The sequence below is a fragment of the Hypomesus transpacificus genome, chromosome 1 (assembly GCF_021917145.1).
Source record: "Hypomesus transpacificus isolate Combined female chromosome 1, fHypTra1, whole genome shotgun sequence".
Classification (NCBI taxonomy): Eukaryota; Metazoa; Chordata; class Actinopteri; order Osmeriformes; family Osmeridae; genus Hypomesus; species Hypomesus transpacificus.
The window spans coordinates 7,585,925-7,848,519 of NC_061060.1; the positions used below are offsets into that span (position 1 = coordinate 7,585,925).

Consider the following 262,595-nt stretch of genomic DNA (forward strand, 5'->3'; position numbering starts at 1 on the left):
CGGGCCTCGCTTCCTCTCGCTCTCTGCGCAGTTCAAATCTCAGAGAGGGAAAAGAGACGGACCGTTCTTCATTGTGCGGTGAGTGTTCACAGACATAGACCGATTCCTCCACGTCTTGGCGTGTATTCAGAACTGCTCGGCGTGATCCCGCATTCACCGAAGCGTTGACCAAGAGATTGCGTGTGACAATTATGGTAAGTTTTGATCTTTGTAGTTTTCACTTAGCACAGTCTACTAATGATACTGATGCTGCAGCTAGTTGACGTTGGCTAGTCAGAACAGAAGCTAGAATGCAAGGCATGCATTTACTTTGAAGAAAACTAGTTATATTAAAGGCAACTTATTTTTTCCATACTTGTTTGGGAAATTTCCAATGCATTTACTTCTACATTGATGCATAAGTAGCGAGCCAAATTTAGCAAACAATAACACTGAAAACTTTGCTTGGCTTGCTTCCGGCAGCTAGACTGTTTTATAGCCAGGTATCCGCGTCGCGTTACAGAATAGTAGTCGACGAATGTTTTCATGGCATTGTTGCCATCTCTTGTTTGTGCTGTGGATGGGGGAACTGCACGTTCGCATGTGTGTGTGGTGTGTGTGTGTGTGTGTGTGTGTGTGTGTGTGTGTGTGTGTGCATGTATGCGTCTCAATAGCCTGCTGGGCTCCATGTTCCCCATGCCCCGCATGCTGTTTGCCATGTCCTGAGTGTGTGCGTGTGTGTCAGTCAGCATAGTATATCAGCCCACCAGGGGGTTTTCACCTCATCCATCTCCTCTGTCAGCCACAGTGCCCGGGCCTTAACTAAATCCCACTATGGAGCACAGAGTTCTGTTTAGCCTGCAGTAATTGTTTGGGTTGGGGCTCGCTCTCTCTGACGGGTCTCCTTTAATGCCCAGGACTTTGGGAACAAAGAGGTGTGTGTATGTGAGAGTGAAGTGTTAGTGTGAAGTGTTATAGTGTGTATGTGAGAGTGTTATAGTGTGTATGTGGGTGGAGGGGGAGGTGGCACCCTTGCAGTCTCTCACACTGCCAGGCTGTCGTCGTGGAGACCAGAGGCCACAGGTGACCTCTGAACTATAGAACTATGGTGTATTGTAGGACATCCACTCAGGGGATGTTGGTCAGTGTGCACGTGTGTGTGTATGTGTGTGTGTGTGTGTTTGTGAAGGACCTGCTCAGGTTTGACAGGGGCTCTTCACGCACTGGGTGTGGAATGCTTAGCACAAAGAGTGTCAACATACGAGCTGGAGTTAAGAAAGGGCTCAGTGATGGATATTACACACACGCAACGCAACACTGAGTCAGAGCGATGGGTGGAGGAGCCATGTCAAGGAGTCGGCTAATACGCTAAGTGCTGTCTCCTCATCGGTAAAGAATGCATCTCCAGGATTGTTCTGGAGGTGCTATGCCCCTTCCCTCCCTGTCTCTAAAGACAGACTCAGGGAGTTTCAGAGAGGAGTGGATAGAGGGGAAGAAACACCACTCACTCGAAACACTTCTCCCCTTCAGCGGTCCCTTCATCAAAGCCTAAAAGGTGTTGGATTCAAAACAGGAAAGTTCCGGAGAAAAGCTTCCTGCTGTTTGATGTCTTCATTCAGCTGTTAGAGACCCTTAGGGGGCTGACACTCTTCACTGGGAAAGAGGTGTGTGTGTATGTGTATGTGTGGCTGTCTGTGTGTGCGTGCGTGGGTGTGTGTGTGTGTGGCTGTCTGTGTGTGCGTGGGTGGGTGTGTGTGTGTGCGTGGGTGTGTGTATGTATGGGTGTCTGTGTATGTGTGGCTGTCTGTGTGTGCGTGCGTGGGTGTGTGTGTGTGTGGCTGTCTGTGTGTGCGTAGGTGTGTGTGTGTGCGTGTGTGTGTTTGTTCCTATACACTGACAGCTGATGAAACAGTGATTTCGCTGAGCCAGGCTGCTGACCGTCCTCTCAGCCCAGCATAGCTAAGCAGCACTAAAAGTTAAAGAGCTCTTAGTAAGGAATCCAAAATGGACACAAAATCATTGACTTGCAACTGACAGAAGTCTGTTTTTCATGTGTCTCTGTGTGTGTGTGTGTGTGTGTGTGTGAGAGAGAGAGAGAGAGGTCCAGGGGGACTCACTTTGTTTCCCCCTCAAGACAGCCAGCTAATCGACAGTGCTAATCACCTGCCTGATCTCCGCTCTACAGTATCTCTCCCTCCCAACACTCTCTCTCTCTCTCTCTCTCTCTCCCACACACTCTCTCTCTCTCTCTCTCTCCCTCTTTCCTCTGCAACCTACCTTAGACTAGGTGGAGGAGAAAGTCCTGTGCTCTTTGACGGATTACAGAGCTTTCACCCCCCCCCCCCCCCCCCTTCCTCTCTGGTCATCCAGATCCTCTCCGAGGAGCATCTGTGGCTGAGCTTGTGATTAAAGCCTAGTGCTGTTAACACAATCCCAGGAGATGTGTGTGGTGTGGTGGCTCCCAGGCTGGGGGGTGAAGAGGCTTCTGGTGAGACCAGGAGGCTGAAGCACACAGCCAGCCCAGCTCATCCATAGAACCATCTAGACCTGACCATGCTGCATGTAGTACATTCACACAGGACATGCTGGTTTAACAGGGGGGCATTACATCTTACAACGTGAAGACTGTGGTCTAATACAAGGGGGAGGGGGAGACATGGTGACAGCTCCCTATCTGCTTGCTACACTGTTGCTATACTCTGCTGAAGTACCTTGGCAAGCAGACTAGCAGTGGGATTGACAGTGTTTGATATGGAACACACCCCAGGTTAATGATTGTTGTGCAGCTCGGCTGCAGGTGTTTAGAAACCTCAACCGGCTCCATCACAGTTCACAGTCTCTTTCATCGCCTTGCATCCAGTGCGATGTTTTCTCCTGCTGTTTGCCTCGCTACAAGGAAATAAAGACACCACAGCCCATGAAGAATCAACAAAGAAACTAACACAAGATTTTTATTCAGTTAAATACAAGATAAAAGAGAAAACCGCAATTGACGTCTTTCTTTTTCCAAGTAAGTCATCGGGAGATACCATCTAGTTTCTTTCCTCCATCTCATATCTCCTCTTCATCCTTCAGACTGCAGGACAAAGGCCCAGGATGGCGGGCACCCCTGACCTTCAGAGGGGAAAGGTCACAGGGGGCGGGGGCCGGGGACAAGCCCCATACTGGGCCTTTGTCCTGAAATGTCACCATCACAGTGTTGGGATGGAAATAGCGTGTCACTGTAGACTGCTAGTCTATGGAGGTGCCGTCCCAGGCTTCGCTGGCTTTGTTGTTAAGCAGCTGTTGACGTGTGCTCTGTGTCGGCCCCCGCCGGCAGAAAACAGTTCATCCATGTATGTTTCTGGTAAGAGTTTAGAGATAGGACTTATTAGCATCACCTTATCACATTGTTATTGATCCTGATTGGAGTGATCTTCCCTTGAAAAGGCTCGCACACCCACACAGATATCTGGAATGTGTGTGTGTGTGTGTGTACGTGTGTGAGATAAGATTCACCCCATACTGTAACGTTGCAGATCTCCATTAGATCACAGCAGCCATAAAACAGGCTATTGTTGTTCCTTTATTTAGCTCTGCTCTCAGGCTAAGTGGCGGCCGGCCAAGCTTCCAAAACACTTTTCAACAGGATCCAGGATTGTTGTGCTCTCCTGGCCTTGTGCATAATACCTGGAGCTGGTGCAGAGGTAGCACGCAGGAGAAGGCCCTGACCTGCTAACAGTGAGCGAGCAGAGAACCAATCACAGCAACAATCTCCTTGTTAAAGGCAGAGTCCTGTTTTAGATCTGAATACAGTAACATGAGCTCCAGTCAGGGCGGTAAGGCAGCATATTTACCCACTCTTTCCCAACCAGCCACCAGGGCAGAGATTGATTGAAATGCTTGTTTACATTCTTGAGGGCAACTTGAAGACCTGCTGTAATATGAGATCTGGTGTCAGTGTGCTGGGTCGCTCAGGTTGCTCCACCCAGCGAAACTTGGCCTGGAGTTGGTTTTGTGATGTTCTTGTCTGGTCTGAGGGGCTTAGCTGAAGGAAATTAGTCTAAGGCACGGTCTCTCTTGCCGGTGACACAGGTAACTGGAAACAGGCCTTGACATGCTGTCTGACTGTCTCTGTCTCTCTCTCTGTCTCTCTCTGTCTCTGTCTCTCTACCCTATTGCCTCACCTCATACCTTTCTGTTCCTCCAGTCAGTGGATGGAATAGATTTCTATCTCGGTGTGCACCGAGGCATTTCAGGAGGGGCGACCTCCTCCCATCCCGCCTCCCTCCTCCTTCAGTCCCTCAGCCTGGCACCGGGCTCCCCCAGATCACATGGGAAGAGAGGAGGAGGAAAGGAGGATTGAAGGAGTCACATTCACTCTCTCCTTGGCTGGGAGGAGAGAACAATGGTCTCTTCTTCCTCTTCCTCAGAAGGCAGAGTCTCTCCGGCCAGACTTGTGATATCTGATCCACAGCAGAACCAGTCCATCCTGCTACCCACTCCATACTCACACCATTGTCCAGACGGTACACTCACAGTGTCACACACACGCATGCACACACACATCTTTCAGTTCCATCACTTTCTCACCCTCCTTATCTGGGCCGTCTCTGTTCGTCTCTCTGACTCCGTCTCTTTTGCTTCTCTCTCTCTCTCTCTCTCTCTCACTCTCTCTCTCTCTCCATCTCTCTCTCTCTCTCTCTCTCTCTCACACACACACACTCTCCCCCCCACAGCTTTTCCTGTCTTATTCTCCGTCTGTCTGCCTCCTAACCCAGGTCTGATCCTCAGGTATTGTGTGATTATCCCAGAACAAACAGGACGTATCAGCCTGTTGATATATGTGGGTGAGACCAGGCCTTATATGAATGGCTCAGATCTGGAGGGGATCGTCGGGACGGCTCGGTCACATCCTGGTTCATTGTCTTGGAACCGGGCGAACGAGTCGGACCATACCGGCCCCTCAGGACCGTCTGTGTGTGTGCGGATAAACAAGCAACAAGATGGAGGAGATATGAGGAGGGAGGGAAAAGAGAGGAGGAGGAGGGTGACAGGTAAGATGGACCAGCAAGTCACCGAGTTAGGCAGAGCCTGGCTCCTCCCACTTTGGCTAGAGCAGCCCAGCGAACCAGGAAGTCAGGTCAGGGATGGATGCTGGATAGAGAAAGAGAGAGAGGCAGAAAAACGAGAGAGAGAGGTCGAGATTGAAAGAGAAGGAGAGCGAGGGAGCGTTTACCAGGAGAACTGATGAATAGAGAGAGGCGGTGTATTGTGGTGAGTGATTGTGTGAATTAGGAATAGGAACCATTAGTAATAGTGTAAATCGAAAAAGGAGCGATAATCAAGACACTTATGATGTTGATTTATTTTTCAATGGTAGCAGTTTAATGTAGCTTTGAAGGATGAACTATGCTCCTGATGCAACTCATTAAAAGTAGGGTTTCTTTTGTCTTCCTATAGCTTGGTCTGGCTGTATGTAGGCTAATATGTGCAATGCACAGAGTAGAGCTGATCCACTCCATCTCAGAGCTCTGGCTGAGACATCTATCCTCCAGACATAGCCTACTTGTTGGTTAGTATTTGCCCTATTTAATAGACTGTAAAGCATTACATTAAAAAAACATGGTTGTGATTTACTTGTAGTCTGACTCTAATACTGGGGCAGTTTGGGGGGATGGGGACCTCAATGACTAGCTAGGGAATCTCATTTGCAATTTAAATGAATGCACTCAACTTTCAGCGTAATCTTTTATCCCGAGCTGATGACGTCACCGGGAGGAAGTTGTCTGTGAATTTACCCTCACAATATTCCCCTGATTCAGCGAGAGATACCAGGGAAATGTCACGCTCGTGACTTTCTGTTGCCGTCGTGCCCATAGGCCTCCACAGCGGACGGGACAGTATCGGACGGCCTGCTGTCATCCCACTCTTGTTTACAGCTGTTCCCATGGTTACGGGACACATTTGTGGACACCCACATTCAAAAAGAGTTTCTGTTTATGCCAAAAATAGACGAGGAACTGCTGAGTCACAAACAATGTGGAGAGGTGTGGTCAGCACCGATGAGGGATTAGCATTTTCAGTAGCATCCTGCTCTCTTCAGTCTGCCTCGCGGTGACAGGGTGGACTGGGCTTGCTTGTGCTCTTAGATCAGGACGTCTGCGTGTGCGTGTGTGTTGGAAGGTGGGATCCTCTCCCAATCCCGCTCTATCGCTGTAATCCCAGAACGCTGACTCCTGCCTGAACCTCTCCCGCAAACAATGGAGCTAGTCTGCCACAGAGCAGCTCTGTTCCTGCCCCGCAGCGTCTCTGTGATGAAGGTAATGAGCAGGTTCACTCCCTCCTGTCCTTCACCAGCTGGCCTGGCCTGGGCCCAGCGCTGACCCTGCAGTCTGGCTCCTGCCCGTGTTGGGGGTATTAGCAGTCATTACGGCTGGGATTCGACCCATCCCAGTCCTGTTCCCACGGGAGCCCAGGACGCCTGTCTGTTATTAAGACTGTCATCGCAGACCGTAATGGCCCTGCTTTTGTTTCGACAGTCTGATTGTTCTCTTCATAGGGAACCTTCTGGGCCTCTGCTGTGTGCAGGGGAGAAGCTCTCGCAGGAGTCCACGTAGGTTAGGCTCATGGTCAGCGTCTCAGCTAGCTCTGACTTCCTGGCTGCCTTGACGGCAGGCCTAAAGGGGAAATGTAGGGATTCAGGAGAAGGTGGAGCCACGCCTGGAAACCTTCCAGACATCTCAGACCTCCATGTAAGGGTCTGGAGAGCCGTCTGCTCCAGGGGCCCCCTCCTACCCGACGGAGCAACGGCCCTCCGACACATCTCAAAAGGGCGCGTTAATAATTACCCAGGAAGCAATGTAAGGAATGTGACTTTTGTTCCCTCCCTTCGATGTTCTGTTCCCGTCGGTGCCGAGCTGTGCTGGTGGACCCGGTTCAAGGTGAACCAAGAGCAAACAGACGGGAGCTGGAGGCAGGATTAGATCGCTGGTATGTGGCTGTGTTTGCACTCCCACAGGCCCCTGCCAAAGTATGCCATGACCATGTTTAGGTGCTGGGTCTTTATCAGGGAACTTATCGGTCTAATATTCGTCCAGTGATAGAGATGTGATATGAAACTCTGTAAACATTCTCTCCATTTAGTTTGAAGCTGCATATTTCCGTGCTCCCCTGTGTGTGTGTGCGTGTGCGTGTGTGTGCCCCTATGCGTGTGTGTGTGTTAGTGATTGATAAACATATGAGACACTTGTTAAAACAACACCAGCTCCGCAGGGCCAACCAGGGACCCTTATGGCATTACCTAATCAGAGCTAAATACACACAGGGGAATTTCACACTACACCAGCGTCCTCGCACACGTTAACACGTCCATTCACTGTCACTCTGTGGCAGTCAAATAAAACAGATAGCACAGTAATCCCAGACAAAGAGACAAAGAGGACGCCTGGCCCAGCGCTTCAGCACCAGTATCTACCCGCGTGTCCCTGCTGTAACCTTACCTTACTGCCCTGCGTGTGACCTGACCACCACGGAATGTTGCTCCAGGGCCAGTAGGCTATTCTCATCATCACCACACCACCCTGCTGTTCTGCCTCACTAAAATAGCCTCGTACTACCCTGCCACACGGCTGACCGATGCTAATCAATAGGTAATTCCTCTATGATGGTGTGTTCATTCACCCCATGTCAACCCTGGTTAGCCCAGTGGAGACTGGGGACAGGGAGAGAGAGGAAACAGGCCTGCAGGCCTGGACACCAGTCTGGTATGGTGGAGGGCAGGCCTGGACACCAGTCAGGTATGGTGGAGGGCAGGCCTGGACACCAGTCAGGTATGGTGGAGGGCAGGCCTGGACACCAGTCAGGTAAGGTGGAGGGCAGGCCTGGACACAGGTCAGGTAAGCTGGAGGGCAGGCCTGGACACCAGTCAGGTATGGTGGAGGGCAGGCCTGGACACCAGTCTGGTATGGTGGAGGGCAGGCCTGGACACCAGTCAGGTATGGTGGAGGGCAGGCCTGGACACAGGTCAGGTATGGTGGAGGGCAGGCCTGGACACAGGTCAGGTATGGTGGAGGGCAGGCCTGGACACAGGTCAGGTAAGGTGGAGGGCAGGCCTGGACACCAGTCAGGTATGGTGGAGGGCAGGCCTGGACACAGGTCAGGTATGGTGGAGGGCAGGCCTGGACACAGGTCAGGTAAGCTGGAGGGCAGGCCTGGACACCAGTCAGGTAAGGTGGAGGGCAGGCCTGGACACAGGTCAGGTATGGTGGAGGGCAGGCCTGGACACAGGTCAGGTAAGGTGGAGGGCAGGCCTGGACACCAGTCAGGTATGGTGGAGGGCAGGCCTGGACACAGGTCAGGTAAGGTGGAGGGCAGGCCTGGACACAGGTCAGGTATGGTGGAGGGCAGGCCTGGACACAGGTCAGGTAAGCTGGAGGGCAGGCCTGGACACACTACTGCTGCTGCTGGCAGCATCCCTTGCCATTGGAGCAAAAGAGACGGTTTTATTGTGTGTGTGTGTGTGTGTGTGTGTGTGTATTGTCTAAAATGTTGAGTCAGTTATTTAAGTTAATAAGTCAGATAATAGAATTCTCTTTAGAACATGGGCAATTGGCTTTGCTGTACTGCCTGTGTAATGCCTTGTTTGGTGGTGGTTTTAAGTGTGTACTGTAGAACGAGTGAGCTTGTGGATGAATCCTGTTCCAGCTGTGTGTTTGCCCCAGTTTTGCAGTGGCAGCTGGGATGAGGAGTTTCCCTCCGGTCATGCTGAGTCAGGCCTCTGGAGGCCCACAACTATGTTTCCCATGGTGCTCCTGCTCTGTTCATCTCAGATGAAAAATAATTGCGTAATTTATAAATTATATATTACACTTATCCTGTATAGATACATCATGCGTCTGTATGGATTTCGGTGCAAGCCAGTAATTATCTGCACAACAATGTAAACAGACTTTTATTAAGTGAAAGAGGAAGGGAGGAGGAAGGGAGTCTCCAAAAGCAGGTGTTCACTCGTTATTCGGTACGGTTGATTGCGCTTGTGTCCCTGTGTTTGTCTGTGTTCGTGTGACAGTGTGCATGCCTTACTTGCTGTCACCCTTAATATTGTGTTCGAAGAGGGATGAGTCTGAGCTTGTGTTTTTCCCAGAATGTCTGGAATGTGTCTCCACTGTGTCAGTCCTCCCATGTCTCTGGCTCCTGTTAGCAATCTGAAGTCTCCAGAGAGATTCACAAGAACCCGCTTCAGGGAAGGCCTTGTCTCCACAACTGAAGACCTGATTTAAATATCTGAATAAGAAAGGGCAAAAACAAAGCGCTCTACTCTTTCAGAGTACACTCAACTGTTTCATACAACGCTGGTGTGGTAGAAAGATGGGGTTTTCCCAGACACATGGGAGAACTTCCTGTTGACTTTGATGTCCCACATTTTCAGGGGGCCTCCTTGGAGAAATCAAACGTCCAAGTTTTACCACACGCATAAACTGGAGCGCAGTGTTCAATTAAGTTCTCTTAGACTGGTAGAAGGGAACTGCTTTGACCTCTGTGTGTGGGGGTGTGCGTTTGTTTGTATGTATGTGTGTGGTGTGTGTGTGTCTGAGTGTGTGTGTGATTTAGGAGGCTGTGCAGTGTGTCAGGGCCCCTGTGTAGAGGCCCTGGCTGGGTTGTAAATCTCTTTGTGGCTCCTGGCGTGCCTGGACCCATAAACTAGAAGGCAATTATGGAAAACAACTGGACGCAAGATTGTTTCAGTCCTGCAAGATTTGTGACTGCAGTCTAAAAGGATCTTTACTCCCTCCCCCTACTCTCTCTCCATCCTCACCCTCTCCTTGAAGGTTGCCTATTGCATCCGTGAAACACGTACACACCCACAATGAGCAAGCCAGGGGCATCAAGGCTTCTGTTGGTATTGATATTGTAAGGTTGGGGTCTGATCCAGTAGTCATTCTTGCTGCTAGCTCCATTGATCTGTACCCACCCTGAGGACAGAGTTGGAGCAGCCCAGGGCTGGGGGTGAGCGGCTGTGTGGGGGGCTAGCTCCTCTCATGAATATAACCATGAGCAGCCTTGTGTGCAGTGATCTGGGCCTGGCTGGAAGCCCTGACTGGAGGAGGCTACAGTTCTAGTTAGCTCGACAGGACCTTTCTCCATCCTCTCTCTCTCCATCCTCTCTCTCTCTCTCTCTCTCTCCATCCTCTCTCTCCATCCTATCTCTCTCCATCCTCTCTCTCTCCATCCTCTCTCTCTCTCCATCCTCTCTCTCCATCCTCTCTCTCTCCATCCTCTCTCACTCCATCCTATCTCTCCGTCCTCTCCACTCTTCCTCTTTATCCGTCCTCTCCACTCTCTCTTTTTCTCCTGTTCCTCTCTCTCTCTTCATCCTCTCCTCTCTGTTTGCATAATTGCTCTACCCGTCCAGGCCAGCAGTGCAGATCACTTGATAAACTGTTGGAATGCTGGAGGAGCTGTCGGAGGGGGTCATGCAGCCCCACACACACACACAGACACACACACACCAACACTACCCAGACTACAAGCCCCCCCTCCCTAACCTTGTGCCCCCACACCCACTGACAAGCCCCCCTCCATCTCAGCTAGCTAGGAGGGAGAGAGAGAGGGGTCGGCATGCTCTGTTTGCCTCTATTTTAAGCCTGAGATAATGACCAGGCCTGGATTAGTAATTCATCTGAAATACTGCCTCTGTCCCTGCTACTGTACACAAAGTGTGTGCGTGCGTGTGTGTGTGTGCGCGTGTGCTCTGGTCTATACAGGGAGGTCTGCCAGTGATTCAGAGTGGAGGGCGTCAGGGCACCCATCGTTTATTTCATAAAGGAAAGCAGTGTTTTACACTTCACCACCGCAAAGGTCAAGTGTAAACAGGATTCATGCGTGTTTGTTTAAAAGGATTCTGTTGATGGGTTTGGGTTTCTGTCTGTTAGCTGGACTCACTTGATTTGTGGTGTTCGGAGTAAGTCGTGTTGTTTTTGTAGGTCACCGCATAATGTGTGCGTGTGTGTGTGCTCTGGAACAGAGGGGTCAAGTGGGTGAAATCAATAGAGATCTTTAACAAGGTCGTCTAAAAGGAAGAGGGGGTGGGGGAGAAGAGAGGGGGATTGGAGAGAGGATAGCATAGCAACGGTTTGCTTTGTCTTTCGTAGTCTATACAAAGACAGTTGGTCGGAGAGCTCATGTAGGCTCAGAAAGAAACACGGGTGAACAAGCTCTCTGTAAATGGGACTGTACTTTTTATCACATCAAATTAGGAGTCTCCTGTTTGTACATCAGAGGCTTTAGACGAGCCCCTGTGAACAGCCCGACCATACATCAGTTTGCCAGTGGATCCGTGTGCATGCAGGTTGGTGTATGAGGTGAGGCCACACACAGCAGCGTCAGGCCCAGTCAGCTCCATGCATTGGGGAGTCGGAGCCCACGTTAGCCTCCCTCTGGAGCCCCAGTGACTGTCAGACCCGCGTGTCGGTGGCCTCTGGAGAGCGCGTCGTCAGAGCGCTCCCTGCCTCCAGGGCTCATCCAGGGTAGGAGCCTGGATGGGATCCCAGTTATGTAAGGGACTTCGGCTGGCTGCATAGGCTGCTGATAGCCTGTCCCGGCTAAACCCAACACTCTCTCTCTCTCTCTCTCTCTCCGCTAAGCTCGTTTGTAGCGTGTTTTCCATGCCTGAGAGATGGAAGACATTAGGTTCATGGGTAATGAGGGTATTACAGCAGGGAACATGCGTTGTTTGGGATTTTGAACGCCCGCCGAGGCCCCAGCTGCTTTGTGTGGTAGTGAGTGAACACGGTTACTGGAGTGTTACGGTTGACCTGCACCTTCACCCTACCCTCTGTCCCAACTGCCACCTTTATAGAGTAGGAAACCAAGCCCTCTCTCCCTGGGCGAGTCCCATCCGCTGTGAACACAGCCCGAGCTCCCTGGGCGAGTCCCATCCGCTGTGAACACAGCCCGAGCTCCCTGTGGCTGTCCTGCTGTGCTCTGCATGAGAGCTCTGACACGATGAGCGAGTGTGTTTTCTGCTCAGTGGTGTGTCTGTGTGTGTTTCCAGTTTCACAGCACTGGGCTGTGTGTGTGTGTGTTCACAGTGCTGGGCTCTGTGTGTGTGTGTGTGTGTGCGTGCGTGTTCACAGCGCTGGGCTCTGTGTGTGTGTGTGTGTGTGTGTGTGTGTGTGTGTGTGTGTGCGTGTTCACAGCGCTGGGCTCTGTGTGTGTGTGTGTGTGTGTGTGCGTGTTCACAGCGCTGGGCTGTGAGACAGCTGTCTGCACCACAGCTGATGACAGGGCAGCACATGTCCGCTCACGCTCACCGGATCAGGAGAGAGAGGAGGAGGGGGAGGCCTGCCTGGAACGCAGAAAAACAAGCAAGGCAAAGGAGAGGTTTAACAGCCTCTGGAAGAGATAAAGGACACTTGTGGGTCCTGGTCTATGTACTGTTATCATGCTAAGAGATGCGGTGGTGTGTTTGTGTGTCTAGTTTAAGTGACGTTTCCTGTGGAAGAGGAGATGTTTATTTGACTGTGGCCGACTGGCGAGGAGATAGTCAAATCAACAGCTTGATTGCGAGCACTGACGTTTATTGACTAAGTGATAAGAAAAGGTAATGTTGGCAGTTGAATCAGGATCTTTTCGAGGGTTCATTCGGTGTCACCCAGTTTGACAGGCTTCAGACTGGACCACTCTCTGTACTACTGTACTACTCTTTGAAGTCGCTTTGGATCAAAGTGTCTGCTAAATGAATACATGTGAATGTACTCCTCAGTCTCTCACACCTCCACTTTGTTTCCTGTTCTTCCTCTCCCAGAGTTTCTCAGGGCATCACCCTGCGCTGTAACTAATGGCAACCTCGGTCCAGACCCTTCCTCTGTCCCGCAATCCTAGCAAGAGCTTCCACGACCCCTTCCCAAACCCGCCTATCTCCTCCCGGTGCAGCATGGGAAGTGTAGGCAGCCTGGTGGAGCGGCCGGACGGCCCGCCGGCCAGAGCGGGCAGCAGGGCGGTGCCCCAGGTGGGGCCCAGGCAGGCCAACGGGCTCCTGAAGAAGGGCTTCACCCAGAGAGAGCTGCTCAACTACCTCAACATCACCAGGTGACTTCTGATTGGGCCTCGCCCTCTGGTGATTGGCTGGCTACAGAGTTCTACTCTGTCCTGGCTCTGGTGATTGACTGATTACAGTCATCTCCATTTCTTATCAAATGGGACAGATATAGCATCATTCAGTTCTAAAGTTCAAAACATACTTTGTAGTTGATCTCAAAACTTCCTTTGTACGCATAGCAACAGATAGAACTGGGCAAACAGGTCTTGACTGTTTCTGGAACATTCTCTTGAATAATCTTGAACCAGTTCACTGCAGTGTCATTATTGCTGTTACCAGGAAGGATCCCAAAGCGGGGTCCGGCGGGGCCTGTAGGAAGGACATCCTGTCGGTCATGTCGTCCGTGGCGAGAGAGCGAGGCCCCGAGGAGGGCAACATCTACACCCAGGTGTACCGCAAGGACAGCCCAGAGCTGGAGCTGGGGGGGAACTCCCTGCCCAGGGGGGGCAAGTACGAGAAGGTGAGGACAGAACCGTTAAGAATTTAACCAACCGAAAACAAAGGATCTGGGATTTCATGCGGGTGGATTGGTAAAGTCCTTCGCTTTGGACCGAGCTTGGGATGCAAAGGGACTTTCTCCTTCGAATAATGACATCGTAAGTGTCAGACTGTGCCTGGCCAGTTGCTCTAAGACAGGCGGCCATGAGGGATGTTGTTGTGTCCACCGCAGCGCCAGTTGGGTGTTCTCCCAGTAGTGTTCAGGAGCAGGCCAGGGACGAGGCATAGCCCAGGACCTTCTCTTAAAAGCGTCTGTATTAAATAGGGGTCTTTTAGCGAGGGGGGAGGGGTGGTAACATGCGACATATCAATGCGATGGCGATGCCTCCACAGTCTGTCGCTCAGGCGTAAAGCTCCATCTCCCTTCGCTCTCTCCAGATTGCATAGATCGAGTAACGGCCTCCGTGGCGTGGGGTGAATTTATAGCCGTCATCAAATCTCGCCCCGTCTCGCCCCGAATGTATCAGGCCCACGAACACAGAGAGGGGAAGAGGAGGAACCCGTATTGATTAAAGCGAATGAATCTGACCAACGCTGATTTATGTAGCTTGGCCTGGATGGTGTTAGCAATGAGTCAGATGTGGTTCTCTTCATCTCTGCCACCCACTGTCTTTACCTCACTTCCCTGTTCTCTCTCCCTCTCTTAACATCTCCTTCTCTGTAACCAACCAGCTCCTTTTTTTCCCTCCTGCTCTTGTCTTTTACCCCTTTCCCCTCTCTCTCTCTCTCTCTCTCTCTCTCTCTCTCTCTCTCTCTCTCTCTCTCTCTCTCTCTCTCTCTCTCTCTCTCTCTCTCTCTCTCTCTGTCCACCTCCATACATATTCCACATCAAGTCAAATACTGACCCATGTGTGTCTGTGTCCCGCCCCGACCCCCCGCCCCCCCCAAGCCTCGCCTGCGGCCGTCCGCGTTCCAGCCCGTCACCCCCAAGAACTTCAGCTCCATGCAGAACCTGTACCCGTCCTCGCACGCGGACGAGCCCGACCTCGGCCTGTCCAACGGCCTCCACCGGGCCTACGGCCACGCCCCCGGGGCCGCGTCCACCTCCTCCTCCTCCTCCCCCTCCCGCCACGGAGGAGCCGCCTCCGCTGGACACAAGGTGTCCTCACGCATGCCTGCCTACTCAGACACCTCTGTCTTGTCCTAACGTGTACCTGGCTGTATAGCTCCTTAAACAGCACTCTTGAGTAGGATATATATATATATGCGAGGATGGAATGAACTAGGATTCACGCGTGACCATGATTAGGAGATGATGACGGAGAGTTTGTGAGTGGTAAAGTGGCTGATTGATGAATGATTGTGATGGGGGTGGTGGTGGTTGTGTCCAGGTGCTGGCGTCGGTGCGTGGACTGAGTCAGGAGGATGAGAACCTGTCGGACTCGGGTCACAACTCCATCAACAGCCTCCCGCCTTACCGGCCCCCCTACCGGCCCCCCTACCGCCCCCACCTGTCCCACATCAGGTGAGGCACTTCAACCCAATGATCGCCGTGTTTTGGGGGTATGTGATTTCAATTCAACTGGATTCACACTGGATCACTTGGAGTGTCCACTCCACCCGTGGGGTGTTTTCCGCTGAATGATATGGATGACAGGATTGATTATGTCGGTGGTTGTTGACATTGACTGCTGGTGATACTGAATGTTGTTGTTATTGATCTGTTGGACTTTTGTGGTGTTGATCGTCCCCCTCAGCGCCTCCATGGGCCACATCAACACCATCGGCTCGCTGGACCGCGGCTCGCTGGGGTCCAAGGCGGCGGGGGGGGCAGCGGGCGCGGGGGAGACGGCCATGTCGTGTCGCAGCATGGCCACGCTCAGCCGCCTGGCGCCGTACGGGGGGGAGGCCCCGCCCCCTTACGAGATGACGCTCTCGCAGTCGGTGGAGGAGGTGGTGAGGGATGGAGGGGTGAAGGGACGAATGGAGGGATGGATATAAGGGTGGATGGGTATATGGATGGGGGAGTGGCTGTGAGGATGGATGTAAGGATAGATGGATGGAGAAATGGACATCAGGATGGAAGGCGATTGAGAAACCCAGTGTGCCACCTCAGTCTGAGCCCCTGGTTGGTCGATGACGTTGTGGTGTGTCCCCAGGTGCGTGACCTGGAGGAGCGTCTGGTGGAGAAGGAGCATGAGCTGAAGCAGGTGAGGAGGAACCTGGACGAGAGCGAGGGTGCCATAGCACAGGTCAGACACTATCTCTCTCTCTCCCTGTCTCTCTCTCTCTTTCTCCCTCTCTCTCCCTCTCTCTCTCTCACTCTCTGGTATTCCTCTCTCTTTTTTGGAGGGCCACTCAGACAGTGCTCCTGTCTGAGTGGCCCTCCGTCCCCCCGTCCTTCTTAAAGGTGTTTGAGGGGAAACAGCGTCTGTGGGAGAAGGAGGTGGAGGAGCTGCAGCTGCTGTATGCCGCCAAGCTGCGCCAGGTTACCCAGCATGCCCAGCGGTCGCAGCGCAGCCTGCAGCTGCAGCTGTACAAGGCCCAGCAGGAGAAGAGCCGGCTGCTGGAGGAGCTGGAGGGCCTTTGCAGAGAGAGCAGCCGCGAGGGGGCCCCCGCCAGGGGCCAGGGGACCAGCCCTACCCTGGAGGAGACCCAGTGGGAGGTGAGGGCAGGAGGAGGAGGGGGCACTGGGAGAGACTGGTGCAGGAGGGAGACTGGGAGAGGAGGAGTGGGGTGAGAGACATGAGGGAGAGGGTGGTCTGGTCAAGGGGGAAGGAGAAGACTGGGAGAAGTGCGTTGGTGCTAGAGGTTGGGGGGAGGGTTGAGGGAGGGATAAAGGGAGGCTGTGTGGGAAAATGCCGAGGGGAGGACATGAAAACGCTATGCTCGGCACGTTAACAGAGGGTTGTGTGTCTCGCGGCTCTAAACTTTAATTATAACTTTCAAACCTTTTCTTCTCTCTTCCTTCTCTTTGTACCTCCTCTTTCTTCTTCCACCCCCCCACATCCCCCATCTCTCCCCCCTTCCTTCCCTCTCTGTGTCTCCCTCCCCCGTCCCCCAGGTGTGTCAGAAGTCGGGGGAGATCTCTCTCCTGAAGCAGCAGGTGAGGGACTCCCAGGCGGAGGTCGCCGCCAAGCTGAGCGAGATCTTCCTGCTGAAGACGCAGCTGCGAGAGACGCGCGGCGAGCTGCAGCCGGCCCTGCAGGGGGCGGCACGCGGGGGGGGAGGGGAGGGCTCCGCGGGCGGCGCCACAGGTAGCTGTCTCACCCCGTCTTCTGTTCTTACCTTGCCCCGCTCCGCTACCTAGGAGCAGTGCACTTTCCTTGTCTCTATTGTGCTGAACTCTACTGAAATCTCCTTGACCTGATTTGAGTGCATTCTACTTCTTTCTACTGGACTCTCACCTACTCTATTGCTCTCCACCTCCGTCTTTCCTTGACTCTGACCTGCCGGTCTCTCCTCCCCGTGTGTGTGTGTGTGTGTGTGTGTCCAGTGGGAGGGCCTGCAGGGGGCTCCACCGAGGAGCGGCTGCGTGCCGAGCTCCTGCTGGAGCGGCGTCAGAGCGAGGCCCAGGCCACGGCCTTCGAGGAGGAGAGGAGGACCTGGCAGGAGGAGAAGGAGAAGGTGATCCGCTACCAGAGGGAGCTGCAGGCCAGCTACCTGGAGATGCACCAGCGCCACCAGGCCCTGGAGGCCCAGACACTGGGACTGAGGCCCGGGAGGGGGGGGGAGGGAGGGGCAGCGGGGGAGAGGAGAGGGACCCTGGAGAGAGAGCTGCAGGAGGTGAGGGCTGGGAGGGAGAGGGAGGGGGGGGGAGGAGGAGGAGGGGAGAGAGAGGGAGGAGAGAGGAGAGGGACGCTAGAGAGGGAACTGCAGGAGGTGAGGGCTGGGAGGGAGTGGGAGGGGGGAGAGAGGAATGGGACTTTGGAGAGAAAAATGCAGGAGCCCAGAGCACCCAGACGAGGAAGAGGAGGAGGACGAGAGGAAGAGGATAAACCTCCCAATGGCCTGCCGTGGATAGAAAGGATTGAGTCCTCTGAGATCTGACCATTGGATCGATTCCAAGCGACCAACTCATCCTTCACCCTGTCTACTTAACCTGAAAGGATAGCAAGGCCCCGTTCCAATCCAGACATGTGCTCCCTCACCCCCCATGCCCTTGTGAATAGACAGCATAGTGCACCACCTATTATTCACTGTACGTGCTCCCAGCCAGACACGGACCAGCCAACTCTTAAATATTTGTATGATAAGAAATGTAACAAACATTTGATAATTATGATGTTATTCTATGTGTGTACAGAATATAACCAACATGTTGGAAGTACCACACTGTAAATACTGTTATGAAGCCTGTTCTGTTGGACTGTGTTCTAGAAGGATCTGACGGAATGGGATTGAGTCGTGTCATGTGGTGTCATCCTGCCTCAGAGCTGTGTTTCTGCTCCAGAGAGAGCTGGCTGTCTCCGAGCGGAGATCACAGCTGATTCTTGGATTATAGTCCTGCTCAGAGCCTGTTACTTATGGATAGCAAACTGTAATACCAGCAGGATAATTTTTGGACTAATCTTATTCCAGTCATTGAAGTTATTTTATGCTTCCAGTATGCCCTTTGTCGTTGTGCTAGGTAAACTCTCTTCATCTGAAAGAGATGACCTGTTACAGACCCATGCTGACTGCTATAGCACAAAGCTGTATTGTTGAATTGAACAGTTGTATTGAAATTGCCTTTCAATTTACTGTAAGATTATCCCAAAGTAGTTAAATACTGAACATATTATACAGATCCAGTATCACGTCTGTGTTTTTTTGTCTCCCAGTTACTGCATGATGTACATGAGAACTTAAGCTATCCAAAACTCACCTGACAGATCTGTCCTTATTTTAGCTTTCACCTGTGATTTTGTAAATTGTGATGCGAATGTTCTAAGAAAACAGGGTTCTCCTTCTGTCTATGACTGGTCATGCTTGGGAACTCAAATACTATACTGTGACGTTGTCAAACTACTGAGATGTACAGTATGTGTGTATATTATAATGTGGTCCTGAATTTCTACAGTAAACATTTATGTGTGAAAAACATTTTGGTCTGAATTGATTCATGAACATTACAAGCCATCAAAGGAATGCACTCTTCTAGTTCCAATATTTAGTGTTTGCAGTGGCAAAGCAATTGACCTTCCTTTTTAAAGGGAACAGTTAATGATTAATCACTTAGTTATTGCGTGAACTACAAGGAAGTATGTCCAGAATGTTTTTCCATAGTCCAGTCTGTATTTTGGGGGAAAGTGCTGTGGACTTTTGTAGAAGTGTCCCTTTGTCATCTTAGTGTCCCAGTGTCCCCCTTAGTCATTTAGCCTGGTTGAAGGCCTAGGCCCCTGGTCTATCCCTGCTTGTGACAAACAGTGGCCCTCGCATGGCTCCTCCCTCAGCTCGGACGCAAGGGGGCAAAGGTCAACGCAAGGTCGAGACATAGCAGGCTCTGTTTGTCCAGGAAGCATGCTTGTTACCACAGAAACGGTCCGGGGTAAGATCTAGAAGGGAGTGTCGGGGTGTTTCAGTTCAGCGCAGGACAAACCCTTTGGGACTTAACAACGGAAGTGGAGCTTGTGATTGCGTGTGCACGCGTCTCTTTGTGTGTGCCTGCGCATACTGTTGCAGGTTGTTTAGCTACTGATTTGAATATTTTCCAGTCCTGATGTCGACTTCAGAGGGTACACCAGGAGGCAGGCTGAGCAGCAGCACTGACTCACTAGGCTCCCTCTGTCATATTACATAAACCAGAGCTTAATATAACTCCACTGCTCTCATAGGTGAGGAGACGAGGGCGAGGGTTCTACTGGTGTGGGATGGTGATGGTACAAGATTTCTACTTACTGTTATGCCGTAGGAGGGCAAAGCTGTTTTTGAAATCAGTCTCATGCTTCTCAAGTGTTGCACCATAGCGTTTGTTTATAGAATTGTTGTATGATATGATGTGTTCCTGATAAGTGTTGAGAACCAAAAAGCTCAGTGTGGTATGATTGTATGGGGGTAGCCCCATCTGGTGGTCATGCAAGGAATAACTACTATGTGAACAATGGGTGAATGACAGGTGAGCAATGTGAAATGTGTTGACAAACGTGTTCATTCTAAAGAAACTTCCTTTCATTGGTCCTTTTTACAGAGGTTCTTTAACTTGCCTCACAAATCAAATACAAACCATGAGTATAAAGTTTTATTTTATTTCGATGATGCAAGTATTTGAAACATGTCCAGGGTTAGATATTTACAATAAAACTTGCAAAACAAAAAAACAAAAGCTGGAAATTAAACCTCCAAGATCTCCTACCACAAGAAAAAATTACCAGGAGCTGGAAAGGCCATACAAATCAAATGTCATCTTCCAATCTTTTGAGTAAGCAATCCAGGAATCAACCAAACCCATGAATGAAATGTAAACCCAAACTTGATTTATGTGAACTGACACAAACATTTAAAAAGTAAATGTCCGCTAGTGAATGTTGAGAGACCAGAGTGATATCATGGTTGCTAGGCTGGTGCTGAGCTCGCTCAACAACAAAGCCTCACAGACGTGAGGTGACATAACTATTTCATGGCTAGGACCACAACAACGAGATATCAGGAACTATACATCTAGGTTTGGTACAGCCAGCGGAACAGTCATATAAGGCTCGCGTTAGCTTTAGAGCGCCAGCGGAACAGTCACTTTGGGCTAGCGTTAGCTTTGGAGCTCGCTATTTTTCGCTCTTGCAGTCGGCCAAATCAGCGCAGGGAACCAGGAGATAAAGAGCTCATGGGTTGAGGACACCCTACCCAACACCCAACTCAGTCCTCAGACAACTTCACAGCCATGTCGTATCGGTGCTGCGTTTGACAATAGGTATGGTTTTACTATCTTACATGAGTGATGGAAAATTGAAACAATGCACATTTCACAGTAGTATATTTTTCCTTTTTTGTTATACTTTTTTTAAATACATACATAGAACAAGAAACATGGCTTCCATAATGAGGGTCTTCGTGGAGCACGATCAGTCTTTTCACCCTTGACCTCAAAATAAACGGAGAATTCGCCTAGCACACAAACTGATGAATTTCACCCACAGGGACGTTCAATCAGTCAAGGCCTTTATTACATCTGAGGGACGCATCACATGTCCCAACCAAGTCTTTCATTCACAATAGACTGCTACTACGATTAACCTCCACCAGCACATAAGCCATCAATACAATTTATATGTGAATATACTTTCTCAAAAAGGTCTCTCTGAACTGTCTCTGTATAATAGAAGTTTAAATACTATCCTGAAACAAGCTGCTATTAAACCCAGTCACCCATACATAATCGTTCAGCCCATTCTCTGTCCAAAAACCTACCAATGGGGGAGGAGAGGAAAGAAACTAGCAGTCATCCATAACTCAATAAAACTAATGAAAATGGTAAAGCAGTACATGTCTTGGAGGGCGGGGGGCGGTAAGCAGTTTGCAGGCAGTCGCAAAAATGAGTGTCAATGAGGGATGCTTTTTCGGAGTCGTGTTCCTTGTGGCGGTCTTTGATACGGACTGACCCCCTTGTCTCTGTGCTGCCCAGACTGGGATCATCCACACAGGTCTCTACACAGAAGGGGCGGCTGATGGCTTCCAGGGGCGTCTAGGGACGACTGGCAGGGAGCCGGGGGGGTACGGACGAAGGGAGGGGCACGGGGAGGAGGTTCAGCCATTCTCTGGAGCGCGGTAAGGGAAACGGTATCAAAAGAAGATCTGCTTGGCATCTGATGGGTTCTGTTCCATGGGGCAATAGGGGCATTTGAGCCTGGAGAGAGACAAGAGGAAGAGGTTCAAATGTGCTTATCGTAGCTCTATCAATTACGCATGAACCATTTCTCATCCAGCACTGGGGAATGTCCAACCACAGACGCCCAGCATGACCTTCATTCAAAGAGCTGTTCCACAACTTACTTTCCGGAGTTGGTGAGTTTGTTGAGGGCGTCTCTGGAGATGACATGCCCACAGATGAGCTTCATAGGCGGGTTGCTCTCGGAGGTCTGCTGCCGGAGGATGGGGCAGGCGAACACAGAGTGGTACCAGCACTTCTTCCCCAGGTCGATCTCGATCTAGACAAACACCCCCCACACACACAGCGAGCATGAGTAGCTAGCAGAACCCTGACCAGCAGCCAGCGAGAGAAAGGGATGGCAGTAGGAGCACAAGTACGAGAGAAAGACTCACCAGTAGAGGAAAGGGGGCACACAGAGAGAGAGAGAACACAGGAATGGGGGAAAGCAGAAAAGGAAAAAGAGAATTGGGGGGGAGGGGGGCTTACAGGCAGCTCATCCTTGTGTGTCCAGACTCCACTGCACTGCCTCTGCTCTATGACCTGCTTGATGTTCATCAGCACAGGCAGCGCCATGCAGCCCGACGCAAAGCTGGGGAGGAACACAGGCTGGGATTACATCGTCCACAAACATCACCTACAGTACGGTGTCAATCTAGCTTCACACTGAAGGGGGAATCCACACAGTGTAGGTGTGTTTTCGTGTGTGTGTGTTTGTGAGACTCAGCTTACACTGAGGTGTGATTTTCAGTGTGTGTGTGTGTGTGTGTGTGTGACTAACCTGACACTGAGGGGGGACTCTACAGAGAGGCCCAACAGAGCGCAGGCGTCCCTGGTGAAGATGTTGCAGATCTCGGCCCACTGGTTGGTCTCCAGCAGCGTGCGGTAGGGGGAGTTCTCTATGCCGTGACGCAGGTAAACCAGGCTGCCCATCAGGATCTGGATGTCTGGGGGCATCACACACACAGTAATGTAGAGGAGACTAAGAAGGGGAACTATTCCTTTGGTTCAAGTTATATCATTAAAGCAAATGGGAAACTTCTCTTCAGCACCAGGTCTAGGGTGAGTCCCCCTGTGCTTGTGTCCACATTGTACCCCACATTGACTTACAACGCTACCCCCGCTAACCCTAACTCTGGCTGCCTGGCGCCGCTCTACCTCTCTGGTGCTGCGAGGCGAAGGGCTGGAAGTGGCGGGCGTACTGCAGGGCCTCCAGCTGGTTGCCGATGCCCCCGTTGAGCAGGCTGATGAAGTAGAGGCGGTGCAGCTTGAACTCCAGGGTGCTGTTCAGGTCGAGCAGACGCTGCCTGTTCGTCACCGCCCACCTGGCAAGACACACACAGACACACACAACACACACACACACACAAGACAAAAGAGGGAAAGAAAGAAAGTGAAGGCGAGACGGCGAGAAAGGTCAAGTGCAAGAGAGCGTATTAGGAAGACGGAAAGAAAGATGGAGAGAGAGAGAGATGAGGGCTACTCCACATACTCCAGTGCTGGCCGGAGGTCCTGCATCCTCAGTCCCTCCAGGATGCGGTTGAGCTCCAGAAAGGGCTGCTTCATGCTCATGTCTATGACCACGCCAGACTCCTGCAGGGCGCAACAACAACAAAACACACAGCGCCGCCACAGGCTGCTTCAACACACTTGGCAGCAGCGACTCCCCCCCCCCCCCCCCTGTTTCGCATCGCTAATGTGAGACGTGCCGTGGGACGGGAGGTGTCGTCTGTGGTGTGGGATGTTTACCTGGCAGAGGTCCTCTGCCACGCTGAGCATGCCTTGTCTGTAGAGGTGCTCTACGATGGTCTCGCTCAGGTACTTCTGTCTCTCTGACGAGTCCCACACCGTCTCCGCCACCACGGCACTCACCTCCGCGTCGAAATTCTACAAACGGGCACAACGGTGATTCATCTGTCTGGACTGGACATTCTAGACGTGTTGGTGACGGGCCGTGGGCACTGTGTGTGCGTGTGTGTGTGTGTGTGTTAGACGCTTACCCTGTCTATGGCTTTGCCCACTTTAGACACGCTGCCATGGATGTCCTTGTGTCGTGAGGCCAGCATCTGTACAGTTTCTTTAATGTTCTTACAACACTGAGCCATGGTTTGAGACAGGACTGAAAAATCTGTATCTTGTACTCCTGTAGGAGAAACAGGCAGGTTACATGCCAAAATGGGTATGGTTATATAAAGCTGATGAATCATGCCATTGCGTCAACACTTTTGAAACAGCACTGGTTACACAACCAGAGCCAAGTAATATTACAGTTCTAATGAGGTTTAGGCTGTTTTTACTAGTTGTTGTTTTTACAGGCTATTTTTACTTGTGCACCTACTAGGTGGAGCAGAATTCTAGAGCTCCTGCTTATTGTATACAGTCAATTCATGGAATGTGGGGCAAAACTACAGACAAACACACGCTGCTTGAATGTACACAAGCAATGGATTCCTCCGTAGATGTGTGTGTGTGTGTGCTTTACCGAACGTGACCAGCTGTCCCCGTAGCTCGCAGACAGTGCGCAGGAGCTCGTCCAGCCTCTCCTCAGACTGGTGACCATACATGACAAAGCGATGGAGCACCTTCTCCAGCTCCCGCTCCACACACGCACACTGCTCCATAGCTACCGCGAGACTGGCACTCTCATACACAGAAACCGCCGCCTATGGCAGAGCAACAGCAGAGGGACAGAGAGACTTAGAGAAAGGACACACTGAACAGTGAACATATTCTAGTGATTTGTGGAGATTCTTCATGACATGACTGGTTGATTTGGGATATTTGATTGCTTTAAATGAAATGTAATGTACAACTGATAAACAAAGTAGCTAAGCTCCAATTACACTTGAGTGACACTGACCGTGAGAGCATTTGGCATTGCCCCATTTGTATTAACACGACATGAGTAAGGGATAAACTATTAAGCTATGACAACGGCGATATTGAATAGAAGGGTTGATGTTCAAAGAGCCTAGTTAGCTTGCAGGCTATGATTTAAATGTAAGTTGACAATGTGGGTTGGTTAGCTGGCTGGTATAAAGTTGATCAACAAGTGGAAACCAACTTTTAACTGTGTTACTTTGTAGCTAACAAAGATGTCGATAACGTTAGTGCTAGCAAGCTAATCACACATAGCTTTAACTAGCTAACACTACATACATGACACGTAGTATGTGATAGCTACGCCGTTCAATGTAAAATAAATAACGATCCTTTAAAAATATCAATATACACAAAGGTAGTTAGTAAACCGAAATTTAAAAAATAATACATTAAGCGGGTACCAGAAAATCGTCACAAGTTAGTGATACCCAGCTGGGGCCTTCTCTATCATACCGAGCTAGATAGTAAGCTACTGTAGCGGTCAATATGGCTAGCTAGCTACAACGATATCTTATTAGCATAATTTTAACACTAGGTAGATCAATATAACAGTTGAATTACATCAAGACAAACTCACTTGTAGACTGTTCGCGTCTGACATAATGATATGGCTACAACAGCTTGCCCGATCTGCACACCTACAGCTGCCAAGCCTAGCGTAAAGCTAACGTTACGTTACAGTACTGTCAGTAGGGGCTAAACGCGTCAAAAGAAAACAACCCAGCAGTGCAAGCTAGTACCTTCCCAGCTTGTACTGTACTAGCTTGCTGAGCTAGCTACATATATATATAAACCATATGAATTAGGACAAGCAAAAGCTGGCTGAAATAATATATCTGGTATATAGGTAGCGAAGGTTAAACGTTGACTTGTCACAAGTGCAATTCAATTCCTCTGCCTCAAAACAAGTTGTCGCATAACGTAAACAAACACTAGCTACGCTAGCTACTAAGGATGGCTAATAAAACAAGCTAACGTTAGCCTGCGAGGGATAGCTAATAATCATGTCCGACCTAGCAACAAATTTAATTAACCACAATATTACATTGCAGGAATGGAAGCAAAAACATTCAAATGCATAATGTAAATTTAAAAAAATGTTGTGAAATGCATGAACGTAATATATCAAATGTTAATTATTAGACAAAACATCAAAATAAACACTGGCTTGCCTGTCGTGACACCGATTCTCCACCAGTGGCCCTCACGATATGCGCTTCCTGTCTCAAGATCTCGAGTCTCACATTTTTCACAGTAAAAGTTTTCACCCTAATGAAAAAACTTTGCAATAATTACTCATTCAAAAGAATTGTCAGTGTTAATTATTTTGTTTCAAATGCTGCTGGGAGAAGTGAACGGCAGGTGGCGCTGCATGTGTCTGAATTCCAGGATGGCTGGAGTAAGTGACATTAACAGCACCAGGCGTCAATTTAGACAAGGGGATTCCCAAATGTAACATTAGCTCTTTCATGTTGGAAGGTGAACAATAAGTGAGACTAAATATCTGAGAAAACATACTAGAATGAACGCAACGCAGGCTTTTATGCATATTCTTTGTAAGAATGCACTGTCTTTCTTCGATAAGATAAAATGAGATACAGAGAGACTTGTTTCAGATTTCTGTGAAGATAATCAATTCATAAAAATATTATTTAACTGTTCAATTGTTCAATTCAATTGTTGTTAGGCCACAGATTCACACTGACATCCTATAAAGGACAAGTTAATAAACTAGGGCAGTTCAAAAAAGACAGAAACGAAATGTGATCTTGCATGTTTATTTTCCCATTTGTCATAAATATGGCTAGCTCCTAAATAAGCTGTCCTATCATAAGACCGGACTGGACTTCACTTGAGGATCTCGTCCCAAAGATAGGACCACTGCACATAAACAAGTCCCAGTGAATTAACAACAGGAAATAACATTCAATTATCTAGGTTACACTGGTCTCTGAACAACAAAGTCAATATGACACTTTAATGACAACACAACAAGCAAAACAAAAGCTGAAAGGGCTATTTTCATCTGTGATTCATCAGTGATCCCAGGGCGTCCTGATCAGCACAGGAACAAACTGGTGCCCAGCCTAGTGGATCTGCATGGCTGGCTGGTGCAGTGGGAGTATTGTATTGCTGACTGAGCAGGTGTTTCTAGTGTCACAGACGAGGGGGCTACAGTGAGTGTAATCCAGTGATGTGATCTGGACATAACAGCCCCATAGCTGAGGCTCCTGTCATTCTTTTCCGATTCTTTCTGATCTAGCCCTCTCCATGGAGGTTGGCATGTATGGAGGCAGTACCGACTACATCAAGGCTGAGGAGCCAGACCCAGGTGTGGAGCCAGACCCAGGTGTGGAGCCAGACCCAGGTGTGGAGCCAGGCCCAGGTGTGGAGCCAGACCCAGGTGTGGAGCCAGACCCAGGTGTGGAGCCAGGCCCAGGTGAGGAGCTAGACCCAGGTGAGGAGCCAGGCCCAGGTGTGGAGCCAGACCCAGGTGAGGAGCCAGGCCCAGGTGAGGAGCTAGACCCAGGTGAGGAGCCAGGCCCAGGTGAGGAACTAGACCCAGGTGAGGAGCCAGGCCCAGGTGTAGAATGACATCTACCCTGGTTCTATACAGGTCTGTAGCTCCCGTGGTGGTTGAGACCAAAAGAATGGTGCTTATGGATCTGTGTTTAGAGGTGACCTTGTGCCCTGGTACATGTATGTGGGTTCCTCCACAGACATAACTCCCACTCCCATAACACACCCTCAGTCACTTCCGTATCTAACTGTCAATGGGACCTGTGCTCAAGGAGTTTCCATCCCCCTGGATCAGCTGGTGACTGTAAATAAGTGGTAATCTCCTGCTTAATTAGGTTGGGGACATCAGGTTCATTTCAACACCGTCTGTCCATGCCAGGACTGGTTTTTGCTCTCACCAGCACAGTCACCAGTTGTTGGAGCTGCAATGCACACCGGGCAGGTTGAAATCCAGTCACCCACAAGCCAAGTCACAAAAGTGACATCACTCATAGAATAATCATAAACCATTGGACAAGTCCAGTCACATGACCATTTTTAGGATAACACAATATACTGTATCCATTCCAAAAGGTAACATCTAAGTTTTACATACACATACAGTCACTTTTATTCAAGTGACTGTAAAAGGTAAGCACTGTGCCACATTGCAGGATTGAACTTTTAGTGGGATGCAAACGTCTGATGTGGTGTAAGGAACAATACAGGAATAATGCCTTATCACAGTGAACTCACCCTATTTAAGCAGCAACCAGCGGCATTAGCACTCTGAAGTGTTATCAAGTGATCTTACTGTAGCTCCCACTGGAGGCCTGCATGTGTTCAAGGGACCTGCATGTGACTTGTGGCATTTGGGTGGTCTACAACTTATAACTTCTAGACCTGAGATCCCCTATCCTGACATTCAGGCTCCACCATCCCCCATCATTTGCTCTCCCTCTTTTCTCTCTCTCTCTCTCTCTCTCTCTCTCTCTCTCTCTCTCTCTCTCTCTCTCTCTCTCTCTCTCTCTCTCTCTCTCTCTCTCTCTCACACACACACACACACACACCCACATACAGTGTGTGAATCTGTGTTTCCCGTGTCTCTCCTCATACTCTGGTGGCCGGTTTAGGCAGCTAAATCAAGCGACCCCCCTGATAGTGTGGCTCTATATATAGGGGGGCCCTGTGACTGAGCTGGCCTGGAGTGTCAGATTCCAGAGGCATGCATCCATCCTGGCTGGATCAGCACCTGCTGCTAACTATAACCCCCACCCCAGCATAGCTCACACCCGGGAGACGCTGCCAACACTAACCTCAGACTGGAGAGAAAAAAAACAGCATAACCAGGTCTGGCTTCAGAAGCCCGGGAGGGGCTGAAAAAGAGAAAGAGAGAGAGAGGAAGGGAGAGGGAGAGAAGGAGAGGGAGAAAGACAGGGAGGGAGAGAGAGAGAGAGAGAGAGAGAGAGAGAGAGAGAGAGAGAGAGAGAGAGAGAGAGAGAGAGAGAGAAGGAGAGTGAGTGGGAGAGAGAGAAAGAGAGAGACAGATAGAGACAGAGTGCTTTTCTCCTTGGCTCTTACTATCAATGTCTCTTTTTATAATGTGGTGTCAATGAGCCTTTCAAGTTGTCTGGGGCAGGGTTGCAGTGGCTGAGCAGAGTCTTCCTGTCCTGTGGTGCCCAGTGAGTCGGAGCAGGCTACAGCATGTCCAGCTCCAGCCAGGCTGGACTGTGTCAGGGACCTGTGAAGCAGTGGACTGGATGAGGGACAGTTATTTCTACATAGAACTCAATCCTCGGGGAGAGTCCCATCTTCAGCCAAAGGTACAGTAGACATCCTTCTAGCTATTAGGATCTCTCCCTCACCAGGGAGCATGCTCCACCCAGCAAGGCAGCATGGTGTGTGGTACAGAATGACAGTTTGAAACGAATACTGTATGGCAGATTTAAAGAGGCCAGGCTTCAACTGACCAAATGTCTGCACTGATGAGGATGTGCATCGAACTAAATGACTTTGAATGCGTCATGTTTGTAATATTACGCCGACTGCGTACTCGGTGTGTGACTAACTAGATGACAGAAGCACTTTGGAACAGATGGTTTATTCATTTGTATTCATTTGAAATGATGCACATCCTGCATATGTCTAAAATACAGTATGAAGTAAGCATGTCTGTCTCAGCCACAGACATGGCACCAGGCTCTTATTAGACTGTCAAGTATTCGTTGGGGCACTGTGATGAAAGGACTTGATACTTGAGGAAGTGAACGACGAGTTCAAATGCATAAGAGACTGTGTATGCGAAACAACCTTTTATCATTTCAGTTACACACGAGACACAATGACACACAAGACCCCGAGAACACAAACTCGACATTGCTATGAAACAGTGTATTCTACAAGTAGCCACGTGAGAACACAAGCCAGGTGACCGTGTGTTCCTCTCGGTGCAGGTAGAGAGCACAGCCCCGGGCCCCAGGAGACGAGGCAGACGAGGGACCGGCAGCTAGGACTCTCTGGAGCTCCGTGCCCAGCGATGGACAGCTGGACCCTCCAGGGGGACAGCTACTCCTTCCTGCGCAGCGCGCCGCTCACCTTCTCCCTGCGCCACCGCGACGGGACGCCCAACCACGTTGAGATCTTCGACATCACCAACATCCCCAGCCACCGCAGCGCCATCTCCGAGACCACCTGCCTCTGCGACATCTTCAGCGACGACTGCGAGACCGCCTCGCTCTCCAGCAGCCCCGCCTCGGGATCCGTCGCCCCTCCTCCCCAGCGGGAGGCAACCAGGAGACCCCTCCCGTCCCCGGTGGACGAGGCCAACGACTCGTCGGGGTCCTACCACACGGCGTCGAGCTCGGAGCAGCTTAGCGACGTGGAAGTCTCCGAGGGTTCCTTCGAGAAGCCTGGCTCCCCGGCCTCTCTCGAGAAACCTGAAAACAGGCAGTTAGAACCTTCTGGAGTCTCAGCTACAAGCCCGTCAGGCCAGCTGTGTTTAGAGGCTCCATTGCAGATTCAGGACTGCAGACAAACTCCAGAGCCAAAAAGCGTTCACCTACTAGCACCGGGACTGAGGACGGGTGATAGGGAGGTCGAGAGGTGTACCAGTGTAGATAGGACCCCCTCCCCACGGTACACGACCTCCAGCACCCCTACGTCTGACGGGAGAGGATCAGCCTGCTCTGGAGGGTCATCCTCAGCCAGCTCCAGAGGTCCCGTCTCGTCCCCTCTTCCACGAGACAGTCGCCTGTCGCCCAGACCCAGGAGCCTCACCCCCAGAGACGGGGGCAGTGACCCCAGCCCCTCCCCTCGCCCGTCCGGGTTGACTCCCTCTCCCGAGCCTCTCTCGTACCGGAGGAACCCATCCCCTTTGTCCTCGCCAGGAGTCGAAGCCTCCTCACCTCAGCCGACATCTACGTCCTCCTCGTCTGAGCCCTGGGTTCCATCCACGTCTGCTGACATCACGCCCACTCCCTCCCCGGTGTTCAGCTGCACAGACATCCCCTCTCCGTCCAGAGAAACGTCGGTGTCGCCGCAGTTGAGGGGCGGAGCCCACTCACCTGACGCCCAGGCCAGCTCCTCCCCCTTCCCCGAGCGGAGAGGGAGGGTCTCCCTCCCTGACCTCTTCAGCAGAGGCTCCACCCCCGACATAGAGGACTCCGCCTCCACACCCGAGCTCATCCCTCATATATCACCCTCCATCACCCCAACGCCTGGCAACGCGGACTCAAGACTGTCCAGCTGTCCTGGGAGCCCCATCTCCACGCCAGGGCCGGGGTACACCCCTCCCCCATCAGTCACCTCTCCAGCCACCACACCTGACCTGGGAGGACAACCGTGTGTGTACAGAGGAACAGGCTCCTCCCCTGACCTGCTCCCCACACCCTCCCCCTCAGAAGCCTGGGGAAGGACGCCCTCACCGGAAGTCAGGTGTGACAGCTCCACGTGCCCTGAAATCCCGTGTGCCTCTTCACCAGAAATAACATACACTAGAGCCCTCTCGCCTGGACCCAGGTACAACAGCTCTCCTGTAGAGTCCAGAAACACAGCGCCCTCACCTGAGATCAGGGTCACGGCATCTTCCCCCGAGGTCAGGAGAAGAGACCCCTCCCCTGGAGTTCCTGGGAATCCTTTATTCAACTCTCTACAACCCCATCTTCACTCCTCCTCCCCCAACCCACGTAGCTTGGCTTCCTCTCCTCAGATTACAGGCTTCTCCTACTCTATCCTCCCACCTGAGCCCCAGGACACGCCTTCACTGGAGCGCAACGCCCTCACTGCCTCACCTGAGCCCAGGGGGACACATCTGTCTGCTGGGGGAGCAGGACCACACCTGTCCCCTGGCTCTCGGAGCACCACACCTCCCATTGTGAGCAGACGTCTTTCAGCTGCCTCTATAGGCACAGCCCCATCACCTGACCCACGGGGCTCCCCCCAGACCACAGGAGTCCTCTGCAGTGTCCTGACGCCCCAGGGAAGAGAAACAGAAACGTCATCTGGACACAGGTACACAACCCCCTCCCCCGAAACAAGATATCCAACTCCTGGCTCAGAGCCAACACCTGAAACAAGATATCAAACTATTGTACCTGAGCCAACACCTGAAACAAGAAACCAAATATCTGAGCCGGCATATCCCTCCCCCTCATCTGGAGTGAGATACCAAACTCCCTCACCGCAGCCCCGAGATAAAGAATCCTCGCCTAAAGTGAATTCCCCTCAACCCAGGGACGAATCCCCCTGCTTTCCAATTCAGTCAACAAAGGTTTCTTTCTCATCTGAGGTGTCAGAAACACAGTACAGGGTCTGCTCAGAGGCAGAGATCCCTGAAGTGTCCTCACCTGAGCCTGACACGACGGCCGTTTCCCCTGCTGTACCGAGTCACATCCACACACCTGAACTTAGAGCCTCGCCTTTGGCAATCGTGACAAGGGCTACAGGACGGTCCCCAGAGCATAGCAACTTCCAAGAATTACCACCTAAGGGAATTCAACATCCATCCAACCACATGGAAGCATGTCCCTTGGACGAAGACAAGGAGCTCAGTCTTCCGTCGGTACAGAGGACTCAGGGCCAGTCGTCTTGGTCTCCTGATGTCCAGAAGCCTTTAGCCATCCTCAGACATCCAAGCCCCACCCTCTCCCCTGGTCTCAAGGGCACGCCAACCTCCCCGGCCCCCAGGCCGGAGGACCTAAAGTCCCCACACTCCTCCATCTCCCCGCCCCTTGACCCTCACAACCAGCACTCCCCCCAATTTATCCCTCCAGCTCGACAGACACCCCCCAAACCCAGGGCTGACTTCAGAGAGAGACCCAGCGTCATGGCTCAAAACAGGAACAGAAGGAGGACCCCCTCTCCTCCTCTTACCAGGTTCACCCCAGTGCACATCATCCCTCCTGACAAGCCCCAAAGACAGTGGCAGAACAGGGGCCACAGCCCCCCTCGGCCCCAGGTCACCCAGTCACCTCCACGGGGTCACAAGAAGCCTGCCTTGAAACCTGTCACATCCAGGGGGAGCCCAAACGTTTCCCCCGGTGACCGAAGCGGCAGCCACAGCCAGCTTCACTGGGACAAACTGGAGAGGGAGAGCGAGCGGGTGAGAATGAGGGAGGGGGATAACCAGAGAGAGAGGGTGAGGCAGGAGGAGAGACAGAGGGAGGAGCAGGCTCCGGGAAAGGGGGAGGGGAGGCCAGGGGAGGCCAGTTACAGAGGGGAACAGGTTGAGCTGTCATTCAGTGCCAGGAATAGAAAAGGGCCTGCGAGCCACAGTGCAACTCCCACAAGCAGACCGACTCGTCAGGGAATGCCAGCAGCGCGCTGCCATACAGAGAGCCTCCTCGCCAGCAGACAGCAACAACGCAGTCTACTCAGAGCCCACAGTTCCCAGGCAAACACCAGGGGAGGCGGGCCCACCAGGAGATTCCAGCCCGCAGTGCCCCAGAAAGGGAGCTCGGCTCCCGGCCGCGCCATCGCCGAAGGCCACTGCCCCGGCTCCAACCCCAGCATGGGCAGTGAGCTGGATGAGGCTGACAATGAGGTGAAGTGGTTCACGGATGTGGCCTTCCGCAGCTTGTCCAGTCCCGAGGGGGACTATCTGGACATGTACAACTCCAGCCACCGCTCGTCTACCAACGTCTCCCAGCCCTCCACCCAGGACAGCCCGGCCGCGGCGAACGCTGCCGGGCTGGCGTACGCGGACCTCAGGGGATCTGCTCCACGGCTGGAGAACGAAGACTTCCCAAGCCAGCCGCCCCATCTGTTCCACTACCCCGACGGTCTGGACCCAGCCAAGCACTACGAGATGGGCAGCTTCGAGTGTGTGGACGTGGCCGTGGAGAGGGAAGAGGTGAGGAGGGGACGGAGGGGAGTGCCCAAGAGACAGATTCAGCTGAAGAGGAGGGACACGGAGGAGAGGAAGCAGGGGGAGGGCAGTGAGAGCGACAGTCCGGGGGTCCCGGGGATGATGGGCAGTCCCACTCTCCAGAGACGCTCCAAGGAGACGCTGGTGAGACAGCACAGCACCCCCGCAGCCCTGGAGGACTCCTATCACCCTGAGCCCAGCCCAGAGCCTGCCGACAGGAGAGTCAGGAAGTCTAAACTTCAGAAGTCTGTGTCTCTGGATGAGACCTGCACCAAAACCAAGATGGCCACCTGCCTAATCAAAAGTGTGCTGTCTAAAAAGATGCAGAGTGTTGGTAAACAAAGCAACCAACAAGAGGGAGAAGACTCCTGCCCACCTGAGGACAAGACTCTGCCCTTCGAGAGTGTGGTGTCACCAGTTGAAGAGTCCTCTAAACCCAAGGCGCATCACTTCAGTTCCAGTTTTCAGTCAGAGCACAGCCTTTCTCCTGAAGACATGTCTGTCAACAGAGGAGCAAGTCCAAAGAGTGACACCAGTCAACAGAAAGGCTTTGGAGTGAAGCCCAGTGTTAGAATAAGCCCCCATATTCCTACTGTCAGCCACTCCACCATTAGGCCGTCATCCAATGAGGGGGCTGATTCTCAGAACAGGAAACCGAACCCTGAAAGTTCAAAGATTAGATCAGAGCCGCTGGTACCGTTAAATGAAAACAGCCCCACCAGAGACAAACACTACCCCAGGACGGGAGACAGACAAACGGGCGATGAAAATAAAATAGAGGAGAAAGAAGGCGATGACTCAGCAGAGAATGTCGCTGCCGGGAACACCGGAGCCGGCGGCACGCAGGAGGGAATGACAAACAGAGAGAAGGAGTCCCGGAGCATTGACTCAGGGAGCTACACACCACCCAGCATGAAGAGCACCTACATGTCCAGGACACCAGAGATCACCCTGAAGCCCAGGTCTTCCACAGAGAAGAAGAAATCCTCCATAAACGTTTCCCTCATGCCGGATCTCGACGCCAAACCTGACCCCCGCCGCGAGTCGCCCTCCCCTAGCAACCCGGGAAAGACAGAGTCTGAGGAGGCGAGGTTGGGGGCGAGGGACGAGGAGAAGGCGGAGGATGCGGAGGCGAACGGGGACGGGAGAGCCAGGGCTCCCATGCACAGAGTGAGAGACGTAAGGAGGATGGTGAAGAACACATACAACCTGTCGTTCAAGCCCACCAGTGCCACGCTGCCCACGCATGAGAGGGAGGTGACGAGGGGGGAGAGGAGGGAGGAGGAGAGGAGGGAGGAGAGGAGGGAGGAGGAGAGGAGGGAGGAGAGGAGGGAGAAGGAGAGGAGGGAGGAGGAGAGGAGGGAAGTGGAGAGAGGGGAGAAGAGGAGGGAGGAGGAGAGAGGGGAGAAGACAGAGCCGAGGAGAGGGGAGAGGCACGAGGACACGAGAGAGGAGGCGAGGGTGGAGCGAAAGCTCCAGCCCGTCACGCCGACCCCCCAGAGAAGGGCCAAGCCCCTGCCTCGCCCTCAGCTCATGCAGATAGAATGCAAGGCAGTCAGCTGGCGAGAGAACAAGGACACGACGACCTCTGGCAAGTCAGCTGCAGGAGGTAAACTCCCGGACGAAGCGTCGTCCTCTCCCCCTCAGCTGTCCCTCCCGAGACCTAAAGAGCCAGGGAATTCCCCTGACGTCACACCTCGGAGTTACACAACGGAGGACGTCGCAGGGACAGAGTCCTGCCAGACCGCTGCCCCTGTAGACTCCGTAGGCACAGAGACAACAACATGCAGTGCCTCAGACGAGAGGCGGGAGGTGATGAGAAGAGATTCCAAACCGCCCATGCTGGGAAGCATCCCCAGAGCCCCCAGCAAGGACAGAGAGGTGTCTTCTGCCACCATGGTGCTACACGACGGAACCAGCAAAGTCAAACCACCCCAGGCCCAAAGCCCAGGCTCGACCACGTCCCAGCCCCCAGCCTTGACCCCAACCCAGGCTGCAGTCTCCACCCCAACCCTACCCACCTCACCCTCTCCGGGTCCCATCTCCAACCCTGCTCCCGGCAGCAGCAGTAGCCACTCGGTCTCGATGCTAGTGAGGGAGAAGGGCTACCAGGCGGACATTGGCGCTGTGGTCAGTGAGGGGCCGACTGAGGCTGGAGGAGGAGTCAGGGGAGGGGTCCCTCGGAAGCACGTCAACCGCCTGGAGATCCCCCTCCAAACCTCTGGCCCCGCGGACAGACCTGCGGGGCCGTCTCACGGCCAGAGAGAGAGAACCCTGTCCTCCTCCTCCTCCTCTGTGAGCGCCCCAGCCTCTTCCTCTCTGCCCGGCCTGAGGTCCGGCCCCACAGCGCCCCCCACAGACAAGGAGGAGAGGTTCGGCGGCAAGGCTACAGGGAGGGACACACCGCAAGGCACGCCACCTCCTCCGCAGCGAAACACGCAGCAGCAAACACCCTCCCCGCTCAAGCAGACGGAGGTGGAGGCAGTGAAGAAACAAGGGCCCCCTGTCTCTCCAAAGTCCCCGGCCACACGGCGGTTCAGACCGCAGGCCATCGAGGTCAGGTCGATGTCAAAAGACACGCACAAGCAGGAGACGGTTGTCAACACGTCGCCAAGCAACAGACCTCAAGCCATCGAAGTCAGGTCCATAGCCAACAACTCGCAGAAACCAACGGTGCCGCCAAAGCCAAGCTACAGGTTCAAACCAGCTGACGGGCGCTCCTTGTCCAATGAGAGCCAGATGACCTCAGAGTGGATCATGGCCCAGCAGAAAGAGGAAGAGCGGACGGTGATCGACAGCACACAGACACAGGCCGCTACCCCGCCCTCCCCCCACAGACACCCCTCCAATGACAATGCGCCAGCCAACTACACCAGGAAGTTAGCTGTCTCGGCTGTCTCCAGCTACAAACCACCACAGAGTAAAACATCAACAACCATGTCTAGTTTCTCCAACAGAGCAGCGTCGGCCGAAACGGAGGTGTCCACTGATGCTGCCAGGCAGCCAGGGACGTCAACTCAAACCTCAGGCATTGCACAAAGACCGCCAACCCTCAACCCCGTCCCGGCTCAACCCCCTTCTGATCCCCAACCCCCTGCCTCATCCCTGGCCAGCCAGCCCAGCCAACCAGCTGTTGTGGATCTGAGAAGCCACCCGCAGTATCCCAAAACCACATACCCCAGGGAACAAGCCGTGCCAGGGACCTTCCACAACACGAAACAAGCTGCCATGGTCTCCACCTCCCAGGCCCCTGGGTACTCACACCAGCCTTTACACCGCTCTCTGTCCAACGAGCGCTCCTACAGGACCGATGACCTCTGCTTCTACGCCTCCGACGACCCCCCCAGCTACGACGAGAGAGAGAGCTTCAGCCCCCTGCTCCTGCCAGACCTGACCTCCAGGAAGCTGAGCCGCTACCACCCCAGCTCCCGGCCCCCTCCCTGCTCCTGCACCTCCGGATGCCCCTCCCACCCGGGCCTCACCCCCCCTCACCACCACCACAGCCCCCACAGCCTCACCCCTCCAGCCCCCTCCCACTCTCCAGGCCAGAGCCTGACTTACCCCATGGCCCAGCCCCCTCTTCGCCACCTCCCCCACCAGCAGTGCCGACCCGAACCCCAGGCTCTGAGCTACCAGCCCAGCTCGCCCAAATCTACCCACGCCCCGGCCATGTACCAGCCCATCCACCAACCCCCTGGCCCCGCCTGCCCGCCCCACCCCTCCATGCTGCATCCCTGCCCAGGCGACCGCCCCCTCCAGCCCCCCCAGCACATGGATCCGAGACGCCCGCCTGTCCATCGTTCACCCCAGCAGCAGCAGGGGGGAGGCGGGGGGTCTTACAGCGACCACAGCCACTCCCCCAACCTACCCCCTATGGATGCCGGCCCCCAGTACTTGTGTGGCCCCCAGAGCCTGGGGCCCTCGTATGGCTCTGAGTACGGGGGGGACGGCTCCAGCTTGTACCCAGACAGTGGCGGGGGTCTGGGCTACGGTCAGACCCCTCGCAGGGTGCTCATGGATCCAGAGACGGGCAAGTACTTCTACATCGAAGTACCGGTGCAGCCCCTGAGGAAGATGCTGTTTGACCCAGAGACCGGTCAGTACGTAGAAGTCCTCATCCCCCAGCAGGCTATGTCCCATTCTAGCATCTATCCCCCCTCTGCAGCCCCCTACTCCTCCCTGCACAACCCCAACATGTATGCCCCTGCCCCCCAGTACCTGCCCTATGCAGTGCCCCCTCCTCCACCTCACCCCCAGGCTCAGCCCCAGCCACCCCGGCACCCAGAGGCCCCGGCCCCAGGGACGATGCACCACAATGGGGCAGGGGTGGCCTATGGGAGCCCCTCCGGCCAGGGATCCAAGCCTGAGGCTCAGAGCCACCCGTTGCTGGAGCAGAGCTATCTGGAGAGTATGTACTACGTCCCCACAGGGATGACCGCCAGCCCCAACCCCACACCACCAGACTGCTACCACAAACACCCCTCTAGTCTGCCCAACACGGGTGGGAAGAGGTCCTGAAATAGAAGACGCTAGTCTTCATGGAGCCTGTTTGGTTTCCAAATACATTAACAGTGTACGCGGGGGCTGTCTAATGTTAGCTTGGGGTGTTGTTTGCTTGTTCCCATGGCAACCAGGGTGAATGAATCTGTGCTCTTTCCCGTTGCTTATCATGGGACGGTTTGTTAGAAGATCAGTTCAAGTTTTTATTTGAAGGTCTGTTCATGTGATCTGAATGAGATATTCTGCGGAAAATTCTGTTTCAAAACACAACAAAAAGGCACCCCTTTCTACCTTCTGTTTTGTCTTTATGCAGAATGCATGAAGATGGACAATGAAGTAAGCATAAACAGAGTAAGCATGTTATATTCTTACTGGTAGCGGATTTAGATTTGAACTCACATCACTTCAATGACTTGTACTTAAACAACTCATACTTGAAAATCAGTCTTGGAAGAACATAAATGTATTTCTTTCTCTCTCTTTATCTCTAATATTTATTGTGGAATGAGTGAGTTTCTGGACCTTATGAGTGTTACACATATACCAATAAAATGACACAAATTGAATGTTAACCATTGTGAAATGTAATTCTCTTTATTGACTTTAATTCTTGCTTTCAAAGGCAAACACGTCCACTGAAGCATTCACAGATTAATAATGAGAGAGAGGCACACAGGACAGAGATTGTGAGCTGCATGTTTAGCTCTCTACTGTGCAAACATGTTCCATAAAACCCATCACAGACCTTCTCTTCTGGCCACAGTCAGACCTCAACTGAACCCATGTGGCCTGAGAGCGCCCCCTGGTGTCAGAGAGGAAATGTGGCTGAGACAGAACCACGACTGTACATGACATCATGTTTTTGAGCAGGCATTTCATACTCCCCAGAGAATGTTGCATCATTGAAACATTCCATTCTCTTCATTCTCGCTAAACCACATAAACTCCCTCCTTACATGGACTAATTCCAAATATGAAACACGAAAACATGTGATCATCATAAGAGCTTTGGACGATGTCTTAAGGACAAAATAATGATTTTTCTCTCAAGCTGTGCTTTCCTATCTACCCTTTTTCTAGGGTACCTCAGCTAAAACAGGCCAGGCTTCAGGCCTGTTGTATCCACCATAGAGTTGGTATCCACTCTTCTGAGTTCTGAGGTAGCTGGTCAAGTTGTACACAAACCTGCCACATGATGGCGATTTACCTTTACAGAGGAGCTTCGAACTCCAGTTATAGAAAACTCTGAATGTGTCAGCCCTTCGTGACAAGACTGGCTTCCACTCCAAGGCAGAAACCACATTAGTAAGTGGAAGCAAACGGCTAAGTGAGCCTGATGTGTGGATGTTACTGGGTTAGGGTTGGGCAGGACTTCAGAGCTGTTTTCTTCTTTCAAGTGTCTTTGTTGTGGATGCAGTAAACGAATGATGTCAGATCAGAAGTTGTGCTTGTATGTGTGTGTGGGTGTGTGTGTGCATGTGTATTACTGTATCTATGTGTGAGTGTGTGTGTGTGTGTGAGAGAGACAGAGAGAGAGAGAGAGAGAGAGAGAGAGAGAGAGAGAGAGAGAGAGAGAGAGAAAGAGAGAGAGAGAGAGTGTGTGTGTGTGTGTATGACTGTCTCTATGTATGAGTGTGTGTGTTTGTGTGTGTGTGTGTGTGTGTGTGTGTGTGTGTGAGAGAGAGAGAGAGAGAGAGAGAGAGAGAGAGAGAGAGAGAGAGAGAGAGAGAGAGAGAGAGAGAGAGAGAGAGAGAGAGAGAGAGAGTCTGTCGGTCTGTGTGTTTGAGTCTCTGTATGTTTGTTTGTGATTGTGTGTGTGTGTGTGTGTTTGTGTGTATGCCCACCTGGGAGATAAATGCAGATGGTGACATGATCACACCCCAAGAACACCACGCTAGGTGTGGTATCGGTGCTGGGACCATCTGGATGAACACTCTACGTGTGTCAGCAGAACAGCTGGTTGGAAGGAGATGATTTCACAGTTGTTTCCTGAGCCCAGCTGGACGTGTCTTGTACAAGTTGCTGGCGGGGGAGGAGAGGAGAGCAAGCTTCTTGTCGTCTGGGTGAGACACTGAGGGTGTCAGAAGGGAGGAGGGATGGGGTCACATCCTTAGGTTACAGAGCATGTGGCTTCAGCTGATGATGATCATTGTAAGACACAACTACAAATAAACAAAAACCTTTCTTTCTCTTTCTCTCTCTGTCTCTCTCTCTCTTTCTCTCTCTCTCCCCTTCTCTCTCTCTCTCTCTCTCTCTCTCTCTCTCCCTCTTGAATTCACACACACATACTCGCAAAAAGACACACCTAACAAATACAAACACTCAGCAACATAAGCTGCTTGACACACCTAGTATACACAGACACATGAACAGACAGACCACACACACACTCACTCATACAGACACACACACACTCACAAAGTATTTACCATCCCAGGCATTGCTCAACGTTGGCCCAGACGAGGCTTCAGTCAGTCAGCCAACAAGGGCGAGACATCCTGGATGGACCACCCAAACCAGTGGTTTAGTCTGACCCAAACTTCCAACACATCAGCCTGGCTGAGACATCCAGGCTTTTGATGGTGACAGATCATTCATGAAGCCAAATCATTTTTAGGCACCAGACGTTTTCAGATGTAGATAAGCAGTTATTCGCTATCGATACGTTTGTGATTGTGTCCCACGTTTGTGAAGCATGTTTGCATTTAGTTATGCCAGTTGGAGAACTTCATGTCACTGACACACAGTCATACAGACACAGATGAACACACGTACAAACATGTACACACACACACACGTGGACACACACACACATACACACTCACACCCCTGTGGAACCAGCCACACCCTGGGGTGAGTGGGCTTGACTTCCTCAGTGTGTTGTGGACCCTCGGCGAGGGAGACAGCGCAGTGGAAAAGCCCACCCCAATGTCTCCCAGATAGCAGCGTAAGCGAGGGAGAGTGGGCCCACGCTCTCTGTGGAGGTGGGAGGAGGGTGCAACCTGCGGATAAGAGGATGCGTTTCAGCGGATGATAAGGTCTGTTTTGAGTTGGCGTGTACGGTGCCTTGTTATGTTTTCCAGGGTTCTCTCCTGTGATGTAGGAGTTTGGGCAGACTATCATGGGTGTTCTAAGGACACGAGCTGCACCACCCATCCATGACGATGAGGAACCCAAATCTAAGACAAATAGAGAAGATTAGCGGGGTGTTATGTGTGTGTTTGTTCCCCTGTCTCAAACTGTGTGTGTGTCTCTGCGTGGGTTTCTGAGACTGTTCATGTGTATGTCCTGGGACCGGTATGTGTGTGTGTCTGTCACTGTGTGTGTGTGTGTGTCTCTGTGTGCGTGTCTGGGTGCCTTTCTGTGATTGTGTGTGTGTTCAACTGTGTGTATACTACTGTGTGTGTCTGTGTGTGATTGTGTATGTGGGACTGTATGTGTGTGTGTGTGACTGGGTGTGTGTGTGACTGAGTGCGTGTGTTGTATCTGATTCAGTGGCAGGAAGCAGCAGTGTAAGGTGAGTCTAGTCCGTGCTAGACAGTAATAGTGAGTGTTCCAGTTAAGTGTTTAGGAACCATCTGTAAATTGCTGTAATAGTACTCTTTGTAACATGAAATCTATGACACTAACTCAGCGACTATTTTCTGAGAACAGGCCACAACTGGATTCAGCTGCCTCTGCACAGGATTCCTATCGGATTTCTAGCTAAGGTGTTACCATATAAGGCTTGTTTCCTGCGGGAAGTGGGCGGGGTGGACAGGTGTGCTGGGGCCTGGCGGGGCTTTGGAAGTGAGTGTACCTGGGAGTGACGGAGGAAGACCAAGCCTTCTGGTCATCATCACCTAGCAACGCTAGGCAGGACAACAAACCGCAACCGTGGTCACACTTTTCAAGTCCTCCACAACAGCAATTAAGTATGCTGGCGAGTGTGAGGGGATGTTTGTGTGTGTCTGTGAGTGTGCGTGACTGTGGTCAAGCTCTCACCGTGTGCCACCAGGGGGTGCAACACACACCTGTTTGCCTCGATGCTGCGCTATCTCTTACCTGGATTTATTTCAAATCATCTCTAATTCTTGCCTCACTCCATCCCTCCATCCCTCCATCTTTCCTCTCCTCCCATGAGCATGCTTGCCCGTGGCTATCCCGAAACACATGACTCACCTGGTGTAAGACCGTCTGATTTCAATCAAATGATTGTTTTTGTTCCTTTGGACTTAGTCATACAGAATAAATGAGCTGTACAGTATATTTGGTCACCGATACCCTTTTTTACACCATCCTGGTGGCTAAGCAGGAAAACCCTGAAAAAGTGAAGGGTCACTTACGAGATTTAAAGCATCGGTCTAGACTAGTCTGGTCTTTCAGTTCCCCATAGACTAAGACTGCAGACTGAAGTCAGAGGGGGGAAATAGTGACATACACACAGACATACAGCATATACTTGGGGGTGATGTAGCAAAAGGGTGATGTCATTGTCTGATCACTTTACCCGTTCTCCTGGTCTCTAAGTCTCTCGTTCATCACAAAACAGAGAGAGAGAGAGAGAGAGAGAGAGAGAGAAAGAGAGAGAGAGAGAGAGAGAGAGAGAGAGGGGGGAAGCAGATAGAGAGGGAAAAAGAGTGAAGGAGAGATAGAGAGAGGGGGAAAGAGAAAGAGAGGTAGAAGTCGAAAGAGAGAGCAAAAACAAGATAAAGAGAGTTGAAGGTGCAATTCAAAGTAGTTTTGATCATAAACAGAGCCTCATAGCTGGTGACATGTTCTCGTGTCTCAGTGATTCCACACATTGCCAAGCAACGGTAACCCTTTCCCTTCTGAAAACCACAGGCGAAAAGGTGTACCATTTCTTCATGAATAATTTAAGTGAGTGTCCTCACTTCAGCACTTGGTTCTGAAATGAAGCTGTGCAACTGTAGGCTGGGGAATCCCCCTCTACAGTTGCAATTTGGTCCGGTCCACTGGTCAGGTTGCTTAGCCTGCGGTATGTACGGGTCACTGGATTCTTCCTGCGTGAGGTACAAGCATGAGTCATGAGAGGAAGGCCCCGTGCACAGATCTTAGACAACCAGATTATTAACAATAACACTAGATCTGCCAGACAGCAGATATCATGAACATGACAGACTGTAAACAACTACAGACATCTAGACCAATTGTCCAGATATGATCTGAATGCAGTGCAAATGTTTTTTGTACTAGCTGCCTTAGACGCAACCTCATCCTGGCCCCCCTCCACTATCCCCCCCCCCCCCCCCTGCTCCCCTCTCTCCATGTGTCACGCGGAAACTCCTGTTTCCATCACCTAGCGGAGGGTGTGGAATGTAGAGCCTCCCCTGTACAATGTGAGGAACTCTGAGAAGGACTGGAGATCCGATGTCTTCACAACTGGCATTCAGAGTGCGGAACCCCCACCTCAGACAGAGTGCGGAACCCCACCTCAGACAGAGTGTGGAACCCCACCTCAGACAGAGTGTGGAACCCCCACCTCAGACAGAGTGTGGAACCCCCACCTCAGACAGAGTGCGGAACCCCACCTCAGACAGAGTGTGGAACCCCACCTCAGACAGAGTGTGGAACCCCCACCTCAGACAGAGTGCGGAACCCCACCTCAGACAGAGTGTGGAACCCCACCTCAGACAGAGTGTGGAACCCCCACCTCAGACAGAGTGTGGAACCCCCACCTCAGACAGCACTGGGGGATGTGAGTAAACCTCAACATCACAACTAGAAGAAGAAGGAGAACCTCTACCATCCACTGTGGCTTCATTAATTGTCTAGTTTTGGTTTCCCAACCATTAAAACAACTTATTTTCTGTGCCTGTACTGCACACAGATGACCTCTGTGGGCCCCCAAGGGCAAGAACTGTAAACAGGGCATCGGGTTACTTAGATAGGATGACAAGGGAATCCAAATCATGAGGGAACTGTGCTGTGCTATCAGGTCCTGTAAAAACTGTACACAGCGATGAGGTTCATGTGTTTTCCCCGACACGTCCCAGGTTGTGAGGCCTGTCGGCCTGTGTTGTTCTGGTCGTTGAGGAGAGATAACAGCAACAGAGTGTCATTTTCCACGGCCGGCTCCCCTCCCTCTGATGTGGTATGCTGCCTCCGGCCATGGATGGGGCCCAGCGTGGCCTTTATTGTTCATAGAGTGGGATGAAATTGTCCATAATTGCTGCTCTGAGATGAGATTTGAACAGTTTACTCCTCATGGTTGGGGTTGAACTCGGGCTGCTGAGCTGACCCCAGGTCTGTCCTTAGAAGCTGCTTGTGCACTGCTGTTTTTTTCCAACGAGGAAGCGTGAAGAAAGAGGGATGATGACAGAGTTAAGATGCATCTGTCATCCCCTCTCTTCCCACCCTCAGTTCTGAATATGGAGCCAGACAGTGTTTTAGTGACGAACAAGCCCCAACAGATTGATGGAAACCCTGCAACAAATGCGTTCAACCTTTCAAAACCGTTCTCCTGTAGATGCTCCCAAAAACATTATTCAGGTTGCTGTGAGTCCAAACTTTTTATGATGTGATGCGCCCTGTTTGCTCAGCAACGCCACCAGTCAGGTATGAAGACAGCCAGCAGTGATGAGTGAGGAGGAACATTCTGGAAAAGGTCACCCGCGTCTCCCACGTGTGTCAGCACAGGTGAGACAGTACCCTGGCACCCCCTCTGTCTGCCGACGGGAAGAGACAGCGACAGGGGAAAACCAGGGGGGTGGAGGACAGGCTGGAGGGTGGCGGCGGGCCCAGAAGGACCTCTATTGTTGTGGAGAGAATGGAACCTCTCACACAGCCAGATTCCATCCTCCTAACGCCACCATGGCAACCGTGGGATAGCAGGTCCCGATAAGCTTGGTCCCAAACCACTGTGAAAGAGTCTGTTGTGAAGCTCTGACACATCAAGACGTTTGAAGACATCAGCATCTATCAATGACCCATTCACAGGCAGGTTTCAGACGCAAGCAGGCTGTGGCAGGTTTCAACCCACATCTGATAAGGTCTTCCTGTTGACCTTCCTGCTGTGGGACTGCTGTGGTTGCATGGACGAAGTGTGGTTGCATTGTTGTCGTCAGCAACAGCTGGCTTTGACAGTAAAAGGTATAACTGTTTTCTTCCTGTCTCCTTACGACACCAACCTGTATTGCAACCCCACCAGGGTGAGTGTCATGTCCAGGCAATTTGCATAACTTCCTGTGGTGATTGCTGGAACACATCCCTTACCACACCATCCCCACCCATTCTTGGGCTTCAACGGAAATCATGTTCTGGGGAGGAAACCATGGCAATGACTCGTCACCACAGTTGCCACCACAAGAGATTCAGAAGCCAACCGACGCACTTCAATGCCCAAAAAGATCCCCCAGAGAATGTTTTCCTTAGACTCTTTAACAGTGACCTCAAATGGTTTTCGGACGTATTTTTCTGTCCGAATTCAAGGAAGGTTTCTCCAAACAACAGTTGAGAGTTGAATCTGGAAGTATTTATTTTGGAGGTATATTTAGCGCATGACCGCTAGCCTGGGCCATGCCAGCCATGCTAACTAGCCGGGGCAGGTCTATATATATAGAGGGATGGGCATCCATCATCGCAGCACTGGAGCTAATGCTGGGGCTGGGGCTGGGGCTGGGTCAATGGCTGGGGTAGAGGCTGGAGCTGGGACTGGGGCAGAGGCTGGGTCAGAAGCTGGGTCAGAGGTTGGGGCAGAGGCTGAAGCTGGGGCTTGGACTGGGACTGTGGGAGATGCTTTGGCAGGGGCGGAGGCTGGGCCTTGGGCAGTGATGCGGCAGAAACTGGGGCAGAGGCTGGGGCAGAGGCTGGGGCAGGAGACGAGGAAGGGAAAGTGTGGCCCATCAGTCAACAGGGTCTTATCCCAGAGCTGGCCTATTTCAAACAGGTCCCCGCCTCAGCAGGCAGTCTGGGGAGAGGTCCTATACATCACACCCCTGCAGTGGAGCACACTGATTTGGTGACAGTAGAATCCTGCATCCAGACTTGTACTGCACCAGTGTGAAGCAGGTGTGAAAGCTGTCTGAGTGTGTCTGCATGCATATGAGCATGCCTGTGTCTATGTTGCATGTTGAGCATGCACCATTGAGTGTGCTAAGTAGCTGTGAGTGTGTGTGTGTGTGTGTGTCTGTGTGTGTGTGTGTGTACACCACCAGGAGTGGGAGTTGTAACAAAAGAAAGGGTCGAAAGGAAGGAAGTTCATGGTGACACCACACAGCCCCTGTCTTGCCGCCAAAACCTCTGCCCCACTCTGCCCCAGTTCTGCACTCACCCCCGCCCCTGCCGCCCTCTGCCCCTCCCTACCCCCCCGCCACCTCTGCCCCCAACGCCCTCGCTGGCACACCACACTGGGGTGACATCACCCAGACTCACTGACAGACAGACACCCCAGACTGAACAACACATTCTCTTATAGATAGACAGACAGACACCAGCCAATAACACATTCTGTGCCAGACAGCCATGCAGACATGCAGACAGGCAGACATGCAGACAGGCAGACATGCAGACAGGCAGACAGACAGACAGGCAGACATGCAGACAGGCAGGCAGGCAGGCAGGCAGCCAGGCAGATCACACTGAACATACATGCATGTGTGCAGGCCTGCAGGAGTGAGCCTTGCAGAGGTTGAAACAGCAGTTCAGCAGTGTGTGCGTGTATGTGTGTGTGAGACCATGCGTGTGACTGTGTGTGTGTCACCCTGTGCACCAGGAGAAGTGCACATTGGAGAATGAGCCCTCCATTTAGGGACATTTGTCTGTGAGCTAAGAAGCCCTGAAACCAAAGAAGCCTCTCAAATCCCCCCAACCCCCCCCCCCCCCCCCCTCTGAAGTATTAATAACACACACGCAAACACACGCACACACACACATAACTGTCCCAATGATAAACAATGACTGGGGTCTGGGTGGTTTGACAGGTGCTGAAAAGAGATGTCATCACCTCTCGTACTCTTGACATATACACACACACTCTTACACACACACACACTCACACACACGGACCCTGCTCTGCCTTTCCCCAATATCCTTTCTGCGAAGACCCTGCGTTAGGGTGCTTCACAGTGAGTTTGGTTCCGGGTCAGGACCCTATGGATGAAAAGGTGTGTGGGGGGGGTGTAAATGCAGGCCTTTGCATGTGTGTGTGTGTGTGTGTGCATGTATGTGTGTGTGTACATTTGTAGGTGTCCAAGCATAGACATATGTATGTATGTGTACGAGCCTACTGTCATGTGTGTGTGTGTGTGTGTGTGTGTGTGTGTAAACAGGTATGTGTGAAATGAAATGACATCATGTTACCTCGTAAATGAACACCCCCTACAGCCACTCTCCCCCAAACCATGTGAGAGCACGAGCCCCCTGAATGATGAGGTCATGATGAGCTGTAGATCCTCACCACAGGGGGGTGGGGGTCACGATGGCTGGGTTTGGGCCAGGGGGGGTCTGCTATATACAGAGCAGGGGGGAATGCTGGCTATGTACCCTGACTGTACAGGGTGTGGTGTGGTGAGGGGGTGGGGGGGTGGGGGGGTGGGGGGGAGGGCCCCTGGGTACAGCCCAGGTCGTGGGGGGGGGGGGGGGGGGGGGTACAGCCCAGGTCATGAAGCGTACAGCTGCATCCACATACAGATTCCCTGTAAGAGCAGCACTGCTGGAAATCAGCTCAGCTTGAGAATCCATTGCCTTATCAGGTGGCGACACTGTGGGTAAAAGGTAATGTTGGTTTAATCAAAACCAAACAGGAGCCACTAAACCTGACTCACAGCCAGTCAATGAGTGTGTGATAGGTGTGTGTGTGTGTGTGTATGCCCCTTATGCCCCTTAAAAGGGGCACTGTGTCAGCCACATGGTTACCAAAGGGAGTGTCTATTGACTGGATAAACATCATTATGGCCAAGGAATAAATTAAAGTGGCAATAAAAGAAACACACCAGCACTTTAACAGGGAAGGAGTAAGAAGCAGGTTGGGTCTTGACTCCCTGTACTGCATTCCTCAGCTCTGACAGGCGACATCACTCCCTGGTGGGTTCAAAGGCTCTTCCGACACACACACACACACACACACACACACACACACACACACATGCATGCACACAAAGGCAGGCCCACACAGGCGCACGCACACACGCACACACACTCACACACACACACACACACACCCCACACACATGCATGCACACAAAGGCAGGCCCACACAGGCGCACGCACACACGCACACACACTCACACACACACACACACACCCACACACATGCATGCACACAAAGGCAGGCCCACACAGGCGCACGCACACACGCACACACACTCACACACACACACACACACACCCACACACATGCATGCACACAAAGGCAGGCCCACACAGGCGCACGCACACACACTCACACATTCAAACACACACACATAGACAAGTCCAGGCAAACCACCTGGATGTCAACATTTCCTGTGTTACCACCAACCAGAACAGAACGCTGTGTACCGATGTCTCTACGACAGGGGAATCGTTAGTCACCTGCGCCCAGGTGAGGTCATCTCCATCTCCTCCTCAGCTTCAATTGAACCTCTTCTTCTTCTGCACAAAACCACAACCGCTACTACAACACCATTTGTTTCCTGTAGCTTAGAAGAGGAGAAGGGTTGTGGGAGTGATCTATGGGATTGCTCAAGGTATGTGCACAGCCGGTGTGTGTTATAGGGGTGTGTTAGCGTCTGTTAGGGAAGTGTGTGAGTGTCAGTTGTAGGTGTGTGAAAGCAGGGCTGTCTCATTGGACTGGAGGATTGATCTGAGGTTGATCTGAGACAGACAGTCAACAAGTTACATTAGTCATGACTCTCACTGGGGCAGACACAGCATCCATCTTTTGATTGACACAGTGTCATAAAGACATAAAGGAGAACGTGCCGGAAACAGCCACCTAAACACTACAGCACAGCACAGCACCCACACGGTTGAGTCACTCGAAGCAGACTAAAACTTCCGAGAGGTGACCGGAGTCACAGCAGACAGACGGTCAGTCTGTTTATTATCGAGGGGAAGTTTCCCTCACGTCAAACACGACAGGTCTGTCTAAGCCACATCCTCTGTTGATCTGCTTTCAGCCCACAGAGCAGAACTCTCCCTGTCTGTGGGCTGTGGGAGTGGGCCGCGACGGCAACAGGAACCCACTCTTCACCATGGGAGGCCAGGCTCCCGCTGTCCTCCGCCTCGACGTCCCGCCGGCACGTGACTCGCGGGACGAGCGATGAAGTTCTCTCCTCTCGCCATCTTGTCACACTTCCACTTGCTTCACCCATTTTTGAAGGCCAAGGTTCCTGCAGCGGGGGAGAGACGCGGCCCTGTGTGTTTACGTTGGCACTCCAAGCGGCGTTGGAGCGCCGGGCTTGAGAAAACGCACCATTTGTCTCAGGGATTCCCCTGCTGCCGAAGAGGGATGCACACACCCGACCACACACAACCACACACACACACACACACACACTGAAGCCTGGCTGGAGGGAGACATTTGGAGTTTGAAAGGCAGCATTGTGTGAAGGTCAGGAGAGTGTGCGGAGAGCAGATATACGTCTCTGACATTCCACAGGCTGGGAGAAGCAGCCTAGACACCGACTCTTGTTACAGGGGGAGAGACTTAACCCAGGGGGGGCAGACTGAGATGCAGGATCCAGAGAATGGACCAAATCCCGGGGCAGTGAGCTGCAGATTAGGGGCCTAGAGACTGGGTAAATAGCTACTGCTGGGTGTGCGTGCGAACATAGGGTAGTTACTGTACATCTGTCCAAGATACATGGATTATTGAGATAATGCTCTTGTGTGCTTTTGAGATAACAACTATACAGTGCAGACAGACCCATGTTTGTGTGTGTGTGTGTCAGAAAGAAGAAGAAAGAGATAGAGTGAGATCTTTGTGAGTGAGAGTATGAGCTAATCCCAGAGATATCCTCAGAGCTGTTCGTTCTGTGTGATCTGGAGGTAAGGTCTCAAGTCCAGCCGGCTCCACGTGACGTTTAACACCTGGTCTCAGCTCAGTTTTGTGTTCGTGTTCTTTCAAATCTTTTGGCTAGACCAGTGAATCGTCCTGGACTCATGTTAGTGTGAACTACCCAGTGAAGTTGATCAATGGGAAGGTGCGGCGATAAGTGTTCAGTATTTCTGGTTCACGCCTGGATTCTTGGAATTGTCACACACTGTAGAATGCGGAAGCAACCTTTGAGACAGAAAGGTGAATGCAAGGTTCATGGTCATAGCTCAAAACACACAGACACACACACATTGTAATGCACACACACTCTCAGGGACACGTTCAAATACACACACATGCACACACACATTCTAAAATGTAGAGCTAGATTTAGAGCCATTAACTTTCTATATCCAGGTAGTCCACATGTGTTTCAGTGGAATGCCCTGCCATTCTAGGGGGGACACTTCTCAGGAATGTAAAGGATGTGTTCCAGGTTCCTCCCCCATGACTTCCTGTTGCTGCTCTGACAGGATGTCATCCTCACCTGTGTCTGAGGGGTCCTGCTGTGTGGGTGGGAAGGAAGCATTCAGTCCACTTGAGTCACTCAACCCAACCCTACACTGTCTTAAGCTCTCTCTCTCTCTCACTCTCTCTCTCTCTCTCTCTCTCTCTCTCTCTCTCTCTCACTCTCTCTCTCTCTCTCTCTCTCTCTCTCTCTCTCTCTCTCTCTCTCTCTCTCTCTTTCTCTCTCTCTCTCCCTCTCCCTCTCTCTCTCTCTCTCTCTCTCTCTCTGTCTCTCTGTCTCTCTCTGTCTCTCTCTCTCTCTCTCTCTCTCTGTCTTTCTTTCAGGTGAAGAATCCCAGCACGTCATACAGGTAGCATGGTGGCTATGCAGTCTGTAGATACTCAACTGTATTTGTAGGGCCTGAGTCAAACAGCCGAAACAACGTAAAGCATCTCTGGAATCAGTCTGTGGGATATGTGTGTGTGTATGTGTGTGTATGTGGGTGTGTGTGTATGTGTGTGTGTGTGTGTGTGTGAGTGTGTGTGTGTGAGTGCACCACATCATGAAAACTTTCCCTCCTCGGGCAAAGACCCAGTTTCATCTATTCCTTCAGTCTCTGTCTTTCTGTTTCATTTCCTGTTTAACTTTCCTCATCTCTCTTTCCCCACCGTTTTCCACCTCTCTCCTCTCTGTATCTTTCGCTATCTCACCGATAAGTTTGGGTAAGGAAACTTGACATTGATGATCCCTCTCGACCTATCGTAAAGACACGCACGTGTGCACACACACGCATGCAAAATACACACACATATCAGTCAGTCAGAGTTCAAAGCCCTGACAAGTAAAACAGATTAGGTGAGACTAATCCCCAGGAAAAGGATCAGAATATTGTGTGGTGAACATTCCCGGGAAAAAACTTGACATGTTCCTCAGACTTGTCTTAACACAACCACCTCTCTGAGTAACCCCCACTGTGCACCGTGTGCCAGTGTGTCTGTCAGCGTATCTGTGTGTGCACGTGTGTCCGTTTCTGTGAGGGATTGTGTGTGTGTGTGCAAGGATGTGTGTGTCAGAGTGTGTGTGTGTGTGTATAATGAAGAAGTGTTGCCCTTGTCAGGACCAGCTATAAATCATATCTCCTTGGCTGATTGCTTCACCTGTACAGGTCTGAGCGATAACAAGGTCGCCCCGGGCTACAGATCTCTTCATCCCTCCTGCCAGGTAATCCTTCCTTTCTTTCTCTCCCTCTGGACTTTCATGACATTCCTCTCTCTTTCCGTCACAGAGTTGAAACAACGTGTCAGAGTGGAAGTGTGTATGCGTGTGTCTTTGTGTGTGTGTACCAAGACTATCATTGAGAATGTTGTAACTTTCCCCAGCAGGCACCAAGAACTCACACACCAATCCTTATCACAACCCCTAGAACTTCTAAAAACTTCAACTGTCTGACCAGTGCCAGGAATAACACTGGAAGTATATCCATCTTGTGCACAGACTATCAACTGAAAACCTACCCTAACCCCAACCAGTAACACCCTCCTGACCTTTAAAAAGTCATTTGGACGTTTGTAAACTTGAACCAAAACCAAACCCTAAATCCATGACAATGTCATTCTCTAGTCTTGGTGCTTTAGTGTTCTGACATCACTCCTGCTATATTTTATACAGGGCAGGGGCTTGGCAAGGGTTGACAATGGTCTGTGGTGCCGTTAGAGTCCTGTCAGAGTACACTGAAACAAAGCTTCAAGCCATAAAGCTGGGTGTTCTACAGGCCCGTGCACAGTGCTGAAAACCACAGCTTTGTTAAAACAAGAATCTGTCAACAGAAGCATCACATACAGGAAGTGTGTTTCTGACTGCTCTGTGTTCGTGTGTGTAAAAATACTCAAAACATAAAATTGGAAACATTTGCAGTGCCAGACCCAAGAGGATCATGGGAAACATTTAAGGCAAGCTGATGCCGTGCCATATTTGTGTGTGTTTAGATGTGTGTGTGTGTGTGTGTGTGTGGGTGTGTGTGTGTGTGTGTGCCAGTCTGTGCTGCAGGGGCCCAATGATTTTCACTTCTTCATTTGAAGGTCAAGACTCAGACAGTAAAAACACACAAAACACAATAGAGAACCCCTGCCCCCCCTCCACAACCTGCCCCCCCCCCCCCACACACACACTTCCAACCTCAGAACAATCACCAAGCCCACATTTCCTCAGTCCAAAGACTGCTGTGTTGTTTCAGCTTCTCTATGTTTACCACAGGAGATGCATCTGGCCTCACCAAGCCCTTTCTACTGGACATCCTTGCCAGCTCTCCAACACATTACAAAGTCTACATCCGCCAGGGTCAATTCACCAACCTCAAAACGCTCCTCAATTATCCTCAATGACGTCCTTCCGTCACGCCACATGGTCTGTGACATCACGTGAGGACCCTCTTTCACTGTTCAGTTGCTTTTCCCCCTGCTAGCTTCCCCCCCTCCTCTCTCTCTCTCTCTCTCTTTCTCCTCTCCCTCTTTCCCTCAGTCCCTCTCTCCCCTCCCTCTCTCCTCATCCTCGGTGGTGTTCTGAGACAGTACAGGAAATGGGCAGAAGGGATGTGGCGGGAGACACAGACAGGGAGAGGGAGAGACACTCGTGTCTACTGGCACCACTGTGACAGACAGGGAGAGGGAGAGACACTCGTGTCTACTGGCACCACTGTGACAGACAGGCGGAGAAAAGGAGAGAAAGTGAGTGAGTAACAGAGGGAGAGGGAACTTGGGGGAACATCTGGTAGTACAACTGGATTCCCAGTGGAATGTGTTTCATGACGGCAAAACCACCACCAAAGAATCTTGGCGTCTCTATCAGACTCTGGTGAGGGCAGTGCTGCATGGACCACAGCACAGACGGCCATTTGGAAATACCAGTGATGATGAAACAGGCTTTTTGCTCATGCCTTTTTTCAGTTTTCTCTGATGTTTCTGATGAATTTGTTCAGTTCTTACTAAATGATTCTTAATAGGAAGTAGAGTTGAGTGACGTGCAGTGACCGTGTCATCCGTGTTTTGGTTGTGAATGAATAAGTGCACTTCTGTGTGTGTGTATGTGTGTGTGTGTGTGTGTGTCTATTCATCCTCCCACCCTTTCTTTTCTCTTCCTCCTCAGTGTATTTATACATCATGTTCAGCATCACTAACACAACAAAGAAAACATCTTAAAATAGTGATAGACACAGAAGTAAAACAAGCCTGGAGTTTTCAGTACTAGAGTCGTCAGTATGTGTCATCAGTCAGTGCATACGTGTGAGTGTGTGTGTGTATGTGTGTTTCTGTGTGTATATGTAAGTGTGTATGTGTTTGTGGGGTGGGTGTATGTGTGTGTATACAAAACTGAGCGGATGCCTAGGCCAGGGGAGATTCGCTGTCTGCACTCAAACAGGCTCTTCCTCCTGGCTAATTACTCCATGAACCCACCATGGGCGGAGATACACACACACACACACACACACACACAGGGAGGAGAAACGGCATTGTGAGGTCACAGAATACCCAACGCATCCAAAGTGACTAAATCTGTAGTAGCGATGACTTTACAAACTTCTTACCTGATGGAACCTTCTACAAGTTTGTCACAAGTCTAAGGCAGAAACAGACAATGGTCTCGACAGATGGGCTGTATTTATAGCTCCTCAGCCAAACATAATAGCTCTACTGATAAGAGAGTGGAAAACTGTTATAACGGAACAAGCACAGAAATGGGCTGGGTGACTGTTAGGGAGGGGCCCTGTGCTAAACAACACAGGAGGACAGTATCCTCAGGTCTCCCCTGACAGAGAAAAGGAGGACAGAGAGAGAGAACTATAAAGAGTTTTGCAACTCAGTAGGGACTACCTCTTGTTACATTCTCACGATACCTGACCATCCCTGATCAGGAATGATCTGTACACTGTCCCATAGACTCCTACTGTGACCTCTCTCTCGCTGTGTGTGTGTGTGTGTGTGTGTGTGTGTGCGTGCGTGTGTGTGTACAGTATGTGTGTGTGTCCAACCTGCAGAACACCTCTCACATCTGCCTACCATTAAACCCACCCGCCCCAACACTCTAAACCACCATTCCAGAGCTATAGACCTCAGTAATGACTGAGAGTCTCATAAACTCTCTTTATGAGTTTGGTTTCTGTCCAGGGTACAGCTTGCAGTTTCAATAGGCATTCCTGGGGGCCTCGGCTCTGTCTCTGTCTAATCTACTATCAGCTCTGCTGTCAAGTAAACTATCAGCTCTACTGTCTAGTCTACTATCAGCTCTGCTGTCAAGTAAACTATCAGCTCTACTGTCTAGTCTACTATCAGCTCTGCTGTCAAGTAAACTATCAGCTCTACTGTCTAATCTACTATCAGCTCTACTGTCAAATAAACTATCAGCTCTACTGTCAAGTAAACTATTAGCTCTACTGTCTAATCTACTATCAGCTCTGCTGTCAAGTAAACTATCAGCTCTACTGTCTAGTCTACTATCAGCTCTGCTGTCAAGTAAACTATCAGCTCTACTGTCTAATTTACTATCAGCTCTACTGTCAAATAAACTATCAGCTCTACTGTCTAATCTACTATCAGCTCTGCTGTCAAGTAAACTATCAGCTCTACTGTCTAGTCTACTATCAGCTCTACTGTCAAATAAACTATCAGCTCTACTGTCAAGTAAACTATTAGCTCTACTGTCAAATAAACTATCAGCTCTACTGTCTAGTCTACTGTCAGCTCTACTGTCAAGTATACTATCAGCTCTACTGTACAGCTTCATGTCCACGCCTGCATGTTCTTAGATGTAAAAACGAGTTCTGCTGTCCACCCTGTCTTCTCCTATCTCCATATATGGATTTTTAATGAAGCCCTCCACACGGTTTGAGTTTCTAACACACACACTCACACACACACACACACACACACACTCATGCAGACTGCATGAATAATATACATGCTGGACAATGGCCAGTGGCATTGGTAGCACTGAGCAGAGACCAGGAGCTCAGCAGTGTCCATCAGATGTAAACAAAGCTTCTCCCTTCCCAGACAATGAGTAGCGATGTGGTGATGTCATCTCCTGCCTGGCAGGCCTCTCTGTTTGATGTGAGGGGCTTTTAGAAGGGGAAGTTACCACCGGAATGAAGAGAGGTTAGACTAGAGAGAGAAGGGAACTAGGGGGGAGGGTAAAAAGGAGAGGAGAAGTCAGGTGAGGAGAAGAGGAGAGAAGAAGAGGAGAGTTTAGGAGAAGAGGGGAGGAGAGGTGAGATGCCAGTAGTGTGTTTGACAACACCAGGAGAGCAGAGTTTAGTGGCTCCTCGGTTTCTCCTTGACCTCTGCACGACAGAGATAAAGATGGGAGAGGGTTGGATGGGAGGAGAGGGGGAGTGGAGAGATGAAGGGAGGGATGGAATTCCAAGACAATAAAAATTCTCTGGTGCGCCTGTAATTATACTGTGACACACACACCTGCAGCTCTAGAAACACACGCACACACACACCTGCAGCTATAGAAACCCACACACACACACACCTGCAGAGCCAACAATCACTTCTCTGTTTCCACAAAGAGCAATGCACTCTCAAATAGGGGGGTTGGGGATTGAGATGGGAGTGTGCAGTATGTAGTATACGCTTGTGCGAGTCTGTGCATGTGTTTCCAGATGGAGGCAACACAAATAGTAAATTGAGGTGTGGAATGTTTGAGGGGTCAGAAGCCACATGACACTTCAAACACACACACAAATGTACACACCCACAAAACGACACACAAACACCAGTATCTGGTTTCAAAGGTGACCTGGGAATCCCTGACTTTCCCCCAGGTCTATTTTGAAAACCAAGATGTTTTACCTGAGGGGAGAGGGCCTTAAAGGAGACTGAGATTGTCCCTGGAACTCCTGGATGCTCAGTGACTTGGTAGACAGATATCTCTTTGTCCTCTGAAAGGAATGGAAACCTGGCTGATCTAACAAATGTATCTCTGGAACTGAAATTGCTGACTCCATTCCAAACTGCTGTCCATCTGTCTGCCTGTCTGTCTGCCAGTCCATCTGTCTGTCTGTCTGTCTCTCTGCCAGTCCATCTGTCTGTCTGTCTGTCTGTCTGTCTCTCTGCCAGTCCATCTGTCTGTCTGTCTGTCTGTTTCTCTGCCTGTCTGATGGCAGGTAGGTGACTGGCTGATGAGGACTCTGGGTAATCCACCCCACTGGCATTCAACAACAGCAGCTGTGGTTCCAGGAGCGTGCGTCACACTCCCAGCGGCCCCTCATTGTCTCCCACCCCGTCTGCCGCTCACTGCTGAGTCGAGTTCCCGACAGCTAACGTTGGGGAAAGGGGCTTGGGGGGGAGACTTTCACACTCAAGCACAAAAAGCCGGCCTCTCTGACTCACCATGAGAAAGCAACAAGGCTGACGAATCACTATTCTAACCGCTTTTGCCGCCGTTTTCACATGTATTTACTACTGACTGGGAGTTCTCAGCCAAGCTGGGACAGTAATACAATATCAGATCACTTTTCAGGCAGTGAGTCTGTTGAGTCAGTCGTGTGTGTGTGTTTATGCTGAGGCGGCTGAATAGAGTGTGTTAGTAATGACTTCCATCTCTCAGCCAGCTTCGAGACAGGGCTTACCACATGGATGAGGGTCCAAGGCCAAAAATGGGCCCAGAGGGGCCTAACTTGCCTCGTGCATTACTAGCTGCCAGCGTAGACATAATGCAGAATATGATACTGCATGTGTGTGTAAGTGTGTGGGTGATTGTGGGTGTGTGTATGTGTGTGTGTGTGTGTGTATGTGTGTGTGTGTGTGTGTGTGTGTGTGTGTGTGCACACGGGTGTGTTTTGGCAGGGAGAGGTCAGGGGTGCGTCTGCCACGAGACGTGTTTGGCTCTCTCGGAGAAAAGCCATCATCCATGACCTCATCCCCAGGAAAAATCCCCCTATTCTCCTTTCCTCGCCGCTCCTCTTCTCTCCTCGTCTCTCCTCTCTCCTCGTCACCTCTCCTTTCCACTGCACTCTACTTTGCCCTCTTCTCATCTTCTGTCCTCTCCTTTCCACTCAGTCTCTCTCTTCTCCTCCCTCTCTCCTCAACCAGCATTCCTGTTCTCTGAACAGAGCTCCCACACTGTCTGCTGCGTCGGGAGAGAATGACGGAGGGAGGCAGACAGAGAATAGAGCGGAGGGGAAAGTCTTGCAGAGGTCACAGACCTAACTCACAGCCTGTGGGTTGTGGTGGAGGCCTCCTAAAGAGAGAGAGGAAAAGAGAGAAAGAGAGTGAGGGCCGGGGAGAGGGAAGCAGCGGGAGAGCAAAGAAGGAGAGAGACGGAGAGAGAGGGTAAGGGGAGGGAGAGAGATGCAAGATGGAAGGAAATAAGCTCACACAAAGGGGGGAGGGGGGAATTATTGAGAAAAAGAAATGCCTCTGTCCGGCGCTGTGGGGGTGCGGTCAAGAACACACAAGTCAACTGTCAGCTTATCCTGAGGGAGGGAGGGTGGTAGGGGGAAGGAAAAGAGTGAGGGGGGGGGAGATAATGAGTTGTGGCAGTAGCAGTGGAATGTGGGAAAACCTGATAAATGTTTCAAAGTTTTTGATAAACAACATTGTTGACTGTTCACTGGAATTCTCTCAGCTTTGAGTGCAGCCACAGGCAAGCGTTGGTAAGAAGTACCCCAAGAGGCCAGCATGCTTCATCCTCTGACCACAGGCCTCAAGACTTCAACCTCCAGCTTCTTTGTTAGCTTGTGTAGTCACTCTGCACAGCCAGCACGTGTTGGGGTTGATCCCCTCCAACCACACACACACACACAAACATACACTGGGCGGATATGGAAGAGCAGTAGGAGTCAATGCTGAAAAAAGCATGAGAAAACAAATGAGTCAGCCCAACAGTATAGTCATCCTGTCTACTTACAGTATATGTGTGTGTGTGTGAGTGTGTGTGTGTGTGTGTGTGTGTAGGTGTGTGGGTGTGTGTGTGGGGGGTGGGGGTGTTTGGCACTCATGTATGTATGCACATGTGTTCGTTCACACCTATATACCAGAGGGAAATCTGAGACAATGAGATTTAAAAAGTCCCTATCTCCTGTCCTTCTGTCTTCTCTTCTTCTATCACTTCCACTTCCTGCCTCCTGCCTCCTGCCTCCTGCCTCCTGCCTCCTGCCTCCTGCCTCCTGCCTCCTGCCTCCTGCCTCCTGCCTCCTGCCTCCTGCCTCCTGCCTCCTGCCTCCTGCCTCCTGCCTCCTGCCTCCTGCCCTCTCATCCTCTCCTTCTGCCAGGCTGTAATGTGATGCTGCCTCCATCCAGTGCAGCATCTAAATAGATCCCAGTGAGAATTTAATAGTGTGATCATGATACATAACAAGTGTCTGTCCCAGCAGCAGGATGAGGTCAGCGCAGGGGAATCTGCTGGCATTCCCCCCCAGCTCCTGCTCTCTGAGGCGGGGGAGCAGAGCTCCGAGGAGTGGGTCCTGGCAGGGGGTCTGTGCTGGGCTGGACTCAGTTCTCTCCTACTGCTATTTATGCCTTGAGGCATTTAGACTACTGTACATCCACTGAGAACATCCACAGCCTTTAGAGCTGGGTCCAGGCCAGGAGAAAAGGATGAGGGAAGGAAAGGAGGAGGGGAAATAGGGATAAGAGAGTGGGAGATAGGAGAGGGAGAGAGGGAAAAGGGAGAATGCAGGTAGTCCGTTCCTCTAACTGTTTAATCTTTCTTATCCACTGGCAGCTGCAAAGGCATGTCAGCACCTCGGTCGCCAACCCCATCCCTCTCTCTTTCCCTCTCTCCCTCTGACCTTTTGTCTATCAGCACTCACTCTTCCATTTGACTCGGTGTCGCTCACCTTGGCACACTCCTGCTCCTCTTTTATCTTGCCCTCCCTAGTTCCCTCTCTCCCTCTCTCCCTCTCTCCCTCTCTCCCTCACTCCCTCTCTCCCTCTCTCCCTCTCTCCCTCTCTCCCTCTCTCCCTCTCTCCCTCCCCCGGCCCTGTCTGTGTAAACACTTATGGTGGTTGTGTACAGCACAGTGACCCTCACAGCTCCCCGCTGTCCTGCCACAACTGCCATGTCAGCAGCCCATCCATCAGGGCTGACTGGCACTTGGAGACTGGCAGGTCACTCAGGGCTGAGGCAACTGGGGCTGGGAAAAGATGGACTCAAACACACACACATATAAAACACACTCACACACACTAATTCCAGGTAGGTGTCTGTACCTTCCCATTAATCGTGTCCAGTAAGGGGATGATTAGATTTCCAACTGAATGAGTGCGCACTTCCATATTGCCGTGGAAACTACCCATTGTTGCTGTTAGCTGAGGCAGGAAACACCTTTCCCAACAAACTCACACCAAACAGTCCTTCACACAAAACTCCTTCGCTATAGCACCGGGTCACTCACAGTCTTGGACAGAAAACAAAGAGTTTGGGCTCACCCGATCCACAAGCTCATATTTTCCCTTATCAATCGACCTAAATCTGCAAACTGTGTATAGCTCACCTAGAGCAAATGGATAACTTTTGGTACTGGGCAGGTAATACAGACAAAGCCCAGCGCTCTGACAACTTCTGAGAAAATTCTAAAAATAACTCAACTGTGATGCAGTCTGTTGATGCCAAGTTAGCCTTACACAAAATTTTCAAGACCCTATAAAGAAGGTTATGGAAGCGTCCTCTAGCTTGGATGTGGGTCAGTCACAAGGTGTTACCTCCAGACTTGTACCACCAGAACTAGAAGTGCTCCCTTCTCTGTCTCTGTCCTCTGGATGTCTGTCAGACCCTGGAATAGCAGCTATGTGACCATGACTACACAGCACTATTTCGGTGTGCTCTACTACTTGACATTGAGAGGCCAAGCTTATGTGGCTTCACTACTGTAAATGACAAGCTCATGACACACACAGACACGGAGACAAAACAGTGTTTATGCTACTGTATCTGACAGGTCCGGACAAACAATGTCATAACCATTTGTAATTTCAGACCTGTCGATCTGCAGGTCCACATTTACATCCAGAACTGTGGAATAAAGGATAAAGTCATTGCGAGAAATTCTTCTTAGACATGAAGGCAGTGGAGCAGCTAAAGCCATAAAACAAGCAATGGTGGTCGTTTAGACTCGGACCGCAAATGGGTACACCGGGGAGAGAGGAGCACCACATCATGTGCCACACCCTAATGTTTCAGCGGCACATCTGTCTTCAGTTACCGCATGTTGCCCTGGGTTTGAGCTGTGTGTTGTGTATCCAGGATGTGCAGCCATTGTGGTTATCACAGCCACAGCTTGGGTGTAGTAACAAGCTGAAACAAGCAGACCTCCAGGTAAACATCTTCAACCTGTCCTCCCCAGCATGTATTTACTGTGATGGGCTGGTTAGATAGTTTAGACACACACAGACACACACACACACACAAAAGCACAGCAGGCACTCGCACGTGCACACATGCACCATGCATACAAACACACATATCCGGGCAGGACGTGACTTCATTAGGTGAGTAACAGAGGTTTGGTGGAGTCTCAGCCAGCCTTTGAATCCAGCTGGATGTCTTTGACTTGCTTTAGACCTAGTAAAGCTGACAGTGTGACCATCTGTAACCAATCATTGTATTGTTTCTTTTGGATGTGTAAGACTTGGCGGAGGGGGAAAGTTGGGATGCTACAGTAGCACTCTTTGAACATACCATCTGTGTAGTGATAGTGTATGGTATGATGGCATGATGTGTTGTGGTTGCAGATCAGGTGTCTCTTCAACATCTGTTTCCCTGAGGCGCTCTAATGTAGGCAGGCAAGCAGGCAAGCGGGCAAGCAGGCAAGCAGGCAGGCAAGCAGGCAAGCGGGCAAGCAGGCAGGCAAGCAGGCAAGCAGGCAGGCAGACAGGCAGGCAGGCAGGCAGGCAGGCAGGCAGGCAGGCAGGCAGGCAGGCAGGCAGGCAGGCAGGCAAGCAGGCAGGCAGGCAAGCAGGCAGGCAGGCAGGCAGGCAGGCAAGCAGGCAGGCAGGCAAGCAGGCAGACAGGCAGGCAAGCAGGCAGACAGACAGACAGACAGACAGACAGACAGACAGACAGACAGACAGGCAGGCAGGCAGGCAGGCAGGCAGGCAGGCAGGCAGGCCCAGTAGCCAGTTACGTAGCACCATCTGATTGATCTGTCAGTAAGACTGATGATGTGGTCATGTCATCATTGCTAGCCTATTCCAGGATTGCATTAGATCTACTGTGGGACAGCTGTGAATACGCTAGCCTGCTAGCATAGTTAGTGTCTTAGCCATCACCACAGTGGTTTTGGTAAGCTATGAAAGCAGAATCTGTACAACTTTTGTGTCTTTGGTTTCACGACACAGGTGTTTTGTCTGAGGAGCTAAACTGTCTGGCAGGAGGAAACACTAGTATTGTTTTCTATAATTATTAATAAATATCCCTTGTGTGTGTCCAGACCAGGGAAGTGGATCAGATGGCTGAAGTAAGCATGACCTTTCTTATCATAGCTTGAAGCTTAGGCTATTAGAATGAAAAAATTATAACAACACAGAACCAAATAGGAGCCACTGTGATATAACTACTTGGTCCAAGTAAAATGCCAAAGGCTCTTTTTTATTCCGAACCTTAAAAGAGCCATGTAATAGTCTGGATATGAGTATGGGTACAGCTACTGGTTGCACTATCAGCACTATTGTACTTCACTTGTATCAGGTTAACATAGGTTTATAAGGTTAGTATAGGTTATTATGTGTATTATGTGTATTTAGAGGTTTACTATACTGTATTGAATATTGTATATTATTGTATATTAGGAGGTTTACTCTATTTTTGCTTATCATAGATGTAATCTATGTTCTGTGTATTTATATGTTATGTTATGCCAGGATGCTTTGCGTTGTCTTGACCTAAGAATTTCTGTGCCCAGTCTGACCCTGTGTTGTTCTGTGCTTCTGACAATAAAACACTTGATCTTGAACTAGGTGACGACAAAACAGTGACACCATGAATTCAGATTTTTTTTTTTAATCATTTCTTACTGAGAACAAAATACAAATTTTGACTCTAAATCACTTCAAACTGGCAAATTCCAGGACGTTTTGAAAAGGCTGGACACTTGAATTCACATTTCATTAACAGCTTAACATGGACCTCAGTATGTCTACACAGTATCATACTGAGTGGGGAACTACCTTTTCTGTTCTATAACCATTGTAAGACAAGACAACACTTTTACAGTTACATACCCAACATTTGACAGGGTTTGTAATATGTATAGGATTCACCAGGTTTATACTTTAATGTCATGAGAGCAATAAGAATGCATGCCGACTTCAAATATCCACACGTGTAGGTTTAGTTACAGTTGGGCAAAAAGTTAACAGTTTTCAACATAAGTCCAATGCAACAACATCATAATGGTTTACATTGACCTGTCAGTGTTACATTGGAATAGTGAACATTGGTGGTGTTAAAAACAGTCATCAACAGATAATTCAATCAGTCACAGTGGTATAGAAACCTACTATAAGGGTTGCCAGAATCAGTAATCAAATCAACCTACGTGACCAGGACTCGCATTTAGAATTTATTTTTCAGTTCTCCATAAGCATACTGATATGCTGCAGATATATCTACATCTCATCAATAAATATTATGATCTAACATTAAATATAAAAAATACGACATTTTTTTTATCGGACAGTGCATTTGTGTGGACGAAGCAGTTGAACATAAATACAGCAAAATATTAAATAAATAAATTAAAAGATAAAGGGTATAAATAGAAGGTTTTACAGTACTATAAAATGACAAACAAGTGCAGAAAAATATAAAATGCTGACTGATACAAATACTACAGGTTGCCCTCTCTAGTTGGTGGGGGAGAATGGAAGCCGTATCCGTTGAGTCTGGATCTCCTATAGTTCAAACACAGCCAAAAAGCACCACTGACTTCAGCCATGTTTCTCTCCATCTCCTTGTCCATATCCTCATCATGTATCCAGTACTTTTTCTGCACCAAGCAGTGTTCCAGTTTTGCAGGCTCCTTCCTAGCAGGTTACAAATCCTCTGTGGGAATCTTGACCCCACCCATGTTTTATCTGATGGGGCCGTCACTTGTGGGAAAGGTGGCTCATGTGCTAGGCCTGTGGTTCCCTTCTGGCCAAACAGTCACTGTTCTTCTGGGTTTTTCTAGGCATCTCCCTTCTCTTTTCTTTTCTATTTTGAGGTAGAATTTCTGGATCCCCGCCTAGAATGAAGAGATAGGGACAGTGAGCAAACCACCTGTCATCCACTTTAGAGAATTGGTACTTCAGCACCAGCCTCTGAACTGCGACTTCTCTTATGGACAGGACTCCAGACGTTTGCCATGTTGTTTGTGTTTCTGTAGATGTGTGTGCATTGTGCAAGTGTGTTCAGCATGTGGAACTCAACCTTCTTTCCTGGCATTCAGTGGTTGGGAGCCGATCCCAGTTTGACCTTCTCCTCATTCTCGACGTCGTACCCCCCTCGCTTGTGAAACCTATCCGAAACAAAACAACAAAACTCAAACTAACTGTTTCAGGTGAAGAGATAAACCTGAACATCATGAATGTTTACGATACCCTTCATGAGGAGGACATATTCAAGCTTACTACAAAAACAAAGACATTGCTCGTGTTCACGTGCCACATTCCATCCTAGAATCTGTGTGGCCCTCTATAATATTTCTGGTATGCCTTTCATTTCCTTTCCTCCTTTCAGACATGAGAGTAAGTGGGAGTGTGAAGGCCCTCAGGCCATAGGTGTGTGTCGTGTGGAGGGCCCCTGTGCTCACCTTAGTGCCAACAGCAGGCCTATGATGGTGAGACAGAGTGAAGACAGCACCACTGCCACCACCGCCAGAGCTGTGGTCCTGTTGTAGCCCCCCTCCGCCTTCCCCACCGACAGAGCAACTAACTCACACCGTTGCCCAAAATAACTCTGATGACATCTGCAGAGAGAGAGAGAGACAGAGACAAAGTTGTTAAGTGCCTGATAGATTAATGTCAAACTAAATTGATAAACTTTCAGACTGACCTTAATCAATCAGCAATAGATTGATGGACAGACACACAAGTTGTTGTTGTTTTTTACTCACATGCAAGATGGTACACCACGAATATGCTTCAGGTACTGGCAGGTGCCATGGATACAGTAATCCTTATACTTCTTCAGGCAGGGATTCCTCTTCTTTCCCTTGCCTTTCCCCCTCTTCAGTCCCTTTCCTCTACTTATCTTCCCCTCAGGGCTCTCTGCATTCAGAATGGTGGATGGGTTTTGGGGTTTGCTTGACAATGCAACTAAAATGGAAAGAGAGATATGGATTAATTACATTTTTCCACACAACATGACAATGTGCCACTACAAGTACTATAACTCTTTCATAACATGCAATAATATATTAGTACTGATGGCTTGGTTTTGTAAGTCACTTGCATTTTAATGATCTAAATGTTCCGTGTTTGCCTACCTCGGGGTAATCCGTTTTCATAGTCCCCAGACATATAATCTTCCTCCTCATCTTCATAGTATTCCTCATCTTCTTCTTCATCATACTCCAGGGTCACTGATGGCCTGTTTACAACAGCGTTGTCCTCTTCTATCCGGTTGTCGTTACTCACATCCAACAGGTTTATTACAGACGTATGTTGTTGAGGCCTTGTGCTCTCGTCATACCGGTCAACCGCAGCGCCGCTCACCAATCTCGACAGCACTAAAAAGTTGAAAGAAATTGGTTATAACACAACTTTTAATAAACAACAGAGTTTGTTTATTAACGACGTAAATACATGATCATCCATAAGAACTGAAACCCATATTCGAAATTGCAACGGAGAAAAACAAAATCCCACGTTCTAGAAAACCAAGTAGAGCTGGGCAAGTTGAAACATGTTGCGTAAGGGGCAGCAACCGGCGTGCAGCTAGCCACAGGTAGCTGGCCTCAGCCTCATACAAATACGGTTCTTGATTGAAAAGTGTTCTTTAGATCAATCTATTCCTGCAACGGTGGGCAACAACTCTGGCTGTGCATAGACAGACAGTTAGCTAATGGGACCAATGCAAGAATATGAGTTAAAAATACAACGTAGGATATATCCAGTTACATAAAGCATGTTTTTAAATAGAATGATGACCCCGTTCGTTTTTGAATACCCAACACCTTAAGAGAAAGGTTGCCTTTCATGAATTTCACAAGACGTTCAAAAGGTCATGAATGCCATGAGAAGTTCAATAAATAGTTTACGTTCTCCTTTACCCCCATGTCCTCTCTACTGAATGAAAACTCGGTAAAATGAATACAAGTAGATATAATTACAAAACACTTACCGAAGGCATGAACGAGCAGAAACGGCACTCTTAAAATCCTCATGGTTTCAAACTTCAATAAAAAAGATTTGTATTTAAAGTATTAAAATGAAAGCGTTGTAGTTCCTTTTCTCTTTTAACCATACAGTTCCTTCTCTACGTCGATATAAAGTACAGTCTTCCACCTCAATCGGCTTTTGTCAAGATGCCTGACTCTTGAATGGCACTGCCTTTATCGAGTGGGGGAGAGTCGAAGAACGCCAGTAAACAGAGCCCAGCATTTATATAGACAGCCTGCCACGCCTACAAAAGCTGAAGCTTATATCTTGCAACATGTTTATAGACATAGACATTCAAATACATCGATATAACTGCATACTATACACAATTAACAAAACTTAATAAATAAATAATAAATAAATAAAACTTCAGAATACAACCAAATTTGAGATATTTAATGATATATATTGAATCAATGTAGGCCTACATTGATTGTTTTGATTTCTCAAAAAAATAAAAAACATTATTGGCTTCTATTTTAATGTTACAGTGACTGAAATAATATAGTTCTATTTTATCATTTCAAAATAATGAATGGGTTATGACAAATTACAGAGCAACTCACCTGAAAATTAAGGCACGCACAGCCTTGGGACTATCATGCGAGCGCCATCAAGTGGTAAATATGGGTATGTTCAGAGCCATTGAAAAAGACAGTTGGATGTTACAGATCTTCGCAAAACAACGTGATATGAACACGCACCATTAAAAAATATTGAAATAAATCTAGATTTAAATGCATCGGTTAACATTTCGTGTCATTAGCACGATTGATTTGATTATTTTACGTGACTATATCACGAAAAGCTGTGATACTGGGTTGGGGGACACGCCCGTGGTGTAGTAGAGGAGGACAGCCAACGGGCAGGAGGGGACAGGTCCTCCCAGCTCTGGACGCTGCGCCCACGCTCCAAACTGGCCCAGCTGGCCCTGCAAGACAAGCCTGGTTCGCCGAAAGGTGAACCAGACAACACACTGATGACACACACACTTACAACACGCACACACCTATAACATACACACACACACACACACACACATACACACACACACACACACACACACCTATAACATACACACACACACACCTATAACATACACACACACACACACATACACACACACACACACACTAATAACACACGCACACACAGTTATAACACACACGTAGAACACACACACGCACGCTTAGAACTAGGGTGACCAGACGTCCGGATTTCGGCCGGACAGTCCGGTTTTCCAGCCTTTTGTCCGTGTCGCATTGACATTGACGTGAGTAGTAGGGGGAAAGGGACACTTTCCCTTCCCCCACCCCCCCCACCCCCGACTGATAGGTACACGCAGAGCCATAGAAAAAGAGAGTTGCGACACGCTTTGATCTCGCCGACACGTGATCACGTGGTTCATGTAGCTCGCTGTAGTTCCAAAAAGCCCCACTGCTGTCAACTTTTTTGAATGGTTTTCAATGGAGCTGGCCAACAATCAGGCAAATTACGAATGAAACAGGCTCAGTTGAAGAAATCCGATAGTCTGGCTATCTTCAGCTGACTCGTATCTACATAATGCAGTCCTCGCTGATGTTTTTGGTGAAAAATGGAGTGAACTACAACATTGTCAACACTCACTGCCAGTGAAACGCAGGAAAAAATCTAGAGCTTTTTTGTCACGCTGTTCAAAGAAAACCCACTGCTGTCAACCTGTTTGAATGGTTTTCGGCGGGACCGACAGCAGCACCATCTCGATTCACGGATATTTTCGTAACACAATATCAATTGGTTACTGGTGTGTTGTATCATGTATGTATGCTACTTTATTAACATGTATGTATAACATTAACTTATAATGCATAACGCAATATTGTGAAGCAGAGCTGGAAATGGCTATGCTAGCCTATATTGTTCCACTTAACGTTTAACCTTCGACTGTTGAAGTAAGTGGGATTTGTTCAACTTTTTTTTCTTCATCAGCCCACTTACAATTTACCACATTAACAACACGTTTGTAGTACTTCATGCAAGTTGAATCTAACCATGATCACCGGCAACTGTTCAATAGAAAAAAAATGAACAGAATATACAAGGCAACCAACTGCAATTCAATAAAACATTTTATTGTACAATATGTCCAGTGTTCTTCCACTCCTTTTGTTTGTAGTGAGCAGGTGATCTTAATGTCTGCTTTTCACAAAACGTAGACCGCAGTAGTAGATGCATCTAGTTGAGCTAACTAACTAGCTAGCTATTGAGTGGACCTGAAATTCCTGCCGAGCGTTGCTGGACGATAGGGGACCCAAGGCTTTAATCTGCAATTCATTGTTGCTAGCTCTAATCAGATGTACTATAGGCTAATAAGAGCAGATTCTGTAAACTGTGTATGCCAAAGAACACCAATAACTAGAACTAATTTGACAGACTATAAACCAACGGACTTCTGGTTGATACACATGCTCTTTAGCTAGCTACAGTAAAAGTGCTGCATAGCTCTACTATAGTCTAGCGCAAACTGCATTTAGAATCTAAGCTATAATCTAACAAGCTATAATCTTACAATACATTTTCTCTACAGCTGGCTATATGAAATACTACTAATAACAATTGATATGTGGTGGTTGAAATATGAAAAAATGCTGGATTTTCATCAATTTACCAGCTCACTTGCTTGGGACCCCATATATGGCTCTAACAGCTCTAACTGCATTTAGAATCTAACAAGCTATAATCTTACGAAAATTTTTATCTTAAGTTGGCCATATGAAATACTACTCATAACAATTGATATGTGGTGGTTGAAATATGAAAAAATGCATAATTTTCATCAATTTACCAGCTAACTTACTTCGGAGACACTGAAAATGAATGGGGTTCAACGGTGGAAAATACAATGTTTGGAACTATTATGTTGCATGAGACACGCTTTACTTCCGCATTCCTCGATAACAATGGGAGTCTATGGAAGTGTCGCAACTCTCTTTTTCTATGGCTCTGGGTACACGCACCGCTGGGAACCCAGTTAGCTCTGAAATCAGTAGGGACGTAACAACCCCCCCCCCCCACCCAACAACTTTTTAGGGTTGTCCTCCTTTTTGACCCTTTGTCCTCCTTTTTGGACCCAAGTGTCCACCTTTTCAGGGTTATGCTTTTGGTCACCCTACTAAAGAACAAACACACTTAAAACACACACACTAATAACACACACACAGTTATAACACACACAGTTTTGGATACACTTGAGTTACAATAATAGAATAATAGACAATAGTAACAGAATAAAATCACCGCAAAAAAGCGGGTGCCAAAACGGAAATACAATACAACCAACATCCATCAGGAATTTGCTTCAAGCCGAGGAGCATGGTGGGGGCTTGGGACCTTGCGGTAACACAACATAGGACGGTAGATGTTGTAAACTGTTAAAGACACAAAATAATATAATACAAATGTACAAAACCAGATATGATTTATAATGACCATCTTACAGCAATCCATCGGAACTTCCAAACATCCATGTATTGTGTTCGGCAATTCGTCCTGCTCAGTCCGAGCTCACAGTTACGGTGAGCGATTGATGTGGTCTGAACGTCATGTGCACTATCGTCACTAGAAAGAAATGGCTGACGAGGTAGAAGAAACAAACACAGCTGTCGAGGAGAGCGACTCTACACACCCTGAAGCCGACGTTTTAGAAGTTCCTGCAGACAATGGAGTTAACAGCGATGCAGAGGACCAGAAAGCCAAGCCTGTGGCAGAGAGCAATTGGTCTGCACCCATCCTGTCGCTGGCACGAAAGGCATCGGAGACGATTAGCAGTGGGGTCAACTACGGTGCAGCTTTGAGAAATGTCACAGCGGGACCCAGCTCTCCTGTCAAGGAAAACTCTGAAAACGAGACGAGTATTAACCCAAAGTTTCCAGGTAAGTGAAAGTTGCTACTATACTGACATTTTTCAGTTCACTATGCGACTAACTTAGTGTTGCCAGCTAACGTTTTAAGAATAATTTCTCAGGTCAACTTCCCCATAGCTTGCTATCGTTATCTTGGTTGTCAACACATGATTTATGGGGATAATTGGGTGTAACATGTTATTGGAAGCATACAATAACCTCCGTTGATGGTTCGTAATGCCATATTATAACTGGGGTTTATTTTCGTGTTCAGGCTTCCACTTTCTGTTACACTTTTAGGCAAGTGAAAGATACGAATATCCAGTTCTGCATGGTTACATGGATGTCAAACTGTCCCCGTCATGAGTTATGTGTTAGTTCTACTTAATGTGTGGCAGACTGTGACAACACATTTCCTTGGAAAAGGGCAATAAAGAATGTATTTATGTTTATCCTCTCTATTTCTTTTAACTTCTTTAAACTTCTCTCACCAACCCCCAGATGTACCAGCAATGAAGGATCCTATGGCTATTGAGAGATCCAACCTTCTTAGTATGATGAAGTTAAGCATCAAGGTGTTGATTCAGTCTTCTCTAAGTTTGGGGAGAACTCTAGACTCTGACTACCCTCCGCTTCAGCAGTTCTTCGTGGTTCTAGAACACTGTCTCAAGCATGGACTGAAAGGTGAGGTTGTTTAACTACTGTTGTGTAATTGGCCGGTATGAAGACTATGACACGCTGTGTTAAAGAGATTGAGTAAAGGAAACTGTTCAACCAGATGCCGTTTTCCCCCCTACATACTGTAAGTCCTCTGTGTCTCCCTCTGCAGCTAAGAAGTCCTTTATCAGTCAGAACAAGTCTATCTGGGGTCCTCTGGAGCTGGTTGAGAAGCTGTGTCCTGAGTCAGCAGATATTGCCACCAGCGCCAGAGACCTGCCAGGTTTAAAGTGAGCATCCACACTGTCAGATCTACACTGGCTGAGGAGTGTTACAGTCACAGGCTGTCTCACGCTTCTTGCATTAATGTGTCTACATGTGTTTGTGTTCCCTCTCTCCCTCTCCCCCTCTCAGGACAGGATTGGGCCGTGCTAGGGCTTGGCTTCACCTGGCTCTCATGCAGAAGAAGGTAGCTGACTACATAAAAGCCTTGCTGGACCGCAAGGACCTGCTAAGGTCGGTACAGACCAAGTTCAACTGTAATTCTGAAACATTTGAGTCCCTCAAAGGTAGCAATAAAGTTAGTCTCTCTCTCTCTCTCTCTCTCTCTCTCTCTCTCTCTCTCTCTCTCTCTCTCTCTCTCTCTCTCTCTCTCTCTCTCAGCTTCCCTCAGTAACTTTTATCCTTCTCTGTCATCAACCACCATCCCTTCTATCTTTATTCTTTTTACACCCCCCCCTCTCTCCCTCTATTCCCCTCTTCCCTACCCTCCACTCTCCTTGTCTCCCTTCAGTGAGTTCTATGAGCCTGGGGCGTTAATGATGGAGGAGGAAGGGATTGTGATTGGGGGCATGTTGGTCGGACTGAACGTCATCGACGCCAACCTCTGCATCAAAGGGGAAGATCTGGACTCTCAGGTGGGCTCAGATGCATCGCTGACTGCACGCTTCCTAAGTGGCAGGCAGAGACTCATTTGATGAAGTGTTGGTCTGTGCTAATGCTCCTCTGTCTTGTTAAGGTGGGGGTCATCGACTTCTCCTTGTACCTGAAAGATACTTCAAGCACTGAGACCTCTAAGGAGTAAGTATCTCTGTGACTCTGTTATCTCTGTCCTCTAACCACTCATTCTCTTATCTTTACTGTTGGCTCGTTTGTTCGTATCTCTCTCTCTGTCAAGCCTAGATAGTCTCCACATTGTCATAAAACACTGCACTGTCCTCACTGTCGCCACTGTCGCTTCCACCCCTTCACTACCTCTCCCCCAGTGACACCAAAATGACGGCCATTTTGGATCAGAAGCACTACATTGAGGAGCTGAACCGCAACCTCAGCGGCACAGTCACCGACCTGCAGGCCAAGATGGACTCCCTGGAGAAGACCAACAGCAAGCTCATTGAGGAGGTCAGTCTCTGCTTCTGTGTGTATTGGCTAACAGGGTTGCCAACTGTCTATGACCACCAGCCTTTGAGGTCTAACTGCATTGTGTGTGTATGTGTTTGTTTGTTCTTCAGCTCACGGCAGCGACAGACAGGATTAACTCTCTACGCGAAGAACAGGAGACGTTGAGGAAGGAGAACGAGTCGATCCTCCAGAGCAGCCTGAAGAAGGAAGAGGTGAGGACGTCACACATACACACACTGACACACTCTCACACACACAGGCTCTTGCTCTATAACCCTGTGTGTGTGTGTGTAGGCGACCCTGCAGGACAGTCAGGTGGAGTTGGAGACGTACAGACAGACTCGCCAAGGTCTGGATGAGATGTACAACGTGGTGTGGACACAGTACCACGAGGAGAAACGCATCCGGCAGGTCCGAACAACCGACCGCTAACCCCCGCCCCCCCCCCCCCCACCACCGACCCCCACTTCTCCTTCACACACCCCCAGCCTTCCAGAGCAGCCAAACAAACAGAGCCGCGTTTGACCTCGCGCGTGTCTTTTTCCCCGCAGGAGTTGGAGCGGGAGTTGGAGCTGCAGGTGGGTCTGAAGCAGGAGATGGAGGTGGCCATGGGGCTGCTGGAGAAGGACACGCACGACAAGCAGGACGCCCTGGCAGCCCTCCGCATCCAGCTGGACCAGGTGAAAACCCTCAACCTGCAGATGTTCCACAAAGCACAGGTACGCACGCTGCCAACGCGCACGCCAACGCGCATGCGCACGCACACGCCCCGGTTCAGGCTGTTAAGAATGTGTTCATTCGCAGGACGCGGAGAGAGACACCGAGAGCAAGCAGGAGGCCGCGGCTCAGCTGGAGGACAAGATGAAGCACATGGAGACCGCCATGCAGGAGATGGAGCAGAGGTGGGGTTTTTTTACATCTTGTCTTCTTACATTCTAAATGTCTTCTTAAAAGGCGTGCGTGTGCTTGTGCGTACATGGGCCGGATAACGATATTTCTCTCAACGGGAATTCCTCACTCCAATTCACGGCGCTGTGTTTCAAGGCTGCAGAACTCGGAGCGCGAGAGGAGGCAGAGCGACCAAACGGACAGAGACATGAGGTCGGAGCTGGAGGGCAAGGTGCATGCGCTGCAGAAACAGCTGGGTGACCTGGACACGCTAAGGTACGGACACACACACACACGCACGCACACGCTCATCCACGTGCCCATATTGACGCCCGTCCCCTGACCAGGCTGGGTTTGGAGAGTGACCTGCGCAGCGAGAAGGAGGAGAGGCAGAGCCTGCAGAGAGCTCTCCAGAGGGAGCAGGACAACAGCACAGAGCTGCGCACGCAGCTGCAACAGCTGCAGGGGCTGCACACGGTCTGGAGCGGCACACACACACACACACACACACAGAGAGCTTAAACAACAAACATGCTCAAATTCCCCATCTTAATGTGTGTGTGTGTGTGTAGGAGCTCCAGGACCTGAAGGAGGAGAAGAAACAGCTCCAGCAGATCTGTGAGGAGCAGGAGCAGGCTCTCCAGGAGATGGGCCAGCACCTGAGTCAGTGAGTACTGTTCCTCTCCTCCTCCCTCCACTCCTCACGCTCATCACGTGGTTCTCCGAGCCGCTCTCTCCATCATCGCCCTCTCTCTCTCTCTCTCTCTCTCTCTCTCTCTCTCTCTCTCTCGGCAGGTCTAAGCTCAAAATGGAGGACTTCAAGGAGGTCAACAAGGCCTTGAAGGTAAGATTATCCAGAGGACAGAAACCTCGTAGAACAACATCTAATCGGATAACCCGACAGCTTGGGAGGTTTCAGCCTGATGTTGTTGTTCCCCGTCAGGGCCATGCCTGGTTGAAGGACGACGAGGCTACCCAGTGTAAGCATTGCCAGAAGGAGTTCTCCATCGCTCGCAGGAAGGTGAGAGGCAGAGCGGCCCGGGCCCCACGGCCCAAACATCCTCCCTTCCACTCTGTTGCCGTGACGACCTAAAGTGCATCTTCAGTACAGACGTCTGCTTCGACTTTGAAAAGTCGCAACTGACCTCTCCCTCTCTCTTGTCTGTCTCTCTCTCTCCCTCTCATGTCTGTCTCTCCCTCTCGTGTCTGTCTCTCTTTCGTTTTCTCTCCAACGTTGTGCCCATGTGCAGCACCATTGTAGGAACTGTGGGGATATCTACTGCAACAGCTGCTCTGCCAACGAGCTGGCCCTTCCTTCCTACCCTCGGCCCGTCCGGGTGTGTGATATCTGCCACTCACTGCTGCTGCAGAGAGGCTCCGCCTCCTGACACAACTACGCACACACTGTCTCACACACACACACTTTTAACTCTAGCTTTCGTGTTGACTAACGTTCCAGTTGTTACTGAAGACATCTAGACAAACAGTTTCCAAAAAAAAATATTTTTTAATATAAAATCCTTAGCATTAAAAATGAACAGGAAACATCGTTTGATGTGTTTCCAAGATCGGTTTCTACGTCTGCCTGAAATTCAGGAACTTAAGACTGTCTATGGAATGGTATGAAAGGTCCTTCTGCATGACTGGGTTTGAGTGTGAACCATCAAACTACATTAAACTAACAGAAATATTTTGTTCTGGAGGGACAGGGAATTTATAATCAAGTAACCAGATCAATGATTTTCCCACTAGTTTCTATTGTGTTTTAACAAATGTAACTTTGTTACAAAAAATCATGATAACTTTTCATTTACATAAGTATTCCAGTACGGTTTAAAGACTTTTGTAGAGAAAGGAGGTGCAAGATGTAATGTTCCCTTTTTTAATTTGGTTTGGCATACAAGTACATGTAGATCCGAATGGTAAATGACTACAGAATGTTAACACAAATCAACATTTAAGATGTCTATTTTAGAATGTGTATATATAACTTCGACCCAGTGCTACGCAATTTTCTTAAGTAATTTGGGCATGTTTCGACCAACATGTTTTCTATCTAGATATTTGATAAAGAGTACTGAATTTAACAACAAAAATGTTTTTACTTCGTTTGACTGTAGTCTGCACACCACAAACATAAGCCACCAAGTTGATCATTGAGACATCTTTACTCACTCTGTGCACATTGAATACAAAGAAAGAAACTGTAGAAATGTTCACAAACTCAGACCCCACCTCTCCCCCGGGTATAAATCAGCAAGCTTAACCCCCCTCTCAACACGCAAACACTAAAACTAAACCTTTAACCATGCAGTTTTAACTATGTCGAATGTCACATTCACATATTTCATACATCAAAAAAGCATTTCAGTTTATGCAAAATTAATGTAAGGACAAACATCTAGATATATACAGAATGTGGGTCTGAAGTGAAAGAGATTCAACACAAGGGAAGCTACACAAAAATGATAAGACATCTCTTCAGTATGGAGCAACCCAGAAAGGGCACACTGTCTGATCATGGAAATACATGTGGGTATTTCACCCAACTAACATAGCGGTGTATGTCTATACGCTCAAATGCAAGGATGGTAAGAAAAAAGTGACCAACCTTCATCCTAAATCTTATGTAATAAAATTGTGAAAAATACATCCCTTACCCTTAATTTTTCAAAATGGCTCAAACCCCCAACTTTTCAGAAGTCTAGGCAAGAACAACATTTCCAAACTGCCAGTTTTAAAACAGAACTACATCCCCCATCCAGTCCCCACGCTGCTCAGGCCGTTCATGGAACTCCGACTCCCTCCTCCGCCGCCGCCATAGTAACTGCTGCTCATTCCGTCCTGCTTACCTAACAGGAGAGAGAGACGAAACACACTATAGGACCGCAGAGTTTGCCAGGGGGTTACACGCAAAAAACAATCCCTGTCACAATCCCTCTGACATTTTCAGGAGATTGATCAAGTGTGAGAAATCGATGAATCCAGACCAGCTAAACGGTTCCAACATCACCAGTCTAGTGTGTGTGACGGAGCTGATACTCACTATAATCACTGTAGCCTCCCATACTGCCCTGGCTGCTGTAGCCCCCCGAGTATCCTGCTCCCAGCTGACCATTGCCGTACGACGACTGGTTACCTGAGGGGGGGAGAGAGAGAGAGAGACCAGTCTCACAAAACAACATCCACAGCCATCAGCACTTGGGTAGAACGATTGGGGAACTGGTTTTGATTTCAAATGTTGCACGTTTAAGTTTACCTTGCTGAGGAGAAACCATGCTGTCTGCAGCTGACTCACCCATGCCACCCATCATCGGACTGCCATAGGCATCATTACTGCCCCCTGCTGTGGAGTTGAGGAACAGCTCCACGTAGCGGTGCTCTGAAGGCCACACAGACAAACAAAGAGGGTTAACACCTGCCACGAGGAAGCCCCTCACCTCACACTAACAGGGCTATTTAGAACTGGGATGCAAGGGAACTTAAAGAGAGGTCAAGTGTAAATATTCTAGAAATATTCAGAATTGGAATTAACTGGGAAATATATCGAATCGGGAAATGTTGATTGAAATTCTTTTCAATACAAGGTTTTAAGAGAAGCCAGCCAGATGACTCACGCATGTTGGCCTTGTCCTTGGACATGCCAGCCACGGCGTCCTCGTGTGTAGCGAACTCGACATCTGCCTCGCCGGTCACCCTGCCGTCCGGCCCGATCTCAATGTGAACCCTCACTGGGTTCAGGGGGGAAAAGAACTGCAGAAAACACAGACACCCACAGATAAACAAAGAGCAAGAGAGATTAAATGTACTGACCAACGGGGAAAAAACTGACGATCAGGCCATTATACACATACTACAAAACACACACACACACAGCACACACAGTTGGATGCACATTGTTGAGGCCTTCACTGATCCAGATCTTTACACCAGAGGAGATGATGGAGGGTAAGAGAGAGAAAGACATCAGTCCAGTATCTGTTGACTCACATTGTAGATGTCCGTCTCTGTGGCCCTGTAAGGGAGGCCCCGCATGTGAACACAGTGGCCCGTTGTACTCTGGAAGGAGGAGCCGCCGTCACCATAGCGACCATCCGATCCACCTGCACACAGTTCAGGGTATTCTCAACAACGGCAAACTCGTGAATACAATTTAAAAGATGTGTGTGGAGCATACAAGGCCTTGAGACAGATAACAAGGCATCATAACCACTGCTTCTCCTCAAAGCCACATGAGGACAACATCTCCCCCCTCCCCCCCCAGAACCCCCACCTACCTCCATAGCCGCCACGCCGCATCCTGTCAAAGGACCCCCCCCGGCCCATCCCGTTGTAGCCTCCACGGCTCCCCGAGGGCCGGTCGTAGGGCCCCGGGCGCTGCATCCCCATGGGCTTCCTCTGGGGCTCGTAGTTGGTCCGCACCTCCGCGGGGCTGCTCTTGAAGATCTCGACGTACCTGGGAGCATACAGACGTCTCTGTGAGGACCAGGCAGGACAAAGAGCCAGAGCAGCATGGACTGAATGTAAATTTGCTCTTTATAGATATAATGATGGAAATGGGCCTATTTGATGTGCTGTCATTAATGTGGCCCATATGGACCACTATTATGGTGTAATCTGGACCGAAAAACGCTGACGCTTCACTGAATGGGTAAGAGAACACAGTGTCGTGCCAAGTGGAGAAAAGGAACCTGGCATATTCCTAAGGTCTTGAATGATACAGCAGACACTTTTCTTATGGTTACCTCAGGATGACCTACAGGGACTGTAGCATGATGTCAGTGGGCTGTGAATAGCACAATGTGTCCTTGTCATGACATACAGTGTTGTGATGCGAGAGGGCCAGTGAGGGCTCCTGAACCAGTCCCTGGCGGGGAACCCACTCGTAGCATTACCTGGAACAGTGGGATCCAGCTCCTCATGCTCAGGTGCCCTTGTTCATTGGTTTCCAACCTGGTACAACCTTGCCAGTTTGTCAACCTGTACTTAGTGCTGAGGGACCCTTGCATGTCATTGTGAAGCTGCTGCACTCTCAACCAAACATGATGAAAAAAACCAAGAACCAATTTGGTGCCCTCAGCACTAATCTTCCCATGGAATGCCGTGAGAGAATGTAGGTATATTGTTCCAATTCAGCGCTGCATTGACGCTCTGGCATTTTCTATAGCGGTCCGTTTTATAGTATGTGTTGTATTAAGCATCATCAGTGTTGAGTGCAAGTTGTGTGTGTGAGTGTGTGTTCTTGGTTGGATGTAGTAGGTATACACCATAAGAAAAGCAACTTTTCCAACCAACCAACCATCCCCACCTGTGCCCTATTCTTTCCTTGTGTTTCTTTAGAGCCTTTTCAGCTATATCCTGTGAAGCAAACTGCACGAAGGCCTCCCCCGTACTCCTCCCCTGGATGTCCACCGGCAATGTTATCCCATTTGGCACGATTTCCAACCCTTCAACCCAAGGACAGATAACCCCAGCGGGGGACACATTAAATCACATGCCCAATCACAGAGAGATCACTTTCGCTAAAAAGCTGTTTTCTGACAGATAAAAAAGAAGAGAGAGTGAGCTCATGAACAAATAGAAGCTATGCATTATCACATGCTAGTTGAGTGCATCATTGAGTGAACTTGCATGGGGGGGGGGGGGGGGGGAGGAGGATGGAGGAATAGAAAGAATATGTGGAGAGAAGGAGACATCTTATCTGGCCAGGAGAAGAGATTTTTCTAAATGGGACTTGTTGCCTTGATCACCAACCATTCTACATTGGCCCCAAGAAGTAACATGTTTGCCTTCTGGGTGGGCTGAGATTTCATTAAGCAATGTGAAGAGGTTCCAGGTAAATAACTGCTCTATTAACATGAGAATGATGGAAACCATTGTAGATCTATTGCTGTTCTTTACTAGTAACATTATTTTAATTGTCTGGGTGGGGCCAGAGGGGTGATGGGGAACTTGAACAATGATGGAGATGAAATCCAGGAGTCAAGAGGTTCAGTAACATGTCTGACCAAAAATATCTTCGAAGGGCTACTACTTGGTGCATTTGCCTCTAATATTTTAACTGGCTTCTTCTCCCTGTGTCCTTTCCTCCATGGTCACTGTAAATTCATGAATCAGCGGTTTGAATAGCCTACATGTTGTGTCATTTTCAATAGCCACAGTGCTTTAAAGGGAAGATAAGAGTGGCTGCATCCACTGCCATCTACCATCAGAGGCCATGACGGGGAGGAGACAGATTAGCCACGAGCACTTTGCCACTACTCCAGTACCAGGATACAGGACACTCTGGTGGACCAGTGAGAGCTGCCTACTCGTACCTGAGAAGAACTGGACTATCTCCTCCTTGCTGCAGCCAAAGGGAAGTCCTCTAAGACGAACCAGCCCATCCCCAGCAGTCTCTGGGCAATTTGGACCGGTGTGCTTCATTACCCAGTCCATCTCGACACTGTTTGACTTGAAAACTTCAAGATCGGACAAACATAAGACAATCTCAGTCACTATTAGGCCTACTTGGTACAATACTGGAGCATAAGAAGAATGTAGCCATTCGGTAATAGACAGTGAGTTTTACACACACCTTCAACATATCTGTGTCCCAAGGTTTCTCTGTCCTTCTTCACAGCAATCTTCAAATCCTCCTCTGAGTCCATTTCCACAAAGGCCTCTCCGCTGGGGCGTCCCTCACGTGTGTAGGTGAAATTAATGCTTGTGCCATTGTTCGCAATTTTGCAATCTGTTTTAACAAATATTCAGCATTACATTTACATTTAGTCATTTATTTAGCAGACGCTCATTTCCAGAGCATTAATAGAATATGGGGGTACAGCTGTGTTCATTTACTACGTTGCATTCGCTTACCTGAGAAAAACCTCTGTACCTCATCCACAGAGCAGGACCAAGGCAGACCTCTGATACGCACCACAAATCCTTCGTCAGCCATGGTGTGTAATCTACACAAGGGGCAAAACATTATATTTTACATTAACGCACCCAAAGAAAACTACCCACAACAGCACGAGCTAAACTAACATATAATATAAGCCAAAATAAGCGAACACCAATATACGCATTTGTGCAGATTACACATTTATTTTTAGCTAGCATGCTAACGTTGCCATCAAATCGTAATGCTAGAAAGCTAAGCTAGTTAGCTCTAGCTAACTAGTTAGCTAGTGTTTGATTGTTCTCGACAATGGCAGACCACGAGACTAGTAGTTGGGTTCATATATATACTAGTACTGTAGAAAATGCTTCAGTTCCCCGCCGGTTTGTACCAATTAACATAAAACTAAATAACTAGCAATAAAATGACCAGCCTAGATATCATTATATAGATTTCCGGGATCCTTCCATACGGATCTTTTCTACACAATTACAAATCGCTTGCAACTTACCTATTAAGTAGCCTAACGTTATTAGACCGGACGGGTATATATTTTACTTGAATCGCCGGATTGTTTGCTTTAATGAATCGCTTGCCTTCAAAATACCCTGCCTTACAACCTAGCTATCTATTATGCTTCGAATCGACAGCTTCTTGACTAACTAAAGATAGTGATACCACTGCCAGCTCGCTATAGCTTAACCTAGCCTAGCGCTCTCGAACTGGCCACCTCGAGTGAATGTTACGTCCACGCCCTAAATATATGACGTTACGTTGAAGATGGACAAACATTTTTATTTAATCACATCTACACCATAGCGTATACAGCGATCTGCTAGCTAATACTCTACTAATTTATCCAGTAATGTAATGTACACATGAATTATATTTAAATGTCTTTCGAAGAGTGAACGCTGATAATATGTAGGCAATTGTTTCTTCTTCTCTACATCATGTCTGATCCAAAAAAAATGTATTTGGACATTATATGTCATTGCTTTATATGCAATGCATGCTTTTAACTTTAAGGAGCTTGGTTACACTCTTAGGGCTCACTGCTTATCCCTAGACTAATGATTACTATAATTAAATGTAATGAATTACAATTTTAATGTGTCCAGCATGGGGTAGTTAGAGAAATTAGAACAACAAAATGACAACAACAAGAACAAAAAACATATCGCAGCATTTACCTAACAGAAAAGTTCATCAGAACTGTCAATAGGTCCCTATTAGGTAAATAGACAACCAAATGCAATAGAGAACCGAGCAACTAGACAATGTTGTGTGACAACATCAGAGGATATCTTATTTCAAGTCTTACTCAAACTCAGCATTATTGGAGCTGCAGGCAGCAAGCCCAAGGATCTCTTGGCCTTATGAAGCCCACCATTTCAGAAAACTCACATAGATGTTCTTAGTGACCAGGGTACTTTAAGATGGCATTGGCCTTTACTATCCTAATAATATTTGTATATGTATTACAGTGGTAGATTCCAACACTGTTCAAGGAAATGAAAACATGATGACATGTATTATCATGAATGTGATGAACATCAATGGAGAAATGAGACAGCCATATGCCAGTCTGTATATATTGTTGGTAAACATTTATTTGTAGGCCTGTACGTTTTGTTGTCTATACATTATAATTTGTTTTGTGAGTCCATCACAATGCAAATTGTTATTAGTATACACATACTTAAGTTAAACTACTATTTCAAATATTTCTGATTTCACAGTTTGTCAACTAGGATTGCCCGCCACTCTCTCAGCATCATCATTAATTCACTTCAAATACAGTTGCCTATGTATCAGTTTAGCTAGTTGGCCTACCATGGCTTGACGTTCGTTCTGAGAGCCTCGTGATATCGGTAAACCTAACATGACGTCGCAGTCCTTCCTTTGACTAGCATCCACAGAGACCAATTGTTACTTGAAATTCTGAATGAACAGCCAATAGAAATGTGAGGATTTTCTTTAGAGGCGGAGTTTCTGACAAGCAGTGCGTAGTGAGTTAGGTTGTTAGAAAGTTAATGGCTGGGGGAAAGAGATCCTCATCAACCCTCGCTTCGGGAGTGTTTCATGATTCCCTGAAGTAAAAACACGCCAAATTTTCAAAAGAAAGAATCCGGACGGAACATTAGGTCAACCATAAGCTCACTAATATACGTATTGTCAAGATAAGTATGCAGGATGCAGTAGCCGGGACGGCAATGCTGACGGACGGCTTCGAGGACGAGATTGACTCGGTGACTCCTCGCTCCCCAGTGGTAGGGATGGGGGTAGGAGCAACACCAGGAGTCGGACTTGGGGGCATAGGGATTGGTGTGGGTGGAAAGAAAGTACGCTTGTTCGGTGAGCCCGGTGGGCCTCCTACAGAAAGACTGGACTTCAAACTAGCGGCAGCAGCAGTCCTATCCTCGGGTCCAGGATCTGGCAGCGACGAAGACGAGGTCTCAGAGGTAGCTAAGCTAAGCAAGCTAACCAGAGCTGGCCAACATTCCTCTCCCTGCTTAGCTAGCCTAGCTAGCTAACTAGCGGGCTAGTTGTTGGCAGCCACCCCCTCCTAAGCTGACGAAATTACGTAAAAACAACCACTAATGTTTTTGAGAAATGCCTCTTGCAACTTCAGTTTCTTACGGATGGTCAGTCAAGTGCCACATTTCGCAAGACACGGACACATTTGTACGATAACCCGAAAATATGTTTTATTTATGCGGCGTAGGCTGCGACCACGGCCTAGTTCGGGTGGACAGCTTTGGTATCGTCAGTGCTAGCAGTGTTGCGAGACCGCAGACAGCACGCATTCACAACTTTGCAGCCCATGTTGACTTGCTACATCGAAAGGAATATTCCCACTGCGCGAACATGCACTGACTGGCAAGTTTGCCATGTCGGCTAGCTGTCTTTTCTACCTGCCACTCAATCCTAATGGTGCAATTACGTCACCTTTCACAATTATGTAATTTTTTTTTGACTGTCCTTCAACTTATAGATATCATTGTGTTGTAACAAATCAGTTGACCATTTGCAACTTTGAACGGGTTTAAACGAGATTTTTAACCTCACAAGGCATAGCTAAATGGCAACATGTCAACTTGTCCTGCGTTGTCACAAGTGATAGCGTTTTCCAGATCAGAAGTGGCCAACTTTCAATGTGTTGGCACAACGTGCAGGTCTTAGGGTGGCATCCATAAGCAAAGTTGCTCATAGAGCGCAGACATAAACCGTGGATCAAAATTCTTCTGTCTGTATTGATGACATGACATCCCATGTTGTACTTGACCCAATGTGGTTATCCCAGTCTTAATTGCCAGTAATCTTTAAGGATGTTTTATGTAGGCATTCTTGCACCTAAGAGACAGCTTTCATATGTCCATGACACTGGGGGAGCATTGTATGTCTTATTCCTTACTCTTCTATCTCTGGTTATGTTAACTCACCGCTTTCTCACTGTAGTTATTGTCATTTGAATGTTTGTTAGGCACCATGTAATCTAAACTTTAATGTTTTAAAATTACATGTACATTCCTATTGGTCCAGATAGAGTGTCCGCAGGATGGAGGAAAAAAAATACAAAAACCACTGCATTTACTGAAGTTTTTTCAAGTCATAAGGCAGTCATACCTGCCTTGTGTACATGGTAAGGTGCACTTGCTGAAGCAAGTCCCTTATCTAAGATTGATGGATGCCGATTGGCACTTGTCCGGCTACCTGTTGAGCTAGCTGTGTTTTTAGATGCTCTTTTAAGGACTGTCGTTATTGAATACTGTGTCTGTGAAGCCTTGTTTTGCACAAGCACTGTAGCATCACATTTTTACATGTAGAACAATGAGATTACATGTAGAACGATGAGATTACTATAGATTTGTGTTGTTGCAGTTTGAAGTTTGTCATTTTTGCAGAAGTGCAGTATCGTAGGTATTCTATTTGTTGGAAAAGGATTGATGGAAATTAGATTGAAGTTGATTGCATTTGTATGACTTCATTTTCATGTTTTTTTGGATGACTGAATGGGGCTCCAAGATGTGTTTAAAAGGGAGGGCTTGTTGTGGGAGATTAGCCCATTGGAGAGCTCACTGCTCTGGGCAGTAGCTAAAATCTGAGCTCCAGGATTAAGCAGATGCCTTTCGAGGCCTTTCCAGCTCTGTGGATGCACCGTGTCTGGGAACTGTAGTTCATTAATTGGGAGGGCTAATGTCCATTGTTTGTAAAAGGCTTCTCAGAACTACATTCCCCATGGGTCACTGTGCTCTGCATTCCAACCATATAGCAACATTCCTCCACATTGCCGAGTGCTGACTCCCTGTAGCATTGGCTCACTGGTCCCCGTCCTACCACAGGCCCATGGCTGAGAGCAGACAAATCACTTGATTTGACAGTAATGTTGGGTAACAGTTATTTGACGAGTTTTACATTTTGTAATTATTTAACAGATTTTTATTACAATCTATTTATATAGTTTTGGCCATTACTGGTTTGTTTTATAGTCAACTAACCTTTAATCAAAATGTTTTTGTTTTATTAAGTCGGCCATGATATAGCCCATGTACCAGATATATGCTGTGCAGTTGTATTGAATCGGGACAAGACGCCACTGTTTGGCCTTGACCTTGTGCTGGTTGCTGGTCTCCAGCACAGAGCTGCACGAGGGGGCCTCCCATCATGTATGCTGTGAATGTGCCGCAAGCTGTTTTCCTGTGTGTCAAAGGGTTAGAGGTGGGTCAACAGACACAGGGGCCAATACCTTAGTCCCTCAATGTGCTCCAGAGTGCTATACCCCCCGCAATCACCTGTCTGTTGGGGGATTGATGGACAGGACTGTTCAGAAATACTGTTCAGTAACTTCTCACTTCTTGGTTACAGTCCAAAGTTCCCTGGCTCTACTCCCGTTCACATATACAGTGCCCTCCAAAAGTATTGGAACAGTGAGGCGAATTCCTTTATTTTTGCTGTAGACTGAAAACATTTGGGCTTGACATCAAATAATGAACGTGAGACCAGAGATCAACGTTTCAGCTTTTATTTCCAGGTATTTACATCAGGATCTGATGCACAACTAAGAAAATATCACATTTTGTTTGAATCCACCCATTTGTCATGTGAGCAAAAGTATTGGAACAGATATACTTAAAACATATTTAAGTGAATAAGACTTAATATTTAGTTGCAAATCCTTTGCTTTCAATAACTGCAGCAAGTCTGTGACCCATTGACGTCACCAAACTTTTGCATTCTTCCTTTTTGATGCTTTCCCAGGCTTTCACTGCAGCCTCTTTCAGTTGTTGTTTGTTTTGTGGGGTTCCTCCCTTCAGTCTCCTCTTAAGCAGGTAAAATGCATGCTCTATAGGGTTTAAGTCTGGAGATTGACTTGGCCAGTCTAATACCTTCCATTTCTTGCCCCTGATAAACTCCTTTGTTGTTTTGGCAGTGTGTTTTGGGTCGTTATCTTGCTGCATGATGAAGGCTCTGCCAATCAGTTTGGTTGCATCTTTCCTTAAATTGGCAGACAAAATGTTTCTGTAGACTTCCGAGTTCATTTTGCTGCTGCCATCATGTGTTACATCCTCAATGAAGATTAATGAGCCCGTCCCAGAAGAAGCCATGCAAGCCCAAGCCATGACATTACCTCTACCGTGTTTCACAGATGAGCTTGTGTGTTTGGGATCATGAGCAGTTCCTTTCTTTCTCCAAACTTTAGCCTTTCCATCACTTTGGTAAAAGTTAATCTTTGTCTCATCAGTCCATAAAACTTTGTCCCAGAATTTTTGAGGTTCATCTCTGTACTTTTTGGCAAATTCCAGCCTGGCCTTCCTATTCTTCTTGCTAATGAGTGGTTTGCATCTTCTGGTGTAGCCCTTGTACTTTTGTTCATGAAGTCTTCTGCGAACAGTAGATAGTGATACCTTCACTCCTGCCATCTGGAGGTTGTTGCTGATCTCACTAACAGTTGTTTTAGGGTCTTTCTTTACAGCTCTCACAATGTTTCTGTCATCAACTGCTGATGTTTTCCTTGGTCTACCTGTTCGACGTCTGTTACTTAGTACACCAGTAGTTTTCTTCTTCTTCAGGACATTCCAAATGGTTGTACTGGCTATGGCCAATGTTTCTGCAATGGCTCTGATTGATTTTCCATCTTCTCTAAGACTCACAATTGCTTGTTTTTCACCCAAAGACAGCGCTCCGGTTTTCATGTTGTTTTCACCTCTGAATACAGTCTGCATAGACAAAACCTATCTTACCCAATCTGAACCTGAGTGTAGACATTCAGTGGTATTTATTGATTGAATAATGTATGTAATAGGACACACCTGGGCAACAAAACACACCTGTCAGTCATATGTTCCAATACTTTTGCTCACGTGACAAATGGGTGGGTTCGAACAAAAAGGTGATATTTTCTAATTTGTGCATCAGATCCTGATGTAAATACCTGGAAATAAAAGCTGAAACGTTGATCTCTGGTTTCACATTCATCGTTTGATGTCAAGCCCAAATGTTTTCAGTCTACAGCAAAAATAAAGGAATTGGCCTCACTGTTCCAATACTTTTGGAGGGCACTGTATGTTTTGAATGTGTTTATGCTTTTCTTTTGAAATGGCTTTGAATCGTGTTTCTGCAATAGATGGTTATCTATTGCAGTGGCCAGGGTATTAAACTTCACTATGTTGTCCTGGGGCTCTGACTTTCTGGGTCTTTGTGGTGCATTCTGGGGATTGGTCTTTTGTAGATGCACAGACCCCCTAGAGTGTCTCACTGTGCTGAGACTGTCACCAAACAACGGTTTCAGACTGGAAAAACCAGTCTGCAATGTTCCCCTCCCCACAGGCACTGGGAGGGCTGGATTTCTAATGGGATGATATGCTGTAGATCTGTGTCTGCATCAGGCCTTCACGCGTGAGCCTTCTCCAAAGACCGATCTTCTGGTTGGGGTTAGGCTCTAGATCATGATCAGGTCGACACCTATATGAGTAGATATAGTGTATATTTCACTTCTGTAAGATGACACTCCACAGCCAGATCATTTGGTTTCCTCGTTATGATATCGTTCAACTAGCCAGCTCGTTGGAATTGGACTCGTTTTTTCCAGCCAGGTTCCTCATAAGTCTGCTTCTCCAGTTACCTGTGTCTCCCTTGTTACTTGAAACATTGTTCTGAGTAAACTAATGGAGTTTGAGAATTGCATACACTTGGGCTTTCCTACATGGTTCGAAGCCTCAGTGGACTCTGACCTGACGCATGTGTTAGTGTGCGTGCGCTTGTGTATGCGAGTTGACATGTGGAAAAACCAATCTGTATGGTGAACTCCCTAATAACAGGGTGTTGTCTGTCTTGCCCTCGTATTCCCACCGCTGACCTCTCCACACACTTCCTTATCACACACACATCAGGAACATGGCCATCTTGGAAATATTTGAATACACTAACATGTTCTCTATTTCACCTGGCCTTCCACCCTGTCAGCCTGCGGTCCTACTTGTAAATCCACATGTTTGTCTTCAGTAACATGTTTATGAACTTGGTTAATTCTGTTTTTGTCCTTTTCTTCCTCCCTTCCTTCCTTCCTTCCATACAACCTCCTTTCTTATACTCCCAACTGCTCCCCTGTTCGTCACCCTTCTCTCTCCCTCCTCTCCTCTCCCCCTCTCAGGTGGAGTCGTTTATACTGGACCAGGAGGACCTGGACAACCCCATCATGAAGACGGCGTCGGAGCTGCTGCTGTCCAGTGCTACAGACGGGGTGGACCTCCGGACCGTTGACCCGGAGACACAGGCCCGTCTGGAGGCTCTGCTGGAGGCTGCAGGTAGGAGCCCCGACCTCAACCCCCACGACCTGACCTGACCCAGACCTGCACCCCAGCCCTGCACCCCAGCCCTGCACCCCAGACCTACACCCCAGACCTGCACCCCAGCTTCGCTACACCCTGGCCCGGCTTTCACTCTCTAGAAACCCAACCACCTTTCCCTTTTTTGGAGTGGCAATTACAGCATGTTCTGCTTGACAGCTGCTCTTTAAGGACAGGCTGAAGGGATGCTGTGTCTTAGGGATTTGATCTGAATGGGCCAGTTGTTTTGAGCTAGATCTGCATCCTGAAGAGTCCTCACCATAACAGACCCCTCCCGCTGTGTCTCTGGGCCAGATTCGCACCCCTTCCCGCTCGCACGTTCCCCACCTGCACGCCTGGGTTGGCGTGCAGGTGGTGCGCTGTTGAAATGTGTGGTTTTCCGCATAACAGATCAGCTGTTTCCTCTACCGAGGATACCTTCGTTTGCCTCCCGGCCTGCCTCTGAAAGCCCAAAACAGAGTGGGGATATTGGTTGTCCCTGTATCCATCCGCCGGTGTGCGTGTGAGAGATGAGACCTAGAAATCCAGTTAGGCAGGGTCTCAGCCCGAGGGCGTCCCTGGATGAAGGACAGGGGAAGTGTGCAGATTAATCCAGCAGGCAGGCCTGTGCGTCCTGACCTGCTCTGGGTTTATGAACATGACCGGGCAGATTAACGCCCCGCTCCGCGCCTGCCCCCTCCATCCGCCACACGGAATAGGAGGTGCTCGAAGTTCCCCACCTAAGCCCCAATCCCGAACGTGCCGCCACCTCCTCTCTAGTCTGGGGGGGGGGGGGGGGGGGGGGGGGGGGGGGAGGAGGGTGTTGGAATGCGGTGCTTTAATAGGGACCACCATGTGTGTGTACAGAGTCAGGTGTTTGATACTAGAGACGTGGCTGTTGTGTGTTTTGGAAGTTAGCTAAGTTAGAGAGGGAGGCAGGTGGGTCATTGTTTGTGCCGCAAGCACAGTGTGTTGTGTTTTGCAGTCAGGCCTGACTGTTTGTGGTGAGCCAATTGACAGTGGCAGCTGCTTTAGGGTATCCACGTCTCCACAGTGGGCCTGTATCTGCCTTACAGATATTCAAATCAGGTCCAACCTCCACACCCGTCAGTCTTGAGTCAGGGTGACCCAGTGCATATGAATCCCTCTGGACCCAGACCAACTGAACATAGCTGGCTTCAAAGAGAGCACAGTAGTCTGGTCATCACCTGTTTCTTGACATGTGTGTCAGGCGGTTGTGTGTGTGTGTGTGTGTGTGTGTGGGTGTTGTCCCTCTGATTTCCTCTCTCTGAGATAACCACTCTGCAATAATGATCGACCTCCTGGCCCTCTGCGTCCTGAGGGAGCGTTGCGACAGCGCTCTGACAGCCGGGCTAAGTTTAGAGCGTCTCCCAGGCCTGCTGCGGAGAGCACGGGGGCCGGGCGGGCCCAGCGGAGCCCTTCTGTGTTCTGACGGAGCACGGGGGGCCCAGAGACCACTGGACTGGGAGGGAAAGTGGGCTGTTTGGACTGTCACCGTTCCTCCCTCTTCTGCACCCCCATCCCTTATCACTGTTTCCGTACACACACACACACTCACTCTCGTTTTGCTTGAGCGCTCTCCCCTGGCTGGGAAACCGTCCTTGCCCTGGTCTTGTGAAAGAGGCCTTTCAATGTAGGTCAGCAGAACAAGCTGTCTGTTTTTACACCCCCCCCCCCCCCCCCCCCCCCCCCCCCCCCCCCCCCCCCCCCCCTCCTTCCTGCTTGTTCTTCCCTCTCACTGAGTCTCTCTTCTCCCTTGTGCTGTCACATACACACGTGTGCACACACACGTGTACACACACACACACACACGCTCATTATCTCGTACAGCCTTCTTCTTGCTTGTCTCCCATCTGTGTGTGTCCCTCCCTGTGTGTCTCAGAGTTCATCTCTCATGAACCCTGTGTTTCCCTGCTCACTGACCAAGACCAGACACCACCAGCCAGACTGACTGCTGTGAAGTGGGCAAAATGTCAACTTACTATATTTACATGAACAGGAAAAGCAAACAACGCTTGGTTTGGACTTTATTAACCACCTGTGTGTGTGTGTATTTTGTATGTGTGTGTGTTGGCTTGTGGGTACCACTACTAACCATGGTTTGGATTGGCTCTGCCTGGCTTGGTGTGCACCCCCCCCCCCCCCCCCCCCCCCCCCCTCCCCTTCCACGGTTGCTTGCAGGCATCGGTAAACTGTCCACTGCCGATGGTAAAGCGTTTGCAGATCCGGAGGTTCTGCGGAGGCTGACGTCGTCGGTGAGCTGCGCCCTGGACGAGGCGGCGGCCGCGCTCACCCGCATGAGGGCAGAGAACACCCTCAACGCAGGCCAGGCCGACAAGTATGTATCTCCCCCAGCACACCTGCACCTCCTGCCCCCCCAGCCTGCCTCTGCTGTTGGAGGGCTGTCTGTTAGAAGCAGCCAACCAGCACACATGGGACCTGGTCTAAAGGCCACATCATCAGCCTTCATGTGGAACGGACTGGACATGTCATGGAGGGCTTCTGGTGTGGTTCCAGAGGCAATTTCGTAGAGTCAATATCAATCTATCAATTATTCAATCGGACAGTCTGTTTTCCCAGCATTTAAGGCATCGATCAGTAAGTCAGTCAGTCCAGCAATTTACTCTGCTATCAATAAATACTAGGGATGAGGATTTTTAATTTGTATCGATATCGACACCATTTTCGAGACTGCTTACTCCCCTGGGGTGAGCTCGAGCTAACCACCATCTAAATGAATGAAATGGATGCAAATAGAACAAGAGGAACGTGTTGCTCTCAGGAGGAGGCTGGATTAAGGAGCACCTATTGGCACAATGGATCCTGACTGGCTAAATCTACAATTGTCCACTACAGATGAACAATCCACGACCTGGATGAGCAACTAGTATAAATGACTGTGATTGGTTGGTTCACAATAAGTGAACCAACCATCATTGTTCAAGACGTTATGAAAAGTTTAACACGTTTCAACAAGGCACCTGATCTAGCTAAATGACCAGCTAACCAAACCCAAGGATTAGGGGCATATGTGAGTGAAATAGTTGCACTGTAGAGCCCTGGCTCTTATTATTGAGGCGTATTATTGTCAACGATGGATACTTGCTATGAAGTTGGGCTGCGCTGACTGTTCACCGTGCGTACCTGGGGTGGAAGAGGAGGGTTGTCCTGCAACGGCAGCTGGAGTTGGCACCGTTGCTTCTCGAAGACAGTCGAATGTACTGCATTTTAAGTACTGCATTTTACCTTTAGCTGATGCACAACGTTGAGGTGCTTATTCATTGCAGTAGTGTTCCCCCCCTTACAAGAAATGATCTTCGAACATATATTACACGTCGCTTCATCCTTATCTTTGGCTTTATTAAAATGTAGCCAAGCCTTTGACCACTTAGTACGTTCAGCCATCGTAGCTAGCAACAACATGAGAAATGGAGCGAAGTAGGGCATGAGCCAATTCAGTTCTTCTTCTTTTAGCTTAAAGGCGTTTAGCAGGCCATTCAATTGAATTCAGTCATTTTATTAGACAATTCATGTATGTTTGTGCACCAGTGATTTGATTTAAATGACCTGACTTATCTCTCGAGACATAAGTTACTTTATATTACCTAGTCTCGATAGCGGTGTCGATAAGCTCGGACTTAATTGTTCTTTGGGTTTTGAGAAATTTGGAACAGGGTCTTTACAGAACCGGGTATCGATCCCCATCTCTAATAAATCCATTTGAGTGCTTCTGTCCAGCTGTGTATTTTACTCAGTGACAGTGAGTGTTAAATAAGTCTGTTTCAGTACAGTAGTATACATATATAAATGTGTGTGTGATTTCCTGTCACAGTGGCAATAATTGTAGCAGTCTGGTTATTTTCAGCCGTAGTCTAGCGGAGGCGTGTTCGGACGGAGACGTGAACGCCGTCAGGAAGCTGCTGGACGAGGGCCGGAGCGTCAACGAGCACACGGAGGAGGGCGAGAGCCTGCTGTGCCTGGCCTGCTCCGCCGGCTACTACGAACTCGCACAGGTGTGTGGGAGATCAAGGCCTCATCTGAGGTCATAACCGCACCTTTCCCTGTGTTGGTGTGTGTGTGTACTGAGCCCCCGCCCCTCCTCTCCTCCTCCCCCCAGGTGCTGCTGGCCATGCACGCCAACGTGGAGGACCGGGGCATCAAGGGTGACATCACGCCCCTGATGGCGGCGGCCAGTGGAGGCTACGTAGACATCGTCAAGCTGCTGCTGGTGCACGGAGCCGACGTCAACGCCCAGTCCTCCACGGGTAACACACACACACACACACACACTGTCAGACCGACATGGGACACACCCCGTACCATGTGGCCCTTCCATGGCTAACCCTAACCCCTCCTGGCCCCGGGCAGGAAACACAGCTCTGACGTACGCGTGCGCGGGGGGCTTCGTGGACGTGGTGAAGGTGCTCCTCAAGGAGGGCGCCAACATCGAGGACCACAACGAGAACGGCCACACCCCCCTGATGGAGGCGGCCAGCGCGGGCCACGTGGAGGTGGCCCGGGTCCTGCTGGAGTACGGCGCCGGCATCAATACGCACTCCAACGAGTTCAAGGAGAGCGCCCTCACGCTGGCCTGCTACAAAGGTAACGCCTCCCTCCCCTCTCTGCCCCCCCAGGTCCTCGTGCCGGTGGCGTTCAGAGCCTCTTCCTCTCCCACCCAGCTCCTCTAACCCAGCCGTCCCTCCCTCCCTCCTCCACCCCCTCCAGGTCACCTGGACATGGTGCGGTTCCTGCTGGAGGCCGGGGCCGACCAGGAGCACAAGACAGACGAGATGCACACGGCACTGATGGAGGCCTGCATGGTGAGCATCTGACCCAACACATCCCCCCCCCCCCCCCCCCCCTCACCTCCTCCTCTCCTGCTCCCCATCTCCACCCTCCTTCCCTCCCTCCCTGCCGTCTGTCACGTTAACCCAAGAGCTTTTCCTTAACCCCGCCTCCTCCTCCTCCTCTGCCTGTTGGGCCGTGCCTCGTTTTCACTCCTCAGCCATAACGCTCTGGAGTTCCCCCCTGACCTTGTAGGACGGGTCAGAGGTCATAAGTCCAAGGGTCAGCCCCCCCCCCCCCCTCACTCAGGTGCTTATCTCCCCCCCGTGTGTCTCTCTCTCCTCTGTCCCAGGACGGGCACGTGGAGGTGGCGCGGCTGCTCCTGGACAGCGGGGCGCAGGTCAACATGCCGGCCGACTCCTTCGAGTCGCCGCTGACCCTGGCAGCGTGCGGGGGACACGTGGAGCTGGCCGCACTGCTCATAGAGAGGGGAGCCAACCTGGAGGAGGTGAGCACACACACACACACACACTGAACCCCCTGCAGTAAATCCGAGAGGCAGATGAGGGACCCTAGAGAGTGTAACACGGTGCTGCCTGTTGGCTGTGTGTGTGTCCAGGTGAACGACGAAGGCTACACGCCCCTCATGGAGGCGGCCAGGGAGGGCCACGAGGAGATGGTGGCCCTGCTGCTGGCTCAGGGTAAGTTGCCCTCCACCCCCCCCACAGCTGACATAACTGCACAGGACACCCAATATGGCAGCCAGGCCTCCCATGTGAAGGACCAGAGTGTGGGTGTGTCTGTAACCCCCCCCCCCCCCCCCCCTCTCCCCCCCCCCTCCCTCCAGGAGCGAACATCAACGCCCAGACGGAGGAGACGCAGGAGACGGCTCTGACGCTGGCCTGCTGCGGGGGCTTCTTGGAGGTGGCCGACTTCCTGATCAAGGCGGGGGCCGACATCGAGCTGGGCTGCTCCACGCCACTGATGGAGGCGGCCCAGGAGGGCCACCTGGAGCTGGTCAAGTACCTACTGGCTGCAGGTGAGGGGAGAGGAGGGGGGAGAGGAGGGGGGAGAGGGAGGGACGGGGGGAGAGGAGGGGGGAGAGGGAGAGGAGGGGGGAGAGGGAGGGACGGGGGGAGAGGAGGAGGAGGGGGGAGGGGAGAGAGGGAGGGAGGACAGAGGAGAGAGGGAGCGAGGAGGGAGGGAAAGGAGAAAGAGAGGAGGGGAGCTGGAGGGAGAAGGAGTCCAGTCCTCATCTTCTGGGTTCTACCTCTTTCTCTGATCTCTAGGGGCGAATGTCCACGCTACCACGGCAACGGGAGACACAGCGCTGACCTACGCCTGTGAGAATGGACACACAGACGTGGCTGATGTGCTGCTGCAGGCCGGCGCCAACCTGGTACGCACACACCACCCACTGTGCCTCCTGCTTCATGTCTGGAAACCTTCCACCATGCATTAGAATATGCTGCGTATCTCTTACCGTGCATTCTCCATGCCCCCCCCCCCCCCCCAGGAGCATGAGTCTGAGGGGGGGAGGACCCCCCTGATGAAGGCAGCCAGAGCAGGACACCTGTGTACCGTGCAGTTCCTCATCAGCAAGGGTGAGTCCTGCCTCTGATTCCCTCACCCTCACACCAGGGGTTGGAGACGGGCCACGCTCACTAAGTGTGACGGCAACAGGACATGACCCCTCATCTCTCTCTCCCTCTCTCTCTGTCTCTCTGCAGGTGCCAATGTGAATCGGGCCACGGCAAACAACGACCACACGGTGGTGTCCCTGGCCTGTGCTGGGGGACACCTGGCTGTGGTGGAGCTGTTGCTGGCCCACGGGGCCGACCCCACGCACCGACTGAAGGTCAGACACACACACACACACACACTCGTACTCAAGGTCAAACACAAGCTCACAGACACATGCTCGCACACACTCAAGGTCAAACAAATGCTTGCACACGCACACACACACACACACACACACACACACACACACACACACACACACACACACACACACTAACTCACACATTCACACACATAGTCAAAAGAGACGTGAGTCAATGTGACAGCAGGTTGTCCCCCTCCTCCTAACTCTCCAGTCTTGTGTGTGTGTGTGTGTTCCTCCAGGACGGCTCCACCATGTTGATCGAAGCAGCCAAGGGGGGCCACACCAACGTGGTGTCCTACCTGCTAGACTACCCCAACAACATCCTGTCAGTCCCCGCCCCCGACCTGGCACAGCTCACCCCCCCCTCGCAAGACGCCTCTCAGGTGAGCCCCCCCACCCCCTCTCTCTCCAACACACCCCCCAGAGATGCCCCAGTTAGGTGTACCTCCAGATATAGATGTTTTCAGGTGGTACTGACACCCCCCACCCCCCCTCTACAGGTTCCACGTGTCCCATTCCAGGCCCTGGCCATGGTGGTGCCCCCCCAGGAGCCCGACAGAGCCCCCTCCAACATCGCCACGCCCCCACCCGTCTCCAGCAAAGGTGAGACCCCGTCTTCCTCCAGTCTCTCTCAGCACACTACATCCAGTTACCCTCCAAACTGCCTTCATGCCGAGGCAGTGACCTCACCTCACCTCCTCCACAGGCGTACAGACACGCACGCTCACGCGATGCCGTTCCCTCCCTCCTTGTCGTCCGCTCACGTCTCTCCGTCTCCCGTTCTCCCGCAGCCGCGTCCAAGCAGAGGCAGGCCGCCCTCCAGCCCGGGGCCTCCAACGGGGCCCCGCGCGGCCCCGAGACGGAGCCCCTGCCCCCCTTCCACCTGTGCCAGCCCCTGGAGTGCATCGTGGAGGAGACGGAGGGCAAGCTGAACGAGCTGGGCCAGAGGATCAGCGCCATCGAGAAGGCCCAGCTGCAGTCCCTGGAGCTGATCCAGGGGGAGCCGCTCACCAAAGACAAGATCGAGGAGCTGAAGAAGAGCAGGGAGGAACAGGTGAATAACCCCCCCCTCCCAGCCCCCCCGCTGCCCTGTAATTGCCTTGTCATGTCTCGCGTTCAGAGACGGCACGGGTGATTTAGCGCAGCGTCATGCAGGATTGTCATTTTTGCCAAGCGAGAACTTGAAGGTTTTTTGTTGTTGTTGTTGCTGTTGCACGGGACAAAAACGATGCCCTGCTTTGCAGTTGAGCCTGCGTCTACGTGTGGCCCCTCAGGTGCAGAAGAAGAAGAAGATCCTCAAGGAGCTGCAGAAGGTGGAGCGCCAGCTGCAGCTCAAGACCCAGCAGCAGTTCACCAAAGAGTACCTGGAGGCCAAGGGGCTGAAGGAGGAGCAGGAGGCGGGCCAGAGCCAGGGCCCGGGGCCCGGCCCCGGGGGGGAGGCCCCGCCCAGCGCCACCACCTCCACGCCCGGGGCCCTCACCGCCTGCTCCGGGGACCCCGCCCTCGCCCAGGCCGGCTCCGACACGGACGAGGAGGGGCTCCGAGAGGGGGAGCAGGAGGAGGAGCAGCCCGGAGAGGAGGAGGAGGACGACGAGGACGAGGAGGTGAGGCATAACCACTCTGTAACCCCAACGCTCCTGTTACCTGCCTCCAATGAGCACGCTCTCTCGGGGAATAGCCCTTGATCCAGATTCCTAATGGGCTCATTGTCACGGCAGGACGACGACGAGGAGGAGGACGAGGACGAGGAGGACGGCTCGGACGCGGAGGGCGGAGAGGTGGAGGAGGCCTACCCCAAGCTGCCCCAGGTGGACACCATCCTGTACAGAGACGGCCAGCCGCCCCACCTCCCTCCCTCGCCCCAGGCCCAGCCCCCGCCTCCGCCCCTCCAGGCCCCCTTCGTGCCCATCCAGCCCCTGGGCGACTACAGCCCCGCCGACTACCCCGGCGGGACCCCCCCGGAGCTGCAGCGGGTGCTGCTGGGGCAGCAGCAGGCCCTGGGGGCGGGGATGCTGGGCCAGCAGGCCCCAGACGGACTCATGGTGGCCACGCCCGCTCAGACGCTCACAGACACGCTGGATGACATCATGGCAGGTGTGTTGGGAGTCCGGGGGGGGGGGGGGGGGGGGGGGGGGGGGGGGGGAGTAGGCGTTCCCATTTCTACACGGCTGGGGGTAGTTGTTCAGGATAATGACTGATTCTTCTCCCCTCTCTCTGCACCTCTCCTCCCTCCCTCTGTTCTGTGTTCCAGCTGTGAGTAGCAGGGTGCCCATGCTAAGCACTACGACCTCGCCCACGCCCCTATCCCAACCCCCTTCTCAGACCCCCTCCAACATGGCCTCGCCCCCCTCCGTTCTGCCCCTCTACCCCTCCGTGGACATTGACGCACACGTAAGCGCTTCTCTCTCTCACACACACACACACTTGTACCAGTAAGTGCCGGTCCTGGTGGAGCAGGTACTCAGTGTGTGTGTGTGTGTGTGTGTGTGTGTGTGTGTGTGTGCGCGCAGACGGAGAGTAACCACGACACGGCGCTAACGCTGGCGTGTGCTGGAGGACACGAGGAGCTGGTGTCGGTCCTCATCGCACGAGGGGCCAACATCGAGCACCGCGATAAGAAGGGTAGGAGACACACACACATCTCGGATTGCTTTCTGATCAATACAGGCAAAAGGTTTGTCAGCAGTAGGATGTCCGGTCTGGTTCTCCAGTCTGACCTCCCTCCCGTCTCCCTGCTCTCCCCAGGTTTCACCCCTCTCATCCTGGCTGCCACCGCTGGCCACGTGGGAGTGGTGGAGGTCCTCCTGGACAAAGGGGGCGACATCGAGGCCCAGTCAGAGAGAACCAAAGACACGCCCCTCTCCCTGGCCTGCTCTGGGGGACGCCAGGAGGTACCTGCCCCCTTCTGATCTGCTGACCACTGTTCTTTCCAGAATGTTCCATCCTCTCCCATGAATAACATGATATCGTCTATCATCGTTCTAATGATTAAATTATATTTTTATAAACAAACAAAAATAATTATGGGGAATAGAGGAATGAAATGTCCCTGCCCTGCCCAGAGCCAGTAGAAATGTTCTGGATTTAACAGAGTGCCTCCTATTGGTCAGGTGGTGGAGCTGCTGCTACTGCGGGGAGCCAATAAGGAGCACCGTAACGTGTCCGACTACACGCCCCTCAGCCTGGCCGCCTCCGGGGGCTACGTCAACATCATCAAGATCCTCCTCAACGCTGGCGCCGAGATCAACTCCAGGTGAGGGGGCGGAGCTTCCTGCTCCTGTGTCTGTTTGGACCCTGCATGTCTCCTTCCTGTCCTCTGCAGACTCCCAAGGTCTAGATCTGTTTGAACGTCATCTTAATCGCAAAAGGGATGACAAACCACTTCTTGATCTCTCCTCTCCCCCTGTCGTCCAGGACGGGCAGTAAGCTGGGCATCTCCCCCCTCATGCTGGCAGCCATGAACGGCCACGTCCCCGCCGTCAAGCTGCTGCTGGACATGGGCTCCGACATCAACGCCCAGATCGAGACCAACCGCAACACGGCGCTCACCCTGGCCTGCTTCCAGGGCCGCGCCGAGGTGGTCAGCCTGCTGCTCGACCGCAAGGCCAACGTGGAGCACAGGGCCAAGGTGAGAGACCGCGACCACACCACCACCGATCGGGGTCAGCCGACAGTCAACACTCAGATGTAGAAGTTATGCTTATTGAGTCACTTATAACAATGCTAAGATGCCTGGTAGCTTTACACTACGCTGTCTACATATGGTAACCTCTCTCTCCGTCTCTCTCCCTCTCTCTCTGTCTCTTTCCCTCTCTCTCTGTCTCTGTCTCTCTCTCTGTCTCTCTCCCTCTCTCTCTGTCTCTGTCTCTGTCTCTCTCTGTCTCTGTCTCTCTCTCTCTCCCTCTCTCCCTCTCTCTCTGTCTCTGTCTCTGTCTCTCTCTCTGTCTCTCTCCCCCCCCAGACCGGTCTGACCCCCCTGATGGAGGCAGCGTCGGGGGGCTATGCCGAGGTGGGCAGGGTGCTGCTGGATAAGGGCGCGGACGTCAACGCCCCTCCGGTCCCCTCGTCCAGAGACACGGCTCTCACCATCGCTGCCGACAAGGGCCACTACAAGTTCTGTGAGCTCCTCATCAACAGGTGTGTCCCGAGCCTCCCCTCTCCTGCTCCTTGCTGCTCCAGCCTCTCTCCCAGCATCCTGGCTCTGTGGGTACTGTGTGCTCTGCTGGTCCTCACCCTCACCTCCCTCTCTCTCTCTCCCTCCGTCGCTCCAGGGGCGCTCACATCGACGTGCGCAACAAGAAAGGGAACACGCCCCTCTGGCTGGCGGCCAACGGCGGCCATTTTGACGTGGTGCAGCTGCTGGTGCACGCCAGCGCCGACGTGGACGCGGCAGACAACCGCAAGATCACCCCGCTCATGGCCGCCTTCCGCAAGGTACACACACACACACACTCACACACACACCAAACAATGTCACAGCTGCCTTTCACAAGGAAGTGAGAGGAGATGTAGACAGTATTCTATTATCCCGTGCCCTCCTCCTGTAGCCTCTGGTGAAGTGCTGCTGAGTGCTGACCGTGCGTGTTTGCGTGTTCCCAGGGTCATGTGAAGGTGGTACAGTACCTGGTGAAGGAGGTCAACCAGTTCCCCTCTGACATCGAGTGCATGAGATACATCGCCACCATCGCGGACAAGGTAAGAAACCCTCTTGTTAACCCTCCTCTCCCAGCCGGGACACCACATCACCCACATCAGGGCTCCACACTCACTGGTTGCCTTGGTTGCACTGGTGTGCCGAACTTTTGACAATTTAGCTGCACCCGCATACAATTTAGCTGCACCCGCATACAATTTAGCTGCACCCGCATACAATTTAGCTGCACCCGCATACAATTTAGGTGCACCAACTGTTTCCTTGCGTCGCCACAATTTCAAGTTCACCTTTTTGAACTTGAGTGTGAGTTCCGTCAAAGGAGTACAAATGCTCAGTTCGTGGAGAGGCAGCGGATGCGAGAAGGTTAGGTGCACCGGTGCGACCTAGGAATTTGTTTTGTTGCACTCGTACAAATGTTGGTGGCAGTCTAGAGCCCTGCACATGCCACTTCTGGGTTCCTACCTGGGTCTGGGGCTCTGGGTGGGGAGAGGGGGGGCTCTGGGTGGGGAGAGGGGGCACTCCTTAACTCCGGCCTTGTCTGTCTGTCTCGTCCCAGGAGCTGCTGAAGAAGTGCCACCAGTGCATGGAGACCATCGTCAAGGCTAAGGACCAGCAGGCAGCAGAGGCCAACAAGAATGCCAGCATCCTGCTGAAGGAGCTGGACCTGGAGAAGGTGCCCTCACTCTCCAGTGCACCGCTCGACACCTTCTCACACTACCAGTATAGGATGGGCCACTGTCCTATGGAACACAAGAGAGGGGTGGAGTTCAACTGTCATTTATGTGACGGACAGGTTCTTAGTCTGTGTGTGTGTGCCTCTCCAGTCCAGAGAGGAGAGCAAGAAGCAGGCCCTGGCCGCCAAGAGGGAGAAGCGCAAGGAGAAACGCAAGAAGAAGAAGGAGGAGCAGAAGAGGAAGCAGGAGGAGGAGGAGGAGGAGAAGACCAAGGAGGAGTTCTGCGACATGCAGGAGGAGAAGGAGGACTCCGCTGAAGGTAGAGGGACGCAGCCGGCTCTTCGAAACGGGCCTTTTTCTAGACGAGCTCTAAAGATCTAGAACTACAAGTCTAGATGGTTTTGCCGTAACCTTATTTTAGCTGTAGTTCACGTACTGATTGTGTTTTTGTGCCCCCCCCCCAACAGAAGAAGAGGTTCCTATCGACCCCCCCAGCGCCACCACCACCACCACCATCGGCATCTCCGCTACCTCCGCCACCTTCACCTGCACCTTCGGGAAGAAGCGCGCCGGCGTGGCCACCACCCCCAGCACCAACCGCAAGAGCAAGAAGAACAAGACCAAGGACTCGCCCGACGACACCATCATCCTGCAGGACTCGCAGGTACGCACGGGCCCACCACTCCCACACTACCAGCTCACTGCGGCCTCCTTTTGTCCTGGTCGCTTCTGTACTGGGTAACCTGAGCTTGGATGGTTGGAACAGACCTGGAACCACAGTGCACTCTCTGTAAAGGATCCTGGCTGAAATAGATGCGATTTAGTAGCTGAGGTATTGCCATGGTGGCCCGGATGAGCAGCTGTCCCCCCCCCCCCCCCTCTCTCTCTCTCTCTCTCTCCACCAGGTGGCGCTAGCGCAGCACAAGGCTGACAAAAACAAGATCCAGGGCGAGCCCCGGGGCGGAGGCGGGGGCCTGGCGGGGGGCAACAGTGACTCGGACCCCCTGGACAGCACCGACTGTGCCAGCGAGGGCAGCAGCAGCGGGGGCAAGAGCCAGGAGCTCAACTACCTGCCCGACCTGCCCTCCTGCGCCTCCTCCTACTCCTCCTCCTCATCCTCCTCCTCCTCCTCGGCTCCCCCCCTGGGGGCGCACCCCTCCCACGCCCTCCTGCCCGGCCCGGAGAAGAGACACTGCCCTCAGCTGCACAGCAGCGACAGCAAGCTGGACAACAAGGTCACGGTGTCCATCTCCAAACCATCGCACAAGTGAGTCAACCTGTCTGCCAGTCGCACGCGCATCCGATTGAACTGAAGATTCTTCCGTCCCCGTTTAATCATCTTTTCAACCCTTAATCTTTTCTCCTCCCCCCCCCCCTCCTTCCCCAGGGTTCCTGACATGAGTGAGCTGGTCCCCAGCTCCCTGCCCTCCCCCTTCAAGACCATGTCCCTGCCCATCTCCTCCCCCAACAGCAAGCTGAGCCTCACCTCCCCCAAGAGAGGGCAGAAGAGAGAGGAGGGCTGGAAGGAGGTGGTCCGGAGGTGGGTGTCCACACCGACCAGAGGAACCGTGCACACACACACGTGAAATCATGCACACATTACATTTAAATTAAAATCGTCTCTTCACAAACCAAACGCCTCCTCCACGGTGTGACTGGAGCCTCTGACCAGGCTAACAGCCCTGCTGTGTCCGTCAGGTCTAAGAAGCTGTCTGTCCCGGCCTCCGTGGTGTCTCGCATCATGGGCCGCGGCGGCTGCAACATCACGGCCATCCAGGACGTGACGGGAGCCCACATCGACGTGGACAAGCAGAAGGACAAGAACGGAGAGAGGATGATCACCATCAGGTAGGAGGGACAGACCCCCTGGTGGACATCCACGGGTACCACACCCCAGACGGCTGGATGTTGGGTCCTGATTCCCTGTGTTTGTTTCCAGAGGTGGCACCGAGTCCACAAGGCACGCCGTGCAGCTCATCAACGCCCTGATCCAGGACCCGGCCAAGGAGCTGGAGGACCTGATCCCCAGGAACCACATCCGCGCCCCGGGCTCCAAGGCCAGCTCGGCCCCCTTCGCCAGCGCCGGCGGGGCCTCCAGCGGCTCCTCCGCCGGGGCCAAGGCCTTCAGCTCCCTGGTCACGTCCTCAGGAGTCTCCTTCCAGTCCTCCTCCTCCTCCCAGGTGGGGGGCAAGGTGGGGAAGGGGCTGTCGTCCGGGGTGAGGCAGCCCTTCCCGGTGTCTCTGCCCCTGGCCTACGCCCATCCCCAGCTGGCTCTCCTGGCCGCCCAGACCATGCACCAGATCAGACACCCGCGCCTGCCCATGGCCCAGTTCGGGGGGACGTTCTCCCCCGCCGCCAGCACCTGGGGCCCCTTCCCCGTGCGGCCGGTGAGCCCCGGAAGTGCCAACAGCTCCCCGAAACACAACGGAGGAGGAGCCTCGGGCCGGTCCGGCGCCGCGCCCCACAGCGAGCACAGCAGCGCCGTCAGCTCGGCGGCGGCGGCGTCCATCTCCAGCCCCTCTGGAGCAGCCCCGGCTGCAGCCTCTCCTCACACCCCTAACCCGCCCGCGCCCTCCAACCCGCAGCCCAGCGCCCCCACGCCCTCCTGCGTCAGGAAACAGCTGTTCACCTCCGACCCCAAACCCTCCGGGCTCAACTCGTTGTCCATGGCGACCACAGCTGCGGTGAGCAGCAGCAGTAACGCAGTGCGAGGCACGGGGTCTCCCGCCCACCATCACACGGGCATGACGGCGACCTCCGGCTCCGGCTCCACCCAGGCCTGCGCCCCGCCGCCCCTCCTCCAGCCCCTCAAGGTGGAGCCCAGCGCCTCGGCCCCCCCAGGCAAGGAGAAGCCCCCTGGGGCTCTGGAGAGCCAGACCTCCTCTTCCAGCGAGAGCCACAGCTCGGCAGGCTTTGCCACGCCAGCCATGGCCTTGCCCCCCAAGCCTGAGCCCCGGCAGCAGTTACCCCCCCCCTCCCCCTCCCTCCTCGGCCGCCGCCACCATCACCTCCTCCTCCTCTACAGAAGCCCCCCCGCCCCTGCTCGCCGCCCAGCCCAGCTCCCACCTCCCCCCTGGGCCAGCCCCCTCACACAGCTCCATGCACCCCAACAACACGGTGCCCCACTTCTCAGCCCCCGCCCCCCGCGTCTCTCACCGGATGCAGCCGTCGGGACCCTACTACCCCCTGTCAGAGCAGCAGCAGCAGCAGGTGTTTGTGCCCCTCAGCGCCCAGCAGGAGCCCCCCAAGCAGACCCAGAGCCAGGCTCAGGTGTCCCACCTACCCCAGCAACCCAGCCTGCCTCCCCAGGCCCCCCCGCACCAGGTGCCCTCCAGCCTGGGCATGATGAACGGATCCCAGATGCAGCACGTCCACGGGGGAGGCAAGACCCAGCAGATGCCCCCCAACTTCGGCCCCGCGGCGCTCTTCAACCATTTCAGCAGCATGTTCGACAACAACAACCAGGTGAGTGTCTGTTCACCTCCCCGACGAGAACCAGCCGTCGCTACCCGCCGCCCTGGCCTCTGACCACAACCTCTGTGTGAATGCCCCCTCTACCAGGGAAACAACCAGGTGTGGGGCGCATGCCACCTGCCCACCCGCTCCCCCCCTGAGCAGCCTTACTCGGCCCCCCCGCCCTACATGAGCATGGGCCAGATGGAGGGCCTGATGCCTCCAGACAGCTCCAAGGCTCCAGGCTACCGCTCCACCTCCCAGAGGATGGTCAACAACCCCATAGGTAAGACACCTGCTGGGGGAGAGACGGGTGGAACTGGCATACCCAAAGAAAAGATTTCCTTTTGTGGTTCGAAGGTCAGCCAATTTGATTGACTTCATTGAATTAAACAAGGTTCCCTACACGCACACACAATCTTTTTTGAAGGAAAGTGGGTCCTGGTTTATGTACTATATTGACATGTATTCCTTTCGAAGTGGCGTATAGTGAGTGCTTGTGTATGTACCCTGCAGTAACAGTGCGTGTGGCCCTCTCTCTAGCCCTCACCAGCTATGCCACCAGTATCTCCGGCAGCCCAGTCTACCTCCACGGACCTGCCGCCGTGGGCACGCCCTCCTTCAGCAGACAGCACTTCTCCCCTCACCCCTGGAGCGCCGCGTCTTCCGGTACACACACACACACACACCTATACTGACACACAAACAAACACACACGCCCCGAACTAATGAACTATCTCCTCGTACGTTCCGTACCAAATGTTCCCTGGTTCCTCCCTCCCAGGTGAGTCTCCGGTGGCCCCTCCCTCCACGGTGTCGTCCTCGTCCCTGTCCTCCTCGTCTGGGCCCCCTCCTCAGCAGCCCAAGCCTGGCAACGCCAGCCAGCAGGACCGCAAGGTGCCCCCCCCCATCGGCACGGAGCGCCTGGCCCGGATCAGGCAGACGGGCTCTGTCAACCCCCCCCTCCTCACCACCAGCTACACGGCACCCGTGGGACAGGGGGGCATCTGGTCCTTCGGTGTGGGCAGCGCCTCTGGTGAGTCAGAGAGAGAGACGGGACAGTAGGATGGCATGGGAAAGACCGAGAGGGCCTCTGGTTGTGCAATTCTATTAGCACAGACAGACACCGAGCTGTGAGCATGAAGGAAGCAGAGCGTGGCTTAACCCTGCCTCCTGTGTTTGCTGTGACAGAGGCCATGTCCGGCTGGTCCCAGCCGCTGATGAGCAGTCACATGATGCACCCGCAGCTGCAGGCGGAGCAGACGGCCTTCTCCCAGCACCAGCCCATGGAGCAGGACGACACGGGCATCTCCAACCCCGCCAACAGCTACCACCAACCCCAGCACATGCCCAACAGCTACATGGACTTCCCCAAGGTAGCCGCAAATACACTCAGGCACGCGTGAATGGAGACGTGTAATGCGTAGAACAGCAGCTAATCATCCCTGTGTGTGTGCGTATCTAGGGTATGCCCATGTCTATGTATGGAGGAACCATGCTGCCCCCCCACCCTCCCATGGCCGAGGGGCCGGGGGCCGCCATGTACAACGGCCTGCACGCCCCAGACCCCGCCTGGAGCCCCATCATCAAGGTGGTCCCTAACAACACAGACAGCTCAGACCCACAGCAGGTAGGCCCTCCCCAAGCAACGCACTCTAGACCATCCAAATAACCCTAAAGGGATATGTCCCATAATCTGACGTTGTTTAAAAAAGTATTTGAAGTTGTTGTCTTCTTCCTCTGTCTCCTGGGTACTCTGCAGGTGTGGCCTGGTACCTGGGCCCCTCACGTGCACCTGAACCACGTCAACTAGAAGGCGTCGACAGCAATCAAACGCACACCGCACGACCCACGGCGCTGACACGGAATTCCGATGAAGGAAAACAAAACGAGACGAAAAAAATAATAATGAAAATTGCAACATGTTAACCTAGTAGAGAACCAGAGAGTGCAGAGCTGAGGTTGAAGAATTGGAGGGAATATGACATCCTGATACCATTCTTTGATGTGCCTATATCAAACAAGAAATTCTCAATTTGGCGAGGGCTGTTATCAATGTCCCAATGTCTGCGAACAAAGTGGGATTCCCTGTTCAACAGGATCCATTCTCTGTGTAGTTTAGCGATTTTGACTTAAACCCACATACACCGTTCTGAGGCTGCAGGAAGCTTACGGGCCGTAGCTATTTAAACTCAGCCAAGAACTACATGATGATGATTACCTAAAGAGAAAGAAATCAGAACCTTTTTAGAGTGGTAAATACATGTATAATTGTTTACATACTAAAAAGGGTTAAAATGAGAGTAAATTTCATGTCGTATAGTGGCTCTACTTTATGTAGCCTGTATTAATGTGAAATATTTACCTAATATTCAATAAAAAGATTGAAAAGTTGTCTTTGAGATTGAATTTGGGTTGGGACTGTGTGTGCTAATTTTATAAAGACCTATTCTGAGAAATACAAGTATCTCAAAGGCAATAATCAACACACTTAACATTTGAAAGTGTGTTAAATTGGTGACGTTTTGGAAGCTAGGGCTCTACCCAACCCGATCTCTGTATGTAAAGAAAACTAGGCGTTCCGAACCAGGTTTCACCGAGTGAACAATCGCGCATTTCCCTACATAGATTCCAACCGGAAATATGTCACAGCAGACAGGAAGTATTGTTCTTCATGTTGGTCGCATAACTGTCAACTGGAGTGGATACAGACCACTCGACCTTGTTCAGGATATAGTTTTCTTAGATTTTCTTTCTTTAGCCACTCGAATGATTAGTTAGTGACGAAAGAAATTTCTCCGCATCCTATTAAGAACTCCACCCTCGCAAAATTCATAAGGCGAGCCCCGGCTTCAAAAACGAGTTGACTTGTACACAGTAAGCATACCTTGCTACTGTTATTACAAGCAGACATGGCTGCTGCTCCTACAGCGGTACCAAAACTGGTACCAGAATCTAGTCCCCCAATTGCCTTTGACTTTTCTCAGCCTCCAGTCATCGAAGGTTTTACACCTTTGTCGCGACCTAAAGACGAAACGTTCAAAGAGAAGTTTATCAGAAAAACTAAGGATAACCCCTTCGTTCCTATAGGTGAGTTGCATAAGTTGTCTCTGATGACAGTTACACAAGTGAAGACAGTCATGGCACATCAGAGCAAACCGACCGGCCATGCCCATCTTTTATCTTAGAATAACTGGGGGGCTGGAGATTTAAAGTTTGACTAGACTAGAACATTATGTACTAGTTGAGTTGCATGCCAGTTCATGGAGGAATGTAGTAGGGTAGGTAAGTAGTGATTGGTCAATGCCTCTGCTACTGCACTGAACCGTATGTTCATGAATGGTTGTACAGTCATTTGTCATATATTCTACATGCAAATATTCTCTAGTTGCAGTGTTGTATTATAAAAAAAATAAAATGGAGGTTGTGTTTTGTCTGCTGGTTTTTGTTAACTGTCCTTGATCCTCTGAAAGGCAAATGTTTGCCATTCAACCATGTTCAATGGCAGGAGGGCCATTCTGTTCTCGGAAACTGAAGCTTCAGGATGGCCCTCGCGCCCAAGCGATATACTCACTACTCAATGACATAGCTGACTGACACTATCTTATTTGACTATTTTCTCAGGTTGTTTGGGAACTGCAGGAGCTCTAATGTATGGCCTGAGAGCCTTCAAACAAGGCAAGACACGCCAGTCCCAAATGCTGATGAGGGGCCGTATCTTTGCACAAGGCTTCACCGTGGTCGCCATCATATTTGGTGTCTTCACAACAGCTCTGAAACCCAAACCGTGAGGATGAAGAACATGCCTAATAATGTCCAGCTTGCATCAGCTCTGTAAAATGTTGAGCCAACTTTTTGGAAGGCACTATGGTGGACACAATGTGTTGTTTCAAATACTAAATAGCCTAGATCTTTAAAAGGCCCCTCTGGACTCCCTAAAACTGCTTTGGCTTGGACCAATAAAATGAGACATTTCCATGTGTCAAGCAAGCAATGCCCAGGCTTGAGTTCAGATGTACTTACAATGTGTGGTGCGTTAATTATATATATATATATATTTCCTAGAGGTTACATTTATCCATCTCTGGCCTTTCCCTACCTCTTACTGGATGATACAGAGGCCCATTCCCTGAATGAACACTGAAACCACCATTGTGCACCATGTGCTTTCTTTCCCAGACTATCCACTCTACATCATTGTCTTATTAACTCAATGGAATGTATTATTTGACACATTTTCAAAGGGAGATCCCTTTCATAAAATGTTGGAAGAAATTGAGTGTGAGTGCCAAGGACATGTTTCTTTGCATGATAGATAACAAAACAACCAGTGCCACCTTGGTCCATGATTGTTTTTTAATTATTAATAGACAGTTATACAGTTCCTATGTAACATTCTCCAATTTAATGAGGATTTATTATGTCCCAATAGGCAACATGTGAACAAACCTGCATCTGAACCCCCATACAACCATTGTATGTTAATGATGTTGGCTATTTTTCACAAATTGGTGTTGTCAAATATGGCTACGTAATGACTTCCAACAATGGCACTTAACACCTGATGGTGAGGGCCAGTTCTTCTGAAATGAAACCTAAGACACTTTTTCTTACAGAGAAGTTAAGTTTGGAAAGAAAGTAATTGACATTGCCAAAATCATTAAGTAACAGTAGTTGTAATATGCCAAAGGCCACAACCTGATAGCATTAAAAAGGACAGATTTTAAGCTACCTTTAAATAATTAAGAAACTTCATACAACAGCCGAGTTGACCATAATATCTGTGAACTTAAACTTTAAACAGGCATAGGTGGTTACAATCTATTCCTAGGTAGTGCTGGACTGTACATGTTGAGACAAACCACAAAAGTTCAGTTTAAGTGTGGTTAGTGCCTTTCGTTCATGTTAAAACAAATTTCAAATGCATCACATCAAAATCATTTGCAAAGGCATGCAGTGTGTTGACCTAATGACCTCGCAGTTCAAGAGGGAGTACGAAAGTTCAACTATTAAGAATATTTACCTCAGTAATGGAGTGGTTACATTGAGCCTAAAACAAAGAGCAGTCCTTCATCTTTAAGAGGTCATATTTTATGAGCAAATAAAGTAACCATCAGTTACTTTGTAAGGAAAAATGGGGAAGGCCAAATATTCTTCAAAGGTTTGAAACAAACAGAATAAGTACAGGTTCTAAAATAAAAAGGTCTTACAAAGTGGGCCTTAAGTATGCTAACTGTACTGAAAAACAAGAGAAAAAGAAGGCGTTTTAAACAGTAATATAAACAATATACTGGGCCTTAACGTACCAGAGGAGTCTGTTTTAGAGAAATAAGAACTGAACGCATTCGAGACACGTCCTTGGCCTGCTTGTTGGTTTTGGGGTTGAAGTCGCACAGACGGGCCACTCTCTCCCACTCCGTCCCTGGACTGTCTCCATCCGTCTCAGCCAAGAAGGCCTCTTCAGATGCCCTGGGGGAACATGGATGATGAGACACACACACACACACATTAGAAGGTGTTCATATGCCATGGCTTTTCAAATGGTGAGTTTTTATAGAGTCAACACTGACTTCAACCACTATTTTGGTCACTAAGTATTCTGAGTTCATGCATTCCTGAATTGCTATACGACCAGTGAGCTCTGCATTCTATTCACAAGTCGTATCAGTATGAATGTTATGAAATACAAACCATTTTTCCATGTGGTAGCACAGGCTAGCTACCTACACGCACATTGAACAGCTGGAGCATGCGCACTCTGGTACAGGGAACTAGCGGTTTACTCACACCATACATACAACACACAAAAGAACATAAGTTCTAAAACCTACACCAAGCCTATCACATCAGAGTTGGGCTGCTTGTAGAAAGCCTTGTCAGCGATCCTAGTATGCAGGCAAATAGGCCAAGAGAGCAGGAAGGAGGAGACAGAAGAAGACAGTGTCAGTGTCACACAAGCAAAGAGAAGTTAAAAGTCAATAGGACGAGAGGACGCCATAAGCCTGTGAGAGGTGACGGTTTAGTGAGATGAAGGAGATGGGAGTTGGAAGCCTATGAAATTAACCTTTAGCCTAACAAAACCTACAGGGGAAACTGCTAGGAAAATACTGAGTTCCATAAACTGGTTTTATTTAACAATAAACAAAGTTGGATTTGATATGCTTAATAGCTGCCCAACAGATGGATTGTAGCCTATCAAGAGTTCTAGGACAGAGTATCATTAGTTGTGTAGCAGTCCTGTTCTGGTTCTCATGTGTGGGCCAGGTTGGCCTGGAAACAGGGCTAATCTCTCATCCAGGTAATCTCAGGGTTTAAGCAGAAAATAAAGAACATTTGCATAACTGATACCGTGTCAAATTTGGACAGAGTCTGTTGAGAAGCATGAAAGAAGGTTAACGTTAGGCCAGCAAAGAAAGAGGGAAACATTTAATAATAAGAGGAGATAGAAGAATGACAGAAAGTTGTTTAACTATAATAACAAGGGTCTAATGTTGTTGAGATTCAACTTAATCACAGTACTAATTGCAAAGAAACACTGAACTCTAACAACGCATTATTCTTTAAGTTTTTTTATGATCATCCTGAATAATTAGCTTTGTCCATCTGTTACACAATTTAGGCCAAACCAACATTTAGGCCCTAGAGGCATAAAGGTCAGCTGTCAATGCTCAAAGTTTACATTCAGTTAATTAAGTGAGTGGAATAATTTCCACTACCAGTTTGAACACCGGATATTTGTTGAAACGCAACGTTTCTGCAGCCTTTAAAACCATCAATGCTACATCCTGTTTACTGTTTTTGTTCACTCCTAGATAGCATTACAGACCTGTTGTTGGCCTTGTTCTTCTCCATCTGCTCGTTCTGGTGCACATGCCAGTCCTCCAGCTCCTTCTTGGCCTTCTCTTTCCACTCAGCCTCGGCAGCCTTGGATGCAGAGTCTGACAAAGCACCATCAACAGTTTTAAGGGAGCCATTCTTTTACAGTTATTCCTGTGTACATACATTACATTGTATACAAAGAGGTAGCCTGGAAGATAAGAGGCACGACAGCAGTCAGCAGGCGTGGTTAGAGTGTAAACTCTGGGAGCTAAAAGTAGGAGAGTCATTCAGTCCTCATACTGTCGCTGACTTCCACCAAGCCACCGCCCCACTGAGACATAGAGGAGTGGTGAGTTTGCTCACCTAGCTCCTCCAGGCGAGTCTTTTGCTCCTCCCTCCATTTTCTCAAGCTTTCCGGCTCCTGCCTCAGCTGGTCCACCTGGGCGATGGCTGCATAGCTGTCAGGAGAACCATTGGATTCCTTAGGAGAATAGGGATTAATAAAGTTAGCCTAATGATCATTTTACAATAAAAAATGTTTGTTTCCAATGTTAAGGAGCATTTACGGTACTTAAGTACAGTACAAGTTCTAGGTTGTTTTGTGTGCAGACTTAACATTAAGTTTATAATTTGAGGTCAGTCAAATAGTTTATAGAGGAAACTAGATTAATTGCTGGCCACTGTTAGGATACAACTGAAATAACGTAATTATGCCTAGCAGTATTTAGTCAATTTATCAACCAACCATTGAAGCAGCAATAGAATAGGCATGAGATTAATCACTGGAATATATTACCGGAAACATGTCCCCGTTGACTGTGGCAGGTTCGTCTCCAAAACCGTCTAGCAGAAACAAAAACAAAACAACTCAACAGTTTTTCACTTTTGTTGACAGGATTTTATATATCCAAATCTTGTCTTAATACGGAACTTGTAAATTACAGATATGTAGCAAGGTAACTACCTCTACACAAGTGGCGACACAAATGCTGAAACACCTATTAGGCCACAGTTTCTTGTAGTGTTTGCGTGACCTGTCAAATATCTAGCAGTCTCTACAGTGTGGACACTGTGTAGGTGGCTACAATGCCTAGCAGTTGTTTTGGTCTCTGTCACAGATGAGTACTATGTACCGACATAGTTTATTGCTAACTAGCTAGATACCTGGAAGAATTTCAAGCCAGGGTGTGGTGACCACTGCGCCAGCTAGGCAGTAAGCTCTAGTTAGTCTAGCCATGACACCTGTCAGTTAGCCAAATGCAAGCTTGCTAGGTTTCAATAAGGTAACTTATTTTAACAACTTTAGTCAGCTAACGACGTAGGCCAGCTAGCTTGTTCAGATGGTTGGCCACTGCCGTCACAAGCGAAACTAGCTGGAGTAAGTAACCAGCTACACTTAGACAAGTATTTCAACCTTAAATCAGCTGTCCAGCTACCAAATTCAGTTAGCTACCAAGCTAGCTAGCTAGGAAGCTAGTACAATCAAATACTAGTCTAATAAACAAACAATGACGATCTTATTACAGACTCACCATATTCTACAGTTGTAGGCTGTGCCAGGTCTTGGGGGGGCTGCTCGGTGTCTTCGAGAACTCCGAATCCTTCGTCGTCATTTTCAATCACCGCAATTTCGCTTTCTTGTTGGGCCAAAAAGGCTGCGGCTGGATCCTCTTCCACAGGGTGCACACCATTGTCAGCCATCTTTTACAAGTATCCGGCGTAGTAGACCTAGCTAGCTCTAGCTGCTGTGCGATGTTTAGCTAAATTAGCTTGCAGCAGGCTAGCACAGTTCAGTTCAGTTGAATACACTGGTCTATCCTTAGCAAGAAAACACACAAGATCAATGTAACTCCGTTCGGCGAGAGTCAAGAAGATCAATGTAGTTAGCTGAATTACTTTAGCTAATAACTCAACTAACTGTTGTAGCAATGTTGCTAGCTAACAATAGGCAGCTGTACATGGCAGAAGGAACTGATTCATGATTTGATTCTCTTACCAACTTGCTTCATGGAACCAGGGTACCATTGCCAACTTTGTTAGAGCATGTCACCATCTAGTGGTCAAACGGAAAATGACGTTCTGCGACCACAGCTGTCCTCAGCGACTACATTTAAGTCTGACCAATTATATCAAATAATAGCTATCATACAATTAGGTACGGTAGTGTCAAAAACATCTGCAAATTAGACTTTTCACCTTTCCAAAAATTTGATCTACACAGAGCTTTTAAGCTCAAATAAGCGCTTACAATGTTTACTGATATTATATCAAAAGAGGCTGACAGATTTCATTGATCTATGCATGAAAGTCCTATAATGTACATTTCCGACACTACTGTAGAGTTCAAAACATTTAGGACCTGCTTTGTCCGTTCCAAATCATTCTTGCACCGTTGAATTATTTACTAAACGGATCCAGGACCAGTGGGAAAGTTTTCCTTATCCCAAGCATAGCACCCATGTGACGTGCTGACGTTACAGTAGAGTCCTACTAAAGAGCAATACAGGGAATGAATACTGCTGCTCACGAAGGGATCCACTAGCGGCTCTGACGTCTAAGTCGAGGAAGTCCGAAGTTTCAGCTGATTTACTTGTTGATTTACTTTATTTCATTTTAAGGCATACGTAGACTTACTAGCGATGTCTGGCGAACAGAAGGAGGGACAAGAGGTAATTGTTTTTACGAATACACTCTAAAACTGCTTTAACTGCACTATTTCTATTTACAAAAAACATGAAACTTGATGTTGCCAAGTCCCTTAAACTTGCTTGAAGGCCTTTAGACCAAGCAATAATCACTCGTATGATACGGGCGTAGACTAACAATGGGGCTTGTCTACTCTCTCTTCGTTTTGAATAGACAAACGCATATTTGGTTGTTTTTGAACCGGCAACGGAGCGGATGAATTGAGATCGCAAGGAGAGTCCGATTGCTGTGGCCCGGCTTCTCTAGTTGACTGTGCAAGGGATGATCTCACAAACAACTGGATGTTCTTGAACTCTTGTAGTCATTTAAGTTAAAGCCCCCAACGAAGTTTTTAAGGTCACTGTCATTAAGGTTTACTGGGAAACATTTTAAACCTATTTGGTTTTTGTAATCGTAAGAGTTATTCATAATTTATTTACATATGCTATAGCTTACTTTAGCCTGTCGTCATTACCCACATATGTGTGTATACTTGAAAGCTGTATTTACATGTGCAGGACTAGAAATTAAGCGATAATTGCATGCACGTGTAGCTGGTTTGCCGTTTGTTTAGTCGGATTCCTCCAACCTTCATTTCCATACTTGTTAATGTGGCAAGTCATGTCAATTCATACGTAAGTTTGAAAATCAAACGGAGAACATTTTTCTGATACGAAATAGATCTTGGGAATGGGTGAGTTCCTCGGATGGTAATGAGGGGTCTCTGTGTTAGATTTGAGCTTTTAACTTGGCTCCTCTATCCTACTTAACAGGGATGCTAAAAAGAGTACAGAGTAGCCTATTATGTCCCAGTCTTGTTTGTTCAAATTCCCTCCAAACCTATACTCCTGTCTCTTTAAGAGGTTTGTCGGTATATCCTAATTGCCGCTTTGGTTCGTTTGTACTGTGTGAAAACCTACTTCATCAGGGTCTCCAGGAGGTATGTTTGATTTCAAGGTTTCACTTAAACACTCTTGGCCCTCTGCTTCTCAGTGATTCCTATCTTATTCTAAATACTTTTTTATTTTACGTGCATAGCCAATGCCAGGATATATGGGTATGTTCCCTTTTCCTCCCCCCTCCTCTCTGTGACTCATGTGGGTGTAGGGCTGAAATAGTTTGGTGTAGTTTTACATTCCTTATATAGCCTCTGAGGAGTGTGGAGAGGCTAGTGCTTGCCTGTGTCACAAGTAGGGGGGGGGTAGGGTTTGCCAACAGAGAGGGAGACAGCCTGCCTTAGCTCACCAGCTCTCCTCCAGCTTTCCCTAGGCTAGGGTTACCAGATAGCCCCTACGGACAAGGTAGGTTTGCATGGTAGAGTCGCAGGTATCTGAATGTCACGAAGAGGATTGGAGAGTGTGGGGGGGGGGGGGGGGGGGGTGGACACTAAGGAGGCACTGCACTGATGGGTCAGTGGCACAGGCTAAGGTCTCAAGTTGTCCTTGGTTCTTAAAATGACTTTTTTTTTTTTTCGTGCTGCTCGAAAGCCAACAGAATGAGTTGGTGCAGAGAATGGCATTATTTATGCAGCATTTCTCTTTTTATGTGTTCGGTTGGAAAGCTGTTTAGTTTGCTCTTGATAGTAGCTGCCCACCTTGTAGCACACATGGACTCGTATGACTAGCTTTTGGGTTGACAGTAGGTCTGGTTTGGAGATATGCAGAGACCAGTTTTTTTTTTTTTTAATGCATGTGCAGGGCTTCACTTCAGCCATTTCACATTCTGGTCCTAGATTCATGTCGGGGTATGGTGTATACTGTTCCTTAGATCTCCAGAGGTCAAACATTCTTTCTGTCTGCCCATGAGTATCTTTAGATGTACTGTGAATTTGAGCCTTGTATTGAGGTGGTGGTGTTCTGCTGCAGGGAGACAGGCTCCTGCAGGTCCCTTCTGACTAGGAAAGGCTCCTGATTAGGGATAGACCTTTAGTGGTTAACTATGTGGCATGCTTAAGTTTTCACATTTTAGTGGGTGCTTTTGCATTTTAGGGTGCTGTGCGGCACATAATGTGTATTGTGCTCATAATGTATGTTGCTTGTTTATGTGCCTTTTTTGTATTATGTAATATTTTTGAATGCAAAATGCTTCTTATTCACTCTGTGGTTCACACAATACTAGCAGAGGCATTGTTAAGACATTGTGGATGTCAAGGAACTGGGATGTTTATTCTTGGGTTTACAGCAACACAGCACCCTGAACCACAGATAACAGCCAATGTTTTCCAAGAGTCTTGAAGGTTTCTTTTTGTTTGCAACAACGTCATATCCAGGCAATTGCTATCAACCCAACCCATTCACATATCCTTGTCTGTGTGTGTCTCCTTCGCAGGCCATGAATGTATACAGTATAACCCTGAGCGGCCCCGCGCCCTGGGGCTTCAGACTGCAGGGAGGAAAGGACTTCAGCATGCCCCTCACCGTCTCCAGGGTAAGAGGGCCCCGGGTCACTGGGAGAGTGTGTGTGTGTGTGTGTGGGGGGGGGGACTGTGGGTGTGTGTCTGTCTACACTTGTCTCCAACTGTAGTCCAGCCTGGTCACCCCAGGCTGACCTCCTCCTGTTGTTGAGAGCGTCACCCTCTCCGTGCATGTTGGAGAGTGAACAGATCTGACAGGGAGGCTAGGAGGGGGGCTGGAATGTGCAAAATTGTAATCGAACCCGTGTTTCTCAAACTTGGGCTTTTTCGCTCGGCGTTCTCGCATTCCTCTGAGGTGTGTCAATGCAGCTTTGAGGTCTGCTATCACGCAGTGGCCTGGCTGCCTGGCTCCCTCACTCCTCACAAGGACATCCTCAGGGTGTTTAGCCTTCGGCTGGAACACCGTCTTCTCTCTTGGGTCACAGCTACATGGATTCTCTCCAATATTCCATAAACGACTCGATCGAAGGGGCCTAATTGCCGGTTTCCAACCCTTATATGTGCAGTATTGCTTACAAGCACACGCACGCTGACGTACTTGCACGCACTCACACCCATTCATCCATCCTGTTGCTGCCAAAGATCGGCCAGACCTGCCATGCTATTAAACAGTCATTTTACAGCCTAAAGCCGACACAGTTGCATGAGGTCGGCTAACATTCCGTCCTGACCTTAGTCGTGCTGTGGGCAACATGCAGCTCCTCCTCATGACCCGTCATCAGTGTCTGTCGGAGGGTTCCACACACACTCTGCCTGCTGGGATCAAGGTCCCGCTGCATGTTGACTTGCTGAGGAACTGTGTGTGTTGTGTGTGTGTGTGTGTGTGTTGCAGGCAGCAGGTACAGAAGCCTGTCAGAGCATGTTCTCAGTCAAACTGAGTTTCCTTTGGCATGACAAGACAAAGATTTCGTTTTGCTCTCCTCAAACAAGACCTAACGGATTCCGAAACTTTGTCTGAGGAATGAGAAACAAAACGGTGATGGAGGGAGAGATGTTTGGTGTAAACCAGGTTAGAACAAGGCAGTCATGCAGGTAAGACTGTATTGCTACCAGAGCTGTTGCTTTAGTAGATAGTGGGTTCATATCTGTGTTAACATGACCTGAATCCTGTGTTGAAACTTCTTGAGCAATAATCTGCCAGTCCAGGTTACCAGTTCCCCAACAATCCACCTTCATATGTTTTCTAGTCTTGGCCTTTCCTTCCTGGCATTGAGTCTGACTCATGTCTTCCTATAACACCTCCCAGACAGCACACTCAGTAGGATCATGTTATGCTTCTAACTTACTAATAGGCAGCTTAGCAGAGTCAGTTTGTCCCCCCCAAAAACAATGATGTCATGACCTGTCAGCCTGGTGGGGGTGTTGACATAATCACTCAGGATGAACTATAGGTTCACTGTGTCTCTGTCTGTTTTGTCATAAATGACCAGGTCGTGAATCACAGGGAGACATGGGAAGGTTTACACCCCCTGAGTGGCTTGTTTCCATGCCGATGTGCACTATACAAGACGGCTCGCCTCCCTCCTCGGGCCCTTGCTGGGGCTCGCGGGGGGGTTGTGGGTGGTCTGTCGGTCCTGAGCCCCTCCAGACAGCGACTCAGCGTTGAGAGTATGTAAAGGGGGTTGACGGCACAATAAAGAGCATGTTTGGCTGACAGGCCTAAAGCCTGCGAGGTGGTGGAGATGGGACATAGATAAGACATCAGAACGCTGACGTCCCCCCCCCCCCCCCCCCCCCCCCCCCCACGCTGCTTCAGGAGGGAAGCCAATGCTGTCTGGACGCACGTTTTGAGATTTCATTTTTACAGGGAGGTTTATGAGTGTCAGGTTCGTTTTGGGAGTTTGGTCACGTCGTAGTTATTTTAGTGGTAATTAATAACTTGGTACATGGTCATTTATCCTGGAGATGTTGTAAACCAGGATTTAGTTCATCTGCTATTGATTTGAGTGTGTGTGTGTGATAGGATGCAGGCTTAGGAATGCTCTGCTTCCTTCCTCTCTCCCTGCTCCATGTTCTCGGCATTCTTCAGATAGTTCTCACATCCATCCCGGCCCAGGCAACACACGGCCTCTTTGTCTCCCTCCTCTGTGACCAGCCTGTCCTCACCTCCTGTGAGGCTCCGCTCCTGTCTCAAAGGAATACTTTTCCAGTGAAATCATTGGGAAGTGGAACCGTCTTGAGACTCCCCCCCCGGCCCCACCCCATCCCTGCCATCAGAAAAGCCTCAATCAGCACTAAATATCCTGGTCTTGGGAACCCATAAAAGTTAGAGTTGCTCAGCTTTGAGCCCCTAAAAAGCCCATCTGGTTTCCACAGCCAGACTTGGAGTGAAATGTCTGCGTGATGAGGAAGTTACAGATGTCACACGAGCAGGCGATGGCTGGCTAATGGGGAGGGAGTGTCGGATGCACAGCTGGACCTATCGCGTTTCGACTTCCTGTTCCAGGTCTGACGTTCCCCCGGGGGCGTGTCTGAGCTCGACCGCCTGCCGATCACTCAGCTGTGATCCGAGACGCGCACACGCAAACTCTGTGTCGCCAGGCAGGGGCTGTATCAATAATGCAGGTCCAACGGATCCATCACCGCAGGATGAAAGTGTAGCACGCCTGGGTAAACCTCTTGTGATGTGATGGATTCCAGCGCCGTTTTGTCCTCAGTCGGTGTTGGCTAGAAAAGTCCTTCCTGCTGGAGCGAGCGCTCCACCCCCTACCCCTCCACCCACCGACCTCCCCCCACCCCCCACAGGGTTATTTGTGGCCTAGCATCAGCTATGTTGAAGGGTGACGCAAGAGCGACCATGTGTGTCCGGGCCCTGAAATGGCAGTGGAAAGAGTAAAAGTGAAAGGTGTCAGGGAGCTCGGGTACAGGGCCTGTCCCTGGGGAAGCCTCCTGCTCAGGGGGCCTGGAGCCTACTGGAGTCCACAGAACCTCATCTGATGAGGACAGGACTTCCAGCTCTATGTACTGCTCCGTGGAAAGGCCCGAGCAACAATGTGTCATGTTTTAATGTTTATTTTCGTAACCCTTATTTCAACATCCTGTGTTTCGGAGGATAGTCATTGCATAGGATTGCGTAGTGCCTTTTTGTTCATTTTTTTTTAAAGAAACGTGTGTGCTGATGTGGAATGACACGCTGCACTGTAATTATTATAACTGAATAATAATTATTAGGACTGAAAGGCTTCCATGGCATGTCGTCAGGGGTAGTGTGCCATGTTCCATCTTTCTGCCTGCTGGGTGTAGGGCACACAGGCAAGGCTCAGTCCTGGCTGGAAGGTGCTGTGTACTGGGGCATGTTTTCCACTGTCCTTCTCAGTATTGACAAACTTCATGAGGGGTGTCCTGTTTCTGCCCCCCCCCCCCCCCCCTCTTTACCCTGCCACCCAAAGGCCTGAGCACAGCAACTCCACTGCCGCCTTCTCAAGTGAGGGAGCAGCTGTGCTCTGAACCTGAGCCAGGAACACAGGTGTCTGTGTCCATCAGGGCTGCAACACACACACACACACACACACAGGAGCTCTAACTCATTTATTCTTGTTAAGTCTAACTGTTGCTCCTTTTTTACAGGTCACTTTGCCTTTGTGTTTTGCCCTCCTCTGCTCTTAGCATGATTGATTTCCAGGGGGTTCTGTGTGTGTGTGTGGGTTAGTCTTGCAAGTGTCTCTCTCGTGTGATGTTGAAGATGCCCCCTGCGGAGCGCCCCTCCTTCCCCTCCTCCCCTGTCACAGCGCCCACCTCGGCCTCTTCTCAGAACGCATGTTGTTGTTCTTTTCAAGGAACATTCACGGCCAGACCTTTTGAAAAGCTCTTAACAGCACCATTTAATTCAAGCAGCATAGTTTCTTTTTCTCCTTCTTCTCAAGTTGCCAGTTGGTTCTGACTTGCGATTCAAACTGATGTTAGAACTTGAATGTACCATAGTGAACCTATTATTTTCAGCTTAACTTTTGACGTGTTCTCCACATATTGTCATAATTGAGTGTTGTTGGATAACAAGGCCCCCATTGTAGCTCCGCCGTAGTGTTCTGTTTGATAGCTCAGTTTTCACTGAACATTACCTTGCAGGTCACGTGAGAGTGTGTGTGTGTAGTCTGCCAAATCAAAGGGGATGAATCTGATAGCTTAGCTAAACATGGCAGAAACCCATTGATTCAGCCTGGGATGCACTGAGGCCAGTGATGAGGCAGCGCCTCTGGGGAGGGAAGTTTCAGGGGAGGGGGCTGGGGGAGGGGGGCTGGGGGGAGGGGGGCTGGGGGGCTTGCTATGTCCAGCGATTCTGGCGTGCATTCACTTATCTGATGTTGAACACTTTGTACTCCAGTTATCTGAGACTTTGACACAAGTCTTGAGTTTCGTTAAGCCTTAGGGACAAGCTGACTAAGCCCTTACTAAACGTGTTTTGGCATCTTCTCTGTGTGTATGTCACCGCTGTTTTGAAGGACGCAGCAACCAAGTCAGTGAAGGGGCCGTCCTTCGTGTGAGCTTGTCAGGTAGTGGTGTCTGCAGCCGTTCCGCCCAGACGTTAAGATCATATCTGTCATCTACACAAGCTAGGCATCCAAATGACATCATTCATGTGTCAGTCAAACGGGCTAATGACTTACCTGTCTGGCTAGGAAGAGGGAGGCGCTGTAGACAGCTTGTGAAGACTGCTGAAATGAGGAACATCTGGTCACCTGGTTTCTCTGTGTCTCTCTCCCTCCCTCTCTCTCTGGTGTGAGTGAACTTCAAAGCTCTAGTCCACATCTGAAGTGAATCTTAACGGATGATGTCATGGGCAGATAATGACTAATTCCTGGTCTTCGTTGTGGTTGGAGAATTGGCAACGTCATGTCAGGAGACACTCTCTAGACTGGAGTGTTTTTCACAAGGCCCCTTCAAAATGGAGCACATTTCAGGCCTCGCCCCATTTTAACCCAGTCTTCATGTGATTGCTAATTATGTAAATGATCAAACTGTTGGCCTTTTACCTCACATTGTTTAGATTTTTTTTGAGAACCATTGAATCACTGAAATTGCTGGCACACACTATCCAAAACAACCATGACTTTGTTTGAGTAGACTTTGCCAGCCTAGCTGTGAAAATACTGCATTGGGTCAACTAGTTAGTGATAAGTGCACCAAAAGATAAGGCTAATCTTTGTTGACTTAAAAGTGCAAACAAATCAATTCAGCGTTCCTTCTCTTTCTCACTCGATTCATTTCTCTCATGAATTGGTCTCCATTTGTATCCATTTTGTATACTGACTATGGACTATGAGGAGCACAATGGTTTTCAGTCACTTACTGTCTCTCAATGGGACCATATGTAAATATGCACGACTGCTATTTGGGGATTTTATGTTCTTTCCATATAATCCCAGCAAGTATTCAGACTCACGATCCATGAACATATCAGGGGATTATTATATTTCCTATGTGTTTATGCAGCTGCACCGTGGGGTGACGAGCTGAAACGGAGGACGTCAGTTTGATTTCATGGGCAGTTACGAATGCTCGTATTTTTCAAGTGTGCGTTGCTAATGTTAAGTGGCTACGTTTTAATGCATGTTTGTAAGGCAGGTCTGTAGAAACGCTGTGTGCATCATCGGGCCTCGTCTCCCTGTATGTGTAGGTACATTGTTGAATGTCCGTGTGCAGTGCTATCCCCCGTCTCACCCCTCTCTCCTCCCTCTCTCTCTCTCTCTCTCCAGCTGACCCCAGGGGGCAAGGCCGCCCAGGCCGGGGTTGGGGTGGGAGACTGGGTGGTGTCCATCGGCGCGACCAACGCAGAGGACATGACCCACGTGGAGGCACAGAACCAGATCAGAGCAGCAACAGACTCGCTCACCCTCACCCTCAGCAAGTAAGTGTCCAGGGTCTGCACCCTATCACACTCGCAACACATAACCTGTTTAAAACACTGAACATGTTTTAGGAGAGAACTGGGGGGGGGTCAAGCTGTGGCTTGAAATTTACATCACATGTCATTTACACATTTTTACTGTTTTAAATGAAGCTCAGCAGATGTTATTTTGCTATTCTAAACTAGGTCAGCTAACATTACCCAGTTTACATACCTGGCTTGCCCCTTCCCTCCCTCCATCCCTCATGTTGATGAGGTGTCTCATGATCTGGAGGGTAGGCCAAGGTGTGGTCTCAGCAGCTCTGTTACAGCAAACACACTACATCAGCAGTGAGCCAGGCTGGCTCAGGTGAGGCATGTGAGGCAGGCTCAGGTGAGGCTGGCGAGGCAGGTTCAGGTGAGGCTGGTGAGACAGGCTCAGGTGAGGCTGGTGAGGCAGGTTCAGGTGAGGCTGGTGAGGCAGGCTCAGGTGAGGCTGGTGAGGCTGGTGAGGCAGGCTCTGGTGAGGCAGGCTCAGGTGAGGCAGGCTCTGATGAGGCTGGTGAGGCAGGCTCTGGTGAGGCTGGTGAGGCAGGCTCTGGTGAGGCAGGCTCTGGTGAGGCTGGTGAGGCAGGCTCTGGTGAGGCAGGCTCTGGTGAGGCTGGTGAGGCAGGCTCTGGTGAGGCAGGCTCTGGTGAGGCAGGCTCTGGTGAGGCAGGCTCAGACGAGGCTGGTGGGGCAGGCTCTGGTGAGGCAGGCTCAGGCGAGGCTGGTGGGGCAGGCTCTGGTGAGGCAGGCTCAGGCGAGGCTGGCTCAGGTGAGGCTGGTTAAGGAAGACTCATGTCCAGCTGGTGTAGGACCAGACAGATCGGCTTACTCCTTTCCCTGTCATTAATCGTTTCAACTGTGGCTTCTGTAACAATGGTGACGGAATACTGTCTGCCCAGTTATAATGTGTAGAACGCTAGTTTGTAGACAGGAGTCTTGCTATGGAAGAGCTGACTTAAAGTAGAAGATCGAGGAGGGGAAAGCAAGTTTTTTCTGTCTCCGTTTCCCTCCATCTCTACCCTGCCTCGCTTTCTCCTCCACACAAACACAATCGATGTCTTTGTCTAGAGGGGAGATGCTGTGGGAGTAGCTGCTTATGAAACTGGCAGCCCCACAGAGAGAGCAGGCGCTGGACCAGCCTAACACATTACGCCTGACTCAAACAAGCCGGCTTGCTGACTTGGCGGTTTTTCTGTCCACAGAAAGAGGTCACTTGATGATGGCCTGGACTAACCAAATAAGGAGTGTAGGGAGAGCACCACCCCAGACCAGGGATGAGCGATGGATGGGAGGGAGGAAGGAACCAGAGACTGGGTGGGTTAGGGTTGGAGTCCTAGATGAGTCATGTGGGGAGCCATGTTCTGGTCTCCTCAGGAAGATGGATGGCTGGTTGGTTCATTAAAGTCTGAGAGTCCAAGATGTGTTTGTGGAGTTCTCTCCTTCCCTCCAGAGCTGTTGTGGAAGGACCTGTCTGTCTGTTCGTGGCCAGACACCAGACAGTGTGGTTGATGACATCACTGGGCGGACGTGGGCCCAAGTGGGCTTGGAGTAGACAGTGAATTCAGGGTGACAGGGTTCAGTCCAGACAAGCAAATGGTCTTTAATTTGGCTGGAGCCACCCACTGTGTTAGCGAGCAGACTGACCTATTTCTAGCCTTTTACACAACCATTTAAGGAATGTTGGCTACAAAGGGATGTGCCTGGCAGAACATTGCATTCTGGGGCTAGTAGTGCATGTTCAAACCAGCAAGTCATGAACGCAGGCTGGGTTGCGTGCGTGTTTCCGTAGCCTATCAAACGGCCTTGGTGTCCTGATTTCCTGTGTGTTGGTTTATCAGGTGATCCTGCAGGACTGGTTTCCCTAGCAACACCAAACACGTGGTGTTGCATGTAATAAAGGCTTAGACTGTATGTGCCTTAGACTGTATGTGCCTATGTTAATCAACGGCTCGTGAGTGCATACACTCCATATGGTGTGTGTGTGTGTGTGAGAGATACTGTACATCTTTGTGTCAGCGTGTTTACTTAACACCAGACGTACTTCTCTCTCCCATTGAGCTCCTCTCCCATCTTTCTGTTCCTTCTGGTGAAGAGCTAATGTCAACAGCGCATTCCTCCTCCTCTCCCCATGGCTGGCTCAACCTTCTTTCCTCATCGCCTCTCTTTCTCCATGCCAGAGCATGTCTCAGTGGCTGACAAAGCTTCTGTCGAGTTGTGTTTTCCTTAAACACTTGGCGCAGGCATTAGCATTAGCACAGCTATTGTGATTTTGGTTTCCTAGGGGCTCGGCTGAAGTGGACAGTTTCGTTTTGCAACCAGAGGACAGCTTTGTGGTTTTGATTTATGGTGTGTTGTTTGGTATCCAGCCTAGTTTCATTCAAGTCATATGATAGATGGTATCCTTTCTATTCTTTGGGGTTGGGTTTTATCCGTGCTCCTTTTTCGAGGAAGTGTAGAAACCAAAAGAAGGGGGGGGGGGGGAGAGAGAGAGAGGGGTAGAGAGATGAGGGGGACGATCTCCACTTCTGAAATCCAGCCTTGAGGATCTGTTTACACACAATGCCCATCGGTGGCCCGTCACCAGTGACCTAGTTGGAGGATGTGGGCTGGACCTGGTGATTATGAGCCGAGGACAGCCTTGAGAAGAATGTTCTGGAATCAAGCCATCCTTGTGAGATCTCTGGAGCATAGTTTGATAGCAAAGTGTGGATTGGCCAGAATAATTGACTCTTGAAATGTGGGAAGAAATGATCACATAGAGGGGGTGTATCAAATTTCAGCTCAGGTCAAACTCAGACCATCCTGCCAGCTAATTAATTCCTAAGGGCATTTACTCAGCCTCTTCCTTCTCCTGTTCCTCCCAACTCTTTCAGCTCTGGTGGTTTTGCCAAAAGAAATATTATACCTGCTCTAACGTTCACTTTCTTAACTACATAGGGTGTAGCCCATGTCCACAGGGACGAGGGTCTTTCCTGTTGAAAAGTCTCCTAACTTTATACTGAGACACGAGTACTGTTGAGGCTCACTGTCTGTTAAACCAGCTTAACCTGTCATCTGCTTCTCAGCTCCCTCACACACACCACCATATCAGTTCCCTCCCTCCCCTCACTTCGCCTCCCTCTCTCCCTCCCTCTCTCCCTCCCTATCTGATAGCGCCCTGTAGTACTTTGTCATCCTGTAGAGCATGCAGGCCTATCAGCTGCCGTGCAGCAGATAAGAAGAGTGGGTATTAGCTAACTCTGCTGTGTCGCAGGAAGGCAGCCATTATCCATTGTCACATCCTCTCTGTTTACCGTTAGCTGTAATAGATGGTGTGAACAGAGGCCTGGCTCATCCAGGATTAACCCCCTGGCTTTCTGTGGGTCTCTAAGGACAGGGAGAGGGAGGGATGTGTGGAGGTCTCTGACTCCAGGAGAGCTGGGATGCTGTGCATGACCTGTGTGTATAACCTGAAGTGTGTTCAGGCCAGTGTAGATCCACTGCTCTGTTCTAGAAGAGGACATCTCAAAATGTGTAATTAAATCCAAAGATCTAACAAGTATTGTCTTTCTGTGGTTTACCATGAGTGAGGGGTTTGTGTTTGGTTGGTGGAGTGTGTTTTGGGAAATGGTAGAGCAAGATTGATTACAATGATTTGGTTTGTGTAATAAAGCACACAGTACAAAACCAAGTTGTAATTGAAAACAAGCCGAGTGGTAGACATGATGTGAGCAAAATTAAATTGAGATGAAAACTACATTTTCCTTCCCTTGCTGTGTTGTCCCCAAAAGCCAACATTTAATCTCAGAAACAGATTGCTGCTCCAGTCTGTTATTCAACAAGGAAGAGCTGTTTTATGAGGAAGAAAGAACACGACTCTCCATTTTTATTAATGTGTTTTTACGAAGTTATAGCTTTGATATAACCTTTTCTGAGTAATGGTCCTTTTCTAACTCTTCCTGTTTGCTGTGTCTTATCCAGAGCTTTCCATGCGGGGGGAGACCAGAAGGTAAGACCGTGTTCGGTTGATTAACACCTCGGGGCCACACTGATGCTTAAGTAATGCAACCCAACACATCGTCTTGTTTCGCGAGTCCACAACTGAATTCCTCCATCTCCTGGCCTGTGCACACTCCAGTACAGAGAGTGTTTAGCTGTCCCTAGGGGGCCCAGACTGCGTTGTGCTGATGGATGGAGCAATCTAAGCCCTCGCTTGATGTTGCGCTTCTCCCACTGGTCTCCTCCATGAATGTTATCCGCCAGTTAAAGACATTCTGATTCAATCACGCCCGGCGCTCTCTGGGGCCCCGTAGCACACATCACGGAAGCATCAGTCCGTCGCCCCGCTATTGGTTTGTTTGTTGAGTGAAACGATAATGGGAATGTGTTGCCTGCGAGTCCCAACGGAGAATAATGTCTTGCACAATCCCAGGTTCCGGAGTATATTAAGGGCAGAGTTCCAAGTGTGTAGGCATAACATAATTCTTACAGACTCTAATGTAGTAATTAACTCATTAATATGACCTATATGCATTGATTTGTAATTTGTCTGCGCTGGGAATATTGAATTGTTCCCTGTGGTAGTCCATGGTAAGAGATCAGCCGTGTAGTACACAGACTGTCAGCATGGTCTCTCTCACACAATGAGAACTCCCAACTGAAGGAAAGGGACGTTCACAGGTTGACACCACCAGCGGTAGCCGATGTGCCATTGGATTGCTCTTGGCTGACATCCAAGATACATGAGTCAGACTCTTGGGTGTGTTCATGCTCTTTGCCTGACTACAACCCTGCCTGCTCACACAGGAGGAGTCATCTGGCCTTGACGAGACCAGGGCTCGCAACACTAACCATGAGTGTTCACCACAAACAATAACTTCTTCAACCTATGGGATTGTGCAAGTGCGGATAGAATGCAGATATTTTTTTCTTTTTTCTTTTGCAGTGTGTGTGATGTTTGTCTAATAGCATGTTGATTTGCGGTGGTTCTCTCTCTCTCTCTCTCTCTCTCTCTCTCACTGTGCCTCCTCAGCAGGACTGTTCCCCTGCCTCTGTGCAGCCTAAGTACTCCTTTGCCCCCAGCACGGCCATTAACAAGATGGCACGGCCGTTTACACCAGCCGGGGGCAGTGCCAACTCAGGTCCTGTCATTAAACCGGTGGCGTACGCCCCTAAGATTAACACACCACGGTCACTGGCCCCCAGCAGCATGCAACATCCACACAACGGGTAGGTGAAGGCACCCATAAACACACAAATGTTATCAGACAACACGAGGGGACTTGTGTTGAAGTTCACTTGAAATCCAAATGACTCGTTTAGTATCGGTAGGTTGAGGTTCACACTTTCAGTTTCCGAATGTTCAATTCTCGAGTTTTCTGTCACATACTCGTATGTACTGACTAGAAATGGATGCTTGTGAAGAGTTCTGGGAGTTGACGTTTTGGATATATGATTCTGCTTATAGACTCTGTATACGGAATGAAATCATTGACGAGATTACAGAAGGGTAGTTGTCCAAAGCGTGCTAGTGACCAAATGCTTGAAAGAAATGAGAACCCCCCCCCTGCAAGGTGTCTTATGTCTGTTAACTTTGAAAGGTTGAAAGATTCCTTTTTCAAACTGCAGTTGACTCGTCAGAAGGGAGGTTGGTTTTAAAGGCTGCTTGTTTTTCTGCTGCCGTTCCCGTTTCACAGACATACGCTGTACTCTCATGCAGTGAGACCTAACCCCCCCCCCCCCCACACACACACACATACACACACTCTAAAACAAACAAGCACACCCAACAAACAAGCACACCCACCCAAACGCTAACCCAACAAGTATACAAGTATTAGTTCAATGTGTCTGGTGGTCTGGAAGGAGGAGGGTGGGGGACTCTGGTCTTGTGGAGCTGCCATTGGGGGAGGTGGTGTAAGTCTGACTTATGGCATGGTGGTGATGTCGTCTGTTGCTGTATTTAGCCGTGCTCAGGACCCTTTCCATAAAATCTGCTGAGGTCTCAAAGTGTTTTTACTGCGTGGGTGCAGGATTACCCTACTGCCTCACTCAGAGAGGCCACACATGGACCTGCACCACCAGCCGCCCTGTTCGTCTCCATTCTCACTCGGTCTGGTGGCCATTTTGTACATGAAACGTGTCCTAGGTACTAGGGGTGGGAATATTTTGGTACCTCACGATTCAAATCGATTCCTGGGGTCACGATTCGACTAAATCTTTTTTTGTTGTTGTGAATTTATGTGAATTGCTAGAAGACTGAACCGAGATTCATATGTGAATTGATGTTTCCCCCACCCCTACTAAGTAGTGTGAGACCTTAAGGAGCCCAGCTTCCTGTTGGGGGAAGGGCACATTGCCGTCACACTGCTAGCCTGGCTGATGCATATGAAGACCGTTCATGAAAGGCCTGTCTAAACATCGTCTACAGAGTTGGTTCACAAACCCCAATATTGAATATTGCGTTGATATTAAAATTGAGTTGTCTGAGCATCTTATTGAAGGCTGATGGGGAGGAGGAGGGGGGGGGGGACTTTCCATGGGGATGGTAGAAAGTCCTGAATCCTCAGTAAGTCCAGGCCCAAACACACGGTCTGAACCACTGACGCAACACTCGGAAAACAAATCCTCTTTTACACTACAACCCTGTTATACCATCTATGGTTAGGTGTGGCCGGGTTTGTCACCCAAACACACACCACACACACGGTTCAGCAGCAGTCATCTCTCCATTAGGGGGTCAAAGGTTGTTTGGGCCAGCCAACTTCTGACATCTCAACTCTGCAGGTTGTTACAATTAAGATAGTTCAATGTCAAATGTAATGCCCCTCCCACTTCTGAGCCTGATAGCGTGGGCACACATGGGATATCCTTTCCTGGTTCAGCTGACTGATCTCAAACAAAATTGTATTCGCTTAGTTATACGCTGGGAGACGAGACAAGTTAACGTTACCGTTTCCCATCACAATCTGTCATTTATTTTAGCAACACTCTCAGCCCTTACATCGCTAATGTTACACACCGTGGACGTGAACTCAGAACCGGCCAAATGCTTGTTGGCACTGAAATAAAGATAAATAATTGAAATTGTATTTGGTCTTCTTCATTGCCTACCAATACAAATCCAATAATGAATATTTTTATTGGCTATTGTTCCTACAATTTACATAACCTGTGACCATGCACCCTCCTGTAACTGGTGTTCCAGTAGATCTTTTTCCAGATTAGCCTTTACTCTTCTACCCTAAGTAGGCCTACACCGTCTCTTGGTCAGTTTTTGTCACTTTCTTCATGAGATGCAGTTTTTACAATTCATTTACTTGTAACTGGGAATACATGAGATTACATTACACAGTTCCACATGCAGAATTCACCTGCCATTGAACATCTCACTGTATACAGCATCCATGCTGGGGAATGTGACCTGTGTCTGGACTTGTTGCTTTACAGCAGTTTTGCGTGTATTTGCATTGCCCCAGTAACCATGTGACGTGGCTACCATGTGAGTGACATTCAACATTATTAACCGGGTATTAGTCTACACAAACGGAAATGTTTGCAGTTCTGGTGCAGCACTGAAATAGAACTTCCTCTGCAAATCCCTGTGACATACTGACAGGAATGTGATGAGGTTTTGGCATGTTTGGTTTAGAGAGAGACGGGGGGGAAGCAGCTGAGTCATTTTGGGGTCAGACTGACAGAGAAAATCATATATTTACTTCCCTGTATCTCTCTTTTTCTCGTGTGTGTGTGTGAACCTGTCAACAATAACAGCCTGTCTCTGTCACCTCCTGCATGCTTTTGAAAACCCATCGAGGCTCCTGACTATTGTCTGCATGTCTTGTTTCCTTCCGACACATTCTACTTCTTTTGTTCTCCCCAACTGACCTTTGGCTTTTCTCTCTGCTCTCTTCTCTCACTCTTTTTTTTTTCTCTCTGCAGATGGAAGCTCTCGACAAGTCAGTAAAACAGTTTTCCACCTTACCTTTCCCCTCTTATGTGCCTGCGTGCCTGTCAAATGACTGTCTACTCCCATTTTACCTACATTAGTAGACCTCTGCCTCCCTCCAGCTCAGCGATTAGTTTCATAAGGGCCTTTACGGCCCGTTAACTTTCTAGCGGTGTAATGTAAAATGACGAGGTCTGCAGGCCCAGGTACAACTAAAAGGGTTCTTTCTACTTTATCATGACTTACTCAGCATTTGACTTGTAACCTGACCGTATCCTTTCTAAACTGTTCCGTCTAAAAACGTAATCTCTCACTACTCTAGTTTGATCTCCATTCGTCGTGTGTGTGTTTGTGTTCTCTCTCCTGTGTGGGTGTTCTCTCTCCTGTGTGGGTGTTCTCTCTCCTGTGTGGGTGTTCTCTCTCCTGTGTGGGTGTTCTCTCTCCTGTGGGTGTATCTCCGGTGTGCTCTACAGGGGTGAAGCGTTCTATGATGCGATGTCATACCCCGTGGCCAAGTAAGGGACAGGTGCATGGCGGATGGTCTCTCTTGCTGGTCTCTCTGGCGACTAGCCATGCTAGATAGAACAGTTGGGTGTGAGAGTTCAGTTATCTTGACCTCCATCTTCTCTGGCATGGCCACACAGTGCTCCATCGTCTCTCATCTGTTGCCCGACTCTCCCCCTTCCCCCCCCCTTCCCTGTCCCCCTTCCCTCTCAAGCTTGCTTTACATGCTCTATGCCAGTGGTTCCCAAAACCGTCCTCAGGGACCACCTGTCCGGCATGTTTTAAATGTTTCCCTGCTCCAACACACCTGATTCAAATGCATGTTCATTACCAAGCTTCTACAGAGCTAGATAACGACCCATTCATTTGAATCGGGTGTGTTGGAGCAGGGAAACATCTAAAACATGCAGGACAGGGGGTCCCTGAGGACAGGTTTGGGAACCACTGCTCTATGCAATGGATTCTTTCAATAGCATGCTTGTGATATCATCACAGCAGTCGCGTCACTATAATCAAGGATTGTTCCTGTGATGTCGAGTGGGCCTGTGAGTAATGGCTGATGTGAGTGGGCTTGTCTGCACATTGTGGCGTCCGTCTGAGTGTCCGCCAGAGTGCGCGTCTCACGCTGCTCACGCTGGCAGCCCATGAGCGGCTGGCCTGGTCAATACTTTGTGTGATTACCGAGTGGCGCGTCTGTAGCGTGTAGCTGCCGGGCGGGGTTAACGGGCGGTGTGTGTGCAGGCACGGCCTGAGGATGGACGGCATACCCTGCTTCATCCCCAACGACCGCAGCAAGAAGAGACTGATCGAGGACACCCAGGACTGGCAGCCCCGCACGGGCACCACCCAGTCCCGCTCCTTCCGCATCCTGGCCCAGCTCACGGGCACCGACTTCAGTAAGTCAGGGAGGGAGAGGAAGGTGTGAGCCAGGGAGAGACCTGATTAGCCAAAAGAGGGAGGATGAAGTGGTTGTTCAGGTTGCTGTTGACACACACTGTGTCCGTGAAGTGCTCTGATTTGTCTTTCTCCTGGATCTCCCAGTGCAGGATCCAGATGATGAGAACATGAAGAGGGCCAGGTAAAGTGTGTGTGCTCCCCCCCCAGAGGGCCCCTTGTGGTCTGCTCCAACAGTTCCTTTTCTTGATCTGCTTTTCTCACAAGCGTGCGTGTGCTGTGGGGTGCTCATTTGCCTGTTCGCGATAGCTGGAGCTGTTAGTCAGTAACTTTTGAATCCTGTTGGAGTTGAGCCGGTTTTTAAGTTAAGCGTGTGGTGTTATTTATTGAATTGTTTTTCATCTATTTAAAGTGAGCGTTTCCTATTGCATGGCACATTCTGAGACGTGTCCAAAGACGGGCCTGCCTTTTAAAGCTGTCAGCTGACGTTTCCTGCCTGTGCTGTTTTCATCCTTCTCTCTCCCCATCTCTCTCTCTCTCCCCATCTATTTCTCCCGGCTTTCCTACTTTCAATTTCTTCTTTCTTTCCCTTTCTCCCCCACTCTGTTGCTCATTCCTGCTCCCTCTCTTTTCCTTTCTCTCTTTTTTTTTTCCCTTTCTCTCTCTTTTCCTCTCTTTCTCTCTCTCTACCCCCTTCCTTCCCTGTCCTCGTGCGTCTCTCTGTGGTTAGGGAGAAGTTCCTTACAGAGATTCAGAGTCCCCGCTATGCCCGTCTGAGGGACTGGCACCACGAGAGGTCTGCACGCTCGCTCAATATCAAGTCCTGAACGTCGCCAGGGCAACGGCAGGGGCGGACAGAGCCCTCGAGCGCCACATGACGACAACAATGACGACGAAAGCCCACTGTCCCGAGGCAGTTAATAAACTCACCTGCGAGATAGTTAGTGGGGGAACGGTGGACGGGAGGTGGACGATAACCAAAAAAAATATCTGCAAAAAAAAAAAAGAAAAGGGGTAGAAAAAAAATAGAAAAAATAGTATGACATGCTGCCTAGATGACCAAGCCCTTTAAAGGAACCTTGCATACTGAGCCTAACTGTCAGAATTCCCTCAGAAATGGAGTTGAGGGGTTTGTCTACACCTGTCGAACACCAAGTGTCTGTAGTGCTGTTGCCCATTATACTGAGACAGGAAGTTGTCTAAACCTGAGGAGAAGCTGGGGGTGGGGGGGGGGGGTGGAGGGGTCGAAGGAGGGAGGTGTTCCAGTTCTGTTTTGTTCTTTATTCTACTGCATGTATAGTCCAGGCCCTCCTTTGATCTTCTTTCTCTCTCTCTGCACATGTTTCCGTTTTGATTTCTGAGCGCTTCATCTCCTAGGTTTCTCCCTCCAATAAGACACAATGGAGGATAAATCTGTACTTTTTTTTTTCTTTTTTTTCTCAAATACATAAAAAGTCTGGAAAAAACACGACCCCCTGCCTCTGTCCTTTTCTCTGCTTCTTTCTGCTCTCTGTTCTGATGTTCTCGATTTGGTCGATCCATACATGTGTAAAAACACCCAGGAATCCACCATGTGTGAATGGTCGACCATCCAAACTGACGCCATTTCAGATTCTTAGTGAAGGAATATCTGTGAAGCATGGGGTTATGAATGTCTGGAGTGGCTGTTGCATTTCACACATTTTCCCCTACAAAGGAGTCTACTTTCAAAAGCCTGTTGGTCTGGGGTGGATGGGGGGGGGGTGGTAGTGATGGGCGGGAGTACACCAGATGATGTAAACACTAACCCGCCCCAGGGTTAGGGTTTGATGGAACCTTGATGATGAAACTGCTTAAGGATTGGATTTCACCCTTCCACTGCCCTGAGGAATGACAGCTGAGCGAATGGGAATTGAATATTCAGAAATACTTATTTTTTTCCTTCTCCAAAGCCTTTATATTTGATACTGTATCTGCAGTGACAAAGGTGTGTTCTTCTATTAAAGATGGCAGCTCTTGTCATCATGTCTGCCTGTAAGGACTAGCTGCAGGACAGCCACAGAGATGTGGGCAAATCTACAGTAAATCTACATGTCATTCATATGAATCAAAACCCCAAGGAGCCCCCTGCTCCCGGCCAAGAGCTGCTAATTAAGAGTAGCTACCACGTGACGTTTCCTAGTCATCACCATGGTTACAAGGACATCATATAAGGGTACTGTCGTTCTTAGGAGTGTTCATTCTCTTTCCCCCCTTAGTCACGATCCAACCCCCTCGCCAGCCAAGAGCCAGATAGCAGCCAAACCTGACGGTGAGTCTGTTCACCTCCCCCTGGTGCTGGGCCGCCCAGGGCCCAGGGCGGGGTCACTTCAGAGGCTGACACTCAGGTCTCCTGCCTATTGAAGCCCGACTCTTGTTTTCTCAAAGGTTCTATCTCTCTGTCTCTGGCCCCCAGCCTCCAAGATCCCCGTGGCGGAGCCCCCCCCTCCTTCAGGCCCCGCCTGTCGACCCCCATGGGTGACTGACGTTAACTTTGCGGACAGGTACCACCCAGACAAGACCAGCACGGTCCTGACCCAACACAGGCAGCCGGCCCAGCCCACGCCCATGCAGAGCCGCAGCACCATCCTACAGGCGGCGCAGCAAAGCCCCGCAGACAGCGGGAAGACGCCTCTGTGTGGCGCCTGCAACAAAGTCATAAGGTAGGACCACGGCGCCCCCTATCTTCTTACTCCGGTAGTACTCCCAATATATATCTATATATATATAGATATAGATATATATCACGCCTTTTCGTCTTAGCAGAGAGGAAACATGGGTAAATGTGTTTCACACGTTTTGTGTGGTAAGAAAAAAAAAAAAATCTGACAATCGTCCTCAGGAACACATTCCCAAATGTATTTTTTGGTGTGACAAAAAACGTAACCAGGTTGCAATACAAAATATTTTCACACACAATTTTGAGAGAATTGCTGTTAAACAATGTATGTAGTGTCGCGTCATGCAGGTTCATGGAGGTGAAATCAATGACAGAGCTGCATGGTGTAGGCTATGTCTTGGTGGAATCTGATATATCCATTACAGCTTTGTTTGTCGAGGCACTAAATGAGAAAACCCTGTTGTTGCTGTGCCACCTGCTTCTAAGTGTGCGTGCGTGTGTTCCAGGGGTCGGTACCTGGTAGCGCTGGGGCGTTCCTGGCACCCAGAAGAGTTCACATGCTCCCAGTGCAAGATGGTTCTGGATGAGGGAGGCTTCTTTGAGGAGAAGGGCTCTGTGTTCTGTACTAAGTGCTATGACAACCGCTACTCTCCCAACTGTGCCAAATGCAAAAAGAAGATCACAGGGGTAAGTGCTGCCCTCATGCCCTTACAACAGCCCCAAAGAGAAATATCGACAGTGTGTGTGTGCGTGTGAGGTGAAACATTCACACCCTACATGTCTCTCTGCAGGAGATCATGCATGCCCTGAAGATGACCTACCACATTCAGTGCTTCATGTGTGCCGCCTGTAAGACCCCCATCAGGAACCAGGCCTTCTACATGGAGGAGGGGGAGCCCTACTGCGAGAGAGGTGAGGAACAGACGCCCGGCACCACCACCCAACCCCCCCAACCTCCACCCTCCATGAATTGATGGCTCATGCTTCAGTTATTAAGCCAGATAGATATGGGTATCTTATACAGCTTAAGACGTCATCCCTATGGAGAATCTCCATTCATGTGCAACTTAGCCTCAGCCCAGAATTCCTCTGTGTCCTCTGAAAAAGGCTGTAGTCCCTGCTGATGGTTTGAGGCAGTCAGATAACGTCCTCTGGCAAATGTGCTCCATGATAAGAGGCTCTGAGACACACCATCCATTACCGAAATGTTTTTAACTGACAGACCACATTTTTCAGCTTCTGTTGCGGTGGAGGATTCTCTTCCACACATGGTTCAGTCAACATGGCTGATGGCTTCATCTGGGCTAATCCACTTACCACCTCCTGACTTATCTGCTGTGCTCTGAATGGAGCACGGGCCTGCCTTTGTGCTCCTAATGATTTAACAGGTCCTCTGTCTCTCTGACTCTGTCTCTCTGACTCTGTCTCTCTGACTCTTGTCTGTCTGTCTCTTGTCTGTCTGACTCTCTCTCTCTGACTCTCTCTCTCTGACTCTGTCTCTCTGACTCTGTCTCTCTGACTCTGTCTCTCTCTTTCTGACTCTTCACTCTGTATCTTTCTCTCTACTCTCACTATCCCTCCATCTGCTCATGAGAGGATTTCTTTTTAAATCAGAGGTAAACTTCAGCCCTGCTCTCATCTTCACAATAAGGCCCTAAGCGATGATAAGCATTCTGCCAGCTCAGCATCTTCCAGGGGTGGCGTTGCTCCCTGTGAGTAGCAGTATTAGAGCACGCCACTTTCCTCTCCGTAATGAAAAAATGGGGACAATCCAGTTAAGTATCAGGAGCAATTTCCCCCCCGTCCTAATCCATCCCCTACATGCGGGGAACAGGCTAATGGAATTCCTCTTTCTCTCCTTTTCACTGATGATTGTCCTGCTCCCAAACCAAACTTCACAGAAGCTGGAAAGTGGTTTTACCGAGGCTTATGGTTGACTCACTCTCCCCCCCCCCCCCCCTTTTTCCTCCCCTCCCACCCCCCTATATCCCCTTCTCTCTCTGTTCTTCTCTCCCCAGACTATGAGAAGATGTTTGGCACCAAGTGCCACGGATGTGACTTCAAGATTGATGCAGGGGACCGTTTCCTGGAGGCTCTGGGCTACAGCTGGCATGACACCTGCTTTGTTTGTGCTGTGAGTCCTTCTGATTGGCCCTTGCTCCGGAGGTCCAGCCCAATTCCCTAGTCCCCTCTGGAGCCTACAGTACCCCTTCTAAACCTGCATGACAGTGGCTCCTCCCCCTCTCTCTCACTTCACTGCTCTCTCTTCATCTCTACCCCTCTCTGCTGACGCTGTTTACCTTTCTCTCTCTGGCCTCTCCCCACCACTCCCTCTCTGTCAGGTGGTAAGTAAAAGGCTGGGTAAATGATGAGAGCCAGATGCCAGAGTGAAGGCAGCTTTGTCTGCAGTCACACAGGCCAGGATGAGCTCCCTCATTCATTTGTTCTCTGTCTCTCTCTCTGTCTCTCTCTCATCCCTCTAGCTCTGCCAGATCAACCTGGAGGGGAAGACATTCTACTCCAAGAAGGACAAGCCTCTATGTAAAGGCCACGCTTTCGCTCCCGTGTGAAAAGGCTCGACAGAAAGACGACAAAGAGAAACGAACGGCTCTCAAACACGGCCCGCCGTCTTCTCCAAGCCTGACCCGCCAACCCAAGTCCCCCGACACGCACGCCGCCAAAAACCAAGGATGCATCCATCCGGGGGGGGGGGTCTGTTCTGTGTGGCAAGTTGGGTGTACTGTTCCACACCAAGCCTCGTGTCGCCGCAGCACTGGGAGCCATGCTCTGTGTGGTATCTCTTCTGTCTGTGTACTGCCTCAGTCTGCATGATTGTCTCCCTGTGTTAAGGGTCCATATATTTATAGATAGTGTATCGTTTTATTTTTGGGGGGAGGCACCCATGACTACTTGTTTGACGGCATGGGAAAGCCGTGTTTGAAACCAAATCATCTATTTGAGAGATTTGAGCACAGCATCGAGAGCATGCCTCCTGGAGATGTTCCTTGTTTGCTGTTGACATAATTGATCGGTCAAAACCTGCTCTTACGATAACAGGATTATAACTGTTTCTTCTCGTATTTTGGTTACTCTTTTGTATGAACGTGTGTATTAATACGTGTTTTTGGAAGCTTTACACCTTTTTTAGCTTTAAAATCAATATAGTAAATACAAAACAACCCTGCTGTGCCCAGAAGTACCTGCTTGAGGTAGATGCAAGCCGTTTTTAGAGAGGAGCTGTACTGTTTAAACTATGTAGCTAATCAATAAACCCTCTGTGGTCTTCTTAACCAGATTCATACCTCTTATCCACTTTGATACCGGGTTTCTGACAGCGTAACTTGTCAAGCAGACCATGTACTAATAAGGTCAGACCAGGTGGAGATTTAACATTCTGCATCTTTCAATATTTAATCAGGAGAATGACAAGACATGGCAGACAAAGGAAAAGATTCAGTCCTTGTTTTAACAATATATAATTTATTTACAACGATTTCAGGTTGAATTACTATACATACCTTTCTGAAATTTCATATAGATATATACATAAGGCCAAGTAAATACTTGAAAGCACTTAGAAACAAATTTCCAAAATTCTACCCACAAATCCATATCATTGTCCAAAAATTACAGAAAATCTCCTTCCGGAGAAGTTTTCCATCTCCACAAAAGATTTGACAACAATTTACACTGACAATAAGGAACTTAAAAGGTTAGAAAACAGAAAGAAAAAAAACTAAACTGAATTGTACAATTGCATAAGCGCTGTGGCATGTAGTAAATACAGCATTTTTGACTTGCAGAAAGGCAAGGAACATTGAATCAAGGAACTAAATAGAAAATCATTCACAGGTACAGTAGTCTGTTATTCTGAGTTCCAAAGGAAAATTGAATTCAGTCAGTGACAAGTAGATACAAACACACACACAAACACGCTTACTCACACACGCGCAAACATTCTAGACACCGAATAGCAATGAATGTCCCTATAAGAAAATGTACACACACAAGGAAATGTTTCTCAACTGCTTGTGGTGAAGTTACACAACCACTCTAATAAACCCAAGGTCTTATGATATAGATGGTTGCTGCTTCCAGAGAGGGAGCTGAATGGTGAGTCGTGTTCCTGGACCATGAAGACGGATTGTGAAGATTTGTCCGACGAGTTCAACGGTATCTTCGGTGGAGTCATACCAAATAATGACCGGCTATTATTGATCATTAGATAATACAAACCAGGCACCATTTAGCAATGCAACCTTCTGGTTGGTGCTTAGCAGCATTCTAGAGCCAATAAGATCAGTCGTAGTGTCTCTGCAGCCGGTCATTATTTGGCAGACCAGTGAGTTTATTTCCGGAGGGGTGGTGGTGTTTTACAGCTTGTAAGCCAACATGTTTACACTCCATAACACAAACACTGTTAACAACCGCAAACACATCTGACTGTACAACTGCCAACAATACAATGATGACCCATGGCATGATGTGGTTGGCCTCCTAAAAGTGAACTCAGGAGATTGTCTGTGTCATAGTCACATGTTACTACACCCACTAGGTCCTGGGTTTCAGTAGGACTGCTTTCGTCACTATTCCCTCTTGTCTGTTAAATGCTTGTATATAAATAATCAGATAGCCATAAACTTGTGAGAACAAAAAACAGTATTAAAATGTCTGGAGGGGGAAAACAGTCTCTAAACCCTTTAACTCCACAGAAAGTCTTTACTGCTAGATCAATGTGAACAGATGGCTATAGGCAAACATCACGCTTTAGACTTGACAAATGAAAGCGCCAGTTTTTTTGTGTTTTTTTTTTCTCTCTTTTTCTTGGCTCCATATTAAAATATAATTTAAATTTCTTTACAAAGTGATACAATAAATTCTCGACTAGCATCACTGCCAAAACAAGTTCTATGAAGACAAGACTATAATGAGAGTTTCAGACATAATGTCTGTCTTAATGATAGTAGAGAAGTGAGATGAGGGCGAAAACGAATGGCAGCTCAAGCTACAGTAACACCTAAAATAACACGTGAATGGGCACTATACTGTGTGATGCAGTGGCCTCGTATGGTTTTCATAAAACTTTGGTTAGCAATTCTGCTGATATACAGTATGTAAAGTGACAGCACGCTGCTGCTGTAGAAAAGTATTTACATATTACATCTGATTCTGAATCACTTTCACATGGAAAAAGCAGGCCTTTAGTCTGTGGTGTTCATGTTGGTTCAAAAGCTTGTAACATCGACACAAGAAATGCAGGACAACAGCCCTGTTTTCATTCCACATTTCAAATAGAATTGCTCTTGACGGATGTTGTGGTTAAGTCTTAGGTGTGCGGTAACTAAGGAAACTAAGAGTGCCGTGGTTCTCCTACACTGATGGACCTTGGGAGATGTTCTACATGAGAGGAAAAATAAAGTCAGTGTCTCTTACAAAATCTTAAACGTGTACATTCCAGCTATCTGACAATCATGAATTCTTTCTTTCTGGTTGGGGGAGGGCATGGCATCCAGGGCTTTCTATACAACTGGGGGTGAAAACCCCCCATGCAACCCTGAGGCAGTGAGGACTATGGCTAAACGGGGCATACTCATAAGCTTCCACACCACAGGGGCCCAGTCTCCTATTTACGTAGACTGGCGGCCTGATTCTTCCTGGTTATGCAGAGTGGTCAGGGTCAGGAGACCAGTCAGAAGACACGAAGAGAGAATGCCTTATTTCATGGATCTGCCTCCGACTTTGTTGTTGTTGCCGTTTTGGAATCGACTTTCTAAGTGACGAGTGCGCAGCGGTGCGCAAAGCGAATACGCGTCCGTGCCTGTGTGCCTAATAGAGCGTGAGAAAGGGCTGACCTGGGTCACGCGCCCCGTGAGGACGTCGCACCAACAGCGCTTTATGAATTATGAAAACAAGCCCTGCCTTCCCATCTGTATCACTCAGAGTCATTTGCAGATGATAATTTGTTGTTGTCAGATTTTCTGTAGGCAGTTTCTCTGCATTATTCATACTTGAGAAGAGGGGTCTTGTCTATACAGTGGCTCCCTTTGGGCGCTGCTTCATGTAACACATATTCGCCCCCACAACCCAACCAGACAGTAATGCTGTCGCAGAAATGAGTTTTGGAGACATATGCACTTGAATATGAGCTAGGAAATGTGCCTTAGGCCCTTCATAAACTGAGGAATTCAGTAAAACAGAGTGCTATTGTGATACGTTTGGTAATATATTAGAAATAATACAAAAAGAAAAAGGGTATTACCTTTGAGAATAAATGGCTTCTGAAAGGTAATGGTTCTAGAGAGCTCACTGACTTTCTTCAAGAGTTCAGCAAACCAATCAAAGGAAAATATAGATTTTTCACATGTAAGAAAAAGCTTTGGAGCGTCTAACAGAATCAAGACCTCACAGCGTAGCAATAACAGCTTCACTTCAAACAGGACGGTTACAAACGAGATGTTCAAGAGTGAAGACATAAAATCTATTGCCAACCAACATGTTCCGTGATTAGCTTCATCTCTGTCTGGATAAAAGCACATATAATGACACAAGCAGATTTGACACCTACTGTATATTACGCCATTGGTTTTGGGTAAAGTGGGGCTAGTGAGAGTTCCCCGTGGGGATCAGTGTGTTTTAGGTCAAGGGATGCTTAACAATGGCCCAGCCAGTTGCATAATCGAGTGTGATATTTGACCACAGCAAACACTGTCACACACCCAACTGTCAAGGGGCATGAGGGGGGAACGAGAGCTCAAACATGTCAACCGTTTTCATATTCGTTTGAGCTTCTTGTTTTTGAGTTTGAATTATTTTACTACCCCCCCCCCCCACAACTAAATAGGCCAGATACTTCTAGTGTGTTTTTCTTCAACAAAAGAATGACTTGGAATACTCTAGACAATGTTCAAGAGGCCTGGCCTATCACAGCCTATCCTGGGCATGACACTACTGAGGCGAGAGAGAACGAAACATGACGAGCAGTGTCCCTCCATCCTGTTCTCCTCTCTCTGATAGGACAGGGCGTGTCCTCCTCTCTGCTCTCTCCATGTGCTGGTGTTGGGGGGGGGGTGGGGGTACACTACCTTGTTCCAATCAGAGGTTAGCACTCCCCGTCCGACACCAGGAATATCATGGCCTCCTGCTTGCCGATGTCAGCCATGATGGTGGCCAGCTGGTTGAGGTTGCCGCTGTGGAAGTGCTGCGTCTCCCACAGGTCCAGGATCACAGACGTGGGGCTGGCTTTTGACGCAAAGAAACTCATGTGTCTGGAGAGGGTGAAGCAGAGAGAGGCTTCATGTGTTACAATCATACACCGGCAATCCAAATAATCTGTTTTGTTGTTCTACCAAATCAGAATTGATAGAATGTGGGGTTTATCAAGTTATGCAGTTAGGGGATGCTAACAATGTTTACTGTGGTACATTATGCCTGCTGTCGGCCGTAATACACAGAGGCAGTTTATGAGAAGACTGATTTGTTTTTGCTGCTTTTGCTACCTTAGATCAACAACCAGGAGACATCTTAAATTTAAAAAAGTAAGTGTATAACCCCCCACACACACACACACATTGAGGACATCTGATATGAATTGAAACAATAGGTTTGGAGGTGATCTAGTTCAACAAACTGCCCCAGCTGCGGCAAGCACACATCTGGATTTCCCCAGGAACTGTCCCCTCTCTAGTTTTACAGGATGCAGTTGCTGTCCATTGCTGCCGCAGCACCTCTAAACCCCGAGGTAAGAAGTGTGCCATGAAAGTAGCGATTGATCGTCAAGGTACTAAAACACTCCCTGCTTCTCAATAGATTCCCTAGAAAACAACATAAAATACCACTGGGTATGTCAAACCATTTTTCTTTCAAGTCTTGAAACTTCAAACTTCTAATAGGCAGCATGTGCCCTAATCTTTTCATTGATGTTGAAAAAAGGGTCTTAATTCCACATAAATCCCATATGAAGACCCACACTTAAGTAGGAAGTGACCTTCTCCTTGTTTTGGACCGGAACCTTTTGGATCAAACCCGATCAATAAGAACAAAGCAGTGGCCCTGGCAGGCTGTTTATTTGATGTGGAGCGCGAGTCGATCCCACAGGTACCTGAAGGGGCTTGTTCGATCTAAGGGCGTTTTTCTGTTCTCTTAACGTCTGGGGCTTTCAGTGCTGTTATGTACAGCACATGTGACAGAGCACTGGGAAAGATTATAGCATGCTGGCGTGGGGTGGGTGTGTGTGTGTGTGTGTGGAGGTGGAGGTGTGAAGGGGCAGACACGTACAGGGCAAAAAGGCACAGAGTCCTTCAGTTTCACCTTGGGAACTGCTAGCAGCTAACTCAGCTGTATTGTTAACTCGGTACACTTATCCCAAAACACAGAAGCAAATGCAGCATAGAGAAGCGCTAGCTGGAAGAAAGCGGTCCAACTGCCTACAAATGGAGGAGAGCCTAACTATGCAATCATAAATTGCGGGAAAAAAAAAGATATTTACAAACAGCACATATCCATCCCTCCTCATCCCAATTTCCAAGAAGAAGATGGTCTGGAATATTCCGGTAACCGGTGTTTTCGTATGAACAGCACGGTGCAGAGACTAGCCTCAGACGTCACTGAGGGAAGCGTGAGCTTGTCTTTAGTGCCGAGTGCTGTGAAAGCCATTTGTACATGGAGGGAGAAGGTCCGTGGTATTTTGAGCCATATTGATTAGTCACGTTCACCTTTGACTACGTGTTCTTATATTTACACTCTGCCTCTCATTCTCTCTCTCACAAACAAACACACACACAGACACACACGCACACACGCCCACCCACCCCACACACACACACACACACACACACACACACACACACACACACACACACACACACACACACACGCGCAGAGAGTGTCTGAATGTCAAGGGACCTGTTCCATTTACAGTATAAATTACTGTTGTAGTTGAAAAACACCACTGAAGCTGTTCCTTTAAAAGAACTTAATGAAAATCGATTTAAGTTGAGCAAAACATTGCTAATTGAACCTGTACTGCACCAATTCAAACTGTAATTAATTGGGGTAAATAAAGCTTATTGGACAAATGAAGTATACCTATTTGATTCCATTACATGGGGGAAGTTAAATTAGAGGATAATTGATCCCAATGTTCTGGCTCTGTCCTGTTAAAGGCAGTTTGCTCTGGATGATAAAGCAAGTGAACCACTGGAGAGGCTGGTGAAGGAGACGGGCACAGCCCCAAATATCCCCCTCTAACGTCAGCCTGATGGGCAGTTAGCTACCTGTCCACTTCCTGCCTTTGCATTGAATGAGGCAGGATGGAGGATGGACAGGTTTTTGTGTTCAGCACATTGCTGGGAGGCTGTTGGGACTGTATTTCATATTGCCTATTATCCTGATAAAACCACAATTAATCAAGCTGTTACAACATAGTATTACATAGTAACTGATAGAGAACTTAGTACGGGAACAACATGTCCAAGGTTAGGTGATCAATCAACAACAAAAATAGTATGAAAAAAAGTATGACCTATAATTCTACATTTCAATTTGATGGAATGAATTCTTCTTATGAGCAATAACCAGAGTAAGATCTTTTGTTATCGTTAACAGCCTGACATTTTTGTCCCAGCAGAGTTAATGTCCAGTGGGCTACCTGTCCAGTTTGAGTCTCTGGGCAAGCATCCTCCAGTCAGCTCCGTTGGGGCAGGGCGTGTCCAGGCTGCTGCAGATCTTCTGTCTGATGAGGTAGGGGATCTGGAAGGCACTAGGACCTGCCAGAGCAGTGGCGTTGGTGTCCAGCATCAGGAACTCAGAGTCCAGAGCTCTGCTGTCCTGCAGGGCCGGTTTAGAGGTTACACACCCACACACCCACTGGCAGCGGGGGCTGAGAGGCTGCGTTAGCGGCGGGCGGGTCTGAGGCGTTACCTTGGCGATGTTGAAGTCGAGGCTGAAGCTCTGGCCCTCCCCCTCCACCTGCCACACGCACAGCTGGCAGGTGAGCTGGCAGGTGGTCAGACTCAGACGCTCCAGAGAGAACGTGCAGTGCAGGTACCGCTGGGAGCCGTTCCAGATGTGGTAGAACGGGATCTCCTGCGGAACGCGCCGACACACACACACACACACATGAAATACACACGGCGCGTACATAAAAGAGGCATACACACAAACATACACAAAAGGCAAATACACACACACGGTGAGACCATGTGGGGAGCACACCATTACACGACCCCCCCGGCCAAGCCCACATCCTGGGTGTTTGAGTCTCTGCAGCTGAGCCTGCACACCCTAGCCTCCCTGTGAGGGATGCATGTCTGTTTACGACTGTCACACGTGTCATCAACGCAGCTCCTCGAGGCGTTATTCCCTGTGTGTGCACTCCCAGCACACAGCATGAAACACGTTCATTCTGGAATCAAGACGCTGTAATGGACTGCACAGTCAATGTATGATGTTGGTTGCCATGCACCTTATTTCCAATGTCATCTGCCAGTATGAGAATGTAAGAGCAGTGGATCACAGTGGAAACTGCAGCACAGACTCCCTCTTTAGCAAATGGCTGAGGCGCCTACCAGGGACTGTTTGAGAATGGATTCATGGTTAACAATTTCCACATCTCTCCCTGGTGCTCCATATTCATGTCTCGTTTGCATATCCCATGAGAGGCCGAGAGGTGACAAAACGAGGGTGTGACAAGGGCTCACTCTGCCTCAAGTTCTAAAAAACAATTTGGATTTCAGCAGAGAAAGAGCTGCAGTGCCACCTCGCAGCCAGATGGGGGCACTGTTACCCAGGCACACAGAGCCAGGTAGGCCAGTAGAGAGCCAGGCAGCTTCAGGGGAAGGAAGGGCCGTTTCTGACCGCACTGCTGCTATGGGAATAGCACTTCCAAATGAACAGGCACAGTCCAGAGGAATAAGCCTTGGTTCTAGGCACATTGTTGTCACGCTGGCTTCCTGCCTAGTACAGACCGTGTGTGTTCTCTTTGGGGACATGGTGTTCAATGCTCAGAGTTACAGCCAGCACAACCCCCCCCCCCCCCCCCCAACACACACACACACACATATATACTGTACACTATAGCTCTCTCTCTGTTCCTCCTCTCTTCATCTCCCTCTCTCCCTCCCTGGGCTGCAGTGGGCGAGGCAGGTGTGGAGTACGGAGGGGAGGTGGGGTGGTTCCAAAGCCAGGTTGTGAAGTTCCACATATTAGCATACTGTTCTATATTTCATCTGAACTCCCTTTGAGAGATGGCCTCCTAGTATAATCAATCAGACTGGGGCTGGAGCAGGGGTCTACTGCACACACACGCACGCACACACGCACGCACGCACGCACGCACACGAGCTGTGCCAAGACCTCTGTGGTTATTAAGCAGACATTTCTGCAGTGACAGATGAAGAAAAAGAAAAAAAAGAAATCATTCATTTGAGTGAATCATAAAAATGATCAACTGCTAAGCTAAACTTCAAACATAAAAACTGCTCAAATCCAGTCTGGCTGTCAAGAGACCATAGTTCACTCATTACTTAGACATCAGCTTGTGTCATCATCTCAAAATGTCATTTCAATTATTCCTCGCGATATGTCCCCCTAAACCCTGCCATGACGGGGATGTGGGGGGAATCACTGGTAGACCACCACAGGTACCGACATCTGAAAACTCTGCTAACAAAAGATAAACAGCCTCCACAAATCTAATCTGGCATTTCTATTACAGCAAAGAAAATGCTGTAACAGCACATTTACCCCCCACCCCCAACCATCAGGGGAAGCACCCCACCTTCCACCACCCCCCCCCCCCCCCCCCGGCCCAACACCAGCCCCCCAGGGCCAGACAACCCCCCCCCCCCAAACTCACCTGGTAGCCAGCCAGCAGCTTGCTCCTCCAGTGGGCCAGGGGCATGTCGTGGATGGACAGGCGCAGGTTGTGGTAGCTGTCTCTGAAGAGCAGGACGTGAGGCTCGTCAATCAGGCGCCCGCCCAGCTGGCTCTCCATCTGCACCACCTCCTGATGAGACACAAAGCAGGGATCAGAGCGCCCACAGACACACACACACACACACATGTGGGGGAATAGGCACGGTTTAGCATGAAGAGAGATGTGTATGCTTGAACACACACACATATACATGCACCACTTAGGACGGTGAGATAGGGCCACAGTTTGACGCCCCAGTAGGTTGTCCCATGTCGTCTCAACAATGCTTTAATGTCACCGCAAGGTTACTTCTCTGGCTCTGTGTGTATGTATATATATATATATATATATATATATATGTCTGTGTGTGCGTGCCTAGCTCCCATGAATTGCATTAGCATGCAAATACAGTGGGTAGACAGGCAAGCAGGGCTACTACCTGTGCTGTGATGAAGTAAGTGAACAAGCCATTAGTCAACTGCTCATTGTTCCCGCATGGCGAATCTCCTTAATTTCATTTTTGTTTTCGTGCCAGGAGAGATTTGTAAATGCATGCTTAATATTTTAATCTCTGTGGGACTGGCTCAGCAGACCATTTGTTGCCGTCCGAATGACCATCTGGAATGGGAGGGTAATATCCCCTGCATTCTCCTCTGATCGATCAATTTATTTTGATGCCGGCGCTTTGCGCCAGGAGGGCCCTTCAGGATCAGTACCCCTGGTGGCACCCCAACCCTGCCCCTGTGTGTGAGTACATCAAAGGCACACATTAAACCGCAAACTACATGTAGTACAATTGGTATTTAAGGAGACCTTGAACGACAAAGAAAACTGTCCTTTTTTCTCTCTGAAACGGGCAAAGGAAAATGGCTACTGCAAAGAAGATCTAGCAGTGAGAATGAGAGTGTGTGTGTGTGTATAGTCAATGACAACAATCCCAGGAGGGGGATGTGTGTATGGATAATGACCATATGTTGAATGCAGTGGTACGCGGGCGTGTTCGCCCATGGTGGGAAGTGAGTGAAGACTCTAATTAAGACGGGAACAGCGGTGATTTCTATCTGCACGCCACAGATTCAATTTTCTGCACTCTTTCCCCGGTTTGGGCTAGACTGATTCCAATTACGCTGGAATGGAAGCTGGTAATTATCCATTTGGAATCTGGGCCTTGCTGTAGTATCGAGATCTCTATCACAGTGAGGGAGAGTATAGTTCATTATGGCACCATGAATACCTAACCTGGATGTTTGGTTAGTGCATTCCACCCTGCTCAAATAGAAGCCCACTCACTTCCTCTCAATAAACCGACTTTTTAATAACGTTTGTTTCGATGACTCCATCTTGTTATCACGTCTGTTCACCTAACTCCCTAATACATCCAGAGTGCCAGTAGCTCCTACTGCTGTACAGTACATGCATGTAGAGTACAGGTGTACTGGTAGCTCCTAACTGTATAGTAGATGCATGTACAGTAGGCAGGAGCCCAGGGGGCCTCCCCCGGCCCACTTACCCAGAGAGAGAGAGAGAGAGAGAGGGGGGGGGTCAGCATCAAAGTGCTGAGGTCTAATGAGTTAATGACTAGGAGCAGAGCATCCTCCACAGCATTCACCCCCCGTCTATTATGTCTGATTCAGAGACAAAAGGCTACTTTACGGAGGCTAACTGGAGGGGCTAGTTTAACACTGTTCTTAAGCATGATTATCCGTATCCCAGATTAGCATTGCAAATTGCCGGCGGTGGACTTTCATCGGGTTTCTGACCCATCAGCAGATCTGTCAGCCTGGTAATAAGACACAGGCAGCACACTGCCAATTATCCCATTATCAACATCCACTAGCGTGAATACTGATCCATGGGGGGGATGGGGGGTTAGGAGGAGGGGGGCTAACATGATAGGACAGGGACTACAACAAGCTGTACTACATGACACTCCTGGCCCCAGACCTGACCCTGGACCATGACACAACCACGGTGCCTGGAGGTGTCTGGGACAAGAGAGACCAGGGAGAGGAGAGATCAGGGAGAGGAGAGACCAGGGACAGGAGAGACCAGGGAGATGAGAGACCAGGGAGAGGAGAGATCAGGGAGAGGAGAGACCAGGGACAGGAGAGACCAGGGAGATGAGAGACCAGGGAGAGGAGAGATCAGGGAGAGGAGAGACCAGGGACAGGAGAGACCAGGGAGAGGAGAGACCAGGGAGAGGAGAGATCAGGGAGAGGAGAGACCAGGGACAGGAGAGACCAGGGAGATGAGAGACCAGGGAGAGGAGAGATCAGGGAGAGGAGAGATCAGGGACAGAAGAGACCAGGGAGAGGAGAGATCAGGGAGAGGAGAGACCAGGGACAGGAGAGACCAGGGAGATGAGAGACCAGGGAGAGGAGAGATCAGGGAGAGGAGAGATCAGGGACAGAAGAGACCAGGGAGAGGAGAGATCAGGGAGAGGAGAGACCAGGGACAGGAGAGACCAGGGAGATGAGAGACCAGGGAGAGGAGAGATCAGGGAGAGGAGAGATCAGGGACAGAAGAGACCAGGGAGAGGAGAGATCAGGGAGAGGAGAGATCAGGGACAGAAGAGACCAGGGAGATGAGAGAACAGGGGATATGCTGTGGTAACAATCTTGCTGAGAAGGCTTTAATGCAGTATAATAGTGAACAGCTTAGTGCGTGTACAAGTGTGTATTGGTGTGTCTGTAAATGTGTGCATTAGTAAATGTGTGGGTGTAAATGTGTGTGTGTGTGTATCCGCGAGTTTGTGTCTGTGTGTATATGGGGATGATTCCAGCATATGTTCTGGGCTGAGAGAGTAATGGCCCTCTTTACGCCCCATTATCCGGTTAACAGATGACAATGTTGGGACGCTAATAGATGAGAAGCTTAATATCCCTCTATTATTTACTCTATCAGTGAAAACAATGCAATGTTTGAATTACAATATCAAATCACACATTAGTCAAACAACTGAGAAAAATCACATTAGCCTTTTTTTTTTGTCTCGTTCCTTCGTTGAAAACGAAGACGGCATGTTTTTGGGGAGACTGACCCTCAAACAGGAGATCGTTAAGATGCATGAGATGGGCCAAACGTGTGAGTCAAGCTGGAGAAAAACCCCTTTGTTCTGACAGAATTAAAGATAGCCTGTGGTGTGTGTGAGGACTGTGAATTTCACGTCAGCCAAGGCCAAGACCACCCCCTGATGTTCAATAAGGACGAGGAAAGCAAGGGAGAGAGAGATAAAAAAAAGGGGTGAGAGCGGGAGCTGCTCAAGAAAATGAGAGAGAGAGAGAGAGAGGCAGGGGGGGTGCAGCTTTAACATTTGCTTCTTCAGGTCACCAGAGTGCTGAGCTTTAGAAGGAGAGATAACAGGATTACTGCGACCATGGCCACAGTTTCCCTCTGCTCCCCCACTTTGCTCTGCACTCATCCTCCTATCCTCGCAGCCCCTCCTGTCCTCGGGCTGGGCCCCTCGGAAGCAGCTCGGAGCTGGGCCTGTGTGACGGAGCAGGTCTGGGCTCCGCTGGGGGAGCCAGGGAACAGTCCCACAGTTAATCTCTCTGGGCTGGGGCTGACACAACGAGGTTAGCTACTGCACCAAACTCTTATACAACAACACCCAGCAGGCCGGCAGACAGGCACAAGCACCCCACCCTAACCATTTAAAGGCATTAGCTGTAAAGAAGCACTGAGGAAAAATAGACGATACAGTTCAAAACACTGAACGCTGCACTATGCTGCATGAGTCACTAGAAGGTCATAAACATCATCACACAACACTCGGCTGCGTTGAGTTTCCAATGAATAATCCCCCTGTGGTAGCTGTAAGAGACAGATCTATGACGGCCACTAAGTGTATAATCAGCTCATTAGCCATAGACATAAATCATGGCAAAGATGCTGAGAAGATGCATGGGAACACGACTTCCCAGCACTTTAATAACCCCATAAAGTCCCTCTCACCCAGCTCCACCTGCCTCCGTCACGTCCATACCCAGACTAACCTCACGCTCATATCGGCCCATCTGTTTCCACGGTTGCTCTCGGTCTGAAGAAAAAAGAATGCATCCAGGATGTAAAGAGCGAGAGAGCTGTGGGTGGAGAGAGTGTCGTGGGTAGTGTGTTTGTCAAGGAGGATGTGACAGCACCCCCCCCCAACACACACACACACGCACACACACACCACGCAGTCTCCATCAGTCTGAGCTCCAGTGGCCATGCCCGCCACAGTCAACCCGGATTAATAACTACAAATAGCAGGCACTTGTCTGCCAGGATACAAATGAGCTGACTGTTTGCGAGGGAAAGATGCACATTCTGCTTGATAAATCATCGTACTGTGGCTGAGACGAGGAGAGGGGAGGGGAGAGGAGGACGCGAGATGGGCTGAGGGGCAAGAGAAACGTGTTATGAAAACAATTCTTCTTCAGCCGAGCTTTTCGCTGAAGCTAAATGCCTTGTTGAACTTCCGTGGCAGCCATTACAGGACGTGTGCCGTGGCATCTGCTGCAACGCATCCGTCTCACCTGGTGGCCCCTCTGCTCTTTCACTTGTTGATGGAGGGACACCTTTAGCGGTTACACGCTCCCGCCATCAAGTGGGATGTTTTTCTTTCCCTGATGCATTGAAGAGAACACTTCAAATCATGGCTCTTTCGAAAAAACCACAGTGAATAGCGACACACCTTACAGCCGTATGCAAAGATAAGCTCCTCATTGTACAGGGAGTCTCACCATAGTATTCTCTCATGCAGGATGATTCATACTTTAAGGTCAGTCGGAACAATGGCTGTGCAGCGTAGTCGCAGAAGGCCTCACATTTTCTGCTGCGAGCAGCACCTTGCTCAAAGGTTCCTAGAACATGGTAATTAGTTATTAGCCTACAATCACCCACATATTTAGATATATTACCCCGGCACAGTACATATCCATTTTTTCATATCCTTTTTCAGATGATGGCGGTTTTCTGGTCAAATGAATGCACAAAAGAGGATTTGGGGCTGTGGAGGTGTGTCAGGGCGTGTAGGGGCTTAGTGTTTAACACAGAGGGCAACAGAGGACAGTCTATTAATCACATGTAATGGTAGATATATATGTTTTATGACAGGGAGTCCCACACTGGGCTGAAACAATTACCCTCATTATATGAATATTAATGAAAGCATGACTTCTGTAGTCAGAAATACAATGCAGAGTACAAAGGAAATTAATTGAAACATTTTCCCTCCAATTCAGTCCAAATGAGCCTTTGGGAATTTAATGGCCATTTAACATCACTTTAAACTCACTAGAATTAAAAACTATTACATTTCTGATGAATTACTCAACGGACGCCATTTTCTTCCCTCCCTTTGGCAAGTCCTGGGTGTTCTGCTGTTCAGCGGAACCTCAAGAGCTCTTCAGAGTTTTACCCCAAACTTTGTAACTAGGACTGACAGAGGGAGGCTGGTTTGATCAAGAATGTGTATAGTAGTGTCCTATTCTTCAAATGCACACACACACACACGTCCATGCGCACACACAGACACTTGTCACCAAGCTATTTTTGACCTGAGCTACTTTAATCTGTCCTTATTCTGGTCATCTAATTAACTTTGTTTAATACTGTCTCAGTGTTCAACTATTGCGTGTGGAATGAGAACTGCTGAAGCCTCAGTGTGCATTGGAGAAAATCGGAACGACAGTCGGAACGAAAATCGTTCTTTCAATAAATCGAATACCACACTTATGTTGTGTACCCTTTATAAAGTCACCAGGTACAGCTTAATATCATATTCTGTTTACCAAAGTTGTTTCCCAAATTCCCACAGTGGGGCTTGGTATGATGTTCTGCATACCAGAGGGCTTATTGACATGGCTCTGCACTGCTGCCAAGAGGGTTTGCAGGTGCTTACGCTCCTTTCAAGGAGACTGAACAACAGTGGAGCACTTCCTTAAACCTCTCCCTCTCCCCCTCCCCCTCCCTCCCCCTCCCTCTCTCCCCCTCTCCCTCTCCCCCTCCCTCTCCCTCTCCCTCTCCCCCTCCCCCTCCCTCTCCCTCTCCCTCTCCCTCTCCCTCTCCCCCTCCCCCTCCCCCTCCCTCTCCCTCTCCCTCTCCCTCTCCCTCTCCCTCTCCCTCTCCCTCTCCCTCTCCCTCTCCCTCTCCCTCCCTCACACTCCCAGGGAGGACTGCACCACGCCTGCCTCTGCTGTGTGGCACCAGCCCTGGCCTGGCCAATCATAAGTGGGACACACATTAAATATTAACTTAATTGGTCCCGGCAGAGCCAGCGACCATACGGCGGGCATCACACGGAAATGTCACGGTCTCCCCTGAGTCCCCACACACTTAGGATCAAAGACAATAACATTGGTTCTAATCTGCTTTAATTGGGAGATGAGAGATTGCACTTTGCCGTGTGTTCGCCGGCCTGGCTGACTGGATGGCTGGATAGCTGGATGGCTGATGAAGGAGAGTACGTTGGAGGACACTGACAGCCAGGGATGGCGCTGAGGAGTTCAGTGTCGAGCGTTGCACAACCACCACGCTACACAGCGCCACAGGCAAGGCAAAAAGTACCAAAGCACAGGCCACAGGCAAGGCAGGAGAACACACAGCATGCCCTTAAAACCCAGGGAGGTGCTTTTTCATGCTCTACCCAAGTTGGGAGGGGTGGGCTATTGCTGATTTGACATCCTGTCTGATAGGCGATGCCCTGAAGCACTCTGACTGTGAAACAGCAACAGAACTAACACGGGCAGGAGCTAGAACACACAGTATCCCTGAGGATGGGGTGTAAAACACCTTCTGCACCACACTACTGTTCCATCAATCCGCTAATACACCACTGCTACACCACAATTAAGGCTAATGATAGCTACTGCAGTGGCAGTCTAATCATGAATAGCGCATTTTAAAGATGGTGATTAGTGATTAGGCCAGAACTCTCCTGGGAAGTTTAATCTGAGTTTTGAGTGGTTAATGTAGCCGCTAAATGAACTACTTTCCTCCGTAATGACACTGAAAGAGCAAAGTGGAGTCCAGATTACTAAGTATTAGGGCTGCATCCTAAATCAACCACATGAAAAAAAAACTACTAATCCCAGGAGATGCTGTGGCTGACCGCAGAACCTGGTTGACTGAGAGACAAGGAGCTGATGTACTGTGGTAGGTAGGGGGAGGTGGAGGATGTAGTCCAGAAGCCTACTGTTGGTGTCGGCTTCCCTCGCTGATGAGTCTGTTCAATATAACTGCTTTGTATGCTCAAGGCAAAGCACAGGTCCTCCTCACACAGGGTCAGACGCTGCCTTTAACTACACAAGCCTCATCACATCATACTGTATTCATAACCAGCAAAGAAGCTTGTTGACCTCGCTAGTTTAAAGTCTGATGTGGTTATAATTCTTCAAAGCTTAGCCGGTGAATAACCGCCAAATAACTTTCCAATACATGTCACCTTCTTCCTTTCAGAATAAAGGGCCGTTCAGCAGCCTGCCTCTTCCCAGAGCACAGCTGCTGCTGCCTGGGCCTGGCGTGGCTGGCAGAGGACCGGAGGAGCATGGGGGAGGCTCAGGGTGTAGGGGAGGAGGAAGGTTCCAGAAATTCACCCCCCGCGCTGGAGCCTCTGCAGGGCTCTGGAGGGCTCTCGGAATGCGTGAGCGCTAATTTCAGACTGAGGCGGCCACCCTTCGCCTTCCACCCTCCCTCCTCCTCTTCTCCCAGCAGCCCCAATCGCCGCTCGACAGCCCCTCCAGAAACCCTGGCACTGCCCCACCCCTCGGAGAGAGGGTCAGACACTCCTGTCGGCTGGAGTGGATTGGAGTGGGAGGCGCCACTTCTGGCAGACGGGGGTGACCGAGAAAATTATTAAAATGGAGGAGGGTGGGTGGGCGGGTGTGGGGGGGAGGCATGGTGAGGAGGGACAGAGCATGGGGTGCTGGGAGAAAGGCTCTCCTTTTAATTTACTAATTAACCATGCAAATGAAATCTTAACAGGCTGCTCAGAGGCAGGCCTCAGGGGGAGTAGACTGGCATTAGTGCTTGATTATACTCTGTCCACAGAGGAGAGAGAGAGAGAGAGAGAGAGAGAGAGAGAGAGAGAGAGAGAGAGAGAGAGAGAGAGAGAGAGGGAGAGAGGGGGAGAGAGAGAGGGAGAGAGAGAGAGGGGGAGGGGGGAGAGAGGGAGATGGAGAGAGGGAGAGAGATGGAGAGAGAGAGAGAGATGGAGAGATGGAGAGAGAGAGAGAGAGAGAGAGAGAGAGAGAGAGAGAGAGAGAGAGAGAGAGAGAGAGGGCAAGGCGAGAGAGCGAAAAAGGAGGACAAATGGAGGAGAAGAATGGGGAATGTCTGGGCTCTTGACAGTGTGACACAAACTCAAACACACACACACACACACCATTTCATCTGGTCACCAAGCAGTCATTTGCACTGTTACAGTACATTCTTACTGTACAAATCACACACTAGAACACTGCATATGATATATGGCATTTACCCTAAGCTTGTTTTACTGCTTTGTGTGTAAGTGCTTTTGTCCCTGCTGAGAGATAGCCTGTGCTCTGGAACACAATGGCCAGCATGCATCACCAGGGTGAGTGCCACAAATAGACAAAAGATGCTGCGAGTCCTAGAAAATGTGAACAATTTCCAGCACTCAAGCAATCTCTAGACCCTTGTGGAACATAAAACACAAACATCCACTCTTGCCAAATCACCCCACACCCTCCTCTCCTCTCACCCCTCCTCCCCACACCCTCCTCTCCTCTTACCCCTCTTCCCCACACCCTCCTCTCTTCTCAACCCCTCCCCACACCCTCCTCTCCTCTCACCCCTCCTCCCCACACCCTCCTCTCCTCTCACCCGCCCTCCCCACACCCTCCTCTCCTCTGCCCTCCCCACACCCTCCTCTCCTCTCACCCCTCCTCCCCACACCCTCCTCTCATCTCACCCGCCCTCCCCACACCCTCCTCTCCTCCGCCCTCCCCACACCCTCCTCTCCTCTCACCCCTCCTCCCCACACCCTCCTCTCATCTCACCCGCCCTCCCCACACCCTCCTCTCCTCCGCCCTCCCCACACCCTCCTCTCCTCTCACCCCTCCTCCCCACACCCTCCTCTCCTCTTACCCCTCCTCCCCACACCCTCCTCTCACCCGCCCTCCCCACACCCTCCTCTCCTCTCACCCCCCTCCCCACACCCTCCTCTCCTCTCACCCCCTCTCCCCACACCCTCCTCTCCTCTCACCCCACACCTCCTCTCCCCTCGCTCCGCTCCTCCGTACCTTGAAGACGTCCTGTGTGTCGTCCATGCAGTACACCCTGATGTTGTACTCCAGGGTGGAGCAGTAGGCGTCGGAGAAGAGGACCAGACGAAGGCGCTTGGCGGCGGCCATGTTGAGTGACTCGCCCACCAACGCGAAGCGGCCCAGCTGCTCCGAGAACACCCGGCAGGTCTCCACCTCCAGCTGGCAGTAGTAGGGGTCCGACGCCAGCTCCTCGCCCATCTGCAGCACGTCCTGGGATGGGGGACACGTAGGGGTCACAGGTCACAGGTGGGCAATGTGTCAGGGGTCAGAGGCTACTGTTCAGCCCCACGCTGTGTGTGTTCATTTAGAGTCAGTTTTAGGGTGCTGCAAATGGATGAGTACCCTAAAATCCCTTAGGTGTGTCCAGGTTCCAAACCATCACCTACAAACACACTTCTCTGCACACACACACACACACACACACACACACAAACACACACACACACACACACACACACACACACACACACACACACACACACACACACACACACAGAACTACAGATCCTATAGAACACTGTCAATTTACTAAATAATTCATGAACAAGGTATTCAATTGACATGAAAGGAGACTCCGATAGTTTCCTGGCAAGAACGGTTTTCTAAAAAAGAGAGAAAAGAGACACAGTAAGTCCAGTACATATTGGATTACGGGGATTTTCGTCGGCCTTTAGGAATTTGTTCACAAATGTGGTGGGAACTTGCTGCTTCATCCTCCAAATAACACAATTAGCAGAGAAAGGAGAATTGCCTGCTCCACAAAGCTGTGCAAGAACTACCTAAATAGCCAACCCTTCCATTCCCAGGACACCTAGAGGCACACTGGCGCGACAGCATGCTTCTGATTATGTCATCAAAACTACAACCTTATGAGGAATACAAAGATAGACACAGAATTACAAGTTGAACCAATGTAAACCAACAATTCAAATAACAGTATATCTGAAAGTATTCTAAGTATTGTAGATCAAATCAGACAATCTATAGCTACACTGCATGTGCTCTCTGATTTACCACAGAAACTGAGGGCAAAATGAAAAACCAAGTTATTAGCATTAACAGTAGATCTATAGTATCAGTAGATGACACATTGGGCCCAAGGTGATGATACATTCTCTACAAGTCCTCCTCTCCAGTAAACTGAGTCGTTCTGTCCCTCCTGCCTAGTGCAGCTGCTAAACACCCCGCTCTTCCTACGATATCACTTCCTCTGGCAGGATCGACCCAATACTAGTTCTCATCAATGGAATTAGTAATGACACCGTTCATTTCCTACGCAACCACAATGAAGTCTGACTTTTTCATCATCTTAATAATTCTCAGACTGCACTGGAGTGGAGAGATCCACTGGCTCAATTACCTATCCGCTCAATATCCACATGCAATTCATTTCCCCATCTCCCACCCACCTTTGCTCTCTTCCTCTGTTTATCTCTGTCCTTTACTCAGTGCTCTCCATCCCTCTATCACACATACCACTTTAATTCTTCTCCCTTTCTGAGATGAGATCTACCCTGTATTACCAGCTCTATACACCTCCCATCTCTATCTCTCCCTCATGCATTTTCTATCTCGCTCTCGTCTCTTCCGTCCCTCTCTCTTTCTCTCTATCTCGTCCCCCGACCCCTCCCTTTCGCTCTCTCTGTCTGTTCTCTCGTTCCCAGGTCCACCTGCCCCCCTAGGCCCCCACACCTCCCTCCAGCGGTGGTGGGCCAGCCTGCCGGGCTATATTTGGGCCAGCTGATGATTAAAAGTGCTGGTCTAACCTCAGCCTCAGACAGGCCAATCCATCCCACAGACACCCCACCGCCTCCCCACGCAGGAGGCTGAATAATTTATGCACAATATCGAACATGAAAGAGGACCTACTACCCCCTGTCTCTCCTCTAACTACCCCTCCCCCCTCCCCACCTTCCACCCCCACCAACCGCAATCACCTTGCCTTGGTGTTCCGCTATTCCATCATCTTCCCAGTAACGAGAAAGCCCCCTCCCCCACCCTAACTCCAAACCAAGACCCCCCCCCCCCCCAAAGCACAAAGCCCCCTTCAGTGATGGGGAGAGGGGCCATAGCAATAAACCCTGGTCTAGATCAGAGATCAGACTCACTGACACGGGGCCCCGCTTCGAGGCTCTCAGACGAAAAAACGGTTATCAGATATTCAGATGGAGCCAAGTGCTGCGGTGTAGGTGCTAAATGATATTCTCACTGAAATACTTGCAAGCCTGCTGCTATGGGAGCAGAAGTGATAATGAATAGAACTTCTATATTGAAGAGACACCTTGGAAATCTCGATTTCCCAGTTAATCACCCTTCCATGCACCCATCCCAATCCTCCGACCGTCCATCCATCCATCCGCTCATCTATCTGTCCTTCCATCGGTCCATCCCTTGTGCACCAGGCTGGTGCAGGGCTGAGTCCCGTCTCTCTCTCTGCAGTGGCTTCCCCAGCTGCTGTGCAACAGGGTTAATGTGTTCTCCATGGGCAGTCCCCGACCCACTCACCTCCCACACGCCCTCATAGTTCTGCTTCTTGAGGCGCACGGCCCAGTTGTCAGGGCTGGCGTCGGAGCAGTGGTCCATGGTCATGATGACGGGCCGGGTCAGAACCACCCCTGGGGGCCCACAACTCACGATGGGGCTCAGCAGGGTCTGGCAGCCCGCCAAGGGTAACCTGGATGTGGACGGAGGGGCGGGAGGGCAGAAGGTCACGGGGCGGTAGGCGGGACAGGAAGGGTGGGGGAGATGGATGAGAGGAGAGGAGAGAAAAAGAGAGGCAGAAAAATAGAAGGCAAAAAAAGAAGAAAGAAATCATGAGCATAAAAGTGCGAGATAGGGAGTTTTGCCACCATCTGAATGCACCCTAGAAAGTAGAAAATTCTAAGTAAAGTCAAATTCAAAACAATAATTCAACCTAGCTTCGGTAAAACAACATTATTCAGTACCATTTTACATAATGCCTTCCCTCTGAAAAGACCACAGTCTCTGAGGAGGGAAACATGAAAGCAGCAGAGCCCCAGCAACGGAAGCACCGTGCCGGCCGCGGGACCAGGGAACACGGCCAAGTCAGCGGGCCTGAGAGCCAGGGAGACGCACCTTAAATCCTCCTTCCTCTGGAGTGTCAGGTAGATCTCGTAGATCTTCCCTCTGGGGATGGCCTCGGGAGGAATGAGCAGGCTGATGCCTAATGCAAAGGACAAAGGTGGGAGAGACGGCGGGCTCGTTTGTTCTGTGGGACACAGCGCACTTTTATCATTCCACAAAGAGGACCCAACCACACGCCCTAAACTGTGTGGATGGGAAAACAACAGCACATCCATCCTGAAGGTCAGAGACACCCTCCACCAGCTCCACAGCCCCGTATCTTCGCATCCCCTTCCCCCACAGTTAACAATTAGTGGAAACAAAAGGCCGCATCGAGACATCTTTTACATGTCCTCTGCCTGCCGCATACTGTAGCAGATAATTGAGACAGAGGAACAGACCACTCAGAGGAAATTGCCGTTCCCCCAGAGAGAAGGGAAATACACCTTAGAGAGCAGCTAGAGCTGTCTAAAGCAGGCTGAGTGTCGCCATTTGTGTGGATGCTCATCGTACAATTATCCACTTTAAATCCCATTTAAGATTCAGATCAAACAGGGGAAGACGGGGGAGGAAAACAATCTGAAGTGCCTCTGTACAGTTTGGTGACGCAAACATCCTCCAGAGTGCCGTTCGAGTGTATGTGTTTTCTTAAAACAATGTATTGTGTTCATAAAACACATCTGCCTCCGTCTGTTGACATTAAGTGTCTAAATGAACTCTGGGAAAATGTGCGTGTGCGACTGGATATACGCAAGCTGTGTCTGGGACCTAGTGAGTAGCCCAGCTGAGCAGTTGGGTTTAAGGTAACCCATGCATGCAATAACCACCAAATGAGAAGGGGAGCAAATGAGAGAGAGAGATGTGGAGTAAGACAGATGTGTAAGACAGAGAGAGAGAGAGTAAGGGTTAGGGTGTGTGTGTGGGTGAGGGGGGGGGGTGAGTATGGCTTGCAGACCAGTACAGAAAGCCACTCACCCTCCAGATACTGGCGCTAGTCGTGTTCTACCATCTGATTGCACTAATCAGGACGACGGCTCGAAACACAGGCCAGAACCTTGGCTTTCCTGCTCCGTTATATAACCACATCATTCAGCTCATGTGAAGCGGAGGAGAGAGCCGAGAGGAGGAGGAGAGCGAAGCGGGGATGACCACGGAAGACTCTTTATCTGTTATCTGCAGAGGTCCTTATGCTCAATCTGGGCTTTTAACAGACAGCCCAGGCTCGTCCTTAATGCCCCTGGCGTCGGCCATGAATCTGACCAGCCATGACAGAAAGAAGCGGTCTAATTGGGGTAATTTGTTCCGTGGTCTATTCTAGGAACCTAACCCTGTGTTCTCCAGCACTCTGATTCTCTCCTGGCAATTAGTGCTCTTGTTCATATGTCACTAATCATGTATAAAAGTACCCTGCTTCTTACAATAATCCACTGTTCGGTATAAAGTAGATAATAGGACGGCTAGAGAATGGGTGATGGAAGTGAACGTGCACTCATACGTTGATGATTAGGGTACTGGAACATTTGCCCATTCACAAGCAGATGTATATTTACATTTCATCATATTCAAATGTATCAAAAGGTACAATGGTTGGGTAGTCCAACTTTGGTGTAATATGACAGTGTGTGGGTTCTCTCTCTCCTCCCCTCTCCTCTCCTCTCCTCTCCTCCCCCCCCCCCCCATTTCAACCTCCTGTTCTCTGGCCCTTTGGGACCACTCACCGTGTCCCTGGCAGAGATAGGATCTAGTCTCAACATCATGATGAACCCACGGTCAGGCAGGCAGTTAAGGACCAGACTTAATTAGCGTGATCAGCTCCTGCCTTGGCCAAAGAACGGGATCGAGTTGCAGCAGTCTTAGCTGAACCCATCATCAGTGTGAAACCACTAGAGCAGGGCCGAGCACAGGGCTGGTCTAACACAGGGCTGGTCTAACACAGGGCTGGTCTAACACAGGGCTGGTCTAACACAGGGCTGGTCGAGCACAGGGCTGGTCTAACACAGGGCTGGTCTAACACAGGGCTGGTCTAACACAGGGCTGGTCTAACACAGGGCTGGTCTAACACAGGGCTGGTCTAGCACAGGGCTGGTCTAGCACAGGGCTGGTCTAACACAGGGCTGGTCTAACACAGGGCTGGTCTAACACAGGGCTGGTCTAACACAGGGCTGGCCTAACACAGGGCTGGTCTAGCACAGGGCTGGTCTAACACAGGGCTGGTCTAACACAGGGCTGGTCTAACACAGGGCTGGTCTAACACAGGGCTGGTCTAACACAGGGCTGGTCTAACACAGGGCTGGTCTAGCACAGGGCTGGTCTAACACAGGGCTGGTCTAACACAGGGCTGGTCTAACACAGGGCTGGTCTAACACAGGGCTGGTCTAACACAGGGCTGGTCTAACACAGGGCTGGTCTAACACAGGGCTGGTCTAGCACAGGGCTGGTCTAGCTATGAGGGACATCTTCCCAGAGAGGATGAAAACATGGCCAGGACTTTATTTTACAGCTTGCTTTGAGGCAATTCCATAATGTAATTCTTCCATCTCGTAATTACTTATACAGGAAGAAGAGCTATTTATTTAGTAACCGTTTATCTTTCTTTACTTGTTTCTAGGTACCATTTCCTAGAGAGTAAAAAAAAAAGCTTTAGGCAGTAATACTTGAGAGCCTGTGATTCATCCTATTATAATGTTCCGGTTAGGCCCATTTGTTATGCATGAAAGTAGTACACAAGCTCTCTGCGGTATCCTGTCTACCAGGGAAGCACCCACCTGTGTTGGGGAGGGTCAGTCGCCCCCCCAGGAAGTTGAACGTTCCGTAGGTGGCGTTGGCAACGTCGCGCGGCAGCGTTTTAAAGTAGGTCTGGGTAGACAGCCTGCTCATGAACTCGGCAGGGTCGGAGGTCAGCTTGCCGTTGTGCAGCGTGTGGGAGCCGTTGGGCAGAGGGTCCAGGAGAGGCCCGTTGGTCATGGAGAACTTGGCGGTGTTGTCGTGGCGCGAGCGCAGGGTACCTTGGTAACTGGTGGTGGTGGTGGTTAGATCAGGCTGGATGGTAAGCAGATGGGAGTTCTCTATTAGAACAGAAACAGACAGGAGCACAAGTGAAGATCTCCAGCCATGGGGGAGGTGGTGGTTCCTACGCTGGTCAGACACTCAGAGCATTGTGGGTAGAAGAGCAACTGGAGGCTATCATTAGAAATACACAGTAATATGCATACACACACACATACCAAAAAGAAGCACACAGACACACACACACATACACAGATATACCCCCCCCACACACATACACACACACATATCTACACGTATATATATATATACACACACACCCACACACTCAGACATACATATACCCCCCCCCACACACACATATATATACATATATACACACACACACACTCAGACATACACACGCACGCACACACGCACACACGCACACACACACACACACACACACACACACACACACACACACACACACACACACACACACACACACACATACACACACACAAACATACACTCAGACAAAGACAGACAGACAGTAATTTCATCCTAAGCCAGTCAATTCTTTGCCTCTCTCATGCAACCACAATCAATTCCAAACAGAAGTCAGGGGAAGCTAAGCAGTCGCAGTTTAAAGAGGCTTTCTCATTGTGATTTGCAGACTCCACTTTCCACTGCTCGTAGTGACAGTACGTGGGGACAAAAGCAGACGGTTTTCACAGGGGCATCAAGCCCCACACACAAAACACTGACAACATAATGACACTAATGTGGAGGAAAATACAAAAGTCAATTCCTACCCTATGCCAAAACACACTACCCCCACTGACACACTCAAAACTTGACTGTACCACACCAGCAGACTCAACACACCCCTATTCCGACACCCTACTTTACCACAGCGATACACAAAACACCATCCCACCGACACGACGCAACACTAACACAACATACCCTCAGAACAGTACACACACACGCACAGGCACAGAGGGCGAGACGGGGGGAAGTGGACAGAGGGAGGGGGACCCGACGACGAGACAAGAGGTAGAACAAAGAACAGTATCCTACTGCTGCGAGGAGGGGGCGGTGGCCTGCTGTGGCGAGGCCGGGGGCGGGGCGCCCACACACCTGGCTTGCTGGGCTTTATGCCCATGGGCTGGAAGCCGGTGGTGAGGATGGACGAGTCGGCCACGTCAGCGTCCAGGCCCTCCTTCTTGCGCCGGTAGACCAGGACCACCACGGTGAGCAGCAGGGTGAGGCAGAGGGCCACCGCCACGATGCCCACGTACAGGGCCACGTCCTCGGCCCCGCTCGCTGCTGGGGGCGGGGGGGGGGCGGGGGGGAAGGGAGTCGGGAGGGGGAGAGACAGAGGAGAGGTGGGTTACATTTGGGTTACGGGGGGGGGGGGGGGTTGGGGCGGAGCAGTCATAACAAGATGAAGGACTTTTCGATGCGTGTCAAATCTTATCATAACCAATTTACATAATTCAGACTCATCCACCACATATTTCCGAGTGAAGACAACTGGAACATTTTGTTTTTGGGTTGTTTCATTACTTACATCAGTCACATGGACATTCGACCATTGAACATTTCTTCCTGGTTGTCACACTGTACACCAGATGAGGTAGAGCCCCCCCCCCCCCCCCCCCCCCCCCCCCCGGGGGCCCATCAATAGATAAGAGTGTTCCAGTTCTGTCCCCAGTAAGTCACACAGACATGTGCATTTCACCAGAAGCCCTGAAGACAACTCCCAGCATCCCCTGGCACTCCTGCCCAGGTCCTCAGTGGGACTGTAGAATTACACATCCACCCCCAGACGAGAACAGGAGACAAAAGCAGGATTTGCTTACAAAGAACTTCAAAACTTTTTATTGACGCGCTCTCTCTTTTTTTCTGTTTCCCTCTCTCCTTCTCTCCCTCTCTCTCAACCCCCCCCCCCCCTGCCCTCTCTCTGTGAGCCCACGGCATGGGGATGAGTGCTAAGCCCTCACAAACAGCAGACTTATTCCTAGGCGTCTAATAAGAGGCTGGAGTCGAAGGCTGGGGAATGGGATTGTCCACGGCTGTCTCCGAGGGGCCGGGGCTGAGGGCTGTGGGAGGGGCTGAGGGGAGGGGCTGCTGGAGACTCTCCCCACAGCGCCCTGGACGACGGCCATTGTCGCTGCCAAGCACGGAGGCGTATTTCTGTCTATTGAACGCTCACAGTCAATGTTGGGGACAGAGTCGCCGTCACTCTGAGTGATGCGCCAGTGTGTGTGTGTGAGCGTGTGTGGTTGTGGATGAGAGAGAGAGAGATAAGAGGATCTGGATAAGAGCGTCTGCTAAATGGACTAAATGAGAGAGAGAGTGAGGAAGAGAGAGTGTGAGAGAAACAGGAAGAGAGCGTGCGAGAGGGAAAAGCGAGTGAGAAAGTGCAGAAGAAGGAGAGAGAGAGAGAGAGAGAGAGAGGAGAGAGAGAGAGAGAGAGAGAGAGAGAGAGAGAGAGAGAGAGAGAGAGAGAGAGAGAGAGAGAGAGAAACACGTGTAAAAAATATTTAGAGGCCAAATCAAACGTGGCCATGATTAAAACATGACATATTTTGGATGAATCTCTCCGTCACTAGCTGTTTGTTTGTTACAATGTACAGCCTAACTTTATCTGTGGAAACTGTGTTCATAACCTTGGAAACGCACCAGCTTGACAAGTTTTAATTGGTGTTGATGAATCTGTGACTGAGAATGGTGGTATATAATTAGCAGAAAGACCGACACGTCTGAAGAAAAAGGGAAAAAACGACATTCTCCAAGGGCACATAATTGTTTTCCTCGTCCTCCTTTGCCATTTTTCTCTTATGGGAGTCTTCTCAGTGGACGTTAAAAGAAACACCAACATCTAGATCTCACAGTCTTCTCTATGTAACGTGCTACCTTAAATAGCAGGAACAGGAAGCCAACTGTCACAGAGTTTGAATGACAAGACGTCGATTCAGAACGAGTTAGGAGAGACAAACACGTGTCTCGCTGTATTGACATCAGGTCATGAAAGCCTTTTATAAGTGACATGCTTTTGGTATGGTTTACGTCCCCCTCCATATTACCCCCCCCCCCCACTATTGAACAGTCCTAAATGTATAAGCTTGGAAAAACTAATCTGGAGCACGTGACCTAAGTGGTCGAGGCTATTAGTCCCCTTCAGCTAATTGAAAGAACACCCCAGAGGGGATTAATGAAGTGTATCTTCGTATTGTGTGTACGTTTATGAGGTCCACTCGTAAAACAGCGACTTACTGTGAAGTGAACTAGAGAGTCAACAACAACCCATAGCAAGGAGATTGTGTTCCCTCCACATACACACACACGCACGCACACTGCTCATAGGGTAAACATGGCCCTGGATGTCTCATGTTGTTTGCCGTCTAAGGGCATGCCAAAATGCACCTCACTGACCTAAGAGTGCAGAAATCTAATACCTCTCTCAGTCTCCTCCCCCCCTCCCCACCTCTGTCTCTCCCCCCCCCCCCTCTCTCTCTTCCTTACTCTGCAGATCCCCCTGTTCCATCTTCAATGTTTAACCAATCGTCGGCTTTGTCCCAGGCTCTTTCCCTCACTCTCTTTCTCTCATCCGCCTGATCTCTCTTCTCTTTGCCGCCCCCTTCGTTCTCATTTGTTCTCTCTCTCTCTCATTCCGCCTGTAATCTCTCCAGACTTATCTGAGCACTGCTACCCCTGGATTTATCAGTCCCAGCAGGTGTGTCAGACGAGTGCTCGTCCATGCTAACCTGAGCCCCGACCAGACATCTGCCTGGGCCCCGCATGGCCCCATGTATCGATCTACACCGGAAGGGCCAACAATTGAATGGACGTCCGTCACGCTTTAATTGACACAGCTAATCAAGTTTTATAATTGGATGGCTCCTTAATTTCCCCTCCAACGCTTTCTCCCTCCCTCCCTCCCTCTCTATCTCCATCTCTCTATCTCTATCTTTACTCCATCCCCCTCCATCTCTACCCCACCTCCATGTGCTTCTGCCCCTCTGCCTCATTAAATTATCTTTCTCTTCCACATAATTAGAAAAAACACATTCTGTCCCCCTGTAAGTTCTCTGTGTCTCTCTCCCTCTCCTCCTGTGTCACCATGGTATCTCTCTCTGTGCCTCTCACCCTATGTCTCTCAATACATACTTGTCTTTCCCACTGTATTTCTCCCAATGTATCTCTCTGCCTGCGTCTCCCTGTTTCTCTCACCCAGTCTCTCTCTCCCTGTCTCTGTCTCCCTGTCTCTCTATCCCTGTCTCTGTCCCTGTCTCTCTCTCCCAGTCTCTCTCTCTCCCTGTCTCTCTCTCTCCCTGTCTCTCTCTCTCCCTGTCTCTCTCTCTCCCTGTCTCTCTCTCTCCCTGTCTCTCTCTCTCCCTGTCTGTCTGTCCCCGTGTCCCTACAGTCCTATGGAGCCTAGGAGGAGCTTCAGGGCAGGGTTATTATGAAACACATAATCCCTGTCTTTACAGAGAAACAGACCTCTGTAGACGTTTGGTGTTTCCAAACGTCTCGAGTTTTCGAGTTGGAGCTGGTATTGTACCCGAGTCTGTGTGTCTATGGGTACTGTTACACCCCCTGAAATGTACCCCCCCATTTCCCCCATTCCCCCCCTTTCCTCTGTGCCGCCCACGTTGATAAATAAAGGCGATGCAGCCTCCTGCACCTCTCCCCTGGGCATTTATCAAGAGGCTGGAGAGTATATTTCATCCCATGGCCAGTCGCAGTCATTTCCCCAGACGATGAATAACGCTGGAGTTCTTAAGGTCATGGAAATATGGCCAGTAAAACTCTCAAAGTGAACGTGACCATTACTGTCTCCACAATGCAGTCGTTTCATCCCCATGGACGTCACAATGAAATATGGTCCGGAATAAACGCCCGCTCGTATTTCAGCGGCGAGCCCATTACCACGCTCTGTTCCTCCAAACAAACCAACGATTAAACGCTAACAGCTCTGATGTCAAATTAGCAAGCCCATCGCCACATACGAAAACAGACACATAACAAATTTGTACTCCAACAGTACTTTGTATCATTTCTAATTTGCTCAAAATACAGTGTTTTTGCTAATTGAACGTCATTGACTCTCGTCAGTTACTCTAATTAAGTCAAATAATCATGTTGATGTTGTCCTAATTCAACGCGACTGTCAGGACAAGCCTCTTCTCCTCTACAATCCGCTAGGTGCCCTCCAACACCTGGTAGCCATTTTGGATTAGGCTCGGCGCCAAGTCGTTCATTATTTTCCAACAGAGATTTCTGGGAGCGTTATCTTTGTGGCTTCGTTTGCTTTATAAAAGCCATCCAGCCTGGGCTAAGGGTTAGGAGATGAAGCACTCGGTATCTCCTGCAGCCTCTGCGAGAGATGGGCCCAGAACATTTCGGTAACAACCTCGCATTCTCAAGCACGCTAAGTGAACAACTATACCCTGGTCTGACACGTGGTGTTTAATGAGAGAGTTTAGAGATACGTTTGTGGGATGCTAAGACTGAGGAAAGTCAAAGAGCCTGCATGCCTCACCCAATAATCACATCATTAAATCCCACAGGGAGCGATAATGAGGGCTTCTGTTTGAGGAGGACTTTTAGTTACAGTAATAGCTCCGAGACGAGACTGCTGACTGGACTAACCATGCTGATGTTTGGATTATTACAATACAGTACTTCACACAGCTATAGCATGGAAACAGAACCGACTCTGAACAAAACTGACTTCAGAGGGGACAACACTCTGCCAGCCACACTGTGTGTGTGTGTGTGTGCGTGTGCACGCGTGTTTATACTAACTAGCATTTCTGTATGGGCGTGTCTTCACTGTGGGTAGATGCTAGTGACCTTTGATGATGGTCTGACTGAACTCACTGGATCACTGCTACACACACACACACCCGCGCACCAGACGTCAACATCACAGTCCAGATGAAGCCCTCTTAGCATCCCATGCAGGGGTGATGTCAGTCTGAGGGCGATTCAGAACGTCTTCATTTATGCAGTGGGCGGCGTACACCACGCTTCGTCCCCATGAAACCACGTGCTTCCGCACACAAACAGCCCCCTGCTCACGCTAGCTCACGCTCCGTCACACAGAGATGCCTCGTGTCCCCCCCCCCCCCCCCCCCCGGGGCGGGGCCGGAGAGCCGGCGTGGCGGTGGCCCGCGTGGCGGACGCCAGCGCTCCCTCTTTCATGTCCATCTGGTCGCGGGGCGAGTCCCACAGTGCTATGTTCCACTCAGCTGCCAGCCCCCAGCCTGGACGCTGCTAATCCTGACAATATGGCTCCTGTTAAGAACCACGGAGGAGGGCTCGCTCGGCTCGAGCCAAAGACGGGAAGTATAAGCACACACTCGCGGCATCACACGTGCGCGCCATCACGCCCATGCACAGATGAAAAAAGCAGGCGTGGGCGCGCACCGACATATGCGCCCGCATGCACGGACGTGCACACACACACACACACACACACACACAGACACCTCCTGGGTGTATTTTTTCATGGATGATTTGACCTCAGCGTGGTGTGATATTTAATCTGCCAGATTGTGTTTTATAATCCGACCAGGGAGACCGTCTAATTCTCGGGTCTATTCATAGGTCAGAGAGAATCCCCCTCCACCCCCCCCCCCCCCCCCCCCCTCCCCTCTCGCTGTGTTCAATTCCCTGTAGCATGCAGCGCCTGTGTGCGTGCGTGTGTGTGTGTGTGTATCTTGGGATGCTACCTCAGCAGAACCCTAGCATGACATTGACCGTACGACACTCAGCTGGGTCCTGAACCGCAGTACAGCACCGACGAGTCCCCGAGGTTGGTACTTACTCTGGGGGCACTGCTCGCTGGTGCAGTTGAGGGACTGGAGGTCGATGCCCTGGCAGTCTTTGCCCCCCGTGCCAGGCAAGGGCTGGGTACACTCCCTGCTCCTCCACATGGAACATTCCGCCCCGCACGCCGACCACTTGCTCCACTCACTCCAGCCTCCATCTACTGGACACACACACAGAGGACAGAGGGTCAGGGAGGCGCGCGCACGCACGCACGGTGGCACACTCAGACCCACACACAAGCACGCCCCCCCACACAGTCACATCAAACCCATTCCGACATCCATTGCGAGCGGTTCATGAATCCGTTGTGTCTGATGGCGAAGAGTGAGGCAGACAGACAGACTGATCGCATACATGCGGAGCTGTCTCATACAAACAAGTAATAACCCCGCAAGAGGACCCGCCTAAAACACATTAAAATACAGTCAAGAGGCATGAGGAACATCAAAGCAGCGCTGAATGTGTGCAAGGCTGTGGTTTCATACTGGGCAACAGTGATACATGGAAGACAGCAAATCATGTGGCTCATTCAAAACATACTGACGACACACACACACACACACACACACACAAAGACACACATACAAATACAATAACCAAAGTGTGTCCCGTTGACGAGCGTAAACACACTCCATCTGTCCCTGCTTGCCATGTTTGGCTCTCCACATGAAAATAGTGTGGGTTGTGAGCCCCCCCCCCCCCCGTGCTGGTGTAGCTCTATTCTGGAGGCGTTGGCGCCCAGATGCGTTCTCCCTGCATTCATCCCGTGAACCTGCCAGCGCCTGCATTCCTCATTCACCTGTTGTTATGGAGACACACACAAATACACTTTCCACACCACCCTATGTTTAGCAGGTTAGGAGCATAGGTGTCGGACATTATAGAGAGGGTAGATGCTGGGAGCTAATGTCAGCAAACTAGAGAAAGAAAGAGAGCGAGAGAGATGGAAATGGAGAGAAAAAGAGAGATAAGGAGGGGGGGGGGGGGGGAAAGGAGAGCAAAAGAGAGAGGGAGGGAGGGAACAATAACGACATCGCACACAGCCAACTCTGATAGACCCTGCAGGATGATACCATTATAATAAACAACATGAACCAGATGATCATGAGTGTGCTAGCGCACTGAGGAGTCCGGGCAGGCGCCGGGCGGCGGGGAAATATGGCACCTGCCGTGCGCCCTGCAGAGACGGAGGCCATTTTGCGAAGGTGAGGGTAATAGTATGTGCAGCTGGCCGGGGGGGGCCAGCTGGGAGTGATATTGGTAGTGACACGCTAGCTGACCAGGGGAAGGTTAGCTGAGGGCTAATGGGAACATGCGGCGTAAAAACTGACGTGAATCAGAGAGCCCGGGGAACTCGTGCTCTGACAACACACACACAAACACACCTGCGCACACGCTCGCGCAGCGAACTGGGGGAAAACGCGTACACAAACACACAAACACGGGCAAAGCCATGGAGGACCGCCCCCCCCGCTGACCCAAACCGAGATGCTTTAGTCCTCATTAAGCCTGGCGTGTGTGCGGAGCGGGGGCCGTGATCCTGGAACGTGCGTTTGAACCCTGGAGGTCAGAGTTTGAGCTCCATAAAACAGAAGTGGAGGTGTCGAGGAGGGGAGGGTCCAGGCTGCCTACTGGTATTACACGGTGGGGAGATAATGATGTTATTTAGGCTCCAGGTGTCTGCTGGGCTCTGGTCTGTCTTAATAGGCACGGTGAGAACAGGTGGAGAATATGCTTCCTGTAAATGAAAGGGCCCAAGCGTGTGTGAACGTAAGGTAATGAATGAATTGGTGTGCGAGCAGGTTTGCGGGTGAGTTGGTGTGCTTGACTGTAGAGTGTTTACGCGTACGTGTGTGTGTCTGCGTGCGAGTGGGTGCGTGCGTGAGTGTGTGTGTGTGTGTGTGTGTGTAGGAGTTGCTGACACAGCTCTGGTCTCACTGCAGAACATTCCATTTGGCAGAGAGAGCAGAACCAATCAGATAATTGTCCTTGTTTGGCATTGAGTGGACTGGTCCTGGCGGCTGGGCCTATTATCCCAGGGATGAGTCTGATTGAAGAGGGAATTACAGCCTAATGAATATATTATCAGAGGTTTCACATCAACCCCCCCTCCCCTCCCCCTCGGTTTATCCAGACGAGTGAAACATGGAGATGAGATCAACATCTGGCTTGATGAGGTGACGGAACTCAAACTTCACTTTACTGTCACAAAGCAGAACTAACGACCATGCAGACTGAGGCCTGTGCATCAGCAGACAGGGGAGACTGAGGCCTGTGCATCAGCAGACAGGAGAGGCTGAGGCCAGTGCATCAGCAGACAGGAGAGGCTGAGGCCAGTGCATCAGCAGACAGGAGAGGCTGAGGCCAGTGCATCAGCAGACAGGAGAGGCTGAGGCCAGTGCATCAGCAGACAGGAGAGGCTGAGGCCAGTGCATCAGCAGACAGGAGGGGCTAAGGCCAGTGCATCAGCAAACAGGAGAGGCTGAGGCCAGTGCATCAGCAGACAGGAGAGGCTGAGGCCAGTGCATCAGCAGACAGGAGAGGCTGAGGCCAGTGCATCAGCAGACAGGAGAGGCTGAGGCCAGTGCATCAGCAGACAGGAGAGGCTGAGGCCTGTGCATCAGCAGACAGGAGAGGCTGAGGCCTGTGCATCAGCAGACAGGAGAGGCTGAGGCCAGTGCATCAGCAGACAGGAGAGGCTGAGGCCAGTGCATCAGCAGACAGGAGAGGCTGAGGCCTGTGCATCAGCAGACAGGAGAGGCTGAGGCCTGTGCATCAGCAGACAGGAGAGGCTGAGACACTCAGTTCGAAAAAGAAAAGATGCAGGGGCGGCCCACGTATTTCAAACAACGACAAGAAACCAGAAGTGTGGAAGTGATGAAGTATATAAAGAATAAATGTAAATAAAAGTATTCGAGGACTCAGAGAGGTATTGTGGGTAACGACAGAAGGAGCTCTTCAACTCAATAAAGTAGTTATACTTAATGGACGGCCCCTGTCGAAGTTATTCTTACCCATGCACACAACTATGTAGAGGGAAATAGATCTAAGACTGCTGTGTTTCCTTTGAAGGAAACACAGATGACTTCCAATCATTCAACACAACAGGGTTTAGTCATGGGCCTGGGGTTGGGAGAGGCGAGGGAAAGGGGGGGGGGGACGACAACATAAAAGCCCAGTAGCACAGTAGCAGTGCTGCTGTTCATTCATGTTGTCAAGGACACAAGTAAAGTGGCCCACCTGCTCTTTACTGGACGGCAGGGGGCAGGAGGGTCCCTGAGAGGTGGGTCCATACAGACACAGCAAACAGGCCTGGGAGGCCTGCAGACTCCTGCAGCTCCTCTGTCCTTCACACAACTCCAGGAGGAACACAATTACCTGAGAGACCAGCAGGTACACTCTCCCCTCCCCCCTCCCCACACACACACACACATCCAGGCCCAAACACACGCCTTTCACACAAACACCAATCCAGAGCCGGATTCCCTGCAGCCCCATGTACACCAGAACCAAGTCTACAACACTCCTCACTAAAAGCTTTGGATGTGCAGGACGGAGTGATGGAGTGACACAAGCGCGTGTCACGGCCAGGCTCCGTCACGTCAGGGCTCTCAGGAGCTTCATCCTCAGAGCAGACCTGCTCCTGTGTGATACAGCACACAACCAGGCTGGGGAACAGCCACTGCTGCTGGCCTCCGCCTGCTGGTCGCTGTCCTAGTTTATTAATCCTAATTTGTTTACATCTTATCTATTTCAGACAGAGCTTTATCCATTCTGAGGGAAAACACTCTGAATATAAAAAAGCACAGAGGACTCAATCTAGTCATTTTAGACATTTCCTCGACGGTGGCTTTGACGAGTACCGCGCATATACAAACACACAGTCTTACGTACCAGTCTGCCAGCCCGAGTCTGTTTATTTTCTATCAGGCAAATCAATCTCCCCAGCTCCCCTGCAGCCCTCAGGGATGGTTACACTATTTAAATAATTCACACAAGTTAGACATCTCCTCAGGTTGTTTGTTAGTTATGGGACAACATTTTTTGTCCTCATTTCTCTGCTCTCATTGGACTGTTTTGTTGGTTTAAGTCATGGGCAGAAATGCTACTCTTCAGTAGATGCCTAAGAAAACACGTTTTAATCGTAAACATACCCTACATTCAAATCATGATATATATGTTAATGACAGCCATGAGCATACTGTTTGTAAGAAACTCCCCACTGCGCCACCAGCCCGCTAGCCCTTCAGCCCGCCAGCCACAGTATCTGTAGGAAGGGCTGGTGTGATCTCAGACTCAGCTCTGGCTGACATCTAGTCATGGCTTTCTCCCTCGGCTGTGACCACAAGTCAATGTGGCGGCAAAGTCAATGGAGAGAGGGATGGAGGAGGGAGGCAGACAGGCCAGGAGGGAAGGCATGAGAGGGGGGTGGAGGAGAGTAGCAGGCCAGGAGAAGGCAGGAGAGGGGGGTGGAGGAGAGGAGCAGGCCAGGAGAAGGCAGGAGAGGGGGGTGGAGGAGAGTAGCAGGCCAGGAGAAGGCAGGAGGGAGGGATGGAGGAGAGGAGAGGAGCAGGCCAGGAGGGAAGGCATGACGTGAAGTGAAAGGACTGGAGTGGGAGAGGGTAAGGACACGTGCGGTTCATCTGGCTGGCTTCTTGTCTTGTCTGCCTAGCTGGCTGTCTTGCAAAATGCTTGACTTGGCTGGCAGGCTGTTATTGCTCTCTGATTTTCTCTCCTGACAGTGTGTCTTCAGCATCAGAGCTCCCCAGGCCTCGCTCAGCATGGGGCCCATCTGATCACACACCAGTCCCTGCCAAAACTCTCTGAACTGCTCCAGTATGAACAGTCAAGACTAAAATATGGACCGGACGATTTCCATCCATCTTCTGACAAGAACCTACAGTAGAGAATCCGACATGTCTGTCAGGGGCCGGCTCTCACGCTGTCCCCCAGTCGAACAGACTGCTGGCTGGGTGTGGCTACTTCTGTCCAATACAGCATCGGCTGAATAGAGACGGAGAACGGCAGCCATGTGTCTGGACAGGCAGACAGCTGAGAGGGAAACTGAACATTGTTGTCCAACACAGGAATACATGGCCATAGGCACTGTGACACAAAGCTGTCTGTTGAAAATAGACAAAAAATTATAGTCATTCCAAGTCCGTTTGATATAGAATACTTTTTTGTCATTAATTAAATACAGATCTCTGTTTTCCCCCCTAAAGGGTGTGCAGTGAGTCTGCAGCAGTTTAGCATGGCTGTCAGTACTCTTGAGACAAAACCAACAAGGCCAACAACCATGACTTAGACTTAGTGCTTGAAACATAAAATGGATATGAGAGAAGAGATTTTATGAAGAAATGTTATTCTAAAATTAGACACTGCAAAAACAAACAATACAACAAAATTAAAAACAGCTTGGACGGAATCCAAAATAATTCAGCTTGGATAATTAATGAATCTCTGAAACTAGACCACCAATTTATCATGCAATTTATTTCAGAGTAACACAAACTGCACTCAAGCAAAACTGAATACTCAACACCAACCTATTAATTCCAAGAACAACCAATATTATTCAAATTACTAACCAAATATCTACCGATTTCTAACTATAAACCACCTCTCCCCAAACGATGACAGAGGTGTAGACTCCAGTAAGCTGACTGTCACAGACCTGCCAGGCCCAGTAATAATATCCATTGCAACCCTCTGCCCTCAGAGAGAGTTAAGGATGCTCTGTGCTACACTGAACATGGAATCCTTCCCAGGGTCGTCCTGCTACCCCCGCCCCTACAGCCATTCTGGAAATGGAGATTTATACCTGGTACCGCCACAGTCATTTCTGATAAATCGGAGAGGTTGTCATTTTCTTTTTCTGAAGGGCTGCGGTTGTTGGGTTGTGTGTGTCTGTGGGTAGACACATGAGGGTTGGTGGAGGGGGGTGGGCTCTGGGGGGTGCACCCAGGGGTAAACAACACAAACAAGGTGCCTCTTCTGATTAGAAAGCGCACCGCCACCTCCACCCATCCAGGCTGCCCCTGGTGGACCCGTGGAGCCCTGGAAAAGACAGCTGGCTCTGTCTGACACCTCTGCTAACCTCTTAGAGGAAATTACAGAGAGCGAGAGAGAGAGCAAGGAAGAGAGAGAGACAGAGACAGAGAGAGAGAGAGAGAGAGAGAGAGAGAGAGAGAGAGAGAGAGAGAGAGAGATAGAGGAACAAGAAAGAGAGGGGGAGAGAGCAAAGGAGAAAGCGAGAGATAAGATAGAAGAGAACGAGAGAGAGAGGCATAAAGAAAGAGAGAGAGAGCAAGAGAGAGAGAGAGAGAGAGAGAGAGAGAGAGAGAGAGAGAGAGAGAGAGAGAGAGAGAGAGAGAGAGAGAGAGAGAGAGAGAGAGAGAGCAAAGAGAGGCAGAGATGAGAAGAGAGACACCTCCTGGCCCCTGTCAAACCAACAAAAGAGCAGCTGGAGGTATGATAGAGGTCAAGCCACCTCTATATCCCTTATCAAACGAGCACCAAAGAAAGTTGCGTCTCTCCAGAAGTCTCTGCTCAGACGCCTCTCTGAGGGCACGGTGCAGTCAGTATCAGTGTACCCTGAGGGCTCAAATTACACACCGACTCTGGGAGCGGGCCCCGGCACTAGTACAATAGACCAACCAACGCTAATCTGCTTAGAAGCTCACCGAGATTACCCCCACGCGCCCCTCCCCTCCCAGGGGCGCACACCCTTGGGTACCCCTGTAATACCATGGTCCCCAGTCCTAACAACACCCCCGTTGATCAAGAGATCCCTCCGCTTCTGCCGGATGACTGCAGTCTGGTACTTACAGCTCTATTTTCTCCCAGGAGTCAGTTAGAGCCCCGTCTGACGCCAGGTGTTGTCTTTAGGTTACCCCGACACGAGAGCACCGTGTAACACCATACCCCGGACGCAACAAGGGACATAAACCTCCCAGGCAAGAGGAGAGTGGGAGAGGAGGAAGAGAGGGCGAGGAGAGAGAGAGAGGAGAGGCTGGCCCTGGCCGAGGTGTTGGGTTTCCCTCCTGGCTGTTTCCAGAGTGTGGGAGACGCTCCCCTGGTCAGCAGGACGGCAGAGAGGCAGGCTGCGTCTGGCGACCGAAAACACCCATCCTCCCACAGCTTCCCAGTCGAAACATCCCTCCCCCGCCTCCCTCCCTCTCTTTTGGCATTGTCTTGCTTCCCCTTATCTCTCTTTTACTCCCTCCTCTGTTGCTCTCTGTACCGCCTACACGCCAGCTACTGTACATTTCCCTCCCACCACATCCCTCTCTACCTCGCTTTTTTTTCTTCTCCTCCCTTCCCTCTGCTTCTCTTTTCTTTTCACTTCATCCCGGCCTCCCTCCATCCATTTCCACCTCCTTCTCCATCCCTCCATGTCCTCGGTTTATTCCTCCCTCCCTCCTTCACTCTCTCCGTCAGGAGGCTAATGCGGCCCAGTACACGAGGCAGCCTTCCATCTCGGGCTCTGCCAGGGATCGATATCCTCTGCTCAGCATCAGGCACGCTGCTCAGCCTCCACACAGGGGAGACAGGATGGGAGACGAATCAAATACGCCTTAACTCCTCACGCGTGAAACCTGGCACACAAGCTGGGCCATAATTCATCGTTTTATTGCTCATATTTACAACATGGCTTGAGCACTATGCAATAACAGATGTACTCGCTGCCCTGACACAGTGTCCTGGGATGTCTCTTTAAGGAGGCAGGTGCAATTGACATGTCTGCAGATGGGAGAGAGAGAGACATATGAATGAAGTCTAATGATACAGTACTTCATTAGCTATGAGGGTTGTTGCGAAGATTAAAGGTCTCTGTTGAGGCCACTCCACTGAAGCCTGTTTAATCACACAGAAACTAGCTAATGCCCTGCCAAGCAAAATGACAAATCATCAGCATAATAATAATAAAAAGTCCAAAATTTGCAAACAAACTAAAATATGGACGAATGCTTCTAGCAGCTGATGCAAAAAAAAGAAGAATGGACAGCCACAAAAAGCGAAGCCACAGGAAACGGAGTGCCACAGGACAGGAAGTGACCTGGGAGTTACCTGGACAGGTGGCCGTGCAGGCGCTTTTCTGGACACTCTGGCCCTCGCAGGAAGTGCCTCCGTTCAGCGGGGCGGGGTTGGTGCAGCTCCGACTCCTCTTCTGCCAGCCACGCCCACAGGAAGCACTGCAGGCCGACCAGGTGGTCCAGGTCGACCAGCCTCCATTAACTGTCCACGCCAGGGGAGGGAGGGGTGACGGAGGGAGGGGTGACGGAGGGAGGGATGATGGAGGGAGGGATGACAGAGGGAGGGAGGGATGACGGGGGGAGGGAGGGAGGGATGATGGAGGGAGGGAGGGATGACGGAGGGAGGGATGACGCAGGGAGGGAGGGAGGGATGACGGAGGGAGAGAGGGATGACGGAGGGAGGAATGACGCAGGGAGGGAGGGATGACGCATGGAGGGAGAGAGGGATGACGGAGGGAGGGATGACGGAGGGAGGAGGTACAGAGCAGTCAGGATTACCCGACATGCACCAATGAGAGAGGTGTGTTGCTTAAGTCATGGCGACGGTATAGACAGTAATGTGTACAAATCTCTCTCTCCCAGAACTACAATTACACGACAGCCAATAACAGGGTGCACTTCCTGTGTCGATGTCAGAAACACAGTGTGAGCCAAAACAAACCTCACTTCCCTCCAAACAGGGTGTAAAGGATTCAAAATCATTCAGTATTTTCCTCGCTAATCCCCCCAAAAATCTCAATCAAAAAGACCCCATTCTTCTACCATATAACAAATGCATCAAAAAAGAGAAAATCAATTTCCGACAAATAAGACTTTAACTACTTAACACACTACTTAATAAATGCCAATCCACTTTAAAGTGTCAGAGTAAAAAAGCTATCATTCATCTGCACGCTGCCAGGTAATTTCCTTGGCATTTCCCACCACAAAGCAAAAAGCCACAGCTGTCCTGACTCCACAGCCTCCCTGGTCCACCCACAGCACAAGACACAGATCCATCTGTACCACAGTTCAGTCTCCCATCACAACCAGCCCCTGCTCTTTGGCCTGCTATTGCCACATAATTGATATAATTAGATCCTGGCAGTTGATTGGATCAAATCAACGAGGTGAACTTCTAATCAACAGCGTGCTCTATTTAGTCTCTGGGACAGGACTCCCAGCTACCAGGAATCTGCTACCAAATTACCTAATTTGTTGACTTGAACCATGGTTCTGTTCGTTTGACTGGTACTGCCCTCCTCCCCCCCCCCCTCTCTAATTTCCCCCTGTGCATTCCCTGCGCTCTGCGCTGTGGCTGAATCATTTCCTTGCCCTCTGTGTGGGATTGATTGCCCACCATGGCGAGAGGTAAATTGCCAGGCAAGTCGACCGCCTGATTACCTCTTAGCACGGCCTCACCAGCCTCGCCAGTGTGGCTCATTAAAATACATCTCCGGATCTCGTCCGAGCTCCCCTTGGTGAAGACTGCCTATTACTGGAGTTCAGCCCCGGCTTGGCTCCCCCAGGTCTGATCGCCCGGCGTCTCGCAAAGAGGAAGTGTCGTCTGTCACAGAGAAAACCTTAACGACAAAGTCATGACAGGTCTTCTGAATAGGATCCCTGAACCTGGGATTTGATCGCAATTAATGGAACCACAGAAATACATTGTACACCTTGTCATGTGTAGCGCAGGTTGGAAGAAACTGGGAGGCAAGCGCATGTTTCCCGCAATTTGTCCCCAATTTCATGGCTCTAAGAACGTGTATTGACTGATCGATGATTGACAGTCCAAAGAAAAGCATACCTTAAAGAGCAAATGTTCTGGGCTCAACAATCATTTCTTCGTTTGATTCTGTCAAGCACACCAGCAAAAAACAATCACAGGGCTAGCTTTTCAATCACAGCACAACAATGTCAGCATGTGCTCTGTATTATCAGAGAGCAATCACTTCTCTGGACTGTTCTTCGTCAGGGATGACGGAATGGCACTCCATTTGTCACAGAGAGGAAACTGAACTACTCTGCATTAACCAGTTCTTATTCTCAACCATTACCTGTGAACCTAGAAGAAGTTGGCCAACAAAGATTGTTTCCATTCATACCCATTTCCCCCCCAGTGATCCTGAACATAGACTAACAAGTACCTTTGATGGGGTGTACGACACACCACGCACCCATTACTATATCCTCTCAGATAGGCTGGGTAAGCGAGGCAGACGTGGTACCAGACTGTGCCTCTCTCCCCTGCACACAGAGAAGCTTTCATGATGCTCTCCCCAGCGATTACCAGCTCCTGTTTGCTTGTAGCTGAGAATTAAGGCGGGCGCTAATGTATGCAAACGTTAGTACTGGCTGCTCACTGGGAGTCCTGTGTGCTGGAAAAGATGCTGTTCCTCTGCATTTTAATAAAGGTCAGTCTGCTTATCAAGCCAAGTCATTATTTACAGTTTGCTGTTAATTCAATTTCCTTTCACATCTTGCCTCTGGGTGGGTGGGTGGGGGAGGGGGTAGGGTGTGTGTGGGTGTGTGTGGGGCAGGGGGATCTAAGACCCAGGCTCTCCTCTCTGGGCTGTGTGGCATGGTACGAGGGAGGGGTCATGGTGGACCTGTGTAGCCGCACCTTCCCTCTCTTCATGTCATACGATAAGATACGATACGACAAACTTTATTGTCATCATGAGGCAACTTGGGACAGACTTGGGTTTCCAATGAGGAGAAATCATGAATTTGCGGCCTTATTGTTCCACTGGTTTGAAAGCGACGACATGTATGCGGAGCCCCATGCTGTAGAGAGAGGGACTTTCTGACAGACCAGTCAGGGTGACCCGTCTGTGCCACAGTAAGGGTGAAGTCGTTTGTGAATGCAGGGTCAGAGTTGTGGCCATGCAAACACAGCAAGGTCTCTCTACACAGGTCTGAGTGTTCTCTGCCTCGCCCATAACGGGCACCGACTCACTTGTTCCACTGTGTACAGAGCGCTGACTCATGCCTGCTGGTGACAAGAGCGGGGGGGGTCACCTACCGTAGACGAGGATGGTGGCCGAGGTGCTCTTGCGGCGAGCCACGATGTTCTTGGCCACGCAGGTGTAGTTGCCCGTGTCTGCCAGGCGGGCTTGTTTGATGATGAGATTATGGTCCGCCGTGATGAAAAAATTGGGGTCACTGGCCGGGTCGATCAGATCCTCGTTCCTCGTCCACTCCACCTGGAGACACGTTGCTATGGTCACTGCCTGCTTCAAGAGGATCAGGGTTCATCCAGTAGCTATGGGCGGCATGCACTAACTGACGGAAGCTGGGATGTTACTTTGTGCGGAAACAAGAGAGGCACGGATGAGAAGTTCCTCTAGAGAGGGAGGGGCTGAACAAGAGCACTGAAAGAGGGATGGCAGAGAGAGAGAGAGAAAAAGAGAGATAAGGAGAGACAGCTATATGGTGGGAGGAAGGGGGAGATGGACAGAGAGCGAGAGAGAGCGAGCGAGAGAGAGAGAAAGAGAGCGAGAGAGAGAGAGAGAGAGAGAGAGAGAGAGAGAGAGAGAGAGAGAGAGAGAGAGAGAAAGAGAGAGAGAGAAAGAGAACTACAGTGAGGGAAAGAGTGGAGTGAGGGAGAGCAGTAGACGGAGGAAAAGAGAGAGACATAGAAGGGGGAGGGGGGGGAGAAGTGCAAACACAGTCATGAATTATGGATGTGTCTCTGCCAGAGCAGGAGTTAGGCCTCGTGGCCAGGGCTGACTGATGTGACGAGCCGCTCTGATATACGGCCTCCCAAAGATGTAAAAGTGATCATAAATCAATGAGAGGAAATAATTGGAGGTGTAATTCTTCTTTCCAGGGGTGGCCCCATCCCTTATAGCATGACGATGACCCTACACAACTAAAGGTCAAGTTTTGCATCACTAGACCTGATAGTGGAGGTGAGCTTTGGGGGAAATTAAGCTTGGGTTAGGGTACAACGATCCTTGGTCTGTACCCATGTCAGAATCGACCCCGTGTTCCCTGTGTCTAACCTCAGCCGGTGGTATGCCCTCCGGAGGATGGCAATGGAGAAGCACTTCCTGGTCCAACGCCACCTCCTTCCCCATTGGCTCTTCCTCAAAGTTCTTCCTCAGGTCTGGGCGCCGGGAAAAGAAAACACAAACGAAACACGAATCAGACGCACTGAAATGTTCTAAATCAAATATGCAGGGACCGTATGCAAATCCCCCTGATGTTATCTCATCACCAAAACATAACGCAGCTTTTAAAACAGGTTGTGAGTAGCTCTCTGTGAGCAGAGTCTGTTCTGTGGACCGTATCTGTGGTGTTTGTTACAGTCTGCAGGCATGTTGGATGCCTGAATACTGCCAGAGGGCTCAGGCATCAAAACCAAAGCACCACATTTTCTTGGTCCCTCCATCGCCAGCTTTCCTCCACCCTCCTCTTCTCTCCCCACACCATCTTCTCCCTGTCCCCAGCCCCAGCCCCTGCCCCAGGCCCAGCCTCAGCCCCTACCCCAGCTTTAGCCTCAGCCTCAGCCCCTACCCCAGCCTCAGCCCCTGCCCCAGCTTTAGCCTCAGCCCCTACCCCAGCCTCAGGCCCAGCCCCAGCCCCAGCTTTAGCCTCAGCCCCTGCCCCAGCTTTAGCCTCAGCCCCAGCCCCAGCCTTAGCCCCTGCCCCAGCTTTAGCCTCAGCCCCAGCCTCAGCCCCTGCCCCAGCTTTAGCCTCAGCCCCAGCCTTAGCCTCAGCCCCAGCTTTAGCCTCAGCCTCAGCCCCAGCCCCAGCCCCAGCCTCAGCCCCAGCCCCAGCTTTAGCCTCAGCCCCAGCTTTAGCCTCAGCCCCAGCCCCAGCTTTAGCCTCAGCCCCAGCTTTGTGAGGTGGCTGGCCAAGAGTGTCTGAGTCAGACTAACTGAAGACACAGACTCCCTGTGCACAACAGTGTGAGATCGACCATTTATCAACAGCCCGAACACTGACCTACGTTGTGGAAGCAATTACCACTTTATTTCAAGTAGGATGGGGCTTGGGGGGGGGGGGGGGGGGGGGGGACTAGGCATTGTGTTGCATGAATCAGACCAGTTGTTAGGGCAGCAGCTGTAGCATTGCTGGTAGCGTTCGGGCAACCTTGAGTCCTTTCACTTCCTGTTGTGACTCACAGCTAAATAAAAACAAGCCCAAGCAATCTCATTGGTTGGCACCCTGCTGCCAACCAATGACATTACTGGGCTTCCCGTGACAGATTCTATAAAGCAGATGTTGGGCCTGTCCTGAGCAATCATGCTTAGAGAAACACTGAGATGAACAGATCGCTCCTTGACATTTAATTTAATTAAAGACGATATAATGGGACTTGAGGTGACGGAAGATATAACAGTTCTGGAAGGTTCAAACGTGTGAGAGAGTGTGTGCATGTCTGTGTGTGTGTGTGTGAGCGTGTCTATGTATGCGAGTGTGTCTGAACGTGCGCATGCCGTACACACATGCACGTGCGTGTGAAAGAGTGCCCCCATCCTACGTGTGTGTGACTTTGTGAGGCAGGCGTACAAGGTTGGGCCATGCGTTTCAGGAGCGCCAGGCGTGTTCTTTTGAGACAGTGTTACGTTTAGCTCTGTCTCGAATAATGCATATTTATGCCTGAATTAATAGAGGCGAATGCTATAAAACTGGGATGCAAAATGGCTTCTCCTAATGAAGCCTTTGAGGCTGCGGCGGGGGAAGTCTCTCTGTGTTCCCTCGACAGATTTATGGCGGCGGCACAGTCATAAATTTCAATTCATTTTTTTTTTCTTTTTTTATTCCAGCTATTTTCATCATAGGGCGTGTCACTGATATACTCTATCTACTGAGGATTTGCCCATAAAAATCCTAATTTAGTTTGCTCCTTTTCAGGACTGCCTCCTAGCAGATGTATTACCCCAGATCCCGGTCTGATCATTCTGCTTATCTGCGTTACCTCAGGAAGCCCATCTTAGCGGAATCCTAATCACATTAGAACAGTGTGTGTCTTCAAATGCATCCTTGACTCTGTGGGCTGACTAGGTTCCCCTCCTTCAGGCTTCTTATCCTCATGACAGACTCTCACAACATCATAAACAACTGAACTAAACATGCGGTACTTGCATCGCTCTTGTAACAAGTGTGTGACAAGTTAGTCTATTTCTTGGTAGTAAGAAAAGAGTTTCGAGCTTTGCTTACAGGCAATCCGCACGTATGCTTTTTGGCTCTTCTGGGTTCCTGTAGTGCTCCAGGCCACACACTGGCACCAGTACTCGTCCAGGCCGAAGATCTTCTCCACCTGCTGTCTGGTGATGTCGATCTTCACCTGCATGATAGGCAGCGCTGCAAGGAAACAAGGGGCCAAAGTTAGAGCTAACAGAAAACTTTCATCCAATCAAAACACACGTCTAGAAAATCACAGTGCGCTTCCTCACAATTTAGCTTGTTCCCGTAAGTGGATAACGAGCAGCAGGAGGAGGAGTCTAAAGCTCTGGGAGAAGCTCGCTGAACCCAAGCCGACGCTAGAGTCCTTCCTCTGCAGCACGGGGCCCGCGCAAACAAGCAGAGTACCGTAATCAAATAACAACAGTGCTTGTTAACCGGGGAGAAGGAGAGGATCTGCCGGGAGCCATCGGGAGGGAGGTAATGTGGGCCTTTCTCACGGCCATTTGTGAGACAACAAGGGAATGAGAAACACTCAGCAAAGCCACAGCTTTTTTTCTCTCCTCCACTGGAATGTCCTTCTCTGGAGGTGAATGTGTTGTGCTCTAACCTTAAAGGCACCTGGACAAACAGTGTTCATTACTGCCGAGCAGACAGAAGTCGACTAGCAAGAGTCTCTTGTTATGAGGACGGCGTGGGAGGTACTACAGAAAACAAAAAGTTGGGCAAACAAAATGAACAGAGATCGATGTAGAGGTCTTGAAAACAAAAAAAAAATGATAGTAAAGAGATAAAAGATAATCGCAATACTGTGTTGACACTGGATGAACAGTTTTTTCTTACTCTTTATTTATTTTTTTGTTCTGCTGTTATTTCATGTTCCGAAACCAGTTTTTTCCAGGGACATTTCCTTCGCTCACCCTTCTCAGAGCAGTGGTAGTTTTCCTGAACACCGACCTTGATCGTGGCCAAGTGTCCTACCTCTACTTCCACACACACACAATCCCTACGTAGCTGTCAAAACACACACACACACACACAAATACTCCTCACATAAGGAACTCTCTCTCTCCAACCCCTTCTCCTCTGTCTACAGACCTTGGAGAGACTGAATGCTCAAACCCTGACCCGACAACACGAGGCCTTGCTCCCCCCCCTACTCCACCCCGGCATCTCCTCCAAATTGACACACCGACGCGTCCACCCCGCCGGCTCTGTTGATCTTCATAGAGCCGGGGTCGCTCTCCTCCAACTGTCATTTAGCTGAAAGCACTTAGTGTCACTCTCCAGCGGCCCCTCAAGCCCTCTCTCTGTCCAGGACCCGTTGGGCTCAGGGCTCCTGTAGGAGACTCATCCAGGCTTGTGTTCTAAGTGGCAGCCATCAGACCGGTGAACCTAGACCGCAATTACAGTCCTCTGCTGGTGTAAACACTTGTGATGATACTGACGATTTTCCTCCTGTCGAAATTGACGTTTTTGGGGGGTTTTCATCAAACAAATTTGGCATTTCAATGCGAGTGGGGCTGTGACATGACCCTCTTCCCCCCCCCCCCTCTCGTAGTTGCCGTCTTAATGGAGTAGCTGCTCCCAGTCCTCCATAACTCCCCCAGATCACATTCGTTCTCTAACATGGTCTAAATTCACCAAGCATTTAGGGCAACAGTGTTCCAAAACTGTAAACGCGTATAAGCCCGACCCTTGTTGGGGCGGAGGCTATGTGTGAAATGACTAAAGATCTTTCTGGAGATGCAAAGCATGAGCAACAGTGGAGGAGGGTGAGAAATACGGAAGCACCCAATCTGACATTCTGATTGGCTGGCTGGGTAATTGCATTCGGCTTTCTTATCACTTTTTCTCCTCATAATTACACTACCTGCATCCTGTCTGCAACACCTTCCTGTAGCACCCTGAAACACTGTGATGACTCACTGTGTCCAATTTCATTCCAATTAATGAATGAGACAAAATACCATCTATTCCTGGGGTGTCACAGCAAAACAAACTGCACTATAGCTGTACAGCACTGAGAAAATGTAATAAAAAACATTTCAATTTGTCTCCTGGTCGTTTTTCCTTTTACCCTTACTGAACATTCAGGTACATAGAATCCTGATTCAAACTGTACTTTTCTGAAGGTCACCTTCAGATGTGGATTCCCTTCTGCACCACTACACAAAGATAAGTCTGGTATATACTGTACGTATTGATTCATGGAAGTCTACCTGTAATTGGAAATAGCTGGGCTTCACAAAGTGTCCCGACTACCCCGTGTCGCAATTCTGTCAGTATTGATTAATGGGTCTGTCATGCTTGCATGGTATGTGACACAGAAGCTGCCTGTGGGAATCTTAGGAGATTACACTCTAACCACCACCACCATGGCAACCATCTGAGACAGCGTGTACATCACAGCCCTTCTTAAGTCATTAAAACGTTGTAAGATTCACCCTCCACTGAGGTCGGAGTTTCAGCTCATCTCAGAATCAGCCCGTCCTCCAAACTTTCCTGGGCGTCTGTGCAATATTCATGACCGGGGGAGTGACACCACTTTGAATTCTGGACTCGGACCGGGCCCCCTCTCTCATTTGTCATTCTGGTGCAATAGGTCAGCTGATGCGGCTTGTGCACTTGCGAGCGCATGCTGCCGGGGTTACGGGACTCCATATGGAAATGAGAAGGGTTGACCTGGCAATACCCATCAACAGACACACTCTTTCTCTCTCACACACACACACACACACATCTATCCAGACACACACTCACATAATCACACACACACACACACTCACACAATCACATACACACACAAACACGTAAGCACACAGTATGTGAGCGCACACATAAACAAACACATGCGCTCCTCAATGCAATGATTGATGGTTAAAAAGTCAAAGAATCCCATTATTTGGCTATTTTGTTGGCAACTTATTTTATTTACTGCAAAATTGTTGGTTATGTTCCTTAGCCCTGGGTAAAATGGACATTTAGTTAAGTTAAGGCACTGACGCTTAACTTACATGACCCTGTCAATCACACTATGGTGACTGAGACTCAGGGCTGGGGCTGGGACAAGGCTGGGGCTGGGACAAGGCCAGGGACGGAATAGAGGCTGCAGTTGCAACAGAGGCTGGGACTGTTTTGTAAACAACAATTCCCCCGGAATGTTCTTACTACCCTACCTTCTCTCTCACTGGTGTGGCCAAGTCCCACAGAAGCTGTAACAGTGACAGCCACTGATAGGAGTCTGGATGCTGCTTGTCTGTCTGTGGCATCCAGATGAACATTCCCAGCTGCTCGCTATCTGAATGTGTGAAGGGAACAGTCAGAATGCTGAATACAGACTCTCACCTGCAGAGAGACCAGGGCACCGACACAGCATGGGAAGGGAATCTGTTCTGCATGTATTCTGTGTGCGTTTACAAATGTGTGTGCGCATATCTACATAGACTGTATGTAAATAAAGCCATCCGTGTGTGGGGGTGTGTGCACAGCCGTCTACAGATGTTCCTGAGAGTGTGTGTCCTGGGTGTGTATACGTGTGTGTGTGAGAGGTGGAGGTGGAGCTGCTCTGGAGTTCAGAGGGGCACCACACACAGGGTAAACATCATTGGACTCAATCCTCCATGAGTCGATATCGGGCTTGTCTGAGACGAAGACTTTCTTTCTCCCTCTCTCACTCTTGTTTTCGCAGGCTTTGACCTCAATTCCGCGGGGGTCATTTGCTTATCAAAAGCAGGGAGTGGAACTGGCAGGTTTGAATGTGTGTTCATTGTGACCAAGGAAATTCAATTAGGTTGCCTCCCCACTGTGTGTGGTGCTGGGCTTCATGAGTGGCTGAAGGGGGATTAGGGTTGGGACTGTACACCTGGAAACACGGCAAGGAGAACAGGGTTCATGCTGTGTGTGGGGACAGAGACAGAACACAGCAGGCTCTGTCAGTCAGCAGACAGGGTGTGACTGTGCGCATCCTGTTTCCTGTTAGAATGCATCCGGTTTCCTGTTAAGACTGTTTCCTGTTTGTCTTGATCCTGTTTGGCTGTATTTGCTTCCTGTTCCACTATATCCTGTTTTCTCCTTAGGTTCATCTTCCTCATCTACGACCACGGTTATATTATGACAAAAATAATGACCATTAAGTAGCATAACATAGTGAATATCATTGTTCAAGGCCTCTCAAAATGTGATGTGAGATTTGTTGCAGGTAGTTTGCATTCATAGGAAGGGCTAAGGATTTCTTAAGTGTGTGATAAATTCCTTTGCTATGGCAGGTTGCAACTGAACTAAAACCAATCAACGTAAAAAATATCCCCAAATGTAAATGACCCGGAATGGGCGACAGTGCCAAGGAGACCACTACGTTAGCACCAAGGACACAAGCACATGAAGGCTACAACCTGCCATCTCTTCTCCATTAACATCCTAAATAGGTGGGTGATGAGTGGCCTCAGTTAGCTGACATTGAGGGATAGAGAGAGGGAGAGACAAAGAAGAGAGAGGGAGAGTGAAAGCGGGAGAGAGGAGAGAGAGGGTGGGAATCTATGGTGTTATCATTACTGTCTCCAATCAGGTAGACTCTGGCCTTGTAGGTGACGCATGGCTCCATTAGAAAGAGAGCGAGAATAGGAAGAAGAGAGGGGGGCAGGCCGAGAGACCTTATTGTGCCAGCGAGGTCAAGCCTCAGTCACTAGGCCAGACTTTTGGGTCAAGGCCCTGCCTCTGGTTACAACCAGCTTTCTGAAGCAGCCCTTTTGATTGAGCTGTCCGTTCTCTACAATGGATGCGCCTTGCAAGGCCCCCGATGGTGCCCTGAATGTCGTTCTAGATTATTCATGGCTGACAAACAGGCAAGCAGGTACTGTGGCGCGCCCATCTATCCAGCTAGGTCCAGGCCAATGCCACTTCAAGGAGAGACAGGCAGTTGCTCTGTTTACAGATGCTGACTCTGTCTAAGAGACGAATGGAGGCAAGAATGCTGTGGAAGATGAAACACTGGTCAAGGAAACCAGAGAGACGAGGCACAAAAAGTGTCTTGTGAGTCATGGGTAAGGCAGAGTGGATCAGTCCAACTTGACATTTTGCTTGTTTAATGACTTGCTAATGGTCTTTGAAAAACAACTTTTTCCACTGGTATTTTAATTGCTTACTTGTAACTAAAACCGGTTGCGCAAAATGGTTATGCGCTGTTGACAGATGACTCAAGATTTCTCCACATATTGCAGTCAATTACAAGAATTAGATGTTCTTCTGGTGAAGGATGTGAATCACACTGCAGTATGTCTCCTGTCAACACCTCAGTCGGGGAAGCAAATCCGTATTTTGCCATCGCTCAGTCATCTTTATTAATTGTGATTTGCACAATCCTCCAAGCAGGAGAGGGTGAGACTTCTCTCTCTGCCATTAGTCTCGGCAGTCACAACACCACCCCGCCCTGCTCTCACCATGCTACTCCCAGACAAGAAATCACAACAATAACAACAAGCATGCCAAACAAGGAGATAAAGACCAAACTAGAGTTTTTAGATGCACAGGTGTTTGTGGGGTTTAGAACGTGTCAATGAACTCATTTGCTGAACTTCTGAATCGTTTTTTTTCTCTCAACAAACTCTGCATTTGCTATGTGTTAAGACAAACAGCCCTAACTAACCCACTAACATCCACCTATCGTTTGCCTGTAAAGAACAGCACACAAAGGTCGACATTTCACTTTATTAAACTGGTGTTCCTTCCTTCCCTCCAATCCTTATGTCGTTCTCTCATGAGGTTGCCTAACCTTTACATCCACCTAACTGCACGCTTATCCTAATAAACAAATACGCCGCTTTCCCACAATCCCCCTGCTTGGTAATTACTCTTTATCTCCCAGCCTGACCCTGTGATTGGCAGGAGCCTGCCATGGAGCTCCAGGGTACGGGGATTGGAACCTCCGCCCAGACACCCCCTGGCCCCCTCCTGCCCCCCCCCCCCCCCGCCCCCCCCCCCCGCCCAGGTCTTTATCTGGCCGACACACCTGCTCCTTCCTGGGATGAGACGCTGTCGGCTGGGAGGCCTGAGAGCGTCTGTCTGGCTCCAGCTTCCATTACACCTCTCTGAGTGGGCGGATCTGATAGCATGTTAGCCACATGAAAGCAGCGATCATTTGCACGGGCTAACATGTTCTCCCTGGTTCTTCTCTGACACGGCCTCGGGCGCTGGAGTAAATAAGAAACCCTTCTCACAGGTAGAGAAGGGAGGGGGGGGGGGGGAGGGAACGAGGCACAAGTGGAGCTCCCATCTGGTCGGTGATTGCTTTGCACGATACAAATTGCATTAGGTTTGTTCCACCTCCTCTTCCCCTCCTCTCCCCTCACCCCCCTTACCAACAGTTGGTCCCTCTTGGCCCCCTGGACGGCAGAGCAGGGAGAGACGGCAGGCAGGGGTTTGAGCTAATCCGATGGAGGTGTGTGGGCGAATGTAAATATTCAGCACAACAAGACGCAAGATTCTGAAAACAGCCTAAAGGAGTAGCCAGGCCAGCAAAGCCTTTAGTCACCAACTTTACACAACAATTTTCCAGGCGTTTTGAGAGGCGTTCTGACTTATTAGAATTCTCGTCTCACGGCATCTTTTCGCATTTCTATATAATGCGAATTTTATATTTATGAGTGGCGGTATGCATGTAGGTTTACTCTCCAATATGGCCATGGAGCTCTCATGCATACTTTAATAGGAGTGTCTGACTGTTTGGATTCCATCTCTGTGAATATGTGTTTTTGTTCAGCCAGACGGCCACAATGACTCGGCTTCACACAAGGTGTTTATCTAATTCGGTTGCAGCATCAATTCCAAACCACATCATGTCGTACGTAAATGATTTGCGCTGTAGAAACGTCTTTAATGAGACGGGTTATAAAAGGCAGGTTTCTCCTTTTCCAGCCAGTGAGGGCTGTTGCTTCCTCCTCGGTCACAGAAATAACAGCACTTACTATGTCTCAACAGCGCGCACACACACACACACAGTTTCTGTCTTCTACCTGACAAACACGAGGGCTGTGATTTGGTTTGTTTGAGCACACAGAGAAATGTGATGGTGAATTGGCTCCTTGGGGCCACGCTCGCGGAGCGTACACTGTCAACTGGTGAGTTCCTGTACCTATCAAGGAATCTCCACAGACTATTTAGCTGTCAAGTCCCCATCCCTCCCGGAATCCCTATTTTTAAACCAATCTGAGTGGAGCAGGTGTTGATCGGCAACACCAACTCCCACTTTGCCGCCCGCCCGCCCGCCCTCCCTCCTCAGCGCTCAGTCACAGAAGAGGAATTTTCTTTCTTTGAGTGAGAGCACAGGAAGTTTGGAACAGGGTAATTACACAGCCAGTCAAAAAAACTGGGAAAAAAAGCCACCGTTGTGTAACGTTTCTAACAGTGTGCGTGGCAGGTGGCCGGGCCAGCTGTCAGTCGGTCCTGTTCCTTTTGTCGATTCTTATCCTAAACACAAGACCCTATCCTTCAATTTACTGGGTGTAGATGGATATCCTGGAGGACTGTTGTTTTTTCATTTGATAACGCTGCTCATAAACTAGAGAAGGACTGAGGATCAGTTTGCCCCCTCTCGGGATCACACCTTCAACGTAATAATCTATGATGGTAAATGTCACCAACCACAGACAAACACGCATTCTGTACAGAGAATACACAACACACATGTACAAACACACCCACTCAAACTCATCTAATGCGGTGTGATTGCATTGATTATCCATCGGTCTCACAGTGGGGATTTTGTCCCTGAGAGGAAAAGAACGAAATGTGACCAGTGTGAAAGGATCGCTGCAAACACAGAGCATTCCAACTTTGAGAAAGAGCACAGCTTTTGTGCGAGTAACAAAACTGTAATTACTTTACAGAAAGCTCCGGAAGGGTCTGACGAGACAGGGCTGTCTGTGGGAGGACAAAGGTTCAACTTTTTGCGAGGGTGATTGGAACCCCAACGTTGTTTGTTGACATACTTTGGACATATTTGATTTTCTTCACTATTGTTCTGCTAATTGCTGAGGATTTTAGGGTTGGTTATTATTGAAGTTCATGTCTGGCTAGCCACAGATGCTGACATATCTGTCTAATGGCCGAACACCTGTGAGGAAGGAAGGATGTTCCGGTTGTTTGTTGGCCTCAATCACTACTTTAGACAACCTGTTTAAAAAAAAAACAGGAGGAAGTACCAACAGTCCTTCAGTTCAATTTCATGTCCTCCTCATCACTCCCCTGTTGTTAGGGGCAGGACTCTATCAAAAGTCCTGTAGGGAAGCCGTGGTCTGGTTTGTACACACACATAGACACACACAAGCGCGTGCACACACACACACGCATACACGACTGCGCTGACCTGCAGAAGAAGCCTAATGGAACGCGTTGGCAGATGTGTCACAGGAACAATTGACCTTGCCATCTGTTTTCCGGTGCCTCGTCGCCAAACCCCTCCGCCCTCCCCCCACCCATCCCCCTCCCCTCTTCTACCCCCATGTCTCGGACAGGATGAAATACAAGTCCCATTATGGGATGCAGCTAATAATGCATTATCAATTAGCCCCCTTCTCCAATGATCGATGCAGAGCAGGTGGTACGAGGCCGTTCCCTTCATTTGGGACTATATTATCCTCATCAGCTTACTTCTCTTATTTCCACCTATTCATTACCGTCTGGCGAGCAGGACTATCGGCTTTGGCTTAAATTGTGTCTGGATTGTTCTTCGATATCCCATTAAAGATCATGTTTAATCACTGTTGAGGAATCCCACTGCCATTACGGGGACTCTTAACTTCTCAACCTGCATTTGTGTGAAATTTTTGTGCCTACAAAATGAAGGGGAGTTATGCTCTTTGTTGTAGTGTAGAGCAAGGCGAGAGAGCAAGGCGAGAGAGAGAGAGAGAGAGTGAGAGAGGGAGAAAGAGAGAGAGAGAGAGAGAGTGAGAGAGAGAGGGAGAAAGAGAGAAAAAGATCAGAGGATGAAGGGAGAGGCTTCTGGCTACTAGATCCATGTGTTGAAGTATTAAAATGTGCTCCTGACTAAGTCTGGCTTATCTCCACTCAGATCACACATCACTGATAAAATCATGCTCAAATCCCGGATTCGGTCAATCAGAAAAGACATATTTGACGTAAATGAAATCTTCCCAGTGTCCAGAGACAAAGCCTTGGGACAATGGCGCCGTAAAAAATGATTAGTTCTATTTATGGGAACGATATATAGAATAGATTGAACAGATTTACAGGCTACGTGGAATGTGGTATTTAGACTTCTTAGGATTGATGAGAGGACAGGGGATTGGGTTTTCCCAGGATGGAGCCGCTGATGGAAGAGGTTACGTTCCTGCATGAAAGGTTAGGATTCATAGTGTAGGAGCCTGTGTGTGTGTGTGTGTGTGTGCACGCAGAGTGCGAGTACTCGCAGTACAGACTATGAATCTGGACCAGCCCCAGGTGATCCTGTGCAGCACTTGATTATTCTGGTCCGTGCGTTGTTTCTCTTTGTTGCGCAGCTGTACGCAATCATTTCAATCAGCTTGAGAATCTAATCTGTGGTTGTCGTTGGAAGACGCTCGTCGACTTCCTTTCAAACAGGCCGTGTGCAAAGTGTGTGCGGATTTTCCACCTGAAAGGGTTTCTCTGCAGTCAGAGGGGATCTTAACCGCCCCCATCAACGCCGGATGATGAAACGTAAACACAATCAAATAAACCTCTCGTCTCACATGCCAATCTCACCCCCCCCACCTCCTCTCTCAACACTTGTCTGATGGCCAATCATACGAGGTAAGAGCATCTCCTAATCTAATGCAAACACACTGTCAGCATCGATTTCCTCAGCACAGGATGTATCTATATATTTATTAGGGCCTCGCCTCTCATCTTCATGTCCTCGCTGTTGGATGAAGTGGGAGGGAAGCCTGGGGCGAGCTGGTGTGGGGGAGGGGAGAGGAGGCTACACCGAGGCCACACCATGATGGAGTGGGGTTTAGGGAGGAGGGGGCAGTGCCTCTGAAGCAGCCACAGCCACACTATTGAGATAAGTTACTGAGGACAGGTAATGAGAACCAATAGACTCTTGGGGATGGATCAATAGCGGACATTGATACCCAGAGAGGAAGGACAAACGGCGACGTTTTTTTGTCTTTCCTTCCTCACTTGACAGTGAAGAGAGGAGAAGAGTGAGGGGGGAGCTCCCAGAGCAACATGGGGGGGGGGGGGGGGGAGCAGTATTCACACCAGTAGGCAGAACCGTGGTGGAGTTCATGTCCAATATACTGGAGAAATGTCCCCAGAGGTTAGGTCAGTGCTCTCTGGTCCAATACACCATACCTGAAGCACTAGCAGGTTCACCACACGGATGTCCCTGCGCTCACGTTGCAAGGTGCACCTATGAAGGGTTTGAGGGTTCTACACCTCCATCTGCCAAACTTGTTTCCAAATCCATCAAGGGCCGCACGGGTGCTGACGATGCGGACCACTCGGCCTTCCAGGGTGTTTGCACTCGGCACCAAGGACGTGGAAAGCTGGGCGTGACGGGGAGAAGCAGAACTCCAGGAAAGGCACTGGATGATCAGTTCTTCTCCCCTGTTGAATGTTCCTGTGTTCCGTAGCTATTGTTCTGCTATTAGAGTTCTGAGTGTTAATTCTATTCGCAGCTCCGTCTCCTCATTTACACAACAAAGGCAGGCGGAACGGCCTTGATTACAATCCCGACCGTCTGCAGAAAGCCAAGCCGAGAGTAGAGCCTGAGACATTACAAAAACCCTCTTGACTCTGATTGGCCAGACACACGTGGTGGGCCATGGCATACGACTCCTACAGGAGGCAGTCTACCAGAGCAGCAGGAACACAGAGATCCTGAACTCCCTCTGCCCCAACACTTCACACCAAAACTCTCAGAAGAAACAGCCCCCAGAGAGAACAAGAGGGTTATTTCGGGGCAGAGATTTTGTTTTTTTCCGTACCATTTCACACTGTATAAATTGTCAATCAATTTTTTGGTCAATTTCAGGCATGTCTTCCAACTGTCGAATTCCCTTCCAAACGGACCTTGTTGTTATCTGGCAGTTTTTAGTGTTATAGAAGGCCTGGTTGCCTTGGAAACAGTTAAGAGTTTTGAGTCCACTGTGACTGTGACGGGCAGGCCGAGAGGACACACAAACATTTGCACACACACACACACACACGGCTGCATGTGTGACTACACACACACACACGGCTGCATGTGGGACTACACGCACACACACACACACACACACACACACATACAAACACTCTCAGAAGGCACACAAACACATGCACGTGTAAACACGTGCGCGCACACAAACCCACAGCACATAGAGGATCTGTCTGTGGCCTGTTCACGGAGGATGAGAGGCTTTAGACGAAGCCATCAGCAAAGTCCTCTGGGCAGCGCTGACATTAAACAGCAGCGGCGCTGGAGAGATCGATGGGAGTACCTTGGAAAAGCTATATCGGCGGACATTCAGGCGTCCTTCATCTCTCCACGGCCCCAATATGACACATTCATCACAGCCGGGAGCCTGGGCCAGACTCATCCAGGGAGTCATGGCGAGGCCTTGGAAGCTCACAGACATGCGACACAAGCGCTGGTGTTGCAGGAGCACAGAGATGCCCCGTGATGCCTTGGAGATGCCCATGAACTGAGCCTCAACCGCCTTCTTTTTTTATGGGAGACAAAACCCCAAACAGCCCCAGTCAGTCTTCATGGTGGATTGTCGGAGTGGCAGTGGAAACGCCCTGTTCTCATTCGCACAAAAGGGTTCATGGAGCGGCTCAATGAAACCTTTGGAGCCTGTGGTTGTCTTCAGCAAACTCGGTTATATTCTCCGAATGCATATGACGACACAGACAACGCACCGACACTTCTGTGTCCTGTGCCCTGTGTCATGGAGTTAAAAAGAAAAAACAGTTGAGAGTTATGCTGACGTTCTAAAGTGACACAAATGTTAAGTGTGTTCTATATTTGGGAACAGGAAGATAAAATATTAAGCGCCAACACTTTGTTATTAAAATACTGAGCACAGCACCGTGCGTTTGTTTATGCATCCCTGCTCATCCCTGCTCAACTTTAGACCCTCAGTTCTCACCTTACGCTGTTCCTCTGGGTGTGACCACACCCCTCTACTGTGGAATCATGGGCATGAGAGAGATTAAGAGTGTGTGTTTGTATGTGTGTGTGAGCACACATCTTGTGTGTGCGTCTGTGCATTCGTGTGCGTGCGCCGGTATTGCTTTCCCCCAAAGCTAGTCATTTTCGTGTCGTTGTTCACAATCATCTGTCAGGATGTGAATTGGAGGTTTGAAGTTACAGATCAGCTCTGAATCCCCGGCACAGCAATGACACGTGTGTTTTTGTGCCAGGCGGTCGACTGAGGCTCCGGAGAAAGGAAAACAAACAACCATTATGGGATGCGAGCGAGCAGGTTTCCACGGCGATGTCTGGGAGAAACTGACGTGCATATTATTAAGGTGACAACCAGATATGTGGATGAGTCAAGGGCTTGACAGACCACCATAATCACTCGGAAATAACTAATATGAGCTAGCGCACACAGAGGCACTTAAGGTGATATAATCACAGAAAGACAGATTGTAGGAGTAAACCAACGCTTCATGAATATCAAAACAAGGCTGCAGGTACTTGGCAGCCAAATGACATCCCAATCTCATCGTGCGCAGAGTAGGGACGCATACACACACACGCTAACACACCGATACAGCACGCACATACACACACACGCTAACACACAGATACAGCACGCACACACACACACACACGCTAACAAACAGATACAGCACGTACACACACACACACACATGCTAACACACAGATACAGCACGCGCACACACACACACACCCGCCTGACTAACTGAGCTGTGGAGTACCTGTGGCAGGGTCGATGGTGCGTTCGATCAGGTGGTCGTCCTGATGCACCCACTCTCCGTTGCATTTAAAGTAGATCTGTGTGGCGGGGGTGGAGCGGCAGGTCAGGGTCACCGGCTTGTTCTTCACAATGTACTCGTCTTCCGGCTCCACCAGGAAGTGAGGTAACAGGTCCGAGAAGGCTGCAGGAAGGGTTGCCGTGGCCGTGTGCTCGGCACCTAGGAGGGGACGGGGGATGGGGGTAGGGGGTAGGGGGGAGGGGCAAAGAGAGGACCAGTTTAACTCAGAGGAACAGAACCTTCTCTTGGGAATGAGTCGGAGGCAGCCTTCAACGGCTTCTTTTGTGTTAAACAAAGGGACACGACAGAGTCACATGGCCTCATTGCTAGCATAGTGAACAAAGTACACGTCTCGATCCCAATAGCCCTGTGAAGTATTGTAGGTTTGTGTGGCCTTGGTCGATTCCAGCTCGACACAAGAGAAAAACAACAAACGACACTCACATTCACACACCGCGAGTTCAGGTGAGAATGGAAAGAGAAAGACAGGTCTGTGCCGTCTCTTAATCCCAGTTGAGCTGATGAATCACTGGTCATTAATCTGTTACTCTCTGTCCACGAGACAGTGATCAGGCCCTTTTCACCTCGTGGGATACAGTCCTCCACCCTAACCACCTGAGAGAGGCTGGAAAGGGGAGAGGCCTCCGTTTAATTGACAGAGAGAGTCTGAAAGCGTGGCCGTCTCTGCAAACCCAGACCCTGAAAGACGCAGCAATTTTTACACCGTAACAGCAGAGATGGATGTTATAGGAGGTAGATTCACATAAACCTTCACCTCCACAGTACAGAGTAGTAGCTCAAAGGTGCTCCATCCCTGATGAAGATCATAGTGGAGTACATGTGATCAAATAAAGACCCCCCCCAACTGCAACTCGAGACCAGTAAATCTCCAAATAAACCGGTTTTAAAGCAGTCTAATATTAATTTACAAGCCTATAGTCCAATAAGGTAGACAGACGGGGTCTTTACCACCTGCTATATACCTCCAGGACCCAGGACAGGCCTTGAGACCATACCTCATAACAGCACAGCAGGAGCTCACACTGACCTCTCCTCTCTGCTCCTCTCCCACCCCCTCCCCCCTCACTCACTCTTTCCCTCCCCCCTCTCTATCTCTTTCTCAATGACTCTTTCCCCTCCCCCCTCCTCTCACTCTCCACCTCTCTCCAGCTCCTCTCACTCTCACTCACGCCCGTTTCATCTTGGCAGCTTCCTAAAGCCCAGTCTGGGGATAAACAGCATCTCTGCACCGACGATATGATCTGCTGCTCCAGCGCCCCTGACGCACGCCGTATCAATGTCTCCTCCTGTCTTCCCCCTCTCTTCCTCCCTCCGTGGTCCCTGCCCCTCGCTGGGTGCGGAGCGGCTCATTCCGGAGGGTGAGACACAGTGAGGCACGCGGCGGGCGACACCGCTGAACCCTGCTAATGTCTGTTGTACGTGTTTAACTCTTAATGAAAACTAAATGTTCTGTGTCCAATGAAGGACATGCATCACTGTGACACACGTACCTCTTCACCCCCACATTTTCTTGTAACAAAGTATTATCTGACAAGTGATAAAATATGTCATTAATAGAGCAACTCCTGTCCCACAACAAGTGGACAGTATGTCATTAAATACTGCTGAGCATGAGTGTGTTTATATAAGAGATAGGGGGGAAGAGAGAAAGAGGGGGGAAGAGAGAGAGAGACGGGAAAGCACAGAGAATCCGAGAACACAGTTCATAGTCGAAAGTTGCCTATAATTGCTCAGACCGAGGGGTAAAACTTTGCAAGTGAAAATCGCAGCCTCTGCAGGTCAGAGGTCCGGCAAGTGTTCTGGTCCTCATAAAAGCTGCCCCTCCTAATGGCCCAACACCCAGCCTGGTGACCGCAGCCATTATCGTACCGCGCTGACCCCCCGTGCACCCTCCACACTGCCGATGACAGCCTGCTAAAACACGAAGGCTAAGTTCACCTCACACCTGTCAGGTTAATCATCTCACAGGAGGGACGGCAAACACAAGAGGACAGAGTCGGAGAGAAACAACTAATTAGAATGAGAGGGATCCATCTTCCGATGCCAGTCCGTGGACCAGGGCCCGGGACAGACGTCCCATGAAGACGTCTCAGAGGTGACCTGATCTGTGGTGAAAGGAGGTCCAACTGGGACGCGCCATTTCTGTTGTCACCACCAGCTACATATTAATGTCTGTTTTACGACATGCATTTGAGGTTAATGAGGTTAAATGTGCGATTTCTCCTGAGAGGCATATTCATGTTTTATGGGACTGCATTCCAGTCACGCACAGCTTTATATGTAAGCCATAATGGAAGGTTGATGCCGAGTAAATTGGCTCACATTATTGCCATGACACACAATGTGCTTCAACGACACATAAAAAAACAGGAGCAAACACACCCGTGCACGTGCACACACACGGGCACGGAAACACACACACCCGGCTGAATATCAGCCACTTAACTGACTCCTCACAGGTCGGTGCACAAATCAAATAGACACAGAGTAGCACTATGGGAATTGCATTAGAGACTCCTGTGTGTGATTGGCTGGGACCATGATTAATAGATCAAAGCTCTTGGCACATTGTTGGGACTGTGGGCACAGTACCCTCACACAACAACAGCACACTAATCCCTATCTTCAAGGTCTATCAGGAATAATATGTGATAACGGTCACGAAACCGAAGCAGAAATGCATATGTAGTGTGCAGGAGAAGAATCTCCTGAAGGTCAACGTTTTTTTCCCCCGAGTTTATTCCGAAAATGAAAAACCAAAAATGCATGGGTTGTTTTTATCTCTAAGGCAGTCTAATAGGTGGTGACCTAGTCTGAGGCTGCAGCTGCTATTCTCCAGAGGAGACCCCAGTGGTCCTAAACACACACACACACACAAACACATGTGGGAGTGCACCAGCTGTCAGTGTGTTGAACCGTGAGGTCCAGATAATATTTGCTATACCAGCCCCCAGCCTTGTCCTTTCTATGTAAAGTATTCCCTCATACTCACACTACTAAGACTAACATGTCTATGTAAAGTATTCCATAATACTCACACTACTAAGACAAACATATCTATGTAAAGTATTCCATAATACTCACACTACTAAGACAAACATATCTATGTAAAGTATTCCCTAATACTCACACTACTAAGACTAACACATCTGAGTAAAGTATTCCCTAATACTCACAGTACTAAGACTAACATATCTTTGTGAGTAGCCTATATGGGTCTCTATGGGTAGAAACATGATTGGGCCATCTTAGCAGTGGGTGTTATCACCTTTCCCCCTGAAATGCACACAACACGATACTAAGTTGTCACTTTCAGTGTGTGGGGTGGATTCTTCACCACACCAGTGTTTTAATGAGCGCAAAATGTATAAAGAAAATGCTTCTGTTTCCCTTTCATGGCCCTATCGCATTGCGTGACCTTTTGGAGCCAATTAAATGATTTTATCAGTGTCATGTCCCCTAAGGAAGGCATCATTGAGCAATCACCGGGCATCATTTACATCACAATGATGAACGGCAGCTATAACATGTTTTTTATGACACCATCAGCGCTTTACAATGTCTTCCTAAATTAATTCAATTAAAATTACCATCCGGAATATTAAACCATTTCATGTTCCACTGCCTCGACAACACAACCAAAAAAAACCCTCTTCATCACAATTGATCAGTGCGGTGATACAGTATACGTGTTCGTCTTTCGAGGTATTTTTCACTCTCTCGTTCGTTTTGGGCTGAAGTCTTCCCGCAGGGCAACCTGCTCTGCTACCCTCATAGTGTACACTTGGCACTAGATTTTCGGAAATTGTGTTTCTGGAAAAATGGCAGTAACCGGGTAAGCCTTCATCAATATAGAGAATGAGAACGATCAAACTGAGAGTTATCCATGAACAGATATGGACAGGGAGAAAATGTGTTTACTGCAGCATAGTATGTAATTTTCCCTAGGGGGTTGACTGATGTATGTGTGCCCCCGGTTGACAAATATTTACTCCTCCACGTGTCTGGGATTAAGAACGAATCTTCCAGTGAAACAACCATCCTTCACTCCCACAGACAAGCACATACGCGCGCGCGCACACACACACACACACATTTCTCTCTTTCCCGCTCCCCGAAAAAACTCAGAATGCACCGGTTTACAAGCAACGAGGGCATTTGGATGTTCCCAGTCATTGGCAAGCTGGATTGCTGACTGCTCCTGCCAGGTAAATGGGTGTTACTCCTCACCTGTGAATCATGCTGGGTGACTGCTCTTAACTAAAGTGTTAGCCAAACTCCGTTAATAACACCTGCAAAGCACCATTCACACATCGTTCACAGGGAGGAGGAGTGCGAAGAAGCATCTGCGGTACCCAGTCAGAGGACTCGACAGAGGAGGGGAGGGCTATGTTAATGGTTAACATAGCCCTCCAAGATAGGCACATACCATGTGGGCGATCATCACGGTCCTCCCACTTCCATGAATAGGAAATTGGCTGCTAAGCATCGACTCTGATGCTGTGCTGTACATCTACGTGTGCATGTTAATTCACTCAGCTATTAACGTCGCCCCAGAGCCTTGTCGCTACGACGCCCTCCATTTACAGACACTTAGAAACGTGGAGTCGGATGCAGAGACGTACATTGGTATGTGCGTCACACCAGGGAAATCAAGGTGAAAGTTAAAACAAACACAAACGAATGCTATGAAAGAAATCAATAACTGCAGATTGGGCTGACGCGAATATCAACCTGGCAAGCGATGCCGTTTTTAGAGTGGAAACACACAAAGGATAAATCGGAGGGTGAAAGCACTAATGGCCTTGTTGCTGTTAAACTGATGTGTCTATCGTCTGTTCCCCTTTGTGCCGTTGTCACCTGTGTTGATGGGTTTTTTCGGCGTGTTGCTTCGTCTCAGCTGGAGAGAGGAAGGGGGAGGGCTGAGGAACTAAGAACGAGAGGTGTCAAAACCTTTCTTCATGAAAACTGCAGTGGCATTCACAACCTCCATCCCTCGCATTACCAAGCTATCGAGACGACTGAGGCAACGCAAGTTTTTTTTTGTCTCGTGAAGAGAATGCCATTTTAGAACTCTTTGCACATTGCAGGAAAGTGTGTCAGACTGCAAAATGGCTGACAGGAAGCCAGACTGAGTGGCAGGAGGAACAATAGCGAGTCAGGCTGTTTGGGTTGGACTGACCGGGATGTGCTCATTATAGCCTGAGAGACACAGATGACACGCTGTGAGGAGCCTGCACGTCTTTGTTCATCTGCAGATGTCTTCCTAGGCCGGCCTGTTTCACGTCATCCATGCTTATTACACTCTCCTCAAGGACCATGTTGGTCTGCGATGGCTTCATCGCCATTCACGGGTGTCGAGTCAGCCTCAATATCCTGGGTGCTTGGAAAGATTTGCATACTGTGCTGCGCTGTATTTAGGCATATGCCCTCATGTTGTATGGGAGATTTTATGGAATGGTGAATTAAGAATGTAGACATTTAGCTGGTTTATGTACAAGACCTTTGATCTGAGTCTCTCTGATGGAGCTCAAGAGCTTAAGAGTTTCAAACGAAAAATAGATCATTTGGGCCCAGTGGACGACAGCAATGAGGTTTCATTATTCATTTCAAACAGGGTCCGCTATGAGTCTTTATCTCTATGAATTATTGCCCTTCCTTCAATACAGTGAGAATCTCAACAGGAAGAGAGAGGTTTATTCAGCAGAAGGAGAAAAACTGTGGTGTGCATAACACTCAGCAGAGCTGGGTCCGGCCTTGCCACCAGGGGCAACACACTGTATAAAGCTTCCCTAACAAGGTCAACATTCTCAGCTCTGGAAACACCAGGGTCCCTCCTCTCAAAGTCCTTGGATATAACCGGCCAGTTAATTCATCTGGAGAGAGGAAACCATATGCTTGAAGGATTCTACTGCACAGAACCCGCTTTAATGAACCTTGGCTTTCATTATTACCCGGCTTGTATATTAACTGCTGACTTTACAAGTTACACGTGAATCAGTTTGGTTCCTCCTAAATGGATCAGAACAACGTTTAGCCCAGGATGTAGATCCCCAGCGGCATCTTCACATGGGTGGACCTGTGTGGGAGGACCTGTGTGTGAGGGCTATCTAAAGAGCCATCAAGTCGCACGCGGAGACGCCGGGCGACAACGCCAGGCATCCCAGAAGGCTCTGAGGATGCTGGCTCGTCCGTAGGCAGGCAGACACATGCCCCCCCCCGGTCCTTAGCATCCTGGGCACGCACACCCTGGCGGATTTGTCATCCCCGCACGCTTAGCCGGGAACGAGGTTAACCGAAAACGAGTTGATTACAGGAGCCAGGACGAGGGGGGAGAGCGAGAGCGGGAGAAAGCGGAAGAGAAGGAAAGACAGGGGGCGGTCTTAAATCTTTGAAATGGATGTTAGGAAATAAAGGGAGGAAGACGAGAGACAATTTGGATGACAATGTTAATCCTTTATCTAATTACCGGGTGTGCCCACAGCAAAAATTAAAGGTTTTCACACTGCGTATTTCACAATATCACAATAGAACCTTGTGAACTTCCTTCTGGCTTGAAAACTTATTGAAAACACTTATGGGTTATTAAGTTAGGAGGAGGTGTAAAGCCATAAATCACAGACTGTCAGAACAATGCAAATGATATTCCAATTTATTTACAGTAGATTACAATTGCATGTTGCACCTATCATAATTCATAGACATTTGAAATGACGTAAATCTAGTGAAGCTCTCGTTTTTTCTCAGATTGCCAAAGCTTCTTTTTAAAGCATATAATTTACACAATAAACCGTTCAGATGTGGCTGAGGGATGGCATGCATAGCAAAACAGCACGCAGCATGAAAATAAGTCAGCCATCCAGCAAACCCTACTTCCCAGAATGACAAACTAGCAGAGGGGGAGAGTAACTGCTGATGTCTGCAAAATATAGCTAATGTTATTCAGCCCTTCTCTGAAGGCTTCTGACACCAAACACAGAACACGCGAGGGCCCACTGCGACACTTGTCAACCGACTCACCTGCCTCACCTCCACACTCCACCCCCCCCCCCCCCTCATCACACCAGGATCTCCCCCCTCCCACCTCCTACCACCGTGGGCCAGGCCAGAGGAGTGGGAGATGTCTTGGGTTGACTAATTAGCGTGACAAAGAGAAGACGCACCTCAGCATCAAACACAAAACCACGGATATGATACCTAACAAGGCAGAGGACAAAGCAGCACCTGTTCAACTCTAATTACCTCAACACAATGGCGGTGTCAAGCTCCTCGTTGCCTCAAACCCTCGCTAGCTGACGTACCAAGCCAGCGTGGGCATATTCGATGTACACAGACCAGCATGGAAGCCTGTCACCTAAACAATGGGGGGGGGGGATTCTCAACAAAACACTGCCAGTGAATTTGTCTTTTTAAGGAGATAGCACCACAGTATCATGAGGTAGAAAGCGGCACATCTGTCTGTAAAATGCCTTCCATCAAAAGGTTTAATAGAGAATTGGCTTTACCCATTGGCTCCCATTGACAGGAGATAAGACAGCAGAGGATGTCATTGTCTGGGGCCTCAGTCTCTTCGTATCTTCCGCGCTAAGCTCCCATTTCAGACATCAAACACCATGCCCATTGAGCATCAACATAGAGATATGGGTGAGGGCTTCCAACACACGCTGAGCTGTCAATATAGGCCAGACTTGCCATCAAAAAACATCTCTTTTTGCCTATGAAGTTACTTGAAAAATGTGTGACGGGGGCGGTTATCAAAAGACAAAATGCTTTTAACACAAATGTCACATGTCGGAAAGATGGCAGAGGCTGTGATTCACGTGCAGCAAACCTGAGAGAGAAAATGGAGGCCCGGTTTATGTAGATAAGAGGGAAGCTGTCTACATATGAAAGACAAAGCTGGTCATCTGATACGAGTTCCCCTCTAAAGCAAACAAAAGCATATCTGACCACGGCGCGCTGCTGCAGCAGCGGGGGAAACTCATTTCAACCTGGGCAGCGTTTGGATTATTCTCTCCATCTTTTAACGTCCCTGACGTCGGACTGAGACGAGGGAGAGAAAGTAGACTTCACAATCAATGAATACAAATCAGTTTGGGAGGAACACATATTTTTATTACACCCCCCCTCCCCCAAAAAAGGAAAAAGAATCGTTGGGTTATTCAACCCCATAGAACTTCAGATCAGACATGGCCTTTGTCTGGGAGTGAGTGCACTGTACTTTTTGCCTTTGTTACATTATGTAAATGCGTTGAAGGGAAACCGACAATGGGGATTGTGTCTGCAGCGGTGGCTCCAGCTAATGACTGACAACCATGCTGGCCTTGACAGAATGATAATCTCCGTATTGAGCTTTAACCGAGGGAACATTGACTTCCCTGGCACAGTCAATCCCAAGCCTTGGCTGAGGTAATTACTTCCAACTCACAAATGTGTGATCTTAATAGATCCATTGGTAGTCATGCAGGCTATCCTAAATAACTCCTTATTACCAAGTAATGCACTTGCACGATGAAACAATCAAACTGAATCCAGTCTCAACGATAGCGGTTGCCGTCAATGATAAACATCATCATGCCTATTAAGAGTGTGGACATTGCCTTACACGTGGGCTGAATTCAAGTTTGGCCATACACATTTCTGTTTGTTCTTTGATAAAAGAATAGGGGAGAAAAACATATACAGCGCGCAAAATAGAAAAGTAGTGCAGGAAAGACCATAGAGTGCTTAAATCACGCTGCTGTAAATGATTAATGTCACTCAAGGTCTCTGCTGACCAACGTTCCTGCCCCACTCAGCTCCAGTATAACCTGTTTTCTTACCTGCGGAATGAACTCAGGTAGCCAGCATTTTTCCATTGGGCTTCTACATCCACCTTCAACCCCCCCCCCCCCCCATTCTACTTTTCCTTCCCCCTGCCCCATCATGTGGAGCTCTGATATTGTGTAAAAGAGACAGGTGTAGAGCCCTCCAATGAAGACAAAAAAAAACACTTTCCCTTCCTTTTGAAAAGGAATCTGTATTCATAATGATGACTGTACACACCTAGGGACACCAGTGACTCTGTACTGTGGTCTACATCCTCATGCTGTCTTACTTCCTGTTACAGTTCTAAGACCACTATGCATCATGTTACCTTTGGAATGCCAAGGGAGTCTTTAATTGGAAGCAGAGACGAGAGGATTTGCGTGTGCACGCTAGTGTGTTTGTGCGTGAGACAGAGAATGATATGTATTGGGAGAGAGATAGATTGAGGAGACATGAGAGAGAGAGAGAGAGGTATAGAAACACAGAGCACAGTGTAGAGAGCAAACTTCAGTTGTGCGGGGTGTACTGAGGGCTCCTGACTCAGGGAGGGCTCAGGAGCAGAGGCAGCGTCTGTGCCAGAGCCTCGCTGCAGACGCTCATGCTGCTTTATAGGCCTTGATGACGCTCTGACAGCAGGTGGAGGCGAGGCGGGACAGGCAGTAATAACACCTCACCACAAATTCGGAGAGAAGACAAGCCCAGTCTGATAACAAGGGAGCGCCCCTCCTCACAGGGAGGGGAGGAGGATTTCTCTCTCCTCCCTGCCCTCCCTCTCGCTGTCTCTTCCTCCCATGTACACCAGGACAACTTTATCTGAATCCTTTTTTATTTTTTCACACAGACATTTTAACATGACAAAATACCTATTTATTTTTCTCCTGTTCAAAGCTGTCACATCAGTGATGTGTAATTCATGGCCGCGGCAGAGGCTAACTCTCCCAACAGGATGATTTTTCAAAGACGAACACACCTACTGGGAAGGAAATGGCTGTCAAAGCGGTGGTGGATAGTTGTGTGTTGAGATGTAAATAGCTTTACAAAAGATGGCTACATAACGCTGTTAAAGATTCTCATGGTTTACATCAAGTAAAAAGGTTGATCCAATTATACTGTACCACAAATAAGTTAAGTAAAAAAAAAAAATGATGGAGCCGTTAAAATAATGTATTTCGGGGATTTAAAAGGGTAAAAAAAAAGCACGTATTTTTCTATTATTACTAAATTATATTATTGGGCCACTGGCCTGTCAAATCATTACAGTTTAAGTATTTAAGGGTTTCATCTTAGTTTTGAAGACTTAAAAACTCAAAAGTGGTGGTGTTGGATTTACAAACGATTCTACTCTGAACAAAGGGGCTTAAAGTCAGATTAGGATTGCAATTTCTTTTTTGTAATTTTTTTTGCCGAGGAACTAATTCGGGAGAATGCGTGTTTCTGGGCAGGCCTCGTCAGCCATCGCACCAAACAGCACCACAGACCGCGCCGTGCCTCTCTCTTCAGCAGGGGGCCTCGCACCCAGCGATAGCGTCCCCCAGCACGCCCTCCTTCCAGCTTGATTAAGATCTCACAGTACGCCCAGATTGACTCACACCCACAACACATTGGGAGCGTTCGGAGACAGAAAGGTCTGCTTGAGTGACTGACACACACACAGAACGAGACACATAATGAGTCCCAATCTGTGCAGTAACAAGAGCTCTGAAGCCAAGCTGAGACAGGCAGCACACACAAAACAGAGGAAAATTGAATTTGCCATCACACTGGTCAGCTTCAATCTCGCCGCCCATGTCGGCCATAGAGAAGTAAGTGGGTTACAGCCCTGGTGCACAATACATACATTCTCACCATCGAGCCGCCCGGAAAATCTCCCCATTGTGGCAGCAATATGTGGCCCGTGTGGTGCGTATGACAAACTTAGAGTGGGATCAAATGTGGCACGTTCGCTTTGTTACCCTGACACAGCCAATAAGTCCTTCTACTCGACCCGTGTTTTGCAAGGAGAGCAACAGGGGCCTGGACTGGAGACAGAGTGGGCACTTCCCTTTCATTCCCTTTCATTCCCTTTCATTCCCTCTCCTTCCCTCTCCTTCCCTCCAGATGCCATAAAACAGCCATGCCGTTCTGTGCTCTCCACATCACTGGGGCAGTAATAGTCTCCCGGCCGACTCAATAGCCTGCACGAACAATGGCAACACATTAAGTGACTGCCAATAAATGTAAAGGAAAAAATATCTAGAAATAAAACCAGCGCCTTCCTGAGAAACACACCTGCAGAATAGCGACCCTTGGAGAAGGAGGGTACAGGTCGGTGGGAGGCGGACGTAGCCCATGCCTGTGAGGGGATGGAGGGAAGTGTTCTGAAAGGGGAGGGCGGATTTTCAAAATGAAATGAAAATTATAAAAAAAAATATCTGTATATCGGCTTTGTTCTTGCTTGTTCGCAAAAGGGATAAAGAGAACCCCGGTGATCGCCTTGCAATTAGATGTTTTCTGAAAATAACTAGCATGGGTCTGAAACAAACTAGGTTCAGTCTGAAGGCGTTTGATCGGTGCTCGGCTAATTGAGTGGTACTCAAGGCTACATCCACAGCTCACGCCTTTGAAAAGCAAAGCAGGTTCACAGCCCTGATCTGGGCAGAAGAGACAAGGGGAGTATGCCCCAACAGGCCCGGTTCTGGGGGGGAAGGGAGGAGGATAACTCGGGTGCGGATGAGACGTGTTCCAGTGACAATTCACAGTCCTGAAGCAGGAAGCAACCCTCAGATGAAACATGGTGAGAAAACTCTAGCTCTGACAGCCACTTACTGCTGGCAGCCATGACATCCCCCTCGGCCCTGAGTATTGGGGGGGGATTGGATTTTAAAGTAAAAATAACCTGCTACTTCCTCCAGAAAAACTGGGACCCAGTCGTCGACAGAGAGAAGACATAGGTGAAGGCAAAAGGCTTTAATCACAACACTACATTACTGTACATTGCTCATGGAGAACAGATTTTTCCAGGATTCTTCATGAATCATTGTGTAGGATTGACTACACAAGTCACAGAATGTTAGTCGCAAAAACAAAGATTCAGAACTATTCAGATTAAAGAGATCAATATATTAGACGCTGTTCCATTCAAAGACGGAAGAAATCCAAATATTTTAGCATACGTTTTTAAAATGCACATTAAGTTGTTCCCACAATGTTCCCTTTGCCAGATGTCAAGAGTTCTTGTGTCTGTTTAGTAGAAGGCTCGTCTCTGTATGTCACAATGTAAGTCACCATCTGGTGCAAAGTTTGTAATTCACGGACAACGCCACGTTGTGAAAATCATTCCACGCTCAGTATTGTCTGCTTTGGAGAAGTAATTAAAACCACATCTGTCTGAAATGAACTGTAGGAATGATCTTCTACAGAATTGGTGTGTGCATAATTATTGTTTTTAGAATACAATGGTAGTAGTTTTCTAACCCTAAGACGGCAGAATGCTATATGAACTGGAGTAGAATCTTTACAATCAGGATTCTAAAAAACAAATCTTCACCATGGAGCATAACATTTGCTGAGTCAACAGTCTGATTACTTACAAACTCATGTTATGAAATGTATAATGCACTTGAATACATTTGTGTGCTCACAAAGACAAATCACATTTCCTCCAGTATCTGGCCAACATCTTAGGCTCCATAAAAGATCATGCTGGGTTATACGCACTGGATTCATGTCAACAAAACAAGATGGAGCAAGTAACCAATCACAAGTAAAAGTCTGTATTAATATTGATCTCTCACCAGTCCGGGAAAGATTTTCCGTTGACATTCAAGAACAAAGTGCCTACGGACAAGACCTCTCTCGGAAATCTATAGTGTGCGAGGATATTAAAAGAGGCCCCTTCACAAGTCATTATGAGCAGAGAAGACCCCATGGCCCCAGGATGGTTTCCATCACCACCCAGACCAGCTGTCCTCTCCTCCCTTGCAGTCTGAGCCCGAGCAGTGTGTCACCTGATGAAAGAAACCGCTTGTTTTTTTTGTTACGAAAAAACATGGTTCTGATGGCCACTGGCACCTCCAACTCCTCCCCCACCCCCTCCGCCCCAACTTTATTCAACCCCTGTCTTCTGCTTTCTTGGATTTTTTTTTCTCTCTACAGAGGAAGGACAGATTGCTTGCTATTTTTTCTCTCACCTGGGCTTGGGCTGGGCTCCTGACACCTGCTAGCGGAGTGTGGTGTGGTGTTCCCTGTGTCAGCTAACGTATGGCCCTGTTGATGTGCTGTGACTGGGCCGTGCCGATACTACCCAGCATGCATTAGGGCCAGCTGCTGGGTCTCATCTGTCTGTGTGTGTGCCCATACTGCCCCCGACAGACCGCAAACACGAGCCGCTACGGGCCTCGCTACCACACTCCTTCTACCCACCCCGTCATTCCTCTCGCCTTCTGGACCTGGAGACGAATGTCAAAAGTACCCACTTTAATTGACTCCTAGAAAATGGCTGGCGGAATAAGAAGGAAGTTGAGTAATTGAGGTAATTGCAGTCTTGATTACGTACGCGCCCCCCGCTGTAAACTAATCTCACATTTCAAAATCGGTCTGTTGTCACATTGAAGTGGCCTGTGTGATCCTATTACTAAACTACAGAACAGGAACAATCAAACAAATTAGCCGCCTGACTCACGCATGCTGATTACGAGGGATCAGATTGCGATTGTGTGAAAACAAAAGAACGGGCGAGGATAAACACACCCACCCACACAGGCGTGCCCTCCATGGGTGGATCATCACCCGAGCGATTAGCCGTGCTCGCCTTTGGCGGCCCTGGCTGGCCGGAGGAAGCCAGCCTGGACCCCTGCCCTGCGGAGCCAGATGAACGAGACGCCCTTTTCAATGTTTGAGGCCCTCGAAACCTGCGAAAGGTCCGGTCACGCCCCTGCCCACGTGAGTGATCACTCTGCACCTCCCCGCTAATGTGCTGCGGATGATGTATCAGGTCACATTTATTAGCGCTCCGCTACCACCTGGATGGGAGCAGCAAGACGCCCATTAATAAACAGCCGAGGCTGAGATGTGGACCCCGGCACAGGCCTGCTTCTGCAGAAGCCCTCACTCACAAGCAGATAGGGAACACCACAGAGAGACTAATTGGCACAAATTGGAACCCTGGCCGGTCTCTTATCCCAACCCCCCACCCACCCACAACTGTAAATCACTTTTTTATTTTCCTCATTAGCACCAGGAGAGCAATGCTAATGTAGTTTCCTGATGCTGAGCAGTCGGAGGGCAACTCGGACACGGTGGTGGTTTAAATTTCGGGTCACAAACACCATTTCCAGTACGCAAAACCATGTTGCCATCCATGTTGCCAGGAATCTAGCTTAGCCACCAGATCAAACAAAGCTGTTCTGATCACGTTTAGAGGTTGAGGGTGCCCCTATGTGTTGCATGTTTCAACGTGGGCGGTTATTTCAAGTTGTCTCAAGGGGCCTTTCTTAACAAAGCGCAACCTCTCACTGTGTGTGGGAATTGTCATGTTAAGGTATGAGGTAAATGTATCAGATTTATTTTTGCTTCCCATCAAGTAGAAGAAAAAACCTTCACCAGTCGCACGGCCCTATCAACCGTGCTTCACACAGACCTCTGACACAGACCTCTGGCACATGCTGCTCGTCAGTCCATGAGATAAGCAGCACACCCATTTAAATAGTCATATGGGATTAAAAACTGGCCATGCTGTGAGGTTGTTTAAATGGTGTGGGATTAAAGAACCATAACATGACATCACTTATCTGGCAAATGACTTCAAAGTCCAATGACAGCGGCTTTCCAAAATACATGCCAAATGACTGACTTAGGAGTCATTTAGGATAATGGCGACTGCTTGTCACAGGAGATATCCGCAATCAATGTGTTTTAGACCCATTGGCCTCCAAAAGATGTGTGCGTGTTTTCGAAAAGGGATGGAAATTGATGTTATATTGGCATGCTATCGGGGAACATGTAGTTAAAGAAAACATTGCTCTCTCTCACACTCTCACTGCCCCCCCCTTCCTCTCCATCTCTCCCGAGACAGAACCTCCCATCCTACCACACCACCTCATTCTGATCCTCTTCAAGCTTTTACAGCACTGCATTCTACAACAAGGTAATCAGGAGACTAAAATGATGCAACAGATCACGCAAAAAAATGTGTGTGTGTGTCGCCATGCGTCTTTGTAACAACGTGCGACTGCGTTTTGTGTATCTGTGTCAAGAGGTAGCAACACAAATCAATTTGAATCCATCTTCCACACAGAAATGACTTATTTGTCCAATCCATTACTCTGAGTTCCATTCTATTTTCAAAGGCCCCAGAATTCCCATGCTGCTTGATTGAAATCACTGCCACTGGGGAAAGCTACACACCACTCGGAAGGGGCACAACTCTGAAAGCGAGGAAATCATTGATTTTCAGCAGGAAACCATCAAGGCAAATCTGGGTAAATGAGAGTGTGAGATGGTGAATAGTCTATTGCAGCAGGCTATTCAGCTGCCATGGTATTCTCCTAAAGAGGAGCCTGGGCACCCAACTATGCTGAAAGCTGTGGTAGGGGAAAAGGGACAAGTGTTCTATTTAGGAAACACCAAGAAGATATTTTTTCCCCAACCGAAAACATTGAGTGGCTGTGTAAATTCATCCTCGTGTATTCCATGCCGAAGGTTTGCACCATAAAAATAAGCGTCTTTGATGTTTGGTTGATTAAAAATATCTTGAGCCTAATCCCCCCCATATGAATTGTTTGAAAATCCAAACTTGAATCCACAGACTTGTTTAATACTAAGCTTACAGCTCAAAGTCTTCTCGGGATGCGTAACACAGTATGTATTACACGCTTTGCTTCCTAGGTGGAGAATTAACCAATTAAAAAATAACGGCGGGACAACGCTGCCACATGTTCCGAACCATTAGAGGGAAGAACCTGTCTCTCCATGAGACTGAAACCCTCACATTGTAAACACAGAAAGGTCACACAGTCTTAACTTCCATTTTGAACAATAATATCAGTAGTTATTGTAACTGTTACCTTTAGAGTGTGACAGCTTCAAGTGGCCTGATATCAAATGAAACTACTGCGCCACGTGCCAAGATTCGTGTCCAGAATTGGCTAATTAATCATGAGAGAATTAATATTTCATCAATTGCAAAAGCTACAGTAAACATGAGGGAAAGAGATTCTTCAGTTGTGATTACTATGAATACCTGTCTTGGGAAGAGGCTTGAAAAGGAGATAAATATTGACACAGGACGAGCTCTCTGGTAGAAGTGTGTGTGTGAAAAAGAATGTCCTTGTTGTGGGAATGTGGTTTTTTTTCTTTGGTGGTTGGAGTGCTCGAGATGATAATGTCTCTCATGTTGATGGCTCTCCAGAACTGCTGGGATTATGATGGAGCTTTATGGAAGGTGTGTGGGTGTGTGTGTGCGCTTGTTTGGTTGTTGTGTGCATATAACAAAAGAACATAGAGAAAGTGTGTGTGAGTGACAAGAAAGAGAGAGTGTGAGTGTGAGTGTGAGTGTGAGAGAGAGAAAAGAAAGAGGTATTTAACTTTAAGTTGAATAACATTATATTATCATTACAGTTACTGTGAACAACAATGGCATTAAGCTATAACCCAATATAATGTATATTGGCTAGAACTTATATTTGTTAACAAAATATAACATACTAAAAACCAAGCAGATGTACTTGAATTTCAGCAGTTGAATTTCAAGCATGAAGTAGACACACATTGTAGCAGTATAACTATAAAAACAATCACATTTTCAATTTAGTCAGAGACTAAGAAAAAAAATTATAATAATTGGACAGTTAATTTCAAGCCCTGCAACAATCTGTAAGGCTGGGAGAGAATTGCAACCTTTTCTGCTGCTCATCAAAAGAGATGCTTCATGACACATTTAAAATGTTGTCATACCAACCTCAATTCAAGATCTTTCTTGTTTTCCAGATTGCATGTTACAGTAGCTGAATGGAAACAAAAGACATGTTAAGCCTGTTATAGTGTCCCAGCTCGTCTGAAACATTTATGTAGCACCGTTGGGCTTTAACGTTTTGAGATTTCACACCTTATTGAGTTGGCTGGCCCAGGGCTACTTGTTAGCCAGCTAGCATGGACCTGAGCCAGACGCCCGGCAGGGGAATCAGAGGAAACATCTGCCTGTTACGACCACACATAAAGCCCATACACAGCCCTGCTAGCGTGAGATACACAGTAAATCAAGACGTCTTAAGGTATTCCGACCTACTCAAGAGGAGACCCAGGGAATTCATTTACAGCACACTAAACCGAAGGCTCCTCAATCCAGATCTCTACTGTATGGTTTACATCCAGATATATGCAGCCAGAAACCAGGCCCAGGTGCCACTAGTGTGTGCGTGTGTTTGTGTGTGTCCTAAGCATCCTAAGTTAAAGTGATAAGCAGTGGGAACCCCGCACTGCTTCTCCACAGACTGCTTCCAACCGTCGCAGGGGCAATTCATTGCTCTTTCCGACTGTCAAGAAGGCAGAGGAAGGGGGGGCGAGTGTATTTAAAGGATTCTCAGAGCCTCTAATGCTATTTATTCCATCTCCTGTGCTCCAGCGAGGAGTGGCTACATGTAATGGCAGCCATCGATCTTTTGGTCTGGAGACAGCCAATCAAGATGGATCCCTGTTCCACAACGTGGCTTGAGCGTGAGCGAATCCTGTTGACCGGGGGACATTATTTAACATGGGCCCGGATTGACGCTAAGGAGCATTAGGTCCCAGGGTTGTTAAAGCGCTTGTCACACTCCAAAGGCATCCATCTGCACAATGTCGGTTACAATCAATAGATAAGGAATCGTCTGCGATGGAAACCAGCGTGGGGCATTACTCACTCTCTCCAATCCCTGAGAAGCCCCTGCACCCCCCAGGAGGAGAAGCAAAGACCCCCCCTTGATCCTGGGGAGACTTATCTTCCAGCAGAGCCTGATGGTATTGATAGGCCCCAGCCAAGATCACCTTATCGCTCACAATCACTCAAACAGGGTTGCCCTGTTTTCGGTGTGTTGTTGCATTTTCACAGTTCTCAATTGTTTTCCTATGAGGCAGATTCAACGCCAAACCGAAGCTGAAAACCCTAAATGGATCCGTCTTGCTTTCTTGCTTTCTCTGAATGACAATGTTCTCTGATCCACACTGTGACACAATCGGTGCTCTGTCTGAAGTACTGTAGGCCAAGCATGGTCTTGTGAAAACAGCCGATCTACGATATTGCTCCAAACTGCATGAAACAAGCAGCGCAGAAAACATTTGGACATGGTAATGCTTTATAGCTTTTTTTTTTTGTGGAGAGGAAACTTCTTAAGAGTTAATGGGCCGAGCGTTATCTTGAAAAACAACACTAAGACGGTGGACCGAAGAATCAAAGCAGGGATATAAAGCGTCTCATATGCGAACGTGACAGTTGGCTAATGTGCATTACTGCCTGTGAACGACTAAAGGCCTGCATGCGCTGCATACTAACACCCTCTCAGGAGACACTAATAGAACAGGTCACAACACTCCTCCTACAGTGGATGACACTGGCTGCCATTTCAAACTATGACCAAATCTACTGACAGTCTGACACGCTACAGGAATTCAATCAATACTCTACACCGTGTCTCGTTCCGATGCACAAAGTTCGCCACCCGTGCGCACACCTCTTTAATAGCGGTTGTGTTTATGTCAAATGGAGTGCAGTTTTATTCCTTGTACACACGTATATTGTTTCCTTCCTTAGTTTAGCAAGGACTAGCAGCCTTCATGTTAGACCTAGAAGTGTGTCTCGTGCTGTAAATCACTTCAGTTCCATAATGGAGCCTGGAATTCCTGCTGTGATTATTATTTTTTACACGAACATGGATCACATCCTGGTCGAGGCATGATACACGCACCCATTAAATTCCGGAAGAACCAACAGACGATGGGGATTCTCTCGAAGAAAATTGAATATTTAATTTCCTGTTTAAGTGGATTACGGAGGCATCATGTAAAAAGGCTCTCAATTATTCATGAGGATGCCGGGGAAGAGGGAGGGAGAGGACGACAAGCATTGCTGCAAAACAAGTTTCAATCTTTTCGCCTCAAGTGTTTGTGTAGAAGAAAACACTTAAAAGTTTCATTTATCAGTCAGTAATTGCTCTGTTTTCAGGAAAGGAACAAGAGTAATTAACTAGAGTGAATGCTAGTTAATGAGTGGAAATACAGTGCAGAGTCTTCCACTATTCTACGGTTCATGGTTCTGACACTTGCGGTCAGTTGGAAACACAATGCAGTTGCACTTTCCAGATAACACTTTTCATAACAAAACAACCTAATCTCACAAAAATACCATAAAAAAAATGATTTCAACAATAAAGAGGGTGCTAAGGTTAAGTATGAACTTTGATAAACAAGAATGTTTTGTACAATGTGAGTTTCTTTGTTTTGTCGTTAGATATATTGTCACCTTTCAGAGTGTTGTATCTCACACTTTGCATGTGAAAACTGGAGACCAGCCCAGAAACACCATTAAATCCTATCACCATTGTTTCTGCTTTACCTACAGTAATATGAAGAGATCTTCATGTCATTCTTCAAAACGTCACAGACTTAAATCCACTCAACAACTTGATAATAAACAAAAACCCAGTTTTGGAAGAACATAAACATCAGATTTCATCAGAATGTAATAACTAAAGAAAAGGGCTGAGATTGTGGTATACAGCACCATGAAACAGATTAGAAGAGGCTGAAGGGATGAAAAGATTGGATACAAGAAGATGGACCTATCTACTTACTGAGGTAAGATGACAAGTCATAAAAACACCAGCACTTCCGAGGGCTCCACAAAACAAAACAAACCCTCTGTTTAAGAGGATGACTTTTAGACTAATGCCTTTTGTACCTCAGGAATAAAAAAAGAGAGCCGAAGAAACATATATGGATCTTTTGAAGTCACAATCAGAGCCTCAAATTGCTATCAGGCCAGCCCAATTTGTCAGATTCAGTAGAAAAGCATCATTCTTTTGGTGACAGAAGATATTGATTTGCAGACGGTCCTGCTCTGAATATCTTCCCATTGTGACGGGCCTGGTCCAAAGGCTGCCCTCTGGATAAGCACACTGCTCTGCTCAATAATCTCTCAGCAAAATGCTCTCCGGCAAATTTAAAGTAGTTATTTTTCTTCAATGTTGCATCAATGTTGTTCTGTAGAGCTATTGTGCCTGGACTCGAAATTCATCTGATCCTCCCAGCAAAGCTTTTGAGATTGAAACAAGGATGTCCGGAACTTGCAGGCTACGGGGCCTGCAAGTGGCCTCATCTTCTTTCTCTCTCTCTATTTCTCTGTGTCACACACACCTCCCCTTACTCCATTACTAGGTTCTGGCTACCATGGGTCTTATTTCCATACATTGGTGAGATTCGATTACTCGCCATTTTCCAGCTCATTAATGAAGAGTTATGCCGCATTTGTAATGAATGTGTCCAGGTTGAAACGTGATCGAGTTTCCGGCTCCACTGAGTGCTTTTAGATGATTGCTTTCACCTCTGTGGTTGGTTTTACTGGTGTGGCGGGAGGAAGCCACTGAGCTAGAAAAATAGAACAAATAGGAATTATTTTACATGATTAAGGAACCGTTTCTTTTTTTAAATACAAATCTGAAGGAATTTGTGATGCTCTGAGCGATGACATTTTGAGTGATGAAATGAGGAGGAAACGTGCAGGGTGGTAAGTCGCTATTTGCCAAGGATCTAGAATTTCATCAAAGGAGAAACTGTAGTCCCACAAGCCAAAACCGTCCTTTCAGGGCGAGTCCGCAACAGAAAGCATTGAGTTGGCCAATCCCTGATGTGTTTCGGCAAACACGCTCCAGCTGGGTATTGTAACTTTAGAAATATGTAACTCAATCATGGCATCGCTCTTTCTCTGTGCTCCTAGCAGGGGGGCTCCGATCCCCAAACATCCAGATGATGAATTCAAGCCTTGCATAATGGTTCCTGATGTTGCATCAGAAACCAACAACAGCCCTAAACAGCCCAAAGAGATACACATTCAGTCAGTCTTTTCACTCTGAAATCTGTGGGCATTCATCCCCAGCAGATGTGGTGGTCCTTTCATATCAAAAACATCCACCGCAGGTTGATTATAAATGCTGACACGGTTAGCATCCTTGCTCTCTTTGTCTGTCATTCGGGCATGTTTGTATCTAACGTGTCATTAGAACCCTGATCAGAACGGGACATGATAGCAAATTTTTACTTCAGGATGAAGTATTACTTTCAAGGCTCAACACGACGATGCGAGACATCCGAAAGTTGAACTAGGAGCCATTTTTCTTTAACACTGCGTGTTTTTTCTCGCTTTCATGTTTACCCTGCAGTGTGGTAAAACATTGGTGAAAAAGAAATTTACCATGCTATGTTTGGTTGAAGAAAAAAGGAGGGCCTGTTTCTCAGTTGAGGATTTTATAGATCTCAGAAGAACCACGAGCACACTGAGAACCACAAGTACTGAAGAGGCTTCCAAATCACTTCCCTTTGAGAACAGAACGCATGCATAAATGCGTAATTTATATGTACAAAAACGATTATCTTGTCAAAATGGGTAAGGCGATTTTAACATACTCTCGTTTTCAAATGTACTACCAGCAATGGACTTACAAGTCGTGTTTACACCGAACGAAAAAGCCCTGAGGATGACAGCTCAAAAGCTGTTTCCATGTAAGGGAAAAGGCTCAAGAACTTTAATGAAGTGTGGAGTTTAAAAGCCTTTAGAAATATTACAGTTACAAACTTGTTTTGAAAAATATGTACTTCCATGCTGCTGCCATTCCCCCCCCATACTTCCTTTTCATCCATGCCCAGTTGTGTCATGAACATGGCTACACCAACAGCAAATGGAACGATTAAATGGCTCTTTCCCAGCATAGGACGATAATGAGCTGGATTGGAAAAATAGGTCAAGTTTCAAGAATGTAGGGACTTGGCTGCTCCTGTTATACTTAACCCTGACAGTGTCAACTCCCAGTCTGCATAACCCCAATCCAGGCTCCAAGGTCTCTTTCTCACTTTCTCTCACTCAGTCTTCTGCTCCCTCTCTCTTCCGCTCTGTCTCCCTATCTCTCCATGTCTGTTAAAAGCTCCTAGCCATAATTTATTCCCAAACCCATGAAAGGATTCGTCCGCATTACAATGCTCAGAGACCATCACTATTGGTAAATATGTCAGGTGCGTCTGTGACAGACCGCCCCCCAAAATAACACCAGTCTATTCTATTACCACTGTCTTGTACTCCTCCCTTCTCACTTCTAAAAGCCCACTGAGTGTGGGGCCCTGCAGTGTGAAAGATCCTGTGTGTGGAGATGACAGTGAGGTGAGATAGTGAAGAGGTGTTGGCATTCCTCATGAGGAAGTGTGGAAATGTGCAGAGTGGAGAGCATTAGAGATTCCCTGCTGGGCCAACGGATGGGTGCCGGAGGAGGGATAGATGGGGAAAGAGAGAGAGCTCTGGGATGCTGTGTGGAATGTGACCTCTGAGCGGAGGACAGAAACAGAAAGAGGAAGGCAGTGAGGGATGGAGGGAGGGATGGAGGAGAGGATGGAGGTCCACAGGGAGCAGCAGGGAGAGGGAAGCAGTGGTGGGTCACCTTCTCTGGAGGGAGCAGCTGTGAACATCCAGCCCCAGGGAGGAGGGTCAGGCACTGAGGCTCACAGTCTTAGAGACCGAAGCCCAGCTCTCCCCCCTCCTCTTCCTGCCTTCACCCTGCCCAGGTCTGCAATAACACAGGCAATTAGGAAGCCCCAGAGAGAAGCGCGCATGCAGTCTCACAGTCGCCTTGCGCTGACTTGGCAACCAGGATAATAGCTCAGGAGAGTCTCTTTCAGTTGAGCATAGAGAACGCCTACAATTACCACCGAATATCTCCATTCTCTGGCTACTTTATGCCAAAACTGGTGAGCGGAGTCTCAAAGTGCAGCTTATGCATCCCAGGTGTACACTAACCTAACGCCCCTGAAAAGAACTGTCCTACCATCCATGTTTTGTGTTATTTGCATAGAATTCTCTTTAATTCACCTGACCACATGAAGGCAGCACTTGATGACATGGCCCCTCTCAGGAGGAACGCTCCCCACCGATGCGCCTGACTTTACCTCCATCTTTCATTCTTCTGGCTTGGTAGGCAAATGCATGGACAGGATTTGTCAATCAATGGACTAATGGAATAAACTGACTTTCATGATCCATGCAGTCGAAGAAGTGTTGAAGAGTGCTCCCTCCCAGCCCCTTCCTGATGGTCTGTAGGGTCACAGTTGTCCTCTCCTTCACTTGACCCCCAAGGCAGGAAACCTCATTAAATACCCAAACTGAACACAGTCTTCCCACGCAGGTCCTGCCACTAATGACTGTGTTTATTATTCTCCACTATATTCATGCTGCTGTTCCAGTAGTTAGTTTCAATTCTTTTCAGCATTTAAGAGAACACGGTCTAAAATGAGAGGCTGTGATCTGTAAATGTCGGCTTATTCTCCTTTCACAGGTGGCCAAGCTTTGGACAGCTATGGGTTCCAGCATGGCTGTCATCTCATAGATTTGAAATCCCTCTCGATCGATTGCACTAAAAGCTCTAATCTGATTGTTAAAAGAGCTGATTTGACAAAGCTGTTATCAGACTGATTTAAGCACCAATCAATACTGCATTATGTGTGGTTGTCCTTTTTCCTTCACGGGGTTGATGCAAGTTTTCCCAAGGACGCACTGAGTGGCGTTGTTCACCCCCAAAGCCATTCTCCTAGTTCAGAACCACACATTAAAAAAAGGATGAAGGATGCACAAACACACCCTGCACAGCACAGTAAGTACTGAGCCCAGCTCTGATTATCTTTCGTATAAACAAAGAAAATCTAATAACAATGCATATATTACTGCTGAAGTGGAGAAAAACCATTCCAAGTCAACTGCTTGTTGATGTTCCGCTGACAAGCCGGGAGTGCATCGACACAGACGCTGAAACCCCTGTCTCCGATCTGGTGTCGCCGTCGTATTCTGTTGGAGTTGTGCAGCGATCTGTGTCGTTTCACGAAAGCAAGGGGGATCATCTTTCAGAGAAAGACGGGGAAGGTGCCGAGATGAGTAGATTCTCTCCTCTGCCTCCCTCCATCTTTTCATGCACTTTGGTATTCATGAGGCAAATGCATTCAACATTAGGAGTCAGAGGAATTGATTGCCAGCTGATGAAGACTCATCTTCTAGGGACTGCATGGACGCCAACAGTGAAACCAGGAGGCTCTTCAGCCCGGCCCTGTTTCCAGTGGTCCAAGAGGAAAGCACCCACAGGCCAAAAACCGTACAGCAATCTGTGGTCTTAAGCACCAACGTTCCCTTGACTGGAGATCAAAACCCAGACCTAAAGGCTAAACAAGGTTCATTATCAGCCACAACACACAAAGTAGAACTTCTTTCATGCTTTTCTGCTAGCATCTTAGCAATTCCCGAAATTTAGCAACCCTGATCCGTCGATCGGGAGCCAAGTCCAAGTCCTGGCCAGGCACACGGGCAGGACTGTGATTGGTGATCCGGGGTTCTATGCACCAGAAACCCTCTGAGCACTGAACAGTTCCGTAAGCGGGGAATCGATACGAAGACCTTCTTTGCTGCGAGTCCCAGGGTACCACACCATAGTACTGCTAGCATCTTGGCACCAGCAGCATGCTTTATCTGCTAGCATCTTAGCAACAGAAGCATGCTTTCCCTACTAGCATCTTAGCAACAGCCACAGCACCATCATCAGTAGTGGTTGTTGAGGGCAGGACTAGGGCTAACCTCAGCTTCAGGCTCCACATCATGCCTGGGCAGTGATGGCCAATTAGGCCCCTCAGTGATGACACTGGGCCGGGTAGCAATTAGGAGTGTAGAGGAGCCAGCTCATTACCAGACCCATTCCATCATTGTTCTGTGGAAGCTGGAACTGCAGCTTTAGGATTCCAGCGATGCCTATTAAAAGACACAGGGTGGTGTCAAAGTCACTGGTAAATGGGTTAACGTCTTGGTTAGCTATAGCAGGACGTCCAAACCGATTCTCGGGCAGTTCGCCGCGTCGGTTATGTGTGGTTTTTCATTTGACATTCAGTGTTCTCCCTGTCAGAGAGAGGTTATGTCAATAGGATGCTTCTAAACAATGTACGAGTTGACACCTGCTGATGTTTCAAAAGCGATTGTGTCGTTTGATGGACGGTGTGCTGCTCCTCGTATTGATCTGGTACCGTCGCAGCGAGTTTACTCTGGTATGAGGATACAATCAAGTTTAAACACAGTTTCACTGGAAACAGACAGGCTGTTTTCACAGATTGCCAACTCAGATGTTGCAAATCCAACGGTGAGGTACTAGAAGACCACAAGGAAATAATGATCATCTGTTAAAAAATAGGTGATTTATTCAAAATAAGTCCAAAAGAGGTAAATCAGTATTCATATCTGAGACATGAAAGAGCAAACAATAGAACTGCATTTCAATCATCCATTGAACCAAATTCAACTTTGTAGACATAACGATATGGCTTCGTCCTTCAGGACTATCTAACTGATGAGAGAGCATTTTTTCTGATGTTGGAGATGATAATGTTTTGAGAGAAAACGCATGCCATGGATTTTCTAATCAGCAAGACAAGAATTCTCATCAGGAGGGACAATAACATCAACAAGCATACAGTAGTTTTTTATATCTGACTGCATCTTGGTGTCAACAGCTATACACAAAGTGAGAACAAAAAAGGGATATTTTTACATTATCTCCAATTGTTGAGGTGTGAAGTAGCTATACGTTACTGAGATAACTGAAAGAAGCAGCAACTACTGTAAATATTTAGATATTGGGTACAGGAAATCACATTCTTTTTCCTCACATGGCTTCCGTGAAAGTATATTGGGAGGCATTTGCAACTCCACTCAGGCAAATGTCCTCATTTAGGATTTGGGAACCCATCCCATATCAGTTGCTGAGTGAAGAAGCTGTTATAGCTAAATGAATAAGATACCGGAGAGCTTCATTAGGCCTATTCTGAAGCCTGCTGGGTTTCTCCCCACCCGCCACAGCCCACCCTGCCAGCCCCCCAAGCCAACCCTTCTCCAACTCCCCAGGTTGGCACCAAGGGGCAGGTGGCACTAAGTACTAACCATATGGCATCCGCTGCAAGAATAACAGTGAACAATTTGCTGTCTGAAGCACTGAAGCTGCAGCACGATGGAGATCAATGATGGGCACTTATCACCTGAGGATGAGGGGTAGGTGTGCGTGTGTGTGTGTGTGTGTGCAATATGTGTGTGTTGCCTGTATGGTGCAGTCTGCTGAGCATCATATTTCTGTGTCTTGTTCTATCCAGGTTGCATCCACTGCAAATCAGTTCATAAGGGTCTGACTCCAACCCATCTTTTCTACCCGCACAATCAACGCTGAACACAACTCAGATCAAACCCGTTTCACCAAAGTCTAAAAGAAAGGACTAGCAGTGTGAAAAAAAAAGTAGATAGTTTTTCAAAGCCTGTTTACCGTGCCTGGTCTGGAACGCCAGAGTGATAAGCAAGCTCCTATGGAAGAGAGACCTATCCAGCCTGCTCTGAGGGGCATTCCCTGGAGGGTCATCTCCTAACACCCTCCTGTGGCAGGGCACACAGGCACAGGCATGCACCGGCACAGACTCTAACGAGCCTGCAGACTTTGCCGAATGTCATTTCAGGTGAACGACTTTCCGAACATTGAGACAGTGTGTTATCAACCACTGCCTAGATAGCCCTTTCGGAACGCTATAACCCCTCTACGAATTACGGGTTTCCAAATATGCAAAATTGATGGTACATCAAGACAGCTCATCCAGAAAGAAAGGAAGCCCATTGCGGTATTCACTTTCAGCAGAAGTGAGCAAACACTGATAAAACTGAGTAACAGTTATGTCTGCATACATCCCAGGCACAGACGGGCTGTGGAGCCGCTGACTGGAGGCAGGGACAAGATAACGGTGTTGGTGCAGGGATGCCACGCATTGGCTGCCGAAGACAAGGGGCGGGAGTCACAGCTGAACCTTAGAGAGCATCTTTTTCCACCCCCCCCCCCCCCCCCCCAAAAAAAAGGTTTCCAATGTCACACCGGGTTGCGGGGAATCGTAACCACCCCAGCATCCGTCTGACAGGGATGTCACAACCGAGACACTCCGTGTCGCCTACATCTTTTGGAATGCAGAGATGATGTCAAGAATGTAATATTTATCCTGTGAGTGTTGCACACTCGCAGTCTCTCCCTCTCTCTCCCTTTACCTCTCTCCCTCTCGTTCTCTCTTTGATACCCATGCTGGTGATGTGCTGCTAAGTGATTTATCCCATGCTCCTTGCCACAGATGCACAACCTTGAATTTAGACATTTAGTCGTTAATTCTTTAACATCACAGATGCTCAAGTCCCCCTCTCTCTCTCTCTCTCTCCCTCTCTCTCCCTCTCTCTCCCTCTCTCTCTCCTTCACCCTCTCCTTGCCAAGGTATCAGAATCTCAGGAGAACAGACCTCCACCCCCAGGTCTCCATGTGGGTGGGGATATTCAGACAGGTCTGAATGGAGGCAGCAGCAGCAGAGGGGCCCACAGTGTGCCCACGTGTTGGTTGAACCACCTCACACACAGCGTTACCCTGGCAGCCCCTGCCTCTGCCACACAATTGCTCCTGCCCCCCTGTGCAGCAGCCCGAGGATAATTACGCCAAACCCAAAACGCACGGTTGCGAGGCTCTCACTCTTTCATCCAGAGATTTTTTGGGGAGGCAGAGCGTGAACAGCCCTCGTGTAATTTCCCCCTCGATGACACATGCCAGCTCTGAATGATCTCGACGGTGTTCTCACCTGCCCCCTTGCTCCCGCGCTCAATTGTTCCAATTCGGCATGCAGATGTCGCATCCCTCCACCCTCCCCTCGTGTCGCTGGGGTGTCATTCGATGTGCACCTGCACTCTGCCGGCGTGCAGTGGGCATAACGAGCGCAGGGTGTCGGCTCCGGGTCCTGACGCCTCTCAGATTTACATTCCATTAGGCTGCTTGATTGCGTCCACCTGGCCTTGCGACCCCTTCACCCAGCCCTGCCTCTGCTCCGGCCATCTGTAGAGGGACAGCTTGGGCCCATTGACTGAAACTGGGACTGATGATCTACGCTGGTACACAGGCATTCACCGTGTCTCTGCAGCCTCGCACTCTCTCTTTTTAGTCAATCCTTTTGTCTTTCTCTAACGTCTTTCTCCTTTTACATGGTCTTCCTCTGTCCGTCCTCCACCTCTTCTGGTCTACTGGTCATGCATTTTCAGATGCACCCTGTTCGATTCACCATCACTGCATCTGTGTCTCGTCTCTGCTCCGTCTGTCTCACTTGATGAAACCTTATCCTGCCCCCTTCACCCCTCCATCCTCCCACCCCTTCAACTACCTCAATCTCACTTCTTCTCTGGTACCATTTCAGTTGTGTCTGCTTTGTGTCTTCTGCGGTTGTTTGTGCCGTTCTACTAAGCTACAACAATGTCGCTATAATCTGCATCTGAGTGAACTCAGTGGGGTATTCCTATGAGAGGTAAGGGGCCTGGTAAAAAGGATTTCAACAAAAAGTTGTTCAAAGCACCAAAAGCTCACAAAAGTTACAGCTTCGGTTTGGAGTCATGTTTGATACTTTGACCGAGTTTAAAAAAAGACAACTCCACGCGCCTCACAGAGATTAAACACAATGGAGCTCAGATACTTTCATTGTTACCCCAAAATGAAACGTGAAAGACGACGCAGAGTTGAAAAATGAAAGGTTTTATCGATGAAAGCTCAATGCAATACTTTGGGTTTACGTCCCCCTTCCTGATTAGCTCTCACTGCTGCATCGTGTGACCAACTGATTTTGACTAAATGTTGAAGTCCAACATTTACTCCATACAACACCTGCCTATTATGAGTATTTGGATAGAATGAACAAAGATTATACGGACATTGAACTCTATCATTCTATCTTGTAATTCAACAATAGCTACAAGGTCTTTAGTGGCCAAATTATGTCAGATTGTGATGAAAAGCGGACCAATATGAAACCATTGCGCTAATCCGCCCTGAAAACAGGTGGGGATTTGTGCATTCAAGAATATCAGAACAGAACCCAAGCCAGCGCAGACTCTCTGCTCTGCATTCCTCCATTCCAAAACAGATTGTTTTCCCTCCTCTTGCCTTCCAACTAAACAGTTATTTGGCTGAACAGACGGTTGTTTCAAAAGACGACAACTGTTCCATCATTTCTGACTGCCCTTGCATGAAAGCTGTGGAGGAAACACAAAAGGGAAAAGTTGATGGCAGTTCACTGTTGTTAACCTCCAGAAACTTGTGAAATTGTTAAATTATAAAAATGACTTTTTGAATAATGGAGAAAAGGTCCTTCCCGCTCTGTCTTTGGTCACATTCATACTGTATCTCTATTATGGAGAGCGTGAAAACCAAAGAAAAGTTAACTTTGTAGATATAGAACCTTTTCAGCATTTATTGTGTCTGCGAGACAAACCTGTATCTCGTTACGTGCGCATGTGTTACAAGATAAACAAAGAACAAATCCTTGTTTGGTTAAATATTTTGACATCCATTCTGACAGCTCCATATTGACTGCTAGGATATCTGTTCTTCAAATCTTCGATCAACAGAACCACCAATGGACACTGCATAATATAATTATCAAGGTCCTAACATGGGCCAGTATGGTATGTCTAGAAGGTAAAAGTAATCCTGATATTTTGTGAAATGTGGCAAATTAATTCCTGAGTGACTGTACATGAACAATATAATAATCTTGAATTAATCAAATGAGTTTATTACAGGATATTTTTTTCCGCTTGACATATGCTCTTCTAACTCAGAAGTGACTGTCTCAAACTAGAGGTTAATTAAAATAATTCACTTGATTCAGGAGCAATTCATCATTGTTACATAATGTTACTCAGTGCAAAATGAATAACTTGCGGCTTTTATTGAGTTACATTTGTATTTATATTGGGAAACCACAAAGACTGTGGCTCGAAATACCACAAAGACTGCGGCCTGTGTTCAGATGGGTTTTATTTTATTACTTGTATTATCGTTTTTATTGATTTTATATAAAGCACCTTGAGCTGCATTTCTTATAGGAAATGTGCCATATAAATAAAGTCTTATTATTCTTATGAAATGTTCTCCCATTTTGGGTAAAAAGTTTGGACAAAGAGAATAATTGTCAACGTTTGTTCTTCACGCAGATGACAAAGGAAGAGGACATGCGCTGGTCAGGGTCAAGATGACTCACTGTCAAACAAGAAATAAGCCCACTGATTAATTCATGCTAAGAAGACTGAGGGTTAACCAACAGCATTGACTGATGTTAGGCCTAATCCAAAGGCCAATGAAAAGCAAAATCATAGAGGCTCACCTTGGCCTCATAATAGCTTTAAGCTCAAACCCTTGAACAGGTTCCAGCAGCTCAGGGCAGCTCCGTTGAGGCCCCTGATCCTGGATTTCCCTGGCTGCGACAGGTGCGCTGCAGGCCAGGAGACTTGGGGGTAAATGTTTGCGTACAGAGGGCGAGCCCAACCGCGACTCAAAGCCTGGGAGCGCCTCTGATTTACGAGGTAACATTTACTACCTATTGAGCTCAATTACACAAGAGAAGGAGCCCAATACGCAAACAAGCCAGCCATTTTGAGTTGAAGATAAAGATGGAAGATGTTATGACGTTATATGTTATTGGGTACTGTAAGGGTGAGATTTATGACTTTAGATGATGTGTGCATATAATGCATAAAACTAGAGGGCTAAATTAAAACACAACCTGATGTGCGGTGCTTTCCTGTGTGATAGCGTTATTTCTATCAAATGGCATCACTCACATCACGTCAAGCTGTCCTCTAAGTAATTGCATGACCAGGGAAGACACAGGACTGTGAACATCCATCAATAAATCAATACACTCTCAAAGAATATGACTTAGTAATCCTATGATTTAATCGCTGAAGGCAATTTGAGGCGAGAGGTACAATTCATCTAGATATGAGCATTTTACAGTTTGAGGTAAAAACGTATTTCCGGTGTTTGGAGTCGAGGGGCTGAGTAGTTGGAACTGAACATTGTCAGCGCTGTATAACGTACTGACAAGGCCTTCCACAACACATTTATGAAAAAAAGAGGGGAAAACGAATTACTTGTGCATACATTGTGAAGTACTTGAAATGACTGAGGCCAGTGAAGGTAATCACAGTGCCAACGCTCCTTTGATATTTCGGAAAGTGGCTATTTGAACTTAAAAACAGACAAGGCATCCTATCATTTGACTGGTAATTTTCCATTACCATCTCAAGCTGGAAAAAGGCCCCACTTCTGATCCTTGGACTGATTGAAATATGCTGCTCATTAGTGTCTATTCACAGAATTCATGAATCACAGCATGTCAGAGACTGACGGCTCACCTGTAAAATGGCTCCACTCATTAAAAGACATAGCTATTATAATTTTTTTTCTGAATTCATTACCTGTTCAATTGTACTACCACCTAGATGGAATCACTTTATTTCTTCCCTTTATAAATATATATATTACGTGGGAAATGAGTGTATTGAAATGGTTTGACATATTCAATCTCAACTACTGAACCTTTCACTTAATACGCACATTTTATGTTGATGGTTAGCATCAATCTGTCAAAGGACTTGAATGAAGCAAGGAAGTCTGTCCAAAAGAATACAAAGGACATACAATCACAGTCATGTTACTCCTGAGAGTAGGTGGAGAGGGTTAGCCAGGAACAAATGCCTGGGTGAGTTTGTTGAATAACTTATTCCCTTATCAGCATATCAACTATTCCCTTTGCAATACCAACTATTTAGACAGCTGCGCAGGACACATAACAATAACCACGGCACAAAGTCACTGAAAGATGTACTTCCTGTCATTCGGACGACTTCCTCTTCTATGAGTGGTTCGCTGACCCATTTCCTTTTCGTGTTTAAACCAACCCGGTAAACACCCAGTTTTATTCAGTCTCATCATGATTCTCATGCATGCGTCGTCTCTCCCCCTCCTTCCCCTCATCGTTCTCCACTGTATATCCAGCGTGAGACGGAGTCAAACACTGTTCAAAATAACTTTCCTTTAGCACGTTGAACGGAGAAGTCTTAAGAAGGAAAGTGATAGTGCAGCAGCTTGATGGGGGGATGACGGCAGGTTCAAGGTGGCAAACAGAAAGAGGAGTGAGAGATTTATGCCAGACGTGTGTTGACTGACAAAGAAGCTTCTCGGCGCTCTGCAGGAGACCAGCTTAAAACCTCCTCATACATTTTATATTAATGCCAGAGATAACCAAGGTTGTTTCCCTCCACCCAAGGATCCAGTATCTCCCAAGTTCATTTAGCACATCCGAAATCATGTTGAAGCTCCAGGTTTTTTTTTACCATCTTAATCTCTCCAAAACTCGCTAGAGAATATGTTTATTCCTGAGTGGAACTGATTAGATTCCTGCAGTGCAGCTAGCCTGTGTAGAAGCCTGGCTACAGGATGAAAAGGCTGCTACGGTTAGAAACGTTCTCCTGTGCAACTGTAGGTACTGTAACCTTGCCATTTCACCAGATAATAAGATGAGCTGCTAAAGTGAGGAGGAGAAGACGTCTCTCTGATCTCGCTCCCGAGTTCACTCAGTTTTAGTTTGTACCTCCGGTATCGGGATTTCAGCAAGATAACAAGTCAGAGACAATTTTTTTTTTTCTCTTCCATGGAATGTGAGAGCTGACTGTCAAAGAAATGTGTGCTTTGTACGGGAGACAAGGAGAAAGGTGGACTTGTGGAATGTGGGAACTACAGAAGCAGCTGCCGTCAATGTACATCAACTGTGTCACTTTCTGACAGCAGTAACATGCAAGGTTTGTACCTGGTACCATCACGCCTTGTCTATTTAAAGACCCGGTGAAGCTTTCTCCTCCACTGAATTCCAATGACACACACTGTAGGATTCAGCAAGACATAAGGAAGTGGGTAATATATCATATATACATTTATATGTGAAGACTATGGAGTAATAGCAACTCTCTAAGAGCATAATACTGTTAATATCATAATTGTGGAATAATATATAATAATATCAAACTAGCAAACTAAATGTTCCATGCCGTGTCCTCGGGGTAGTCCTACAGTATCAGTCATTAGCTCTGATTTAGTTTTCCAAGGAACGAGTCATACATTTTAATACATTTTGGTAATACAGCTATTTTATTAAGCAATCAATGAATATTTACATTTTACTGTGGGTAAATTGCCTACTCTTCACCAAATTGATATAAAAATTGATAATTGCTTTTTAAAATCTTTAAATTGCTATCCTGGAAATGTGTAGCCTACAGGCCTATTTCTTTTTTTTTTTACTGAAACAGTTTGCAATAAAGGGCAACTTGAGATCAATATCCACACAAACAGTGTATACTGCTCGAAATACAACATGAGATTTGACATCAACAGCTTACTTTGCGTTCTCAGTCAAAATGGTCGCTTCCTCATTCTCAGATTGCTGAAACTGTGGAAAATATGGCTCCCAGCAAGAAAGGAGTAGAAGCAGTTTTTTGATCCCTGCTTGAGCTCCACTCTTCACTTGCTAGTCACGGGATGCAAGAGCAGATGTCTGGCATTTAACAACCATGAAAAACAGTCGAGAAAATTCTTGGGAGAGTGACAGTGCCTTTCTTCTTAAACAGGGCTGTTTCAGTTGTCAAATAAACACACCAACAGACACACATTCTAAAATCAGTTTTTCCCGCCACACACAAATGACTCAGACACACGCACAATTAAAAACCTCAGGAGACAAGAATCTGATTGTTTATCTGTGTCGAGGCATACAGAATTGGAATCCAGCGCCACGGATAAGACATCAATCTTCCTCAGTGGGCAAAGTAAATAATCTGATTACGAACAGAATAATTTCCCCTTCAGAATGGTTTTATCTGCTCGTTCCATGGCTCATCGCCAGATAACTCTGAAGGCACTTGGCACAAGATGGCTGCCAGCCTCGGCCCTGTGTCACAGCAGCATCACCGGTGTATCTCACATGGAATGAGGTCATAGTCACTCTAACAAACTTTCTGTTCCACAGCATGTTTTAGTGGTTTGTGTACCACATGCACATGCTGACACAGTTCAAAACATGACCAGAAGGGGCTAGACAAAGTATGTTATTCTAACCAAAGAAGAAAAGCCTTTTGATAATAAAAAAAATAAAATAAAATAAAAAATAAAATAAAATAAAAATAAAAAAACGTAATATTGAAAAGACCAAACACAGTCCAACAACACTTCATTTCATTATTTAACGTAACATTTTGTAAAGGAACCAGAAGAATGGTTGGCAGTCTCATAGGTAAACGCTTTATATAAACAAAGTAGGCTCTCTCTGATGCCGACGTCAGCGAACGGATCTGACCCGTGTCCACATGGGTGTTGTGTTTCTCGTCTGACCCAACAGCTGAGCACATCAAAGCTCCATTCAGAAGACCACCACACTGACAAAGCCAGTCTCTTGAGACACCAGATAAAAGGACTCATTTGGTAACGGTTTTGCCTGAGGGACACTTGTCTCAATTCAAATAAGGTCAAACGAGAACAGTCTCAGACAGCAGCATGTGATAAGATACTAGCTAAGATAAGGGTAACATAAACCCTCATTCTCCCCTTTAAACATGACTTATGAGCTGGATCCTTGTACATGAGACTATGCCTCTTATTGCCATTTACCTCCAATGAAGAGAACATGAATCACTAGAATAACACAATACCGATACATAAATAAGTGATGAAAGCAATAAAGCGGAAAATGCAAAAGTTGGGCTTATCAGACCAAAGGAGGAGCCGAAGGTTTCCTCTGCTGGTGCTGTGATAAGAAAACCAGACTTCAATGGGGAAAAAAATACACGCAAAACCATAAATCACCGTAGATGTAAAGCTAACATACAAGTGCTTTTGTGTTTACGCTTTATACAGCGGGCAATCTCTGCTCTGAAGCTTTATCAGGACTACTGTGTGGGGCGGTGGTTTCAGAACAGGAACCCAGGCCTCAACCTTGAGTTAGACTCCAAAGACTCTTTACATCGTCACAACATCAACTGCTGTATGAAGTCACAAATATTGCCGGCAAATATATGGCTTGTGAAATGACTATGGCATTTAACATTCATCACACCTTTTGACATAACATGACGAGAATGTGGCAAAAAGACGACGATGGAATAAATGACTCAGGGCCCGTGTGAGCTGGGTGCATGTCCTACCAACGATGCAGGGAGGAAGAGAGACCTATTCCCAGTTACAGTAATGGAAAAAGGTGTGATTCCATCAGCTTAACGCCACCTGTCCACACAGGAGGGGAGAGGAATGAAGGATTACAGCAACACTACTGTCCATCAACTGTGTGCTCGAGCCCATCCATACTGGAGGAGTCTTCTAGGTCAGGACGAGAGGGGTGGATCGCTAGACTTCTGTCTCAGGGTAATCCCATCATTTTGATCAATCTCTGAGGTTGAGGGGTGGTTCAGTTATAGACAGAGAAATATATGGGCATCTGAGACTTTTTTCTCCGGCTTCTGAAGCACCCACGGTGACCACGCATTGTGGAATCTAAAGCATGATAAACAGGCATTACCGGTTCAAATTCACAACCAACTGACAAACTTAACGGCATATTTAAGCAAATATTCCTTGAAATTCTCATTTATTCACTTTAACAGCTTAGAAGTCAAGACCCCACACATAGGAATGCCAGGTCCATAAGCTGCTTACCTCTACCTCTGGTAGCGACCAGAGACTGAAAGATGATTCAATGATTCAATAAGTGCAGCCTTCAGAAAGCTCATACCTTCCGGTATTTCACCGCTGCAAAGTCTGGGCAGAGATTGAAATCCACTATGACACACTGGACAGCTGCTGTTGGCTGGGGACATGCCAGAGAGGTGGATTAGGACCCAGTGCCCAAACGCATCCCGACGTTGCCGAGTCGTCGGGCTGACAGGCCTCAGGAGCAAGGGACGGGAGAAGGGACAGGGGACGTTAGAGCATCACTCATTGTTGCTCTGGACCCAACCTCTACTCAAGTATGAAAACATAACTGTAATGAAACTCCTATCGATTGGAGTCTCTTCCTTTTAGACAAATTGCACTCTTTTCTCTGCCTCGCAGCCGCGTGTAAGGCAAATGCTGTAAAAAGGCAAAGATGAACCCCCTAAGGACGTTGTTACTGATGCTCCATCATGGCTGAGGCACCTCAAGGAATCCTTCAACACAATCTATTTCTCGTCCTCCCAAATCGCCTTTTCAGAGCTTCAAGTATTTAGACGGCCATAATAAACATGATTATTTATCCTTGTATGGCCAAGTGAAGCTGACAAGTTTTTTTCTCACCTGTAAAGTATGTAATGCATCAGCCACAGCAACAGATACTAATTCAACACGTAGCTCATTATAACGGCATTGTTCAGGCAGGGCGTCTATCTTTCCTCCACACACTGTATTCGTCAATACCTCTGAAGAACAAACCAATGATCTGTAAAAGCCTTGATAGCTGAAAACAAATATGATGGAAACCTTTTAAGGTCTATTCAGCTATCGGTGGTCATTAGGAGAAGGGCACAGGGAAGGAGATCTATTATAAGCAATTAGAACACAGCCAGATAGAGTGAGAGGAGACAATGCAGAGGGTACAAGCATGTGAGGGCTAGACAGACACCCTGAGTGGATAGCCATCTACCCTGTGTGCAGCTCGGCAGCATTTCTAAATTAAAGATAGGGAGATAGCGCTGCCGCGATCGCTGGCTGGTATCTGCAAGCACCAGGGAAGTAATGAGACTGGGAGGGACATACATCACCCTAGCATCTAGGGGTCAAGGATCTCTCCAATAAAGTTATATCAGTTATGTCTGGTCTTCCCTTCCATTAGCTGTTGCTGTTTGGGTGGTGAGGATCACTGAGGTGGCAGGGCAAATGGAAAAAATAATGTTGATGCCAGTAGTCAAGCACTCATAACTTATCGGTGAGACAGTACATTCTACAGTACCTTCTATATGTCATTTAGCTATTAAACAATTACTATTAAACATTTTACGATGCATATATACAGTACTGAATCTATTGATATTTACACATTCACTGCCAACAGTTTCTCTCAGATGAGTTATTTGTCACATTTTTAACACCAGATCATGGCCAACTACGTCAAAAAAAATGAACAAGAATATCCCATCTCATACCGCTGTGCTACCAAATGCTCACAGGGAAAAACAAGTTGAATGCATTAGTCTGTGCGTGTGTGTGGGAGTTCTGTGTGAACACTTCTGTTCTCCTCCGCTACAACTTCTCAGTTGTCTTTCCTCTGAGCGACTCTCTCAATATATGAAAAAGAAAGGCAACATAAAGTCCACCTGCAGAGAATGAGAGATCTGTTAAAACGATGTCCGCATAGAAAAATCACTAACGTACTGCGAGCGGAGATATAAAGACCAGCCAATATCCTCTTCCTGCAGTGTGTTAGGATGAAACAGTGATCACAAGCAGGAATTGGATAACTATAGAACATCCCCTGTCTAGTCAGCTGGAGGGGGGAGGAGGAGGGGGGCTATACAGGGGATGAGGATTGCACCACATTCTCTGAAAACATGCTGCGATTGAGCACAATAAAGCCAAACAGATTATTTTTTCAATCATATGAAAAATAAACCAGATAAACAGGAAAGGCAGCTTTGACTCCAATTGCCAGATATATCAGCAATAAGTGCTATTAAATAGAAAATTGTTGACCCCCGGAGAGAGGATGGAGTACGGTTGGAGCGAGGATGGGGTGAGGGTAGAGCGAGGCAGGAGAAAGGCTGGGGTGAGGGTGGTTTAAGGCTGGGGCGATGCTTAGGTGTAGGTGGGGCGAGGCTGGAGCAAGGCTTGGGGGCTAAACGAGTGTGCTTAATGTGACCTCAAGAAGGAAAGAGCTGTACTCGACCCTGGTTTCTAAGGAGTAAGCAGGTCCATACTATGGACTTCACCACATATTGATATTCTAACCACTAGACCTCTAGATTAAACCTTGACACAACGTACGTTCAAGCCCAAAGTTTAACCCTTCCTACTGCTGCTTTCAGTTTATAAGGACAATTACATTTAGATTCCGATCAACTAATCAGTAAGCACTAGGCAGTTAACCTTGCAGGTTCGTTCCCTCGAGCAGAGCTGTGTCCCCTAAGACTGCCAGGCCTTGCCTTCCCAAGCTAGCTGTGTTGTGACAGGGCATGTCCCAGGGAGGGAGATACTGTGTGACCTTGCTGGTACGGGGAAAAGCCCAAACCATGAGACTAGGTCGAATGACATGACACATTGGGGTCTGTCTATGAGGGCATTGTTTAAATGGGGCTAACTTACATCTAACTAATAACAGACATATTGGTAAACAATTGCACTTCACACATTTCTCCATAGGGACTAAGTCCACACAATTCAAAAACGACCCAGTTCCACATTAGGCTAGGTGGTCTACTGAAGCAACAACAAGCAAACAGTCATACTTTTACATGGGCTTGAAGCATATGCATGAAATATTAATGGTTAGACCCATTCTGCCTTAGTTGACAATTAAACAACCCATTACTATCAATCATTTTACCCAGTCAGTATGGAGGCTTATATGCCTCTCAACTAATGAGACACAACTGTAATGAAACAACTTTGGCAAATGAGCTTGTCTTTTAATCCAATTAGCTTTGGATGTCACATCCATTGCAAATTAAAGCACAAAAATATCATTAGCTTTGCTAGCAAATAGACTGAGGCCCACCAAGGTAATGGAGTGTTTCGTCTTTGACTACATGAGGACTTCATGGCTTCATAATAAGGTGCTGTGATTTTCTTTTAATTCACCTTATCATTTATCAAATTCCGAAAAGTTGAAAAGGTAAAAATACCCATCGATTTTGACTTGCCTTTTCGTCACTTTCTTGACTGTGGACATCCAGTAACATGAAAGACAGAGGTACCCTAATGTAAGTTCTGGTTAAGTTAAATTAATTCCGAAAAAGGACACCCAGTGATACTAAACAGGACTGTATAAATACATTATATCTTACAAGAGATCACAAGGGAAATCCATTCAGCTCCGTCAGACAAATTAACTTGATTTGCATAGCCTAGAGGATATTACAAAATTATGTTTTCGTGTTTTATTTGATTTGTTTTGCTTTGTACTCGCAGCCCCTACCTTCCTCACCTTTTGGATTTTCAGCTTGATGAATTAAACAACAGCAGACAAAATATGCGGTCATGGCTCCTCCGGTATTTGATTCCCCTCAGCTTAGCCTAGCTTAGCCCAGACTGGCTTCATTAGCCAAATACATGAAAGGATTGACCTTGTCCCAGATGTGTGTGTGACCCAGCTTGCTTGGTGTTTGAGTGGGTGTGTGTTCTGTCCTTTTCAGAGTGTATTATTGTATGTGATAGAAGGGAACCGGAGGCTTAGCAGCAAGCACACCACCCCATAATTGTTCCTTGGCTCATATCTGTCATCGTGCTTCTGACTGCGGCCACTGCCACACATCTCAGTGAAAACACCAACTAAAGCCCGCAGCTCTAATGCACCTCCTCCCTTTTCCCCTCCACATCTTTCTCTTAAGACTAGCCTTTGTTCCTCCAAGCTCAATCTGGGGACACCATTAGTGGGGAGGGAGACAGTGATGCTTAGTGACAGCCAACAACTTTTCTGGTCAAGAGAGCGCCCCGGAGCCATAAGAGTGTCACCCACCCCCTCCCCGCTGTGACTGGATACAGCCCGTTCACCTTTGTTCTAGCTTTCTCAAAGGCAGACAGCTAATTGTGTGACAGAGGTCGAGGTAGGGAGCAGACTCGACAGTCTGAGTCGTGCCACTGTGTAAAGCCGTCTGCCTGACTTGTCAAACATACTGTACTGCTGGAATCTTGGGAACAAAAATTGGGAAGGGGAGGAACTCTTCTTTCTGCTGGAAGTGGCATTTTTCTTTTTTGCCGTTGTGACTATTGTCATCAAATTTAAGGCCGAGCTCAAATTCATGCAGAAATACAGCAAAATGTTGCCGCGTCTGGGTGGGGTGATAACAGAGACAACACTGCCTGTGTGGAGTTGATAAGTCAGACTCAGTATAAATCAAACACCTTCTGGTGGGTGAAATCACTTGTACAGTTGTTGGGCGTCATCACATGTTGAGAGAGGATAGAGGAATTCACTAGAAAAATGCACCATGCTTCAGTGCTCCATAAGGCTACCAGTCAAAATGTTGTGTACGGTAGCTAGCTTACACCAAAATGTCACTGATGAGTGGGCTTGTTTAACCTTGTTACAGTGACGTCAACGCTGTTGTTTGTAGTGCAATACTCGCATTTAATTTCATGTTCTGGCTTGTATTCTAACACAGCACTCTCCAATGCTCAGACCAATGTGGACTGACTAATGAACAACAAACAACATATCTCAAAGCTACAGTGTGTAGAAAACAACCCAGACCCCTCTATAGGTGGTTAATGGATTCACTTGGCCGCTTCCTAGTTCTGGGACAATGGGTCCCAGTGTTTGCTTTGGGTTTTGGCAGGCTTCACTTGGCTGGTGAGCAGCATGCATCAGAACTGGCTCCCACCAAGTGGCAGACTATCTACACTGGTTGAGCCCTGACACATGCATTCAATGTTAAGTATCTGAAGAATGAGAACAAAAAAAAAGAACAGTTCACCATAACGGCACCATTTGAGTTTATAAAAACAAGATCCAAACAAAAAGTGAGATTCTGTGTTTTCCATGTAAAGGATAAAAACAAGCAACTCCATACGTTTATTTGGCTCTATAAATATGGCATTAACATTTTCCGTAAGCGGGTGCCGCAGAAGCTGTGGTGCAAAAACGGACATGACACGGGAGCCAAATCATCTTTCTGAGTGCTCCTCTCGCAAGCTCCCAGTGCCCCTGGCACTAATGCACACTGACGGCTAATGTATGCCATTGATTACAGTAATATAATCTAACAGGTACAACTTTCTTGTTAAAGGAAGACTGGAGCCCGCCCAGGCTAAAGAAAAGGGCCGATTGCGACGGATTTGCAGACGGTTATCCAGTAAAGAAATGATTTGCTTTCTTATACATGGGGGCTGGTTTTTGTAAATGTTCATATTCCCCCTTTGAACACGACTGGGACAAATCCTTTTTTACAAATCTGGACTGGGAGTTGGAGACTGAGGCAGAAAGCTCAATGTTCAAAGAACCATTTTCTTGCAGCAAATGAACCTCTCAAAGTGATTACTCCATCCTACAATTCTAAGGTCTTGTGTCTACAGACATACAGCTGCATAAGTGGCATTTCCCATACAGTCAAGCTACTTTGATTATTCTTTTTTTACATCGTTTTTTCCCCCAGCTGTCACCTCCGAGACCCATTGCCATGACAGCTATTTAGAACAATTTCAAAAATGTGTTCTGGGAGGAGAACGAAAGATAATAATTGGATAGAATTAGATTCAGCCTTGATGTGTGAGGTTCCAAACCTGTGTCACAATATGGAACACTGAACGATCTAGAGTCAAAGATGCTCCCAAATGATGTTTCTCCTTGTTGACACACCTAGTCACTTCCAAGTATTGTAAACCGAGGTGAGTCAGTGTTGTGGTCCAAAGTCTGAATCGAGGGACGCACAGAGATAGGAAATTGTGATGATTCCCAAGGAGAAAGACTTCAAAATCATACAATCATTCGAGAACCGTACCAAGAAAGCGTTACAACAGAACATTATGAACAAATCACGTCCAAATCTTTCAGCACTGACCAGTGCCGGGGTGTGTCATTGTCATGAGTGTGGTACAAGACTCCTCACAGTCCTGTGTGTATATCTGGTCCCAGAAACATCTTTGGAAAGAACCAAGGCAGCTCAGCGGATCTGGTTTATGAGCTGTGCCTTTGTGCACGCTTTTGTTGGGGTGTCTGTTATTGATTACCTGTAAAACACTTTCAAGTCTGTTTACAATACACAGTGACATATATAACACCAGCTAATTTCGACGTGCGTTAACACTGTATGTATGATATCAAACACAAAAGGCTTTCAAAGGGACACTGTCCAGAGTCAATAACTGTATGACGTTAATCTAAGATTGAACAAAACAGTGAATGTGTACAGTCGTCAAAAGTGAAGGTGTTGTGTTGACAATATTGATCTTTAGGCCGGTTTCCCTGTGGACAATCTGACGAGTTGCTGCAATACAGCATTTAATAATAACAAAGAAAAAAAAAACACCCCAAAGATTTTACCAATCAATTGATCCAAAACAATCAATACAAAAACATCACCTCAAAACAAGACTCGAAATTACCTAACCCTTGAGTAGTCCCCTAAACAGTTAATTGAGAAGACTGTTTTGCCATCTTATTCATCCCTTCTCTACTTTTTGATGTTATAAAATGTTATGTTTCAAATTCGAACACCTGCATTTGAACACAAGCAAACGCTTCTAAAAAAGCTGAAAAGTTATATAAGGGCCTACAGAAACCCTCCAAAAAAGGCACATAGTAAAAGGGTCGACTCCCATTGCTGCCAATGTTATCATTATTCATTCTAAAAGCGTGAGGACTTGAATGTGTTTCTGTGGGCCCTGTGCTCCTGGCCTCGCCAAGAAAATCTGCTGCTTTGCTTTAAGCTGAGAATCTGTAATGTTCAGACCCCATTTCTAACCAAGGCGGCTTTATGTGAGGAAAACAGTAACAGAGGAGGGGGGGGCATTCTAGGACTGGGGGCGGGTGGGGTGGGGTGTGGGGGGGGGGTTCTACTGCTGATCGGGGGTTTGGCTCGGTGCTGTTGCCGTTTTTGTATTCTAAACCATGGAGCAACACAGGAACATTCTGGAAGGGTGGGGACTCTAGGCTTTTTGTTGCTGGTTTAAGTCCCAATGTGCAAAACAAGCTGAGGTGTAGAGGTGAAATTAAATCCAAAAAGGGGAGCAGCCCTTAGATCCACAATTTCAACATGGCTCAAACCTTTAATCTGAGTTTTCCAACAAAATTCAAGCTAATTCGTTTTCCCAAAATAAAATAAAGCAAACAGAACCCATGGTGTATTAATGTTAAATAATTAACCAGCTATAGCAGCTAAATACAACACATTCCAGGCTCCCGTCGCCCAACATGGTTTCTGGGGTAAAGAGTGAGCTAAGATGCTGAATTGTGTTGACTCAGTTGAATTGCTTGCCCAAGGCATGAGTGTCTGGACACATGCACGTAATGATGAAAGGTCACTGTGCCTCCCGTCTTGTCAACAAAATCGCTTTGAGAGAACAGAATCCCGGCCCCCTCTAAGCCACACATCTCTCAAATACCCTTGCCAGTCAAGCACCAGCAAGCCGTCTGGATAGCCTTAGGTCATTTCTAATTATGTGTTGCAGCATGAGTAATGGCAATGAAGCTAAAAAGTAGCTCTAGTTGTTTTGCTAGAGCACTCTGTCAGTGTTTTACACACACATATTTTTATAATAATTGATTGATTGTCATGATGCATTGTATTTTGGGGAAGGAGAATCTGACCAAAGAACGTTGACAAGTACACACACACACACACACACACACACACTCAATCTTCCTTACTCTCTCACTCTCTCTCCCCTCTCACTCTCTCTCCCCCTCTCTCACTCTCTCACTCTCTGCTTGAGGAACAATCAATCAGATTGCTCAAGGTCATTCCCCAAGATTAGACAAATATTCATATCCACCACTATGCTCGGCAATCACTGTGGTTTGAGAGGAGTAATGCATTACAGCAAATATATTCAACATTCATATTAGCCCATTTCACCATATTGATTTGACAAAAAGATAATAAATCACTGTTACAGCATAACATTTGAACACTGTCAGTTTCACAGAACGTTAAGATGATATTTTTCTCTTAGATGGAATTTCTAAATTCATCCCAGTTAGGCTGGCTCATCCAGTGATGAGAGACCCAGCTGTATCGATCCTCATCCAGTGAGTCATCTTCCAATTGATGAACAATAAATCAATGGCTCATCAATCAGACGTTCAATACATAGTTTCCTTTATTGTTCTACCCAAAGAACAGTTGCCTTGCAGCTTCCAGTTGAACTCATCCCTAATCACTGCCGTCATCTTCAGAACCCCTCAGTCCCCCATGATGAAGAGGTAGAGACTCTCCCACATCGCTCCCTGGTGGCTACCCTGAGAAACGATTAATCCGGGCTGTTCCGTCATGCATTCAGATGTTACTGCCACCTGGACCAAAAGAAAGGCCAGGAGAGAACCCAGAGGAGCGGGCACGAGCCCCGCGATGAGCTGAGCCAGGACACCTCCGGGGTCCTAAGCACTTCCTCTGGCATAGATTGATGGCCAATTAACCAGTAGCAGAAGAGTATTGACGATCGGGGGGAGGGGGGGGAAACAGGAAGGACCCTTAAACATGATGGCGGAGAGCGGGGGAGGGGGGGCAGAAGAGCGCTGCATTCATGAGGACACTCCCGATCTCCAGCAGCATCCATCCATCACTCTACAATTATCCATCAATGAATGCCCCTCTCAGAGAACACATTCATCTGCAGATGTGCAAAATAGACAGTTCATCTCCTGATACAAAGGTGGTAAGCCACTGGCGCAAAGAGTCAGGCGTTATTGTATAATACCACAAATAATAACGGCCATAAGGATAATATACAGCCACGTGCTTCAGAGCATTTGAGCTAATACTTACTGGTATTAGGACAGTAAGCACCTCTTCAGTCTGATTAGATGTTGATGTGGCAGCTTAAAGTTAAAAGCACCTTAGCCAGCGTGTTTCCTAACTCCCTGCAAGTCTGACCTCTGACCTCTGGACAATCAACTCTGTCCTTCACATGGTACATGAAGCCCTCCTCCTCCCCCCAGCCCCTCCGGTTGGACAGTGCAGATGTGCTCAAGGTCAGCACGATGTGGGCTCTCCATGAACAGAGAGACACTCTGCCTGTGGGAGAGAAGCTTCTGGAAGAGCCTCCAGCGGGGCCAAGCCCTCAACTCCACATGCTCATCCTGAATTATCATTGAAGATTCAAGGCTGATTGGCTGATTGGTTGCTGTGGGCACCGCACGTTAGCAACAGTAGAAAGCTGATGAAGGAGCACAGAGGGCAGTCTTCAAACCAATGACGCTGGCTCAGAAGGTTTAATTTTTTTTATTATACCCTTATAGTTAAAGGTCAGGGTTAGGAGATAGGATCATCTTCTCCTGGGTCAGTAGTTAAGGTTATCTACCTTGCTGGAGTAGAAGCCATGCCCACTGCATGAGGCAAAGCGCCCCAGCTCAGCTCCTGCACACAGGCCTGAATCATAGAAATGGGGTAATTGAAACAAAAGGGCAGATTTTGACAGAGATATAGTGGCTTTGCGGAGCCTCTGCACTGACTGCAGAAAATAACACCTCCCACCACCTCCTCCCCCCCCGGTTCATCCTCCATAGGTCCACCCTGCCTCCGGCTGGATGCCCTTCCCTCTCTTCTCAAGAACTCCATTTGCAAATGATGGGGTGAGAGTGGGCATATTAAGGCTTCCAGGAGATAAGGAGGGTGGACATTTGTCATCAAATGGAGCGTGTTCCTCCGTCGCTTAAAGCTGACCTGCGTTGACATGCATCGTTTGCCTTGCGTGCATTTATGCCAAACCATTGTCAATGCCTCTATTAATCAAAGTACAACTAAAGTTATTTTCATATTTCATGTTCATAGCATTTTGCATACACACATTACTATCGAATGACTATACACATTTCTATTGAACATCTTGATTATTTTAAGCAACTGAGTGAGATCGCCAAAGGATTGAAGCAATTTGTCCAAACAACAAATCATGTGTGAAAAATGTAGCATCTTTCTTTTCCACTTTCAATTCAGCAAGCACTATAAGATCCCAAATAAGCATGTGTTCTCTCCAGAGTAATACAATATTTTTAATTCTTTCCTCGCTTTCATTTTTTCCCAAAGTGTAATTTCCCCCGCATTCTGCTTTCTGCAGTTGTGCATCATGCTAATTCACTGGGCTGGTATCAGGGGTTAAGGAAATAAATAATTTTATGTTAAACTGTATTCCCTTTGTGAGCAAGTCTTCACTTCCCATGCATCATTTGAATTCATCTCTCGCAACTGGGGAACAAAAAATAAAGATGTGTGTATGTGTGTGTGTGTATGTGCGTGTGTGTCTATGTATGTATGTGTGTGTGTGTATGTGTGTGTGTGTAGGGAGGGGGGGCACTGCCATGTGAAACACCATGCCCTGCAAATACATGGTGATGACTTGCCAGGGATTATCCATGTAACAGAGAAGAAATGGTTCTAAATTATTTTGACCAGGAGGCATTTTCCCTCCTAATAAATTATGTTCATGCCATTTTATTCTCCCCTTATCTCATTAGTTACTGAGTCAATGGAGGCACAGAAAACTGTTCATTAGTGAAAACAGTTTGAAAGCAAAACCTTGTGTTGATTCAAGTATAATCAGGTTAGAGACCAACAAAGACCCAACCCACAGGAGACAAGGCCTGTGCTCAGTGATTAACAGCAGAACTAGAACATTACATTATGGCACTTAGGCTTTCGCTGGTTGTGTCGTATTGACTGTCATCTCCTCATCACAAGCTCCCAATCCTAAGGATATTGCTCTGAGGCGATTGTTCACACCAGTAGAAGGCAGACTGATATGAAATCCCCAGTTCCCTTACTGAACCAGACAACAGTTGTCTAGCAACTCTCTCATTGGGCAAAATAAAACAAAGGTAAATCCAGAAGATTCTCTGAGGGTGCATGGAGAGCTGGGTTTGTGATGGGGAGAATCTTCTTCGTACAGTGAAAGGACCATGTAGAAAAATAACATTCAGAGGTCTGCGGGCAGACACACCCACACACACACACACACACACACTCTACACAAAACTATCAAATGTATATACTTAAACATATATATACATAAATAATCCCCCAACACACACACACACTTTTAAGTAATCCAGTCCTTTGTCTTCAGACTAAATGCACATTCTACCGATTTTGATTTACCCAGTCAGACATATCACTCACAACACAGTGAAAACCAAGCGCCCCGTTGCCTCAAATAGACTGAACGGCCTACCTTTATTCCTGAATTATGTTTCCTGGCAAGGAAACATTTAAAAGAACAAGACAGCTTTTGATACTAACAAAGGCCGAGTCAGCATCTTCCCTACATACAGTATGGTTGCATGCCTTGTGTGATCTCGAACCAGGCTGTCCCTGACACGATATAAAATGAGCTGGTTCCAGAACTATCTTCTCATCCATTTTTGGAACTCACCCCATTCAATACGAGCAGCTTGTGAGTTCTTACAGGAGCCTATAGCCCTCCATGTGTTGACTGCTCTAGCTGCGCTAATTCAATGCTCAATGAAAAATAGTATTTGAGAAAGAGGTGCTAAATATCAATCAAACACAATCAATTTCAGCATTTCATAAAAGTCAATACTACTGCACTGATATTTACTTAGCTTCAAATGCAGAGTCCCTGGTGCAGGAATGTTTACTTAATCTTAATTAATTCATAATTATTCACAAATTAATACAAGAGGAAATCCTTTTTAATTCATCATCTCATGTATTTTGAGTGTCCTGAAGCTAGCAATTACACAACTTTTAACATGTTTGTATTTGGTCCACATACAATCATGGGGCAAATTAAGTGTGGAATTCCTTAATGTGGTGAGGACACTCAGTAGAAGCTTCCAGCACAGTGCATGGTGGGGAGCATGCAAGGCGTACCACCAACATTTTCCACAAATTTACAGAGCCACGGATTTAAACAATGTTTATGTCTATATTTCAATGTGAATGATTGCATTTCATCTACCAGGTAAATTGTACACATTCGTCAAAGCATTGGTCTGCAGTTCACTGGATTTTCATATAATGCATAAAATGCAACGTTTAACTCAATTGGTGGCTTGATAAGGAATCAGTTGACAGCTTTTTCCATTTGTTGTATCATCTGGGACATTAAACAAAAGACGATGACAGTGTTGGAATGATTCTTGCAGAATGAATGTTATTTCTTTCAAGACTAAAAGATAAACAATTGTCAACTGTTGGCCATGTGGAAGAGTCTGGTAACTCTTCAAATATTGAACATTGACATTCAACTATTATAGTTAAATAGATAAACAACCGTAAGCCTAATTATTCAATTAGAACATTATAGCCTTAACCCATACAGTATATTCAGGGAGTTGATGTACACAGCTTCACTTATCCTGCAATATTTCACGCCCTCGTCTTCGTCTTTAGAGTTGTTGATTGTCTTGTGCATCGAAGCACATTTGCATGCAATTTAAACTACAGCCTTTGGGCTACACCGTTAAATCAGTAGCTCATCAGCAAGAATAGGTCGTCTACCAACTCCGTAAAGCTGTCAGAATACTGCGAATGCAGCAGGAACGGGTCGCCGGCCACAAGAAACGTGCTTTCGGATGCTGCTGCTCACCGCCAGCGTAGCACATTTCCATTCACGGGAATGCTGCTTACAAGCTTACAAAGGGTTTAACACATTTTTTCTGCGGTGCTTGAAGGACAGCAGCGCGTATGTTAAAGATCATTCAAGCATGCCAATTTGTGTTCGTTAAAAGCACGTCATGTTTCCTAAACACAATCTGTTTATTTAACATATTTGTTTAACTTTTATAATTAAAAGTCACCATTCATTTAAAGAGGCAACGAACGATTGTGCCGAGGCACATTAGCTTGCGATCACTCAATTTACTACTCGTGCAAAAAAAACGAACACTTTCGGTGTTCAATACCAGCGTGCCCGCGGAACTATCAAGGTTGCATAGAATAGAACTGCCCTAAATGACACGATTTAAGATTATCGTTAAGCCTAAATTGGCAATAATTAATGCTAAAAAAGGACAGTAGCGACTATTGCGCACAAACGAATTGGCCAAACATGACCCGATATAACTTCTCTGATTAGCCTGCGTCCAGCTGTATCACATTGGTCGTCAGAAACTGTCATATGTTTTATTTTTTACTGAACACGAAGGCCTTAAATACATATCTCAAAAGATATGAAGGTAAATTGAGTCACGGCCACAAACAAATGTCCGTTTAACTTACCAATGCAGGTAAAGCTTGCAAAGAGAAGCCAGGGCATCACGAGGGTGGCACCGAGTCTGCAGCGGACAAAGGGCCCCAGGTGTAAGGGCATCATGTTTGTGTTACTTCTCCGTTTAAGTTTCAAAATTAAATAATCACTTCTAGACTATTTCAGAGTACGAAAGATTTCTTGAGTCGTTTAAAGAGCCGTTTCTAAGCGCCTCTACGTTAAAGTCCTTCCTCAGCACGCATCTTCCTCCAGTAACCTGGCCATTGGTATCCCCGTCGCGCGTCTTCGTTGCTCAGAAACAACGCATCACAGGTGTGGTAAATAAAGGAGCCGTTGCCTCGGTCTTTCTGTCTTGTGTTTCTGTATCTTTCCAAAGCCGTTTTCCTGTTTAGAACTCTGTGACGTGCCAGCGTCCGGCGCTTTGTGTACCACTGTACCGCCTGTCGGTTATCCTCCTGTAAAAGAATACCTGCTCCCGAAATGAAAATCGTGTAAATTAGCATTAGAGAAAGAACATCTGCTTGCACGGCAATGCAGGAGCGAGTAGTCGGAGAGCCGCACAACAAACTGAGTGCCAAAACCAGGACCGGAGTTTGCGTCTGCGTCGGAATGGAGTGAGAGAGTCGATCCTTTTCAGTTTCTTTCTGATCATGCATGCAGAGAGCCCAAGTTTGGAGTTGACCCATTGACAAATGTGCGTTGTTGCCTTGCTTTCACTTATTCTTATCCTGTTTTTTAGTTACCATCTCAAAAATTAATTGTCAAGCCTGACTTGATATCCTTTATAGGTTGCATGTTTTGTGCAATTCCATTCACTCCACCTAGACATCCTTAACAAGCCAGTTCAGGTGATCTCTATATGTATAAAATGTATGGCAAAGATGTTTAGGTGTGCAACATGGATCAAAGCAGTGATTTGCATGCAGATATATGTTCATTTGGATGCTGTGTGTACAGTGTATACTGTTCATAGAAGACTCATATCGATGATAAACAGGCATGATCAGGCTTCCAATACAGAGTTCTGATTCTAAGAAGCGCTATCAACCTACATCCTAAAACCGCACTCCGTAAGAACACAGGAATTTTCAAGCTACCTTGTCATGTCTTTAAAATGTTTTATCTGCAGCTACAGCAGTTTATTGTTAACTTCTTAGTTTGTTCTTTGGATTAAGACTTTGTTATATGTGCACTCCCACGTACAGTAATGAATCAGTATAACCTGAAGAAACAGGTTCACCATTTTTACAGCTAATTATGTTCTTTGTACAGAGAGATAAGACACAGAACCTCGCTATTGTAACAAACTCATTAAGACCTGTCGCTGTCTAGCACAGCATGAGAAAGGTCAGAATAACATCCATTTGGATGACAATGGTAAATAACACACCCACACACACACACTGAAACCCCCCCCCACACACACACCATTTATGATAATCTTCCATTTGCCCCCGGATGGGAGAAGGATGGGAAGATAAACAACCACACACTTTTCTGCATCATGGGGGAAGAAGAGTGTGACTCAGTGTACTCTAAGTCACCAGTGAGGTGGTTCATAAGGAGCTGTGTATTGTTCTCCTAATCCACTCAATGTCAAATCAAACAGTAGTTGAAACCGAAGTGGGTTCCTTTTGAATCTTCCTTTTCATTAGACAGTGGGTCTGAAGTGTCTTTGCACACAGATAAGATATCTAAGCTAATCAAATTTAAGTGCAGGCTCTGAAGATCTGTTTGAGTTTCTGTGAATAGGTGGGATATTCGTTAGATTTCTGTTGAATCCGAATATTTGGTGGTTTGCCATTGTGTCGTTGCTTTGCCTGAGATTTGAGGACAGCTGGCAGGTCCCAGAGTAGTCGCTTGTGCTGAATCAGGCAAGATGGTGTGTGTTGAGACGTAGAAGATAATGTGTTCTTCCAGAGCTTTCCTTGTTATTGACACAAACAATCCCACCATGTGAGGAGCTATAGGCCCGGAGCTCACTGTCCTAAATTTCCTCCAGTACTCACTACCAATGAAGAGTCATTGCCCTCTAGGCAGTTGATGCATGCTGTTGTTCATCGATTTGTGGTGTTGTAATTAATTTTCTCCCCGTCATTAATTTGAGTTACAATACCCGGAGACTTAAAACAGCTTGTTCATCTGCAATTAATCACATATCTCACAAATAACCTCAAGTTCTCTCCTACTGTCTTGAATAATTCACTTCTGTCATGACTCTCCGGTCTACAGTTAGTGATCTATAAACATAAAGAAAACATGAGGCTCATTTGTATGTCAAACGCTACAAATTTCTGTTCTACTCCCCTCCCCCCCACTTCTTTTCCCCTCCCTCTGACAAACTGAGCAATTATGGCCAGTTAACGTATTCAAGCCATAAAGACAAATGATTCGCTGGGTCAATAATCTTCGACCCGAAGAAGGTGTCCGGTTTGAAATTAATATTATTTTTGTTTACAAACAACCGCGTGGGTCCCTCAAGGGAGCTGCACTGCAACGGTCTGTCTGCAGCCTAGATCAGGAGAAAGAGTATCAACTTCCTCCAGGACCACAGACTCACAGCCTGCTGGTTTGTTTATATCAAATTAAACTACAATGCCACTCCAGAGGGATATAATTGACCACAGTCTGAGATTGAATGACTAAAGATCTTAATAAGCCATCAGTGGATTGCATATTACATTGCAAACCGCTTATGAGGCTGCAGACCAAGGAGGTGGAGGGCTTTGAAATTTGCATGGCACAGCATTTTTGTAATTAATTATCAAAGGAAAATACTCTATGATGATCAATAGATTTAATGAAAAGTTTTAAATGGGAATAGAACAAATAATTGGAGTCCCTAAACCTCAGTGATATACAAAGTAGATATTGACTACTAGGTAAGGATGTTTGAAAATAATCTAAAAGTGTGAATCCTCAGCCTCTCCTAGATACTTCACAACACCAGGTTCTCCCACCTAAACATAAACAACTACTGTTACACAGTATTTTGGGGACAGAACTGGGAACATCTGATCAAGGTAAGATCCTCATCATGCACATGCAGTATTATTAGTGGGTGACTTCCACCCTGTAGAATTTCACCCAAAGGGAGCAAAAAGTGCTTAACACCATACTTTACCGAGATAGAAAGACATGCATATCATACAACGGTTTGGACTTTGTAAAATTCAATTAGTCCACGAGTGGAAACCAATCATCGTCCGAACGATATCACCATCGATTGTCAGTGCAGTTGGATTTGATTGAGTGGGAGTGAGAAAAGGAACGAAAGACAGAAAGAGAGACAGACAAAATAGTGAGAGAAAGATAGACATGGTTAAAGAAAGAGAGAGAGAAGGATGGTGAGTGATATTGAAATAGAGTGAAGGTAAAAGAGAGATAGAGATAGAAACAGAGAAAGAGAGACCAGAAGAGAGAGAGATGAAGGGGTCAGTGAGAGTCTCTCATCTCAGCAGCACAGACTGCTGATGAAGCTGAACTGCAATATCCTCGCACTTCAGCTCTGATGATTTCTCAATTTTACAGATATGACCTGAGAATATAGTTTGATGAAAATGTAAAATGGAATTACCACCAAATCAAACCACCAAAATGAAATCGGCAGCATCTTAATCCACCACTATAAATCAAACCCCCAAAATGTTAAGGACAGTATTACTTGCTAAGGAGTAGCTAATGTTTTCCACCTTTTGTAGTGTTCAATTACTCAGTCATATATTATCAATATTGGGATAAATATATGTTCACACTTTGTGTTTTGATAAGGGTGCCTGTGGTTGTTTCTCTCTCTCTCTCTCTCTCTCTCTCTCTCTCTCTCTCTCTCTCTCTCTCTCTCTCTCTTTATGTATGACTCCCTACCTGTCTCTCTCCCTCCTTAACATGGTGGGTACAGGGTTGATTGAGAGAGTTGATGCTAGTAACATGGGTGCCCAATGAAACCACTTGTATCCTCCATTCCAAAGAAGTGTCTGTAAATTATGTTTTAATTGAATGTGTTTCCATCCAAAATATATTTTATTTATACTAAAATACTTATTGAATGGTATAGATTATGATGATTTAATTTCCCCCCAATTCATGTGGTCATAAATGCATTTGCATTCGACCAGTGAAAGTAGACTGACTTCCAACTTGTCCAGCTCATTGCATACTATCTAAGCAGTTCAACTTAGTGTGTTGACGACTCATTACTTACAGACTCTTGTTGTTTATCCAAGAAGCATCAATCAACTGTGAAGGTTAAAGATATTAATGGAAGGGAAATGCATCATGAATTAAAGGAGATATGAAGTACTGTTAACTGCAGGTGACTCATATTTTCAATAACAGAAGGCAATGTTGAAATTCTGTTTTCTTTTTTCCTTTTTGTTCTTGTTTTCTAGTCTGAACATCAACTGGGAATTTAACTATTTGTAAAACAAAACAAAAAAACAACCCAGAGAAACTCAAACATACAGTAAACTTTACAGTATACATTTGCTTTGTTATAGTGGAAGCATGTTTGTGGATATATATATACATATCTGTTATAGTTGAAGCACGTTTATGTGCTCCTTTCTTCAGAGTTAGGTCTTTAAAACACTTCCTACCATTCCCCAAGAAACCCTTTCTACACACGCACACACTTTTATTCATCACATTTCTTTCCTGATCTCAGTTTCCTTAACCGACAAGCCTTTGTTGTTTTGAATGTCACATTGTGTAAAGCAGGGAGAGGTCCTTGAATGATGTTGAATGTTTTACGACTCAGCTGTGGCGTTTGATTTGTTCAGAGGGAGACAGGACTGCTTTTTCCCACCACACTCTTCATCTGACAGGCTGTACAAAATTACAATCTTGCTAACACTACATTTAATTTTCACATATAATGAAGGATTCAATTATCACTGCTGATATGCTGGCCCGTGCTCAACTTCTCTTTCAGAGATCCTTCTAGAACTATTGAAGAAGGGTGTGAATATGCCTCAACGTTGATAGTCGGTTGCTGTTTTCTGTGGCTAGCTCCATCGATGGAAGAAACATTGGGACCCAAAAGGCTCTTTAGGGACAGTCTAGGATATTATGAACATAATAACCTTTTGACTCAGTGGTCTCAAAACCTAGTGTGCCTTACAGGACAGAAGGTGTCATGTGACGGAGACGAGCATGTGTCATTTCTACCGAATACTGTAAAGAAAAACCCTGACATTTGACATGGAAATAGATACTGTTGCTTTGGCAATGGAAATACATGGATTTTTCTGTCAAAGACCTTTCATTGTTCAATGACACTTTCATTAATTAGCCACAGACAGTGTAATGTATTTTTTTATTCCCAAACTGAGTTTTGTCAGCAAATCAGTTGGAAAACAGCATCAATAGAAACATTAAACATAGAATGTAGTAGTCTGAGTATATATTACAACAATATCATTGTACAGTCTATATACTCATAAAAAACGAATGACCAAATAATAATAACATCAACTGGAACTCATGTTTTTAAATCTGTGTCATCTTTCATCGTCTGTGGGCAGGGGGTCCTGTTTGTTTGTCTGACCACGTTCTCAGAAATGTGTCAGAATGGTTTCGACATAGAGACCAATCTGAAGGTAAGTGCACATATTGTTCACCCCACACACATCCTGCTCATTCAATTCGGGGAAATTGCTCAGCTTCAAAAAAGGTTGTGATTATTTTGTCACTCAGTGTCCCAGGTGACATTTACAGAAAATAACTTCACCAGCTTGAAGAAACACCACAAAGCAAATATGAAGTCATGATGGGGGGGGGGGGGTTGTTCCACTTGAAAACTTGCAACAAAAAAAACTTAAGGAACTGAAAAGTCTATATTTTTATTATGAAAAACAGTTCAATTTCTATTTCATTTCATTTACAGAAAATTGAAGGATAATTTGAAACTTGTTTTAATGAATTGGTATTGCAAGAGAGCATTGACTAGAGGTTATCTTGCAAATGAACAGCAATTTTACGTGTGTGTGTATGTTGGTACTGGGTGGAAGGGGTGGGGGTGGGGGTGGGGGTGGATGTGGTCGGGGAGTAGACTGAATGCTTCATCAGCACGTGTTGAGAATGAAAGGTGTTTAAAGTCAATTTGTAGTTTTGTGCTCATGAATGTTGGGATTCTTATGTACAGGGTCTGGTAGAAGCAGATAGATCAAGGTGTTCATATTGAATCTGCACAAAGCTTAATCAAGCAGGATGAAAAGATATCTTAGGGACACACAAAGTGGCTCATCTCTCAATTCGAAAAATTTGCTTCAGGATTGAAGATGTCCTGAATTTGAAGTGCCTGAGCTTTACTTTACTGCGAACAATAAAGTAGACAGGTTTTTCAGTGGTAAATAATGATCTCCCATTGCACCTCTTCTCTGTGACAATATTCAGTCGTGCAGCTATATGCAAAGTGTTGGAATAATAAATGAGAATATGGAGATAAAATGATTCTTGGCTGCCATTGAAATATATGGTTTTCCATTCGTTTTTGTCAATTTTTCATCCAACTAATGTTTGAACACTGCTTTGAATTAATTCATTATTAATTATTGGATGTGCCTATGGAGGAAGTAGTAAACAGCTACAAAATCACCCATCATAGCATAGTTTAAAAGACAAGGAAACAGATGTCCAAAACCTTTGAAATCAGCAAATTTTTCAAAGTTCGTTCCCCAAGCTTTTTCTATTAGAAGTTGAAACAATCACACAAAATAAATACGGCAAAAACAGTTCCAAAAGCCACAACTGCAGTTCTCTGAGAACCCCTTTCATCTTCTATCTCCTGAACCCCTCCATCAGCAGGAACTGCCTCGCCCGCGCTCAGCATACTATCACCACAAACAAAGACAGATGTGGGCTCAAAAATGTAATCTGCCTAGAACAACCCGAGTCATCCTATTGTACATACTAACTTAGTCTCAAAACATGAATAAGAACACATCTCACCTGTGATCAACTGTAAACACATTAATGGTTGTTCTGACAATGAGGATCAGCATAGAACAAACATGATCTTCAAGAGGTGTGTTATTCATTCTAAATCAGCTGACTAGGTTGTGTATCAGTGAGAATGTCTGTGTCACATAGTTAATTCCCCGGCAGCTATCGAGCTTGTGGGTATCATCCATAGCCCGCAAACGGAGCTGAAATTGATGAATGATGCAGCTTGAAAGGACTTGTTTGGAGTTCACTGAGACGATCCGTCCCAAATAGATTTTGAGGATCACATGTCAGCAGGATACAGAGATACTCTTACTGGAGCAAGGTTGTGTGTGTCAGAGAAATTGTATCCAGCTTCCTGGTGAGGTTCATTTATCTCCCTTCGGCCCTGTATTTCTTTATAGGACTTGTAAAGTCAAAAGGAGTGTTAACAAATTAGGACAATAGCTAGGAGGCGCAGGAGGAGATGTGTTGAACTGTGTTCCGAATGTGGTTGAGTTGGAGGAACCAACACAGGCATTGTACACACTACATCTGAAACTTAAATAGCTCAAAACGTGTTGGTCTACTACAGCAATGAGAGTTGCTGAGTGTTGTGAGATGGTTAGTAGTGTGGGTAGGTCAGTGTGGCTGGTCAGTTGTGTGGGTAGGTCAGTGGTGTAAGTTAGTTAGTCATATGGGTGGTCAGTAGTGTGGGTGGTCAGTAGTGTGGGTAGGTCAGTGGTGGACCTCACTTTGATGCTCTGTTGATCATATTGGTGCAGTGACCCTGTTTCATTCCTCTACAGAGGCAAAGGTCACAACACTGAATAAAGTGCAGAAAGAGGACACAGACTTCCTGGACTATATTTGTGTAGTCCTCTTGTGGTCTGCTGTCATACAAGGAACACAAAACGTTCCCCTCACTGGGAACCATATCCATCACAAAATAAGGAGATACAGTAAAGAGATGAAAAGATAGAATTCTTATCTGCTGTGCTGCGGGTGTGGAACAGACATTGTTTTTACCCTAGATGAACCTAGACATGTCTGGAATCGAGCTGAGTAGCTCCCACATGCCATTTGGAGTTTTACTGGCCAGTGTTTAGGTGAGAATGTTTAGAGTGTTACATACTGAGGCATCCACAACATCCATAACAAAATCATAAATGTTTTCACTCATTTCCAGCAATGGCCACTGAAAGCCTAAATGCACCTGAGACCAGGAGAGAACACGAGGTCTTCAATCACCAGGCTCCACAGTTTAAGGACAGGTCTCAGTCTATTACAGCCAATATGTGCCACTTAACAGCTAATTTACAGCCCATCTGTGTAGCATTCCTGTCAGCCGCATAGCCTATTGTAAATCATAACATTGTTGTTTGCGTTTTATGGTTCCACAGTCCAACTTAGGCCAATTTCATCTTTATTTGCTGTTTCTCTGGGATCTCTGTATTTGCTTATTGGTTTGAATGTCAGTGTGGTTTGAGCACACTGACTGAAATAATCACAAAGACATACTGTACATGATTTAGACGATGCAGAATGTTATGGCATATCACTGAATTACACATAAGAGTGTAAAGGGGCATGACCTTTGTTTTTTCTCTTCCGTAGTCACAGAAAAGGGTCTGTTTGAGTGTCAGGATGATAACCTCGAAACGCAGCGAGCAGAAAACACAGAGTGACTGTTCAGTAATGCACAGAGGATCTTCAAACAGCTTCAGAAACTCTACTCCTCTGTGTTCTCTCTGCCCACACCACTCCAGGGCACGGAAATCATCACGGCGGCTGTTCTTAAAAATATGTCTTTTGTCTTGGTGTGTTTCCACTAAATAGTTAACATATAATATCCTTCTTTAGTCAAATAGCCTAAGGAAGTGAGCGTGAGGGAGGAAAGAGCTAAAAACTTGTTACATCCACCACAACACACTGAGAGCACTTTTAATGAAATGGGATTCTATGTTCTGGCTAGAGAAACAACCCCCGTGTCCTGGTGAACCTCTGGTTCCCGACCAAGAATAACCTCTGTGTTCTGGAGTTAATATCAATTAATATTTAGTGAGGACTGTGGAGGTTGGCAGTAGTGGAGGCTGCATTATCACAAACATTCTCCGTTCATCGCAGCGAGGGTGCTCTGTGGTCTCTTTTCTTGTTTTGGTGAGGTCAGCTGAGGACCTACTGATTGTTTCCCATGATAGACAGCACACTGGAGCTCAATCAACCTACTGCCTTCCCATTATCTTGTGTAATACATGGGATCAGTACAGTAGGTGCTTCAAGTATCTGGTAGACACATAATCACACATCTTTTACTGCTCATGGATTATGGGCAGCGTGTTTCCGTCTCTTTTCAAGCACAGGTCGTTAGCTTCAGTAAGGGACTCTCATGATAAAGAAGTAATGTTTACAGCAAGTCTGAGCTCGGATCGTCGTTAGCTTACCGCTAACGATTTGACCTACTTCATACCCAGTGGGACTGGTTTGCATTTGCTGATGAAGCCAAAGAAGAAAGCAATGCTAACTGTGGGGAAATGATACCGGCCTTTGAAAAACTAATACAAAGAGTAAACAAGTTGTGGTGGTTATGTTCATGAATAGAGAACCTAGAAGAGGCCTGACAAAAATGATAAGATTTTGAGATGAGACACAAATACAGACGCTTATGGTTGACTATTTTGTTAGAGAAATCCATCAGTATAATATAAAAAAAACACATTTAACAAAAATCCAGATTTGTGTGGAAATATTGTCCACCGATTACTGTGTGGGTTTCCAATTTATACAAAAAATAGCAACAAAGCCAAAATGATAACAAACAGAAAACCCCCGTGCAGTAGAAAACAAACAGCCCCAGGCCTTGTGAAGAGACTCAGGCCCAGATTGGAGAGGATGTGAGCTCTCCCTAATGGCTGCCCAATATGCTGGTACCTGTCCCTGATGAGCTTTCCTCAGTGTTACACTAGACTGCGTACACACACACACACACACACACAAATGCATATACACCCACCAGATTGTGTGGTTTCAGATGCATGATTATTTGATTAGTTGTGGAAATAGTCAATAAAACTAATCAACTCATTTTGAACATGCAGTCTGCTGTGCTAGACCCTAAATGGACATTGTGTTTCAAGTAGACACGATGTCCTTAAAGACTGACATAAATATTCTGAACTAAATGGAAATTCTTCCTGTCCTGTGTGCCGTGTGTGCCAGGCAATGAAGACAAATGACTGTGACTGAAACCCAGAAGATCAAAGACATTCGGGTTTACATGGAAGGGATAGAACTCTGCTTTGAGCTTTGCACGGTGCCCTGAAAATGATTTCCCTAAACACACTTCTGGAAATGATCTACTAGGAAAGCAAACTTGACGAGTCAATACGACCCCACTGACCAGAGCGGAGAACCTTGAATCACTCGGACTTTGGCCTTTCTTTGGTCAAACGTGTCTTCAAGAATTCAGGAAATGAGCCACTATACCAGGTAAAACAACACTCCTCCAGACTATAGGTTAAGAAAGGACTGACTCATCTGACTCATTTCTTCAAATGAGCCCCTGAAGTTTCAACTTCACGCAGTGCTGACCTTTCAAAAGTGCCTGAAAGAAATGACACTTACAAATGAATACATCTCCAATAACAGATTTTAAAGAATATTTTATACGAGAGAGGGAATACTGAGAAGAGAATCTCACGCAGCAAAGATGGCATACATTACAGTTCAACATGGAAGCTCTCCTCTCATTTCAGTAATTGACGTGTTTTGGAGTGTAGGTTTTTTCACGCCTCAAGGCATTTAACATTTCTGTCAGTCTCTCCGCTGCCAGGGCGCAGGAGGATACAGAGACAAGCCACAGACGTTGGATGGGAAGCTCTTTGCTATTGAGCTAATAAATGATGCAGAATTTAGCCAACAAACATGATTAGAAATGGCAGAGAGGAGATGAGAGGAGTACCATCTACTCTGGATGAAGTACCATCCAATAGAGACATGTAAAATTCAGAGCTTTCTGAAGAGATTTTTGACCTTTTTCTTTCTTTCCGCGTGTTTCATTTTGAAGACAGGAGAGGTCTCCCGCAACTCTCTGGAATTGTCTCATCGTCTTGCTCTCTAGCACACGATACACACACAGCCTTTTGAGAAGAGCACTGTTCAGAGAGAAACTTGACAAATCTGTATGCCAGGGCAGGCTCGCATCACCTGGGAATACTACCCTCCACAGAATGCACTTGTTCAAATCTGGATGAGCCAACCCCACCACCAACACCTTAAATCTGTTGGGTTGGAGGGAGGGGGGCAATGCTTTCAGCAGAGTACGGGCTCATGATGAGTTATGATCATCACATATACATGTACATAGACATAAAGCAGCGGGCCTCATAGACAGAGCCCTGTAGGGCGCTGAGAGTAGAAGTCTACACTGGGGGTCTCATTAAACCCCCCCCCCACACACACACACACACACACCTTCTCCCTGGTGAATCAACAGGAAAACACGGTAAACTACGTACTCAGACAGCTGAAACATGGGGAGCTGTTTTTCACTCCAACTTGTATTATTGGACAGTAGCTCCTGGGATGCCATTCGTCTTCCACCACGATTCCAGAGTGTTCTCTGTAGGAGCTGGGAGCTAAGGGCGCCTTGGAACCTTGGGACGTCTAGGAATCGTGTTCTGTAGCTCTGCTTATGCCATACATCGGCAACATTCTCTACAAGAGAAAATATATATCGTACTGTGTGTAAATATATAGCATGTGTCAAGATAATGTTTTATAATTAGACAATGATAACACTTAATCTTTAGTGCACACAATTGACAATGGTAGTGCAGAGCAATATCTATTGTTACTCAGATATGAGTATGTAATTAAATGGTGCCTAAGGGATTTCTTAGCAATAACTTAATTAGCATGCACTTATGGTCAAGGTTCTACAGAATAATTGTGTTCACCTGTGTTAGCACATTAGCTATACGCTCTATTCCACAACACAACCATCTCAAAGTGCACTTACAGTACAAATTGAAATGTCTCTCCTCAGAATCTGAATTCTTGTTTTCTAAATTGTTCCTGGCGGATGCAAAACAACCAAACAACACATCTCTCTTTCTTTGCCCTCTCAATGTTTTTCTTTTTTTAAAGTGAAAGAGATAGATAAACACTATCATTAGTCCTGATCCCAAGCATGGAGACTTAAGAGCTGAGTCTCTGAGAACAACAAACAGAGATGGATCCATGTTGACTTGACGTGGTATTATTGCTGCTTCCTCTGCTGAAGCCAAACACCTGGTAAGATGTTCCCTTGCCAAGATCTTCATTGATGACACAATCTGACAATTTGCGCTGACAGACATTACACTCCAGTGACCATCACGTGCAACACTCTAGTGATTATTCAACAGAAAGACAGGGAAACAAACAAATACTCATTACCATAAATAATTGACTCTACCAGAAATTGGGCTTTGTAAGGAATTTCTGTTGGTTTCAGTTTTGTAAAAGAAAGAACAGAGGAAACCTCTTTCTGGATGGCCTTGTGTGCTATCCACTGATACAGTCTTGATCCAACACAACACAGTGATGTAAATAATACAAAATGATATTCCTCCTGGCAATCCTTCAGACTGTCACCAGCATGTGTTACTGTAAAATATTATGACAGCTGAACACAAAATGCTCTGTAGAGTCCCAGCTCTTTGAAACCTCCCTAGGTCCTTCTCTGGATGAGAGGCACAGGGACTCATTGATAGATCCCACCTCACTGCTCCTTCTCTCCCACTCCATGATAATGAGTTCTTCTTCACCTGCTCTTCAGTAATGGCGCTGTGGCTCCAGGTGCCGAGCGCCTGTCCTGTCATACCTCAGCAGCCCTTCCTCAGCACAGAGCTCCCCTCCAGCTGGCTGGGTGTGGACTTTGCAGTCAGGATGATGGTGTGTTCAGGAGCCTCCGTATTGGATCAACATGGAGCATGTAGCTCAGGCAGGAATGTGACGATCCCTCCTGTCTGACTGTAACGTGTCGGAGATGCTTAGACTCGCTCCTCACCATCTGCAGATGACAGCTGTGGATCTTGGCCATATTGTCTTTCTGGACTGATAGGCAACAGAGTGGAGAATGTTTGGGGATTAGAATTTGTTCTGGCTATGTCTAGACATCAATGTAGGTGTTGCTTCAAAGTTAGGTTGCTTCAGGATGAAGGCAAAAGGGATTTAAAATGTTCCGTCATGCCTAGCTGACCATGGGTCTGGATGAATCATAACCCTGAAATGTACCGATGAGTTAGCATTAAAAGCTGGTGAATGTGCTCTTTCCTATGCATTTCTAAATATACACCGCCCAGAAACAGCATTAATGCAATTTCACAAATGCTCTGGGAAGTATGTATGGTACATCTTTGACTTGAATTTGGACCCAGGCAATCAATAGGAACAGAATTATGAAGCAGTGAAGCGAGGGATTTTAATCTGGGACTAAATATCCAGCAGTGGATCAGTCTCAGACAATTTCATACCTCCAGAGCCCTTCATGAAATATGGATTAGGTGGAAGAGGAGAGGATTATGAAAAATAAAGGCATTTCTCCCAAACCTCCCTCTTCAATGGAGGCCAGATGAAAAGTTTTCAGATAATGGGAAGCTGGAGGATTTTTCATGAGTTTGCATACAAGATGTACCATCTCCCAGAGGCTTCGTTTGGGCACTGGTTTAATTAGAGGGACCCCCTGGTAGGATAGCTTTCAACACTGACAGTGGATTTCCTGAAAATTACCAGATTCTCTTTCTCTCCGTTTTTTCCTCTCTCTCTTTCTCTCTTTGTGGGATGTATCATGATCATTGCCACTGATAAGCATGGGGTTTGTAGAAAAGAAAAAAGAGCTGAGATGTGTGGAAGTGAAAAGGGGATGTCACAAGAAGATCATTAACACTAATGCCTCCATTTGCTCCTTTTATTTACCTTGAACTTCATTCAGTGGAATCAGGAGAGCGACAGCAAATGAGAAGCTCATTTGAACAGCAACCAAAACATACTGTTCCAAACATTGTCTTTGTGTCCGGGAGTGTTTTCATTTGAAATTCTCAAGGAAGCTTGGGTCTGGTTGTTTTGATAATATTGGGTTCTGAAAACAATCTTGCCCATGCCTGACCCCACCCACTCAGTCTGCCCACTTCCCACGTGTGCCTTCCAGGGAATCAGAACCACTTCTGCATCCCCTGTGTTCAGTATAGAAACCAGAGATGGTCAACAGGGAGATGACAGGAAATTCGACCAGCACTTCAAAACATCAATGTGATGGCAGACAGATTTTCAATGTTACTTTTGTCAGATGGTCGTCATATAAGTACAGAATAATAGCCCCAAGCACATGTCATACCTCTTTTTGACTCTGTTGACACAACAGAATTAAATTATATTCATTTTTATCTCCTCTAAATGGGGTAGATTTTTGTATGGTAAATATAAATAATGATGATAGATTCAGACACTGTCTAGACCTCATAAAAACCTAATTTATTGTTGCTTCTCTGAATGTGGATCATAGATTGTCTTCATGGAGAGATAAGCTTGATATCTTTCATCAGGGAATTTTAACACGAAACATTACAAGATTGTGGGTGCAGATAATGGCAAAGACAGACTGGAGCACTGATAAGCATGATGTTAGTTAACAGATTTTTCAGGGAAGCTAGACATGTAGTTTTCTCTCTCTCTCTCTTAGTCTCTCTCTTTCTCTCTCTCTCCTACCCCGTGTCTTCCCTCCAGCACAATGATGAAAATGTGGTGGGTGATAGTCTTTCAGATAATTAAATCTTAACTTATTCCAGAAACAAAGATTTCCACCCCTCCTACAGCCCAATGTTTGCATTAACATCTTATCTGTATCAGATCTTGGGAATCTACATACAAACAGTGGAACCAATGAATAGAAATAGGGTGCCTAGTTATTTATACGAAACACAAAGCCGACCAATACAGGGTAGCTGTAGGAATACACTCTGCCCTGAAGACTGGCAATAAATAATACTCAACAGTGCTGAATAAATATGTGGGGGTTTCGTCTGCAGGCATTTAGATCATGTGCACAATGATAGGAACAGCAGTGCTCCTTCTTTTAAAGTTATTTTGTTTATCGTGCACGGGGAACACTTTTTAAAGGCCCATTGTCTTTTCAGTTTGTTTATGTACCATGAATGGACTTTACTTAACTTAATGAGGATATGTACATCCTGGTTTAATCCACACACATTCATAACAAAGATTGAACATATGAATATTATGCATTGTACACTTAAAAATGCATACTTGAATTGAGAATGATCCTTCAATACTATAATGCTTACCTCAACTATCAACAAGTACTCCCAGGAACATTGTGGGATCCAATGGATCTAATGACTACATTCCTAAATGTCTCTGCAGTAATCTCCAAGGCCTAAATAGCCTCATGAATCAGTGATTAAGACCGGTTAATGTTGAAGATGTAGGCTCTAATGTTTGCCTGTGTGAGAGATAAGTCACCTAAACAGGTCAACATTTCAGATGGAGGGTTTCTAAATGAGCCGTGCACTGTTAATTAAACTCATTATACCCAACATCTCTATTTACAAAAAAAAAAATACAAATTTATATGCGGGTACCAAGATCCTCGACTCAGGTCACTTGGTTCCAGGTTGCCTCTCAGTAGTAGTAATAAAAACAACAAAGGAGGAACTAAATCACAGGACACTTCTGTTCTTTATCGTCGTGACATCAAATGGTGACTCAGTAACTGGCTAATTTGACCATATTTTACAAACGTCAATATGTTTCAGGCAGCTTTGTCCCCAGAGTTTTATCTTTGTAGTCTTGTGTGGTCTGCTATGCTATGCTTTATGGTGTATGCAGTTACACAGTACTGTGCTATTGTAAAAGCAGTCTCTGAGATTAGTGCTGTCAGTGCTGACTTGAAGCCAGACATCATTTGTTACACTTGTAGTTTCCTGTGTATTCGGAAATATATAAACACAGCATGTCCCCTAAATACATCATTCAGCCCCTTTCAAAGGATTTATTCATGTTATAAAAGTCATCCACAAAATGTGTTTTTACACTGCTTCAACAACACCTACAGGATTTCAGGGACCAGGGTGTTGAGAAACTAGGTTACGAACATAGAAAAACAACATTTTCTTTACTTTAGCAAAGGCAATTTAGAGCTTGTCAGTAGTGCATAAAAAATGCCCTTGATGAAAAATTGTACAGTACACAACTATGGACCCAACTGTGATGAGAACTCCCCTGACCTTAATTAGCTCTGTTCATGCCATCACATGAACCCATTAAAGTGACTTTAAAGCATATCCATTTCATTTCCCGCCATTTGTCGACACCTCTGCACTGGGTAATGACAGTTGAAGCAGGGGAGGAGGCAGTCTGGGTTCTGAGCTACGGGTCACCACACAAAGACAACGTTCCAGACACTCTCCCTGTCTACTCTGCCCTGCCTATGGTCTACAATCAGTGGCTGGGATTTCTCTGAAAGGCATCAGGGTTCTTTTGAAAATGCCTTTATCAAGGATACATGTTAATTAGATTCATTTGTGAGTTGGTTCTTCAATATTCATGAGGATTAAACACATGACACTCCAATTAGTTAAAAATTAATGTGTGTTTGTTTGTCTTCTTTGTATCTCCATTTCCGAAACTAAGACTTCCTCTGTAGATATGAGGGCGGGGAGGTACAAAGAGAGAGAAAGGGGGGGGGGGGGGGGGGTGACAAGACAGAGACAGAGAGGGAGGGAGAACGCTAATATTAGAGTTGGTAATAATTCAAATGGAAATTCCTCCCTCCAAGCATGGTGAGCAGACAGGGAGTGGTGGACCATTGCCTCTCAGGAAGTACACTTCAGCCATAATAACGTTTCGCCCTTTCTCCCATCCATCAGCACCTACGAGAGAGGCTAACGGTCAACTTTGTTTTTGTGAACACCTGGGGTTGTCAAGGAAACAAATCCTCTTGTTCGAGAACAGATAGAACGCAACTCATTTAGTGGGATCCAGGGGAATTCTGTAGGAGGAAGCCCTATTTGTTGACACAGAACAAACATAACTTACTCACAAACATCATAATATATGTTGATCTTTTGCAGTATATTAAGGAGAACTGAAGTGAAATCCAATTGAAGTGTTCTGAGGAAGAACAAATGCACCAGAAATACTTGTGTGCCTCCTTACTGGCATTCTCATTGCAGTAACAGCTGTTAGGATCAAAAACAGAAGTCAGGAAGTTTGATCTGTTCAAGCAAGGAAATCAAGCATCAGACACGCAACCCACGACGAGATAGAAATTGAGCCACATTCTGGCTAACAGAATATGACTGACAGCACATGAGTTTCTGATTACATGCCTGACAGCTTGCACTTATTGAAAATGATGAGGACAGATGTTTGCTTTAACTCTTCACCAATTGCAATTTGACTTAGTGAAAATGAGAAATTAATTGAAAATAAACTATGGAAGAGAGGAACTGTGCTTTTCTTTTTTTGCAGTATTAGTAGTAGTAGTATGCTGTTATGTGCTGTGCTGATGGTTAGATTGAGTTCATGGACATAAATTATTGTGTGAAGAATACACATATTTGAAATTGGTTACGCCTAAATTTACAACATTATTTTTCCTTTAGACAGGACTATAAACAGTGTAACAAACAAAATGTGTGCTCTCAATAAATATAGAGCTAGAAACAGGACAAGGTCTGAGGTTGTATCAGCCATCTGGAAAGGAACACATTAAACTTATAATATGTGTGACAAAAGCATCCTCAAATAGCATATCTGCCCATAAAGTACATAAGCTGGTGTTACAAATGCAGTGGAATTGCCGGGAAATTAAATCACCAAGCATTAAAGCATGTAGCCAGATTAGGATGACAATAATCGCTATTACTTTGTTATCTCCAAATGCTAGCAACAGAGTTTGTGTCATATTGGTTTATATTGTCTGTTCCTAGTGGGTGACAACTCACTCATCCTAGTCACAACACTCGACCAAGCTTACCTTTTTCTGCGTTTCAAACTATCCTGGAAGGGCAACCACAGAGTAGAGAGTGGGCAGTACATCTTGCCACCACTGACTTAATAGCATCCATTATAAAGCGATCACAGATGTTGTGATCCATTACGAGTGGCAAAGAGAACAATGGTGGACTGAAAGTCCGGGACGGAGGCCTTTTTCGAGGGAGGGCGCCAAACAACCGGTGCCTGTAACCTGTAACCGCTGGCAACCAACCCTGGCCGGCGCCGCAAACTCAATGGCCCAAGCTAGAGGCAGCATGTGGGCTCCTTTGTGACATCAGCCAATCAATGAGCAAGAGGAAACAAGATGGTTGCCGTAGGCTGGGTACTTTTGTTTACCTAAGAAGTTTGCCGTACAGTGCTGCTGTGATGATTGCAGGGGTTATGATCGTTGTTATCCACAGAGCCATTGTGTTCAACCTGCTGTCAGTTTCAATTACCACTGTCTATGCCTCCCAATCCCCACGCAAGCTGTGTGAGGCCTCCTGACAGTCTTATTACCGTTAAAAGAAAATCCATACACATCAGCTTCCCTTTGTGTCTGTGGTCTCTAAACAGAGCGTGACAGAGAGAAAGAGGGAGTTCTTGTTATGCCCGGTGGGTCATCAAGGTTCCTGAATTGAAGCTCTTGTCCTTTCTGTGTTGCTTGTAGGACGGAGAGAGAGAGAGAGAGAGAGAGAGAGAGAGAGAGAGAGAGAGAGAGAGAGAGAGAGAGAGAGAGAGAGAGAGAGAGAGAGAGAGAGAGAGAGAGAGAGAGAGAGAGAGAGAGAAAAAAAATACAAGATACAAATATCATCTTGGATTAAGGCTGGGTCATTCTACAGTTCAAGTGGCTTTGATACCAGGTGCACCTGAGGATTGTTGCTGTCTTGGCTTCCCCTGGTTTGATGTTGCCAGGCTACTCCGCTCTCAAGAAAAATGATATGATCCAGATGTAGTTGCTTTCCTTTATGTAATTTCTAGCTGTTTGATGGATCTCGGAAAAACGAATTGATTAGATATCTTCATTTCAAAAACATACTTGCACAATGTGGTTATAAAGAAGAAGAAAAATTCTCTATTTCATCTCACACAATGTGGACACACACACTTGCAGGGAATGACAGAACACACACAAGGACATCCACCGGAGAAATTATTTCTTAGCTTTTTGTCCTATCCTGCTCTCCTTCCTCCCAGGGCAAGCAGGAGCAGTGGGCAGAGTGTCAGCAGTGCCTATGGGCCAAGTGCCTGCCATGTCCTGACCAGGGACATGGGCAGGAGAGAAATCTGTTCTGCATCTTTTCATTTTTAAAGATATTTTGTTGTTCTTTATGGCAGGAACCAACAAGAACATGTAGAACATGCAAACTCCATGCAGAAAGGCCAGCGAGATAACTCACCTGAACACCAACAGTTCAAGTTCAAGTTTAAGTCTTTTATTTGTCAGATGCACAGAACAACACAAGGTCAGACTGGGCACTGAAATTCTTAAGACAAGACAACGCAAGCACCTGACATAACATAACACATAAGTACACGGAACAAATTTACATCTATGCTGAGCTTAGATAAGTGAACTTCCTGAACAGGCCAGGGAGATAGCTCACCTGAACACCGACAGCCAGGGAGATAGCTCACCTGAACACCGACAGCCAGGGAGATAGCTCACCTGAACACCGACAGGCTCCAAGCAGGAATTGAACTCTGGACCTTCTGGTTGCGAGGAGAAATGTGGAGTACTGTAAATGGACACCTGGCAGAGAACAAGAACCCATCTATGTTCTTTCCACGTTTTAATAAATAATGTTATTTTAATGTTTAATTTCACTCACCAAAAACTGTCTACTGTCAGAAAATGAGTATATTTTTTCATTGAAATGACTTTAATTGCATTTGTGTATTTTCCCCCCAGGCTAGGTTCACACACACACTGCTTAATCCTCATATGGGAGGGGGAAAGAGAATATACATTTATAATGCATGAGCTTTGGAATGTCCTTAATTTGGAAAGTAATTAAAAAGGAATCACTTTAATTCACTGCTCTTATCACAACCCCATTTCAAACCCAGGGGAGAATAGGGGTGGGGGGCGGAGAGGCACGAAGCAGGGGGAGAGAGGGGAGGGGGGCAACAGGGGAGGAGAACTGATAAGGGGGGATTGGTTGTCACGGCCACAGCCGTGCCCCCCTATTGTTTTTGGTTTTGCC

General features: G+C 48.2%; 11 protein-coding genes across 19 annotated transcripts; 6 read left to right on the forward strand and 5 right to left on the reverse strand.

Moving 5' to 3' along the window:
* Positions 1-5,089: 5,089 nt before the first annotated feature.
* n4bp3 (NEDD4 binding protein 3) lies at positions 5,090-18,581 on the forward strand. The gene is made up of 11 exons (XM_047018882.1): positions 5,090-5,235; positions 12,767-13,050; positions 13,340-13,520; positions 14,448-14,657; positions 14,890-15,023; positions 15,256-15,454; positions 15,658-15,750; positions 15,909-16,163; positions 16,563-16,755; positions 16,995-17,194; positions 17,270-18,581. Exons 2-11 carry the CDS (start codon positions 12,800-12,802, stop codon positions 17,546-17,548), a joined length of 1,995 nt encoding a protein of 664 aa, XP_046874838.1. The 5' UTR covers positions 5,090-5,235; positions 12,767-12,799; the 3' UTR covers positions 17,549-18,581.
* Positions 18,582-19,705: 1,124 nt separating this feature from the next.
* Positions 19,706-25,464, reverse strand: rmnd5b (required for meiotic nuclear division 5 homolog B). 2 transcript variants are annotated; one of them, XM_047022336.1, is made up of 10 exons: positions 25,394-25,464; positions 23,821-24,001; positions 23,339-23,481; positions 23,088-23,225; positions 22,831-22,931; positions 22,497-22,663; positions 22,120-22,285; positions 21,828-21,930; positions 21,464-21,618; positions 19,706-21,317 (listed from the first exon to the last, which is right to left on the reverse strand). In XM_047022336.1, the coding sequence occupies exons 2-10, from the start codon at positions 23,957-23,959 to the stop codon at positions 21,254-21,256; spliced, it is 1,176 nt and encodes a 391-aa protein (XP_046878292.1). In that variant the 5' UTR covers positions 23,960-24,001; positions 25,394-25,464; the 3' UTR covers positions 19,706-21,253. The 2 variants fall into 2 exon arrangements, with proteins under 2 accessions (XP_046878292.1, XP_046878284.1); XM_047022328.1 differs by lacking the exon at positions 25,394-25,464 and adding an exon at positions 24,799-25,370.
* A 2,750-nt stretch (positions 25,465-28,214) lies between these two features.
* si:ch73-43g23.1 (serine/arginine repetitive matrix protein 2) lies at positions 28,215-38,141 on the forward strand. The gene is made up of 4 exons (XM_047024566.1): positions 28,215-28,543; positions 29,174-31,229; positions 31,452-34,449; positions 34,516-38,141. The coding sequence occupies exons 2-4, from the start codon at positions 29,257-29,259 to the stop codon at positions 37,600-37,602; spliced, it is 8,058 nt and encodes a 2,685-aa protein (XP_046880522.1). The 5' UTR covers positions 28,215-28,543; positions 29,174-29,256; the 3' UTR covers positions 37,603-38,141.
* A 23,894-nt stretch (positions 38,142-62,035) lies between these two features.
* On the reverse strand, positions 62,036-65,612 carry hbegfa (heparin-binding EGF-like growth factor a). The gene is made up of 6 exons (XM_047023111.1): positions 65,376-65,612; positions 64,519-64,761; positions 64,147-64,348; positions 63,844-63,999; positions 63,462-63,549; positions 62,036-63,276 (listed from the first exon to the last, which is right to left on the reverse strand). Exons 1-5 carry the CDS (start codon positions 65,416-65,418, stop codon positions 63,477-63,479), a joined length of 717 nt encoding a protein of 238 aa, XP_046879067.1. The 5' UTR covers positions 65,419-65,612; the 3' UTR covers positions 62,036-63,276; positions 63,462-63,476.
* Positions 65,613-68,506: 2,894 nt separating this feature from the next.
* Positions 68,507-73,898, forward strand: rufy1 (RUN and FYVE domain containing 1). 2 transcript variants are annotated; one of them, XM_047018651.1, is made up of 17 exons: positions 68,507-69,324; positions 69,796-69,978; positions 70,124-70,241; positions 70,366-70,467; positions 70,745-70,868; positions 70,970-71,031; positions 71,217-71,352; positions 71,463-71,564; positions 71,647-71,763; positions 71,904-72,032; positions 72,157-72,254; positions 72,397-72,516; positions 72,588-72,717; positions 72,813-72,907; positions 73,036-73,084; positions 73,184-73,261; positions 73,491-73,898. In XM_047018651.1, the coding sequence occupies exons 1-17, from the start codon at positions 69,021-69,023 to the stop codon at positions 73,626-73,628; spliced, it is 2,085 nt and encodes a 694-aa protein (XP_046874607.1). In that variant the 5' UTR covers positions 68,507-69,020; the 3' UTR covers positions 73,629-73,898. The 2 variants fall into 2 exon arrangements, with proteins under 2 accessions (XP_046874607.1, XP_046874599.1); XM_047018643.1 differs by having other exon boundaries at positions 68,509-69,324; positions 71,904-72,071.
* Positions 73,899-74,389: 491 nt separating this feature from the next.
* On the reverse strand, positions 74,390-79,869 carry LOC124466792 (heterogeneous nuclear ribonucleoprotein H-like). Of its 4 annotated transcripts, none has more exons than XM_047018674.1 (11): positions 79,635-79,869; positions 79,099-79,190; positions 78,818-78,973; positions 78,558-78,701; positions 77,549-77,687; positions 76,518-76,696; positions 76,231-76,343; positions 75,858-75,993; positions 75,539-75,622; positions 75,287-75,379; positions 74,390-75,092 (listed from the first exon to the last, which is right to left on the reverse strand). In XM_047018674.1, exons 2-11 carry the CDS (start codon positions 79,178-79,180, stop codon positions 74,989-74,991), a joined length of 1,230 nt encoding a protein of 409 aa, XP_046874630.1. In that variant the 5' UTR covers positions 79,181-79,190; positions 79,635-79,869; the 3' UTR covers positions 74,390-74,988. The 4 variants fall into 4 exon arrangements, with proteins under 4 accessions (XP_046874630.1, XP_046874647.1, XP_046874621.1 ...); XM_047018691.1 differs by having other exon boundaries at positions 74,390-75,096; XM_047018665.1 differs by having other exon boundaries at positions 75,500-75,622.
* Positions 79,870-81,134: 1,265 nt separating this feature from the next.
* On the forward strand, positions 81,135-104,821 carry LOC124478774 (ankyrin repeat and KH domain-containing protein 1-like). Its single transcript, XM_047037245.1, is given in 40 exon segments — positions 81,135-81,588; positions 86,778-86,931; positions 89,155-89,311; positions 90,839-90,986; positions 91,091-91,238; positions 91,342-91,575; positions 91,699-91,793; positions 92,111-92,266; positions 92,378-92,459; positions 92,606-92,797; positions 93,048-93,157; positions 93,275-93,362; positions 93,489-93,616; positions 93,886-94,029; positions 94,147-94,249; positions 94,438-94,700; positions 94,921-95,250; positions 95,365-95,740; positions 95,898-96,037; positions 96,157-96,268; positions 96,392-96,537; positions 96,757-96,899; positions 97,061-97,274; positions 97,608-97,783; positions 97,918-98,080; positions 98,246-98,341; positions 98,857-98,973; positions 99,125-99,293; positions 99,442-99,638; positions 99,880-100,241; positions 100,362-100,514; positions 100,673-100,822; positions 100,914-101,940; positions 101,942-102,439; positions 102,536-102,713; positions 102,971-103,096; positions 103,212-103,463; positions 103,619-103,803; positions 103,893-104,057; positions 104,190-104,821. Coding segments are annotated over 40 exon segments (8,004 nt in total). The 5' UTR covers positions 81,135-81,312; the 3' UTR covers positions 104,241-104,821.
* Positions 104,822-105,084: 263 nt separating this feature from the next.
* On the forward strand, positions 105,085-107,687 carry higd2a (HIG1 hypoxia inducible domain family, member 2A). The gene is made up of 2 exons (XM_047021314.1): positions 105,085-105,517; positions 106,052-107,687. Exons 1-2 carry the CDS (start codon positions 105,340-105,342, stop codon positions 106,216-106,218), a joined length of 345 nt encoding a protein of 114 aa, XP_046877270.1. The 5' UTR covers positions 105,085-105,339; the 3' UTR covers positions 106,219-107,687.
* Positions 106,769-111,272, reverse strand: cltb (clathrin, light chain B). 2 transcript variants are annotated; one of them, XM_047021293.1, is made up of 6 exons: positions 110,779-111,272; positions 110,043-110,089; positions 109,610-109,727; positions 109,254-109,365; positions 108,259-108,312; positions 106,769-107,896 (listed from the first exon to the last, which is right to left on the reverse strand). In XM_047021293.1, the coding sequence occupies exons 1-6, from the start codon at positions 110,945-110,947 to the stop codon at positions 107,725-107,727; spliced, it is 672 nt and encodes a 223-aa protein (XP_046877249.1). In that variant the 5' UTR covers positions 110,948-111,272; the 3' UTR covers positions 106,769-107,724. The 2 variants fall into 2 exon arrangements, with proteins under 2 accessions (XP_046877249.1, XP_046877259.1); XM_047021303.1 differs by lacking the exon at positions 108,259-108,312 and having other exon boundaries at positions 110,779-111,271.
* Positions 111,273-111,738: 466 nt separating this feature from the next.
* On the forward strand, positions 111,739-136,838 carry pdlim7 (PDZ and LIM domain 7). 3 transcript variants are annotated; one of them, XM_047021267.1, is made up of 11 exons: positions 111,739-111,915; positions 114,260-114,358; positions 120,038-120,189; positions 124,177-124,204; positions 125,228-125,424; positions 131,779-131,831; positions 131,976-132,222; positions 132,686-132,866; positions 132,971-133,091; positions 134,198-134,313; positions 134,663-136,838. In XM_047021267.1, exons 1-11 carry the CDS (start codon positions 111,886-111,888, stop codon positions 134,747-134,749), a joined length of 1,311 nt encoding a protein of 436 aa, XP_046877223.1. In that variant the 5' UTR covers positions 111,739-111,885; the 3' UTR covers positions 134,750-136,838. The 3 variants fall into 3 exon arrangements, with proteins under 3 accessions (XP_046877223.1, XP_046877231.1, XP_046877240.1); XM_047021275.1 differs by having other exon boundaries at positions 125,231-125,424; XM_047021284.1 differs by lacking the exon at positions 111,739-111,915 and adding an exon at positions 113,067-113,232.
* A 157-nt stretch (positions 136,839-136,995) lies between these two features.
* unc5a (unc-5 netrin receptor A) lies at positions 136,996-243,000 on the reverse strand. The gene is made up of 16 exons (XM_047021255.1): positions 242,439-243,000; positions 193,352-193,567; positions 180,476-180,619; positions 178,312-178,415; positions 177,330-177,510; positions 174,360-174,527; positions 166,282-166,446; positions 160,521-160,769; positions 159,215-159,514; positions 156,462-156,549; positions 155,871-156,039; positions 153,342-153,575; positions 144,034-144,183; positions 142,098-142,262; positions 141,826-142,004; positions 136,996-139,444 (listed from the first exon to the last, which is right to left on the reverse strand). The coding sequence occupies exons 1-16, from the start codon at positions 242,530-242,532 to the stop codon at positions 139,279-139,281; spliced, it is 2,772 nt and encodes a 923-aa protein (XP_046877211.1). The 5' UTR covers positions 242,533-243,000; the 3' UTR covers positions 136,996-139,278.
* Between the last annotated feature and the right edge of the window lie 19,595 nt (positions 243,001-262,595).

Coding starts and splice junctions, on each gene's coding strand:
- n4bp3 (XM_047018882.1), top strand. CDS start 12,800: ATGGCAACCTCGGTCCAGACCCTTCCTCTGTCCCGCAATCCTAGCAAG. Junction 13,051..13,339: donor AACTACCTCAACATCACCAG/GTGACTTCTGAT, acceptor TGCTGTTACCAG/GAAGGATCCCAAAGCGGGGT. Junction 16,756..16,994: donor CTCCGCGGGCGGCGCCACAG/GTAGCTGTCTCA, acceptor GTGTGTGTCCAG/TGGGAGGGCCTGCAGGGGGC.
- hbegfa (XM_047023111.1), bottom strand. CDS start 65,418: ATGAGGATTTTAAGAGTGCCGTTTCTGCTCGTTCATGCCTTCG. Junction 64,349..64,518: donor TGAAAACGGATTACCCCGAG/GTAGGCAAACAC, acceptor TTTCCATTTTAG/TTGCATTGTCAAGCAAACCC. Junction 63,550..63,843: donor GGCCTGCTGTTGGCACTAAG/GTGAGCACAGGG, acceptor TGTTTCGGATAG/GTTTCACAAGCGAGGGGGGT.
- si:ch73-43g23.1 (XM_047024566.1), top strand. CDS start 29,257: ATGGACAGCTGGACCCTCCAGGGGGACAGCTACTCCTTCCTGCGCAGC. Junction 31,230..31,451: donor GAAACGTCATCTGGACACAG/GTACACAACCCC, acceptor CCCTCAACCCAG/GGACGAATCCCCCTGCTTTC. Junction 34,450..34,515: donor GGGAGGAGGAGAGGAGGGAA/GTGGAGAGAGGG, acceptor AGGAGAGGGGAG/AGGCACGAGGACACGAGAGA.
- rmnd5b (XM_047022328.1), bottom strand. CDS start 24,822: ATGTCAGACGCGAACAGTCTACAA. Junction 22,932..23,087: donor TGGCAGAGGACCTCTGCCAG/GTAAACATCCCA, acceptor TGCGCCCTGCAG/GAGTCTGGCGTGGTCATAGA. Junction 21,318..21,463: donor AAACTCACCAACTCCGGAAA/GTAAGTTGTGGA, acceptor GTCTCTCTCCAG/GCTCAAATGCCCCTATTGCC.
- pdlim7 (XM_047021267.1), top strand. CDS start 111,886: ATGTCTGGCGAACAGAAGGAGGGACAAGAG. Junction 111,916..114,259: donor AACAGAAGGAGGGACAAGAG/GTAATTGTTTTT, acceptor TCTCCTTCGCAG/GCCATGAATGTATACAGTAT. Junction 131,832..131,975: donor GATAGCAGCCAAACCTGACG/GTGAGTCTGTTC, acceptor TCTGGCCCCCAG/CCTCCAAGATCCCCGTGGCG.
- unc5a (XM_047021255.1), bottom strand. CDS start 242,532: ATGATGCCCTTACACCTGGGGCCCTTTGTCCGCTGCAGACTCGGTGCC. Junction 142,005..142,097: donor TCGACTTCAACATCGCCAAG/GTAACGCCTCAG, acceptor CCGGCCCTGCAG/GACAGCAGAGCTCTGGACTC. Junction 139,445..141,825: donor CAGAGACTCAAACTGGACAG/GTAGCCCACTGG, acceptor CACCCTCTCCAG/ACACATGAGTTTCTTTGCGT.
- LOC124466792 (XM_047018665.1), bottom strand. CDS start 79,180: ATGGCTGACGAAGGATTTGTGGTGCGTATCAGAGGTCTGCCTTGGTCC. Junction 75,994..76,230: donor CAGAGACGGACATCTACAAT/GTGAGTCAACAG, acceptor TGTTTTCTGCAG/TTCTTTTCCCCCCTGAACCC. Junction 75,380..75,499: donor CATGGTTTCTCCTCAGCAAG/GTAAACTTAAAC, acceptor TCCCCCCCTCAG/GTAACCAGTCGTCGTACGGC.
- higd2a (XM_047021314.1), top strand. CDS start 105,340: ATGGCTGCTGCTCCTACAGCGGTACCAAAACTGGTACCAGAATCTAGT. Junction 105,518..106,051: donor TAACCCCTTCGTTCCTATAG/GTGAGTTGCATA, acceptor CTATTTTCTCAG/GTTGTTTGGGAACTGCAGGA.
- cltb (XM_047021293.1), bottom strand. CDS start 110,947: ATGGCTGACAATGGTGTGCACCCTGTGGAAGAGGATCCAGCCGCAGCC. Junction 109,366..109,609: donor GACTCGCCTGGAGGAGCTAG/GTGAGCAAACTC, acceptor GTGCTTTGTCAG/ACTCTGCATCCAAGGCTGCC. Junction 108,313..109,253: donor AAGAACAAGGCCAACAACAG/GTCTGTAATGCT, acceptor CCTGCATACTAG/GATCGCTGACAAGGCTTTCT.
- rufy1 (XM_047018643.1), top strand. CDS start 69,021: ATGGCTGACGAGGTAGAAGAAACAAACACAGCTGTCGAGGAGAGCGAC. Junction 70,869..70,969: donor GGGAAGATCTGGACTCTCAG/GTGGGCTCAGAT, acceptor TGTCTTGTTAAG/GTGGGGGTCATCGACTTCTC. Junction 72,908..73,035: donor ATGGGCCAGCACCTGAGTCA/GTGAGTACTGTT, acceptor CTCTCTCGGCAG/GTCTAAGCTCAAAATGGAGG.